Consider the following 279777-nt stretch of genomic DNA (forward strand, 5'->3'; position numbering starts at 1 on the left):
GAAGAGCTTTGTGAAGATATTTTTCCTTGCGTGTCTTTCTGCAAATACTTTAAGCTAGTGGCAGTTGAGATGGAAAGAGTAGAAATGGCAAAACTAAGGTTCAAGCTGCATCAATTATTGCACCAGATCAGAATATCTACCTGCAGAACATAGGCTGAATGAAGCTATGCTGAACAGTAGGATGGATAAGAGGGTTTTGACCTTTTAAGCTGACCATTAAAGCCTTTCTGTAACAGAACCAAGGTTGGTCTTCTTACAAGTCGTAGAGATAATTTGCTAAATCTTACTGGGTATAAAGTGGTTCACAGGGTGTCTTCAGAGTCAGCCTTAAATTATCCACCATGGACTGACCTCAAGTTTTGTTATGCTGCATAAAAGTCTATCACTACCTTGTCTTCAAGTAGGATTTTCAATGCTAACTCTATCAGTGCAAAAAGAAATGCATTAACATTTTAAAAGGAAACACTAACTAAGCTAATTAAACAAGGAAAGGAGAAGTTACTTGCATTTTCGCTAGCCCACCTATTGATTCATTTTACAATGGACCAAATTTTTTTATTTTGACCAGATTAATTAGTTTGGAGATTGTTTCCTTTTCATCTTCTTCTTTTTTCACTTTCAGTAAAACTGATTTTTGTTTGTTTGGTTGGTTGATTTGTTGGTTAAGGAATACTAGAAAGAAAGAGTTGTTTTGTTTTGCTTTGAATTTGTCAAATACTGCTTGGCTTATTGAGTTACTGTAAGTTGAGTGATAGATAACTCAATGTATGTGCTTGAAACCTGTGGCAAAATTGAAGCAAGAATTCCATAGCTCAAAGTTCAGTGAAGAATATTTAAAAGAATACATTTTACCATGCTGTTGCATTACTCCCCTCTTTTTATTTTGTAACCGTTTCCCCATGTATGAATTCAGGTGACCATGACCAGCAGACTCACAGTAATTCCATGTATGAAGGCCAATAAGCAACAAATCTCTCCAACAAATTATGTAAACCTCATTATCTTTTCTATCTTCATAATTGAGATAAGTATCGTTAGTATCACAAAATACTAAACCAATTTTAAAATAATTATTTACTTTTTCCTTTTGTAACTCTGCAGCACTTGGTCATAAAGGATCAAATTTTTCTGTTGCTCTACTTCTCATGCAAAGATATTTTTTATGAAAAATCATTCATCTACAGCACAGATGCAGTTAGTCACAGAAAATGCCAAACTCAATTATTAAAGCTGGTACCACCATGGTTTTTAGTATCAGAAAACGTTTTATTTTTAGTTGAGTCTAAACTGATGAATAACAAACATAAATATTCAAAAAATTAAACTATTTCATATGAACCATAATGACATCCAACCTTTTCTGTGACTTTTGTTTTTAAGTGTGGGTGGAGGAAAAAAATATTCTTATTTCCGGGTGCAGGAAACATGCTTCACCTGCCAGGCACTGTGCAATGTGAGATGACATATTGCAGAAATGCAATGTCAGAGGCACTCATCTGCTCTAGAAGGAAGTTGTATCGCGAAACAGAAAAACAAAAGTGATGAGAAATTAGAATATTTTTAATGCTGTCACTTCTACTGTGTGCAGAAGTGGTATGTTTACAAAACAGGAAGTGTTGTGGGAAAGAGTAGTTCTTGTTACTTGCTGACAGCTGCATAAGATCACCACCTTGACCAGTCATGTACCAAATTGCCTATTGTAAAACGGTGCAAATTATTCATAAAATGCATGTCTGTCATTGGGTATCAGGAGTTAATGATGGGTGTTAAACCTGCAAAATGCCCTTTTCACAGCCTGGTATCTCCCTTTTAACAATTTTCATCACTGTGGAGAATGAGATCTAATTCCATTATTGAACTAATCACTGCTTTAGGTCTGAATACTGATATTTGAGCTTTTCCCTGTAGGACAAAAGTGGAGTTGATATTTGCAGTATACTGAATTCCGAAGGATTTTAACCACAGAGCAGTCAATCCTTTCAGTTTTATCTACCCTGATTTTTTTTAATGTTTCAAGTGTAAGGTAGTAAAGTCCTAAAACAAAACGTATGTCTTTATACCTAGTCTGTAGTAGTAAACCTAAGATGTCTGTGAATATTTTGATATAGCCCTTGACCAACCCAGTGAGTTTATTTTCCCTGGAAACTGAGTTTCTACAAAAGGTATTAAACTAGAGTATTATCAGATGGAAATCCAAATCTAGTATCGTGTTGGTTTTACAAAAGTAGGAAATCATACTGATTCTTCACAGCCCTTTGAAAAACTTATCTACTCATTTATAGACAAGAAATATTGCATTTTCTACATATTTTCCATATGTATTATCACATTTTCATAGGTAAACTTGCTGAATGTATATTCAGAAGAAGACATTGCTATCAAAAATGATTCACAATGACTGTAAATCTGAACAGTATTGCATTTACTTCAGTCTTTGTGCAGAGGAAGGAAAGAACTGTATTTCTGTGTGCAAGCAGACTGGGAAATTATCTGCTTTGAGCTCTTACCAGAAACACTGCCCCTGTTAATGCCTCCATGGGCTATTATCAACTCTAACACAAATGGTGCTGACAATAAATTTTGAGTAAGTTACTCTATGGCTGAATTCACATTGGTTTAATTAGTACTGAGATTTTTTTTTTGGATTTCATTTAAGTAAAAATAACCCGTACTGGCAGTACTAGTGGAAAATTTCCAAGGATCAATTGAAAATAAAAAGTAAAATGTAATAGAAGGTTTTCAGTGGAATTCTTATATTCTTATCTATCTATCTATCTATCTATCTATCTATCTATCTATCTATCTATCTATCTATCTATCGCTATTTGTGAGTAAAATTCAACGGCAAGAAATATTCAAAAAATGAATGCTGACAATGATAGAGTCTGAAAAAACATAAGAATTAACAAAAGTTGTACATAATTTGCAGGCAAACTTCTTCCATGGAAATATTTTATAAAAATATATATACAGCAAATATTGTATCACCTCAGTCTCTGATCTGTCATTATATGTATGCCTAATTCATTCTGAAATTATTCAGAACTGTAATGTGATTCTCTCTTTTTCCCTTATTTGGTAAAACACGTGGTGTTTTGCTTCTTTCAGTTGGCTGCATGTTCCCTCCCACCCAATGTTGAGTCATCGCTTATATCTTCCAATCTATTTTGAAAACAACTGCTATTTAATGAAGTATCAAATGATTGAGCATCTTCTGTTCTGTTATCATGTTGTGAATTTGCTGTCTTCTTGGGTTAGTGAAGGGATAATGAAGGAGTTAGAAAGTTACTATCCCATGGGCTGTCATCAGCAGATAACTGAGGAATAATAGAGCAAAAGATAAGTCCTATCCTTTCACATAATCCATCACAGTGGAACTGGCCTTTTCTATCCAGTCCTACATATTTTCTCTCCATCAGCATTCAGCTTGCTCTAACAAAGCTACAGGCAAATGAAGTTTTGCTGCATGGCACAAGAGATGCACACCTTTTTACACTGAATGCAGGCTGTCCTTGCCAGATGAACTACTCTATTTCTGTAGGTATTTGCTGCAGATGGAACTTCTCTATAGCTTTGATCAGATGTGAATTTTCATCTACAGTTTCAGTTTTTTAATTCTCTGGAGACACATGCTTCTTGTTAAAATTGGGCTGTCACTGTGCTTTCCCCTAACCTCAATAGATTCAGCTTGCTGTTGGAACAGCAGTACAACCAACAAGCCTGGTATTTTGTAACCAAATAACGAAAGTCATGAGTAACCTTGTATAGGGTCATTATAGAATTTCTCTCTTGCTCTTTAATGTTCTCCCACTCACAATGGGCTTCATGTCAGTGTGGTATTTAGCACTTTAGTCTACCTTTGAGTGGGCCTCTTAGTTTTGTTTTGGCCTATTCAGTTAATTGCTGAATTCATAATCTTACACCTGCACTTCTAGTAATATTTCAGAAAGTGCTTTTAATCCTTTATATTTCCAGTTCTAATAGTGAATTTTTTCTCTTGGTGTCCTTTCCTTTTTTTTTTTTTAAGTTTTGTCAGGTTATCGCAGTATTCCGTATGCTACTCTGAGTCTTCAACATAGATGCAGAACACTACTTTTTCTTATTATGCCCTGCTGGCACTTTATTTGTAACCTTGTTGTTGGCACAATACTCTGTGAACACTCCGTAGTGGTATTTGTCCTCAGAAATCACAGAATTGCAGAATCATCAAGGTTGGAAAAGACATGTAAGATCATCCAGTCCAACCATTCACCAATCACCAATAGTTCTCACTAACCAACGTCTCTCAACACAATGTCCAAACGTACGTCCAAACACCTCCAGTGATGGTGACTCCACCACCTCCCTAGGCAGCTTATTCCAGTACCCGACCACTCTTTCAGAGTAATAGTTCATAGGTTCATAAGGTTGGAAAGGACCTACAAGATCATCTAGTCCAACCATCCTCTTATCACTATCCCTACCCAACTACTAAATCAAATCCCTTAGCACCTCATCTAAACACTTCTTGAACAGCACTAGGGACGGCGCCTCAACCACCTCCCTAGGCAGGCCATTCCAGTACCTGACCACTCTTTCAGAGAAAAAATGTTTCCTCAGGTCTAATCTAAATCTTCCCCGGCGAAACTTCTGGCCATTCCCTCTCGTCCTGTCATTATTTATCAGGGAGAAGAGGCCCACCCCCTCCTCACCACAACCCCACTTCAGGAAGTGGTAGTGTGCAATAAGGGGTATTTTCTAACGTCTGACCTGAATGTCTTGTGGTGCAGCATGAAGCCATTCCCTCTAGTCCTATCACTAGCCACATGAGGGAAGAGGCTGACACCCAGCTCACTACAACCTCCCTTCAGGTAGCTCATTCTAGTCCATTCATCTCTAGACTGAGATTCAGAGAGGTGTTCCTCCTTCTTCCATTTTCCTCTCCAGATTCACCAGTGCTGTACCTAGATGGTTAAATTTGACTCTAAGATATTCTTAAAATGAGATTCAGCAGACATCTTTATTTCCTATACACATACTTTAAGAATGTCCTTAGCTGGATCTCTGGACCACACTGAATAGTGCCTCAGCCAGAGGGTGTTTAATACAGGAGGTTTAGATTCTGGGAATTGCTCTCATTCAGACTAAGCTTCAGACTGTAGCATATATAGCACCCCAGATATATTTTTTGACAACTACTCAAGGACTCCTTACCAAACAAGCACAACTCTGAAGTCTCACTCCTTTTGGATACATACAAATGCACACCTAGCTACATGAGGACTACTGGAAAGTTATATTCTGTTGGCCCATGACATCTGAGTAAGATGTTGGTGGTATGGTAGTAGAGGCTGAGACTTTCTACTAATATTCTGTTACAGATCTGTTGTAGTTTCCATTCAAATAAATAGGAGACTTTACTTTCAGAGTGACCAATGTGTAACTCACTTGATTAAGCCCAGGCAATGCTTGTCATAGGAGATATCAGTTTCCCAGTCTTTGGGAAATAGTTAAATATGGTAAGTTATGGGAAGGGAAGTTTCCAATGTTCTGTTGCAAAACTGAACAATCAGTTTTGCTGCTTTGTATTTGCAAAAAAATGGAATAGTTGGTAAGACATGGCTTATAAACAAACAAAAGCAGACGGTGGTTTAAAACAAAAAAAAAGTGAATGCATCACAGGCTTCTTCATATATGTAAAAATGACCTAAATTCTTTTTCTATAGCAAATGTGTTACACGCCCCAGTGTGGTTTGGTCTTAAACTCTTACTATAGGAAAACAAGTTACTAAACAGCCCTGAACAGACACAAAGATAGATTGCAGTTGTTAAAATTCCAGCCTGGTTCCCTAGGTTCATTCTTCGCTGTGAGTAGGAGGAGGATGGCAAAAGAGTTACTATGCTAATTAATATATTCATTCAGCTTAGATGGGACTAGGGGAGCCATGAAATTACTTATCTACTCTTGCCGTATTTTGCTTCTCTTAGCAATACTTTCTGCTTATTGTTGCTTAAAGATCTGCCTGAAATAGGGTGCATATAAACAGGAAGGGAGTTTTAGAAAACATTGAAAACTGTGATAATTACATGTAGGAACATAACAACACTGGCTTTTGGTATAAGATGGCATTTATTGACTAAATATGAAAGATCATAATCCAGACAATGGAATTAGACTTAAAACTTTTCAAGAAGGTGGGCATTTGTTTTCCCAACCACAAACTGCTCTGGGATTTTTGAAGACATAAGTTGGGATCTTCATAAAGTCACAGAATGGTTTGGATTCAAGGGATTTTAAAGCCCACCTAGTTCCAACCCCCTGCCATGGGCTGGTTGCCCTCCACCAGATCAGGCTGCCCAGGGCCCATCCAACCTGGCCTTGAGCACCTCCAGGGATGGGGCACCACAGGTCCCTGAGTAGCCTGTGCCAGGGCCTCACCACCCTACACAACTCTTATCCCTCTCTCATTATGTAAATGTTAATTTGTGATTAAACTTGGGATGAAATTGATCAGGTAGTGGTAATAGAAACACATAAGAAATAGAGCTGAGAGAAAGTAGTGGAGAGTCATAGAATTTTTTTACCAAGCAAAAAGAATTTGATTTTGTGTTCCAGAAAATGTAAAAAAAATAAAAAAAGCAATGAGTTCTTCAGTGTCATGTTTCACTGAGGCAAACAAGTGTATGTTGTTTTCAAAATCCTTGTCTCCAAAGTGCAATATAGTAGTTCTGTTTCTTTTGCTAAAACATTATTCACCTAAAGGAGTGTGTTTCACTGCAGTGGGAATATTTTGGGATTTGAACTTTATGTGGTTCAAGGAAGCAGAGTGAATTCATATTGTTTTTAGCTGCAGATGGATACTTCCATTTACTTTCTGTTGTACCACAACCTCACTGGGCAACCTCTTCCAGTGTCTCGCCACCCTTACAGTAAAGAATTTCTTCCTCACATCTAGTCTAATTCTACCCTCTTCCAGTTTAAATGCATTTCTTCTCATCCTGATGCTACGTATCCTTATAAAAAGTCCCTCCCTGACATTCCTGTAGGTCCCCTTCAGGAACTGGAAGGCTGCTGGAAGGTCTCCCCAGAGCCATCTCTTCTCCAGGTTGAAATGCCCCAGCTCTCTTTGCCTGTCCTCACAGGGGAGGTGCTTCAGCCCTCTGATCATCTTCCCTGCCCTCTTCTGGACCTGCTCCAATAACTCCACATACTTCTTGTGTTGGGGGTCCCAAAACTGGGCACAGAACTCCAGGTGAAGTCTCACGAGAGCAGAGTAGAGGGACAGAATCACCTCCATCAACCTGCTGGTCACACATCTCTTGATTCAACACAGAATACAGTTGACCTTCTGGGTTGCAAATGGACATTCCCAGCTCACGTTGAATCTTTCATTAATCAACACCCCCAAATCCTCCTCCTTGGTGCTGCTCTTAAGCCATTCTCCACCCAGTCTTTACCTGTGCTTGTGATTACTAGGGATCTTGAATTTATTTTTCTTCTACAGAAAATAAAAACATTCAGCAATGTATGTATTTAGGAAAAAAATAGAAAAGTATGATGGCCTTTATCTGAAGACTGCAGATATTGTTCTGCTGCTTTACTGTATGTAGTGAAATTATTCCTGATTCATGATAATCAAAGTAAGAGCTGATTGTGGAAAGGGATGGAGATGATTTCTGATAAGAAATGGTTCTGTCTGTCTGTCTGTTTGTTTTTCCTTTAGAAGAGAAAGACAAACAAAATCCATTCTGGAACCAGAAGGCAGATGGATTTGAGCTAAGTCATTGATTTCCAGTGGCAACATCAGAGCACTAGATATCAAACTATTAAAGGAAATAGAAAATTTCTCTGGTGTTCTGTTAGTAATTAAGGATAAGATGTTACCCTGCAACTGTAGAAGTAATGCGATTTCTTATAACAACTGAAAATAAAATGTGTTTGAGGTAGAGATTCTTGACAGAACAACTTTTTGTGTGTGTTATTCTAAAGTATTTTACTATTTTCTCCTGACCTGAAAATCAATGTATGCCTCATCAATGAGACTGCACTTATTTTGAAAGAGAAAAGATCCAACTATGCTGGAATATTACGTAACTGTTATTTATGGAGCCAAAGCTAATCCTTTAAATCTACAGAGAAACATTATTATTTAAGAGTTTGTGTTTAGTTTACCTATTTTGTAGAAGAAATGCACTGAAAACAGAGCTTTAAGCGTTTCAAAGGAAAAAAAAATCAAGAATGATGTCATATCACAGGATTTTTTTAATACTGTTCAAAAAGTACCTGACTCTACATATAAACACCAACTATAACATGAATTAGACAACTGAGAAACAAGCAAATGTATTTTTCAATGCTAAAATAAATTACATTTGTACAGGTAGAAAGCAAAACCAATGCTGATAAAAATGTTATATTTTATGAAAAATCATTTTCAGTTCACATCAAAATAATAACTTTACATTCTCTATTTTTTAATAGTATAAGCAGCAACAACAGAAAAAATAACAAACGCTCACAGAATGTTTGAAACCAGTTGTTCATAAGTTATTAGCAAATTAAAAAATAATAATAATTACAAGCACTTGTAGCCCACACAAATCTTTTAGAATTGGCACCGTCTCTCTAAAACATCTATATTCTATATAGATTTCTAATTACAAATACCACCAGCAGCTGCCATATAATCCTATTAGTACATGTAATATACATAGTATATTTGTTCCCATTTGGCAGATCAGAGTGACTTAATGATTATTGTTTGTTTGTACTGTCGTTACTGAAATAAAACAAAACCAACCATACACAACAATTCATCACCTCAGTGAATATTTTACTTACCTTTATGCTTCACCGGGCTGTATCTTTTTTTTCTGCTCACAGTATAAATTTATAAATGGCAATTACAGAGATTTGAACAGAGGTTATGATAATAAAATACAGCAAAAAATGTGAATTAAGATAATTCAGCTGAAGTATTTAGTACTTGTACACTGAAATGAGTACCAGATGAGTGATTTTCTGGATCATGGGCGGTATTGACTTAGTTGATTAGATTTGTGAAACCATTGGAAAACTGTGATCTGTTTGTTAATTTTGGGTATATTATATCACATCTCTTAACAGATTTAGTCAAAGAGAAGATTTCCCTCTGAGATACCTGCTACAGTAGTAATGATAAAGAGGGACAGTGGGAAGGTACTATTCACCAAGCCTAGCAAGCTGCTTCAGGAATGAGCCTAATAAAATACATCCACTGCTTGAGTTGAGAGGAAATGGGAAGAAAAATCGGTCTTTATCATTCTATGCTGAAGCAAATAGCAAAGCTCTCGACTTGGTTGGCCACTGTCAATCTTAGATTTTCTGGTATTAATCTGGTGTGATTTAATTCACCTCAACAGGTTGGAAAGTGCCAACGAATGACTTCTGCACTTAAAGTTATACAGTATAATACCTGATTTTTTTTTAATAGTGTCTGGCACTGGTGTGGAGGCCAGAACTCTTTGTTAAAGTCTAAGCTTACTGTGAAGTTAAGAAGAGCTTGGTGTTCAGGAAAGCAATGCAGCAAGGAAATGGATGTCTGAATTAGTATATTCAAGGCGCTAGGGAAATGCATTGTACAGAAAATACCCATTTCTGCAGATGAGTATAGTTTTTGTTTCAGAGGTGGGTTGCCCTTGTAAAAGGTGGCTGGAGGAAAATCAAACGAGTCCTTTTTTTTTAAATGCAGTCTCAGAGAAGAAGCAGAAACACCAGGTTTAATTCTTTCACTTGTTGAGGAAGAAATCAGAATCTCCCTTTGCATGGAGGAGCTCAGAACTTCAGTTGGAAGACAAGGTGGTTGCAGACACAGAGGTAAAGAAGGGCATATCCTCCCCTCCTATCACTAAAGCACTTTCCAGTGAAGTATTTAAGGATTTTTTGAGCCAATATATAGCTCAGAAGAAATATTGGCTTCATTTCTTTGTAGTTGAAATATTCACCTGATCCCTGCTTGCAGGATATTGAAAGTACTTAATTTTAAATGGTCATCTTGGCTATACCAAATATCCTTTAAGGGTGCAGAGTAACCCTTCCTTTTCTACTCTGGGACTCCTGAATGTGCTTCTCTAACCTGAAGTTACCTTAGTGAGATGAACTGAAGGTGCCCCAGTACACAGTCATTAGAGCACTCTCCTGCCAGGAGGGAGACTTAAATCCCACCTGACAATGGTAGGGTCTAAAGTTTGTTCTTTCAGCTTCTGACCAAGTGCTCTAACCTCAAGGCTTATAAAGACAGCAGCATAACAGCACTGACAGCCTCAAAACAAAGGATGTTTTCTTATCTACAGGGGGTGTGATCCTCTTAACATATCTGCTGTAAATTTTGTATACTTACTTACGGCATATACAGGGATTCAAACTTAGGAACCACTGTTTTCTGGATTTCCAATTGAGTTATATGCTAAGATATTTTGATATGACAAGATGAGGGCAGCTCTGATCATCTGCAGAGACACACAGCGCTGGTTGCCTGAGTGAAATGAGCTTTGAAGGGAGATGTTAAATTCTGCTGAAATCCTAACTTTAGACATGAAATTCCTGTTCTGGGCCAGCTCTGACTTTGAACCCAACATTTTTGGCATAGTGTCTATCCCTTTCTTGTTTTTCTTCTCTCAACTCAGAAATGATTTATTAAATAGAACAGCAAAGCTGCACACTTTCCTCTACAGAATTTACACCCACAGTTATGCAGTTTTTCTGGCCTGGGTCTCTCTAAATAAAACATTTCCAAGAGAACTCCACTATTGCCCAGAGTCTCAATTGTGGACTACCTTTCCTAATTAGTCTTTTTGGAGATTCTCCCACTTTTTTTGTAATAATTTTTTTATCTCAATAAAATCCAAGCAAGCTTTTTTTTTATTATTTTTTAAGTGTTAACAATTATATTTTAATTATCATTTAACTTTTAATTTAGGTTTGTAGCTGATAATCAAAGGAAGAAACCAGCAATTTGTGACCAACCAGACTCCCATGAAACATCAGTGAGTGCTTTGTAGACCATGATTTAAGTATCTCTGGTCTAAAGTATGTATATAAGTTTAGGCACCAAATGTTCAGACAGAAGTACAAGGAAGCACACCTCCAAATTAATGCAATTATTCTTCAGAGCTAATTGAAAAATATTGTTCTTTTTCAGTATTGCTAGCACTTCTTCACAATGAGACTGCCAGAGTGATTCACTTCATTTCAAAGGCATAGATTCCAAAGATGCTTACACCTTGATTCTTCAGGAGTGGCCTCAAGCACAAAAGAAACAAGATCTCCTGAGGTTCTTCTGGTCGATAATGACAATAGATTCAACCTCTTGATTTTGCTTTCTGGCAGCAGAACTAAACCAGATTATAATTTGTAGATATTCAGTTGGTTCTGAGAAGTGTTCATGATTGTAACCTTTGCTGTTATGGCTGAAAAAACTCTGCAGTTATATCTCAATATCCCTAAAGGAGAGTAGCATACAAAAAGGATAATAAAATTATAGTATTTCATAACATTCGTCTTTCTTGTATCAAACTTACTGGTTTCTTTCACAGGACTTTCCAGTCTGGCAAATCTCCCACGAAGCACCTGACAACTATGGTCATTACAGAAGTGTTGTCTCCTTCACCCCAAAACCTTTCCTCTCTTTGACAAATCCAAAGACATTTTGTAAGGTAACATTATCACATTCCAGTTTGTACAATTAAAATGTGATCTGCCCTTTTTATATCCCGCTAACGCTGACCTAACTTTCAGTGAAGATAGACTGATAACTGAGAGATACTATTGCAGCAGGATTTGTCCTGTGTTCCTTTTGCCATTAAAATTTTTATTCTGGCTGATGCATATACAAAAGAAGCATGACTCCTCCCAAAGTGAGTGTAAGCAGGTGTTGGGTAGTTTAACACTGGAGTTTTAGCCTCTGAAAACAGATGTTAAATTAAGTGTTTTGTGTATGTGTGTGTTTGCACACACACGTGCACGAATATATCATCCTGGCAATATAGACAGAAGTCTTCAAGAATCACTGAGCAACAGCTATGGTCAGGATTGTGCAGAACTGCAATTTGGGAGCAGATGAGGTATGTTTATGCTGAGTCATGCTTTGAGAATTTCTATTTCTCACTCCTTTTTACTCACTTTATTTTAAGATATTTCTACTGCTCATTATTTCACAGTGCAATGAAGCTCACAGATTTTAGCAGGTATACATTAACAAGCATCAACCAACATAAAAGAAGAGTACAGAAATGAAAACCTATAATATTTGAAAAAGTTCTTGTTGACAGAGGATCTAATAAGGACGTTGGTCAATAGTTTAAAGTATAAGAGAATGTATAGTAGTAGAATCCCTTTGAAATTCACATTTATCTCATCACACTCCACATATATCCAAACAATATTGCACCGATGGGAAACATGTTATTATATAAATCTTTCGAGACCAATATTTAAGTGGTCTAAATTCCATAAGAATATTTGTACCATAGGTTGACTGGACATGCCCTTTCCTGAAATATGGGTTGTAAACTGTGAAAGAAGATGCTTTCTCCTAAAGACGTGTGCAGCTAGGAAAGGATGAGACATGCTAGTACTACGAACCAGGAAGGTAACAGCAAGCTCCCGTGTGGAAACCATACTGCTTCATAGAACTGAGTCTGTGCTAACAAGCTGTGAGAGTAGGCAAGAGCTACTTGTAAGGAGGAAGGACCTACAATCATAGCTTGGTGTATCTCCTGGAATAGAGCTGAATTGTGACCTGCCAGTTCATGCTACAGGCATAGCTAGTAAGCAACTGTACCTGGCAAAATAAACATGCCCATACACTAGATATTGGATAACACCAACTTGCACAGGGTGTACAGGGTCCTTAGAGCATCTCTGTGAGGTGTGAGCATGGATTTGCTCATCTATTACTCTTTTTTTAATGTTGAGAAGAAAATTGCAGTGCAGCGTGTAATGGTGAAATTAAGCTCAAAGGGAACAAAAAATGCTTTTTGCTAAAGTATGTGAATCACACAATGTGCTCCCTTTTTTTAAATCCAATACTTGTTATTTGGGACATGGAGGAGAGAAAGGGGGTATGAATTTTGATTACAAAACATTAATTATTTTTGAAGAACAAAATCTAAAAGTTTTGAAAATTAAGCACAGAAGCCTGATTTCAAGACTCCTTTCCATGAAGCTGTCTTCTTTATAAGGCTGTATCAACTCAACTTTGAACTGAAGTACATCACTCACCACTTCATACTATCCTTAAATATAATAAAACAAACCCATAGAAGTTTGGCACCCGAGGACAGCTGTCATAAAGGAGAGAGCCAATACAGTGTGCGTTTAGGGCTTGACTTATATGTTCTATGTAACTACACCTATTAAAAATTATTTAACTTCTACTCAAACTGTAAACCCCTTCCTTGCCTTTAAAAGTGCCATGACAGCATGAAGTGCACTAAACTGTATTACCTTGATATAGGAAAAAATACCAGTAATCCCCTTGCCTCTTCTGTGATTTGCTAAGAAACAAAGACTCTGGTTGCTCATATCTTATTAGGCCTTCTCTGCTTTAACCTTTACTCTGTATTGCTTTGAAAATCTTTTTTTTTATTTTCTTTGTCACAGTTCATAGCTGCAAGGCATCAGCAGCTAAATAAAGTTAAAATTGTTGCTTATTGAAGAGTAGCTAAACCATCTCTAAGCAGATTTTGACACAGTTTTTCTTTTTTCTCTACATATAAACTATGATTATGAAAACCTTTCCACTGACAGTTAGCATTATCATAATACAGATTGATCTCTTATAACACTGCCGTTCACAAAGATGAAGAAAATTCTTAGGAGAGTGTTTACCTGTTCCTTGCAAGCAAAGACTAAGGGAGCCCGAATAAGTGTTTTAACTGGCAACATTAGCATAAGAACGTCCATAAAAATGTTTTAATTTCAGTAGGGAATGCAGCTATGATATAGCTTGATAGTGCTGCTAGAAAGAGAATATTCACCTCAACAACTTGCCCTGATAAGGGAATTACAAAACAGTACTCCAGAAAATATTTTTTGCTACTTCGTTATTAGTTGGCATCACGGTGAAATAGTCAGGAAATCTTCCTTGGGTTTTGTTGCTGTGAAGGTGAATCCAATGTTAACAAATTGATTTTTTTTATATACTGGTAGAAGAGAATTTCATAAACAAATGTGTAGGTTGAGAAGTCACTTGTAAAGCCCTCCGTATTGCAGTCACTCACTGCAAAGCCTCAGCTTAGTGTTATCCATGTGTAACGTATCACAGACACAATATGCTTCAGCAAAAAGTTTGGTAGTTATTGAGCATACATTACTGCTTTTTGAGATCTTCATAGAAAAAAAAAAAAACTTGATAGGTTGGTCCCAGATTTAAGTCTGTTAGAAAATGTACATTCAATGTTTGGTCTTCTATTCTTGATAAAAGATCAAGGTTCACTTCTGGGTAAGGAATCAGAGTAAACAAACAAGCCATTGTACAGTTGTTTACAATCTTGTTTCCCCCCCCTTCACATATTGTACACACGGTTCATTGTGATACTAAAGCAAAGCACTTGGTATGTAACTGATTTAACAGACTCCTTATAAGCCCTCAAAAATAGATTCAGTGTTTCTGAAAAGCCCATGTTTTCTTAAGGCCACGATAATCTGCCAAGAGTCATCATTTTTATCGTCTTTAGAACAGCATAATTAATCTGATGTTTCCACTTATCAAGCAACTCCACTACTTCCTCTGTTTCTCACAAGGTGATCCAATGCCTCTCACCCTATCTGCATAAACACTGGAGATCTTGAAGGCTTGGCTGTCCCCTCACTACTTGCTTGTAGTCGTTGAGATCCAATGTTGTCTTGAACTACATTCACAGCGAAGAAGAACTTTGAGTGTAATCTCTGATAAGGAGTGTGTCATACTTTGGGGAAGATGGGATACAGAGAGCTGATTCAGAAACTGGAGAGCTGGGAGATGCACTTCCAGAATCGACGGAGTCTCTAAAAGGAGAAGGAGGAGTTAAAGCTACCAGCTCCTCAAGGTCTTGCTTTGCCGAGGGGGTCTCTGCAGTGCTTTCTTTGACGCTGCCGTTTGATTGTTTCCTAGCTGACTGGGAAGCGCCATTGACTTCGATGGAAGGAAGCGGCTGGATCTCTGCAAACGTGGTCATTGTTGTGGGGAGCTGGATTTCTCGTGGGATCAGGTATGAAGAGCAGAGAGGAGTGGCCACCATTGTCCCTGGAGTGGCTGTCGAAAGCATCATAGAGTTCAGCTCACTGATGTTGGCGGTAAAGCGAGTAACCACGCTGCTGATCTGCTCCATGAGGGAGCCTTGTGAGGAGCTGCTTCGCTGTGGAGGCTCGGTCTGGAAGGTGGGGGCATCATCTTCTGTTCGGCTAACGGAGGCAGTTCTGTGGCTCACGGTGCTGATAGGAGAGGGAGTCTGTGGTCGGTACTGAGCTGGGTGTTGTTCTTCTGCTTCTGAAACGTCATAAAGTGTTTTGGCACTGCTCTCAGGAAATGTAGCACTGCTACTATGTCGGCTGCTATCTGTGCTTTTAGAAAAAGGCTTGATCACTGCAGTTTGATTGGGGTTCTCCTTTTTGTTGATGTGGACTGACAACCGCTGCCAAAGGTGCGCTCCTCTGCTGCTTTTCTCATTCTGGGCCCAGGAAACTGATTTTCCATTAGAGCTGGAAACAGAAATAAGATGGTAACTTGCATCAAAGATAAAAATATAATCACTGTACCTATACCATGGATATGCGTTATATTCGTTACGTAGCTTCCTGTAATTTCATTTTTCTATACCTATATCTAACCTATATCTATGTGTGCCTAGCCATGCAATATATCTACATCGAAGATTTATAGCTAGGAAAACAAGCAGAATGGACCAGCTGATTGCACAGGACACTTGTGCATCAAATTGTGACTACTCTCTACTAGCTGATGGCCACTGCTGCCCCCTCTGTTGCTGCCCTTGGAGTGTAGATGGATAATTTTTAGGGGAGTTGAGCATCGTGATGGTTTTCCTTCTGTTTGATTGGTGACAGCAGGGACTGTGGGACTGAGGGATGAGTGGAAGAGTGAGAGGAAGAGGTAAATGCTTGAAGGGAGTAGGTGGAAGACATGGATTTGAAGACAGCAATAAGCATTTTGGCCCATGCTCCTCTAAACTGAATCTTCTTAGGGTCATTTCTCTTCAGATCCCATCATGGCTGGGTTTTTATCAAAGTTGCTTATTTTTCTACTGTTACTGATTAAGGAAAGTTCTTACAGATCAAAGCCAGCTGCATTAAAAAGATATAAAAACGCAGTATGTAATAACTCCTTTCTTTTTATATATTCTTTAGGCTGATGGGCTGTTGCTCTGCATACATTAACCTATAGTTCTTGGGATTAAAAAAGACTATTAGCAATATTTCTTAGCTGAAATAGACAATGACTCTGAAATGATGTCTACAAGAAAAGCATAACCTCCACACACAGATAAACATGCTTTATTTATACATGGCAACAGAACTTTAAACACTTCACTTTCATTTCAAAAATCTTTGCAACAGCTATTTCAGAGTTTTTGGAAAGATGAGCACACTGGAGACCTTGGTGAAGTGTCACAAATTTGTTGTTTGTTTGCTTTTCAACTCTGAAAGAGATAACACTCATACATGTTAGCCTGCAGTGAAACAGTATGCAAGACACAGAGTTCACTCAACGCAGATGACTTCATACCAGCCTTCGTGTGGATGCTTGCTGCACTCTTATCAGTTTAATAATTCTTCCAGGCAACTAAAAAAGATGTTGTGTGCTGACAGTAAACAAAACGTTTTTATACTACGTGGAATTACAATGGGTCATGTAACACAACACACTCTTTTCCATACAAAAGCAGCATCACAAAGTCCAGCAGATGAAGACAACATAAACAAAGGATCTTTTAAGACAGGCTAGACTGAGAGATGAGCTACCCCCAAAATGACAGACAGAACGGTTGATGGCTTGTGTATTGTCACTGAGATACCCCCTTTGCTGTACCTCAAGCAGAGCAAGGGGGAAAAGCAAAATCTAACCTGTAGAACTGAGCACTGAGAACTCTTTGCATCTCTGTGGATGTGATTCTGAGCTGAATGGGAGCTGAGACTTCTGTCTTTCAGAGGAAAATTGATGCCTCTGAGGACTGTGTGCTTCTTTTACTAGCAGGGACTCAGTAAGTACCAAGAGCCATTTGAGAGTCCCAGCTCCTTGGCCATGCTGAGACCTGAGCTTCCTTTGGGAAATGAGATCTTGCCTTTAACTCTGGTATGCTGCTGATGATGAGTCTTCCCCTCAGCTTCAGCAGTGTGAGCTGGACCAGGAGGCTGGGTCATCTGGCCCTCTTACCTTGACCTAGCAGAAGAAGAGAGCCTAGTTCCAGTCCCGAGTGTTCTACCTGTGGCTTCTTTTCCTGAGCTTGGAGCTCAGAGGGGTTTGTGACAGACCTATCTGCCACAGGGACCAAGTAAATTCTATTTACATGCAGAAGTTGCTGATAGAAACACTTGCTCAAAGAAATCTGTGCTTGGCTGTGCACCACTTCTCACAAGCAGAATATTCTAGCAGTCCTCCAGAGTACAGATATTGTCTCAGTAAGGAAGTTCAAACCCTATGGCTCTATGTGTGCTCATGAGCACTAAAGGCATGTAGGCATTTTCAGTTGCCTGAAATTCAGATTCTAAGAGGTTGTGAAAGGAACATATTCCCCCTTCCCTTATCTGGAGCAATGTGGAAGAAGTATGATATGAGTCTGAGGAGCTTCAGATGGGAAAAGGATGACATTAAGGGATGCATCCAGATAACAGTTACATATTCAATGGAAAAACTGTTACCAATCCCCTAAATCCCAGTTTAATTTTTGGACAGTCTTGGCTGATGCACTCATTTACTGGCTTTGTGCTGTGCCCAAATGTAATCAGCCAAATGTGTGGCTCTAAAAGAGAGCCTGGGGCCCTAAAGGAGACCCAGTGGCTGGCTGATGTAAATTTTGGACAAAAGCCTGAAAGATTTGACCATTATTCACTGCAAATTCCTTAATATTAAAAAAAAAAAAAAAAAGAAAGAAAGAAAAAGAAAAAAGAAACCTAAATACGTAGCAAGCAGCAGTTTATCAATAAAAATTGAACCCAGAGGTTAAAATTCCATCAGTTTGCACAGCAGTAATTGGAATTACAAATGTTTCATCCCATTCATCATGCTAAACTGTTTATCACAAAATCAACACCCAAGTGATCATTTGATCATTTATCACCTATGTGAAAGGAGCATCATTTATATTCACATATTGGCTGGGTTAGAGGTAAATTTCAGGGGCAGTACTTTAAGATCCTGCTCTAGCTGCATGATATTACTCTGTCATTTGAAAACCACTGCAATGCACACAAGTTAAAAACGGAGATATAAAGATACATTAGGGACATAGACTATGATGCCTACTAATGGAATATCACAACCAATTGTTTACATTTATTATGACCAGCTGTTCCATGTCCCTTTGAGAGATGGGAAATGATATATCAGTAAATATTTAGAGTTTTTTTTTTAAACAGATTTTATCTCCCTCAGCTGAAAGCAGCAGAATTACATCCTCATGCTCATAAAAGAATTCCACTAAGTCTGGCTGAATATAAGTTCTATTTTCCTGCTCTGTCCTTCTTGTTGGCAGAATCCTGGAGTAGAGGAAAGGATAGATCAAATCTGGAGAGGAGCAAACTCCAGTTTCCAAACCAAAACAGTGGTAATACATATGTACTGTAATATCTTTTGTGTGGCATATTTTTCCATTGCTTTCACAATAGGTTAATTAGGCTTTTTTATGTAAAAGAAGGATTTCCTCAGAGCCAGTCATAGTAATTACTTTTCCTGTCTCTTGACTAAAAGCTGCTTTGATTTTGGTAGCTAAGCTTTTTTCCCAGCCTGCCAGACCTACCACAATACAAGAAATGAAAGTGGTATAAATGAGAGCTTTCGAATATTTCCAGTATTTCCTCTGTAGTTGTCCATACTGACAGAGTAACAATTAGTACTGTTTCTCATTTCATGCCTTGCTTTTTAGAGTCATTTAAGTTTTAGGGCTCTGTTTTGTATTCATAAGGGATATTAACTGCTTCTTATTCCCTGAGGTGGTAAGAAAAATGTTCCCCTCTTATATATTCATTTCTTTTTCTGTTTTCCTTCTTATTTTCCTATCCATCTGGAATAGATTGCTTTTTCCTTTGTACTTAAGTTTTGTTTCAGATCTCTTGCTCTGTGATATGATTGTGAGACTGTGCATAGCTCTGCCACCAGGGTTTCCTTAGCCAGCTGCCATCACAGACACTGAGTGTTTTGAGCCCTTCAAAATGCAGAAGAAAGGAAAACCAGAAAGAGGAACTGACAGAGACAGCAGCTGAAAACCCTCATGTTCTAGCAAGTGTGCCATTCTTAGTAATTACCTAAAGCTGCTAGAATTAATTCTGATGGAGAGTGCCCAGGGACTAGCACTGGGATAGCCACTGAAACCATATGTAATTTGAAAATAAGTCACTTATTCTCTCGTTTGATAAGTAATTTGCTGATAAGTAATAAGTTAAAATTACTTAACTTGTATGTCCAAAGGTGAAAGTTCATGTTTCAGAGCATTCATTGGTCTAATCTTTTGGGTTAGATTTGCTGGCAAAGTTGTGCTTAGATATTTCTTTGACTTAAGTAGAGTGTTGCGTTCCAGCTTAAAGCAATGTCTTGTTTTCTCTGAAGGTGGGGTAGTAAAGGTATAGGTCCAACATAGTGCAGAGCAAGACAGTTTATTAAGGACAATTTCATCCTATGCTTAAGGCAGAATTTCTTCTACCTTTCCTGCAGAAGCAGCTGTCAGTGATAAGTTCATAAGTTCATAAGTTCATAAGTTCATAAGGTTGGAAAGGACCTATAAGATCATCTAGTCCAACCATCCTCCTATCACTATCTCTACCCAACTACTAAATTAAGTCCTTTAGCACCTCATCTCCCTGTAGCTTTCTGCCAAGGTGAAGTCTTGATATTGCAAATAAATACTTGCAGTAAGAAGTCACAGCCCTTTTAGACTCCTCTGATGAAACTTCATTAAGGACTCATTGATACAATTCCTCTGCCTAAGAAGGATTTCATGGAATTTTAGAATGGTTGGGATTGGAAAGGACCTTAAAGCCCACCCAGTTCCAACCCCCTGCCTTGGTCTGGTTCCAGATCAAAGCCTACCAGATCAAGCTGCCTAGGACCCCATCCAGCCTGGGTTTGAGCCAGAATGGTTTCAGTTGGAAGGAATGTTAAAGGGCATCTAGTCCAGCTCCCAAAGAGAAGGATAACTGGCTTAAACTGAGTGCAGAAACATAAGGTGGCTATACCAGTTCTGTTCTAACTCTTAATGATTTATAGTATTTCCTTTCTTCTTATTTAAATAGCTTTAGGAGAAATCTCTACATGTCTACACAGTTGTTTCCCTGGGTGTCGGCCAATTCTGTCACGCAGAAATATCATCCGGGTCATTTAGCTTAAGTTATTTCCATGCTGTCTGTTCTCTGGAGATAAATAACAGTGAAACACAAAGGAAGAATGATACAGGGTAAAAACTTATTTTGTCCTGATTTGAATTCCATAAGTAAACATCTTTTGCAATTACACTGCAAACAAAAGCAATTGCTTTTCTATTAACAACAGCAAGGGCATTTACTAATATTACTCCCTGGTCTGTAATCAGTCATCACCTCCTTACCCTATGGAAACTGCAGCTGGCATTTGCAAGAGTGACTTTAATCTATGAAGGGACTGCTGACAGACAGAAACTTTGCCAAGAACGTCCTAGCACAGCCACCAGTGACACCAATACTGGCACCTTTCAGCAGTGCCTGGTTAGAATGGGAATTGAAGTGATGGTATCTGAAGGAAACACTTCTACAATGGCTACTGTCATGATCCAAAATGCAAGGAGAGTTTTGATACCAGATATAACTTCTTTCCCTTCTTATTGAGATGCTTCTGACACTGCTTAACTGCTGATGCTCTATCATGGGATTCTGTGACAACTTGCTAAAGGTGCAAAACTGAAATGGGGGAAAAACAGGAAATGTCAGCTTACTACTGATTCCAAAATCAGAAGCATAAGCAGTGCAAAAGAAAATTAAAAAAAAAAAAAAAAAAAGAGAGACAGAAAAAAAAAAGGAAGAAAAGTAAAGAAAGGTTTTAATCTCCTAATTATATATCCCAAGACAAGGAGACAAGGATTGATTTGAATTCTGTCTTCTGGAAAGCAGGCTGGAAAAACTTCAGATCTTTGGCATGCCTGATAAATAATTACAGGGGTATTTAAGCATAAGAGACTTGTAAGCAGAAAACTTACTCATGAATTAAACTGTTTCTTGTTGCATTTAATTAAACCAAAATTTGAATACAATAATGTTGTGATGTCTATTTTGAGAAAGCTTCATAAAACATCCAAGTCTGTAATAGATCTTAACTGATGTATGTGAACAATGTGATGTAGGATGCAGTAAATTCTGTTAATCAGAAATTGCCTTTCAAAGCATCACACTGTGTGCTCATTTACTGCGTTCTGTCACTTTTTGCCTTGAAAAATATCCTAGCTATTTCTGGGACATCTATATAGGGATAATTAGACAGCAATGTGAAAAATATCCACGCTAGGGTTAGAACACCAAAATAATATTGCATTAGGGATCGAGCACATGAGCTGAAAAATCCTGTCCATTTGAAGCTGTACAGCCCTCTTTAGGCTAAAAGAATGTAAGCAGGATTTTGTCAGTGTCACGGGACTTCTTTATTGGCTCTACAGTACAAGTGAGAAAAGATGATGAGATTTTTTCATTTTCTGTATCATGGAATGGGTTGGGTTAGGAGGGACCTCAAATATGTGGTCAGATGATTGCATCTGTCTTTTCCCATCTGCACTTCATCATAGTGATGCTCAGCACTGGCCTGGTACTTACAGACAGAGACAGAAGAATAGCACCTACTTCCCTTCCTGCAACATCTCTGCTCCCGGGGAGGTTCCCAGGCTATTCAGTGACAACTCTGCTTAGCTCACAAAATAGGACAGGACCACTGGCCAGGACACTGTGGCTGGAGACAACAAAACACAGCCATCAAACGCAATTGCACTCTCTGTGAAGCAGCAGGTGTTCTTAACTGTTTGAGTAGGTCTTGCAGCTGACAGTCTTGCTGTGGCACTACTAGACTGACACAGTTTCCAGTCTTTTTGCCTGTTAGGGCATCCTCTTTAACAGGAACCTCTTTCTCATCTCTACTTGACTCAGATCGATTACATTCTGGAATGCAAACAGATTCTTCACTGTGAAGATATAAAATATAAAAAAGAAGTTTTTCAAGCGTATATATATTTCTGGGCAAAACAGAGACGAATACTGTACAAAGACATAGAGCTGTTTGACATTTACATGTACTTTTCTGCTCTTCAAAATTCTTTTATGGAGCAACTCCAGGTAGCTTGAAAAGGAAGAATAATTACCACCAAAGGCGATGGAATGTAGGAAAAAGATAAATATCTGGACATATACACACACGATGACCACCAGAATCCCAGCTGACAAAAAAGTAACAGGCATGTATACATTTGGTGCACCATGAGCATTCCTGACGTCACCTAAGTGGCAGAATCCCACAGTTGTGTGCTCAGCAGTGTTACTGCTGAGAGCCTCGTGTACATGAGTGGATTTTCAGTACCCAAAGGGGACATAACACAGTGTGAGTGCTTTGCTGAATGCCCTCCTGCAGTGATAAAATCCACCTGTGATGAAACACTTGGGAAAAGTAAAGGTGTAATTTGGTCGTGATGTGCTCTACGGTTGCATTTACAAAAACATTACAGGGGACGATAAAGATCTTTTAATAAACAGTAAACCAAATGTTTCTAACTTGCAGTAGAGTGCAACATAGTCATAAAATGTTTATTAGGAGTAATTATACTCTTACTTAGATTTTTAACTAACTGTGGTATATATGTAGCTTATTCATGGAGAAATGGATTTCTCGTCCTATGGGAGCGTCCAGCATTTGGAAATCTGACTGGATTCAAAATGAAATGAACAGTTGAAATATTCAAATGTTTCACAAAATTAAAGTGAATCATTTGAAGTATTTCATTGTGAAAACATAAAAAATGTCCTTATTAAGACAGTTAATCCCAGGAACACTTAAAAAGGTAGTACATAATATTAATTAAACTCATAACATTGATTTTAATATAACGTAATGTTATGCAATATATAATGTCTGACAAAAAGAAATATCTAAATTAGATGCATTTGAGAAAGTTCTAAAACGCGTTCAGAGCTCTATTTAAAATGATTTTGTAAACTTTCCTTAAAACCACTGTGAAACTTAACACTTTCCCACAAGGCATTTTGACTGAGAAGAACCAACATTTTCATACTAGAATGTTTTCATTTCTCTTTTTATCTATTTTTATACAGTGTTTTGGTTAGACACACAGTGTAGCCTCCAGTCCCAAGGAGCTGTGGAGCTGCTCACTCCATGTTTGAGTGGTGTCTCTCATTCCCTGGCCTACCGGGTTAGTGTCAGGTGTAACGTTTCTCCTCCCCAAAGCACCATATAATGACAACATCACACAGGACATGTGGTTTGCATCCAAATGAACACAGTGCAGGTTTGGTTTTGGGTTGTTTTTTTTTTTTGGAATTTTTTTTTTTTTTTTTTTTTGCAGTTAGATGAAACACAGAAATCAGCAGTGGCCGTGTGTTTTATTTTAGAGATATATATTTTTTCTAGACATACTATATGGGATGCACAGGAATTACAGAGAGGATCTGGGCTGGCATTGTCCCAGGGCTGCTCCTCTTGTTCACAGACATAGCACACTGACCTAAGGCCACTTGCTGTTGGCTTACCTGGTCATTGTAGCTCTCCCACCATTCCCCATACTCCCTTTTGGGGTGAAACACTCTATTTCCGACTTGTGCGGGGCCAGTCTCCTGCCTTTGTACCTAATAAATCACGACAACAACAGGAGCAAACAGAAATAAGTGATTGTGTGCTCAGCTTTCTTCGACAGCTGCTGTGCAAAGGGCCATGCACGTGAGGGTTACTGTGGCAGCAGTGGGATACAGTGCAAAGCAGCTGTGGGAGCAGTGGAGTAGAGGCATGAAAACCACAGGACTGTGCTCAAGCAAACAGTGCTGTGTAGGAGAGGTGCTCATCATTTATTCATGTACATAAATGTAGGATGAGCTAAAAAGTTCTACAGAATAAATAACACAGCAACAGTTAATGATTTGGGGAGTAAGACCAAAATGTGAAGGCCAAACACTACAAGTCAAACAATAATTAAGGAGCAATGAGAAACCAGCTGGTGTCCACGTTCTCAGTCCTAAGTTAATCTCTTTCTCTGACTTGTTCCTCAGCTTGCCAAAACAAGCACCAACATTGTTGGCCACTTGACTAAAATTTGCTTGGACTCATCATGTCCTGAAAGGGCCTTTTTAACTCCATTAGCAATAAGAGATGACTTGGAGATGTATACATGAAGTCAAGTGGAAGCAATCCCAACTCTAGAGCCCAGTGCAGTACTATGAATGTCTGAAATACCGTACCTGGAACTTCAATAAGAAATTACTTGGATGAACAGTTCATTACTTGAGGATTTAACTAATCCCCTGACAGGGTACTAGGATAAGACCAGGTCATCATTTACACTATGAACACTTACATGCAATGTGAGCTTTGCAGAGATCTTATATTGGCTCTCTTCCCAGTGTTGATTTTTGCCCTAATTGTGCAAATTCCTGTGCTGCATTTTGAAAAATCTATTGAATAAAATTTGGGCAAAATTCCTGCAGCAGATTGTTATCTTATCATATCTCAAATTCTTGTTTGTGATATTCCATTCCTATGTACTCTAAGCTGTATCGTGGGTATTTAACAAAATTCTGTAGAAGTCTATTTATTTTAACACTGCCAGCACGACAGACTAAATGGATTATTTACTGCTTTCTATTAACCTGAACTAGATAGAAAAATATACCTCAAAGACAACAACCCTGTAAAGAGAAATAACTTGAGTGAACGCAAAGTAAGGTATTACTTTGGATGCAGTTACAGTAGATCCTCAGAGGTAGTGCAGTTTGTATAAATAATGAGGAAGAAGGTTAGAGAACCCACGAATGAATTGGAGACAGTAAAAAGAGATGTGCTCCGTGCAGAGGAGTTCTTTCATTTACAAATTGTAACCTTACTGAAAGAAGGAACAACAGGAGCTTTGCAGACTGGCTACCAAAGGTTTTAAGTCAATCCACAGGACGGTATGTGCTGTGTTCCCAAACAGGCATGAAGCTCACGCAGGACAAATATACATTAAGTGGAAGTTGATTCCTAGGGCAGAGGAAAAAGAGGATGGGCTTACAGAGTAGGTAAATGCACTGAAAAATACAAAGGAAATCAAACTGGATCATACAAATTCAATTGGGGTAGCAAGAGAGAAAGAAAAAAGAAAAGAAGAATGTGTGGAAATTTCACAGGAAAGAAAACAAGGTAAAGTTGGTGTGGAGGAGTTAGATGTCAAAGAATATAGAGTTTAGAGAGAAAATGTTTGCTTTTAGACCTGATAACCAGAAGAGGCACTTTGTACCCAAGAAGGTGGGAGAAAAAGACTGAGAGAAGGAATCTGGAGATCCTATATATCCCATAATAAGCTGAATTCTAGAAAGTAGCCAACAGAAGAAAAGCAAAAGGGAAAGTTTCCTTTGTGACTCCATTCCGAAGAACCCCTGGTTAGTATGCTTCTGACACAGATAAAGAAAATGCCCCATTCCCTATCCTACATTTCACTGCCATAGAAGTCAGCATAATGGATCTCAGATAGATTGCTGTGAACCTCTCAAGTTTTGTCATCCACTCAAGAGCAAAATAACCATCAGAAAAAGCATGTTGTAACTAGAGTGTCCTAAAGTAACTACTCTGTGGTCATTCATTCAGTGATAAATATCCCTGCAATTATGATGAAAGTGACCAAGCTGTAATAAACCCTAAACATGCAGCTAACCTGTGCAGGGTTTTTAACGTAACCAGAATGGAAAGACAAAGTGTTCAGCATGAAGAAGGTTTCCAGGATTCAGAATATGTAAGGGTCATGATTAGGTCATCATCTAATGCAGCATTAGATATCAGATTTTATTTCTGAATCATACATTTCCCTGTAAGTTAACAGTAATCAAAGCAGGAAACATCTATTAATTCAATCTCAAAGTTCTAATTTTCTTCATTTTGAAATGAGCCTCAAGCACAACTTTTTAAATCACTGAAAAGGGAAATTAATGAAGGAGAGCAGAGGAAAAGAGAGGAGATTCAGAAAGCTTTATAGTACACTGATGAAATATCATCTCTTTGCTCTTCATTGCTTTTATTCAGCATGCTTATCTTGGAACTTGTCTTTTCAACATGCTTATCCTTGGAACTAGTACACTTGTAACACTCAGGCTACTGAGTATCACAAAGCTGTCCACCTTTCCAGGCCTAGTTATATCAGATCTTATGTACAAGTAGTATTTTTCTCCTGCATAATTACTTGGTCTTGATATTAAGAAATGAAGAATATCTTGTATTTCATAGCAGCAGAGTTGGGGCTTACCTTTAGACTCGATAAGGCAGAATGTGTATGAAGATTTCTGCATAAATGGATTAAAAATGGGCTATGAAGAATATTTAGGATTATTACTGCAGGGACTGTTTTGAACTGCAAACGTACTGTATTTTGAAAATAAGCTCTACAAGGCTGATCATGCTATTTTGATATTGCATCCCATTGCCCTGAATACTTTTAAAGAGGTCTCAGCTAGTTACCATTTATATAATTGTTAAATTGTAAATCATTAAGTATGAAACACTAAAATTGCTTCTTTTTTAAAAAATCAGCATATAAACATTTCCCATTGATAGCATAATTCTGTTAAGCAAACCCTTTTAAAGCCGAATGCATAATTAAGACCTGCAGTCCATTTTTAATTAATTTTCTCTTCAAGAATTTTTTTAACAACTTATTCTAATTAAACATTTGTACATAATTGCAACTGATGGGTTAAAATAAGTGTGATATACAAAGCATTATACTGTAACAAAGAAAGAAGAATATACTCACAGTGCAATATGGCCAGTTTGCTTATCTAACATTTTCCAGAAGGGACATGATGTTGGACAAAGACTTCTATAATACTTTTGTACATTAGCATCTTATTTACACAAAATGTTGTTCTGCTCAGCCTACTTTCAATTTCTGTCCTTTCTTTTACAGGTTTATGTAACTACACAGGGCATGGGCAGGTCTCATTATTTTATCCATTACTTCATTCAATATATTGAAAAGGGACGTTACACTTCATTTGCTCTGAAGGATTATGAATGTTAGAAACTTCTTTAGGTTTGTGAAATGGATGGAAGGGGGCCCATCTTGGCTTGCCTTTAATTTCAACATGACAGTCTTTCAAATTTGTTGACTTACAAGAAAGAGGTTTCTCTATTCGAATCCTTTTTTAACTTACTTAAATCTGTTAAGTCATCCTGTGTATCTTGTATTTCATAGGTGGCTATTTTTTTAATGCTTTGCATCTCTGCTAGGTGTTTATTAGATCTTGAACTGTTCCTTTTCTGCTACCTCGTTATTGAATTGTGGACTGTAAAATGATTTAAGTTTTTGTCAATGCATAATTGTGTTCTAAGTCCTAAATTGTCAGCATTTTGGATAATCACTACACTATATGATGCTGTGACCAAAACTACAGCAAAGTAAAAGCATTGTTGGTTTTATATATTTTAGCTGACCCTTGGCTTTATTATAATTCATATAGCCATTTACATAAGAGTAGACAAGCTCATGAATTGTCTGGACCATGGAAGGAGGCTAGACGTCCTAGTTTTCCTGTCCGATTAAATACAATGCCAGTTCATATCAATATATCCTCTGGAAAGAACCAGAAGTTGGTTTGGTAGAAAAATATCTGCTCTGACCAGATGGTATTCTGCAACAGGATTTATATCTGTTGTGCATACACAGCACAACACGTGTGTATATACATAGACAAAATGGGCATACGAACATTTGAATGGCTTGTCTGGATGCTCTTTAGTATGATGGATAAAGGAAATATTGATACAGTATGTGGTGACATTTCTTTGCCACAGGAATTTCAGGAGACAGGTTGGAAGACAAAAATCAAGGTAAAAAAAATCGACACTACTGTTAAAAAACAGTAAAATCTACCTCAGCTCATCTGCTTCAGAAAACACCAAACTGCTGTTCCCATCATCACTGTTCCTTCCTTTCCTCTTTTTTTGTTTTTGTTTTTTATTATATATATATATATATATATATATATACATATATATATTACACTAACAAGGTTGTATTTTTCCATCTAGAGCATATTTGAGGAAGAGTAGACAGGGAACTGTTTACAATGCAAATTTGTTTGAACAGTTCAGCTATAGGATTTGATTCAAAATGATGGAGACGCTTACTTATATAAATAAATCAAAAGATTAAGCTTGAATACATGTGCTCATTCAATGCAGTCAAACAATATGTATCAATCAATCAGTATTTTAATTAAATTTGAGGGGAAAAATTCAAAACAACAACACTAACACTGCACACATATTAAAATTCATTGTGATCAGGGCAGTCAATAATATAAATTCATTGTACAGAGGGAATGTTTTAGCAACAATTCATCAAAATCTTTCATACCTAATAACTTTCACTGAGTTACATTAAATATTCTTCAGTCATTTCACAGTATTTGAAGTTTAATTAATCACAGCATCAAGCTTGTCTGAAAAAAACACCAGGAGCAGATTTTGTAGAGAAAAATTAAGGACTTAAACCATTCAGCAATCTCACAATCTACATTTTGTAGCATATTAGATTAAAATAGCTTAGAATTATTCCTTTGGGAACTGGTTAGTTAATTAATGCAGAATAATCAGTCAAAAGAATAATCACTTCCCCTAAAGAACCAAAGACTTTTTCCTGCACACATCAAAATTCTTTTTTAGCAAGGCCATGAAGCAAACAACTTATATCTTGTGTCACTTACAAGTGACTTATTTTTGAATAAGAAAAATTATCTTCGAGCCAGACATTCAGCTCATGTAAACTGTTACCTTCTCTAATGATATTACATCATGTAAGAGATTTACCCCTCAACTTTTTTTTCCACCGTTTTATAGTACAAAGTCATCCAAATGCTTTTGTGCAATTTGTAGTTCATGGTCCCTTTGAAACAACATCTGTAGAAGTTAATTGTTAACTCGGGAGATTTTTTGGTACATGATAATCTCTCAGTGACTTATTTTGCCTTATGGTAGTCTTTGCTTCCTTCTTTATGTAGGACTTTACTTTCCACATTCCAATGGGATTTCTGATGCTGAGATGAGCAATGGCTAAATGCTGGTCACTGCTAAAGTTCAGAGGTGGTGCATGCCATATCTATAATGCAACTTCTTAAGCATTAGTTCTCCTAAATCACATTGTTTAACAATCTCCTGTTTAGATACAGATCCCCTCACCCCCAAGAGTTAATATAATTAAAAGACTTCAAGAAATGATTTGCCTATAAAATTTCAAGATATAGAATAATACTGCTGCCTCTCACAACTTATAAAGAAACAAATCTTTTTTAAAATTTTTTGTTTCTTTGTTTCAGTGAGATAAAAACAGAGCAGTAAAAATCTTACACTGTAAACTTAGTATAAAACTTGATAGATGTTACACTTATAAGGCAAAAGAGACCTAGGCTGGTCATTGTCTGACATAAATAATCATTGTTCTTTCTACTAGGCTGAAAAATAACTCTGCCTTTTCTGATCAGTTGTTTTATACAAGTCAGAATGGCTCCACTGGGCTTCAGGAGGAAAGCAATTCATCCTGGCCCAACTGACAGACTGATAATACAGCTTGTTATGGGCAGTGGTATACGAGTTCAATATCATGAGGTTATCACCTCTGCTATACTCTTAAGTTGCAGAGTTATCCAGTGAAACCACTTGCAGTATTTTCACCAAGAGCTATCCAGTAATTTGTCTGTGAATATTGCTGAGTATGAACCCATAACCCCTTCCCTGCCAAAGCATGGTAAGTATAAAGTTTCTCATACGAGTTTGGAAGAAAACTGTGGCATTATTTCTATCATTATTCAAAATATGTAAAAGAAATTGCTTGTGCTGAATATAAATTAAGAGAAAATTGGCCTTTGTACTGTAAGAAATGTGTCTGCATAGAATATGCAGTGGCAGGAACTCACAATCAGTATCTTTCTCAGTGAGAGCATACTCAAATTCCAGTCAACTCCAGCTTTCAGCAAACTCCCCCCATCTTTCTTCTACACTGCTGTCTCAGACTGGTAGGCCTCCTGATAAAACCTTTACAGCACTAAGATCTCCACGTCAGATAACCACTGTGTTTCATTTCACAGAATTCTTATCTTCTTGAGGCATAATCTTTCATATATATAACAGATTTTCTCATTCCGTTATCCATACATATATTATAAAAGCATTTGTTTGCAACTTGATGTCCATGATTTCAGTCTACCCACTAAGGGGTTGATAGTTGGACTAGATGGTCTTAGTGACCTTTTCCAACCTTAATGATTTCATGATTCTATGACTTATGAATAAGTCCCTCAACCACTCAGCAATTGACTTCTGGGCCATAGAAACTGTATGGACTGTATCTTTGAACTCCTTGACTCCAAACAACACCAACATAGGACACACACTGAGCAGAAGTTTATTACTAGACATATTTGGCTGGACACTCATTGCCTTTTCAGGATTTTCCTCATTATGATGATTATTATTATCATACTGTGACATTGTCACAGTCAGACTTTTCAGAAGTACATGTAACAGCTAAGATTACTTCTCATGTTAGCTCAGGCCTGAAATTTTTGGTTCTGAATTTTTACTTCTGTTTGAGAAATTTCAATTCAATCTTCAGAAAAAAAGTCATTTCAAGATTGTGATGCTGAGATACAATATATTGGTGTATGATAGTATTCTGACTGCAATATTTTTAAACCATGATTGGTAGCTTCTAAGCTAATCCAAGGGTATTTGTCTTATTTTATTGATCAAAAGATATCCTGTTTGAATTGTAACAAACAGATGTATCAGCCATAAGAGGTAAAAGAAGAGAGATGAGTTAAGGAGGAAAAAAACACTCACTCCTTACAGAAAATAAAGTGCACAGTGTGATGGTAAACACCTGTTTCCACAATGCTTCATTATGGCACAGTTTGGGACATTCTGATGTAAATACTAATTATAACAACTGGTGGTCTGAGGCTGAATCCAGTCCAGTGGAAAAGTCTTCTTGCTCATCGTTTTTTCCCCATGGGAACCAGGAAACTCATAGGCAGAACTGTCAACTGGTAATTAAAAAAATCCTACAGCTCCTTAATTTCTTTCTTCTGCCTCTCAGTCTCACTGCAAATGTAAATAAATGGGAATGCAGACAAATTACAGCTCTAATTCAGGTTGTATATCAGCAAAAGATTCTTCACCAGAGGGTAATGGATATGGAACAGACTCCCCAGGGTGGTGTGCATGGCCTCAAGATGCTGGAGTTCAAGGATCACGAGGACAATGCTCCCAAACTTGTGGTCTGATTTTTGAGTGGTCCTTTGTGGAGCCAGGTGTTGGACTCGATGATCCTTATGGGTCCCTTTTAACTCAGGATATTCTATGACTCTATGATAATCTTCAAGCATAGTGCCATACCTCAGTATTAAAGTGGTGCTTCCTCTTCCTCCAGAGGTTCTCACCTCACTGCTTGAACTGCCCTGCTCCCTGTATTCAGGTCATGGCTTGATCTACAGAACACCATCTTTCTATCACATTTCCCTTGCGTTACAGGAGAGAGCAGTTCAGAATTTGATGCTCAAGTGACAGAACAGCCCCTTAAGGTGGGTTGGAGACCCACCAAAAGAAGCAGCTGAGGGCAGGGAACTCTGTGTCTTTCATAACCTGTAGTGGGAGAACTAGAGACCAGGAGCATAGACTGCATGCACTATGAAGAATTTGGAGCAAAAGTAGAGCAAAGAATATTGATAAGATTTGAAAGACTATACTACCCAGGTATGGTTGGGACAGAATGTTTTGAGGGAAAATTGCTTTTTTGCAGGCTGAGGGATGCATGTGTTTAAAGGGACATTATAAGCTTGGAAAATGAAGTGTCTCTGGCTTGAACCATTTAAAGTTGTTTTCCAAAAGAGATGAACACCTACAATGGTTTAATTACACTGGAAATGTAAAAGAAACACGGGAATATCTGCTCTATCTCAGACCAAATTAGTGAAATTAAGACCTTCTAGTGTGCAGTCTTGGCTAGAAATAGCACAGTAGCAACTCTCATAGAAGGAATGCACTGTCTTTATCTTACAGAGTAACCAGAGAATAAGAAGAGGACAAACAAAGTACATATTTCAGACTTTTCCAAAAACTTCTGTTTCATACGTGATAACAATCCCTGTGATCTTAAGGTAGAATGATATTGCTGAAATTATTTATGTTCTTCCTAGTTCCTCTGAAATGAACAGGTAAAATAACTGGAAACAGAAGGTCCAGATGCCACTCTGCAGAGGTCATATCGCTTTCACAGAATCATACAATCATAGAATGGCTTGGGCTGGAAAGGACCTGGGCTCCAACCCCAGTTCCCTGGTTTGGCTGCCATCCATGAACTCAGGCTGCCCAGGATCCCATCCAGCCTGGCCTTGAACGTCTCCAGGGATGGGGCATTCACAACCTGTCTGGACTACCTGTTCCAGTGCCTCACCACCCTCTCAGGGAAAAACTTCCTGACATCAAATTTAAATCTCCTCTCTTTTAGTTTAAAACTCTTCCCCTTGTCCAAATGTTACCTACCCTTTCATTGCAGCTATGCTTCTTTGTGGCACCACTTCTATTGATGTCCAAGTAGAAACAATGCCTTACTTTGAAACAATGGTAGAACATATTTTGTAGCCTAGGACTGATTCACAATAGCCTACTGAAATGGTTTTTATTTCATTGGGTAATCAATAGCTTTACTCTGCCCCTGAATATATTTTGGTGAAGATGCATTCCAGCACTCAGCCACCATGCAAAAAGTCATTTAGGACTGTAACAGATGTATTGCTTTATTTAGGCAAAAACAGTGTTGTTATATGTCATCTTGCAGCTGATGTGAGAGCTCTGAATGGAGCCTTGGCATTATCTGTTTGACAATGATTTGATGCAATACTAAACTGCTATAAATTAGTGTCAAGAAGCAAAATGCTAATGATAGGGGCTCCTCTCTGTGCTGTTGATTTAAATAGCATGTTTCTTTAAAACTCAACAGTGACTCACTCTCTTAAATAAAACCCCACTGTGCTATTTAAATAATACCATGTAGCTCTAGTGCATATTTCTTTTGATTCTGAGTACTTCAGTGTTTACTTGAAAAAGCTATCCAAACAAGATTGTGAACATCATACTGGATAATACTGTGAAATATATTACTTTGTGCACCATTTTTTTTTTAAATAAATATTTGAATATTCTATTTTCACATGCTCTACAGTGCGCAGAACTGAGGCTGAAAGTGGCTTTGTTTTTTCTGTTGGATTTGATATCAGACACAAGTGAAATCCTGAGCAGCATTTTAAATGAATTCAGTATGTTCCAGGACTCTGTTTCATTTTCTTTCATGCAACTAAAGAGACATTGATTAGAGAATTTCTCATAATTGAGGAAATCGATTTGATGTTGGATTCCCAAATCCTTCAGACAAATACTGGATAAGCATTAAGTTCATTGGCTCCATCACAGTTTAACTAGCTTAGGCATTTTGTTGCAGTTTTAATCGTTGATGAGTAATGCTGGTGGCACAAAAGCTTTTCTCCAAATGTCAGATAAAATGCTCTAGTTTTATTATATGTAGGTAAATATGCCAATATATCAGCTTTGTGCTGCTTTCTGCATTCCTACACAAATGCATCTGATGTTCTCAATCCTATTTTCAATGCTACTGAAAAAGAAGTCACAATCAACAATCTATTATGTTTTACTAATAAATATGTACTGCAGGTGTACTCTACACATGGAAGCATAAAGAAATGGAAACAGAGTCCTCAAAAAGAAGAAAATACATCTTGTCTTTAAGACACTCCTTACTCTTCAGAATAGAATAAGTATTTTAGAGCAATATTTTTTAAAACTGAACCAAAACCGATGACAAACAAATCCTTCCCAAGCCCAAGATCTTCCCATTATCTGTAATTTCTTCTTGCCAGGAAAAACGTTGCAAGTTGGCAAGAAAGTTCTGCAACCAAAATGAGGGTTGATAAGAATGATCTCAAGGAGGAAGAATGTCATCCTGTTGAGGACACTATGAAGTATGCCTCTTTTACCAGCCCAGAAGTAGTTATAGTGCTCCTAACTTCAACACCTCAGATTACAAGAGTACACAGAGTCTGTAGAGAGGTACATTTCAGGTAACCATCACATAAGCTGATACAGGACTTATCATTTTGAAACAGCATCCTACCTTTCACCTGGAAATGAACTGGAAGATAATGTTGTTTGCAGATAGTAAGTATATCTTGTAAAAAAACATCAATTTCTGCATTAATTAAAAATCACTGAAAGAGAATCATGAGTAATAATCTGGCAGAAGCAAATAATCATTTTGACATAATCTGTTCTCTGGATAATAAAACTAAAATTCTCCTCTGTGTCAAAATTGTAGTTCACACAGAAATTGAACTACAAATTGCCCTTGCTTCAAGCCCAATTCAGTGTGAACAATGACATATCAAGAAATATTCATATTATCAATCATAAAATCCATGCATGTTTCAGCAAGGAGGGAAATACAGCTTCCTGGCACTTATACGCCAGGCATATAGACCCAAGGATTTACAAGATTTCCGTCCTCCACTTTTCCTGCATACATACAGGCAGAATTCCTTGTTTATACTAATAATTTAATTACCCAAAATCACCTACATCACCCCCATATCAAAAGTGCAAGAGTTCAAATGATGTAAATGAACCACTGCCTTGGATGTACTCCTTCACAGTCTATGAGTCTGGACTGTATTTCCACTTCAGAGTTCTCCTTTCCCCTAGATGTTCACTCACTGTGATTTTTATATACTGAAGATACAAGCTGTCTTCATGATCACTGAATTCAGATAATTTTGTGGGAAGAAACAAAGAAATAGCTCACAAAGGGGTATCTGGTTGATGGCAGGAAGAGTATCAAGAGTGGGGCCTGTGAGCAACTGACTTTGATGGAGTTAGGAAGATGAATATAGGAAAAGATATCAAGATAGGTAAAGAAGATAGGTGGGACAAAGAGAAAGAAGGCAGGGAGAGATAATAGAAGAAAGGAAAATCAAGAAATAGGAGAGAAAAGGCATTACAGAAGAGTCACATGAGACAAATCCTCAGATGCCTGAGTGGCCACTCATGATGACATTTGTGTTGGCTACTCCATCTTGATTGTGTAGCATTAGCAGCCACACTGTTGTCTTCCTGCTGTGACTAGAGAAAAAATACAGCGACTGTGCAATCCATTCAAGTGAAAGAGTTTGCAAATGAGTGCATTAAGGACAAGGCAATTAGTAATATTTCTTATTCTTTTTTTTCCTCCTTCCTAAGATACTGATTCCCTTCCTGCAATAAGTGTACAATTGATTTAGCCAGTGCTTCCATCCCTGTAATTGTCCATTGCCCTGTGCCCTGCTTTTGCACATTTTGACTAAATCAGACCTGTAGCTGTTACAGATGTGGGAAAGAGGACCTGTTCCTCCCCCAGTACAGAGGTAAAGGGAATTAATATATCTCCCTTTGTCCTTTCATTATTATTATTATTATTATTATTATTATTATTATTATTATTACTATTACTATTACTTAACCCTCAGAAGAACATAATAACTTCCCCACACACACATAAGCAGACTTTACCTAAGTGTTTCACCAGATGATCCCCTTCTTTTCCACAGGTTCACCAGGCTGCTTGAGCGGCTTGCAGCCGAAGATGACTTTCCATCCCCTACGTGCATGCGGACCACAGTCGATGTGGTGAACGCGCTGCGTACATTCCTTTCAGGCTTAGCAAGGATGATGTAGACCTTGGGCACAAACATACAACCAAGGGCCACCGTGGCACTCAGACTCACTGAGAAACACATGGTGATTATCTTGTAGTTGCTTCCAAAATATATTGGCACAAAAGCCAGCCAAATGATGCAGGTGGTATACATTGTAAAGGCAATATACTTCGCTTCATTGAAATTAGCTGGGACATTTCTTGTCTTAAATGCATAAAAGGTGCAACTCAAAATTAATAATCCATTATATCCAAGGGGGGTTACAACACCCAAGTTGGTGGTGTTACAAATCAAGTAGACCTCTCGGATGCTTGGGTAATCATGCATTATATCAGGTGGCTCCATTATAAAGAGGGCAACAATTATGCCTAATTGTATACATATCAAGATAAATGCAATAACCAGTTGGGCACAGGCACTCATGAATCTAGGTTTCTTTGTACAAATTTTCTTCTTGCTGCCAGCCAGGATTCTTGCAATGCGGTTGGTTTTAGTTACTAGAGCAGAATAACTCATAGCTGGGGAGAGACCAATGCCAATTCGTTGAAGATAGCAGTAAATCTGTTGAGGTTTTGCGATGAGACAGAAAGTGCACAAGTAACCCAAGCAGATGCCAGCTAGAATGATGTAGCAAAGTTCTCGGCTGGAAGATTTGACCACTGGAGTATCACGGTACATTATGAATATAGCCGTAACAAACAAGGTTGCCAGCAGACCCAGGCATGCAAAAACAACTGCTGCAATTGGTTCAGGATCACCCCATCTGAGATACTGGACTGGGATGAGGTCACAACCTACAGAGAACCAAAAAAAATAAAGTAAATTCAGGTATGTAGGAGTTAGATTCTTTAATGATAATGTTATAGATTGCACTGATTTTTCTCTTATTTTCTCTTTCATTTGCTGTTAACATCAGTGTAGGCTAGTATTATGTTGATATAATTACACAATAAATATTTTTCAATGACAGCTCATTTCAATAACACACTGTTTGAAGTCTAACAGTCTAACACTATGACTGAAGAAATAAGCAAAATAAGTTACATCTCATTACAGTGAAATTTAACTTTTTTTTTAATTTAGTAATTTAAGGACAAATTTCATTCTCAAGTTGTATTGCTTGGATGTGAAATACTTAAAAGTTGTCTGTATTGTATATCTCCTTTAAGGGACAGACATCATTGATATTGTAACATACACTAACGATGAAGTATATTGATACTGGTTTAATGACTATGCTGATATTCTAGCCATCAAGAAAAAGAGTACTTCTTTCTCATGCAGAATACTTTTTTCCAGCATGACTTTACTGGGATTAAAGATGTGGATGATATGTACTTTGAGATGTCCCACAGTGCTCATTTTCTAATCTGACATTCATACTTTTAAGACGTTTAAGGAATTAATCCCTCATCTAGCTCATGAATTAAAACTGCTAACAATAAATTAGAGTCATAGCTGAATTAAAAATGTGCAGCCCCTTCTAAGGAAATTTGTTTTTTCAGTTTCTATATATGTTTAATAAGTCATTCTTTGTACCTGTCATAGACAAAAAGCTTCTTATTCTACAGTGTGCTTGACTAAATAGTTCACTTGACTAACCTTTCTTAAAAATTATAAATGACCTCAAGATTTTGAACTGTTGGAATCAAATTGCTGATTTTTTCCTGGCCCAGTCAGAAAAGTGTTGGCCTGCCTTGGGGTAGAGAGTGGTAAGAGAAATTTACCCCTTGTGGGTGCAGTGCTGGGCACTTCTTGACTTCTGTATTTTCAGTAGTGAGGGCAATCTGGACAAGGCACTGTTTGATGAGGACCTGAACTCTGAGCAATTCAAATTAATAAGGGAGCCTGGGATCTCAATGTCTTCGTGATCAGTAGAAAAAGTAGGCATCTGGTTTTTTTGTGTGTAATTTCTACGTGTAAGATGTCTAGTCTTTTCTTTTATTTTCAGGGGAGCTTAAGGTAGTTTGAAATCTCTCACTGACATTCTTAATGGTATAAAAACTTTCCATGGTAATAATTTTGGTTAATATTAGATTTAGGTCCCTTCTCCTCCCAGTATTTCTTATATTGTGTATTTCTGAACAATACTGTAAAAAATATAAGTATCTTCAATATGATATTATAATAAATATGATGTCTTGCAAAAGTATGAAGCAGATAGTTCTGTATTCCTGCAGAAAAATCAGCAGAATTATGGTAACCAAATCTTTGATATAACTGCAGTTAAAGGATATATATTTGTATCGCTTCAGTATAACAGTTTTGCCCTTGATAACTAAACAAAGATTAATTGGCCATTTGTATTTTAACTGCTTTGGTGTGATAAGCTTTCTGTTACAATAATAAAATTATTGCCATGTCTTAATGTAACGAAGACATTTATATCTTCATGAAACACTCTAATGAGCATTTATTAAATCCTTCTGGTTTTAAAGGGTTTTCTTATTCAGACTGAGGGAGACAAAGTATTTCATTCTGACTTCATCAAGATTAATGTAGCATGCAAATCACAGAATCACAGAATCGTAGGGTTTGGAAGGGACCTCTAGAGATCATTGAGTCCAACCCCCTGCCAAAGCAGCTCCCTACACCAGGTCACACAGGTAGGCATCCCGTTGGTTCTTGAATATCTCCAGAGAAGGGAGAAAGGACATTAAAATCATTCTATACCAGTAAGAGTGATGGAAGAAGGGTGAATAGCAGAAAGCACTCTCTGGAGTAAGTAGATATCCCTCCTCATGTGGGTCCTTCCCAAAGAAGTTATTTGAGTAAATGACCTCCAAATCCATGCTGATTGCTGATCCAAGAAGGACTTGGGCTTTTGATTGACCAAAAGCTGGACATGAGCCACAAATGTGCACAGAAGGCCAAAAGCACCCTGGGCTACATCAAAAGAGGGGTGGCAGCAGGGAGGGAGGTGGTTGTTTCCCTCTACTCTGCCCTCGTGATGCCCTGTCTAGAGTACTGTATCCAGGCTTGGGTCCCCTAGCACAGGAAGGATGTGGAGCAGTTGAACTGGGTTATTAGAAGGAGAAACAAAGATCAAAGTGCTGGAAAAATTCTCCTATGAAGATAGATCAGTTGGGTTTGTTCAGCTTGGAGAACAGAAGGCTCTGGGGATATCTTATTGAGTCCTTCCAGTAAGTACTTGATGGGAGCTTACAAGCAGGAGGAATGACCAACTTGTTACACAGTCTGGTAGCGATAGTACAAGGGGGAATATCTTTAAACTAAAAGAGAGGAGATTCAGGTGAGATGTTAGGAATAAATTTCTTACTCAGAGTGTGGTGAGGCCCTGACACAGGCTGTCCAAAGAAGCTGAGGATGCCCTATTCCTGGAGGTGTTCAAGGCAGGGTTGGATGGGATCTTAGGCAGCCTGAGCTGGTGGGTGGCAACCAGCCCATGGCAGGAAGTTGGAACTAGATGATCCTTAAGGTCCCCTCCAACCTATGCCATTCTATGATTCCATGATGTCATCAAATGTATTGAATATTTTGTAGAAACAATTTGTTATCAGCCTCTATTACTTCTGTATCTCAGACTGGAATTTTCTAATGTTCTTACCTGCCTTCACCTGTAGACGATATAGAGGCTGACCTGTGCACAGTTTCTAACATTACAACAGAGGTTAACTGTAGCCAAACATTTCTTTCTGGTTTCATGCCTTTCTTGCTTTATTACCATTTTACATTCACCTAATAAAATACCTGGGAAAAGAGTTAAAACTTGTGCTATTTTTATTCTCTGTCACTTGATGTACTTTGCAAGGGGAATGCTAAGCTGTGCTATTATTTATTCTTCAGTTAAGATTTAAGGACTGGATATTCTTCATAAAGCAAATGACTGGTGAGGTTTTCATTTGACAGCTTTGCAGCTAATGGTTTCTGACAATGACACTTTGCAGAGATGATCAAATCAAGTAAAAGAAATATGGGAAAATGGCACAGTCTCTGTACAGTCAGTCTGATGGCCATTATTATACCAAGGCAAATGCTGAAAATGCTAATAAAAGACTTAATTCCCATCTCAGAAATAACTGTGTGCTCAATGGACAAGATACCACCCCACAGCCCACCTCTTACACTTCATCAACATCTCCAAGCACCTGGAAAGTCTTTCCTCACTGGCTCAGAAACTCCAGCTGGAACAGAGACAGCAGACCTGTCCTGTCTTCCCTGCAGTGTGCTGAAGCAATCTTTGGCTCATGGAAAGGCTGTTAGGAGCAAGTCCAATTTGGAGCAGGTATAGAGTTGTGCTCAAGAGTTCACTGCTTCTGGGACCAGAACACCAGTAAAATTGACATAAAACAGCCTCTATGTTCCTCTGGCCAGAGACATAGACTGTGGGAGAGAAGTACTAGATATGTATGTAAATAGCAAGACAGATATAAAATATCAGAGTCCCATTCAACTTGATAGGGAAGAGATTTCTGCAAGGAGAATAATAAAAAAATCACCAACAAATTACAGATGAAGATATCTGCAGATTTCCTGAGAAAGAAAGAAAATAATAATATGATATTCAGGAAGAATATCTGCCTCTCTAAGTATGGGGTAAATGGTGCAATAAGTGAGATGAGATTTCTTGAAGATTTGACCCCTACCATAGGTCTATGAGTAGACTCTACTCTCTCTGTTGAGCTAAACTTGCCACTTCTGATCTTTCGTATTGCTCTAAAATTAGTTCATCTGCATAAATGTTCACAGACATGAAGTACTGTGTTATCATGCCTATTTTATGGGGATTTAATCATGACTCTGTCTTTATTTGTTATTATAGCCTTGAGGCCTAAGAGACCTCACTAAACCTTCACCATCCATAAAACTGAAAATCTCTTTTGTGGCAGGCAATATAAAACATATAATTAAACTAGTTCCAAAGGTAAACATGACAGATTAAGGTTTGTAAATAGGATGCACACTGAAAAGCGAAGGGAATTCAGGGAAATCCCGTAAGTCAACATCATGAACAAAAGTTCTTTAACTCTCCATATGGAGTGTAGAACTGACAGAAAGTTACTGCTTTTTTTGTAAATTCCAAATATTTTTGTCAAGTTAGGCATCCCTTAAGAAAAGATGCACTTTTCTTTTTAGCTTTGTTTTCTTATCCCTGTCATTGATAGCAGGAGTTCAAGCACCAAGTCTAAACAACAATCTACCGACTTAGAATCATAGAATAGAATCATAGACTTGCAAGAGTTACAAGGGTCCTTTAAAGGCCATCTAGTCCAACTCCCCTGCAAAGAACAGTGGTATCTACAGATAAATAAGTTTTCTCAGAGCCCCATCCAGCCTGACCTTGAGAGTCTCCAGGGACCAGGCAGTTCACAACTACTTAGTTGTGAAAGAGAATCTTGATACAGGACTTACCACATGTGATTTAATGTGTATTGCTGCCATGCTGTTAGATTTTTTATATGAATACTCCTGAGTGTTTCCCATGCCATAATTCCAAAAGATGGTAGAAGGGAAATCTTGATTAGTGATTCGGGTTTTCACATATGGAGAGCTGAGAGACAGGAATGTAGGAGTCAGAACCAAAATCCTAATGAATCTGGCAGGGAAATCTTCATAGTAATAAATTTTTGGGGGATAAAACCCCAAACTGTTGCCTCAACTTACAAGGAAAATGTGAGAAATACACTCTTCAAAGTCCTGGGTGAAAAATCAGCACTGCTGATGTCCACATGGAATATGCACTATTGAAATGAGAGAGCACATCTTTAACATTGCAGTACCTTTTGCTATGTTAATTTGAACTATTAAGATGAACAGTTTTTTGTCTTGTTCCAGTGGGATCTCTCATAGTCACTACAGTGGGAGAGAATGTAGAGGCAAGCATCTGTTTAATTATCACATGCAGCAGATTTTAGGTTGTCACTTTAATGAAACCATCCACGAGGGTGGGTTTGCACACTCAAAGGGTGCAGCTGAGGGCAGGAGGAGGGACCTATCACGTACTAAACTGAAGCGGCTGAGGCTTCTGTATCTCATGAGGTGGGGTTCCAAGTAACTCAAGTATACTAACTTAGCTGTGCACTGCAGTAAAAGGCAAGGCCACAGGTCATAGAATAGTACATTACAGTTATTCAATGTGAATCAAGGAATTGAATTAGATCGAATCTACAGACTTGTTAAAACTAGGACTCATAGCTTGAGCAAACAGGTAACTTTAGGAAGAAACATAGAGACCATGGAAATGTGTTGACCGTTGAAGATAGGTGAAGAAAAGCTGCTGTTTGCAGACTCAACACGGGGGTGGTCCCATGAAGATAAGAACAACACAGTGGTGGGTAGGGCTGCTGTTCACAGCACAATGGAGGTTCCAGAGAAGTGGAGTTACTCTTTTCAACTCAGTGGGGGAGTACTGTGAAGATAAGGAGGCCAAGTTGCTGCTGGGACATAATGCAAACCCCTTGAAGGTTGGAAATTTACTCTTAGCTTTAATCCCCAAACCACCATCGATGTCAATCACTTTTTGTCCATATCTTTGGAATATTATGAATAGTAATGTATTATGCCTTTAAATGTGTAGTCGTTTCTCTCTTCGGTGTGCATGTTTGGTGGAGCGATCTCCAAGCACCCAGTGCTGAAATAAAGGGAATACCTGCTTGACATAACTCATTGGTGTGTCAAATTACTTTGTCGGTTTTCTCAAATTCATATGGCCAAATGGAGAATGGTTCCTAAATTACACAAATGAACAGACTGACTGGATCAACTGATGAGCTGTAGGAGTTGGGTCCATCCATATGTTAGCTCTGATGTTCTGACTTGAGTTTCACCAAAAAAAATAGTGTCTCCATATTTTAAATGCAGTGTTTTTAATGCAGAAATCCTGGTTGTGATATTGTCACCTGAACACTTAACTCATTGTTATCTGCTTTTCTCAAAAGGCAGATATGACAAAGACTTATGGAAATGGCTACATTTCATTTGGCATAAAAAGGAACGAAAAAGGAAGTGTACTTTTCCTGTGAAATTAGGGTGAAAAATCAGACTTCATCTTAGCTGATGCACATCTGTAATGATGGAGGCAACCTGACAAAAACTGTGTCCTTCTTGTAACCTCTGTCTGAATTATAGCCTTAGAAATTATGATTAAAAGCAGGATCTTAATAATACTTCAGCAGCAATATCAATGTCAGCATAGGCTAAATTCTGTTCTGCCTCATGCTCACAACTGTCAGTCAATTACTGAAATTACCAATAGTTTCAAATTTATTATGAATTGTGATAAAAGAAAGCCATTTGATGGCAGCAAGAAGTAACTGTTAGAAAATATTTCAGGCAAAGATATGAATAATGTTTTTTGATTAAGATGTCGAGATATGTTGATACAGATGAATGAGATATACAATTTTCAGAACCCCACATCACAGCAAGGATGGGCAGCTAGCAGGAAGAATCAGCATCACCTCAATGCTCAGCCCCAGCAGGATTGTACCAGACCATGCCCAGGGCTCCTGGCACTGCCTGTTTTCTGCTGATTTCACTGACAGCATGAGCAATGCCCTCAGTGTGGGAATAGAATGTTGTTTCTGCATAAGAACAAAATAAGAATTCAGTTCATGGTCTCTGTGGCCATCTAGCATAACAGAAATTAGAAATAAAGATGGTAAATTGTTTGGCAATATGCAGCTATAGCTAGTAACAATTTATGTTCAGCCACTATGAATATATATGTAATATTTTGTCACATGACATAACCAAGGATGTGAGGGCAAGTTGGAATTTGCCTGTCTGAAGAGTCATCATGAAGACCTGACATGCCCCCGATGCTTTTTGATTAACAAAAGAAATGTCCTTTGGACAAAAGGGAAGAGGCCTTGGAGAGAATCACTACGCCAATACGATAATAGTTCTGAGACATCTTGGAAACAACAGGATGATGACTGGCTGGTGGTAAAATAGAAAAAGAATCATAATGTACTTAACAAATGTAAATGTGGTAAGATTGTGAACATGGGGTACCCAGCCAATGGGAAAACAGGGCAGGGAGCAATCTTGTGGGAGACAAAGTATAAAAGTTCTAATGGGGTTCCCATAGATGTGCTCCTGTCAGCAGGAAGCCTGCCATTGCAATCGCAAATAAAACATTTATTCACCAGAGATCCTGTCTCCTAAAAATTATCTCAGACTTTTCTGACATCAGGATGAGGGGAAGATTCGTTTTCATTTCTCAGTGAGAACTCCTGATCAAGAAGAGCCTGTTGGTGAGGTCTTTTTCCTCCAGCTACAGGAGGCATTACAATCACAGACTCTCATCTTGCTAGGGGACTTCAACTACCCTGACATCTGCTGGAAAAGTAGCATGGTGAGCTATAGGTGATCTAGGAGGCTCCTGGAATACACTGAGGAGAACTTCCTGAGACAGACAATAGACAGCCCCACCAAGGGGGATGCAATGCTGTATCTGTTGCTCACCAATGCTAGTGAACTGATTGATTACATCAGCACTGGTGGCTGCTTGTGCTGCAGTGACCATGCAGTGGTGGACTTTACACCACCAAGGGAACTGGACAGACAAAGAGTAAAATCAGGATGTAAAATCTTAGGAAAACCAAATTCCAGCTCTTCAGGGAATTAGATAACAAAACTCCCTGGGAAACCACCCTCAAAGGCAAGAGAGCAAAGCAGAGATAGAAGATCTTGAAGGAAGCTTTTCTTGGGGCACAAGAACTCTCCATCCTTAGGTACAGGAAGTCAGGAAAGAGAGGCAAGAAACTCAAACGATTCTATGATTCTGTGATTCTGTGAATCCAGGTAAGTTCAAGCTTGGGCTCAGGAGAGAGCAAGTTGTGAACAGAACACAGCACCAGTATGGTCAGAGCACCTTGAAGTGTTTTGACTTGTAGAGGTGGAGTGTAATTTTTCAGTCCTTTCCATTCAACGGTAGTTTGGATACTCCAGTTCCTATCTAGTATTTTCAAACATGAAGACAAGATCATAATTCTCCTATATTGGGTATACTGCACCTTACTAGGTGAAGGAATTTTTGTAACTATAGCAAAAATACACATTTCTGATGTTTAGCCTTATCCATGAATGACAATTTCTCAAAAACTGTAAAGTATTTCAGCTCCTATGTTCATCTGAATCTAATGAGGAAAATTAAATAGTCAGCTTAGTTGGAGAACACAGAGAGTAAGGAAAACATCAATACAGCCTGAAGATAATCCATATTTCACTTAATGAATATCATCAGCTTTCTTTGATGTCTCTGAGGTTACTAGACAGAACTGTTCTTGTTGTTGCTTTGTACCTGAACCACAGAAAAAAGGAATAATTATTTCTTTTCCCCTCAAAAAACACCCTCAAAAAAACCCTAGAGATAACCAGACCAAGATGTTCCTGCAGCCATTGACAAACTTTTAGGTTGCTGAGCAAAACTGGTTCAATTTTACCAAGACATCCCTTCTGAATGCAGAAGAACATGCCCTCAAAGTCAGCAGGGTTTCCTGGGGAACCAAGAAGCCATTCTCATCAGCCTACTAGAAAAATGGATTGCATCAAAATTTGGACCAGAGAAGATAAGTAAGTTTCTTTAATCATATCTAACACATCCAGAATCCATTTCTCTTCTTTCCATTGTAATTGTATTGTCATTAAGTGCTTTAAAGAACAGTGGAGGTGGGAGCATATACTTCTGTACTTCAAGTCAGATGTTTCTCCCACTCTAATTGAGTACAGCTCAGCTACACAGACTGCTGTGTGAAGTGGTTCTGTCTCATATAGGCATTGTTAACAAAGCACATGAGGAAGAAGGGAATCTATGGTAGATAACTGGTTGACACTAATATAGGCAGAAGAAATAGACCTGGAGTACATTTGGGTATAGTATACGTGGTTTGGGGGGAAAAGAAAAGAGAATTAGTAGGTTTGTTTTCAAGGGGCAGATTAGTCCTTAGGAAATGCTTTGTTCACACGTAATGAAAATAAAATTTGCAAGGAAATAAAATATTAGAAGCTAAACATTGTTTTCCTGGACTCAGTTTTTCTAGATGATATTTACCAGTAACTGATTTAATCGAGAGAAATTCTTTCTCCCACTTGTCTTTCCCTTTGTATGTAAGAAGCCTTATTGTACTTGAGATCTCACAGCTCTTTTTCTTTTATGAGAGCAATGTTTTCCTACACACATTGCATCTCTTCTGTCCACTCCTCCTGTATCTCAATTCTGATATTCCACAGGTGGCTGAAAAACAACACTAAACTTCTTTTCACAAGCAGCATCCCAGCCATTACATCCTTTATATATTGAAGTTTGTGGCAGAAATTGATGCTGGTCATTGAGTATAAGAAAACTGAAGTAATGTTTTATTATATGAGCCAAGAAAGGATTCCAAAAATGTTTTTATCTAAGTTCAGATCTCTGGCAGACAGTGAGGAGCAGCTTCACATTGAAAGTCTTTTCAGTTGTATGGCTGATAAATTTACTGGCTCAAAAACCAGAGGCTCAAAACTAGAACTCTCATCTAAAAGTGACCAAGAAGACTTACTTCAATGAGCTTTTATGTGTAGCCTTGAGGATCTGACAATACCTAAGATATGGCTTTATCTTGCAGCAAAGAGACACAGACTGCTGCAGTATCAGAAGTAGGGACATTTCAAGGAGATTGGTGTGTGCTTTGAAAAGTTAACGGCAAGTTTCCTCACCTGAATTCAAAATACACTTCCCTCTCCTTACATTTACTTCACATTTATTACTGAACTTATGCTGTACACAAAGTTAGGCTGAGAGGTAGTTTCTTTACAAGCAGCAAAAGTTGGGTTTATAAATATGATCATAAAAATATGCAGTTCAATATATCATATGGATAAGTTGGGAATATATGTTTTAAAATCTGTTTTTGATACAAAGCTAAGTAAGACCAGATCCAGCCATCATGTGACTTAGGTTAGATGGGAACCATAGAGCCAGGCAGCTATGATGATGGGTGTCCTGTAACCAGGAATGTATATTGTATAAGCAGTGCTCATAGAGGCTGAGCGTGGGTTCAGTTTCCAAATACCCTTTTGAATTTGTGCCTGGCTGAGGAGCTAGATCTCCCGAGGAGCATTGCTTGGCTCCGATGTCCACTGATGATTTCTGTCTGCCTATCTGCTTTCATTGCTATTAAGACACAAAATGCATGTCTAAAGACAAATGAAATATTTGCAAAATACAGCAGCAGATATATTACACAAAGCAGTTGGCTTGACTAGAAGGACACCATTCCTTTAAAATGATGGTGGAAAAGCACTAGACCAACTCCTGTTCTTCCACCCTAAAGGCAAAGTAATACCTTGAGAGGGTAACACCAGACTCAGAGCAATTTCTCTCCTATGCTCACTGTAGCAGCTGCTGTTCTAGCTGCTCTTCTTTAGGTAAAAACTTAGAAGATAGCTGAAAATATCTGGGATCTGCCACATTTCAAAGAAGAGTTTGGGTGGTTGAAGAGCTGTCCGTTTGCACAAGTTGACCTTCACAAGCTGATCACCTGGTGCAGCAGCCTTGTCCCTGCAGCGCGAATCAATGTACCCAGCCAGAATGTGAATTGGAAATTATCCTGCGTACTATGTGCTGGAGGAAGGGATCACATGGATTTTTCTTCCCTTTTTCATTTTCATGACATGAGAATGCATTTCCTGATGTGGGAGGGGTTTTCTGACTGATTGCTGTGTGTTCAGGAAGGCAGCACTGTGGGAGGAGGCTGGAGGAGAGCTTACCAATCTAATTTATTGCTGTTTCAGTTTCATCAGTCAGAAGTTTTTCTTGAGAAGCTTCATGTTTGACATTTTCTGATAAATCCCCTATCAGTTTCATAGCTAAAAGATTTTTTTTAAATTGTTATCTGCAGTAATTAGTCTCCTTAGCTTGTGTATTACCACAACGTAACATCCCTTACCACGGAAAGATTTTGATTAACTTTATAGAAATCTAATGGCCAAACACTGCCTGACACTCTTCCAATTACTTAAATTCACCCAGCAAATTGTTTTTCCTTATGTCTTCCTTCTCTTTAATCTCATTAATTTCTCCCTTTCTCCATACAAATTAAACGTAAACTGAGTCAGTGAGCTCTTCTAGAAAAATTCTGTCTCTTCTACTCTTGTGCAAAATCTGACATAATGAAAACCCGATCCCTGTACAGTATTTTAAGTGTCTGTTGCTCTGAGCATCTGAACACTCAAATTTTGTCAATTAGTCATAAAGAAGAGAGGCTGTGGGATACAAGTGTTGGAACAATTTTGCCTTGGAAGTAGGCAAATTGGTATTCTTCAAGAATATGGAGATCTACGGCATGGCCAGGAGAACATGAAACCTAGGTTTTAGCAGACCACCTAGTGAACAAAGGACTGCTAAAGAGCTAAGTCTGTTTGGAGCACTGATGCTTTCAACAGCAATAATTGCCACAACTAATTCAGATTAAAAAGGAAGTATCCCGTGACTCTTCTGGACCTGCTTGGGAGGTAAATAAAACCATATGAAGTTTGAACTTTTTAAATAATTTCTCTGACAATGATTCATTTTTCAATGTGTTTGAGAAAGGGCACGAGCTGCACAAACTGGTACTAGGACACTTTTGAATTCAATGCTAGGTCTTGATTTGACTCCTGGATCGGCTTGAGACAAGATAACAAACGCCACTTCAGATTTCAGCTATATCCCTAGGTTTTAGCCTACTAAAACAAAGAGTCCACATACTCACTTGTACCTGCCATTTGTTTCTTCATCTTAGCAGATGAACATATTAATTGACAACATAACACACCCATAACTTGTTTACCTGTAAGCTCATCATTGGGCCAGGAGCCAAGATGGCAGGCCTTGCATGTGTACTCATCAAAGACATATTCATTCTCTTTACAAGGAGTGCATGTCCAACAGCAACTCACTTCTCCTTTACGAATCACCTGAAACAAAAATAGACATTTGATTTAGCAACATAAATATACATTCATGCTGCCCCAATTGCTAGTTTTATTTTTCATCTTTTTATCTGCAAAAGTTCTTTATTTTTTTTTAGAGAACTCCTTTTCATGATGTGTTGTTCATCCAAAGAGTGACCCAAATTCTCCATTCCCACACCATGTATGTACCAGAAGTAACCAGCAACACAGCGGAAGGTACAGAACCACAAAAACTGTATTTTCTTGTCTGAAGAAAATAAGAAATATTCAAAATTTCATAGATATCAGTGTGAAAACAGAAGTCAGTGCACAATACTCAAGACATACATTTCACTCCATGGTGGTCCAAACTGGGAATGATGAGGGGCTGTGTCACAGAAACATGGAATGGCTGAGGTTGGAATGGACCTCTGGGTCCATGTGGCCCAATCAATGCTCCAGCAGAGACACTCAGAGCTGGGTGCCCAGCACCATGGCAAGGTGGCTTTTGGAGGTATTCTAGTGGGATACTCCATAACGTCTCTGGGCAACCTGTGACAGTGCCCTATCACCTGCACAGCGTAGAAATGCTTCCTGGTGTTCAGAGGGAATCTGCCGCATTTCAGTTTGTGCCCATCGCCTCTTGTTCTGGCACTGGGCACAAACTGGAATGAGCTTAAGTGTTTATTATCCAAAGATTTTTGGATGCTTATTTTTCATCCAATCATGAGTAATTTGTTAAAATTGATTTTTCTTTTTTTACAAATATCAAATTGAATATCCTTTCCAGAACCATTCAGATTACTGCATTTCTAATTAATGCCTAGGAATGAGAGGGTTATATTGGTCCATTTTAACATTTGACCTGATTTCTCATTTTGTCATTTGCTGCCAAATGTCACTGCATACTCATGATTGAGATGTAGATTTTTCAAGACCCTTGTCTATCAATTTTGGCATTGAAAACATCTGTGAGTTTTGTCCATATGTCTTTGTTGTTGTTGTTTTAGATAAATCTTCCTAATCTCTTCTTTATTTCTAAACACTTTTAAAACAAATACTTCCAATTGTATCATGAGAATTACTTTGACACGTTGGCTTTTTAATTTTTTTTATTTTTATACAATGATGAATTTAAAGAGGGCTTCAAAAACAAATGTCTTTATTGTAATTTCAACAAATGAAGAGGAACTTAATAAAAAAACGACTGTCTTGCTCATATTGCTCTGTATAAAGCTGTACTAAATAAAAAGTGCCATTTGTATCTTTTTTATCAACAATACAGGGATTTGAAAATTTGAAATTTCAATTTTGTTTTTAAAATCACAGAAGATGAAAGGAGATAAAATTCACCTAGTTAGCTATCCTTGGAGAAAAGCCATAGGAGCATAAATATTTTGCTCTGTATGAGTTTATATCACATCTACTTGCAAAGCAACGTGTCTGCCCTCCAGAAAAATTCATATATCTTGGGATGTCTTTCATTTTGATCTAAAACAAAAAGGTTGTACAAATGAGTGTTTAAAAATTCCTTGTGTTTGTCAAAATAAATTCTCAGACAGCTTGTACTAATTTTAGTTGTATTTTTGTATTTTACATTGTAGAAAACACTCAACAAAGTGAAATGTCAAAAATAATGGCCATATGGTATTATCAAAACACCTTACATTTTCTAGCAATTCATTTGCAGTTTTCTGCTAAACTTTTTACCAAATTAAGACATTCTATAAAATTCTTAGAATCTGAAAAAATAGAAAGAAAACTAGTTCACTCAGCATTTCTTACCCAATACTAACAATGGTTATGTATCCTTCTCAAGGAATCAAAATAATTGTTCTCAAGTCAGATGTTTTTTTAATAAAATAATTTAGTCATTTACTTCTTCATCTTTTTACTTTCCATTTCTTGAAGATGGTTTTGTTGTTGTTGTTGTTGAAACATTTTTTAACACTAAAATGATCTTTCCTGATCCTTTTACTAAAAAATATTACTAAAAAAGAAAAACTGTTTCTCCTCTTGTCTTCTGTCTAATCCATTGAACCAGTTGAATAATACTATTATTATTTGAATAAAAATATGAAATATGCCTTTGCACAATTTCAGATAAAGTTGGATTGTGTTTGGATTTTACTCAGTACTTCAGATGGATACACAAAACACTGCGGAGTAACAGCATCTCATTATACTGAAAATTTCAAATACCTTTATAATAATTAATTCCAACATAATCCTGTAGGAAAACCACCAAGAAGTTAGGCAGGATCCAGCTTTTCCCATCATCCATGAAAGCAATGAAGATAAAGGACTATACAGTAAACTCAGAGGTTCAGTCAGTAGCCTAATGTGGAGCATTAGGAGCATGTCAAATACTGGGCTTGAAGAATGTGTGTGTGTGTGTGTGTGTGTGTGATAAACTGGCTTGACAGAGATGAACTGATGATTGGATTAGATAGTCTTACATGTCTTTTCCAATCTTAACGATCCTGTGATAATCCTCTTGGGAGAATCCTTGAAGGCACAGGCAGAAGGTGGAAGGAACATTACTGAAGGTGAATGAAGATGCTTCCCATCCCAAGTTGTGGAAACAGATTATAAAGGATCTCAGAATAATCCAGTTCTGAAGTAAAATCTGTTTTTCCATCTCTTTCCTCTCAGATATATGTATTTGTAGCTGTAGCAAGCTAACATGCTGTAACTGAGATCAGCTACTGGGGGTGTAAGTCATCCCGCCTTCCCTCATGTGTCTCCAAAGTATGTTCCCTTCTGAACCAACTGTCCTGACTGGACAATGAAAATAAAGATGTTTCTAAACCAAGATTACACTTATCTGTTTTTAAATCCTAACAGAGGATAAACAACTCCTGATATGAAATAATCTATATATTTCCACTGACTATGAAGCTTGGAAACTTTATATAACTGTATGTGCCTATGAAACTGAAGATACATGCATTTGATTTGATGGAACTCACTGGCTCTGCAAAAGACCAGCCAGTGAATAAACCATGGTAACTGTCCTAAAACTATGCAAGACTGACAGAAGTCATTCACTCTTGGTACTACAGAGCATGGCCAACCTCTCCCATCAACCTCTGCTCTAGCCCCTTCCCAGATTTGCAAGTGTGCAATGTTAACAAAGGAGAAAAGTTGTTTCTTTTTTAATTCATGTCTTTCCATTGCCCACGCCAATCCTCTCACTGCACAAACTTTTATGCAAATGACTGCAAGGCAAGTTAACCTTGTTGAGTTTTCAGCAAGCTTAGTTTCAGCTGTTTAGTTTTAGTCTCCAAAACAATGGAGTAGAATTAATATATGACAGGATCATCTATCTTTCTTTCTTACATCACCAACAACAGGAAGGAAGGAAAAATTTAGAATCTAAGAAAATAAGGAAATGATAAAACATGTATTATTAAAAATATATATTACTTACTTTTCTCACAATTCTAAGTAGCAGTAGTTACCATTGTTCTCTGAGGATACCACAGATGTGAGGAGTGAGTAATAGTGTCTCAGTTTAGGTGTCTAGCACTGAATTAGTAGAAATTATTATTTACGAATTACCTGCACTTGTACTGACAAGTCCCAGCCAGGGGTTTACACTCCAGTGAATCAGATGCTATTAAAATATGCAGAAAAACAACAACAACAAAATAACAACAACAACAACAACAAAACAATCAACACCAAATAGTATCTTCTCTGAAGCATTTGGATTATAAGGATAAAAAAGGCAACAGTTCACAAATACTGAAGTACGAGAGAATTGTAACTTATGAAAATTGTGAGATGACTATGATATGAGCAGGAACTATATATATACATATATATATATATATATATATATATATATATAGAGAGAGAGAGAGAGAGAGAGAGAGATAGAAAGATAGATAGATAGATAGATAGATAGATAGATAGATAGATAGATAGATAGATAGATAGATAGATAGATAGATAGATAGATAGAGGAAAAACTTATTTTCAAATTTCAAGGCTATGCATACAACTGAAATAAGTAGAAAATATATTTACCTTTATCTGTCCTTTTTCACAGGGTTCACTGCACACAGATCTGATGATATTATTTTTCTCTGACCATATTTCATCATCATCCATCTTCAGCTCACCATTGTCCCAGCTGCCAACATTGATATAGTCAAAGTAGTCCTTCCCCATTTTCTTAAAATTCATGATTTCGTATCTTGAGAAAAACAAAAGGAAGATATAAATGAGCTTAGAAGAACATCACCAGATGTAGTGAAAGTTGTCTCTGTCTTTAAAGATCCCTTCCAACACAAACCAGAGTATGATTCTATGCTTCTATATTCTGTTTCACACTGAAGTAAAAAGATAGTCAAAATCAAGCTGATAAAATATAAATGCAAAATTTCCAGAGTTGTGCTTGCCCTTGAGTGTCTTCAAGTTCCCTCCAAGTCCTTTCCTTTCCTTTCCTTTCCTTTCCTTTCCTTTCCTTTCCTTTCCTTTCCTTTCCTTTCCTTTCCTTTCCTTTCCTTTCCTTTCCTTTCCTTTCCTTTCCTTTCCTTTCCTTTCCTTTCCTTTCCTTCCCTTCCCTTCCCTTCCCTTCCCTTCCCTTCCCTTCCCTTCCCTTCCCTTCCCTTCCCTTCCCTTCCCTTCCCTTCCCTTCCCTTCCCTTCCCTTCCCTTCCCTTCCCTTCCCTTCCCTTCCCTTCCCTTCCCTTCCCTTCCCTTCCCTTCCCTTCCCTTCCCTTCCCTTCCCTTCCCTTCCCTTCCCTTCCCTTCCCTTCCCTTCCCTTCCCTTCCCTTCCCTTCCCTTCCCTTCCCTTCCCTTCCCTTCCCTTCCCTCCCCTCCCCTCCCCTCCCCCTCCCCTCCCCTCCCCTCCCCTCCCCTCCCCTCCCCTCCCCTCCCCTTCCCCTTCCCCTTCCCTCCCCTTCCCCTTCCCCTTCCCCTTCCCCTTCCCCTTCCCCTTCCCCTTCCCCTTCCCCTTCCCCTTCCCCTTCCCCTTCCCCTTCCCCTTCCCCTTCCCCTTCCCCTTCCCCTTCCCCTTCTCCTCTTCCCCATTTTAGTGTGCTATCTTCTACCAATCTAAGAGTTCCCTGAACATTACAAGGCTAAATGACTGAGCTCCTGAGACTATTTATTTGTTTAAGGAAAATAACGAAAAAAGACAAGATTTATCCTCTTTAACTTTAGGCACTGAAATGTGCTAAGCAGGGAACCTCTGCTGTTTTATGTCTTTGCAGACACAAAGAAATATAAACACAGTGCTGATTGCCAATATCAAGTGCTTCTCACTCTCTGCAGGTGCATTATTTCCTTGCTGAGAGAGGATAGATGAGGACAGGTAAGCTCCTAAACTGAGGAGGAAGCAAGCTAGACCTGCAGGATAAAGGACTGTTTTTTCCAGGTAAAAGCAAACAGATGAGATATAGTTGAAGTTGTGCCAGGGGAGGTTCAGGTTGGAGATTAGGAAAAGTTTCTTCTTGGAAATAGTGATGAGGCATTGGCATAGGCTGCCCAGGAAGGGGATGCAGTCACTGTCCCTGTAGGTGTTCAAAAAATGTAGAGATCTGGCACTGAGGGACATAGTGGGCATGGTCAGGGTAAGCTGATGGTTCGACTGGATGATCTTAGAGGTCTTTTCCAATTCCAAATCTATGATTCTATGACTTCAGCTGCTCTAAGACTGCATGATGCAGGTTGGCTGTGACACCTGTATAGGTGTCAAGAATCCAGAACTCTGGGACTTGCTTCAGGGAGATCTTATTAAGTGATTGTGCTTATAACTTGTGATCCAGGCATTAGGTCTTGTTTAAAGAATGAAGCTGAGACATGCACCTATATTTTTCTTTTACAGTGTTGTAGCATCAAATGCTATCCTGTACCATACACAGAACCTTCTTCCCTTATTACTTAATTCCTCAGTGATCAGAATATATTAAATTCTTCATAGGCTTCACTATGAAGGGAAGGATACCCAGGCCTCAGTCCTAGTCTGTTTCTGGGTAAGACTCCTTTGATATCTGACAACAGAAGTGCTAAGAGTAGATCAGAGCTTATCACAGCTTTCAGGTTCACATTTCTCCTTCCTATGCTTTCTTCTTAGCTCCCACAGAGTTCTAAAGAAAGTTTGTGAGGCAGCCTGGGATTCATCAGCCTCCTCTAGCATGCTGAACACCAGGCCACCTACCTGACCTACAAGCCAGTTCTTTTAGCACTTGTAAAACATGCCTGGAAAGTTGGTCAACTCCTGAAGTGATTGTATCATATTTTACCTTCTCTTTAGTGTATTTTGCAGTGATTCGAATAAGCATTGTGAAAATCACCAAGCAAACACTATAAACTGAGAATGTAAATGCAATCCTAGGCTTAAAACAACTTGCCTGGTTTGTAATGAGGCCAACTTTTTCCTAGCAGCAGACACAAAATTAGTTCCCAAGGAAAGCCTATTGACAGAGCTGGATTAAGAGTAATATTGTTAGAGTGCACATTATGAAGTCCAATGCACAGATATGTAAAAGAATCAGCTCATTAAATAAAAAAAAATCTCTTAAATAAGATACTAAAGTATTTATCTTATGTTTTGTGGTAATGCTTCAAGAATCATAGAACTATAGATTATCTAAAGTTGGAAGGGACACACATGGATCACTGAGTCCAACCCAAGGCCATCATGAAGCCTCCCCTTAGCCTGCTCTGCTCTTGGCTGAACAAACCACAGGACCTTAGCTGCACTTGCATCTAGGTCCTTCACCATCTTTGTAGCTCTTTGACACTTTAATTCTGAGATTTAAACTTCACTTTGGTGAGGTAAAAACTAAAATGTCCATGTATGTAGACCACTCCAAAAGCAACTTCTGTAAATAGCAAGCAGTAGTCAGACTATAACATCAGTAATTTTTCTAGGCTGATATAAAAAAAAAATTACAGTAAAGCTCTCCTTTTTCTCTCTTGTTTTCAGAGATAGATCTCTGAATGTTTTAAAACAGGAGATAAAATCTGTCTCAGTGGAGAAACTAGTTTGACAGGGGGTCAGTGCCAAAATCAAACACAGGTCAGGATCAGGACTGCAAGCAACCAGTGAAATAAAATGGAGATGTAGCCTGATTGGATGGATAGTATGACATCACCCATGTCACGAGAAACTTGTTTTAATGGGAATGGTTGTGATGGGTTGACAACCGGACAAGATGATCTTACTGATCTTTTCCAATCTTCAAGATATTATGATTCTATGAGAGTCTTAGTCTTTCTGAAACAAAAAGTAATGGGTAATGACTCAGCTAGTAAGGAAAGATTATTATTTTCCTGGATTTTAGAATATTTTACTTTTTGTCCTGTATAAAGAAAGATGTCCACATCTTTGAGACTCAGACACCCTGTCAAAAGTAGAAGTGTAAAAATTATCAGATTGACACATGGAAATTTAATCAAGATAATTGCCTACATGAATCAAAATAAACAGGTTGATTTTACACATGGCTTAAAAATAAAAATAAAAATAGTAAGATTGTGAAGTTTTTGGTTTTCTTTGCTTTTGCTGAGGTTTACAAACATAATAATGGTCAGTTCAAGCATTAAACAGACCAAAATGTTAGCCCAGAAGCCCTAGCAGAGTCTTTATTCCACACTGTCAGGGCATTGTAATGTTCCTCTGAGGGTTGCTTTGTTAAAGCTGTCAATTCAGAGTTTTATGGGCAGATGAACGAAAGTACTGTCAATGCTTATCAGGCGACTGGAACTAAACTATTTATCCCTCCAGTAGCTTCAGACTAGCTCCATGCTTACATCCCAGGGGGGATACTGGAAAGAAACTTGATGTATTAAATAAACCTATTGCCTCAGTATGTAGTCTCTCACAAGACCTCTGCAGAGAACAGCGTTGGTAGACTTATAGTAATACCCAGACATGGGAAGTTCATTTCTATAGCAGAAGTTCATGAATCACTGGTTCCCTAGAGCTTGCTTGAGATACCATAGGGACAGTTTGTCACTTTAGGATAGAAGAGACCAGATGGTGCAATAACACATTTCCAGCAGTGCCCTAATCACAGTGCAAAACACTTGCTTCAAAACAAGCGCCATGAGTTTGCTGAGAAGCCATATTCTGTTGGTAGCAAATAGACAAGACATCAACATCTTATTTTTCTTGCCTTTTCTTGCCTTTTTTACTTCTTTCTTGGACTTTCCTAAGTATTTGAAGGCAGTTGTTCCCTCCTTGAGAAACCATGTCTACTGCTTCCATCCTGACTTGTTTTTTTTTTTTTCCCACATTCTTTCTCATCTAAAACAAGCTCTCCACTTGACTATCTATCTGCTTTAAAGCTCAGCATACACATAAAGAACTTTGGGATAGGGCCAGGATTTGAAACATCTTGTGAGATTAATGATCTGTTGTATAATGTCAAAACCCCTTTGCTATACATCAAAATCCGGAGCTATTTAGGTCAGGAAGGCTTTTTACGTTTCCTGCTTAACACCACAACCACAGTACAGCTGTTAGGATTTACATTTTCTGTTTCACAAGTGAAGATGCAGCTAGCAATAAAAGTGAGGAGGGAAGATGAGACATTCCAGTACAACTGCACCATCTCCCATCTGCTGCAAACAGTATCTTGATCTGTGCATCAAGATCAAGGAATTAGAAATGGAGATTCCTATAAAACCTTCTTACTAAACAATAAATTTTGACTCGGTATTTGCTACTTTAAGAACACAGTCTGGATTTAATGATGTTACAATTTTAGGACAAGAGGTAATAAGACCTGGGCTTCTATAGTAACCCAGCTCTGAAAAACATTTTATGCCCACTCATATTTCTTTAGTTTCAGTAGGCAGAGACTGCTGTATCTCCTTTACATCCAGTGATGCTGGACTGTCCAAAAGTCACATTAGATTCAGATGCACAACGCGGAAGCTCCATGCTCTCCAGTGAAACATTGGTGCTCTACTTTGACTTGAGCCAATGAATGCACATGATATAATTTCTTCCTCATCTTTTTTACAATTGAATGTTACATATAAAGAGATCCAAGGTATTCAATTATATTCCTTGCAATAAATGGATTAAAACTTTATTTCTAAGAATGCCAAAAGAAAAGGTAAATGTAAGTTTTCTTTCAAAAAATTTAGTTGTTGTCATTGGTGTATGTTGTCTTGTGATTTATTGACTGAACTCTTCAGTCTTATAGGAAGAAACAAATGGAAATGAGATAGGAATAATGTAGAATGTAAGTAATTGCATCCAAATATCAATAAAATCAAACAGAAATCTTTTAAGAGAAGTATGTGATAAACCTTAAGCAGATTTTGTCAGAAAAAAAATCCAGACTGAGTACTTTTCTTCCAAATTCAGCTATTTATAACAATTGAAATGCATAATGGAAGACAGCCTTGCTCACCAAAACAATGCTGAAAACAAATTTCATCCATTCTTTTTTTTTTTTTCCTGGCTTCCCGTGTTTGAGTTTTCCTGATACCTCACAGTGCATTAGAGTTTGAGTCTGAAGATTTCTGAAATGTGTGTTTCCAAAGGACTGGTGAAATCAGCCTCCTTTGCATGTGGTTGGCCTGCTATCTTTTGATAGAAAGGTTGACATTACATGTTTTCAAATAAAATGAGAAAAAATAATTTCTGAAATTGTAGAAAACTTTTGAAATATCAGAATATTCTGACCAATGGGTTTTATTTTCTTGTCTAGCTCTGTTCTGCAGTTAATTCTTTTGTTTCAGTTCACATTAGGTGGAAAAGACAAAATTTAAATAATGAGGGCACAGGATGACCAGTTTTCCCTCTAGTCATCTGTTCACAGAGTGTCATCACACAGATATTTAAAACCTTCCCAATAATGCTGACAGAAAGGACTGCCTCAATCAAGCTGGACTAAATGGAGTGAAATGAGGCAGGATTCTACTTGGTGAACTAGGAGGAAAATATAAATACACTTCAAATGCTATCACACGTTCATCTTCTAGCAGTTCAGAAGGCAGAAATCTAGAAAATTCTCATTATTATTCTGAATATGTGCTTCCATAAGGACACTGCATGTATGCCATAGCAACTCATGTTTTATATGTATGTTTATACATATCCCAAACTAACTCATACATATTTTGTATTTTAGCTTTCTGAATAAAATAACTATGTCTGGTTAATTATTCAAGTAATGACTTCTTACCTTTCAAACTCATAGTTCTGAAATAACCAAAGTGAGAAACACTGTGATGGACATTATGGTCTGCAAACAGAAAACTGAAGGTTTCACGATTTGCCACCCACAGAGGAAGATTGCAGACCTGAAAAGCTCTTTTCTCTTATTATATTACTAGATATAATTAAAAACACAGTAATGAAAAGAGTTATTCTGGAAAAATAAGCTCAGAAGATCCGAAAATATGAAAAATAAGGCATGAGATCGTAGTTCTAATATTCTGTGATTGATCTATTACGTGCAGTTAGCATGTCTGCTGTTACACATAAGTAGTTTGACAAATCTTAACATTACCTTCCTGGCGAGTCACCATTCTCATCAAACAAGATCATGTCCCCAGAGACCCCGGTAAAGTTGGTCTTCATGAGGGACTCCAGCAGCTTCCGTCCATCTATGGGCTTCATGGCATCACAAAGGCCCACATAGCCTGGACACAGCGACAGCTGCATATTGTGGAGGCCGTAAGCCATTGAGTATATCGCGTTGATTACAAAGCCCATCTTGGAGTCCTGAACGTGCTGTGTCCTCAGCGTCATCTGGCCTGCCAGGGAACATCACAAAGCAGGTGTTTAGTGTTCAGGGCTGAAACACAACCAGCTCCTTCGACATTTGCTAATGGATTGGTTATTAATTGGAAATTGTCTTCTTAAGCTGCGTGTAGTTCTTATCAGTATGCAGACTCACTTTGTTAAAAATAAAAATAATAAATAGTAATAATAATTTTAAAATAAGAATTTTACTACCCAGTTGATTTTACCACTACAATTTTACTATCCAACTCTTGCTGTTCCTTGTGCTACACTACACCTCATATGTATATATCTCTCTATATATACATAAAAAACATTTGTCAATAACATTATAATACAAAGCTTCTTTGACTCCAGGAACTTCTCCCAGACGGTAGAAAAGTCTTAGAAACCTTTCTGGTTAATAATGGAGGTAGAGATACTAACATGGGTTATATCTAGTGGCAGCCCTGAAGATGATACTTCTATTTCAGAGACATGGGAATCAATACTGTCTAAGCAGACTAACCTAGGCATGTTTTTTTTTTATTGTACTGAAAGTTCATTATGCTAATAACTCTTCAGTCTCTACGTCCTTTGCTCCCTTCCATTTTGAAAAGGGATGATGTAGTGCAGATGAATGCATTAAAAAAGTTCACAAGGAGTTTACTAATACAGGCTCTAATAATTGACTAACACAATACTCTTAAGCCATAATTGGTTAACCATTTCTATTTTCTTCTGAAGCACTTAGAAAAGCACAAGAAAAATTCCTTCAGCAGCATCCTGAAGGGTTTTTTGTTTTTAATAATGTAGTGTTATTAACTGTAGAATTATAGATTCATAGAATCATGAATCTTGGAAGAGACCACTAAGATCATTTGGTCCAACCATACATGCACCAATATTTCTGACTAAACCATTTCCCTGTGGAGCCTTGTGTGTGGGTAGCCAGGAGTGAAGGAAACCAAAATAACCTTCTCTGTCCACACTATAGGAGCCTCTATCCCAAAGAGAAGCAAAGATGGAGCATACACCTGCCCACCTGGGCTGCTGGAACAGCATAATGTGAGAAAACAAGAAATACTATGAAAACAGTGATATACAGGGTTCTTATACCATACATCACATATTGCACATGAACTTCCTACAGTTCAGTATGTGGTTTTTGTGGGAAATGTGTATTTCCCCTCATCCTATTACCATGCACCACTGAGAAGAGTCCAGCCTTGTCCCTTTGTCTCCCAAACCTTAGATATTTATAGACATGGATCATATCCCCTCTCTTTTTTTCAAGTCTGAATAGACACAGTTCTCTCAGCCTTGCCTTACAAGAGAGGTGCTCCATGCCCTTTCTCATCTTTGTGGCCCTCTGCTGGACTCTTAAAGAAGATACCTGTCTTTTTTTTTGTATCGAGGAGCCCAGAACTAGACACAATACTCCAGGTGTGGCCTCACCAGGGCAGAATAGAGGGGGAGAATCACCTCCCTTGGCCTGCTGGCCGGGCAGTTTTTAATGCATCCCAGGATCCCATTGGCCTTCTAGGCCACCCACGCACACTGCTGGCTCATGGTCAACCTAGAAGAATGTTGAATATTTTGGATAGTTAAGTGATACAAGCTTGAAATATCTGCAATGGAATAATCATGGAGAATATAGAGCTTTGCTCTTCTCTTCTACCAAAGTATATCTTTTCTTATTAAAAATAAGAGGCATAAAAACTGCAACAGTGGAGTACATGTAGAACCCATATTAATTGAAATTAAGTGGAAAATTGAACAAGCGTATTACATTGCAATACACAAAACTTGTTTTAAACAATTATTCATCCTCAAAATTAACAGCTCACAAACCATGCAGTTAATTATAGTAGCCACTAGAATGAATCAGATTTGCATCAACAGTAGTGTTTATTATGAAACAATATTTCAGATGCATTATTGCATATGATTGCTTAAAATTTAATAACTTAGTTCTTACAGGAACACTCTCCACTGGGCTTTTTGTTTCAATTTCATTGAATTATTATTCTGATATTATTCTGACTTTTTTATACGTTGAATCTCATTCACTTCATCTAATAATTTGAGGATCCTTAGTTCTTCATTAGAAGCTGCTAGCAATTGTCAATGGATTTGTGAGAGAATTAGCTGTTGCAAGAATTGTAATATACTTTCTACTGCTGGCTTACTTTACTGTACAGGGACAATCCAACCTGCCATGTCTGCCCATCCATTTATGTGACCTCAAAACTTCATCGTTTCTGCAGCTTTTAATGAAGGACTGGCACAGGTTGCCCAGAGAGGTGGGAGAGGTGGTGGATACTCCATCACTGGAGACACTAAAGGTCAGGCTGAATAGGGCTCTGAGAACCTGATGGATCTGTAGATGTGCCTGTTTACTGTAGGGAAGTTGGACTAGATGACCTTTAAATGTCCCTCCCAACTCAAACAATTCTATGATTCTATGAGTCTATGATTACAGTTAAGATGAACATCTCAAAAAATGAAACTTTTTTTCTTTTTAATGTATCGCAATACAGTCTTCAAACAACAATGGTACCAACAATTGTTAAGTATGACATTGTTTTTCAGCTTTTGTTTCACAAAGTATGTAGGCATGACAAACTTGAATCATACAAGTAACATTATTGACTCCAGTGATACTATCAGTGGTTTTAAGGGAAGTTTGAATACAAAAGTTAGGAGCTGGCTTCTCAGTCAAAAAAAAAAAAAAAAGTAAAATTACCTTTAATCTATCTCTAAAGAGGGTCTGATTTAGGCAGCCTTAAATGCATGGTCTGCTTATGTTGGTAATGTCTGCTTATTTACCTCTGTCTTTTCTTGCAGGAACTCAAACACATTCATTGTTAAGTACAATCTTTTGTCAAAAGCCTTTCCTGTGGCAGGATCATCATAAGACTGAGATGAGACTGATGAATTTTATGATGATGACATCAGTGATGTTCAAGGAAATCAACTGCACTTTTAATCAAGAAAAATATAAAATTCTAATAGAAGTTGAAGAGTTCCTACAGAATTACTAGGCAATGCATAAATACTTACACACTGGAGACCAAATGCTTGCTTATAATACATAGAATTTGTCTATTATAGTAAAAATAAAACCTACTTCTATCTGTTTTACTCAATCTTCTACATTCCCATATGAGACAAATTTGCAGAGGAAAATAAAAATGTTTTATTCTCCGAGGGCCTGGGAAAATCTAGCATGATGTCATGGTATGGAGGAGTAATCAGGAAATGTCCACAGGAATGTTTCAGCTCACTTCTGGAGTGGGCTTTAAAAGTCCATGTCCAGACTACACCTGCACACTGTACTTCGTTTTGTATTGATTTTAATTTTCTCAGAGAAGTGTAACAAAATGTTTTCAAATAAATCTAAATTACTGCACTGTTTTAGGAGATGCAAGTGGGTGTTCACACCAGAGGATCAGGTTAGTGCCACTTTGGAGCCAAGCTCCTGTGAGTTGTGATTCTGGCTGGTTATTTGGAAAAATTTCTTCTCTGAAAGAGTGGTGAGGCATTGGCACAGGCTGCCCAGGGAGGGGGTGGAGTCATTGCCCCGGAGATGTTCGAGAACTGTGGAGATGTAGCACTGAGGGACATAGTTGGTAGGCATGGTGGGAATGGGCTGATGGTTGGACTAGATTATCTTAAAGATCTTTTCCAACCTTAATGATTCTATGATCCCATGAATTCCACTTGGTTCAGAGGCTTAGAAAAGGTTCAGTACCACTTCTATGAGCATGACATACATAAGCATCAAAACGTGCTTCAGATACAAAGCTACACTTTGTAGGTCTCCAGTAGATGCCTATTACAATTTTGACAGAATTAATGTGCATGTTCTGTGATTAAATTAGGTAATTTTTTAGAGATGTAGCTTATTTCCCCATAAATATAGTTTGCAATAATATCAAACTATTTATATGTGCTGAACTTGGTGATTATGATCAAGTGATTATAGAAAGCAGTCTGTATTTCAGTACATCAGAACCAATACACATTAGCTCTCTGACATGCTAATTACTGCAGAAAAACGAAATTCTGCCTTCTGCAATTACAGTGGACAAGGCAAAGGAAGAACGCAGTGTGTATCAAATAATACTGAACCTTAATGAGGAAACCGGGATACATATAACACAAAATGATTAAATATTGCAGAATTAACTGAGAAATGAGGAAGTCTCTGTGGTTAAAGTACATGAGAAGATCTCTGGATTATGTTCTATTTACTTCCTAGTCTTGTCCAAGACATTTTGGCAAGTACATATGGTCTTATTCTATTAATTTCCAAGCTTTGAAATTATGAAGCACTGGATTCTGGTCCCAAAGCCACACAATCTTTTCTGTCTACAAAATACTACAGTCACATAATCTTAAGCCTTTTCAGCAAGTCAGATAATACACCTGTCCTTCAACTTCCCTTCCAATATTTCTTTTCTACTTCATGTTATCTACCATTTTTTCTTTAAACTGAATATTCCTCAGGAAGAGGTCTGATTCTCATAATTTCCCACTTTTTCTGTGCCCAATGCAATGGGCTTGTTACTGACTGGATGCTAAAATTAGTCTGGATTTCATGGGAAAATATGTCAACATTTTTTCTATACATCATTTAGGAATCTCTTTTTACATAAACAAGTCAGATATAGGGTGATACATATATACCTGAATACAGGATATTCAGGTGAGACTTTGCAATATGGTGAAATGCACTGAACACCAATTGAGGAATTTACTGCCATTGGAATAGGTGTTTAATATTCTTTTTTTTCCCCCCCCGTGTAAAGGTACATTAAGTAGGTCTGGATTTATCTGTATATTCCCAGGTTTATCACAGGACTGTAACTTCACCAAAGGTGAAGAACAGTTCTGTGAGTGGTGACACAAACCTAGATCATCACAGCTCACACATTTTCTGCCCACTACCTCGGGAGAAATCCAGTTTAGGATGCTCTGGCAATATCACAGCAGAGAATAAAGGCAGGGCTGTGTTTCAGAACCCCATGAGAAAGGCATGAGGTCATGTGAAAGCGAGCCTGGGTACACACACAGAGTGATGGGGTTTGAGCTGGGGAACCATGTTAGCATGGACCTTGGGATCTGGTGCAGAGAGATGAGGAGGAGTGGCTCTGCAAGCAGCCCCCAACCCCTGTTTAACTGTGCAGAGTGCTCAGCATTACACCCCTTGTTCAAATTTGTTCCTTCCCGTGGTCACATCTCCAGAACACAAACACACAGATAATGGAAAAGAAACACATTTTTTTCATCAAGAAATGATGAAAATGATGAGTCCAGATGGCAACGGCTCTTGCCTTGGATCTATTTAAAAACAATTAGCGTACTTATGGGCGCAAAGCCAAGAGAGCACTCAGGGGCGTTGGCAGATCTGCTTAAGGCAAAAGGAGGAGAGGAGAGGAGAGGAGAGGAGAGGAGAGGAGAGGAGAGGAGAGGAGAGGAGAGGAGAGGAGAGGAGAGGAGAGGAGAGGAGAGGAGAGGAGAGGAGAGGAGAGGAGAGGAGAGGAGAGGAGAGGAGAGGAGAGGAGAGGAGAGGAGAGGAGAGGAGAGGAGAGGAGAGGAGAGGAGAGGAGAGGAGAGGAGAGGAGAGGAGAGGAGAGGAGAGGAGAGGAGAGGAGAGGAGAGGAGAGGAGAGGAGAGGAGAGGAGAGGAGAGGAGAGGAGATGAGGAGAGGAGAGGAGAGGAGAGGAGAGGAGAGGAGAGGAGAGGAGAGGAGAGGAGAGGAGAGGAGAGGAGAGGAGAGGAGAGGAGAGGAGAGGAGAGGAGAGGAGAGGAGAGGAGAGGAGAGGAGAGGAGAGGAGAGGAGAGGAGAGGAGAGGAGAGGAGAGGAGAGGAGAGGAGAGGAGAGGAGAGGAGAGGAGAGGAGAGGAGAGGAGAGGAGAGGAGAGGAGAGGAGAGGAGAGGCAGTTTAGTGAAACTAAATGAAATAAAAGAGATAGAGTAAAAATAAAGTAATAAAGTAAAATAGAACAACAGTAACAAAGTAAAACAGTAAAATAAAACGCAGTAAAGTAAACAGCTTTTTCAGGAAATTTCAAAGTTTCATAGTAGTTTCTTGCACTTGCAAAGCATGTTTTTGAAAAATATTCTTCAATTCAATTCATTATTGTTCATCCTTTTTTTTCCATATAAATCTCATAATTTCTCATAGAAAAAAAATAAATTACTGTCAATGAAGATGCCACCATTGTACCATTTTGTCTGTTGTTCTGATTGCCAGCAGGTGAAATCACTAAACCTTATCAAGTCACTATGTTAGAGACAGGTCAATATGGTTTTCCTACTATAAACTTTTTCTAAAGCTGAAAGTTTTTAGAATGGAGAATGGGTAAAGGGGAGAGCAAAACTATTTGAATTCCCAGGCAGCCCTCTCTAATTACATTATCATTATGAAAGAAAAAGCAGATAAAAGAAACGTGAGACAATATGGGAAAATAAACACTTTTCTTTCCAACATGCAGAGTAGACTGCAGCATTTGAAGCAAAATTGAGTGCCTTTCTTCTTTTTTATTCTCCCTTCGTCTTAGTGAATATTTCCAACCAAAATCAGGAGAGGCTGACTTTTGTCACCGAGATATGGCAGAGGTAGTCTGCTGCAGATTATGGTGCATGACTTTTTATGTCTGAAGTGTGCTCAATATCCACTCCTGGAGCTGATCTGGACAGGATGGCACCAAGTTGGCCACCCCAGAAATAGTCATCACTTCAGTGAAGAAATGACTGAAGTCTACAGAATGAAGAAAAATCCTAACTAAGGTTAAGCACAGTGTTCATGCCAAACCAAGTTATCTTTGTTTGAGGAGACAAAGGCTTGATTTGGGTCATACCAAAATTTGCTATCAAAACTTTTAATTAAAGTAGTATGAAAGAAAAAAAGCAAGATTCATCCTTCTGTTATTTGTAAGATCATAGTGTATTTTTCTGCTAAAAATGCAGTGTATCAGTTTATCCATTTATTTCACTTGTTTAATTAGTGAAAGATATTTAAGATATTTAAAGGTATTTGCTATGCAAAATTTCATCTAGTTCAAATGTCCCTTTCCATTCAAAATGAATACAAAAACTAAATACTAGTTTTTGTCTTCTCTGGAAAGGAAATTCTGAAGGGAATAAAAGAGTTTTTGACTGCACTGGAAATGTCATTTTGTTGCTGAAGCAAAAAAACACACCTTAACACATAAACAGTGTAAAAGCAAATTATAAACTTGAAACAAAACATGTCAGTGCTATTGATTTGAGAAAACAATAAAAAATAAGTGATTCATTTCAATGCCTCTCTTTCAAAGTATGTGTCATTGAGTGCACATGCTGCTATGGCATTTTTCAGATTTGACAAGTAAATATCTTTCAGTGCAATCCACTCACCAAAAGTTTTTGACCAGTTCTAATTTTCATTCTTTTGCAACCGAAAGCCAGTGTTGGTGCCATTATACTAAATGTGAATATTATCAGCAAAATGTTAGATTCAGAAAGGGCTGAGGGACCAAATCCAAAGAGCAAGGCATATTCAGAGCTCTCACAACACTGAGTTGGAGGCTGAACTGAATCCCTAGGGATGAAAGTTGTGAAAGTTTGGATTTTATTATTAAGTTCAGAAAAATCAGTGAAAAAAGTAATGTACCAGGGAAGGTAAATAAATAGATTTCCATTTCCTCACACTGTTTTCTTAGGAACAATATTATTCTTCCACCTTCTACACAATTCAATTTCTTTGATCATAAATTACAATCAAACACATCAGATACAAGAGCAAAAGCAAAACTTTCTGCGCTTGTAGACAAGCTTGTCTGAAATTATAAAATCATAGAATCATTAAGGTTGGAAAAGATCTATAAGATCATCTAGTCTAACCATCAGCCCATCCCCACCATGCCCACTAACCATGTCTCTCAGTGTCACATCTCCACAGTTTTTGAACACTTCTAGGGACTTTGACTCCACCATCTCCCTGAGCAGCCTGTACCAGAGCAATTTCTCAGAATAAATTCTTCCTAATCTTTAACTTGAACCTCCCCTGCCACAACTTAATTTCCTAAATATTTGTATCTGTGTAAGTTGAATTCCTCAGATAAAAGAATTATGGCAATTACTCCAATTATCTATCTTATAAGAAAGCTCTAAAACCTGGATATATTTAATTATGATTTACATTCATTACCCTTAAAATTGCATGAATATATTCTAGGTAGATTTCGAGGTTCGGAAAAGCAGTGAGAATGGTAATATGAGCAATGCAACCACAGTAGAACAGTTTATCATCAAAGGATCGCTACATATGGAAGAAGGAAACCAGGGAGTGAAGGAGAAATAAGTATAGATTTGTAGTCAGGGTTTGGAAGAATTTGAGGATTTCAGTAATAGTAGAGGAAGTACTGAAGTTATTCCAGGATTTATGTTACAGAGATTTTAAAATTAGCATCAGTGCATTAAAAAATTCTTTCAAATTGGTATAACAGACTATATAATAGTCATCAGTGCTCCTTCCCCTGATTGAGTTAAAAAAACAACAGTGACACATCTGTGTAAGGCTCAGGCTTTATCAGACTTCTGGAAAACTCAGAGCTGGACCTTGCAGCTGATCTGCCTTTGGAATTTTTTGGACCTGAACTAATATTACTGCAAAAGTAGTGGTAAACTGTGTTAGTTCCAGATCTTAGAGAGAGAAGTGAGAGTTCCAGATCTTAGATTTGTGCCATAAAAATGAGGTCTGGACCATTCCTCATCTAGACAGTGCCCAAACACAATGCATCATATATCAAACTGGCAGTCAGGATGTACTAAGAATAATTAAATTGACCATTGATTTGCTTTTTAAAAAATACAAATTAATTTCAAATTCATTTGTATTTTTTAAAAAGCAAATCAATTTTGATTTGTTTTCATTTGGAATCTAAAGATAAAAGTGTGGGACTGTCACACGTTTGAAGAATATGGAGTTACAATGGGACACATTCCTTGAAATACAGAAAATAAGCTATCCACTCTGACAAGGGGTTGCTTTTTTATCTGCTGGGTTTTTTCTAAACTAATTTTGGCATTTGAGCTTGAATTTAACCAGTAGATTATTAACTACCATGTCTCAGTGCAAAGACTAGGCAGTTAGGTGTGATTCCTAAATTCAATCTGGTTACATCAGAAGGCTATTTATTAAACAAAATTCCTGTTGAACTGAAACTCTAGGATTTTGTATGGGTTGTTTTGACCTTATTAAAATATCTGTAGCTGGATGAATTTCAGCAAAGATATTGATAATTTTTGCATTCACACTTTCTGTGTTTTTCTGTACATTTAGATGCAAGAGTTTTCTCACATTTATCCCAAATCTCTCTGCAAAAAAGCTCTTTCACTCTTAACCTTGTTCTTAATTGCTGTCCATTTTTGCACACCTGAACAAAGTGTTTTTATCTCAGAGAAGCCACATGATTAAATCAGGGCAGGAAACATTGCCTGCTAAGACCCATTCATGATGTTACTCTCATTTTCACTGTTCATCACTTTGAGTATGTTCTTCCTTACAATCCTCCACTTGCTCCTTGGCCCCCAGCATGTCAGACACAAGTAGCTTTTCTCACTTTTAGTTCTCTCTGTGTCCTATCTGCGGTTGATCTCTGACTGTGATTAATTCAGCTTTCATCATTTCCCTTTGAGTTTTCTCCCTTGCCACTTCAAACCACAGTATTTGATGTCAGGGCCCTGCTGTAAATAAATACCTGCAAAAAGGATCCATCATCTTCCTTCAGATTCTTCTTTCTATTGTGCCTTTAAATGAAGCTATCAGTAATTTTTGAAGGCTTAACTTCTGTGAGTCAAACTTAGATGTTACAATGCTTCATCAGCATTAGCCTCTACTTCTGTTCATTGATCCTTAGATCATAGATATTTGGGCTGTATATTCTGGTTTTGATCTGTTCTTAAGTAGTACTTCACAAAAAGCTGTTCCATCCATGACTCTGGATTTTATGTATCATGGGAAAAATAAAGTAACTTAGAAGCAGAGGCAAAAGGATTAATTTAACAGATAGAATCTGTTTTTACTCCAGCTGACTTTGAAGACTTGGCTTTCTCCACTTAAGTCAGAGTTTCATAACATACTTTCTTTGCACTGAGTTTTCTTTTTTGTTCTAATATGCACTGTAAAACACCCTTACAAAAAGCAAAAGGAATTTGATTTCTGATGAACAGACTTGCCTGTGAGCAAGAAAGAACATATATACCTGATCTTTAAAGGTGCAAGGGCAATTTATATCAAGGAATTGGATTAACCTGCTTTGACCTGAAGATGATCTTCAAGTAGTGTTACTCATATGGCTCAAATTGCACACCTATTCACGACCTGCACTGAATTGTGGTATGAGATAATAATAAAAAGAACCTGACTGGTGTCAGAGGGGAAGCCAAATTCAATTCTTGTGAAATGCCTGGAATTCAGAGGCCATTACACATCTCCTGTTCAAGATGCCTTTTACGTTCTCTGCTCTGACTCTTGTGGTCTGCAAGTGGCTTATTGCATCTCTCCCATGGCATGGAAATAATTACATGGAAACTCAAGTCAGATGAACCTGCGAACTTCTCACTTTCTGTAGTACTCCAGCTGGGCAGAAAATCAATGTACTTAGCAATATCAGTGACACCCATTTAGATTAGTATGTTCAAATCTGCAAATGAAAAGCATGCTTGATGATGAAATTTTCAGCTCAGTGTGAACTAAGTGTATGTAAAGGATGGAGGTCTTTTAGAACTTCAGAGAAATGAGTGAATAAGAAATGACTTTAGACTTTTTTTCATATTTTGTTACTTGGCTAATTTCACAGTCTTGTTTTGCATACCTTACTAAATTATCTATTCATTTCATAATAATACCTGTACTTATTTTCTTACTGTTTAAATAAGTTTCTTATATTGTTAATACTTGCTTATTTTTCATGATATTAGAGCCAGTTGATGAATAATTTTTTTTTCCCACCAAGGTAATGATTTTTGCTTTTAACTTTCATGGACTTTTAGAATCATAGAATCATTTGAATTGGAAGAGATGTTTAAAGATTATCTAGTCCAACTCCCCTGCAATAAGCAGAGACATCTACAGCTAAATCAGGATGCTCACAGCCTGACCTTGAATGCCTCCAGGGACAGATCTCTGACAACCTGTTCTACTGCTTCGCCAGTGTTATCATAATAAACTTTTTTCTTATATCCAATTTATATGTCCCCTCGTCCATTCTGAAACCCTTTCCTCATGTCCTGACACAATAGACTTTGTTTGATAAGGGCCTCATCTATCAACAAAGATCAGCCCTGTGTTTTTCTTTTTATCAATATCCTAAGTAGTAGCAAATGGCTCACATTTTGGCACAAAAATAAATTTTTCTTTGTCACTAGCATTTCTCAATAAGCTCAGTATCTTTAATTAGGATCTCGGGAAACTTATTTACCTCGTTTTTGTATTGTTTTGTTTGTCAGTCTGAATTTTGTATACAACTGTTGGAAAACAAAGGACATAGTCCTGCCTTCTATCAGGATAAATTTGAAGCAGCATACATACACATTGGCACTCAGAAGGTCTCAAGACAGTCTACAAAACGCTTGTGACCATGGAGTGCAAGTGTTGTCATTACACTTAGGAAGCCCGAAGTGAGGGAATTCCAGACTCAAAAACCTGGAGTGCTTAAAGTTAGGCAGTCTGTAGCCCCCAGAAGCAGTGCAGGAGGAGGGCAGTAGGTACTCCTGACATGGAGAGGCCCACAGGGGAGCAAGCTGTCCCCCTGTATCCCATGGGCACTGCATGGAGTGGATCCCCACGCACCGCTCTGGAGAAGCCCACAGAGCAGCAGTGGATGAAGTCTGGAGGAAGCACAGCCCATGGATACCTCCACTGGAGCAGCCCCAGACAAGAGCTGCAGCCCATGGAGGGGAATCCATGGTGGGGCAGGAGGGCTGGGGGAGCTGCCTCCTGTGGGATTGTGCTGGAGCAGTGCCCCATGCTGAGGAACCCATGGTGAGGAACCGTGTTGAAGCAGTGCTGATGGGATCCATTAAGGAAGGATGACATCCCATGGGAGAGAGACACATGGAGCAGAGTGACCATGGAGGAGCCTCAGAGACAATGCATTAAGGACTGAGAGTAGCCTCCATTGCCTATGACCCTGTGCCACCCAGGATGGTAACTGATGAGTGATCTCCCTGTCCTTGTCTCAAATCAAAAGAGGTTTTTACATTTTCTACATCACATTTTCTCACCTTGTCCTTCTGAGGAGGAAAAGTGAGAGTGCAGAGTGGTTGAGCTTAGGTATACATCAGTTGTTAAACCAGCACAGTCATGAATTTCCTTTTCAGAATTTTGATGTATCTAGATCACAATCACAACTACAAAACTGGGTAATGTGACGACTAATGAATTTCTGTGTGAAAATCTTGCACAATTTGCTGTAGAATAATGTCCTTAATCCAGGGAAATCCACAAATGAATGAACAATTTCTGCTCTGCAGCAAGAACTAAAGCCATTTAAAACTATTATTTGTTCTTCTATTTTGGCCATCATGGTCTAACAATGCATATGACAATAGAGCTGAAGGAAAAATAATTAGAACAATAGATTTGGAAAATTAGTTTTTCTCCATCCTTGATTTACAATTCAGCAGACTGTGGTTCTCATCCATTTCTTTGTGTGCTTGGAATTCCTTGAGTTTAGGAATCTATTTAAGATGTGGCTCACTTAGGATTTCTTTGCGGGAAACCTTCCAGTAATGAAAGCTGTTCCAAATGTGCTATTCAAGGTTTGTGACAAGTTGTCTCATACTCACAAGTGGAAGACTTCATGTTTAAAATAACATCTTTCTGTACCTCTTAGATAATTTTTTTTTCCAGAGGTGAATTGTGTTTTACCATGAGATAAATTTTTGCAGTGATGAATTCTATTTTAGTTTCTGGAAAAGAATCTGCAGGCACCCATGCTTAACGCTTACTGAACTTTCATATAAACCAGAAATTAGATTCTCCTAGTGCATGTAAAAGTAAGTAAAAGGAAGAGGCTACTCTGAAAAATCTAGTTGAAATGTCACTGCTAATGCAGCCCACTGATAGAAAACAGGTTTTTATGAACTTATATCAGGTCATATCTACTGTACTGACATCTCAGGATAGAGCTCTACATTATTGTGGAGAAATCAATGAAGTTTACTGCTCAACATGCAGTCCCTGTCAATAGAGCAAATAAAATCTGTGTTGGGTTGCGTTGGAAGGTTAGCAGAAAAAAATACTAGAGGAAGGTCAGCTGAATGATGAAGGTATACAGTGAGATTTCAGTATTCCTATGTTCAATTTCCACTTCAGTCACAAACTTCCTCTGCAACCTTGTGCAAATCAAAAGATTTATAAACTTTAAAGGGGACTTAGGTGAGATTTTTTTCCTGTAAATATCTAGGACTTTAATCCCTAAAGCCATTTCTTGGTCTCATGGGTGCGTGGAAATTACTGACATTTTTAGGAGGGAAGGTCCCCTGGGGCTTAGAGTGGTTGCACGCCTTCATCCCAGGATGCCCACTGAGGTGTCCTGTTCTCTCTATCAAAGACATTCAATCCCGAGGATACCTCATGATGGTGTCAGTGTTGCAAAGAGAATCTTAAACTTCAACTGTAGCTCATGAAATAAAGGATGAAAGATGTTTCAACCAACACTTAAATATTTATGCCCCTCAAGAAAACAATGCAATGGAGCATTTTCTCTGTACTGCGAGGAATCACATGAGATGAAGAATAATTAATGGAAGAAAACCAAAAGTCTTTAAATAAGCATCACATCTTTCTGGAGAAAAAAAATAGAAAACGCTGTTGTTTTGCAAAAAAATGACAAAATGTTGTGGCAGTTTTTGCTAAAATCAGTACAATTTCATGAAAAATATCAGCTTTGTCAAAATGGCATTTCCTAAAATGACTCACAACTGAAAGAAATCCAAGTGAAATTTTTAAAACCAGTTAGTCTCTGTCTGAAATAATAAAATAACTTTCATTATTATAATCTGGACTTCAGGTAATTTTTTAGTATATAAACCCTCTGACTGTGGGATAGGGAAGTATGATTAACAGTTACATAAAAGAAGCACTGAATACTCTAAGACAAGATTTTTGAAAGCAGTTAGATATCTAGAAGAGTAGAATAGCATCAAGTTTATCAAATTCTGAGAGCAGTTAGTTGCTGTGGTACTATCCATTCGTTTCTTTAGTGGTCTGAGTACTTTTAAAATTGTCTATTGTCATTCTGGAAAGAGCAAGGGCCATGATTCCAGCCTCTGTCCTTCCAACTTAATATTACACTAGACCAGGCTGTATCAGCTCAACGTGAGCTGTTCAGCACATCTTCGGTCACCCTGGTTTTTACAGCAAAAGTAATAACTTCACTTACTTGTGCAAGTCTTGTTGTATTTAGGGTTCTCTTGAGGAAACCCTTCCAGACGGCACTGGAACCTGTGCTGCCAAAATTCCTGAAACCATGGATTTCGGTGATTGGTTTCTGGCCGAAGCTCCAAGTAGTAATCATCAAACCATTTAACATCAGGAGACTGGAGCTTGATTGTTATTCCACCAACAGCTTCACGCTGATACCCGTCTGTCACATCATACCTGTCTGCCCAGCCGTCACTGCAGGGATAAACGAAAGAGAGACAGCACTGACCATTCAGTGGAGGAAGAAAATGGCTTTCTCAAAAACAAAATTAGGATCTTAAGAACACACACCCAGCACATGCCTGTGATTCTGCCAGCAGTTTAGTAATGTACATGTAGTGGAATCATAGAGACATTTGATGTGGGAAGGACCTTTAAAGGCCATCTAGTCCAACTCCCCTACGAGGAACAGAGACACCTACAACTCCATCAGGTGCTCAGAGCCCCATCCTGCCTGACCTTGAGTGTCCCCAGGGATGGGGCTTCCATCACCTCTCTGGGCAAAGTGTGTCAGTGCTGCACCACCCTTAGTGTAAAAAATTTTTCTCCTATTATCCAATTTAATTCTCCCCTCTTTTTGTTTGAAATCATTTCCCCTTGTCCTGTCACAACAGACTGTGCTTAAGAGTCTTTCTCCTTCTTTCTTATATCCTCATTTTGAAACTGGAAGGAACAACACTTAGCTACTAAGATTCAGATTTTCCTTTTCCTTACGTTTGCTTGTAAGTGGCATCTTCTGCTTAGATAAAATACTATTCATCCTTCAAGTAATGTAAACAGTGTTAAAAATCACATCCTGAAATCTGCTGTGTATAGACAGAGCTCTGCCTCACACAAAGTTCGTATGAGCTCTGAGAAGAAAAATCTTGGATTCATTGTTTTACTGACACTGGGATGATGCTTCTCCTACCTGGAAGGGAATGGCCTTGAGGACAGGATCTCTGACAGTGCTGGGAAGCAGTGAAAGGCAACACTGTATTGCTTGACATGCCTCTATTGTGCAGTGGGGCACAGCACAAAGAGCTAGAAGCAAATGTTGAACGAGTTGACACTGAAGCAGAAAGACCAGCTCATAGCTCAGCTGCTGTGATAATATGGCATAGCATCTGAAGCAATAAATCCTCTCTGCAGACATGACTAATGAGGCTGGGCAGAGCACTAAGCAGATGTTGTGTGTTGCTTCTATTTCTTGGTTGATAGTGGCTGGAATATTATAGACTTGCATGACACAGAATCTTAATCCCGTTTGTTTAACCTCTCACCTTGCAGCACTCTGACCACAAGTAGCTGGCAGAAGTGACTGAAGGCACAAATCAAACAAAATGTCACAAACTTCTCAGGGTAACTCCCTTCTCTCTGGTTTCATAATGGATTTCCCTGGAAGTACTGACATTTATGAAGTTTCACTCAACTCTACTGAAAATATGCGTATCTCATCAGAGCATTCCAAATTCCTGATCCTTTATCACAAGCATGGTATTTCAGTTTTTCAAAAGCCCCAGGACATACAGAATTACAGAGTATTCTCAGATTCTTTGTTTTTCCTGTAGAAAGTCGCCGATGTTAATGATTGTAGAGAGCACCTTTAAATCCTAAAGGTCAAATAACTGGAGGATAAAACCATCTTAATTTATCTTATTTTAAAACTTTATGAGTTGTTCAAAGCTAGCTCTAACTATTTTAAGCTAGTCATAGTGTAACTGATGTAGGTGACCTTTAGCTGTTCTATTGTTCTATTTTGATCATCTGCTTTATGGTTTGCTCCTGTATTCCAGAGCATGCATGAAATCTGCTGCAGCCACCTGGTCCCCGGCGCATTCCCTGTTCTCTACACAGGGACTGAGCTGTCATCACACGTTGCAGAAGTCATGACCTCAAAAAGTGGCTCTTCCTGCACAAGACATTGTTACCATGAAGCCTGGCCCCTTGACTACATCTTACAAGCGCAGCTGCAATGTCAATAACCAGCACTTTCACCAGTAGCAAAAATAATATCTAGTGTATGAAAGGAAAATGAAGAGACTATTAAATATGCTCCAGAATTCAAATACACTGATTTCTTCAGCACAAAAGAGTACACATTCATGAAAGAAGAAAGTCGAGCACTAATTTTCAGCCTGAATATAGAACTTGGAAAATTTACATTTCAGCTTAGATCCAATTAGGAAATAACATAGGAAATAATGGTACCAAATGAATTCAAGAAGCTCTCTATGGACAAATACTCACCACCTTCCACTAGAACCTAGTATGGTCAAAGATTTACTGCCATTTGTGGATTATTTTGAGATAAAATCTGCAGGTTTTTTTACATTTATGAATAATTTTGCCTTTGCTTTGAAACATCTATGTTAATCTTTGGCAAGATTTTAAGCAATTTTATCCAACTTCACAAGATCTGACAAGTTTTATGAACGCAAAAAGTAATAAATTTTCTGTAGTTTTACAAAATAATAATGAATAGGATTTATATTCATAAAGCTGTGCTGTCAGTATCTGAGTTTTATGAGTTGTCTCATAAAAAAACTTTAAAAGAAACTTGTTTTCCTATAATTAATTTCTTTACAATTTTTGGATGGAGAGCTTTGTAGACCTAATCCAACAGAGTGCTGTAAAATTTATAGCTTTAATTTATGAATAGTTATCTCCTGTAAGAAGATTTATAACAGAGATATAATTTTAAAACTTTAAGTTACTAAAAACGTAGAAATAACAGCTTCAAATTGCATTACTCTTCTCAACTTTTCCACAGAAAGACTTAAATCAGAAGAACTGCTTTTCATTCAAATAAACATTTTTGCTTAGATTCTAGAGCCAAAGGTTCCACAGAGTTTTATATAAAAGATGTACTCAAAATGTGTATTGCAGAGACATCAATACCTGAGATAGACAAGGTGGCAAAGCATATTCTAGACTAGCGCTTAAAAAGACAGTGAAGGTTGAGCTGGAAAACAGGTTTCCATGGAAAAGCAAAAACTTCTGATATTTTGAATCTGCGTCCACATTAGAGTAATAACACTTATGGAATGTTGAAAACAGGATGATATTGCTGTATCTGTGAGATCAGATCTGTGCTACTTCTGAACTTAACAACAGTTGTGAAGGTGAGGAAGAAGGGCACAGGGAGGTACCTGCCTACTTTAATACAGACTTCCCAGTTCCTCTTTAAACCTTCTTTCTTCTCCTAATGACTTAATTTTACTTCAGTAGCCAACAGTACTCTACTCCACTCTTTGCTGCGTCATGAAAGTTTCAAACTAGTATTACTGTTCACTAAAATCTGCTGGTTCAGTAGGAGAAAGATGCTCTTGCACCCAAAGTTAGCTGAAAAGAGGATCTCCAACTGAAATCTGGTATAATCTCCACCCTCACCCACTGAGGAGGTGTGATGCATAGGCAGGACTCTACTGATGAAGGAGGTGGATCATTCTGTTAAAAAAGGTGATATTTAGGTAAAAAAAAGTAATTAAGAACAGCTTCTTCACAGGTAGTTAAAAAGCCTAGGTGAACAGTGCTCCAGTAATGATTATGAAAGGATCCAAACTGATAAAACAGGACATGGATGTCCTTAAGAGATAGTTACATGATGCTTCTTTTTACAGAATTAGTACATGCTTTTAATTTGAAATGGAGCATTTGAATCTAATGTTTGACTGTAATATTTCTTTTCTCTTCAGATGGCCACACACAAACTTTCCTTGAAGGCAGCTAATAGTTTAACCATTGCTTTTGCCACAGAAGCAAATACAGTAGCTGTTTTTGAAGGTAGTTTATGTTCTTGCCATCACTGCAAATTAGAAAGATCACCAACCGTTTTTAAGTTAAATAGAGAAAAATGTAATTTGAGATTTGGGATCATTCATTTGTTTTTCCTTATTTGCCTTTGTAAGTAATACAGGACTCCATTGGGAGAGCTAGGCTACCTCAAGAGTTTCTCCCATTTTGAGGCAAATCTTATACCTTTTACAGAACTAGCACATGATTAGAGTTGCATTTCACTGTAAACAGGACAAAGAGACAGAAGTGCTACCAGCTTAAGCTAGAATAAAGTATGTAAAAAGCTTTCATGATGAGGATGGTATGTGGCAATAATTGCTCAGAACAGATAATTAGGCAAACATGAATTGATATAAACAAGACATAATGGTTTCCGGAAAAAAAAAAGGTAGGAGAAGGAAGTAAAGAGGATTTGGTGTCTCGTAAATCAGAGTTTCATTCATGTGTTTAGACATGCAGAACACTGAAGGCATTAGGGCCACTGATTGCTGGTCATAGAATTAGAGAGTTATTGGGATTGGAAAAAACATTCAAAGTCTTCAAGTCCAATTATTAACCCATCCCCACCATGCCCACTAAATCAGGTCACTCAGTGCCACATCTCCATTTCTTGAAATTTTCTGGGAACAGTGATTCCACCCACACTCTGGGCAACCTGCTCCAGTGCATTACTACTCCTTATGAAAATAATTTTTTCTAATATGCATCCTGAAGCTCCCCTGGTGCAATTTGAGACCATTCCCTTTCATCCTATTGCTGTTACCTGAGGGAAAAGCCTGAGGGAAAAGAGGCTAATCCACACCTCACTGCTACCTCCTTTTTCAGAGATTTGTCTTTGTTTTTGATAAGGTCTCCCATAAGCCTTCTCTTCTACAGACTGAATAATACCAATTAGTTCTGTTTACCAGCGATAAAGATATGATCCCTCCTGTGATATATGTTTGCTTAACATCATCATATCTGGAAGCCAGTCACAAAATCACAGAATTGTAGGGATTGGGAGGGACCTCCAGAGATCATCTTGTCCAACCCCCCTGCCAAAGCAGATCCCTAGACCAGGTTGCACAGGTAGGCATCCAGGTGGGTCTTGAACATGTCCAGAGAAGGAGACTCCACAGCCTCTCTGTGCAGCTGTGCCAGTGCTCTGTCACCCCCACTGCAAAGAATAAATAAAAAAAAACACCCTCTCTGTACTGTGTGCAGAGAAGGTTTTTTTTTGTGAGCAGCCACCAAAGCATTCTACACATCACGGGGTTTAATTACACTGAGTAGTATTAGTATTAGGTCATTTATCAAATTCTTAGTGAGCATAGGTGAAGTTATTCAGATACAGTTTATATCCAGTAAAACAAGGTATGAGTCTCTTCTGTTTAACCATAAGGTGGATGGGGACAGCTTGAGAAGGTTAACACAGAAAGAAAACTGGGTGAGGATAGACATGAAAAATAGCATTTGTGACCTCTGAAAAAAAAAAAGTATCAGACTTCACTAAGCCTCAGTTTCAAGATTACAACAGTTGGAAGGAAGATCTAAGGAACTGAAGAGTTAAAATTAACTTTGTGCAGAGTATGATTAGTGCAGTGCAGTGAAAGGATAGTAAATACAGCAGAGTGGCCACCTCAGAGATGGAAATACATGCAAAGCAGAAGCAAGCTTGGATAATCAAGGCTTTTTATGAATGAGAAGCATGAGTAAGACAGCCATACATGACACAACAAAGGACATTAGGAGTAACAGTGACTGGTTCTCTAACCATTTTTTTTGTGAGGATAAATGTCAGCCTGCAGGGAGAAAGCAACCAAAGACAAAGCTAGGACAGCTTTTGGTATCAAACTTCACATGTGGGAAAATAACTTAGCACACCTGACAGAAGCAGTAGAGTTAAGGTGTCAACAAAGAAGTGTGAAGGTGATGTAATGTGCAAGACTGATCCAATTAGCTGTAGGTTCATAAACTAAAGAACTAAGCACAATACCAGGAGAGAGATGTGTAACTGCCTTCAAGTATATAAAAAGCTGCAGCAGAAAGTTCATATTTTGTTGGTAATCTTGATATAAGCATTCATGATTTAACCTGAAAGGAATAAGATTCAGTCAAACACCAGAATGATGTTCCTCACAGGAAAGACTATAAGTGACTAGAACAGATTGCAGACTCGAGGGTATGTAAAAGGACAAGTGAGACATATATCCATCTGATGTGAAGGATCTTTCCTTGACAAAGGGAGAACCTGACTATATCTCTTCTGTCCTCTATGTTAGCTTCTGGTAAGATTTGGTATGTTGGGAATGCAGATTGCATAAAAACCCAATGGTTTAGAAGAATGGATGCAAAGAATATTAAAATATTGCTCCTCCCTCACAGTTTCCTCAGATGTCCATGTCATTTTGCCTTAATTATTTTCTCATTGTTGTTTTCTCTCTGCAGTTGGTGTTGATGCATCAGAAAAGAAAATAAATTGATTTGGATTAAGAATTTTGTAGTGTTTGACTGTAAACACAACTAAGTTCAATGATGCAGTTGGAGTACTGAGGGGTGTTAAGGGGGCTCATGTCCCCTTAGTAGTGTCAGGATTCCTAAAGAACCAAAATAGCCCATCCAGAGAAACACATCTTCATTCACAGTGTGGAAGAAATATGAAAAAGTCTCATTATAGCTAGATAACTTCTCACATAGTTAAGATATTTTAAATTAAAAGACATTTCTTTCCTCTGTGCTAGAAATATTTATTCATCCTGGTTTTTTTTTCTTTTTTTCAGTTCCCCATCCTTCCAAAGTTACTCTTAATAAAAACAGCACTGCTTTCTTCCATTTATTTTGTTGTGAAAAGATTTTAGATATATTCCTCAAATAATATTATATTGGGAAAGATTTAGGGTAAGCTTCCTGATGTTCAAATGTGAAACCATTCATGCAGGGTGTGTGTTATTAAGAATTTATTGGGATTGTCAGAAATTATCATTCATAATAAAGTTAAAATGTGGATATTTAAGCTGATCTTTCCCAAAGTGCACACAAATTTCTTCATGACATAAAGCATTAATTGCAGAGCCAGCTGACTTAAATGAATTGAATTCTATGCTCTGTATGTGCTATTAGAAAGTCATTTGTATGTGTTATTTGGAAGCCTTTCCTTTTCACACTTCAATAGAATGGCTCAGAGATTTTTATTTTGTGTTTGTGTATATATATCAGAATAAAAAGGTACATACAGTCTCCAACATGCCTAAAACCCAGTGAGATTGATAACAGCTTTTGTATGTGTATCAGTTTATTAGAGCAAAGGCTCCTTTTGATGCCATTCAAATTTCCTCATCTAGGATAGTGGAGTGGTCTCTGCAGCTGCCAGTTCTGACTAAAGGTGAACAGGAAGACAACAAATCCTGAGACAACTGCAACCAGATCTAAGCAGGTGGGCATCCAGACTACCAGTTGAAGAGCTGTTCCTGCAAAAGCTCCTCACAGTGTCACACATCATTTCGGTGTTGCATTTCTTTATGCCAGTGGGATACAGCATGGAAAGTTGTAGAAGTTACTCCTGTTTTCTTCTATTAAATAAGTCACTGTACCAAAAACAACTTTCATGTTATTGGTTCTAGACAAGTTGTGATCACTGAAATGATGTGAGTCAATAACTGAGCTGGGAAATGTAGCTTTAGGATCTTAAGGATCTGTGTGAAGCTGCCTGGAATATTAAGCACACACTTCTCAACCATTGCTTCTAAGATTAAACAAAATGCTAAGAGAAGCATGTATACAACAAAAATAGATTCCCTACCCTCTCTTTTGCAAACATTTCCATTTACTTTCTAAATTAAAAGTGCAGAAGTATCTGGGGATGGGCTTAGCTGATTTTTTCTTTTTTAAGGTCCCTCTCCCCCTCAATCTATAGCTAAAGCCATTAGAGTTAATGAGTGCATTCATTAGGCTGGAGTCTGGTCCTTTTTGTTATGCAAAAATCTGTTTGCAGGCCACATAATGATGATGGAAACCGCAGTTCTGCCCACGTGTAGTCATTCTCCTGCCAAAAATTCTGACCTAAAGCATTTGAGAATATATTTGAAATTTTTTCTCCACATGTGTAGGTGTTTGTTGACTGGGTGGTTGTCTTTAATTTTCCTTTCATTGTATTTCTCTATTTGTTCAGATTTTTTTAATATGCATATCTTAAGAGTTCTAAAAGCATTAAAGAGTCCTCATGCTATTCTGCAAAATGCTGACAGCCTTAGAAATGTTGATTAGTTTGGTTAAATGCTGGTGGTGGGGAGAAATAGCTTCTGGTGAGCAGCTGTAAATTGTTGCATTTAGATGAGTTCATTTTATGATATCTGTTGGTGTAGTGAATGGGGATTCTTGTTGCCTGGCTTTTTTTTTTAGATTGCAACTTCTAGTCTTTGTCTTTTTTTTTCATGCATATCATGAAGACAAATGATATTAAGGGTAATTCTAAGGAAAGAAATGAAGTTATTATTTTTAGGCAGCATGACACGGTATTTTCTACAAGGTGGCATCTTAAAGAAGTTACTAAGAAGTTACTGCAGTGAATTTGGTAGATATCTTGCACAGGAGAATACTGGTACTAATTACTTGCAGAGTATCCAAACTTCCTGGAGCTGAAAAAGGTTGTGATGGCAACTTGCAATACTGTTAGTATATAGCAACATCTAATTTGCATGAAAACAGAGAATTCTGCAGCTGTCTGCATCTGTAGTTCAAAGCTGCACAGTAATTCAGCCTGATTGTAGTCCTGTGTAGAAAAAAATTTGTAGTTTCCAGTGTTCAATGACACTTCTTCATACTTGCAATCTTTTATAGCTAGTCAGGCTAAATGGAGGACGTTACATCCATATAAATAAACTATATGGGCCATTCCTTGAAATTGAAGCGATCTAGCTGGATGTTACCCCTTAAAGCGCCAAGGATAATTCAGCTTGTGTGATGTGTTCTGTTGATTCCTGAATAATTCATGAGTAAGCAGAACATAAGTATTTTACATGTTGCCATAAAGAAAGGATTCTGGATGCTTAAATAACTTTATTATAATCTCTTAAAGTTGATTTTCCTAAGATCTAATGTACAGCTGTCCAAAAATTTTAAGTACCTCACTTCAGTGAGAGTTGTTTACTATCTTTGTTTTTAGAGCAGTAATTTGCATACCCTCTCAGGCTTGCCTAGGCTAAAAAAAACCCAGTTCATTACAACTTTCCATTCAAAGGCTTCTTTCTAGACTTGCTGTCATTCTTGGTCTTATTCTTCCTAAAAACGACCAACTAGTCCTTCTCTGCAGACATGGTTCTGTTTCAGGATGCTTTGAAATCACAGTCAATGATGTGACTTGGCACTGGGTAGAGATGCCAATGAGCACCAAAATGAGAACTTAAAAGGCTAAACATGAGAGGGCAATGACAAAGTCTCCTCCCAGGATCCACTTAGTCTCAGATGTTGGTCCTGAGATTCCTGACATGGTTTTCTAAATGCCCACATTCAGTCAGCAGACAATCACAAGACTGTCCCCAGGAGGAATCACCAAGCTCTTAATAACAGCATTTTGGAGAAAGAGAAGCAGGAACCATTTTTCCAGGTTTCACGTTAGTTAAGGACTGCCAGATGAGATAGTTAAAACTAAATGAGTGAATGCTAAAAGAAAGCTCAAAGATATACTTGGGACTCGGTTGTAGTTTTACTATCAAGTTACATCAAGCTGGACATCAGAATTCTTCCACCGCTCTGCTTTGTCATACAGTAAAAGGATTACTTAACATCCTTGAAAGTATATTTGCCAAGAATGGCTGCATTTTCTCTTTGCAACAATATTAATTCTATTGACTCATATTTATAACTCACTCTAAGCTCCTCAAACAGCAAAGTTCTCATAATGACAGCCTTAAAAAACAGCTGTTACATAATATCAGCGTCAAAGAAAAACAGGAAAGGAAAGAAAACATGTTTCATCTGTAAAACATTTCCATCAAATAAGTATTTGTTCAGTGAACATGCTGATTTCAACCTTCAGTATAGCTTCTCCAGCACTAAAATGTCTGCAATGCAATGTACCTATTTAAGCCTTTGTAAACAAATGCCAAAAAGTAATGTTCAGAAGTCAGATCTTGCCAGAAAGTAAATAAAAACTGACTATCTTGAAACATTATCTCTGCATCTCATCCCCCTGAAATGGAAACAGCATTAGGATGACCTAGTATGCAGGAGAGTCTTCAGTTTTTTCTGAATCCACACAACATGACCCATGGATTTTGCTTGCATCCATTGAGAGGATTTTTCATTATTTTAAGCCTACCAGAAGAAAAATATATTCTGAATGAGAATGATTTTTGTGAATCATTTGCTGAGGCTGTCTTTAATGGAACGGTTCTCCATTCAACAGCCAAGTATCACTTTTATGGGCATGCAACAACTATCTTTGTGGTAAATTCAAATGTAATTTTTAAGTATGAACAGGTAACTGAGATATCCTTACTACTTAACCCCATCCAACTTGGCCTTGAGCACCTCCAAGGATGGAGAATCCCCGAACTCTCTGGGCAGCAGCCTGTGCCAGTGCCTTACTATGCCGAATAAAAAGCTTCCTCTTAACATCTAATCTAAATCTTCTCTTTTAGTCATTTTCCCTGTTGTGTATGAGCTTCCTTCAGGTACTGGAAGGATGCAAGGAGGTCTCCCAAGAGCCTTTGCTTCTCCAAGCTAAACTAGCCCAACTCTCCCAACCTTTCTTCATAGGAGAGGTATTGCAGCCCTCTGATCATCCTAGTGGCCTCCTCTGGACACATGCCAACAGCTCTGTATCCTTCTTGTGATGGAGGGCACAGATCGGGACATGGTACTCGAGATAGGGCTTCACATAAACAGAATAGAGAGGTACAGTTCCTTCACTCTCTGTGCTGCCACCCCTCTTTGATGCAGTCCAGGATACTGTTGGTCTTCTGGGCTGAAAGAAAACATTGCTGGCTCATGTTAAGTTTTTCATCCAATACCTTACACTTGGCCTTGTTGAACCTCATTACTTTCACATGGACCCGTTCCTTGAACATGTCCAGACCTCCTTGGTTGTTATTCTTCCATTGTATCAACTGCACCATTCACCTTAGTGCTGTTAGAAAGTTTACTGAAAGTGTACTCAAGTCTCATGGTCTTGGTCACTGACAAAGACGTTGAAGAGCAATGGTCCCATGATGGATCCTTTGAGGACACCACTCATGATCAAACATCTTGACCACAGCCCTCATGCTATGACTCCTCAAGCAATTCATAATCCACTGAATGGTCCACACTTTAAAACCAAATATTTCCAATTTAAAGATGAGAATGTTAATTAGGACCACATCAAAGGCTGTTTTGAAGTCCTGGTACATCTTTTACACTTCCTTTGTATACTAATGCTGTCAAATCATCATAGGAGGCCACCAGATTCATAAGGGGTGATCTGCCCTTGGTGAATCCATGCTGTCTGTCATGGATAATCTTCTTGTCTTGCACGTACATAGCAAGATAATCCCAGGCACAGACATGAGGCTCACTGGCCTGTAGGTACCTAATCTTCCTTGCTTGCTTTCTTAAAAATGGGAGTGATGTTTCCCCTTTCACATCACCCAATACCCACAACTTTTTGAAAATGATGGAAGGTGGACTGGGAGCTATATGGGACTGTTCCTGTAGGACCCTGGGATGCATGTTTATCAGATCTGACAGACTTGCACAGATTCAGCCACACCAGGTGGTTTTGAACTTGCTCTTATGCTCACATACAAACAAATGGGACAGAAAAAAAGGGGAGGATGACATGTTAACAATATTATTTGAATTTTCGATACCTATTTTAAATAATGAAACCATTCTAGGTTCCATTGGTCTGAGAATTTAAGCAGATCTAATCTATTTTTACAGCAGACTTGCAAATCTTAAATTTCCAGACTTCAGTGTATGCTCAATGAGTCTGGAAAGTCTAACATCAAATTTGCAGTTGTACAATGTAGTACAAATTCTTTGTGTGCTAAGGTTTTAAAGTGAAAAATGTTATGTAGCTTTTTTCAGAGAAAAAGTAAGTCATTTTAAGCCAATAATTGCAATAATTAGCATCCGATTAATCAAAAACAGAAAAAAAAATAATACAGCCCCCCAGGGAATTAGTAATTTCAGTATTTTTTATTTTATTTTATTTTTTTTAAAACCATCCCATTCTCTAATTTTAGGCAAATGTGAAAATGCAAACAAACTCAGAATAATGATGCAAGCAGAGTAGATATGCTGACATCCTACTCCTACTCAAATCAGCTGGAGATTCAGCACTGACATTAGTCAAGAGTGCCTTACAAGCTCTGAGCACAGAGCTAGTATCAGATCAGGATGTATCCCTCTAATTAATTCAGTGCCTGTCTTCAGATAATATAATCTATGATGGCTAGCTTACACTGGTATTACTACTCACTTTGGTATTATCACCACTCACATTGGTATTACCTGTACTTATCCACAGAACTGCACTGATAGAACAGCATTATAGACCCTTCATCTTTTAAAACTCAATTCAAAATAACACAGGTGTCATAAGTGATAAACTCAAAATTCTTTCAGTCAACTGCTTGAGAAGGTCAAAGCATGCTTTAATGATCATCAGAGGAAGATCATCACAGGAAAGGTGTATTGTTGTCTGAAGGAAGAAATTGTGTCAAAGACCTTGAAGCCTGAGCATTTCATCACTTGTACAGCACTCAAAGATAGCTTCTTCTTTAAAATTGTGTTTCATAATAAACGTGGTGAAACTACGCAGCTAATCCATAACAAATACATGACAAGGTTAGTGAAGTTTGGACTGAAAGATTACTGCAGCAAAATGCAGATTTCTTTCAAGATATAAAGATAAGAAGAAGCCATTAGATCAGGACTGTTAGGTTTTGCATGGTGTCTCTGCACTGGTGAACCTGAATCATGCTGAGTAGTATTTTTATGGCTCCTTTATTGCACAGAGCTGGCAGAAACTGGTCTTAGCAAAAATAAGAATGAGACCTAGGGGTTATAGGAACTCTAGATGTGTAATTTTCTTTTGCATAAGAAGTTTTCTTTAAAATGTGAGTCATCAATGTATAAAATTGAAACTAAATGCAGTCCAGAATATATTTGAGAGAAAAAGCATAGAAATGTGATTAGATGGTCACACTTCTAGTGAAATTGTCTCATTCAAGACAATATCTGCATCTAACATTAAGTTTGCAAAGAAAAAAGGATTAGAACAACATTGAACATATTCTGACTGAAACTACAGACAATAAATGCTTCCACTTACGCAAAGTCATTAAGACATCACAGTCAGGCCTTAGATTTTGGAATTGTAGATATGGTTACTACCAATAAATATGAAACGTGATACTTATCAGTATATCTATGTCTGCCTCTACAAAGATAGGTTTACTGTGTAACTACACATTCTTCTGCAAATACTGAGATACCATTTCATATTTTTGAGGCTACAGATGAGATAGAAAAGATATAGGAAAAATTATTGTTCTTGGTTTACAGAAAAACTAAGCATTTGGAGGCTATTTAGAATGCTTAAATATCTGTTCTATAGTACAGCAACATCATTTTTTTTCTTTGACAAGAGCTTTCTAAAATTGCATTGAAAAAGATGTTCTTGGATTGAATAATATACAGATGCACATGGATGACATAAATTTTAGGAAATAGTGATGCAAAGCTAAAACCTTGTTCTTTTTAGTAAAATTAATTATAACTTCATGAAATACACTCTCTTCTATAATGCAATCATATTTCACAGAGATTGTTTGATAAGTGACATTTGAGAAGAACCGTGTTAACATTTCAAAGTGATATGGATTGCAGTGTGATTCCATTTGGAGATCTTTCTTGCTTTTCTTGCTGTATTCAGGTCTTTGATGTCTTAAATCAATAATAACTTACGATAATATCATGTATTATCTATTAATACACAGCAAGACCTTACTCTGTGACAGCTGAATAATTGAAAGATCTCCAAAAAAATGAGCAAATTATGTGGTTCAAGTATACTAATATTTTCTGACTATTACTCTGCAAATAGCACAGTAATTGTAAGGATGCATCCCTTGCTTAAAATATGGCACTATATACATTTCTGTTTAGCACTTTTTCATTTAGAGTTCATAATCAATTCAAGGGCAACATTGCTGCAGTTATTTATCACTGGCTTAATGGACAACAAACAGTGTTTCTGAGAGTTTGCTTGAACCAAACATTAACATGAATATTCCAGGTAATGTAAAAACATTTCCACATTTTAAGGACTAATATGTTTCAGAAATTGGTTGGCATCAGTTAGTACAAACTAACTGCAGCAGAGGCTCTATATGTAAGCTTTCCTTTTCCATATCTTCATATTTTGGAGATCTGTAATTTTAGATCAGTGTCTGCGCTCCATCTCATGAAAGATTATGTGGAACATTTTTGTAACAGTACAAATAAAGAAGAAATCAAATCTGTTCATCAAAAGAAATAGTAATCTTTCAAAGCTAGACATGATATGATGAACTGAATCCAAGTCCATGTTGCCAAGCAACAGTTTATAACTAAGAAGATGTAAATATAAAAGGAAATTATGAGATCTATTCCATGGCAGATGACTAAACCATGTTGAACATTAAACATATTTTCCTCAGTGAGTTTCTAGACATTTTATGTTTAACTGGCATAAATAAATAAATAAATAAATATTTATAAATATTAATAAATAAATATATATATAAATCAAGGACATAGATTTTCTTTATTAGCTCCAAGAAACATGATAAAAGGTAAATTAAATTGAGAAGTGGCTGTGAACAAGGGTAAAATTAGTAAGGTTACCGTGTCTCAACGACAAACCCAAATAAGCAGCGTGGGAACTTGTGGCTATGATCACAAATTATAAATTTCAGTAGATACTTTTCTCCATGGAGTTATGGCATTTATAATTGTTGTAACAGCCTGAGGAAGCCCTGTCGTAAATAGAATTATGCTATGAAAAATAAGAACTTTATAAAATGCCTTATTTTATGTATTTGGTTTATATATCTTTTCTGCTATGAACTAATACTAAATCACTTGGAGTCTATAAAAGTACCTAACAATAATAAGTCCATAGACTTACTTGACAGTCTCAATGAAGGTGCCAAATAACTTTTCAAAAATTTTCACATAGTCCAGTTCTGATCATCTACTAACTACTAATTAAACTACTAACTAAGGTTTTCAGTTCAAAACCAACATTTGCAATGCCTTCAAAAGGAACAGAGAAAAGGAAGTAATATGACTCAAAATGAAACAAAACAAAGCAAAAAAGCAAAGAACCAAATGAGAACAAAAACATCTGTCCACACTGAGAGACATTTAAAAGTTTGATAGAAGGAACCTGCACACCAGTTCTAGTTCGCCTACATTTCCAAATCTATTGAAATAAGTTTTCTGGACCTTTTAATCCCAATCAATTTGCAAGCAAAGCAGTTGAGATTTTTTTTACCATCTAACCCTGTCAGCAAAGCTCTGGCTCAGAGCAGCAAACCTACTGGTTTAAATAGATGTTTAAAATGCATTTATTGATCTTTTGAAGGCAACTCTGTGATAATTAAATAAAAATTGATTATTTCAACTGAGCATTTCATTTGATTATCTTTTTAGTGCATGTTAAAAATAATGTTTATTGTAGGGCCACAGTCCTTTTACTTTGCTCCTTTTAATTCTGTATTTAAATTTTTCTGCTTATTCTTTACAAAACAGAATACTTCCAATTGTTTTCCTTTGTCACTATTAGAAATCTGAGCATCTATAAAAAAAGGAATCTAAATTTTGATGTTATTCATCATCCCAGTATGAAATACATTTCTTAAAGAAAATAAGCAAATCTTAATCAGATTTTTTTTCCATTCTCTTCATTTTAAATAATGTGATGATTAGGATTATTCTTTTTCTTTTTTTTCTTTATGATCATTATTCTTTTTAATAAAAAAGTGTCTTAAGTAATTTATTAACTGGATTGGAAAAGTTAAGAGAGCTGAGACTGTTTATCCTGGAGAAAAGAGGGTTCAGAAGGACCAAATCAGTGTCCATAAATACCTGAAGACAGGGTGCAAATAGGACAGAGCCAGGCTATTGTCAGTGGTGCCCAGTGCCAGGACAAGAGGCAATAGGCAAAAACAGGAGCATAGGAGGTTCCCTCTGAACACCAGGAAGCACTTCTGTGCTGTGCAGCTGATGGAGCAGTGACACAGGTTGCCCAGAGAGGATGTGGAGACTCCTCCTTGGGGATCCCCAAAAGACACCTGGACACAGCCCTGGGCACCCTGCTCTGGGTGCCCCTGCTGGAGCAGGGGTTAGAGCAGATGGACCCAGAGGTGCATTCCAATGCCAACCATTCCACAATTCTGTGCTTTGCTCTGAAAATATCAGGAAACACTATTGCCCCTGATCTATGCAGTTTGTGGGAGGGTAGTTACCCAGAGCTAACTGCACTGTTTGCAGACTCTATCCCCGCCAGGATAACATCTCAAACTATTCATGGTGCATGAGGTAAAGCAAGGTCCATGTAGCAAATGTGGCCATCGATTGAAGGATGTTGGTGTAAGAAGTGCCAATAACTTTGGACCTGAACTTATTAGATGAATAACCCTTTTCTTAAATTAATAAGATTCTGTGATACTTCTCCCTTTTGTACTTCTCTCAAAAAGTGAAACTGCAAGTAATTAGTATAGCTTTTCTGGAATATAAGCACCACCTTATATAAGAGAGCTATACTAGTCACAAATAAATAGTTTTTCTAATAGCTTTGTGATATTCTTATATCAGGATATATATATACGATGGAGGAGAATAGGATGGGAAAAATTAAAAATGTTACAAGAAAAATTAACAGTTTCTCAAAATATGATTCTAATTTATAGAAAAGAAACAGCATAAGCATCTTAAATTGATGAGGGAAAAAAAGGAAAAATTGTATTCTCTATGTAATGAAAACTGTTAAATTCTTCTGTTCCTTTAAAATATCAAAGTGATGAATTTTTTAAAGGTTGTGTTAAAATGTTATTAAAAAAAAAAGACCAAGAGTTATGAACATATTAAATGGACACAGCCCAAAATAATTAATTCTTATAGCATGTACACTCTCAATGGGATCTGTGGTAATTTGGCTTATAAAAATTGAAAATTTTTGATCCAGAAATTTGCATGCATGTCATTTCCATATTTCTCAGAAAGCTGTATTTAATTTTGTTGTAACAGCAAAATTCTCCGGGAAAAGAACAACAAAACAAGGAAAAGTAAATTCAAAGTTAAGTTGCTGAGAAATTACTAACAATAAAATAAAAATAAAACATAAGGCTTTGATCACAGTTCGTGCAATAGGAGGAAAGATAGAGGGCAGATGCAATGTAGAGATTTTATTTTGTTTGGTTTCTGTTCATGGATTTCTTGTTCTTTTCCAGCAAATTGCTGTTGACTGCCTTGGGACACATTCATGGGGATGTGTTTGGCAGCAAAGATTTGGACCATTCCCTGAACAAAATTAACATTGTAGGATATAGTTTTTACTCAGTCAACCAAACTAATACAACCAAAAACATCTTATGCTTCTGGGTTTCTGCATTGGCTCTAACCACAGCACTACTAAGTGGCTCAAGTAAAGACAGCAGAGAAGTTTCTTTTCATTTTAATTTAGGGTTTGCTGATTATCAAAGTATTTCTACAGGGAAGGAGGTGCTGGCTGTAAAAGCACACAAACAAAAGTGAATTTAATAATAGAACAAGACTGTATATGCAGTGCTCAACTCAAAAAATAATAACTCAGGCACTGGGTTAAGTTTTAACTTGGAATTTAGCTGGATATGTGGCAAAAAATGAAGATAGGATGGAAACAATAATTGAAGGCTGCAACCACAGAAAACAACAGAATAATAATAAAGAAAAAAGGAAATCAGACAGTGTTTGCAGTAAAAGCATAAGAAAATTGCAGTATTCTGTACTACCATACACAAGATATGAAGAATAATTTTCCTTTCACTTTATTCTATAGGATGCTTCTAACTGACAAATGACAACAGTAAAACATTCTGGCAAACAGGCTGCAGTGATGGCAACTCCAAATCGAAGAGGCAGCATTTCAGAAGTACAACTTATATTAACAAATACACGGTGATTCAAGAAATAGAGGACTTAGGTTGCTAACGATAATCTTTGAACAACCTCCAAGTGCCTGTCTCTAGTATTTCACCTTCCTTTAATATGACCTCTTCTACTTAGATTTGCTGCTTTTGCACGCTGCCATGCATGGCTGCAATACATTACCCACAATGGTATAATCAATTTGATCCAGTGCAGAACATATCAGGTTTGTATGATGATGCATTTCATTATTGCTATTTCTTGATCTAACGTACGTTAAGCAGCCCAGATTGTTAAAATGGAGCTCGAAGTAATGCTGATCATTCACCAAGTTCAAGCTCTCCTTGGACTTGAGAATATTTAATGAGCAGCTGTTTTTTCAAAGATTCACTCTTCTTGAAAGACTAAGATTTATTCTGCTAGACAGGTGTGCTGTGTAAGTTGCTGATACTCCAGAACCAGCTGCAAAAGTACTGTGGGTTGTATTTAGATGTATTATATATAAGAGTTGTAATTTCATTCATCTGTTTGAAATTGAAGGGTAATTAGAATTACCTACTTTATTATAACTCAATTTAGTGTGCACATTAAAATTATTGTTCCAGCATTTTATGTTGAATAAAATGATAATTTTATTCTATCTTCTGAAACGTTTACTATAACTGGTTAGAATAATGGACAGTGAAAACATGAGGTGAATCTGAGTACTGTATCCCATAGTACTATATCTATATAGCAATGTACTTTGAGATATTAAATGAAAAATGAGGCAAAGGTGCAATTACTTTTTTCAGTCTAACAGGAAGGAGGAAAAGATGTAATAGAATAAAATATATAGACTGTACTTCCATTGCAATGGTTGTTAGGTAGTAAATCTCTAACTCATTTTATTGAAAACCTTGAGATTTGTAATATCCATTACAGACATTATTTTCTTCCCTGCTTCTTAAAAAACAGAGTGTCCTGTTGGTTTGAATTTTGTTATAGGGTACAGTGAAGTGTCAGTTTATGACTGTGGCCTCTAAGGCATGAAATAACTAATAGCTACCTTCAGTGGGTCTGCAATGTTGTATGTCTAATTTCTGCATTTTGTTCTGAGTTATTTTTTCTGTTGTCTTATTTTATGTGACTAAAAGTAGATCCAGTAAATAAATTAATGAAGACTCATTTACCATAAAGGAAGATGTATTGTCTCTATGTTGGTCTTTTGGGCAATGACAGTTTCACACAAACTACAACTCAGTCACAGAATCACGGAATTGTAGGGGTTGGAAGGGACCTCTAAAGATCATCTAGTCCAACCCCCTGCCAAAGCAGCTCCCTAGCCCAGGTTGCACAGGTAGGTGTCCAGGTGGGTCTTGAACATCTCCAGATGTCCACCACCTCTCTGTGCAGCCTGTGCCAGTGCTCCATCACTGCACTGTGAAGAAGTTCCCACGCACATTCGAGTGGAACTTCTTATGCTTCAGTTTGTGGTCATTTCCCCTTGTCCTATCACCACACACTGTAAAGTCCAGCCTCATCTCTTTGCCTCCTACTCCTTAGATATTCACAGATGTGGATCAGATCCCCTCTGAATCTTCTTTTTTCAAGGCTGAACAGACCCAGGTCACAGGATCACAAAATCAGAATCACAGAATCACCAAGGTTGGAAAAGACCTGTAAGATCATTCAATCCAACCATTAACCCATCACCAACGTCTCAGAACCTTTCCTCATAAGAGGGGTGTTCCATGTACTTTATCATCTCTGTAGCCCTCCACTGGACTCTTTCAAGGAGATGCCTGTCTTTTTTGTTCTGAGGAGCCCAGAAATGGACACAGTACTTCAGGTGAGGCCTCACCAAGGCAGAGTAGAGGGGGAGGGTCAATGCTCCCTCAATTGCTGACCGCACTCTTTTTAATGCATCCCAGGGTCCCACTGGCCTTCTTGGACACCAGAGCACACTGCTGGTTCATGGCCAACCTGTTGTCCACCAGAACATCCAGATCTCTCTCCTCAGAGCTCCTCTCCTGCAGGTCATCCCCTAATCTGTACTGATACGTGTGGTTATTCTTCCCTAGGTGCAAAACTCTACACTTGCTCTGGTTAAACCTCATCTGGTTCCTCTCTGCCCAACACTTCAGCCTGTCCAGGTCTCACTGAATAGCAGCTCAGCCTTCTGTCGTGTCAGCCATTCCTCCCAGCTTTGTATCATCAGTCCTGTCACTAGAGCCAAAAATCGTGTGAGAGGATTCAGACATATGGATGTCTGTCTTGCAAATACTTTTTTGGGCATGGGATATCTCCATGTTCAGATCTGTGGAAGCAGATCAGTATCTCCTGGTGTGCTGAGCCCAGAGTAGAGGAGCTGCTCTCTGTGACAGCAACTTAGACCGAGGCAGCTGCATGGAGCTGCATCAGGGGATGGGCAGCTAGGGGTTAGGGACAGGGTCTGTCCCAGAGGGCAGTGGGCACGGAACAGCATGCCTAGGGCAGTGGGCACGGCCCCACGTGCTGGAGCTCAGGGAATGTTTGCACAGTGTCAGACATAGCATTTGGTTTTTGGGTGGTCCTGTGTGGAACCAGGAGTTGGTCTTGGTGATCCTTTTGTGTCTTTTTTAATTTGGGATATTCTATGATTCTATGCCCTCACGTATCCTACTAGCATGGAGGTGTGCCTCTCTAAGCTCTCAGTCCAGCAATCACAGAGGGAGGACAGCAAGGAGAGAAGTGACTCCCACTGCTTGGAACCCCCTGTGAACTAAAGGACTTCTCTTGTTTTGAAGTCTAAGGAACTACTTTGCAATAAGACAAGACAGTAATAGAGGTAATAAAGATAATATTGCTTCAGACCTGCTTGCTGTCTGTTTGTAGATAATGACAATTATTACATAAGGATCTGATTCACTCTTATACGAGGTTTCTCTGTGCTATTCTGTTGGCCTTTCATACACAGCTTAATTAACTGACTTAATCAACTCTGGTAGGATTCCTCCTGTGAAAAACAGTCTGTAATCAGCATAAAACCATCGTACCAGCTCTGTGTTGTCCTCTGTCATGGCCATATGGAAGAACACAGTATGCAATAAAGAATAAAGAATAAGGTCAATGATTGCAGAAAAAAAAAATAACACATTATTAAGCAAGAAGTTGTGCCTGGGGAGCAAGAATAGAGTCAAACACAATGCTAAGATAAGATGAGTGTGCTTGGAAAATGTAAACAGCTAGTGTGATCTGTAGTCCCTGTAGGCAGTTCAACTTCAATTGACACTTCTGAAAAATGTGGTATGAAGCATACACATCATCAATAGGGTTTAATTTATCTAGTCTTCCTTATGAAGCATGAGCAAACATTATGCTATCTCTGTAGATGCTACGAGGGAAAAAAGATTTATTGGAAAGAGAAAAACACAATTCAGCATAGAGGCAGACTGCATTTGGGAAAGAGGTAAAGAGATGTATGCCAAACACCAGTGTTTAGAACTCTGCAACTGCAGGAATCTCATTAATCTTGGAGATTTCATCAGAATGAGACTGACATTCATCAGTGCTGTGAAATATAGCAGCAGGTAAACACCTGTTGTAGAGATAATATAAATAACATAAAATCTGTGATCTGTGCTGGGATTCACTTAGTCTTCTGTGTACACTGACATGATGTAGCAACTGAAGTTCCTACACTGATTTAATTATTGGATGTGTAGTCACAGCCTAGAGCAAGATGTTAGAACTGTAAAGTAACCTCTGGTTTCAAGAAATGTCTTGATTACTTTGAACACTCAACAGTCTGGCTATACACTCAAAAACAAGTGGTGACAGCATGCATTCTGAAGCACTAGGATAAGTATGGTGTCACGAGTTGATGCAGAAAGAGAATCAGGGTGAGAAAAGAGCAAAGCTAATCAGTGTGTCATGCTCCCAGAATAACCCATTCCAAAATAAGTCTACTTAAACTCCCCCAATAAATGAAGAAACAAGATCTATAAATAGTTTATATAAATATAAACTTCAAGGTATAGATAGATAAGAAATACTTTTCAAGGAGAATTCATTAAGGTGAGGAATACATTGAGATCTATGCTCAGGTATTGGGAAAAATGAAAGGAATGGTAAAAAAAAAAGGTTCCTACTCAGGCAAAAGGAAATAAAAATGCTTTGCCTCAAAGAAAGTAATGAAGTAACAATTAATTGTTTTGCTCAGCAGGTTGGAAAGCAGCATTTTCAGCCACAGAGAATTCTGTGATTGTTAGGAGATGCGACCTCAAATCCCCATTACCTGAGTTGTGGCTGTGCATGAGAATCACAGCTATGGACCAGGGCTGTGTTGTTCTAGATAATATACAAATGGTGAGTAAAACAAAGTCCCTGTCTCAAATTGTCTGTGCTAGGAAGAGAGATAACTTGAAAAGATGAGAAACTGATTACAGAGATGCACTGAGGTTCTGGGTCAAAATGTGTAGCAATGCAGGATTGTCACTGTGTAATTCCTCTCCAGATACTGGTGTTCCAGGTACTCAACTTAGTGATAATTTCAAAGCTGAGGCCAAATGGCCTTGTAGAAAGAACAGTAAGTCTGTGCAAAGAATTAGAAATTATAAAGATGGATGAATGTAGCTGGGTTTGGAAAATGTCCTTTTTGTAACTCAGCTACACACCAGTGGTCATCCTGTTGAATTGAAGACCAATAAAAGATCAAAATCAGGCACCATTTTCTTTGCAAAATCACCTACTTATACTTGGGAGCTGCAATTCTGGTTTCACTTAGACATCAGTTAGATTGTATTCTTTGTTTCTATTGGAAGTAAGCTGATTTATTTGCTCTATGGATTGGTTAAGGTAATGTTAACTTAATTAGGAGAATAAGGAAGTAATTAGAGTTGTGGTAGCTGTAATAAATTAGAAAGTACACAATTGCTTGATTTTCTATGTTTTAGCACAGCAAAGGATAAGGAATAAATTTGTTTTCAGTCTCCTAATGCAATATACCAAGTTTCCCTCCAGAAATTTTCAACTCAAACATTTTGTTTAAATAAAACATTCTGACAAACTGATTGTCAAATCATAAACTTATAACGGATATCCCCATCTTAAGCATTAACATGACAGTTTGACTGAGTGCTAAGTTATTTATTCTCCAGATACTATCCACATGTAAATCAACTTGATTCCTGTTACAGTTACATATATATATATTTTTTTATGAAATAGTTTAAAACTATTCCAGCCTATGAGAAAGAAGAATTTTAACTTGAGTAAGATAGGAAACATTGCAAAATATGCAAACTTAGTTGTTATCAACAGACTTATACTTTATCCACCATTGTAATACTTTATCAGCTGAAAGTTTTTCACTGTATAGGAGAACCAAAACTAAAACTAATTGCATGAAAAGACTGATTTGCCTATAAAATGTAAATAGACACCACACTTGTAATATAGATAACCACAATTACACCACAGTAGACTTTTCAGTCTATTAAATAGATTGAAGACCATCTGGAGAGTTTGTGTATATTAATTTTAAGCTAACAAGAGTTGCGAAGAAAATATTTACAAATTTATTTAAATGGGGTCTGAAACAGTACTAAAATGCTTATAACTTGTTTTAGATAGCCTTCATTGTAGAAGCAGAGGACTAAGAACAAAACAACTCTGACTCTGGCAGATCCCTGCAAATAAGATAACTACTGATACAGGAATTTAGGAAGAAAAAAAAAAAGCTTTTATAAATAATTATGAACACGTTACTATGCAGATTAGCTTAGCACCATGAAAACAACTCTTGGCCACTGATGCTGTAGGGCTGGAAATACCTATGCAGTACTGTGATAGTAAATGTCTGTATCCAGCCTGCAAATCCAGTCCCCAACTTCGAAAACTGCAGCCAAGACACAATGCCTTGTTAAGTTACAAGGAATATAAAACTAAGACTTACGACTCTGAAAAACTATGGGACTGTTATTTGCCAATATGAAATTTGCCCATGGCTAAACATTTTCTTTCTCTCCACCCACCTCAACAAGGTGGTCCCATCCATACTGCCCACTGCAAACAACTCCTATGATGTTATCTCCTATATTCATTCTTGACCAGGAAAATACTCTTAGATTCAGACAAAAATCATCCTGAGAGTGTGCTAATCTGAACGATGATGGATTGCTGTTAGTGTCTGAACTGTTTTCTAAGTTAGGGCAAGCACTGATGAAAGGACCTTTGAGTTACCATACTTAGATGTCTTTTGCCACAGTTAACACAAGGACACCAGCTCCATCTTAAAATTATCCAAGTAATTATTCTTTGTAAGACTGTTTCAGAACCTCAGTGTTTTCATCATAAGAAAAAATTCTCTCCTTAAGCCTCAGGTCTACTCGCAGCTAACTCATAGTAATCTTTTTTCTTTTTCTTAGTATTCCTTTTCCTTTTCTGTTTCTTTATGAGCTATTTATTTTCCTTATTTTCTATTTCTCCCACAAAACCTAGACTTCAATCTTTAGAGTGAACAATTCAGCTCTCTCATTGTCTGTCACAGTGATTTCATCTTCGTCTTCTTATAGTACACTGTCTTCATTGTTTACTTAATAAACTTCCCCCACTCCAATTTGAATAGATCTTTGTGGAACCAGGTGAATAGAAGTAAATGAATTATTCCTACCCAGAGCAATGTACATCAGCCTTTTCCTCTCTCTGCTGGAAGTACTACACCTAATTGGAGGAAAATGAATTATAGGTAACTGGCCTCTTCTTCAAAGCACATTTAATTCAACTGAAGTCAATAGGAAGAATGTAATGACTCAAGAAATACCTACTATCTAGTGTTCTATAAATTTGTGGTCTTTTCAGGGAGTTTGTTTTAAAACTATTGTCACTCTAAAGTGCTTTATTACACAATTTATTTCATCAAGGAATAATTCTATCATGGGATAGTGGATAGTAATGTTCATGCCTATACGATGATTCATGGTGTTAAAGACAAGTTATGTGAGTGATTCTTGTGGCAGTTCAAACATAATATATTGCTAAACATTAGCAAGCATGGGCTGTGCCTTGATGTGGAAGACATATGGAAAAGGATATCCCTTCACAGAAAAGCTTGTATTACTCAGCATCATTCTGTGCCATGCTGTTACATTTGTATGCATGAGTTTAAAAGGTATGAGATGCATTTCCAGTCAAGAATGCTGCCATAAACTTCTCTGGATGAGGGACAAAAAGGCTTGTTAACACATTCCTCAATATATGGTCCCAGAAGTATGACTCATTCCCTCTGTCAACAAGCCTTCATGGATTTGGAGGTAATGCTGACTGCTTTTATTCTGTTATATAATGTCACTTGTTGTAATTGAGTTTCTTCTGGATTGGATGAAAGGATTCAACAATTCCATTCTGAATGCATTCCAAGTGAGAATTTCACTCTGATGCCATTCTGCTACATCATATGAGAGTCAGCTGAGTCACACACTCAGAATTCATATGTCACTTTCTTCTCTTATTAAGCTAGCAAGTTCATTGAAAAGGAAACATGAAACATACCCCAAAAATATCAAGTTTATTTATGTTGTTACATGTCAGTTGTTGGAAGTAGCACATACACTGAAAGACTTAAATTCTTCTTGAATTATGAATTCAAGATAACACATTTAAATATTAGAGGGCCTTGCCAATAACCTTGAGATGCTGTCAATATTTCTAACCACTATTAATAGCCTAGAGTGGTTTACTCAGTCTTACCTAGCTGCAAGGTAAAACATCTTATCTTAAACTCTTTACAGTACAACAAAATACTTGTTTCTATGGCCTATTCTGGCTTCTTTCCTTAGCTTTCTCTTATTGAACCACTAGCCATTCCCCTTTCAGTCTCCTGGTACCACAGTGATATAGGAAGCATGGGACCATTCCTTCCACTAAACCAGTTCCTCCTCACGGGAGGAGGAATGAAATGGGAATTGTTAATCCAGTATGCTCTCATTTTGTAATTGTACCCATTGTCTTCACTGTTCATTCTACAGGTATCAAGACCTTCTTTTTCAAAGCTTTGTAATTTAACTGATAGGACTGGACGATGCCCTGAGCAACTTGGTCACAGCTGGTCTTGTGCTGGGAAAGGCTTATTCAACTGGTGTTGCAGAAATCTATCCAAATCATATTATTCTGTGTCTATAGCCACCCTATATGGACATGCTAAAGATATTTTGCATGTCTTTCAAGCTTTTTAAATCTTCTATACTTGTCCCTCTAATTCTCTGTCTCTCTTTTTTTTTTTAATAATAATTTAAATAGGGTATCAAAATCTACAGGTTTTTTTCTTTTTCTTTTTTAATATTTTTATGAAGGAATCTCAAATAGTTCCTAATAAACCCATGGAGTAACAATGGATATTTTAGATATGTGATTAATGAACTTATAGTACCTGAAGATAATAATGCCTTCTGGAGTAGAAATATACCACATATTAGTTCTTCACTCAATATCAGAAGACTTGCATTAGGTCTTGTTCTGAAGTATATGTTGCTGGCAGTTTCTTCAGAAAACCAGTGAGTTTTCTAGCATTGATTGATATCTGAATTTCACACAGAACACTGGCATATCACTCTTATAAAAGGGATGAAACTGTGAACTGTAACTGCTTGAGAATTTATCTGTCAGTAAAATAAGATATAGGAAAATGATTAAAAGAATGCATTGATTTTAGAGTTTGGATTTTTTTGTTTGTTAAAAATAATAACAATCTCAAATTAAGTTAATTATTTATCCTTATGATAAGTATATAAAATCTCAAGTTTCTGAAGTTAATTATGTTGGAAAATTATTTTTGATATTATATTATTTTAGGCTTCTTTTTTTCCTACTTATGAAAAAAAAAGCCTGCCTCAACCTTCTACACTGTGAACAAAACCTAAAAAATTTCTTTTGTTGCTTTAATTATTTTCTCTACTTTCAATGTATTAATAAGGCAAAGATGCTAAAACTGTTGGGACTAACATGAGTAAGATACTAACCTTGAAATCCTGCTTCACGTGGCACACTATTCTAGAGTTTCCAATGGCTCAAGATGAGTGATGGAAGTACTGATTCTAAAATTCACCATAAAATAATTCAGTTTTTCTTAAATAATGCTGACAATCAGCAGAGACTAAATCATAGAAATAACTTTGGCAGTCATATGAGCAAAGTGTGTTAGAAAATAACTTCAGGAGGCCTATGGCCTCATAAGCTAAGAAGACCAAAGAATTTCCTGTCAGCTCTTATGGTTGTATGGGAGTTCTATGAGGTGATTTTTATTATACAAAAAAAAAAAAAAAAAAAAAAAAAAAAGGAGAAGCTTCATTTGTAATAGTTCTTGCACTTTTCATACCAAATGGCATTGGAGCAGGTACATGAGAATGAACAGATAATATACATAAACAGATAATATAGGATTGCAGTGGTGATATCCAACCCTAGCATAAAACATATAAACTTAAGTTTCTCCATGTAAGTGTCTACATATAATTTAGCCATCTAGACTCCTGTTGTAGTGCATCAATGTCTAAGGGTGATTCAATTGCCTAAAGGTGTGTATCCTTATGACCAGAATGCAAAGATGACCAACATCCAGCTGATAGGGCAATATGCATAACGTCTAGAACATCACACACACATGAATGGATCCATAAGAAAGATTTACCAAAGAATGACTGTGGTTATGTCATTTATCTGAGTATTCCCTGCACTACAAGTTGTACCTTGCACAACAGCTATCTGGTCTCGAGAGCATACAGTCAAACACATAAATACAAATAAATAAAAGACCCTATAGGACTAGAGAGAATGGCTTTAAGTTGCACCTGGAAATTCAGATTGGATGTTTGGAATTACTTCTCCAAGAGAGTGGTCAGTGCTGTAATAGGCTGACAGGTAGGTGGTGGAGTCACCAATCCTGGAGTTGTTCAAGAAACTGGTGTTGTACTGAGGGACATGGTTTAGTGGGAAGTACTGGTGTTAGGTGGATGGTTGGACTGGATGACCTTGGAGATCTTTTTCAACCTTGGTGATTCTATGATTCCATGAAATGTAGTCAAATAAATTAAAGTGTATGTGATTCCGTTTTATGACCGAAGAATAAAGAAGGATTCTGAGGTAAGAATACAAACACAGAAACCATCAGAACATACCACCTATGTGCACTCTCAACTCAAGCTCTTAATTTGCTCTGCTGTAGCAGCAGGAGATGAGGAGAAGCAGACTGGAGACATCGAGATGGTGAGACAGGTCTGAAGCCCCATCAGATGTATGCAGAAGATTTAAATTCTGAATGGCTTTAAGTCTTATTCCCATGTAGTGTATGATGAGATGAAATAATTCAATGTATGAGTGAGAAAAGCATATTTTATTAGGACTGAGTTGAACAGAAATAAGCACAAGAGTAGTGTGTAAAAAGTCAATATATTCATTTATCCTATTTGTTAGTATAGAAGCTGTCAACCTGACATTGAAGCTGTAAGCACAGATGAAAAGAGCCTCAGCCAAAGACTGAGATGCAAATCATCTGTGTCCTTCATTGATTTCCCTTAAGCTTCTAGAACTGCTTCTGTCTCCTCAGCTTTGGGCTTCCCTGGCTGACTGCTGTCCTCATCCTAACCTTGCCACAGTACCAGGAAAGGCTCCCAGATGAATTCTGTCAATCATATAAGACAGTGATAAAAAGCTGTGAGATGTGAACCAGCCAAAAACATTTCAATCTCCTTCCACCCCTCTTTTTAAGTCTTGAAGCTGCTTCACAGACATTGAGCAACAGGCAAAGAAGATCAAATTGACACTGGATGTGATAGAAATCTTGGGACTTAGGTTTTAGGTGAGAATAAAATAAGCCCTGAGCATAACCCTATTCATTCCCATCAAGTGCTGGAAGTCAGTCAGCATCTCTATGTGTGTGTATGTACACGTGTTCATCCAGTATGCAGCATGGGATAGTAACTGTGTCACACATCAAATAAAGAGAGAAATGAATAGGTTTTATTACCTTACGGAGAGTAATAAAATCTCTTATGTCTTTTACTATTTTGGTCTAGCAGACAGAAGCAAAGAACCCCAAGGACACAGAAGTGCACCCTGTACTTTGTGTTTATTCCCAGTACATGGGTCCTGGAGCAGCAATAAAATTGCTGAAAAGTTGGAAAAGCATTCTAGCTGTTGGCAAGCAATGAGCATAGCAAGTATCTTACCTTAACTTTTAAGTTCCCGTATCTTTCATACTGACTGTTTGCATACCAATAAGAAGAAAGGTGTTCTAACTTGTAAGAACACTTAGTCTGTGCTTAAAAAAAAGATTGAGCAGTGCCTAAAAACATTACAACTAGCACAGTGGGTCAGATTAAAAGTATATGGCTAACAGTATTCTAATGTTTGCCAGAATATATATCAGTATATTGTTATTTTCCTATTGCTGATTTTTTGTCTGTTTTCTGCTACTAGCAATTTAACAGCTCAGTGAAACAGAGGTCACGTTTGGACCTACTGCATTTAATATGTAGTATTTTTTAAGAGTATTATATGATTTTACACGAGTGAGATAAATCTGTAGTGTTTGTTTTGTTTTGTTTTGTTTCTATAGCTTTCCCATTGATCTGAATGCTTTGAATTAAAAGACCTACTTCACTGTTTGTTTGTTTAGGGAGAGGCGTGAGTTGATATAGAACAATGTAACAATAAGTTAATTGCTTCTTTGTGTCATGGTGCTGCTTATCATAAGTTCATTCTTGCTCCTCCAAGACTCTCTCAAAGAACACAAACTTTATTCAGTATTGTAAGTAGCAGAGGAAAAGAAAATGTAGGAAGTTGGCTTTCTGAAGAGTTTTGCACCAAAGACAAAAGCATGCTTGTCATTAGTCTCTGTCAAAAACTAATGATCAGAAATCTGAGTTGTTAAGGAATAATTTCTTTCGTAACCTCAATATAATTGGTACAATGCAACAAAATATCAAAGATGTACTGTGAGATTAATATAAAGCTAGTTAAAGGCAGCAAGAAAAACATGGCTTATAATTTTCTATAATTTAGCAGGAAAATGCAGTACACTCTGTAAATGGACAAAAATAACCTTCACTTTCAGCAGCCTCCTTTTCAGAAAGCAATTACTACTTGTTAGCCTTTGAATTTTGCTTCTCCTTAACAGCATTAAAAAGAACACAATTTTTAGCTTCAGAAGTCCAAAATGTTTTATAGGAGCTTTGTTATAAGGCTGTTTCATGTGCCAAATGTCTGCTATCCAATTTTAGAAAAAATTAAGCTTGGTGATGCATTTTTGATCTTTCATTTCCAGCAAAGACATTCTTCAAATCTTCTCTATTCTTCTGTATAGGATAAACTAATATGGTGTATAATAACATCTCAATTTTGCACTGTTATCAAAGACCTTTATACTGACACAGTTCTTTAGACTTGAAGCTCTGCGTGGGGGAAAGAGTCAGCTGTACTGAAGAAACAGATGTTAAATTTTAAAGAGTAAGAATAGCTTTCTCCATACAATGTACTGAAGTTAAGAAGAGTTTGCAATGTGCAATTTAGCATGGAATTAAGTCTGATGAGCACCTCTGCAGATGCTCAAAGGACACTTTTTTGTGTAAATGTATAAAAAATAATAATCCATAGTTAACCTGCCATTACATGGAGCAACAACAAGTGAGATTTTCCAGATAATGGAAAGGACAAGCTAACAACAAACAAAGCAATCAGAAGGCCCCAGCTTGAAACCATATCATCTGAGACACTTAGGGAACTTCAGCAATTTCTTTTTTCGTAGTCAGGTTGGATCAGAAATTCACGTTCACTGCACTTCTCAGTGCTCAGAAGGATTTTAAACCAAATGTGCTGCTCTTAGTTTCTCCAGTTACAGTGACAACAAACCTGAGTGGGGTGTAACCCTTTTCTCTGTGGGGTACTGCAGTATTTCATGCAAGAAAGAGTAGTCACAAACTGAGACAAATGTTTACAAGGATCTTTTCTGAAGAACATTCTCTTCAATATGTTCATTTGGCTCTCCTTTATAGCACTGGCCATAAAGCCCTTTTCTTTACGGTCCAACAGTCACTAACTTCAGCAATGGAAAGCAGGGCTTATTTATGAGAATCAAGTAGTATGAAATCAGAATTGTGTTGTTTCTTCTTTTTTGGATTAGTGTCATCTCCTGCTGCTAGCTGTTCACAATCCCTCCTAAAAATGAGTGCAACTCAGTGCTTACTGTTGTTCCATTGTTCATTTGTCAACAAATTCGACACAAAACCCAGGCTGCAAAACAGTGGGCAAGAGGAAGATCAGGGCTTTATTCAGCAAGCTGTGTAATTCTGAAATACAATTCACTTTTATGATGACACACCTCATTACTTTTTCATTCCTTTTGAGAAAAAACAGATTGGGGTTGTTCTGTATGTCTTGCCAACAATTGATACCTAGTTATCACTGACAGAGAGTACCAGCTACAGAGATTGTATGGTCAATGGGCATTTCCGAAATTAGAAATGCTCTGAGTAAAATGGAAATGTAATGTCCCTAATGTAATGGAAATGGAAATATCTGCAAGTATTCTCAGTTGCCCTTGTATAATGCAAACAAGAGAAAGAATAATGTCAGAAAAGTGGTTGAATTCTGGTATTGTTTTCCCAAGTATAATTGTATTCCTATCTCTTCTAATGGAAATGTATTATAGACCTAAACTGGTAAAGGGCTGGATGCCTGACAACCACCATCAGCTGAAGTGCTGAGAATAAAATATATCTGCCAGGAATACCATGCTCATTTTAACACGTACTTTATCAACCAGAAAAAGTAAAGTAAAAGCAAAACATAGATTTGATTTGACAGATTAAGCCCGCACCTTCAAACATATGGTTAAGAAAATGAGAAGCTTATTAATACACAGATAGTTATTTCAAAGATTAATTTATTTCTTTTTTTTTTAGATATACATTTAGTTTAATCATCTTATAAAGGTAAAATTTCTGTTGCCCAATCCCTTTGTGAGTTAATGTGATTTTTGTTACTGATATTCATCAACTATAAAAGTAAATTATCAACCAAACTTTCTATTTGATTTTAAATTTTCAACATTCTTTTTTTTTTTTCTGTATGTGTCTCTTTGCATATATTCTAAGATACAATGTGTATTGCCCAGGTACCTGGAAATATAAACAATCCACAGAACTCGAGCATTAACTCTTTAACTCCCAGTGCACTTCATGATGTTATGATGTGGAATACTGAGAACAGAAATCGTAAAACCATGACAGTATACAAAACAACAACAACAACATAAAACAAAAACAAAGAGGAGTGGGTTTAAATAGCATGAAGCTTCATTAACTAAGACAAATATAACAGTCCATCTTCAGTCTCTCCTAGATGAATTTAAAGATGCTTTTTTTCATGTTTATACTTCTCCCCAGTACATAAGCTGACTGGGGACAGTTACCTCTTTGCAGCAATTGCTGGAAATGAACATCTCTATTTTAAAGCCTCCCTGTGCCTTAGGAAACATATCTTTTAGTTGTCGAATTACTCATTCCCTCCTTAGTACAGTAATCTTAGAATTTAGAGTCTCATGTGCTGGGAAAGATTCATCAGGCCAAAATTCATGTACTGGTGCCATCAGGCGTGAGAGATTAACCCAAATCAGAGATCTGCATTGCCTCTGCAGCTGCTGTACACAGCGCTCTGAGGAAGACACCCTCCTCACAGAATACAGCAGAGAGGACTGAAGCCATTTGCCAGCCTGTGAAGAACTGATACTCCTGATTCCTCCACTATGGATGGAAAAACTCCAGTGGTGCCAAGAGAGTTAAAGAGCTTGCATCTGGTACTGCCACCTGTGCTTGAATTATTGCAGCCAAAGTGAACTGAACAGGGTTTTCATTCATGAGGAAAAGCATGATGCTCACTTCTACATTGGTGACATGAGCAAAAGCTGCTGGAAGTAGCAATTGTGCTTACACTGGGGAAATGAGAGATGTTTGTTTAAGCCATGGGCACTGTGGTAGCATCTCTATCCATCCAAACATCTCCTTTCCCCCTCTCTGGTATGCACAGTTCTAGTCAGAAGCTCCTCAGTGCTAAGATCATTACAGCATCACAAATTAAACTTTTATAATTCAAATACTGAGGGGCCCACAGTTACTGCTTAACTAACAGAATTAGTATTTGAAATAAAAAGATAACATAGAAACCACAGAATCTGCATAATTTTGCAGTGGATGTTGTTAATCCTCATTTATTTTATGACTGTACTGATTTGAGTGGATTATAAGGACAGCTCACTCAGAAAAAGCTTAGCCCAGCTGCATGCCATATCAAAACAGAGTGGGCACAGGGATCTGTTCTTTCATGCTTTAAGCTGTAATGTTGAAAGGAGATAATCAATTTTAAATTACATTTCTGTCTTGGATTGTTTTACTGGCTGCTATTATGAAAACACCTGTGCTTATGAGAACTGTTAACCATTATTTCTCATTATTTTCAATTTGGGCATCATATTTGACATCCCTTTGTATCTTATCTGTGCTATTTCTCCTGCAAAATCTATATCTTACATTAACGTAAATGATTTTACTCTTACATATCCTTGGATTTTACATCTGATATCAAATTTGCTCTAAGTACAAATGTAACTGACTGAGATAGCACTAAAGATGACAATTTTGAAATATTGTTCTGACATACTGCTACCAAAGAAAAAGAGAAAGCAAACCAGAATTTATGTAACACATGAAAATATGATTATAAAACAATTAGCTTGAGGCGACTAACTAAAATTGGTTTCTAACTGAAAAGTGACTTTAAAATGTGCAGAGGTTTCCTGTATCTTCTCTTTCTATTCCTGTCCATTGTCTTTAGATATTTATATTAAATATATTCCAATAAATTTGTTAATTGAAGCAGGGTTTTCCATGTCAATATTGGCTATTAATATTAATGCTATATTTAAGAATGCTGAATGGAAAGGGTGTTGTGTTGTAGCAGGAGCATGTAAACTTGTAAGAATAAAGATAAGGTAATGTTATGGTCACTGTACATATGTTGACAGTAAACACCTTTGATAGAAATGGAATATAAATTTTTCTTCTTCAGGGTACTGATTTCACTTTGAAAGAGCAGCAAGAATAACAGACAGGTAAGGAAAATATTGATATATAAATCATCATAACCAGATGATTATCTGTGTCTGAAATACTGATACACACTTTTCAAGCAAGTCTTACCAGTGACAGTCTGACTTGTCCCTATATTATTCCCTGGGAGACTGTTTTTGCTTCCAGGAGAAAATGTCAATACAGGAAACAAGGAGACCTGCCAAGATAAGCATCTCATCTGATACACAAGGATAAGGTGCTTGGTAATTTTCCATCAAAATTACAGAGTTGGAAAAGGTGATTCATCAGAATCAGGAATTCTTTGTGAAGTCTTTTAGTCTTTCAGTTTCAACAGGAAAGATTGGTTGACTTCCAGTGCTCAGGTGAAAGAGAGCTACTTCGTTGACCTAAGGTCATCAGTGTTGACTGCACTCTCTCTGGATATGAGAAACTGTGTTTCAAGTCTTTATTCCTGATTTAGACTATAAACTCAAACTTATTTTTTTGCACGTCAAAGATAAATGCCTTGGTACCTATGTTAGAAACATAGCATCATTAAGGCTGGAAAAGACCACTAAGATCATCAAGATCAACAGTTGACCCATCACCACCATGCCCATTAACCATGTCCCTCAGTGCCATGTCTATGTTTTTCTTGAAAATATCCAGGCATCTTAACTCTACTACTTTCACACACTTGTTACTTACTAACTGCTCCAAAAAAGGGAATTGAGTCATACTGATTTTATAGTCAAGTGTTTGTAGTACTCATGTGGGAGGATAGTATTGTGCAAAATCAATATTTAATACTTTGTTAACAGAAATAAGTCTTGCCAGTGAAATTAGTTATCCTCTGTACCTATTCCATGGTATTCAGTAGATTTATGATTCAGGCACTTGCCTAGGGCTGTTGTTGCTGTACTTGCCACTCAGAGAAAAATGTGCTTCTCTCCTTTTATATTTGAAAGGAAGCAGAAGGTTTTATGCAATCTCAACACTTTTCACAATGGAACAAACTATGTTACTGAGCAGTTTTAAACAAAATTTGAGGTTAGCTCCAGCTCATTGCAGGAATTCTGTCCAGAAAAAGAATAGTAAGTGAAGACATGACATAAATGTCTGGAGCCATTCTAAATGCTCTGCAATCCATCTGCATTGGAGAGGAACACATAATACAGAGAAGGTGGGAAATCTGTGCCAGCGTGGACTGACTGCCAAGGACCAGGCAAGATAACCAGGAGCATCTAAGATAGAAATAGACTTTCTGCATATGCCTTAACAACTGAAAAGACTAGAGGCTCATACCAACAGTCTAAGAGGAGGAAGGGTTAAAGAAGTTCCTAAAAACTCTTAAGCTTCTCTTTCATGCTTTCCTGTTGCACATCCACAGGGCTGGAATCATTTCCCTAATTGTAAGAATCTAGTTCCATTCGTGATGCATGAAAGTACACCCCCCCTCCTTTTTTGAACTGCTTCTTTAGCAGAAATGGTAAATCCTGTGTTGCACATTCCAGTTCTTTGAGGCCATCCTGGCTATCGTCAAAATACACACAGTCGCACACACCCTCTTGACTGTGATCTGGGTGATTTACTACATAGCTAAAGTCATAATCAGTCCATGAATTGCAAAACCCTAATTGACAGATGTGGTCAAAGTTATTAAGTGACAGCTATTTGTGAGCTTACATTATGTAATATGCATTTGTGGCCTAATTCTGTCTACAAGTGGACAAATATTCATTCCATAAAATTGTAGACTTAATTTGAAATCTGCTTTAGTAGACACATGAGAGAGAGAAAAATTTTTTTCTTAATCTTTCCTACGATTTATTTAATATTTGCCTCACTCCCTGATCAAAATGTTAGTGGAGTTTGGAGATATTATATTTTCCCATCAGTGTTATTGAGATAGCACTGATTTACATTTTTAGAGAGTTTTATCTCTACTGTAATTTTTTGTCTGATTCTGTTAGACCTTGCTCATGTAAGTAGTACTCCCAAGAACATAAGTGTAGGCATATCAATTAAAAAGTGAGTTAAAATCAACATGTAAAGATAAATCAAACATCAGTATCTGATTTATGACTTCCCTAATAGTCATTAGACATAAAACAGAAAAAATAATAACAACCTTGAAACATCTTCTGAGAACAATTACACTAAAATAAAAAAATCATACCCTAAATGTGATCCAAAAGGATCCAACCTGAGACCATTTCATTTCTGAGGCAGAGGAGCTGAATCTACTTGTACCCTCTACTTAGAGAATTTTTACAACCATGATTAATTCTGGAAGATCTGTCAGTCACTAACGTTTTAAAAAGCTGAAGCTGTCTCAGTTTCTCTTGAATTTCCTACACATATAACCACACATATCCAGTCTTCCAGAAACAGAAAAAACACTGTTTATGTTAAAACATTTGGAAACAGTCCCAGAGTTTTAACATTATCTTATTTAAGAAGGGGTCCAGTCATATGTGTCAGATAAGAAATACTTGCCTTTATCACCCTTACAGCTGGAGTTCATGACTCCATCAGCTGCATGTCTGCTCCACTCCCTTTTCTTTTTGTTCAGGTGCTAGGAGAAGTGGTCTGATAAAGGTAAGAGGAGGAATAACAGTGGAGGCACTTCAACTCAGTCCCTCATCCGCAAAAGTTTTCTTGGTGATAACTAGTTAAAGGTCATCAGCAATGCAGGGAATTATGCAAAGGATGGTGGTTTATTATTTGTGCTGCAAAACTCATTTGGATAGGATAACAATTTGTGTTACTGCAAGGTGTAATGTAGCCATGTCCGCTGCACTTCGGCAGCTTAAAAATAAGAGAGAAAAGCATTTCAAATCTATTTGCACCTTTGTGTGTAGAAATCTCTGTCTACTGATTCTTGGAGCCAAATCTTCCCCAAATCCACACATGTCAAAAGGAAGAGGTCACTGTTACACATTTTTTTCTGTAACAATCTACAGTGCTGTTTTTTATGCAGTTCATGAAGTAACATTTCACTTTAAATTACCCACAGTTATTCTAACAACTATGACTTGCTGTACAGTGGTGATTTTCATGTGCATTGTAAAGATCTGCAGATATCAGTACTCGAAAAGATTTCAAAGCTAGGATCTTCTGTCTTTTGTCTTTGAAGTGTTTCTCATTTACAGAATATCTTTCCTTTATTTTATTTTATTTTTTTTTCAGATTATCAAGGCAAGAGACCCTGTACTGACCCTCTCATTCTTCAGATAGAAGGTTCAGTTTTGATGCCTTCATGTTCTCATTCTAACGTTACGAAACAACTCATTTAAAGAATTACTTATATAAACACCCATCATCTTCTCTTCTTCCAGGGTTGTTTGGCTATCATCTTGTTAAAGAAACAAAGACAGAATAATGATAATAAGTGATAAGATCTCTCTGAAAGGAGAGAGCAAAAAAGTTACTCCATCTCAGCAGTGCAGCAAGTGCTTCCATTTTTTTTTTCTGCAAACACTCCTACAAGCTTATGTGTACAAAGACATAGTGGATATTGATACAGGTCTTTGTAGTTTAAAAGGACCATTTTGCCATTGCATTTTTATTCCTTTCCCATCTCACAGCACAATCCCATTTCTATCATACACAGCAGAGGGCCAGAAAGAAGTGGCTTAGTGCATGGCATTTCTGTTTAGTACTTAAAGCTTCAGCTGAGTTATGTGCAGATAGGCTGCTGGAAACAATACCCATTTACTTTCCATTCACTAATGTAGAAGGAAAACTAACCAATCTGCTTTTTTTATGTTCTTTTGTTCCTTCTGCAGAACAAATAATGATTTCATACATCATTCTGAAGTGGAATACATAGTCCTTTAAACTAGGAGGCATGGTATCACCAATAGCTTCAGTTCAGAGATGAAGATTAATAAGGTGAAAAAAAAAAGAAAGCATCAAGAGGAAGAAACCTGCAGGAACTGGACTAGTAATGTATAGTGGAGGGGACACTTCTAGGTTTGAGCATATGAGAAAACAAGAAATAAGTTAGGAAGAGCTATTTTTCAAACTGAATGTTGCAAAGAGAGAAAGGTGACCACAGTAAAATAAATAAATAAATGAATATGCAGTGAATATGAAAGTCAAGATACCACAGTCACCTCATGAAATTTAAAGTTGAGCAAAACCACATGCAGCTCCACCCTGCTGAGAGCACAGGAAGGGGAGCACAACCCATCACCTTTTACATTTCTTATATTGGGATGACATCACAAAACCACAGAATTGTATGGGTTGGAAGGAATCTCTGAAGATCATGGAGCCCAACCCCTGCCAAAGCTGGTTCCCTATAGGTAGGTCGCAGAAGTAAGCATCCAGATGGATTTTGAATGTCACAGAGAGAGATAGGAATGACAGAATGAAGAAGCATGTAGCTGTGTATGGATGAGGAACAATATACTTACGGTGACAGTGATGGAAAGGTACTAACTGTAGCGTAACTGAGAATGGGATCTGAGTCTGAGACTCACATGCTGGGAGAAGGGCAGATTGCCTTTTTACTCATTTCCAGTGGACTAAACTGCCTGCCTGAAACAGAATCAGGGCAAAATAGGTTTTATTGCTCCGTGTGCACATAAAACACAGAAACAGCAATGAAGCAGTCTCTGTTGTTCTTTCCAGTGGAAAATTCAAGATGAAAAATGACAAACCACATGAACAATTTTTTTTTAACCCAAATTCTACCAAGTTCAGGCTGACATTTCTGTCTTTCCCAATATGACATTTAAAAATTGTTCTATGTGCCAATTTCCTAGGAAGTCTAGCTTGCAAGTATAGGTCTTCTGCATTAAAATATTTTGATGGGGTATTGAGTTGCCCAGGAAAGCTGTGTGTTATATGTTATTATTCTGTCATCCTGAGATAATCTTTCAGAAATCAGAGTAATCACCTCTAACCTTCCCTTAGCTCTTGTACAGTTACATCTAAATATTAAATTTAGTAATTTTCTTTGAATATGTAAAAAGAGATAGAATTTTTGTTTGGAAAAGAATAAGATGACAAAATGATGAGCACTGAAAGTAGATGGAAATTACAGTAATTTGCCTTTGAGGTGAAGAAAGAATAGTTATTCCTGTCCATTAAGATGATAAACCTTGTGATGGGACAATTTAAGATAGTTTCGCTTTAAGAATATTTATCGATTGCTTTTACTTTAACATTCTGATAAAAGATTGAATATATGTAACATTACAATTTAATTTTTGGAAATTGAAGGGAAAATCATTTAAACAAGTAGGATATGATACCTTTATTTGCTGTGGGTCCATAAATACTATATACAGCTCATTCCTAAGTATAAAAATTACCTGGCACAAAAACAAGGGGATTATTAAAGAATGCGTCTTCAGACTGGAAATTGCATGGAGTCTATTAGTGATGACAACAACAAGCTCTCCATCTAAATTCCACAAAAAAACAACCCTCAGAGCAAAAAAATGCAACTACTCTCAAGAACAACTTTTACACAACAGGTACTGCCCTTCACAGATTTTCTTATTTTATTTTATTCTATTTTATTTATTCATTCATTTATTTTACTACTTCAAGAAGCTTATTTTTCTACTCCATGAAGAAAATAAAAGGATAAGTCAGGACATGTGCCTTCCATTTCTTACATACCTTAATATACTAGTTAACTACTATGTCAACAGGAGGAAAGACTGCTTGAATAATTTTTTCACATTGGTGAAGATCTTGAAATGCATCCTTCATTAAAAGACATTATTGAAACAGTAATTGTTTGTAGTTTTCTACAGTTATTCAATGAGGTTTTATCTTCTGCCTTGCAAATTCAGAGAAGGAGCCTGTAATCTCTCCTGCTGGCAATCTTACTCTTTAGTAATTGCCACATCTACTTCCAGAGCAATTTACTACATGTTGTAAGTAAAAAATCTTAGAATTTATCCCAGATTACTTGCTCAAATTACAAAGCATCTGTCTTCCAAAAATGGATCTTCAAATACCTAAGAAGTCAAGTACTACTGTTAGCAGAGAGAAGATAATTAAAATAATTGGTAGCTCCCTGGTGCCTGGAGTGCCAATGTAGGCTGTGAAAAAGGATAAGGTGCCTTCTGTTAATGAATTCCTGCACTGTGGTTGCATCAGTCCTTGAAAGAATTAATGTAAATTCTCTTCTACAGATCTGCACTTGCTGAGCACTTTCTGGCACTGGGACTCCAGATACGTTTCACACCTCAGCTGAAAGTGATATCTATGCAACCAATCTAGCACTTAGGAAGAGTTTCTAATTGCTAAGTATCCAGAATGTGTCCAGATGAATGTATCTTATAAATGCTCTATAAATCCAGCTTTACAGCACTGCTAATTAGGGGAGATAATTCCAGGCATGGATATATACTTTCTGAGAGGAAGCAAAGATGTCACTATGTTTCAGGTGTGGATTTATAACAACTACATGACCATCACTACTAAACAACAGAAAGCAAGTCAATAAAATCATGATCTCACAAGCCAGTTAGAGGCAAACTTAAATACACAGACAAATCATAGCACTGAAAGACTTGTTATTTTAGAAGTAGGAATTTGAAAGGGAGCCAGTTAACTCTTTAGGTTTTACTCCGGTCTCATCACTGTGATTTCTGATGATCTTAGCTATTTCTTTTACTAATTCTCACATAGCTACTATCACAGCTGTAATATTGTACTGTATTTTCTTATCTGAAACATGATACACTTTATTTTTGTATGTTCATTTTTTTTTTTTAATTATGATAGTATTTAAGTGGTGTAAAAGCATAAAAAATCACATCTTTAATTCAATTTAAGATCAATTTAAAGTTATAATTTGTGATTAGGTAGTGGTGCTCATAATGTTCTAAGATAGACAGGACCTAGGTCTTCCCGTTCCAGGTCAGAAACTGTCTTCTCTGAATCAGCATCTGTGAACATATTTCTCCCAGGCCTGGAATTTTTCCAATGTTGATGAAGCCAATGTTTTGATCTGGAAATGCACAGCTGGTCACACATTCTGCGTTCACAGGAAAATACATTTAGCTTGGTGATAATCATAGTGTGAAAAGATAAGAAAGAATATGGAATTGGAAAACTTCTTATAAAGAGATGCGTTAACTTTTGGTCAGTTTGTCTATTTTTATCTGGCAGTAAGATGGATGCAGGGCAGAAACATAAAAAGTGATGCAATTAGAAAGAAAATAATGTTTTCTTCTATCTACCCCAAAAGAATCTATGATTCTATACCCAAAAAGCCACAGGCTAGTTTTACTACATGCTTTTCCAACTCCAGGCTGAGAGCCCAGATCTGGAAATTCTGTCAGTTGTGGAGGAGAAAAAATGACATTTTATTTTGCAACAGGTCTTCAGCCAGCCAGTGAGAAGAGTTGAAGTGGTTGGAGCTTGGATAGAATGGGTGTCCAGAAAATGTTCTAATTCAGAATGATTCACAAAGACACTTAAATAACACAGGCTTTAATGCCTGTCTGGATGCAACTGGGTTTGCCTTCACTAAAATTCAATGATTCAGTGATTTTAGCAGGAAGATGGCGCACATAATGGTAATGTGGATATCAAATTACTGTCTATTAATTGTAGGAGCTCTTGGTATGCTTGTGCCATTCAGACTTTGGGGAAGATTGCTCTGCTAGCTTTGTGATGTAAGTCACTGGTGAATGAGCTGTTGCAAACAGCAAATCTTTGCTATCTGCTATTACCTCTTCAGAGCAAGGACAGGACATATGTTTTGAAATGTATTTTCTGTCTAAGCTTTCCAAACAGTTTATTTGAGCCTCAAAATAAATAAATAAACATTTTTTTTCTTTTCTGGACTTCCACATCAGTTTTTCATCACAGTCAAAAGGAGATTTCATACCTTGTGTCTTCATTCCTTGTGAAGAAGAGTAAAGATAAAATTGCTCCATAGCAGTAGTGCAATTCTGGAATGGCAGCAACCGCGCTTGGAATGGAAGCATAACTTGGGCTATGATTTGCCATGTGTTTTGAAAAAAGAGCAACTATACAAATGTAAATTGTTGCTATTGTTATTGGCATTGGCAGTATGAGTATGGCAACAAGTATAATCAACAAAATCGTCTACATTTTCAACCTGTTTCCTAGTGGCATACAGATCTGTTCATACTAGATCATGGTTATTTCCCCTGTACCTGTAATTCCACATGATTTTTTAATAGAGTAACTACATTTGGATATGATTTGTTTTATCACAATGGCTTGGATTAGATCTTACATTTTTTTCCAGTAAAAAGATGAATTAAAAAGCAGTATATTTTCTCTTTAAAAACAAAACACAATTGATTCTGTAGGCAGTTCCTGATGTTCAAAAGGTTAGATTCTCATTCTTGAGCTATATTCTTTTTCTTTCTTGATATGTTTATACTCGTATATTCTCTAAATGAAAGACCTAGGGAAAGACAAAAGTGACAAGAAGAAACCTGAAATATGTTATGTACTTGTTAAGTGATTTTTGGTATTGGAAATAGGCAAATCTCTGTTAAGAATAGCTAGTCTATGTCATTTCAGCAGTTAAGGAAGTGATGAGTACCCCATGAGACACTACTTATAAAAAAGACAAAGATCGCATCATTGCGTATAAGAGATTTTCAAGATGCAGTGATTACCTTGGTGGCAGTAAAAAAAGGCGCAAGAGTTATAATTTTAAGAAAAAAAATATATAATGAAATACTATTTATTAAAGAAATATGTATATTTTGTCTTGAAAGCTGTTGAGGGATCAGTTTGTACTCAAATCTTGACATTCACCACTGAAATCCAGCTATGATAGAAAGCAGGAAGTTTCTTGCTTGGAAAGCACAACCCATTTCAGATCATCAAAAGGTAAATGACATAAACCTTTCCTTTTGAAACATTCTTTGACCTTCAGTGAACTTTCCTACATTGAGAGAGATCAATGATTTAAGATATCCCTAAGTCCCTGCTCTCCCTTATTCTACAGTCAAAGTGCTAACAAATGAAAAACCCCACCTTTGCTTGAGAGAGGACTTCTCTTCAAAGTCTTTCTCTCGATTTTAGCTCAGGGAGAAATTCATGCTGTGGTAAGTTTCCTATAGTCTTATAACCTGTGGGGTCATATAACTTTTCTTTAATGGAGAGTCATACATGAGGGAGGAATAGTACTCCATGAGAAAAATATCCCAATCGTCCTCCATCACAGAGCTAAGTTTCTACACAGGCTTGTATCTATAATTCAACCTAATGGAAGATTGAATGAAAAGTAGACAATCAAAAGTATACCATAGAAGCATAACCCACCAGCAGGAAAGACACCTATTTTACCTTCAAAGACTTTAATTACCAGAAAAACAGCACAAATGGGGTAAGAAATTTCAGAAGGATGAAGTCAAGCTGAGTTAAATCCCATCCTCAGTATTCACATCCTGTTTGGTAAAAGTGACATGGTAACAACCCACAGATATCATAGATGAGTGAAGACAAGGACGTGTTCTGGAAGACACTTATCAGTCAGTATGTTGTTCTCTACACTGCAGTGAAAGCTGCTACACCAGTCAGCAAGACCAAAAGTATTTTTCTTTCTTTATGGATTATCTGCTGCAGTTGGTTTTAATAAGTATATTTTAACAAGTTAGACAAGAGCTGGAGCTATGTTGTTATAATATCTCAGTGCATAAGGAAACTAAGACTGTTCCTGTCTGCATTGATGGCAGGTGCATTTGATACTCAGAGATTGTCTCCTGACTTCCCACATTCATGTCTGTTTATGAGGCTGGTTACATGTTCCTAATCACTTGGCTTTTTTCTTTCATGAACATTATGAAAGGTGCTAAGTAAACATGATTTGACATGGGTAGATCTGCTGTGAAAGAAACCTTTACTGCCTGGCAGCAGTTGGAATGCTATTCTATGTCTGTGATGATGATACCTGTTGATATCTATGCAAACAGATATGATTTTTGCACTTTTGAAAGAGGAGAGAGATTGGGTGCATATGGTGATCCTCAGAGAACATCCTGAGTACCCATAATGGAATCTTTCTTTGAAGACGTGTTCTTAATATTTTCTGAATATCAGGCGAGACAGCTTCTTTGGAATGCCAAAAAAAAAAAAAAAAAAGAAAAAAAAAAAGAAAATTCTGTCATATTTTTGAAAATTATTTAGAACAAAAACAGAATCATGGGATTTTAGGGGTTAGAATAATAGAAACATAAAATCTTTAGAGTCGGAAAGTACCTTTAAAGGTTATTTTGTCCAACTCTCTGGAATGAAGTCCCGTTCAGGGAAGTTCATCCACAGGTAAATCAGGTTAGAACCTCATCAATGTTTTGGCTTTGAAAACATTGTCAGTGAAGGGGATTAAGAGATTAATTCTAATTATAATTTTTCAAACTTAAAACAAATCCTTTTATTTATACTTTTTAATTTTCTTACAGATAATTTAGTAATTTGGATGACTACATTTAGCAGGATGATTATGAGGGAGAATCTTGGACCTGAACAGTTTTGAAAAATGCTGGAGCTTCTGAATTTAATATTCTGGGTTTTCATTACTGGTCTGACTGGTTAAGATAGATGCTTTTAATTTGTGGTCTTACATACTGCATAGGTTGATATCTAAAAATAACCAAATGGTTATCATTTAATGGGTTAAATATGATATTTTATTTCATACTTTCATTGTATCTACATTTTTTCTATTTTGTTGCTGATGTAAAATGATATCAATAAGAATCTATATTAAAATAAAAAGAAAACAAACAAAAAAACCCAACAAGATTATTTCCTGGACAATAATATTCAGCTCTGAAATTAATGCCTTCTATTTATTTCTATGGAAACTACAACAGATATAAGGACAAGAACAACACTATTTGATAAAGCAAATTCTCAATAAATTCCATGCCAGACTGCCCCTCTGCTCCCATTTGTCACACAACAAAATTTAATGTAATATTGGTGTTTAAATTTGGTTTCTATTGCCATCCAACCAACACTGACATCTGACAGCATGGACCAACATAATAAAATCAGAGGTATTAGTTTTGTAATAGCTCTCATACAAAGAGATACTTATTCAGACAAGTTTTACTTTATAAGTTTATAAATGACTGAATTAATAGTTCTTTGCATTACCTCATAATTCAGAGATTCAGTTCTTTTCAAACCTTCTTCTAATTGATATCAGTCAATTAGACCTCGGTTCAGAAAAGAATTTTTGCAGCTGAAAAACTTAATGACTGAGAAGTTTCACCAAATATTTCCTCCAATAATCTTTCCCAAATCTTCTCTAAGATTCTGTTGTTTTTGTATTTTTGCTTAGGTATTTAATGGTAATTTAATTAGGTATCTAATCTATTTTCCTTCCTTAATTCTTTATTCCTTAGATTTAATTTCTATTGCTTCATTTATACTAATTTTAAACTTCCTAAGTCATCTTGCATCACTCCATAGTAGGAGAGTATCTACATTGCAACAGAAGGCCACAAACTCAAAATTAGGCAGTCAGCCTGTGCAAGATATGTGGACAGAAGATTTTTTTAGTATGACATCACACCAATATAAAAATGAACTTGAGTATGATCGTTTTGGGTTTGTGACAAGGTAGCCTTTCATAAGGAAGGGTAGAGATATCCAGTAGCAATGCTAAACATGGTTCAGCATCAAAAGAATACTGTAAAGTGCTGTTGCCAGCACCAAAAGGATACTGTAAAATAGTGGTGTTACTACTATGGGTCTAGTCAATGTAATTTAAGTTCTGAGTCATATTATCGTTATCCACTGCGAAGCCTGCCTACTTTTGCTTGCAATCTGACCTTCCCTAAAAGATCTTTTTCCTTTTTGAACCATTTAATCTCTTGCTCTGTTGCATCTCTTGAGCCATTTAGATAGCTGCTCCTGTCCTTGTACATCTTGACAGAATGCCTCTCATGTCAAGCAAGGGTGATAGAAACAGCAAAATAATGGTTAAAGGGTTTGTAAACGTTCATCGTCAGTCTCCAGGAAAGGCATGAGTTTACATAGCTGCCTCTCATGGGACACTTAAGATGGATGTAAAACAATGATCATCCCCCAGTTCTGATGAAATCAAAGCCTCTGGAAACTGCTTGAAATGTAAGCTTCTACTGTTGTCTCTCCTGCTGAGCTGGAAATAAGCAATTTAGAAGACTCAGAAACACAAGTGCTCATGGCAAGCCTGTGACTCATTCACTGTTCAGCAGCCACACTAAAAAGCCTTTTTTTCTTTTTTCTTTCTTTTTTTTTTCTCTTTTCATTTGAACAAATAGAAACATAGAGTTGAGAGAGCAATCCTGGCTCACTATGATTATTTTCATGATGACACGGGTACTATGTTATGTAATCCTTTTCATGGACTCCTCTTGCTCTCATTGAAAGACAATGAGGAACTTGAAGCTTGATTTTTACCACCACTGCTTTGTTATACAAGACAGTGTAAAAAAAAATGCTCAGTGCCCTGCACTGTACACAGCATTCCAGTTATCTGTCACCAGTGCTGAGCAAAGAAAAGTCACCTCCTTCAGCCTGCTGGCAATGTACTGCCAAATGCCACTGAGGATCCTGTGAGTCTTTGCTCAGGGGCCCACTGCTGGATTATGGTCAGCATTTGTAGGTCACTCTTTTCCAGACAGTGGAATCCCAGTGTGTGCTGATGCATGGTACATTGATGATTTATGTATCTTTCTTAGTAAGGAAAGTTTTTCCCTCTTCAGTTTTCACTGGCGTGCTGTATTTACTGGGAAGAAATATACCAGCTTTCATCCTTCCCAGTGCCACATCAAACAACTAAAAATTAAGTGTGTGGTGACGAACACTTGCAAACATCGTAGTGTTCCTTTCATCACATACTGCAGTCTAATCTGTCTTCTCATTTGGTTTTCTGTTTTGTTGTTTTGTTTTTAATTTATTATTCTTTCTAGTGTCTCCATATTAATATCTCAATAACTTTCATCAGTGATTTTTTTTTATGCTATGTGAAATCAATATGCTTGACCCCAAGACACATCTTTACCTTTCTCTTTTGCAATGTTTTCTCTGTCAACAAAATTACATAGCTTGCTCTGAAAGTAATGCCACTTCTTTATTTCCATGGAAACTAGAACAAATACAATAACACTATTTGATAGAGCAAATTCTCAGCTACAAAACACTAGTTTTCAATGCAGACATCACCACCAGCTATGCATTTACACCAGCAATGAACAAGAGCCTGCATAACACACTTGTAAAAGTCTGCACCATCAGAGATGTCCATTGTTGCTGTTACCACTGCTGAATCGTATCACTCATTGCCTCTCTACTAACTGGAAATTGCAAAGTGGATAATTGACTGCTATCTCTAGGTAGTCCACTGTATTTCTCATCAATCTTGTATTAGGCTACATATATTTTCAATTTTCCTTTTTGGTGAGCATTTATTCTCACTTCTACTTCAATTTCCTCTCTTGCTTCAAATTGTTCCACTTCCAGGAATTAACCTTGATAGGTGGGGAAAATTACTTTCATCCCGTGTCATTTACCAAAGTGTCCAGAAGGATGTAGTATTGAGTGTACCTGAAACATATATGAAGTACGTATAAAGTAACCTTTGTATGTAAAGATTAATGAAGTATTATAAAAAAATCTTAACCTTCTATGTGTTTCCATTAAATGAATCCAGGCTTCATATTCTCCCTCAGAATTACTTAAAAAAAACATGGAATTCTAGAGGAAAACTCGCTTCTACTTGATAGTGAGATTAAGGTCACTCCTTAATGTAAGACAAATTTTGCCATGTATTTAGTGTCTAAGTAGTTGTTTCTCCTATTTACATTCTGTAGGTAAATTTATGACTTATTGTACTTCATCTGGTGTAGGTGAAGATTAATCATTATTTAAATTTAAATGACATAACAGCAGCTTTTGTTACTTAGTAACACAAATGTATGATTATATTCTACTTCCATAAGCATTTGAGCAAACTGCATAGTTCATCAGACTTAGAGTCACCTGCACCCTTCACATACATTGTGCCAATTGGAATTACATACATAAATTGCCTTGGGGACATGTTTGCCCTAAGCTATGCCTTCTGGGGCTGATGTGACTGGAGGAGGGCTGGTACCCACTTGAACTGCTGAGTCACAACATATTACAGCCAGATTCAGGGCTCGTCTATATCCTGCAGCCTGCAATGCTATGGCTGTTGTTGCTGGAATGAGACATTCAGCCTTACAAGTACAGAGAGAGAACAAGACTTCTGGGCTGAGGAGGAAAGTAGCCAGATAATAAGGAGACAGTGAAACAGTGGAAATCTGCATGACACATTTGAGAAGTGTCAGTGTATATTTATCCGTCAAAATGAATTCATCTAAAACAAAAAGGTCAAGAAATTTAGAAGGGTCCCTGGAGGAATAATAAACCTTAAAAAGATAAGACAAACAAGACGAACTGCAGATTAAACAAGATAATGGATTGGCTTCCTTTTTTCTGTAAGAATGCTTGCCTTTGCTGGAGCATGTACAGCTGATCATGGATGGCACCCCTACAGCATTCCATGCTGATTCATACAGCATTTGTTTCTTTCCCACTGCTGCTGATGAGAATTATGACACTGTCTGCTTGAGCCTGAAGTGTGTCCTGAATAAAGTGTTTCACATGCTCCAAGAATACTGCTTAACTGACTTCTGCACCCTCTGTCTTGCAGAAAGGTGTGTAAAAAGAAAAGACAACACCTTAGGTGAGGTGTGCAGGAAGCAAATTGTACCTTTCCACTCAAGAGCTGAATGTTGTATTTTGAAAGTAGATTTAAGCAGAAAGAGAGCTAGTTTTGGGCATCCATGACTTAGATATATTCTTTAAACTTTTATAATTTCATGTTCTATCCTGTGTGCATGTGTTACTCAGAGACTGCCTTCACTATCAGCACTTGAACGCAGAACCACTGCACAGAACTACTTTAATGCTGAAGCAGTAAAGAATATGTACAGAAAACCAACACCATTATTCACTTTCTGCTACTACATCTGTTTCTGATGCTGTTATTCTCTGTATGCTACTGATGTTTTTGTCTAATATTTTCCTGTGTTTTTTATTCATAGATCAGAGTTAGAGCTGAATATCCGTGGAGGGCTTGGATAAACACAAGGGATTAATGGAAAGCTGCAACTAAATTAAGCTAAAACAGGATCTCAGCTGCACTTTATGTGCTTTAGTCTATCAGAATATTTTATCAGAATTTTCCCACATTACAACAAACAGCAAAATCTTAAGATATTTTGATAAGGCACATTCTAAAGTATTACCTCTTATTAATCAAAACCTTTAGAAGATCTGTAAAAAATAACACTTTCCTTTAAAAATGAATCTCAGTACAAGTAATACTTCAGTTTATTTTTTCACTCTACTTTCAATTGATTGAAGTGCATTATAATAAAAATGAACTGAAAGTTGAATGACACCCTGAAATTTAGTCCTGTGATTAGCAACATTCTTTTTAGCCTATAGAAATATTAAGAGATAAGACCTTATATTTAGTACAATAAGGTCTCAATCTTCACTTTAAGTACAGAGTCAAATAGCTCTAAAAGAAAATACTGAAACAAATGTAATTAATGGAAATATTTTATGTGATGCAACTGAATGTCACTCAAAGACCATAGAAACAGCACAAGAGACTCCATTCTGTGCCATAACCAAAAAAGCAGTTCTCTACCACTCACAAAAAATATTTTACTACAAAAGAAGTAACTGAGTGTTCTCTTATTAAAAATATTTTAAATAAAAAACGTAACAAAAGAAGTAGAAAAGTAAGCTAACTAGCCTGTGATTAGACACAGAACGGACATTTGCTGACTGGCATGACTTGGGAAGTTCTCAGACATTGGTAAGTTAGGTTTTTGTTTCTTTGTTTCATTTGTTTATCCGTTGTTCATTGGTGGTTTTTTTTTTTAAGTGTTTACCTGTTCTCTTTCTAAGCCTTTAGATAAATTTTCTTGCAGATCGTTATAATTAAATATCTAGCTTGGGAATCTGTTCCCAGACAATTGATAAACAAATCCAACATGAAAAATATTAATAATAAAAAAAAACATTTTCAAATGCCCCATTATTAGGGTAGAGAATAACTCAGCTGTATGATCCTCCTCCCACCTTCTTTTTCTATTTTATGTTATGCTTTGAGTGTTCCTATGTACTTGGGACCACGCAGACTTTATTTTAGTATATGACTTACATAAAATTCAAAAAATAGAAATCTTTGAACTTCTTCTCTCTGATCATGAATCTGACACTGTTTCTTCTAAACCATCGAGTATTACTACAGACTTGCTGATTTTTTTTGCAAATCTAACTGCCCTTTGAGGACAGAAAGTTTCAGGCAGAGGGAAGTGATCAAAACAGTAGAAATTAGGTTAATTTTTGAAATCACCTGTAAATTGTTTATCAACTGGCATTTGACCAAGCTGACTAGTGTCTGTTTCATTTAAGTCTCTTTCTTGCATATCAGACATGAGCAAAAGGCTCTTAGAGGCAGAATGAGAATTACAACCCATTCTGTAAAGCAGCAGCTAAAGGCCAAGTAGAGTATGACACAACTTGTAAAATCAATCTCTTAGATTCCTTCTATAGCTGATGGAGAGAGATAATACATCTATTTTAAGGAGAGTTGAACTCTTGGAATGCTTATCCTTTTCTATTCAGAATAGAGTACTAATCAACTTGGGTCAGATACCATAACTTTAGCAACCTAAAACAGTCATAGAATCACAGAATCACCAGGATTGGAAAAAACGGCCAAGATCATTCAGTCCAACTGCCCACCTATCACCAGTATTTCCCACTAAACTATGTCCCTCAGTACAACATCTGAAGATTTTAGTAAAGCAAAATAAGTCTAGTCCCAAGACATTCTAAGTTGCCCTTACAACTCTTTTCTAAGGATCAGAGGTCTGGAAGATTTTAAATCTGAACACTTGTTGAGTGTCCACAAAAAATCTGCATAGGCAATACATGGTAATATCTGAAGCTTTTGAACACCTTGGAAATCATTCAACTTTTAAGATCACAGACATCTTATTACTGATTAATTACTTTATTCATGTAAAGTTTCAACAAAACATAACACTTCATTTTTGTTTTTGTGGCACTGACTGATAATATGATGAAGGAGATCTTGATAAGTTATTTTGCCTCTGCAACTAAAAAGTCAATTGGTGTGCCACTTTTCTTTATTGGTACTTACAGAAGCTCAAGTTGAGCTGCTAAACATTCCCACAGGATATGCTTTTGTCTTGCTAGGAATACAGATATTGCATCTTAAAAGTAATTGCTTTGTGTGGACTCACTTCAAGTCCAAAGGATGGTTTTCTACTCACATTTCTAAAAAATTCATGTGATGAGAGATCTCTGAGAACTGTTAATTTCAGCAGTACCTCATTAACACTGTTATGCATGTGCAAGTATTCCAACACACACCTCCTTTTGTCTTTGATTTAAAATGTTTCTCTTGGCATAGGGATTACTGCTCACAAGAATTAAGATATTTGGATATATTATTTATTTTCTGGAAATTACAGAGAAGAAATGAATGATAGAAGTGGTGTCATGTTATTTTCAGATAGCCTTTGATGGTGAATTTTTTAAAACCTTTAACTGATTAGATGAATGGTCACAACTGATAGTGAAAATGAATTGAGGTTGTCAGATTCATTCTTGACAAGCAGAAGGCACTTAAAGCCACCATTTTAATTTTAGTAACTGTTTTGAGGGTGCCATAGTCATAGAGAAACAAAAAGCCTCCCTTATTTGTGAATCCCCAGTATATTTCCTTAATTAAACTGGAATCATTGGAATAGCTCAGGGTAATTAAGGGAACCATTTGTTTTCCCCTAAGGCAATCTTTTTATCCAGTAGAAGTTCATGATGATCTGAAGATCTGGTCCATTGCCACAGTAGTTTTGTTTCTTAACATCGTCTCTCTACTGTACCTTCTCTGATTCATTTTTCCTTTCCATCTAGCTTATTATTGTTTGAATTCTTCTCACTGTAAGAATTTTTCTTTGTCCTCCAATGTAATATACTATATCTTCCTTCATTTTTAGATGCAGTCTTTTTCTAGCTTTTCTCCATTAAGTCTGTTGTTCTTCATAGTACATTTATTCCTAAATATCAGACACCACTACCTATCATTATTCAAAGAATGAATAGCGTCAATTTAATTTGCCCATATACTGGCATGTAACATCTGATCTCCCCATTATATTTATCTTTGATTTCTCTTTATGGTTTTTGAGAAGAAAAAGAAAATTGATGTGCTATTTCAATAAATTTTTACATATCCTGTTAGCTTTTTTCTACTTAGCTGAATTCACATTTACAGGTTTGCACATCATCCAGATAAAGAAATATGAATATTCTTCTATTTCTAGCTAATCTGGACAAGATTTTACAAGTGATTTTAACTCTGTTGATTGTCATAATTATTTCTAGCACAAAGAACATAGCTCCAAGCCTGACATTTCTTTCAAATCAGAGGCAACTAAAACTGTTTGACTGGACATTTTTAAGGGACTAAGGAAAGGAGAATGCCTTTGTGTTCTTCCATAATTAGAAATAATGTCATATACATAACAAATCTTAGATGTTATTTTATTAGTTATTGATTACAAACACCAACATGTGTTTTGAGAAATACATAGGTATGTATATTTCCATATACATGGAAATACATTTCTTGTGAGTTGGAAAAAATGACTCTGGTAATGGTCATGTAGATAAATGTGAGCTCCTGTCTTTGCATTTGAAGTATGGCCCAGATTCAGACCATAAGAGGAACACTGAACTTGAGTGAATACAACCTTAGATTCCATCTTCAAGTAAACTCAAGTTGAGTAAGTTAACTATAGGGTATATATGATCTATGACTTCATTTAAAATAGTGTAATTGGTAATTAGGCAGTATAATTTTGAGATATTAACGGGTTATAGATCAGCAATGCAGTTGGATTTATGCATGAAAATTCTCTTTATTAAAGGAAAGAGTTTGAAACTCTGAAGGTTATTCAGAACATCCAGTTTTGGAGACTACCGTTAGGTGATTAAGCTAATTGACTGGTTTCCTTATACAGACAATGGAGGAAATGATTTATAGCAGGAGCCATAGATTTCCATTCCAAATGTTAAATAAACAGCAGGAGTGCTACTTGTTCTACCATCTATACTTGCTGTCTCATACTCTTCTTGAAAGTTCACTCAAGGATACTTTTTTTTTGTTGTTTTTTTTTTCTTCCCCCTGAAGAGGACCAGATGATAGAATCATAGAATTATAGTACCATAGAATGGACTGGTTTGGAAAGAGACCCTTAAGGTCATCTAGTTCCAGCCTCCCTACTATAGGCAGGGATACCTCCCTCTAGACCAGGTTGTTCTCAGTCCCATCCAGACTGGCTTTGAATGCTTCCAGGCTGGAGACATCCACAGCCTCTCTGGGCAACCTGTTCCAGTGTCTCACCACCCTCACAGTAAAGAATTTCTTCCTAATATCTAGTCTAAATCAACCTTATTTCAGTTTTAAGCCATGGCATATAAGAATCCTATTCACCTAATGTCCAGCAACTTTTCCCTCTCTATTGACTTCTCAGTGCATCTGCAAAATAAACAGCCAGCCCAAGTGTTTCAGTTGAGAACAAACACAATTCATTTTTCCTCACAATAATATATCATGCTTGAATGAAGCACTCTGGTATTTTTAACCCAGTGAATCTTGTTTATTGGGTTTTTCAGCCTACTTGAAGTTTCTGTGTTGTTAGCTCCTTGGCGTGTCAGCAATTCAGCTGCAATAACAAAATGCACAATTTTAAAGGGCTTGTTTTTAAATCAGCGTCATCATGAGATATTCATTCATAAATTGCTTATTTATCATCTGACATAGATTTCTGTGATAATTCTCAATTACTTATCCTATTGTTTGCACAGAACAGTAGAGTCATCAGGAAGATGATGCACATAATCGAGGAAAATAATGTCGAAAGTGAGAAAAAAATATACGTGACATATATATGCCTCAAGTACCCAAAAATAAAACAGCTATGAGGATTATGAAATGGAAAAATTCACTTTTTCAACAGGTAGAGCAAACAATTTGGTTATTCCAATGAAACTTTTTCCCTGGGATTCAGTTTAGGACCTTTCTGAATGTGGAATTTATTTTCTTTCTTCAGAAGTTAAAAATGTCACCACTTCCCAAGGAGAAGGCAAGTTCAATATTTCCACAACAGGTTCCAATACTTCCACATTTGTACTGCAGTGCAAAAAGCTTATTTTTACATTTTCCGATTTTATTGAAATGATTATCACTATTTTGTGGTGATATTGGAAAGATACTTCAACCAAAAGTTTCTTCCTGAAAATGTGGACATGGAACTCTGTACTTTTCAAATAGCTTTCCACATTTTGTGCAGAAATTAGAAGTAGGAAGAAGTCAAAACCCAAGAAAATAAAGAAGACACATTCTTACAGTCACTTTTTACTTTCATCATATCAAGTTTTGTCTATTCTATTTTTTTCATTATAACAGGTTTTAACTGAAAGTGACCCTCCATGGACATTTCATAGAAATCACTTGGATGGTTAAAGTAGACTCTATAAATTCAAGTATTTTCTTTGATCTACAATTCAGAAGTACTGCCTAAATTCCTGACAGTATCTTACTAAATCCCATGCGTCTTTTAACAATGATTTTAATGGGTGAAATGGAAGATTCTCATACACACCAAAAATGAATTTCCTTTGAAGGATTTAGAGTAATATTCATAGACATTATGTTTTCCTTTAGAAACATAAATCCTTACATAATAAATATAAGCTTATTGATTTTAGTGACCTTCTATGGTCTTCTTGAAGCAGCATGCCTATCTTTTGGTTTTATAAACCAGAGATTCAAAACTGTTCATGTTGGTTACTCTGCAATCCCAGAGCATGTTGATGCTCCGAATAAAGGTGTGTAATCAACATCGGCAGACAATGATTTAATAACTCACTTGCACCAATGAATCTGTTATATTGTAATATATAATGAACTCATTCTTTCTTTTCCTTCTTTTCAGATCTCCAGACTCATCGAATTGCACAGCAGAAATTGAGTAATAAGTCTTTTCACTATGGAAAAAAAGACATTAAGGAAATATCCAGCCTTTTTATTATCTCCATGAAACATTTGAAAAGAGTAGCTCAAGTTACTTTTTCACTCTATAAATAGAGGGATTGACATCCATTCTTCATGTCCTTGTCCTCTACTGAGAATTTACAATAATCTCTGGGCTAGTATTTCTAAGCAAAAAGCTGGCTGGAGATGAAACAACAGAAAACCCTGCAGTTCATCTGTTAAGAAAAATCTGGCATCAAACAATGAGAATAGTTACTATATTCAGAAATAGTAATTTTATTGAACACTGACAGAGCTATCAAAGTTCAGCACTTCTATATAATATTGAAATTGAAATGTGGATTAATGTATGACAAATTTCTCCTACATTGTCAGTAATAATCTGCCACAGGATTTTAATGCATAGCATGGTTAATCTCTCAGGCATGTCATGTAACAAAAGACAAGCTGAATGATGTAAAATCTGTGACTATGATATGAACAGGAAATTTTCAATTCAGAAAACTAGTTTTAAATAGAAAGGAAAATATGGGGGAAAAGAATAGTTTCAGTTAGCTTGCAAAACATTTAATTATAGATAAAAATAACTCAAAGATCCAGAGAAATCTTATCAATGCTAACCAAAGTACATAACTTATTTTAAATGCAGAATAAAAGATTTTATTAAGATACTTATTTCAATTCAACTGATTTATTCAATAACAATATCCAGTAGGATACAAAATTCAACTTAGAAAACCTTTTACTATATCTTATTTAAACACTAAAGAATCTTCTCTAAGATCTAATAGCAAGACAATTAAGATGTTAATTCTGAAATAATAGACAAATTTTGCCATATGATTTTTACAGTGGCTCTGAGTTTTTCAGTTGTGTATGTGATGAGTAGCTGAGAAGAGTCTCTCACTTAATTGACTGATTCATCATTTCCTCCTGAATGCTCAGATATTCCATATTTTTTAAGCATGTGATAGAGCATTCACCTGAAAATGGCTGAGAGACGTAGATTAAATGGACCAAAATATTTTAATATCTGAAAACAATAAAAAGGTCTTTATTGGGAACAGAATGTAGTATCAATTATTAATATAACTTTAGGATTTAGGCTTCTTAAATGCAGACTGGGAGTCTGGGGTGGTACAAGCCACTTAAACTCCTGAGACATAAAATCAGACACTAAATAAAAAATCATAAAAGTACTCTTAAGTTAGGAGAATACAAATAAATAATATAATGAGGAAGCATAATAGCTGACGCTCCTGCTATGGAGATATTCAAGACCTGCCTGGATGCCTACTTATGTGACCTATTTATTGTAGGAGGGTTGGACTCAATGATGTCATCAAGCATTAGGTGTGGTTGATGCACCAGAACAATGGGATGCCATGCAGAGCGACCAACACAGGCTTGAGCACTGGGCCCAGGAGAGCATGAGGTTCAACAAATCCAAGCAGAAGGTCTTGCACCTGGGTCAAGGCAAACGTCAATAGTAACACAGACTGGAGGATGAAAGGATTGAGCACATCCCTGCCAGGATGCTTCTTTAGCCATGATGTTTTCAAATGAGAAAGAGGAATTAATGCTTCTTGGAGTATTAATCATTTACTGTGGCTACAAAAGCACAACCACAATGGAATGGCAAACTGCCATTTAAACTTGTGGCTGAAAGTTGAAACTGGCACAGTAAGACAAATGTAGCATAGAATATCAGGGAGACTACTAAAAAACTCTAATTACCTTTACCTAAGCCCTTGTACTGGGATATTCCCCCTTGACAAAGAGTTATGGAGAAGCAAGTAGTAATTAGATTCCTGACAGAGCAATTGCTGCATAAGTAATTGAGGTATTTTATCACAATTTCTACAAAATATTACTCATATAGTTTGCTCCAAAAGTAATGCTTCCTATTTATTTTCATAGAAACTATAACAAAGAGCACAATAACACTGTTTGATAGAGCAAATCCTCAGCTGCAAAACATCCTTTTCCAGCATAGTCACCATGATTACCTATACATTTTTGCTACCACTGAACAAGAGACCCCATGCTATGCTTGTAAATTTCTGCATACTTGTCTGGAGCACGGCTTGTTCATAAGTTCATAAGTTCATAAGGTTGGAAAGGACCTATAAGATCATCTAGTCCAACCATCCTCCTATCACTATCTCTACCCAACTACTAAATTAAATCCTTTAGCACCTCATCTAAACGCTTCTTGAACAGCGCTAGAGATGGTGCCTCAACCACCTCCCTAGGCAGGCCATTCCAGTGCCTGACCACTCTTTCAGAAAAAACATCAGCGTCTTTACTATTATCTGTGTATTTAATTACATTTCAAATTGTCTGTTGATAAACAAGACAAACTTCCTGCAGTTAGTCTTTTTGTTTCTGCACATTCATACAGGAGTTTCAAGATGTTTCTATAAATACCTGTGTTCACATCAAGTCAATAATAAATTTTAACATCTTTCTTGTTTGTAATCCCCCCCAAATCTCTATTAACTGTATGGCTATTATTAAGCCCTGTATTTTGTGGCAGTCATCCTCCTCTAGATATTGAGCAGAAAATATACTAAAATTTAATTTTCATAGTGAAAGAAATGGTCAGTTAAAATCAGGATTTGGGTGGATAACATCCACTCTTATTACTCAGACAACTTCCAAGTGAAGCACATATTTGCCTATGAAAAGGAAACCAGTTTAGTCAAACCCTGAAACCTTTGTACTCCTGAGACTTTAGAAATTAATTAAAACAAAAAATTATTTATTTTCAGTTTGGAGTATGAGAAATACAAGGAATGGTTTTCCTTTTGGTGTTCGTGGGTAGGAATATGTTAAAAATCAGCTCAGCCAATCATGTTTAAAAAGTGTCAGCATCCAAAATTAACCTTGATTTGTGCATATCAAAGACAAAAAATGTTTAATAGCCTACTAGTTAAAATGTATTCAAGCACTACATTTTATCTTGCATTTTCTAAGAGAAAGATAACTTTTTGTAAAAATTCAACTAGACTCCTTGCTCTTCATTGATACAAGTCAACATGAGTAAATATTAAACTGTGTGATCCCATAGTAAATATAGATTTTATTTTATTATATTTGACTTCTCAATTAAAATGCCATTTATTTAATCCATTCTGTTATTACAGTGTTTGTAATTAATAGTGAAAGGATCAATACAGTGTGGTTTGGGTCTTGTTTCTTGAAACAGTTTATGGCTCTTTTATCTGCTCTTCCTGAAAGCAATATCTTCTTGCCAAGATTTACAGTGCCTTTTCAAGGCTGAAGTGAACTGAATGCTATCAGAATGAGGCTTAGGGAATTTTGGTATTTCATCCACGTTATCAGTCGTCTTCAGCCTTCACCTCTGGAGACACAAAGAATCCACTAAAAACTATCAGTTCAGCTATAGTGAGAGGGAAATGCATTGCTTTGTGTGGCACTTTGTCATTTTATGTAATGGAGTGGTAGAAGAATGAATTACACCACCAGTTTACAAATCAGAAGCTTTCATTGCTTCTAGTAAAATTCTATAATCACTCTGTAGTATTATCAAGATGAGTTCCTCTACATAAATCTCTGACACATGGGTAGTGTTTTTGTATACAGGTCTTTGGGGTATTTTAAGTACTCCTAAATTGTTTCACATGTAGGCTTATAGAAAACCTCTCTCTGCCTTCGTGGTTCCTGCTTTACCCTTGTAACTGAAATTTATAATATATATAACAATAACAATGAAGATGAAACAACTGAATGAATACCCTTCTGGTGAGTTCTTTTCCTTTATGTGCCACGCACTCTTTTTCTGTTTATCTACACAAAGAATTTATGAGGAACGCAGAAATTAAGACTTGAATAGAAATGAATGTAGATTTGCTGGGAGAAGAGAATGATCCTGGTCCATGTGATTTGGAATAGATCAAGAGGAGATGATAACATGGAGCTACCTACCACTGGGTTTTCCCCTCTCACAAACACATTAGGATACTGGATTGTGGTCTGTGTGTATGCAATGAGCAGCTGTTCCTGGGTACAGATTCTCAGATGATGCAGATAAATCAGGAAAAAATAAACAGAAGGAAAAAAAAGAAAAACAAACAAACCAAATCAAAACAAAACAAAAAGCATCCCTAAGAAAAAGCAACAGCTATACCTACAGAATGAGAGATTACAAAGCAAATAAAGTTTGAACCCTTAATCAGTGCCTCTCAACAAACACAGTCTTTTATATACGAACAAGCATGTACCGAGCATTTAACGAAGATCACTTAGGCTCATTTAACCTCATTATTCAAAATCCATAGCTGTTCTAAAGATCAGAATATCTCAAGGACAGTAATGGCTTTCATACTGTTCAGAATATCTTTAAATCTTTCTAGGAATATGTCCTGGAACACAGTTTCAGTTTTTGATTTAATGCTTTAAATGGTTGTTATTATCATATAACCTCCACCAAATGTTAGAATAACTGCTCTGGAATTTAAGCTCTAAATTTACTTTCATCCCTTGATTTCCTATTTTTGAGAAGAAAGCTTCTAATCTTTTCTCAGGCTTAAACAGAAAAAGTTTCTATTGTTCCAAGATTATTTTTAGTTTCTTTTCTTACACTTGAAAGAGGCTCTTTCATCCTCAAAATGGGCTCACTTCAGAAAGCTCAGTGAACATTTCCTATCATTCTTAGAAGACATATTAGAAGAGAACAATTGTCAGTGAGCCACCCTTAGATTTTCCCTTTTCTGAGTTGTAATCTATTTGGATAGAGCAGAGCTTTAAAATCAAGTTTTAAACCAGAAACATGCATTCATGAAGAGAAGTGCATCCACAAATGGGTACAATCTCCCAACAATGTCGCTGATTAGATTTTACACAAGACTGCATCTAAAGGTCTATTGTCAATGCAAAACTGTCTTTGAGATCATCTCACCATCATTTTTTTAGAATTAGGAAGACACCTTATTAATTTATTCTTTTGCCAATAGGAATAAAGTGCTTCAGGGTTCTTTGCCTCCCCTTTATCTCTGTTTTCCCCTGTCTCTGATTTCTACTGGGAGAGTAGAAGTCTAATCCCATACTGTGAAATGTATTTTCCTTTCATAAGGAAATTTTTCAAAGCAGATTAAGTGTAAGTCTTTATATATACATATAAATAGTAGTCTCAGAGATGCAGGGAAGTAACTGCTACCTTTGTGTACATGGATAAGAAGTAATCGGATTTAAAAAAATTATAATTAAAAATTTTCTCTATTTCTTCTCAGAAAGAGCAGTGAGGTGTAAGAACAGACTGCCCAGGGAAGTGGTAGAGTTGTCACCCCTGAAGTGACATGATCTTGAGTGGTCACAGGCATGAGTTGATGGTTGGACTAGATAATCTTAGTGGCCTTTCCAACCTTAATGATTCCATGATTCCATGTTTACATGAAAATAATAACTTAAAGATTAGTAAAAATTTAAGAAGTAATTAAGAACAGGAAAAAGTTTCTTGAAGGATCTATGGGATTTTTGTCTTTGTAAGATTGCAATTAGATTCATCCAGAAATTGAACAATCATGAATTAGGTAGAATGGACCTGCACTGCAGAATGACATGCTGAGATCCCAGCCAATGCCATTTTCTGTGACACAACTCTGTACAAGAGTTCTGGCTGTAAAAATTACCATTTCTAGATTGTTAACATCAGTCTTAGATAAAAAAGATCAGATTATTCCAAAAGTAAATTATTTAATACCTGTATGTGATTGATTATGTCATGAGAAGGACACATGCATTACCAGTGCCAACCAATGATTTTTATTTCTTATTGATGAAGACTGCCTATTGAGTCACACTGAAGTAGTATCTCTTTATGGCACACATGAATTACTAAAAGAACTTGGGTCACTGGAGTATGAAAGGCAACATGGGCGTGTAGTAAAATAGAGGCTCTATCCTGAGATGCTCACTGTCTCAAGCATTCATAAAAGACAAAGTCACAGAGGAAATCCAAAGACATGGAAATGCAATGACATATTTAAAAAGTAAAAATAAAAAATAAAAAACCCACAAAGACAGAGAGTGTTAGGACTAGAATTTATATCTGAACTTCTGTTATACTCACAGCACAGGGGTGTCCTTTACTGATATATTGCCTTTGATTTAGGAGATTCTTGACCTGTAGATTTGTCAAAGATTTACAAATGCACTGGAAGAACTGCTCCATCCTGGCTTGTTGTCACTATTTGCCAGTCATTTGCGATTAGCCATTTCCAGAACAATACACTGGTTTGGTGGACTTTTATCTTATCTCATACAGCTATGTTTATTTTCTGATGTTAGACTCTTAGATGTATAGGACCTACATTTTCTGTTAGAGACATACACACCTCTTCTTGACAGAAGTTGAAGGTGGCTCACTTGCCTATGTACTCACTAGGAAATTCATTATTTCCTGACAACATCACGTATGCATCAGAACACATGTGCAAACAAATCATCTTGGGGAATATACAGCATTTCTGCTTGGGAAAATTGAAGACATTATTCCAATTATTCTTGGAGCTTGCCCCCATACAAATTAGAGCTTGCTTATGTCTGTATTTGCAACTGTGAAATTGAACTGTAAGATGCATTGTTTAATTGGAACTAGTCAGATACAACAATAACAGCAAAAAAAGGGTTTAGAATGAGAAGAAAATAAGAAAAATAAGGTAGACTAATTTGTTTTCAGTGCAAAGAATTGCACTCCCTACAACCCTCAAGCCCTAACTTATGGAGTTCTTACTTTAGTCTTCTGTTGTTCATATTAGAGAAAGTAAAAGATTCTTTCAGTTATTACACAAATACATTTGAACAACAACACTAGTGCTTCCATCTGCTGCAGGACATAGCTGGAAGCTGCTATTTCTCAGTTTGAGGGCCACTGAGCTACAAGGAGTAAAGAGTCCACAGAGCTTCCTTTCCTAACTAGTCATTCTCTAGTCTGCATTAGCACTGACTAAAGACACTGGATATAGAAGGCAAAACAGCTTTTCACTTTCTCAGTCTTTTTCGCAGCACTAGAAAACATTTGTTTTAATTTGGGTGGCAATGAAGGTTCTGAATTAATGTTGCTAATTACAGTGCATTTAATTAATAACTATAATATGCTTATTCCTTGGGCTACAATCTGATGCCTGGAGAACTCAAATAAATGAGTGGGCAGCAGACGGTGGTATCAGAGACAACAGCATTCAGGCTCCTATCCACCATGGACTAAATAAAAAATAGGCATCTCAAAGAGCCCTACTAAGAGGTTGCATGATTGTACACTGAAAACATTTTTTTATCTGCTTATTTTATCCCCATGGAAGAGATCTGCATAGTTATACTACGTTGGCTTCCACATTCTTGCCAAAGACACTGTTAGAGCTATTCTAGATGAAAGAGTTTTGGCAGATTTATTTTTCCCTGAGGTAGTAGAAATAGACAAAAATAAATTTAGAGCATATTTAAGGTCTGCTCAATTTTCTTTCTTCATTTGTTTTACAATATCTTCTCGATTTCTCAAGTTTGGATTTGTACAAACACAGAAAAAGGCATGTTAACTTCAGCATTCACCCACACCACTCAGAGCACTTTCAGGAGTCAAATTACCACATCCTCTGCAGTGAGATCTTTCTTCACTCAATGGACACTTCTGCAAGTCTCACAGAAGATCTCTTTCTGAATTATTGAGAAGAGCTCATTTCCTTCAGATCATCTATCTTGCTTTAATTTTTGTTCAGTAATACCAGAACTTTTTGGTTGCTAACTAAATTTTCTTCACATAGTGTTGAGTTTCCTATAAGTCGAATGACTTTCAGGACTTCCTGGAACTAATGTTCCTCCCCATATTATAGTCCCTCCTTATCTTTATCTCTACCACTAACCTTATACTTTGTTGTTTTTTTTTTTTCTGCAAGGTCTCCGAACCTGAGAATCAATAGCAATTTCCTCCAATCCATTTCCACAGGAGCTTAACCAGTGTTAAGCTGCACATCTTTAAATAACATCAATTAACTTTACACAGAAGAAGGGGAAGCAACATGCATTTGTGGGGTAACAAGTATCTGCTGGTAGATGAGGCCTTTCTTTTGAACCCCCTGCATTTCAGCAGCAGGAATTCTCTCTTCTAGTTGGGATGTCCTTTTCTAACCTTCCCAGCTGAATTTGGCAGCCCAGGATCCAGGATCAGAGCACCAATGTAGAAGTACAAATCTTTCTCTATATTCCATTGCAGTTTCACAAGAGACATTAGCTACATGAGCCTTCTTCTACTTCAGATGTAGAATTTCCTCCTTTGAATATTCTGAGCTGTCTGTTCATTTCAAACTTCTGCTAAATTACTTCCCTATTCAAACAGTACATTAAAAAGTCCCAAGTATATTCTTATTATAAAATCTAGATTAATCCTTGTGCCACATCCATCCCAGTTTGGTACCATAGGATTTTCTCCACAGAGCCAACAAAGCCTAGGAACTGAAATCAAGAGCACACATCATATTGGGATTCTAGAAAATGGAGCTTTAAATTCCTAAAGGAAGTCAGATTATCAGTGGACAACAATAATGTTGTCACTAATAATGTTGTCTCACATAATAGAATCATAGAATCATCATCCTTCCTTCCTTCCTTCCTTCCTTCCTTCCTTCCTTCCTTCCTTCCTTCCTTCCTTCCTTCCTTCCTTCCTTCCTTCCTTCCTTCCTTCCTTCCTTCCTTCCTTCCTTCCTTCCTTCCTTCCTTCCTTCCTTCCTTCCTTCCTTCCTTCCTTCCTTCCTTCCTTCCTTCCTTCCTTCCTTCCTTCCTTCCTTCCTTCCTTCCTTCCTTCCTTCCTTCCTTCCTTCCTTCCTTCCTTCAATTCCTTCCAAATTCCTTCCTTCCTTCCGAATTCCTTCCTTCCTTCCGAGTTCCTTCCTTCCTTCCGAGTTCCTTCCTTCCCTCCTTCCCTCCCTCCTTCTCTCCTTCCTTCCCTCCTTCCCTCCCTCCTTCCCTCCTTCCTTCCTTCCCTTCTTCATTCCTTCCTTCCTTCCTTCCTCTCCTGAGAAACCTAGAGATCATCAATTGGTGGAAGGGGAACATTTTTATGAGAATAAACATTTTTATGGAACAAAAAAAATAATTCCACATCTTATACTCTACACTTCAGTCTTGGTGCACTACAGGCAAATAAAACATTCTGCTCTCCTAAGAGAGGCTCAAATTAAAACAAACATCCTCAGTAGACAAAACTGCATGCTTTGTTTCTGGCTGATACCTAGTTGTAATATCACTGGTGAAATGAGATGTGAGGCCCACATGTCCTGGGGATTTCCAAAGGGCAGAATCATACGTAGAGAGAATGCTGAACCCAGCTGCCTGAGGCATCCACAGAATGGGATGCAATGGTTGGATATGGTTAAATGCAATTGGTTAATGTCTGTCCCGCAGCAATTACTGGTTGGGGAAAGTTTAACCTATGTCTGAGTAGCCACTTCTCAACTATTACTTTGGATTATCTGTAAATAGATAGGATAGAAAAAAATCCCTACACCTTGATTTTCTTTCTTTATAAACACTTCCACATTTTTCCCCAAAAAATAAAAAAAAATTCACTGGCGCAGATACATATAAATTGTTCAAGTACAATTAAAATTTTTTTGATTTAACTTTAAGCAACTTAATCTTTGAGATAAACTATTATTTTCAGTTTACTGAATGAGAGTTGTATACTGAATAACAAATTTCTTATAATTAAGCATGATAGCTCCCATTGTGTCTAGAAACAGATTTTTTTCACTGTGGAAAATAAAGCCAGTTCTCTCTAGACTTTTTCTTTTGTTTGTGATTTTTTTTTTTTTTTTTTTTTTAAGAGGTAAGATGTATTGCTTCAGTCCTATTCACAGTTGTCAGTTCTTGAAGTTCTTACTCATAAAGACATCTCTGAGGGCTAATTTTAGCACTGTTAGTAATGCAAATCCTATATAGAATTAAGTTTGCAGAAGCTAAGGGCCACCATAACTTTTGAAGTGCTTACATGCTTCTAAGTATGAGTGATATTGCATTAAAATGATAACTTCTTGTGTTCATGGTAAAAAAGACAGCAAATATAATGTGACACCATTTGCACTTAAAGGTGGAGGAGGTGACATTTGCTCATTGTTAAGCTACTAGCTAGTAGGCGTTTCCATCTATGTTAGTCTTCAAGACAGTCTTTGTACAAGCCTTTTTTTGTACAGCTCTGATTCCTCAGAGCTGCTTTAAATGTCCATGTTACAAATAATGGAATTAAGAGGGTTCTATTTTTCTTCATTAACTACAGATGTGATTAGTCCACGTGGATGTGCCTAAACTGTAGACATAAAAATATACTTAGGTGAATCACACCCTAAGGACAGTTATTGCTTTGGATGTCAGGGCAGAAGGCGAAGAAAGGGAACAAGATAATTCATGGAAGAGACTTCAGAAAAAGTGCATTTGAAAGGGAAAGCAGCCACAGTAGCCATAAGACAAAGAAATAAGTAAGCAATGAATCTCAATTTGACAAAAAAATCTACAGTCCAAAGATGGTGCCAAGGAGAAAATATAGAGGTAGTAATCTTAGCACCTCAGCTTTCAAGTCTGTTGAGGAAAGCTGCCCTCTTTACATGCTACCCTATGGATATCATCAGGATAACTCATTTCACAGATACTGTTTTATGCATTCCTGTTCCTGTCCTGTTCATACTTCAGACAGCATCAGGTCATCCTTCTAATAATGCACCTGAAGAGCAGCTGGGCACATTGCTAGCTCCTGGTATGCTTCATTTTGTGGTCAAAATACCATTTTTTCTTATCTCATTTGGGGTCCAATTATTGATTCAGAATATGTGGTAATTCTGTGGTAAGGTCCCAGTAGGTGGACATTAATATCTTTTACTTCTCTGCCTATTACATGGACTTTTCCTGCTGGGTGAACGTATTTGAGAGATTTCCTTCCTCCCTGCAGACATCAGAGAAAGAACCACGGATACCAATGAGCCATACGTAAGAAGTTTCATCTGTCTGTTGCCCTTAGCACAGTAGGCACAAATCAGTACACTGGCTGAAGCAAAGGAAGAAAAGGTGATAGATATTAACCTCTACTTTTTGGAGAGACCTATTTCACATTGATCCAGAATCAGCAATTCTTAACACTACCTGATTGAGGCTTAGATTCAAGTTGTATATAGGTACGTTATACATTTTAAAGTGCTGTAAATAAAAGGAATGATGCAAACCAAATGATTGTGTGTCTGCTTTCCCTCTCATAATGGTCTTACTAGAACTGGACTTAGAATTAGAATTGTGTTTGCATGGCATGTTATGACAATAAAGTGTTTCTTTGTACAATATGTGCCAATACAACACAGCTGACACTACTTTCTGTATTTAAATTATCACGTGTCTAGGACAGACCATGAGTATGAGCTTTACATATGCATCACTGGACTGTCTTTCATTTCGCCCTTCTCTGATGAGATGGGCTATAATTGTGTAGCGTTACTCACCTGCCCAGAAGCAAAAATTCTCCAGCAAGTCCCAGACGCCTCATAGCCATTAAAAGCCCTCTCACAGTCATGCCTTCACAGAAACAGGCAACCACTCTTGCCTTGGGCAGGTGGCTCCGAAGCTTCCGCAGTAACTTGTCAAAGCTCTGCTCACCAGCATTGCTATAGATTTTGTAGGAGTGTGCAATGCAGATGCCTTCCTTGGCTGCCATATCTTTGAACGCTTCCATTCCACTTTCACCATAGTTTCCTACATGCAAACAGAAATGTTTGTGAATATTCTTAAATTAGCAGTAGTTTTTCTTTCTTTGGAAACAGCAAATATTTTAAAGAGCACATAACATATCTGCACAAAGATCAGTGTATCCATCTTAAAAAAAACCAACAAACTTCAATTTATACATTCATTTTTCAAGCAAAGATCAACAAAATTTGCTAAGAACCCTTACTTTTATTCAGCAATCTTCTCTGTTGAAAACAAAAGGCTGTTAATTATCTTAATTCCTGTGGGAATCGGTCCAAAATATCTACAGCAAAGGATATATAAATTAGACATTGTCTTCTGATTCTCTTCAGTTGACTTAATGTGGTCAGTTGCTCTGGGACTTACTTCGAAAAAATCTAAAAATAAATGTTTGGGATATATTCTTCTGTGTAATTTTTTGAATGTTAGCAAAACAAAAAACTAATAACAACAGATTTTTTTTTCATAATGAAATCTGAATAGCAACAACTTCTGAATTACACTGAGAAGTAAAACTTTTCCTGTCATGAAAGAATTTCTTCTGGTGACTCATGAGAGTGAACGACAAAACAGAGGATGAATGTACATTTACCATCATAAGATCACAGGTGAATCAAACGTACATCTGTATTTTTTGAATTAAATGTCAACAAACTCAACTCAACTCAAATTCTTGATATTTTCTTTCAAGCTATTCTTCTGTGCTATAAGCTTGTAATAAATACTCGTAGATAGATATTCCTATTTATTTTATCTCACTGCAGAAAATTTCTTTATTACCAGGCCTGTAGGAAAGCCACAGTGCTTAAACAGTAGGTGTACAAATACTGCTTACTATCGGACTGACCAGTACTGTCTGTCTGGTCCCATGTACTCCTCCATCTGACTTTCTAAATCTGCTTCTTGTATAATTTAAATCAGAAAGATGTAGGGTCAGGAACTCTGACATCTCAAAAATACTGTCCTAACTTCTGAGTACTGTTCCACAGAAACACAGTTAATACACACTAAGACTGAGTGAACGTATTAGTAAGTAAAGTTTTTGCAAGGAACTGGTCTTCTGTTAGCATGCAAGTAGAAAACCTTATAAAGAAAAATATTTCTTTTCCAGGATAGATACCAGTATATAAGACGACAGTGGAAATGCATGTGGAGTAGTTGCAGCCACACTTCGAGTACTGTGTTCAATTTTGGGCCCCTCACTACAAGAAGGACATTGAGGCCCTGGAGCGTGTTCAGAGAAGGGCAACAAAACTGGTGAGGGGTCTGGAGCACAAGTCTTACGAGGAGCGGCTGAGGGAGCTGGGATTGTTTAGTCTGGAGAAGAGGAGGCTCAGAGGAGACCTTATTGCACTCTACCACTTCCTGAAGGGGGGTTGTGGTGAGGAGGGGGTGGGCCTCTTCTCCCTGATAAATAATGACAGGACGAGAGGGAATGGCCACAAGTTGCGCAGGGGAAGATGTAGATTAGATTTGAGGAAACATTTTTTCTCTGAAAGAGTGGTCAGGCACTGGAATGGCCTGCCTAGGGAGGTGGTTGAGGCACCAACACTAGTGCTATTCAAGAAGCGTTTAGATGAGGTGCTAAAGGATTTGATTTAGTAGTTGGGTAGGGATAGTGATAGGAGGATGGTTGGACTAGATGATCTTATAGGTCCTTTCCAACTTAATGAACCTATGAACCTATGAGCATTCATAGTGAGAATCGTGCAATGGGATTTGAGCTGTCTCTGTCTTCTGCTATTATGACTTATATCAAAGAGTGTTTTGATGTTGAAGAACTAGTGGTTGGAAATGACAAAGTAGAGTGTCTATGGATAAGGATCAGGGGGATAGTCCTTAGGAGTGACATCGTGGTGGGGGTCTGTTACAGACCACCTAGTCAGGATGAAGAAATAGATGAGATGTTCTATAAACAACTCGTAGATGTTGCACGATGGCCAGCACTCGTTCTCATGGGGGACTTCAACTTCCCTGATATATGCTGGAAATACAATACTGCGCAGAGGAAGCAGTCCTTGAGATTTCTAGAATGTGTGGATGATTGCTTCCTGACTCAGCTGGTGCAAGAGCCTACCAGGGGAGATGCCTTGCTTGACCTACTTTTCACTAACAGGGAAGGACTAGTAGGGGATGTGAAGGTTGGAGATTGTCTTGGCCAGAGTGACCATGAAATGGTGGAGTTTGCTATTCTGGGTGCCGTCAAGAGGGTGACTAGCAAAACTATTACCTTGGACTTCCGGAGGGCAGACTTTGACCTGTTCAGGACACTTGTTGCAAGGGTCCCTTGGGACTTGCTCCTGAAGGGTAAAGGGGTCCAGGAAGCCTGGATGCTCTTCAAGATGGAAATCTTAAAGGCACAGGAGCAGGCAGTCCCGGAGTCCTGTAAGTCAAGCCGGAGGAGCAAAAGACCAGTGTGGATGAACCGGGATCTTTTGTTGAGACTCCGAGAGAAAAAGAGAGTCTATGTCCTCTGGAAGATGGGTCAGGCTACTTGGGGTGACTACAGAGAACTGGCCAAGATCTGCAGGCAGAAAATTAGAAATGCTAAAGCCCAGCTTGAAATTAGGCTGGCTACTGCTGTAAAGGAGAACAGGAAACCCTTTTACAAATATATTAACAGCAGGAGAAAAACTAAGGAAAATTTCCCTCCTTTACTCAACGAGGCAGGCAATATAATCACAGATGATAAGGAAAAGGCTGAGGTTCTCAATGCCTTCTTCACATCTGTCTTTAATAGACAGGACAGTTGTCCACATGGTACTTGCCCTGACCTGGAAGTCCGGGACGGGGTGCATAATGCACCCCCTGTGATTCAAGCAGAGACGGTCAGAGATCTTCTCCTCCATCTGAACTGCCACAAGTCCATGGGGCCAGATGGGATCCACCCAAGGGTGCTGAGGGAGCTAGCAGAGGTGATTGCCGAGCCACTTTCTGCCATCTATCAGCATTCCTGGTTATCTGGAGAGGTCCCACAAGATTGGAGGCTTGCCGATGTGACTCCCATCTTCAAGAAAGGCCGTAAGGAAGACCCGGGGAACTACAGGCCTGTCAGCCTGACCTCGGTATCAGGGAAAGTTATGGAACAGATGATATTGAGGGAGATCACACGACACGTGCATGGCAATAAAGGGATCAGACCCAGCCAGCACGGGTTCACCAGGGGCAGGTCGTGCTTGTCCAACCTCATCTCCTTCTATGACTGGGTGACCAGACAGGTAGATGAGGGAAAGGCTGTTGATGTAGTCTACCTGGACTTCAGCAAGGCCTTTGACACGGTCTCCCACAGTATTCTCCTAAGGAAACTGGCAGCCCGTGGTGTGGACAGGTTCACTCTTCTCTGGGTGGAGAACTGGCTGGAAGGCCGTGCCCAGAGGGTAGTGGTTAATGGAGTTAAGTCCAGCTGGCGTCCTGTAACGAGTGGTGTCCCCCAAGGGTCAGTTTTGGGGCCCATCTTGTTTAATATCTTTATTGATGACCTAGATGAGGGAATTGAGTGTACCCTCAGTAAGTTTGCAGATGACACAAAGCTGGGAGGATGTGTCAAACTGCCTGAGGGTAGGGAGGCCCTTCAGAGGGATTTGGATAGGCTGAACAGCTGGGCTGAGCAAAATGGGATGAGGTTCAATAAGACCAAGTGCCGGGTCCTGCACTTTGGCCACAATAACCCCATGCAATGCTATAGGCTTGGGGCAGAATGGCTTGAAGAATGTAGAGAGGAAAAGGACCTGGGGGTGTTGGTTGATGCTCGGCTCAACATGAGCCGGCAGTGTGCACAGGTGGCTAAGAAGGCCAACAGCATCCTGGCCTGTATTAGAAATAGTGTAGCCAGCAGGAGCAGGGAGGTGATCATCCCCCTGTACTCAGCTCTGGTGCGGCCGCACCTCGAGTACTGTGTTCAGTTTTGGGCCCCTCACTACAAGAAGGACATTGAGGCCCTGGAGCGTGTTCAGAGAAGGGCAACAAAACTGGTGAGGGGCCTGGAGCACAAGTCTTATGAGGAGCGGCTGAGGGAGCTGGGATTGTTTAGTCTGGAGAAGAGGAGGCTCAGAGGAGACCTTATAGCACTCTACCACTTCCTGAAGGGGGGTTGTGGTGAGGAGGGGGTAGGCCTCTTCTCCCTGATAAGTAATGACAGGACGAGAGGGAATGGCCACAAGTTGCACCAGGGAAGATTTAGATTAGACCTCAGGAAGCATTTCTTTTCTGAAAGAGTGGTCAGGCACTGGAATGGCCTGCCTAGGGAGGTGGTTGAGGCACCATCCCTAGCGCTGTTCAAGAAGCGTTTAGATGAGGTGCTTAAGGACTTAATTTAGTAGTTGGGTAGAGATAGTGATAGGAGGATGGTTGGACTAGATGATCTTATAGGTCCTTTCCAACCTTATGAACTTATGAACTTATGAACTTATGACTTTGTACATTGGAACCACCAAGCACTCAGCCTGCCCACATATACCACTTATACTGGTAGGCAGTTGGACTGAATGATCCTAGAGGTCTTTTCCAATCTTGGTGATTCAGTGACTCCATTAAGGATTCCATTCCTTTGCTGTTCAAATTCAGAGCTTGTATTAGGTTCCAGGCTGTATATGAACATGAAAGACTCTGTCTCCACTTTAAAGATCATCTGAATAACCAAGAGACAAGAGTGGAAGAAAGAAAACTTCATGTCAGATCAGAAAAGAATCACTGAGATCTTGAAGCCAGCAACTGGAATGCATGTTTCCTTATGTTATAAGTACCAATTTTCATTTTCCTCCCAGCTGTGACTGAGTCTGGTGGGAAATTTTGCAAACTACGCAGATTGTGCCTGGATTTTTAAACTCTCTTGCAGCAGTGCTTCCTGGGAGTTGTAAATCAGATGCTCTGTGCTTCCTCATGTGCCATGCTCATAGGGCAAGCATTTCCTGTGGTGGATTAGCATCAAGTCATTTCCATGAGATGCTGTAGGATTTCAGCTAGATGCCAAAAATGTGGTATCTCATGAAAGACTTATTACAGCCTCAGAAGTCAGTCTGGAAAAATAGGGGTCAGTCACAAAGAAATTCCACCAGATCCTGAGGCCATTTAAAGTACAACATGACTGTTTCACAAAAAAATAATGTTTGTTTAGAGTTATTACTTTTCTTAAAGTTATTCTCAATTAGGTTAGTCTGGATCAAAATTAAATATTTTTTTCACTTTTCCTAATATAAAAGTTGTGAGGTTATACCAAGTTTGGCCTTAGAGCATGGAAGTTTGAGGAAAAAAACATTTCATAATATATCTCAAAGTAATAAAATTTCTGAAAACTTCATTTTCAATCAAGAAATTTTCATTCCTGATTAAGTCTAACAGTTCTCTTCAGTGTTCCAGATACTGAACTCTTTGAAAGGGTTATAAACATTCAAAACTGATACCCCAAAGCTTGCTATAAAGCTGAGAACAGGTTTAATTACAGTACTGAAAAAGTTGTAGGTCTTGTGATGAATATTGCGTCAATTGAACAGGAACAAACACTTAAATGCCATCTAGTCCAACCTGCAATAAACAGGGACTCTTATAGTTTGATCAGGGCTCTCAGAGCCCCATCCAGCCTGAACTTGAATGTCTCCATGGATGGGATATTCTCCACCTCCCCAGGCAACCTGTTCCAGTGCCTCACTACCTTTATTGTAAAATTCTTTCTTAAATCCAATCTAAATCTACCCTCTTCCAGTTCGAAGACATTTCCCTTGACCTGTCACAACAACATATCCTGCTAAATAGTCTGTCCCCTTCTTTCTTACAGCCCCTCATTAGGTACCTCTGCTCTCAGGTCTCCTTGGAGCCTTCTCTTCTCCAGGCTGAACAGCCTCAACAGTTCACAAAACACATTAATTCTTCATGTGTTCTCCATTACACACATGCTATCATCTCATCATTTAACAAGACTGGGAGGTTTCATAAAACCATACAGAAAGCAATGCCTCAACAAAAATGAGAGAAAATGTGCTAAACTATCAAGGCCACTTAAAAAAGTGTTACATTCTGAACTTTTGGAAGAAGTGCATCCCAGCACACTGAATCTGTAAGTGTGTTCTCCAACTGGGGAAACTATAGCTGCCTGAACGCAAGGGAGATTTGATGGAAACAAAAAGCCATATATTTACTTCAAGATACTTATACAAATACACCAGTGGAGATCTTGTCATGATCATTACTGATTAAACACTACTTCTTAAATTATTCTTAGTGAATTTCCCTGTTTTGCTGGACATTTGATAAGTTATGTATGTTTGATTTGAGCAATACTGTGGGGATAACGAACACGTTTTAATGGATAAAGAAATAATTTTCTATTAAATTCCTTTGCATTACACATTAGGGTTCACATCTTCTGAACAATCTTTCCATGGAAAACTTGTACATGTACAAAGGTGCACAAACAGCACAGGGAATGGGAAACTAGGGAAAGTATACTACATCATTTCCTCAAGGATGAAATGAAATTCACAGTGGGAAAGCATCTCAATGCTCTCTGCGTGGAACTGGGCTTCTCATAGATATTTGGTTCCTATATATATATATATATATATATATATATATATATATAGTGTATATTATATACATTACATATATATTATATAAATTTAATGTGTATATATATATATATATAGTAATAGAAAATTGGACTTGTGCTTTGAGAAGAGCAATTTTTTAGTTTCACTTTGAAGTGAAAATTAATTCAGGAGCCCTATGCCAGAGCCAGTGCAACAGCTTCTGTGACTTCCCTGTGACAGAAGTTGTCTACAACCTTGCAATCTTCCCATGAAACTCTTCTGTTTCTACTTATAAACTTAATGAAAATTACTAAGAAAGAAATTAAACAGGAGGGAAGGATTGATTTACTTTCATTTGTCTAATTCCAATTCAGCAGAAATGTTTCCAGAAACAACTAAAGCTAGAACTGATGTATGGTCAATTTATACTCCTCTGCCACCAAATTCGATCTCTATTTCATTGTTGGGAAAGCAGTGCCCCTATATTGTTCTGCTGGGGGTGGTAGCACAGTTTTTTACTGATGTCCATCTTATCCTGAAAGTTTGTGGCACAATCAGAGCTGCTAAATATCATTACCTCTTTGGAAATATGTCCAATACTCATGGCAATAATGGGCAGCTGTATTCTTATATCAGCCTGAATCCTGCAAGTTGCCTACCTGAATGACTGGCTATAATCCTTGTTCAAAAATTGCTCTCACATGTTTATGCTGTTATAAATAAAGAAACAAGCAAACAAATAAAATGAAAACCATCGAATACACCAGCAGCAATGCTTATCCCTGCTTCTGAGTTGTAAATTTGTTCTGAACTCAAGCACATCTCTCAGTCTATAGTCTAACTACAAAAATCTGTTAGTTCCCCTTTCAATGATTCAGTACTAGAAAGAAGCTATTATGAAGCTTTAAAAGGACAGATTGTGCTTTTTTCCAGATGAGGGTTAACATAGTATAGTACATAATAATACTTCAATCTGATAGAACAGGGTCAGGCAAACTGCTGGTTGTTCTTGCCTCTCCTTCCTGCCCAGTAATTGAGCCAATTGAACCATCTGAAAATAAACTGTTGAGAGCTTATCTGCATTACACAGCAAAAAAGCAAGTTTTTTAACCTAAAAATAATTTTAAACAGTACACAGGGATTTCTTTATGGAATACAGAATGGCTTTTTTTCCCTGTTGGCTTATCTGTAATAGCTTGCTGTATGTGCATATTGTTATCAGATGATTTGGGGGCTTATAAGAGACTTTCATTGAACCAGCCTTAATGAAAGATTTAGGCTGTAAAATTGCTACAGGAAGTGAAGTACACAGTAAAAATTCAGAAAGTCAAAGAAAAGCAGGCACAAGAAATTGAAGACATGCATGATATTATTCATTAACTAAAAATAAGCCTGAAAATCACAGAGAAATACTTCCATCATATTAATAGTGAAGAGCAAAACACTGAATAATATTTTACTCTGTATATGAACCACAGAAAATAAGACTTCATCAAGTTAAAATTCTCAGTAGATATTTTGTAATTAATACAGAAGTTAGAGGATAGAAACTTTGTTTGTTTGTTTTGTTTTGTTTTATTCGCTCTTGCTGGCATCAACAGGATGAACTTTGTCAGAAATACCTAAAAAATTCTAAGCAGGTGCAATTTTGAAAATACATGTGAGCGTAATTGAAGATATTTATGAAAGGCAACATGTTCACTGATCATCAAGATGATCTTCCTGAGTGATTAGGAATGTGTAGTACTGTCTCCCAAGTGGTGATGTTATAAGTCTCTTTCACTGCTACACCTCAAATTAGTCATGGCAAAACACAAGTAGTATCTACCCACTACATCCATCCTGTTATATGCAATTAGCTTTTACACATGAGAGGTTTTTTTATATGAGATTATAGTCTTTGGCGGAAGGCTGGATAGGGCTTTGAGCAGCCTGGTCTAGATTGAGGTGATCTTAAGGTCATTTCCAACTAAAACCTGTCTGATTCTTTAAAGTCGGTCTGTTGCATCCCATGCAGAACCAAATGACCATGTCAGTAGTAGGTTTCTACAAATAAATGACTGCACAAGCAAAGCAACTGGCTAATGCTGACTGGACTTAAGGAGTTATCAGAGAGCTAGAAAGCAGCAAAGGCAAAAATGGGGCAAAAATTCTCAGTTGTTCATTTAAGAAAAATACCTACTCTTTCCTCAATCTTGCTGTAACTGTTTCTTTAAGCACAAACTACTGCAAAGTGATGAAGAATACAAGATCTAACACTTAAAGATTTACAAGGCACATGGCAAACTGATGACTGCATTTATGACTCTGTCCTTATTTATCCATATGATCGTGAAGCAACACAATTTATTTGGGTGGTCATATTTTCTATTCAAATTGTAAGCTCTTCGAATAGGATTTATGAGTGCTGGTGCTCAGTTTTCATAAAACTCAGACACAGAAGGATCCCCTATATATCTGGTGGCTTTATAGATGAAGAAAGTACAGTACAGATGTTGTCAATATAATGGAAGATTACTTACCATTACATCATAATAGATATAAAATAATTATCCTTTTCTGTGAACAGTTTTGATATTTTTATTTTTCACTATATAAGGACAAGAAATGTTTCAATAATCTCAGAAATATTGGCCAATCAAAAAAACTCTGCTTCTAATCTTCTTAAGAGTCAATTCAACATGATTAAAGTAATTTGTTGAAATGATATTTTTTTCTGTATTGACTATTTTATCATTTTATTTTAAGCCTCCTGACATTTTATATGATGTAATGATGTAATATAAAAGGAAAATATGCATTCTGAATCGGAAAGACTGTTGTTTTTATTTCAGAACCTGTAAATGAAAATACATTGATGTTTAAAAATTTGGTATGTTTTAAGTAAGTAATGATATTCTTTCCTATGAGTTTTTTAAGTTCTTGCTGTGATATGTTTTCTGACAGGAAATTTTCATAAAAAGCTTTATAGACCATTCTTGTGAAGAGCAGATTTTCTGGTTTTAACTGGGACAGAGGCAATTTTCTCCATTGTGGCTGCAGAGCTTTAGATTTAGGATGAGAATAATGTTGATAACACAGTTTTCATTGTTACTGGGCAGTGCTTGGACTAAAGGAAGATCTTTTCAGCTTCTCACATGGGTCTGTGAATGAGAAAGTTGGAGGTGCACAAGAAGCTGGAAGATGACAGAACCAGTGCAGCTACTGGCCAAAAAGTTATCCCATGACATCATCGTGTACAACAAAGTTCATGGAGAGGAGTTGGCTTGAAAAATGCAGCTGATGCTTGAGAACTATCTTGAGACTGGTCAATGAATGGTAAGAAATTACATTCTGCATCACTCATTTCATATAAGTTTTTATTATTATTATGTTCTTTTCATTTTCTTTCCAAATAAACCGATTTTTTTGACTCACATTTTACTTTTTTTCACAATTCTCACTTCCATCCCATTAAGGGGGAGTGGACAAAAATCTGTGTGGTAATGAGCTGCCTGCCAGATTAAACCAGTATACAAAAAAACAAGTCCATACATAATTAAATTATGTATAGAGTAGATTTTGATTAGACATAAAGAGGAAATTCTTCTCTATGAGAGTGATGAGGCACTGGAACATGTTGCCCAGAAAAGTTATGGATGTCCCATCCCTGCAGAGGTTCAAGACTGGGTTGGATGGGATTTTGGATAACCTGGTCTAGTGGGGAGTGTCCCTGCCCATAGAGTCAGTCCCTCCCAAAGGGTGTTGAACCTGTTGTAGACACAATCTTCTTAGACATTAATAATGTCTTTGACACTGCTTCCCAGAACAGCAGCTGACCACTGCCTCACCATAACGTTTTTACAGGTAGTTGTAGTGTGATAAGTTCTCCCCCGAGCTTCCTCTTCTCCAGTCTGAATAAACTTAGTTCCCTCAATTGCTCCTCATAAGGCCTAGGCTCCAAGTCAGTGTGCACCTCTAGGCTCCTCATTGGCAGGGCAGAACAAGAAGCTGAAAAATACTTGACTTTTGCTCTGCAAAACAAAACAGTGATGTATTATCAATTCTAGTTTTTTTCCTGAATCCCAAAGATAGCATCATATCAGCTGCTATGAAGAAACAGGACACACATGGAATCTCACATTTGCTTAATTGTGTAAATAAACACATCATGTTTATTATAGAAACAGTTTCTCTGTATGTCTTACACCTAGTATTTCCTGCAGTAATTGTAGATGATGACAAGACTGTTCCTTAGGGAACATCTTAATTTCATTTTAAGTGAGTGTGCTTATTCATATTCAGCATGTTCTTATGGGACAAGAGTGGGTTTCCTGACTGCATCAATCTGAAACCTCAGAGCATCCATGTCTATCAGGAATCCATGCATATGTAGAGTGGTAACTGAAGAGCAGATCTGTGACTTTTTGCATTTATCAGGAATGCTTTTCTAAAGATTTTGATAAGTATGATAGGAAGGGAGCATACTAATTTTTTTCGAAAGCACAACATGTATTCAAAAACAGCAAATCATCCCTCACAAATTTGGTCTCCTTCCACTATAGAGTGACAGAAAGTTCTTGTCTCTAAATTGGAAAGATATGGATTTGAAGGATGAACTATTCAGTGGATGAGGAATTGGCTGGATATCTACATTCCAACAGTGGCAGTCAGTGTCCCAGATCAGTGACAGTGTAAGTCCTTCAGAACTTTGTATTGGGATAATATATGATCCCATTACATGGGCAGAGGGATTGAATGCATCTTCAGCAATTTGCTGGTGGCACCAAGAGGTGTGGTCAGCACACTAGAGGGAAAGGACTTCATCCAGATGGACCCTGACATACTTGAGAGGTGGGCCCATGCAAACCTTATTCAACAAGGCGAGGCACAAGGCTCTGAGTCTGGGTCAGGGAAATTTCAATCATTACAGACCGGAAGATAAACAGACAAAGAGCAACACTGAGGAAAAGGACTTGGGGATGTGGGTGGATGAAAAAGCTCAACATGAGCTGGAAATGTGTGCTTGCAACTCAAAAGACCAATGATATACTGGACTACAACAAAACAGTTGCAGCCAGCAGGTTGAAGGTGGTCAAGAAACCACCCTATAGTGCAGATAGTGAAATGATCAGAGGATTTGAAGTGTTTTTTGACTGTGACATGCTCAAGAACAAAGAAAATTATGGCCTCATCTGATGTGCTAAACACTGGCATCTAATATATTTGATGTTTTTGTTAATGATCTGAAAAGGAAGTAAACAGTGTTGGTGAAAGTCGTAAATTACATTGACCTGGACAAAACTGAGGATAGCAGTCAGGAAACAGAAATATTGCAAAGGTTTCTAAAGATATTATTTACTTGTATAGATATTTGGGAAAAGAAACAGGCTTATTTTGGCATCCTTCAGCTAAAAAATTTCTACACTGAGTGGAAGATAGTAAATAAGGGAAAATCTGGAAAGAAAACAAGGTAATTTTGCAATGGAATATTAATTATTAAGCATATAAAATTGTCCAATTTTTTCTTTAAATTTTTAATATATTTTTTAACTGCTAACTTAGACTTCTTGGGAAATAAAAGTGATTTCTAGACAGTTTGAAGGAATTTATTCTTCTGAATGTTTTTACTGTGGGTCAAGGATGGGTAGCATGGTAATTATTTTTACTGAAACTTCATTTCTCAAACAGCCATTAATATTCTTTTAAGACTATTAGAAAGGATGACAGAAATAGATTCTCATTTATCTCTGATGAAGGAGTGTGAGCCTGAATCTCCTCCTTTGGATGGCCTAAGCTCCGTGTCAAAATGTAATCCAAGAGGTTCTCTTAAATCTTTTGGTGGTTATCCATTTTTCTAAAATTATGTTGTTTTTCTTCTCCCTGTAGTTGATCAGCAGTTCTAAATGTGTTGATCCAGTAATTACACTAGAACATTTTCTGAACTGATTGTGTCAACAGAACTTCCATCCTTACATGTGTAGGCTCTTGTCAACAGCAGTATCACATCAGAAGTTGTCATGGGAATTGTCATACTAAATATAAGAAAGAAAAATCAGGACATGATTACCAACTGTTTCCTACAATAATAAGGTATAAATGAAACTAATTTAAATATACAATAAATATACAACTACTATCAAGAAAAAAAAAATTTGAAAGAAAAATAATTACCCTTACCTGAAATAAATACAAAAAACTACACAGAAAGAAAAGATATTAAAAGATCTGAATTAAGAGTCACCAGCACTCTTAAATGTCACTGGTAATAGTCCTTTCAGCAAGAAAATGGGAAAAGTAAAGGACAAATTCATTCACAGTATGAACTATACAAAAGCATTTGCAAATTGCATTTTAAATTACTAAATTAAAGTTCCTCCCTCCCTCCCTCCCTCCCTCCCTTCCTTCTTCCTCCCTCCCTTCCTCCCTTCCTCCCTTCCTCCCTTCCTTCCCTCCTTCGCTCCTTCCCTCCTTGCTTCCTTATGAACAAACTTGAACAAACATGAACTGACTTTGACTTCATTTTTTCCAAGGGAAAAAACTTCTCATCACAACAGAAATGTGAGCCTGTCTTTTTTAGTTTATTTCCTTTAGACTAAGATAATATGACATAGATTTTATTGCGCACTATAATGTATGATACATATAACAGGTAAATTTATTTTGTGTTGTAAAGTATGCATTGCATTTCCATCAAACTGATGGAATTTGAGATTATCCTAAACAATCACAGTGATGCCATAAAAATGAAACATCTGTGATGTCTAAGTAAAATGCTTTAATGGCTTTCGGTCTTTTTTTTTTAGAAAATAACCCATTGTTTAGGAATTCCTAAACATTTATTGTTCTTTCTGAACTAGAAAATTAAGAACTCAGAATATCAGAATCTCGATTCCTAACCATCTCTGGTTTTTATGTTATCTCCAGAATAGACATATATATTTTAGAAGTCTATACATCATCGAATGTTACATCCTTTTTAGGGATATACTCAAGTGTTACAATTAGGTATAAACAACTATGGTAGAAGACTTTCACTTTATATTTTTATGAAGGAATCTGAAGTCCAAACCTGCCTGAACTGACTTTAATTACATCTACAGCTATAGATAAGACATTAACTCAAAATAAATTAATAAATTCTATCACAACTGAAACAAGGATAGGAACAACAGGAAGAAGAGGCAGAGAATAAACTGAGGTATCAAAAGATTTCTTTCCTTATCAATAAATAAAGCTTTCTCAGAGGTTCAGCATTTCCACCTTTTTTAAATCTCTCACAAGATACTTGTGAACCTTATAGACTTGTTTAAAGAACTGACACTGAATTTTCTGAAGTGTTCATTAGAAATTAAGTGCTTCATTATAAAATGCCTTTTATAAAAATCCCTGTTGTAAATAGCGAGAGGAAGAAGAAAATAAAGAAAAAAGAGCAAAATAAAACAGCCTTAGTCTCTGGAATAGCTTTTAAATATCAAGTACAAAGAAATTACATCATTATTTAGGATTTCAGCTTCAGGTTAGATTTCACCTGCACTTCCTATAAGATACAAGTCTCAGAGTTGACTGAGGAAGTCAGAGCAGTGAAATATTTTTATCCTTCATCCATGTACATTTTATTGCTTTTTTTAGCAATAAAATAGTCACAGAATCACAGAATCACAGAATTGTAGGGGTTGGAAGGGACCTCTAGAGACGATTGAGTCCAACCCCCCCCCTCTCAAAGCAGGCACCTTAGCCCAGGTTGCACAGGTAGACGTCCAGGCAGTCCTTGAATGTCTCCAGAGATTGAGATTCCACAACCGCTCTGGACAGCCTGCTCCAGTGTGTGTGGTTACTGTGAAGAAGTTCTCATGTACATTTGTGCAAAACTCCCTATGCCTCAGTTTGTAGCCATTTCCCCTTATCCTATCACCACACACTGCTGAGAAGAGTCCAGCCTCATCCCTTTGCCTCTCACTCTTTAGGTATATCAGATCCCCTTGTCAGACTTTTCTCAAGGCTGAACAGACCCAGGTCTCTCAGCCTCTCCTCATAAGGGAGGGAATAACATTGATATTAAATGGTGCTTGGAGTCCCTAGCTAAGATTTTGACACCACTGTGTCCATCTGGCCCAATCCCTGCTCCAGCACCCATAGCAGGGTGTCCAGGACCATATCAGGAGGCTATGCATGATCACCAAGGAGGAGATCCCACAACCTCTTCAGACCACTTGTGCCAGTGCTCTGTCACTCTGTCACCAGCCCTCTTCCGCTGCTATGTCTAGAACTGAACATAGTAGTCCAGGTGCAGTCTGGACAATGGACAATGGAAAAGACTGTCCACATTTTGAGACAAATTTTTAATGTGGTTTTGCACCAGAAAAGCTTTGTTTTTTGTCCCAGCACCAGCTTTTAAGGTTTGACGGATTTATTATGGAGTAACTGGTATTCCATTCACTATTGAAGTTAAAATCAAAATTCATATTAATCAAATTTTGATGCTTTATCAAATCTTCAATCTTGAAGTGATGTAAAAGTGACAGCTAAACTTTTATAACATTATTCAGTGAATTTCTTTTAGGTATACTGAGTTTTCTAATGACTTTTTTTTCTCTTTTATTTCAATGCAACTAGTTTTTATCAAAATTTAAAACATAAAAGGATTTTGTTACCTAACTCCACTGTTTTTATTCATTGTTAACAGCATTGCACTGTTCTTTGAGTACACAATAGTAAGTTGTTTAGATATGAAAATGAAAAGATTAAGTCAGTGATCATGTTGTCTGACTCAAAGTGCAAAGATTAGACATCATCTGAGAAGTCGATATTATTTGATAAGTATGTTGCTATAGGCTATAGAAACTTTTGCCATAAGGGAAAAGAAAGAGTACTTCCATATCCAAAGTTTCACTATTGTCCTTGTTTTGAGTCATTAACATCTAAACTTGGTTTCCATTCCTATTTAATGATATGAAGAATTCACTGCTTTTCTTTTCTATCATCTTTGGTTTTAAACAGAAATTTCTGCAATAGTTTTTTCATTATTTTCACAGTAAATAGGTAGTTCTCTAGTCCAATTCAAATAAATACAAGATAAAAGGAGGTAGGTTTTTGTGACAAAACTTCTCTGTATTTTTCAGACCTTTTCTAATCTCCTCATAAACTGTAATGGTGTGTTTGCTTAACAAAGGCCACAGTAGTGTTTAATGTTTATGTTATGTAATATATTAACATTCAAAATGAGAAGACCAAGTTGCTGATCATACCACATCTGACTGCTCAAATGGTACAAGGACTAATGGGCTGCAATGAGCAGGTATCACAGCGTGTTAATCACAGTGTAAAAGAGATTTGAATGTAAGTAATGATGCTTCCACTTGGACCAGATTCCAAAATTAGTGCAGAGAGCAGCAAGCTTTCTGATCTGGCGCCAGGTTGTCAGGCACTGCCTTGAACAGATGCTTCCAATGGAATTTATTGTATGAAAGAAGGAACAGCAGTTAATCTGATTTAGAAGGTTATGCATAATATTTTTGCACCACATATTTCCAATTTGTCATAAGCAAACAGCTTTAATTCTCCAATAAATATGTTTGAGAAGATTTGCACTAGGCGTCTTTGGTACATATAGGAAGAGTTGCTTTGCATAACTCCCTGTCCCCACAGCAAGTGAAATGATTTGTAATTCTGAAAAGTACTTGAAAAATGTGTGTAATTTTAACTGAATTCTGCATCAAATTGCATAATTTAGGTTCCTAAGTAAAAATAATGTTAAGCCCTGCAGGTGGAAAACTTCTGTAATGGTGGCATCAAATACTCATGTGTGTCCAAACGTGTGTTTGCGTGTGAGTGAATTCAAGCATGTTTGTCAAATTAACATTGCTGCATATTGCAGTATTAATAACAGTTTTTAAGTTTCAAGTATGGCTCCTGTACAAAGCTTAATGATGCTATGCTGATTTTCTCCCAGTACATGCAGTTTAAGGCAATAAATCCTGATAAAAGCTCTGCAAACAAATTGGAGCTATGCTTGCTGGATTTATTTATTTATTTTTTGCAGCATACAAGGGAGAAAAAAATGTAATTCTGTGTTTTTTCTTTCTTTATCTTTTTTGCAATATACTTTACAGTATTTCTTTAGTGATCCACCAAATATCTGTGCTTTTCCCACTCTGACAGGATAATGTGACAACGTCGTATTCCAAAGCCAAAGCCTGATTTCTTTCCATCTTTTCTCTCCTTTTGGATAGATTATATATCTAAATTCCTGTGAAATTTCTAAGTTGATTTCTAGCATCTGAAAGTTTCAAAGAGAAATGTATTTGTAATAAGCTTGTTGCCATTTTTCATAACACTAATTAATTTTGCATTTCTACAGAATTTCTTGCATTTGGCTAAAGTAAATTATTCAGAATTCTCTCTGAGAACAATAGAAATATTTCTTATTGTTTCCTCTAATAACATGTGCACGCTGCTCTGGGTTGGAGCAGATCAACCAAGAGATCCTTTCAACCTCAGCCAATCTGTGATTTTATGATGGAATAGCTGGGAAAAAGTAAATAAATACAACTTTAAAAAGGTGAAAAACTGGGATATTAGAGGAGCCAAATAATAAAAGCATTAGAAAATGTATAGTTCAGTTTTTAGCCCTGAAAACAATAAAGTGGAAGGACTCAGTGTTAGAGATGAAATAATAAGCAAAAATCCAGCTGCTGCCTTGGAATATGCACTGTCAGTCTTTACAGTATTATACTACTACATAATAACTGTTTTGCTTATATTCATAGAATCACAGGATGACTTAGGTTGGGCAGCAGTTTTGATGTTCCTTCTCCTGGCTCCAGCAAGAATCAAGAACTCTGTCATTTCACGGTTACTCTGTCCAAGAGAGTCCCTGACCTCCACATTTCCCACCAGACCTTCTCTGTTTGTGAACAGGAGTTCTCACAGGGCAGCTTCTCTGGTAGACTCTCCCACCAGCTGCAGAAGGAAGTTCAGAAATCTCCAGTATCTGTATGAAAGGCATTTGAGGGAGTAAAAGGTTTGTCATTTATGAAAGAGGAAGTAGAGCTCTCCTGGTTTATGCAGAAAGAAATTTATCAAATTGTGAAGTTATTTCTTGATGCAGAAACATAATGTTCTGTCAAGATAGAAGCATCTAGAATATAAGGAGTAAAATGATGCACAACAATTTATAAAATAACCACCTCAAAACTAAGCACCTTGGATCATGTTCTCTGTGATGCCACGGGGAACAGTGATTACTGTGGATATAGACTGCTTTTGGTTTTTGCTTAGTTCTCTGTACTACTATGGAGATCTTGAGTCTCAGGACAATCACTAAACTTAATGTATCCAACATGAAATCCTCCTGCCAAGAATTTAAATACAGGGAAGATAGATAACAGAAGTATGACAGAAGTTATTGTAATTTTTTTTGTGGTTATTGTAAATTTTACTTGTTACTGCTGTGTACTCCTCTCAAAAGGAATAATATATCCAAAATATTTGCCTTGAGGCTAACAGTGAAATTTATTTAGTAGGTGGACAAGAAAAAAATTGCCTTCAGACATCTAGGCTTCCCAGTTTAATGTAGTTCCAGAAATCAACAGCTTTGTAACCTCATGAGGTAGGATTCATCTGCTACAACTTTAGACTTATATTGTATAATCTCCTAGATGGGAAAGCATCATTTATCTTTTAGAAGTGTCACACATCTTGCTCTCCTCTTCCAGATCTGAAAGTCAATCTGAACTTTTCAATTATTTTAATAACTCAAGGAATGGTGAGCAGTTCTCCAACTAAACAATTCAGCTTCCAGAGTCTAGCCCACATAGACAAATAGAATTTAAGCAAATCAGATTATCACTTCTGTGGGCTATAAAAAAGTTAATTTTAATTATGAGTAGACTAAAAACACAGTCAATCTCTTGAGAACTTGCATTCTTATTCAGGTTGAAAAGATAATGGAGTTTTAGTCCAATGCCATTTAATGTTCCTTAATAAACTTTGGCCCTTACTGATTCTTCTATGAGAATCAACGGACCACTAAAAGGAAACCAAATTAAGCAGCATAAAATTATCAGAGTAAAATTAGTATGTTCTTGAAATGAAACAAGAATAACACAAACTGACAGAGGAAAAAAAATAACATCCAGGATCAGGGGAACTGAACTAATTAAACCATGAAGAAAACAATACTATTTCCCCCAATTGATAATAATTAGTAATAATAACTTTCACTTGTATTGAATATGTCACCCAAGGATCTCCAAGTACTAGTTAAAAACAAAAGTTAACTCTTCCTCTATTTGTAAACTGACACACAGTATGATTAAGTAAATTCTATAAACACTTCGGCTGAGGTATTGATGGAGTACAGAAACTATCACAGTCTATTGCTTCCCAGATCTGTTCAGATCCACAACTCCTACTACAACATGCAGAAGTTAAAGAGACTTCTGGTAAGAAAATCACCAGGCTTGAAGGGACCCTTGCAAATAGGATTATATTAAAGCACTTGGACTGAATTATTTTATTTTAAAAAGCACAATTGTTTTTTTCTCATCCTGTTTAAGAAAGAAACGCATTCCTCACTAACTATAAGGACCTATGGCTTTATATGGAAGTAAAAGCCTGGTCATTAATACACATCAAAGAAGTTGGAGTTAGCCAAAAAGGGAGGGTTATGTGATTATTCTTGTCTTATATTATCATGAAAGTTGAAGGACAGTAGTGTTCAGAATACACAACTCATTATTCAAGTGAGACAAAACTCGCCCTCTTGAATAATCATTTATAATAAGCTTTATATAATTAATCAATCAATCAGCAATGTACTACATGTGAAACTAAGCAGCTTTGCAGCACAGCAAAATGGGGGAATTGCCTAAGGAACTGCCTAGAGGCTCAAAAAAGAAAGTACTGAGAACATATCCTTCAGCCTGCGCTGTCTCAATATTTGCTGTAGTAGGAGAAAACTGTTACCTGAACAGCAAGAATATTTGAAAGTAGCCTTGTGGATAGAACTCTTCCTGCTAAGTTTCATGTCCTGAGACGTGAACCTATTTACACAAAAATCACATCCTATTGAAATTCCTTCCTAATTATCAACAAAATCAAAACATTGGCTTTGAAAAAGTTGAGCCTCAGTTGCATCATGTTAACGGAAAAATTATTGCTAAGCCTTTATGGGAGCTTAAGTCATAGATGTGAAGTGAAACAACTGTCCTTAGCCTCTTTTAAATTTTCCTCTCAAAGCAAGTCTTAGGCAGTTTGATTAAAGCCAAAAGGCTATTCTTATCTGAATAATAAATGATTTTAATATTTGGCAATAATCACATAATTTGACTAACCTCTAGACAGCCAGATTAAATGCAGTCACTCAATCTTACAGAGAAACACAGACAACTTTTTATATTTTAAATGCCTCATTATTTCACTACAAAAGCATTATTTGTGTTGAAAGACTGTCATCTGTGGTCAGTTAATATACCACTTGGATAACTGTTTAGCAGTTCATCACATAGATGGAATTTATTCATTTTTAGTAATACAAATGCCTGTTGTCTCAATATGTCATCAATCTAAATAATTTCCATTCTATACTTCATTCAATACTTTTCAATACTTCTTTTTTTCTTTTCTTTTTCCCCACACAATTCTTCAGAAACTTCAGTAACAGAATTTGGAATGGCAGTACACACTTTCTCTCAAATTCTGAATTTTTTCTCTGTTATATTGTGCAGATGAATGACTAGCCTGAGGTTCATCTAACTGAAGAGACCAGAAGACATGACAGTAAAATTGCCACATGTGACAGAAAACAACATGAAATCTGAAAAAAAAATTGCATAGCACTGTGAGGGATGATCAGGTTTCAAAGTGACTAAAAAAGATTTGAATGAAAACCAGCCAAAGTCAATACATGGATGTGAGTGCTGGGGACTGGTGGAGAGCAGATGTGGTGGGAACTGGGTGCCACCTCAACAGAATTAGGTGAGGCTGAGATTACTGCAACAGAGCAATCAAAAATATCGACTTGGCTACAGACATAGCAAAAGTGGGTCAATAGGAAAAAAAAATAATAATAATGGGAAAGTCATTTATCAGGGAAGAGACAAGGGGGAAGAAAAGCTTCCCAACATGGGGAAGCACAAGGAGAAAAGGACAAAAGGACCGGTCACGTTTAAGAACACTTTGGACCTTCCAAAGGAATCGATCACTTTGCATATATCCATCATCAGGAACTTCAGAGTTAATTCTCATTATCTGAGTCCTTTCCCCAAATTCTCACAGTTTTGGTTTAGCTTTATGTTTAGCATAATTTGAATGAAGTTGTACCATGATATTTTGCAGATCAGAAGACTGAATTTATATACTCTGTATAATAATCTTTGCAAAATTAAGTTTTACTTCAAGCTTTGCTATTGTGTTTACTATGAAAATGCAAGGTAAAATTTATCTTGCAAAGTCAAAAAACTGCTTTGAGTAAAAAGACATAAGTGTATAAGTATACACGTGGCTATATACAGGAAAGGGGATAACTTCACAGTAAACCTGAATTTTCCATTGTCTGCATTCATCTCCTGTTGAAAATGTGCTTAAACTAGTTTTTCATACATTATTCTATGGTGACTACCAGAAATTTAGTTGTATAACAGTGTTGACTGGTCTACTGATTTTGGTCTGAGACCTATTCTGCTCAATGAAACTGAGTATGTTTTGCCTCCTCTGCTTTCTTAAGGCTGTGAAAACCACGTATTGATTTCCATTGATCCCTGGAGGCAGGGGCTGTGGGCAGTCCAATCTAGTGGGTGGCAAGTAGTCCATGGCATGGGGATTGGAACTGGATGGTTTCTAAGTTGCCTTTAAACCCAAACCACTCCATGGTTCTACAATTCTTTGATTCTGGGATTCCACTGCCTCATGGTTGTCTTCCCTCATGCTAAGGAATGACAAAATGCGTTTCTAGTCAGGCATAGCTACAATTCAAAACATTATAAAAATGCTTAATTATTTCAAGACAGCATAATACCATACAACTGTAAGAAAAGATATGATACCTTGCATTTAAAGTTGTGAAAGCATTTTAAGTATTCATTGTGACTTTAAAACTCTGTAATATAGATCTGAATTAAAGCTATTTTACATATATTCTGTGAAGAACAGGAAAAATACATTTGTTCAAGGTCATATAAGGTTACTCTATGAAAGAGACAATCAGTATTAGAACGTAACAATCTAGATTACCCAGTTTCCATTGACCTCTCTAATCTCCAGCCTTCTTAGCAGCTAAAGCTTTAGATCACAAAGTGAATTTAGGATAGCCCTTCACAATGAATGAGCTATTCTGCATTAGTGGATCTATGAAACCTCTCTGTTATTTGAGAGTTGCAGATTGCTTTATTCTGCTATTTGTTAATACATACTGGCAGGCATCACCATCTCAGATTCTGTGAGTTTCACTTCAGAACAGCTGCCAAGTTAATACATCTTAGTCTGAGGGCATTTCAATGATGTGGACACAGCATCCTCAAGGGAGTCTTCTCAGCACAGATGCTGGTTATTAATGTAGACATGCAACTATTGTATCTAAATGCATCTTTTCCTCTCTGGCATCATAGAGATTTAGAAGGGTTGACATTTTCCAGTAAAAGTTCTTTCCTGTGTATCAGAAAAAGAAAGATTGTGGGAGGACATCTGGCCTTTTAGAAATGCAAAAGAATATATTCTGAGAGAGAATTTAGAAATAGATGTTTCAAACACTAATGGATGTTCCGTAACTAACAAATACAAGTTGATTTAAAAGTAATGAAAACTGTCATGATGATATTTTTTAATAATTTCCCCCAGCAACCCAGGATACCCCTGCTATCTATTTCTTATAGCTCCAAATTAATGAGGTATTTATGAATATGCTTAATTACAAGTAACTCCAGTAAAGTCAGATGCATCATTTGTTTATACAATTAAAGACAGACTTAAATAACTCTTCCCACTGGCTCCTTGCCAAACTACTTTTCAATTTCAGCTGTTTTACCTTCCAAGACTGTTTGCAGATTCTCCATACTCCATAACTCTCTCAAGTTATTTGAGAAATAAACTCAATTGTTCCTTACCTGGAAACTTCACTGCTTACCATGTAGCTTTTTTCCCGCCCTTTTCTTTATGTAGTTAGTCCAAAGTAACTGATTAGTTATGGAGTCCATCAACGCTTAGTAACACACTTTCTATTCCTGAGCTACTTAGAAATATTAAATAAGGAAACAAGGTTTTGAAACTATTAGCTAAAGTGGTAATGTGATGTTATGTCATTTTTAAAGAGATTTAGTTGTATTCTGCTTATAAGATCAGTACAAGTCATGAGGGCTTGTATCTTCACAGAATCACATAAGTAAAATCATATAAATATATGCTTCTGGATTTTTTGTTTGTTTGTTTTGTTTTGTTTTGTTTTAAGGAGAGGATCAATATTATTTGGGATATAATTGCTTCAGATTCTCAGAATTTGTGACAAGTTGCATGAACTGACAGATGTCAAAATACATCAGAGGAATGAATGATATGAAACCACAAATAAATGACCTGATCTAGTCACATATTTTCAAAAATATTTTAGAAGGACGCTGCTATAAATTCATCACAATTCATTTTTAATATTTTATACAGCAGGATAGCTATCCTCAGACAGACAAGAAGGTTAATGAGAGTTCAGAATTTAAGATGGAATTCTATAAATCTTATAATTAATTAAATAACAAAAACAAAAAACCCCCACAATTTAATACAGTGTTTCTCCATTAGGAGTAACAATACATTTTCCAAATGATAAACTGGATCTCTTGTTTGCTGAAAAAGTGCTTTCTCAGATGTATATTCAAAGTCAGTCAGAGAAAAGGCTCAGAATTTTGCATATCATTATTTTACTAATTTTCTTTTATATTACAATATTTGTTAAAAAAATATATATATATATATGTGATTGAGAGAATGAAAAGATCCACAAAAGGATATTTTGCAGAACTATTTACCACACACTATTCTGACTTCATCTTTGGAGTAGGAGATACAAGTGTTTTCACATCAATAAACATGTGGCATACATGCTATGTGATTTATACAATTTTCAGAGTGATAAAGTGTCTGGCTAGAAACTGAAACAGATAGCAACAGTCAGAAGGAGATGCAAATGGTTATGGGATTATCAGAAATATAAGCCTTTACAATAGGTTAACATTTGCTGAAGGTAATGGTATGTGAAATAGGTTGGGTAACATATTTTTCTGGATAGCTACCTATTTCTTCCTGCCTCATGCACAGGACTTTGAATGCAGGCTGTTACAACATCCATATGCCATAAGTGGAGTAGTCTCCATGGATATACCAATACTATGATTTTGTTCCTAAAGCTACCAAGAGTGGAAAATTTGGCACCATCAACTATAATACAAGCTGACATTGATATAATCATTTTCTTTCCTTAAAATTGGAACTCATTCTTTTCTCATACTATGATTTTAAATATTGTCCAAGTTTGTTCACTTGATTCTGAAAGTAAAGAATGAAATAAGGATTTCTGGATCACATCTACAAAAATTGGAATAGGAATGATAACAGTGAAGTCAAACACTGAGGATCTCAATCACAATTTTAACTGGGTCACAGGTCTTTCATATGAAATGTAAAACATCACCTGATTTCATTTGTTACACTCACAAGTAAATAACCAATTAATTTTTACACAGATTAAAAATAACCTTAATTTTTCTTCCTCTATTCTACATTTTATTTTCTCTATAGAGAGACAATAAATTAAGGCAAAAAACTATTTTATCTATCAGGACACGACATAGATCTAGTCTCAGTAAGAACATAGATTTCAAAGTAGCATTTTATGTCAGACAGACTTTCTAGGAGAAATGTCACACCTAAAATGTTTCACGTTTCTCATATTTTCCATCCTCTTCTAGCAGACTACACCAGTGCAAAAGAGTTGGACAAAATCTTGCAATGCTTGTAGCTGAAAAGGCAAAATTTACGTCTGTTCTTCATTTCTTTAAATTTATTTCCTCTGAAAATATATATCTTGAAAGAAGTTTTTATTTTATTTTATTTTATTTTTATTTTATTTTATTTTATTTTATTTTATTTTATTTTATTTTATTTTATTTACTCTCCCAGTAATAGCTCAAAATCTTCTCATGGCACACAAATTCAGATTTCCTAACAGCTCTATCTCTAAAATACTGGACTTGACTATTTAATGAGAAAAGCTGGTCTGTCATGCTTTTATTGTCAGGTAAAGCAAGTAAAGCAGTACGGGTGATGGAGCACTGGAGCAGGTTGCCCAGGGATGTTGTGGAGTCTCCTTCTCTGGAGATGTTCAAGACCCACCTGGACGCCTACCTGTGCAACCTGGGCTAGGGAGTTGCTCTGGCAGGGGGTTGGACTCGATGATCTCTAAAGGCCCCTTCCAACCCCTACAATTCTGTGATTCTGTAAATAAATTAAATCAGGTGAATAAGATATTTGTTATAACTATCTTTAAAATGGCCTGCTTTTGACTTGTCTACATGATAAAAAGCAAGTCCAAGGAAACAACACTCAGCTGGCAACATGTTCTATGTATGAAACAGCTGTCAAATCCTAAAATTTCCTAGCTTGCTCAAACATGAATTAGCTGTAGCAAACTCTGTTCCATAGATACAAGAAATGAAAACTAGTATGGTTGGATGGGGCCCTGGGCAACCTCATCTAGTGGGTGGCAACACTGCCCATGGCTAGGGGTTTGGAGATTGATAAATTTTAAGGTCCTGCAGTATCCATTTCTTTCTGTGAAACTTAGTAAATAAAGATTACTTAAAAGCCACTTATATAAAGAAACAACATGGGACCTATTCGTCACCATTTTCTCCATTATTAGATACTTGCAGATGTTACCTCAGCTTCTGCAAGTACTTAAATATACAAATACTGAAAATTTGTTTCATTGTTAACAGAAGAAAATAGTGTTTCTTTTGTGTATAAATTATTGACTAAAATTCTTTGGAACATTAGAAATGATTTTGTATGTGCACTATTTTGATATGCCTAATATAAGATACGTTTAAAAATCCTTAAAGTAGTAAAAGCTAACTTTTAACCATTTTTTCTTTTTAGAAACAATAACAAAAAAAAAAAAGCAGGAAGAAATAATACCACTTTTTCTGACTCTAGCTTTATAACTTTGGATTTATTATACATAAAACATATAAATATATAAACATGTAAATATCTAAATATCTAAATATCTAAATTAAAGCATGCTCCTGAAAGAGTTTAATGTAACAAAATCATCAAAACTTCTGCTAAGTATTTTATATCAGTGCATAGAAACCTGAACAGAAATCAGACTCTGAATATACTGTATAGTATATAAGGAAAATTTGGACTAATATCATTTGACTTCAGGCTTCAAATGTAACCTCCAAATTGGTAGAAAAGAACTGGCTTTTCCATCAAGGTCTTTGTGCCAATCTCTTCTGACTGACTGTGTATGTGAAATGAAGAGACACTCAAGCCAGCTATTGTTCTCCAGTGCAAATAATGCTTCAAAGTACCTTGTTTGTGAAATGTATGATCTGCACATAAGGAATCGTGAGATTAAATACTACTATCTGTAATTCCTTTGTGATTACACATTAAAGGTGGAGAAAGAGATTAAAGATGTTGGTGAGTCCTTGGTCTGTACGCAATTTTCCACAGAGTAAACCACACTTGAATTAGTGCTACATTCTATTGAGTATGATCTATAACTTTAAAAGAAAATGTTGTGATTTGTGCATGAAGATATATGAAGAGTGCTCTGGAGCAGTGGTCTAAACTTATAAAGAGCTTCTGAATCAATGCCGGAGCATTTGGTAACTGTACTTATTGCTAAGTGAGTTTTCAAGTGTCTCATGTACCATTCTATTATTATTTGCATTCTTCAAGAATACAACATATTGATGAAATGGAAAAGTCCCTCTAAAATTTCTTCAAGGGTTTTGTTTGCACTAAATTAGAAAGGCATTTGTACATTATCTTCCCCAGAAAAGATGTGCACTTGGATTAGAAGGTATTTGTGCAAAAAGCACTGAAGTATAAAAAGGAAACAGGTATTTTTATTATGTCGATCTACTACAATTCTGTTCCTTACACTGTCAGTCACACTCTTCCCTCCCACCACTTCTAGTTGCATTTTATCACCTCCTCCTTTCGCCATCATTATAAGGCTGATGAAATGGCAACAACAACAAAAAGTTATTTAATTTAGTTTCCCAAGATTTCAATGCAATCTGCACGAAGGAGGGATGAGAAAACTTAGGTAGGGGAAAAGTGGGTATAACATCTTCTCCAGGCAATGCAATGTCAACATGAAAATTTAAGTTTATTGATGGAAAAAAAAAAAAAACCTACACGTACAGTCTTGGCATAATACATTTGGCTTCCATAGCAAGCTTCGTATCTTGGCAACAAGCCATTGCATGAATTGAGAGTGAAGAGGTCTAGATGAAGAATGCATTTTTCAGAATCTGTGAACTACTGTATTGAGAACCCACCATTGTTTTGAGATTACTGACACAGAAATATAGTAGTAATACATAAAATGACACATGTAAATTGTAAATGGACTTCATACATCTACCAGAATAAAAAAGGGTTTTTTTTTTGTTTGTTTGTAGTGAAAGTGAATCATTGCTTTCTTTAATTCATGTTCAATAATGTATAATGAATTGAAAGATACATTTTGATATTAAAATACTTCAAAGATGTTTTTTATAGATTACATTTTCCTATGTCAATCAAATGCATGATAGAAAAGAAGAATGAATAAATAGAGCTTTTGTGTAATTGTTCCATTTAATCTTAGAATCTTCTCATCCTAAAATATTTAATATCCTTCTGTGAGATGAAATGAGGTTATTCTATAATTTAATATCAGTGTTGTTCTTCTCTAGGCTCAATAAACATCAGTTCCAGTTTTGACAGGGTTAACTGAACACATATTTCACCATTTAAATTTCCTGAGATTAGCTGCAAATCTAAGACAGTTTTGTAGTTGATTAAAAAAAAAAATAGAGAGTACACCTTGCATTGGTAGCAAGGAAAAAAAAGAATGAGAAATTAGAAGTGTCTGAATATTACACTTTAAGGAAATACCACAGATTTCAATATTATAAATTTCAATGTTGTAGAGATCAGTGTATTCATGTGTCTCAATACTGCAAAAATAAGTCAGCTCTATTAATGGGAGAAAGTAGATCACAATTAGTGAGAAATTAAATCTCAAAAAAAAAAAAGAATGGAAATAAGTACCAGAAAAAGAGGTTCTAATTGGAACTTTGTCATAAGCTTTGCTTGTGAAAGAGCATTCCTTACCGTGGAAAAGCTTTCCATATTCTTTCCATAATAGTCTGTTCTCATTCAGAGTGAGATCACCAATGAAAACAGGTATTACTCTGGCTTGATTGAGATGCTTCTGCATGGCCATCTCGTTATACTTTACCCACTACTACCAATTATTGCAGTGTTGAATGTACTCATAGGATCATTAAGGCTGTAAAAGACCTCTAGGATAATCTAGTCCAACTGTCAGCCCATCCCCACCATGCCCACTAACCATGGCCCTCAGTGCCACATCTCTACCTATATTGAATACCTCGAGGGACAGTGACTCCACCACCTCCCTGGGCAGCCTGTGCCAGTACCTCACCACTCTTTCTGAGTAGAAATTTTTTACTATTATCCAACCTGAACCTCCCCTGATGTCAGGAACATGTCAGGAAAAAGCTACATGATTGAGATCTATGTGAGTGCTTCTCCAGTCTCCACCATATGCATGCTTTTCAGTTCATTGTCCTAGTGGTGAAAAAAAAAGACTATGATTTTCATGCCTGAAAACAAATTTTCAAAGCCTACTGTTGTACATTTGCAGTGTTGAACAACTGGTTGGTTCTATTGGACTTGAAGAAAATATCACATAAGAAAATTATGTTTTCAAAATTACATTTGGAAAATTTTCTCTTTGTAACATTTTGAAGGCATCAGAACATTAATTATGACATTTTATAATGGAATTTCAAATTTCATTCCGAAATGCAAAGGTGCAAAAAATACTATATTTTACTTTATCATAGAATAGAAAATGTCAATATGAACAAGCTTGAACCAAAATAAATTATTCTTAAAACTGCATACTTTAGAAAAACGAATCGAAAGACAACACTTTTATTCTCTTTTAGAAGGAAAATTGATGTCAAAAATGAGAATAATAAAAATTTGAAATGAAAATTTGGGTTTTGTTTTCATGTGAACTAGTGGTTTCATTAATAGCACTGAACTACCCAAGTACTTAGTTGGCACTCCTTTGCTACAATATCTTCAGTAAACCACGTAACTTTTAACCTCATCCAAAATAACATCACAAGAGATCTAAAATCCAAAATCTCCTCGATCTATAATGTTATGTTTTCACATTCTTATCTCTTATTTCTTCCCTCCTGTTTTTTTGATACTTGCTCCAAATTACCTCATAGAATATTTGTTCATATGATCTGTAGCACAGACCACCCACATCTCTATACAAGAGCTGGGTGGTATTGTATTATAACTAATAAACAATAATTACCAAGAAAACTGAATTGCCACAGACAAATAGTCGAATTACATACAGGTCACAAATAACCATCTGCAACATATCAGTTAAATCTTATCATTATTAAACTACTCATTTTACTTATTTGTAGTCTTTCTTTGCCAAGACATAAAAAAATCAGTTGCTGCATTCCAATATATACAATCTAAGAGTATGGGTCATTTGATGAAATTTACTTATTGGGAAAAAGAATAAAGATCTTTATTTTTTCAATTAACTTTGAGCGAGCATACTATAAACTTGTTTGATTTCTTCAAAAGTAAAATTAATCTACTGTGCAGTTATTTGTTCGGAATCCAATTTCTTTTTTTTTTTTTTCTTCTAATAAAGCTGTTTTAAGTAATATATCCAAGTCAACACAATAAAGGAACAAAGACATATTTGAAGGTAACTGCTAGAAAAATGGATGAAACTAATACAAAATTATCCCAAAATACTACTCAATAAAAATGAAGAATAGTGAATGAGAATGTAGGAAATTCTGCTCTAAATATCACTATTTCTACATTCAGCTTGTCAACAATTGCAATACCATTGTGCCAAGTCTGAAATACAGTTGTGCAAGTTAACTGCTAAATAGGACCTAGAGGAGTGGAAGAGGAAGGACCAACTGTCTAATAATTATATCATTAGAATGTTCACTGGGTGATCAGTATTTTATTCATGTTAATTTCTTTATAATAAAATATTGGGTTCATTTTTCCTTTACAAAGTGCATCTTTTGGACAGCTGGTTCAGTGAAAAAGTGACATCTTGAAACATGGATCTGCTAATAAATATGTAATTACATCCTGATCCATATATAAGTGATGAATGACCTTTGCAATTGGGAACCTTAAACTTTTGTTGAGGAGCTTTCAGATGCAGCATCAAAGAAAGGTCACCAATGCATATTTAGCAGGTACAGTTTCACTGCTATGTACAGTGTTTTGATGTCACAGTGGTTGTGATAATACAGGAGAATGTAACCACAATCAAATAAGTGGTCAGATTAAAAGAAAGCAAAGATCTCACATATAATTAAATCTTGAATAGAATTATTTCACTAGTAAAGATCATATTTTGCCATCTAAAATTGAATTTAAAAGTGAAATACAACATAAAAGATTTAAAGTCAAGAGTTTGAGTTTGAATCATAATGCAATATGCGGTGTTCTATTGTTCATAAGTTCATAGGTTCATAAGGTTGGAAAGGACCTACAAGATCATCTAGTCCAACCATCCTCCTATCACTATCCCTACCCAACTACTAAATCAAATCCCTTAGCACCTCATCTAAACGCTTCTTGAACAGCGCTAGGGATGGTGCCTCAACCACCTCCCTAGGCAGGCCATTCCAGTGCCTGACCACTCTTTCAGAGAAAAAATGTTTCCTCAGGTCTAATCTAAATCTTCCCCGGCGCAACTTGTGGCCATTCCCTCTCGTCCTGTCATTATTTATCAGGGAGAAGAGGCCCACTGTTACTGACACAAAGAGGCAATCTATTTCCTATTTCTGGAGTTCCCAACACAAGGACATGGAGTTGTTGGAGTGGGTCCAGAGGAGTGCAATTAAGACGTTCAGAGGGCTGGAATCCCTCCCCTGCAAGGACAGGCTGAGTGAGCTGGGGCTGTTCAGCCTGGAGAACAGAAGGCTCCAGAGAGATCCCTGAAGTCCAGGACCTGAAGGAGACGTACAGGTGAGCTGGGGAGAAACACTTATAAGGTCAGGTAGCAACAGGATGAGGGGAAATGGATTTAAACAGGAAGAGGGTAGATTTAGACTAGATATAAGGAAGAAATTATTTACTGTGAGGTTGGTGAAATACTGGAACAGATTGCCCAGCAAGGTTGGGAATGCCCCTTCCCTGGAAGCATTCAAGGCCAGGCTGGATGAGCTTTGAGCAGCCGGAGCTAGAGGGAGGTGTCCCTGCTTATAGCAGGGGGTTGGAACTAAGTGATCTTAAGGTTCCCTTTCAACCCAAACTATTTTATGATTCTATATTTGCCGTAGACAGGTGTACTTCTTTCTCTTTGACTCTTAGCAGAATATGCACTTCCCAATAAGAACAATAGTTTATTATGGTCATTTAGTACTGTAATAACACAAATCAGGAAAGTTTAGGTTCCAAGTACTCTTAAAAAAAACATTTCAAGATACTTTTTTTGTTATTCTTCTCAGAAGTTTCAGTGTTTGGAAGTAGATTCAAGACCATAGAGAGGAAGAACAAAGTGGAAAAGAAATATTGTCTGTTTAAAAAAAATCTAGTGAAAGAAATCTATTTCATGTTTTTTCAATGTAGTTATATGAAACACATTGATTCCAGCTACATAACAATGAAGGCCCCTGAAGGACCATTGAAATGTGCCATTCCAATGAGGTGTTTTGGGATCTAACATATCATTATTTCAGTCCCTCACTATCTGCTGATAGGAGATCAGAAAGACAATGGATAATGACTTCCAACGCTGGAACACATTCAGGAGGATCCATCTGTAGTTTGCATGGGAAATCCCTGAAATAGTCTCTGAAATCTGAGCAGATTGGCTGAAATCTTAACTGGGCCCAATCATATTCTCTTGCTGACAATTTTGTGATAATTTGGTCATGCTCCAGGACCAGTAATGTTATGGCAGTGTCCTGCCACACAATACCTGCCAATGAAAAAGTTTAAAAGAGGAGGAAATTATGCTGTCAAAAGCTTACAGTGTAATTTAAATGAAGATATAAAAAGCAAATATAATTCAAAAGTAGGGAAGTAAGATTGTGGTAAATGGTAATGGGAGCATAAAATATATTGGTCACTGATGTAAGTGGATATATGACTTCACTAAAAGATAGGGAAGATTAATTTATATTTGATCTTAAGAAAGAGGTCAACTTTAACTGCTACATATTATTGTCATTATCTATTATTATCATTAATGTTAGTTCTAAGAAATCGGTGATACAAGGCACAGTAAATCCAGAAGGTATCTTAATAACTTAACCCATCTAACTATCTCTTAATAATAATTACTTTTAAGATATGAAGCTTCTTACATAGTATGATCATCAGTCTTCACACACTTTACTCTTACCTTTAAAATGTCTTGCTGCACAGTCTATATTTTTTGTCACCATAATGTTGGGAATATTAATCATCTAAAGACTAAGGAATAGAAATGTGGGACTGAGAAGGAAATTCCATGAGATAAAATAAATTAGCACAGACTGGAATTCAAGTGATGAAATGTAAATTGTTATCCAGTCTCTTCATGGCTGAGAAAAGCAAAGTGGCACTTTGAAGGCAAAATCTACCTATTCTGTTAATGTCTGTTTTCCTAATTATGTCCAGACACGACTCTGGCCCTGCTATCATATAGGAGTAGTTAGTGGGATGAAAAAAGCATAATTGTGGTAGTTGATCATTTCTTCTCAGCATGCTGCAGAAGGAAGAAAAGCATTCTCTACCAATTTTAAATTGCCTTCCCCTAAGAATGTTCTGATTTATCTTCTTAATATTTTGCAATAGAATAATGTGGGGGAAGTGTCATATGCTATCCTCACAGAAACAAAATAATGCAGCACATAAATTTTAGAAATCCAACTGTTATTTTTAAGCACAAAATGGAACTAGGAAAGAAGTCTAATGAAAGATTTTTCCCCTTTTACATTTTATCACTACTATCTCTAGAAAGAATGGAAACAATAATGCTGAATTATTCATAACATTGTGTTTGGACACAACAGAAATCTACTTCTCTATAGATGCCCGTATGAAAAGAAAAATAACATTCAAAGAATGCTACAGGATGGGAATTCTTTGTAGTGTCCTCTGTAATCTCATCTGTGACTCCGTTCTGAGGGTGCAAATCTCCCCACACCAACATCATAATTTAGAATGGAGAAAAGAATGTAAAAAAAAGTTTTCTAGTTAGAGTTATTGTGTTATATATGCAGTTTTTGTAGATGTTAGTGACTAAACCAAGGGCAAGTAGAGTTGACTCATGCCCCAAATTCTTATGTGTAATGTACAAATTACTATGAGTAGCACAAAACTGAGTACTCATAAAGGGATAGGATATTTTACTACTTGCACATTTACAAAAACAACTGAAGTAATTACAAGGATATATACCATAGTAAGATCATCAAGAAATGCTCAGAATGGCAAAATCAATGGCATGGTTTTCCAAGCCCTCCACATTTCAAACTACCCAATGACTCAATTCAGAAACTGCAGCTGCAAACTCTAGCGTGGTTGCTATGTAACTTTTATCAATTTTTTGGTGTTTATTCCTTATCCAGGCTTCTATTTATTTTCCTTTTCCTCACTTACTATATTTGTTATTTTAATGAAAAGCTTAATCCCTATTGCTAGCAAACAAGCTATTCAATTCTACTTTCCTCAAAGTGATCAAAATACCTCATGCCATATTTAATAAAAATGAACTGGTTCACAGATTTTGATCACGTTAGCCAATGACTGAATTAGGTTGAGTTTCCTGCAGCTTCTCTCTGCTTCTGCTGAAGTTATTTTTCTTGCCTATGGCCTACACAGTATATTTAGTTTCTGACTCATTTCTTTTGAGCTCTAAATTCTTTCCTGACTCACTGGGAATCATCTATGCTGTTCTGGTTTCACTGGGACAGGTTTTCAGATTTCATCTCTCACATGTCATCACTAATGTCTTATGTGTAAGTTTGTTAATAAATGACGTTTTGTCTCACATGAAGGAAGGCTGTTGTCAGATGCTGCTTCATCAATAAAATGTCTTAAGACATTCTCTTGCTGCAAGTTTTCCACAACTTATTAATTTATGTTTCTTTGCTTCTTTGGTTTTTTTTTGTTTGTTTGTTTTTTCCCTTGGAGTGCACTGTTGGTTAGCTCTCATCTAAGGAATGAAGTTACCTCTAAATCTATTGAACTATCAGTACTGAAGTAACAGGAATATCATGTATAATGTCTACCAAAAATAAAACAAGAATGACACTGGTCAAAAATAATATGAGTTATCAATGCTGAAAGTGTAGTTCTACTTGTTTGCCTTCTGGTCCTCAGAATCTAGGAGGCACTTGGCTGAAATTTCCATCTTGTTTACTGCTAGCACAAAGGTAGGATTTGCATCTTGATTTTGAATTACAAATTTTTCATTCATCTGAGCCCTGGAAACATTTGGGTATTTTAAAAGAAAACTTGGCAATATTATAATTATCTTTACGAACTGCATAATAAAAAATATATATGTATTACTAAAACCAACAAGTTCAAGAACTGATTGCTGGCTCCCAATGCTTTTCATATGACCTAATGTCTCCAAGCCATCTGCAAAGCATAGTCATGAATGACACATCCTTTTGCTGTATCAGCTGAAGGCAAGGTGAGATATCTGTCAATGCAAAGAGCTGAGAAAAAGCAGAATTTCTGTCATAGGAGGTATTTCACTCTTGTAATTTCATTCTATTCTGGACAATAATTGAACCAGAGGATGTCAAATGCAAAAATCCCAGGCCAAAAGTTTTTTTTATAATTTCAATCCAGAAAAATCTGAAATATCAGTCTTCTCTTTTGAACTGAGAACAATGATGGTGTTACAATTTTTCCCTTACTTAGACACAGAATGCCCATTATGATCAGCTTTTCTCAGACATGAAGGGGTATAGCATAGAATTATTTAGACATTTGAAATTTTCCAAGACATTAATGGAAAATTTAAAGTTGCAAGAAATATATAATGAATGCTTGAGTTAGGGTGGGATAACTGTTCTGTAATCATTTTATTACAAAACAAATAAACAAACAAACAAATAAATAAATAAAGAACTATTAGGATACATATTTCAAATGCACTACCTTTTGATAAATATTACATCCATGATATGCAAAATAGTCAGAAGTAGGGTGATTTGAACAAGTGTGAAATAATCTCTGCTAAAAAAAAAAGACAAGTTTTAAAATCCAAGATCCTAACATCTTTCAAAAGAGTGTGGTTTATGCCAAAAATAGGTTGCCAAATGACAAAGTTCAATTTAATGAATTTAATATATTAATCCCAAAATTACACAATAATTGGAATCAAACTGAATGTAGCAAATTTGAGATATTTAATTTCTCATTAAAATGATTAATTAAAGTTTTATGTAGTATGTAGAAAAAAATGGAGATAATCCTAGATTCCTAACAATCACAATAAAAAATAAATTTTGGACATTATTTTTCGTTTTAATAGCAAATATTATATTTTCAATGAGACAGAAAGAACTGACTATTGTAGCTGAAGAACATTTCAGCTTTTCCCATTTGTATGTTTCTGAATCAACAAATTTTGGAGGAGTCAAAATTAGGATGGCATCATAGGCATATCTATTTGATTTAGATCCTGACCAAAGAAAATAAATAATTTAACCAGATAAAGAGGAATGAAATATAGAGTAACATCATCAAGGAAACATGATATGAAACAATGCTGCTATCAAAATGTTATTTTTAAAATTAATTTAAAAATTTGTTTTCATAAGATTAATAGTGTTGATAATATTCATTTCAATCTGCATTGATCGAATAATACACAGTATTTTAATTAAGAAACCTGAAAGATAGAGGATTTTACAGAAATTAAAGGTTAAATAAGGAACTAACTGATAGATTCTAAATCATTTAAAAGGGGAAATAATTAGTGTAATATAGCCAGATACTATGAAGAATTATCCTGGACCTTCTTCAACATTATTATTAAGAGCCTGGAAAGATGTGTTAAAAGATTCTGAAAACAACATGAAGACAGATGAACTGTAAAAATATTAACAAAAACAGACCAAGGTTATGGAACATCTTGGATGATTCATCTAGCTAGGCATAAACTAGTTAAGCGTTTGAATATGGCCATGTGTGAAGTTATATATCTAGGAACAGAAGAGGAAAGCTATTTTTGTGGAATGGAAATCTCTATTCAGACAGTCAGTGATTCCTGAAAAATGACTTGAAACTTAAAATAATTCATTAACTCAGGATAGGTTGCTGGGCAATTGTATGCTCAAAACAAATATATAAACAGAGTTAGACAGAAGAAGAATAAAGTCACTGTTTTGCTTTGATATAACTGATACTGTTATATCAATTTTATACTAAAACAATAAATTACTGATCACTCAGAAAATAATTAAAAATAATTAGAAAACATTATTAATAAAATATATTATATATCACATGAATATATCATAAAAATGATTCATAACAAAATGTATAGTAAATATATAAAAGTATAAAATATAAAGTGAAAGAAATAAATCTGATTAGTTCCACTAAATGGAGAGTAAATTGTGTGACTCATCCACAGATTACTTAACACAGAGATTCAAATTATTACACTCTACCACTTCCTGAAGGGGGGTTGTGGTGAGGAGGGGGTGGGCCTCTTCTCCCTGATAAATAACGACAGGATGAGAGGGAATGGCCACAAGTTGCGCCGGGGAAGATTTAGATTAGACCTGAGGAAACATTTTTTCTCTGAAAGAGTGGTCAGGCACTGGAATGGCCTGCCTAGGGAGGTGGTTGAGGCACCATCCCTAGCGCTGTTCAAGAAGCGTTTAGATGAGGTGCTAAGGGATTTGATTTAGTAGTTGGGTAGGGATAGTGATAGGAGGATGGTTGGACTAGATGATCTTGTAGGTCCTTTCCAACCTTATGAACTTTTGAACTTATGAAATGAACACACAAAATAGAATTATCCCATTTGACTTCAGATGTGTACCATGTAGATACTCATATGTGAGTTTCTCAGAAAAGGATCCTTGTATCCAAAAATAGGGATGAACACAAGGATTTTTTAATTTTTTTCCTAGTTTCACAGCAAGACCTGTCTGGCATCAGCTAGGTTGATATTTGTAGTAGCTTCTGCTTATCAGTGGTGTTGTCTTAATAAAGGGGTGAATGGTGATTTCAAATATATTTATATACAGAATTAATAAAACTACAGCATCACAGACACTGGAAGGGACCTCAGTCATCAAGTCCAATTCCTTGCTAAAGCAGGCTCCCTACAATAGATCACACAGTTAGGTGTCCAGACGAGTCATATCTCCTTAGAAGGAGACTCCACAACTGCTCTGGGCAACCTGTTCCATTGCTCCATCACCCTGACCATAAAGAACTTATTCCACATGTGAGTACATAACTTCCTATGTACAAGATTTTGGTCATTACTCCTTGTCTTATCACTTCAGATCACCTAGAAGAGCCTTGCTTCATCCATTTGCCTCCTATCTCAGTTCAGATATTTATAAATATTTATCAAATCACTTCTCAGTCTTTTCCCCAGGCTGAACAGACCAAGGTTACCCAGTCTTTCCTGATATGGAAGATGCTTCAGGCCCTTTATCATCTTTGTGGACCTCTACTGAACTCCTTCTAAGAGATCCCTGTCTGTCTTGAACTGAGGAGTCTAGAACTCCTGTTGTCCACCAGGACCTCCAGGTCCTTCTCCTCTAAGCTCATCTCCAGCAGGTCATCCTCTCATCTGTGCTGATGCATGTGGTTATTCCACCTCAAGTGCAAGACTATACAATATTGTTAGACCACATCAGATTCCTCTCTGCCCAACTCTCCAGGTTGTCCAGGTGTTGCTGAATGGCAGCACAGGCTTCCAGTGTTCCAGCCACTCATTCCAGCTTTGTATCATCAGCAAACTTGCTGAAGATAGGCTCAGTCCCTTCATTCAGGTTGTTGATGAATATGTTGAACAAGACCAGACCCAGCACTTACCCCTGGGGAACAAAGCTAGTTACAGGCCTCCAATCAGACTCTGTGCCACTGATGGCAACCCTCTGAATTTTGCCAGTTAACCAGTCATCCCACCCCACTGTTGACTCATCTATCCCATGTTTTCTAGGTTTCATAACAAATTCAAACCTCACTTATAGGAAAAAAAAAAAACCAAAACAAAAAAAAACCCAACCAAGTTTATTTAGCTATAATGAACTGAACAATTGAATAATTGCACTGTTAATTTTTAAAAATGTTTATATGACTAGGAACATTAATAAGCATTTTTAATTCCACTGGGAATTTATGTGTGGTGTAATGGTGCTCTTCTAATACATATAAGATCAGAATACAGTCTAATAAAAACATGAAGTCATTTTTGCTTGTTTTCATAGGCGTCATTGTGACAGAAGTTATTCTTAGGAGCATTCAAATACAACGATCTCAAAACTAGATGCATTAAATAAGAGTTCATAGAACAATATTTTGTTACACATCAATCAATATTGCTGACTGATGGTCTAAAATTATGCCTAGCAAAGTTCCTCAAGGCTGTACAAACCAAGTGACTGCAGCTGTTCCTCATATGTACTGCCCTTCAGAATTTTTATCATCTTTGTAGCTCTCTCTTGGTACTCTGTAATGCTTTTATATCCTTACATTGTGGTGTCCCAAACTGCATACAGTGCTTGAGGAGAGGCCACATCAGAGCAGAGCTTAACAGCACAGTCATAGAATCATAGGTAACCATAGAGGCCGACCCCCATCTCACTGCAACCTCCCTTCAGGTTGTTATAGACAGCAGCAAGTTCTCTCCTCAGCCTCCTCTTCTCCAAACTGAACAATCACAGCTCCCTCAGCTGTTCCTCATAGGCCTGGACTCCAGACCCCTCACCAGGTTCGTTGCTCTTCTCTGGACATGCTCCAAGGCTTCAATGTATTTCACGCAGTGAGGGGCCCAAAACTGAACACAATACTTGAGGTGCAGCCTCACCAGTGCTGAGTACTGGGGGACAATTATTTTCCTGCTTCTGCTGGCTACACTATTTCTGATACAAACCAGGATGTCATTGGTCTTCTTAGCCACCTGGGCACACTGCTAGCTCATGTTCAGCCAAGCATCAATACCTGCATGTCCATTTCCTCTATACAGTCTTCCTGCCACTGCCCCAAGCCTGTAGCATTGTCTGTGGTTGTTGTGGCCAAACTGCAGATCCCAGCACCTGGTCTTGATGAACCTCATCCCATTAGCTTCAGCCTAGTGATCCAGCATTTCCAGATCCCTCTGTAGGGCCTTGCTACCCACAGGCAGACTGACACTTCCAGCCAACTTGGTGTCATCTGCAAACTTAGTGAGGGGGAGCTCAATGCCCTCATCCAGGTCATCACTAAAGATACTGAAGAGGACAGGCCCCAGTACTGGTCCCTGGGGAGCACCACTCGTGACCAGTCACCAGTTGTATAGATTCATTCACCACCACTCTCTGGGCCCAGCCCTACAGCCAGTTCCTTACCCAGTAAAAAGTGTACTTGTCCAAGTCACTTCCCTCAAATGACTAGCAGTGTTATGCTTGATGTACTGCAACTTTGTGTTGCATATTTGACTTGTAGAGAAAATGTTCTCAGCGGATTATCTCATACAAGTCATCAACAGTCTTTGTGTGACCTTATTTGCTCTAGTTGTGAGGACCAGTTTTCTTCTGTGTTAGAAGAATGGATGAAGGCCCCCAGAGAACACCTGCTCCAAGGTTACAAATTAAGAGTTGTGATAGAGAGATACTCAGCCAGGCCATAATTGTGGTACTTGTGGTCTTAAAACCCAGCCCAAGAGAGAAAAGACAATTTCAAGCTTGAAAGGAGAAGCTGAAAGACTTTACAACTATCAAAACAGAGAAGACTTTTCAAATTGCTCATACCCCATTTAACACTGTTTTTGATCACCCCTTATCTGCACCTACACTATGTGCCTGTAGATGATAATGAGGGACTCAAACTGAAATAAATGTTCGTACTGTGATCTGACTCAGGCAGAGAGAAACAAGTAAATTAAGATTTATGGCTGATGTACTGTCTGCACCCAGTCTTATTATACATCAATACTGCAAATGTCTTCAGCACGGGAATAATCATTGTACCCATAACAATTTGTTGACATCACAGTGATGATTTAAGGATGGAAGTTAAGGTTTAATTTGGAAATTTCATGACTTTGCCAATTTAAAGGAGACTTGCAGGTGACTTGAATGAGAATTTAGCTAGCTGGAGACATAATAGTGTGCTATTTGCATTCACAGATATTTTGGAGGTCATGACTGACATAATTCTGCTGATTTTGCCTCCAATGGACCCACTTCAGCAGCATCACATCCTTCCTGTACTGGAGTCTCCAGGCCTGGACAAAGTGCTCTAGATGGGGCTTACAAGGGCAGAGTAGAGAGGGACAATCACCTCTCTCTTTCTGCTGCCACCTATCTTTTGATGCAGCAAACTTGCTGAGGATGCGCTTGTTCAAACTATCCAGGTCATTGATAAAGATGTTGAAGAGCTCTGGTCCTGTGATGGACCTCCTGTATGATACCACTTATCCTAGGACATAGAGCTGTCTCATACTGTCTCAGATCACCTTGTCTTGCATGTGCTAGTGTATGTGATCAGCTTTAGGAAAAAGTAACTTGATTAAGATGCGTAGCAGGGTGGCTGATATTATTATGATGCTGGGATGCTATGAAGCTGTCTACAAAAGTGCAGAGATTTATCTATAATGTGAGTCAATGTAATGGCAAATCACATAGGAGCAGATTCCCACCTTGATACAGGCCATATGCTGGCCATTGGGCCATGCTGATTTACAGGAGGAAAAACATAGTTTGTTAAAAGTGTAAGTATTCAAGAAATGTGGAATGGGAAATAATATTTTCTACAAGATTAGGGTGATCATCCTGCTGAACAAGGTGCCAAGAGAACAGCTGAGTCAACAAACTACGAATGTCTTCAAATCATAAAATAAATACAGCTTAGGCAGTACGTGAGGGGACAGAGAGAAATACATAGAGTATGTTAAAAAGAGCAAGCTAGATGAGGTACTCTTTGTCCTAAAACATGTAGAATGACAGTCAGATAAAATATCAGTGGGTGGCATACAAAGAGTTGGAAAAGTGCTGGTTGTGGTTTTGGAAACATTTTCACTACATCTTTTATTAAAACAAAAAACAAAACAAAAGAAACTATCTTACATCTACATCAAGCATTTCTGTCTCTTGGACAATGAGTAGAAAAGCTAGAACTAGATGTTCACTTCAAAAATAAGATTAGATTATTAATTTCATACTTCAACATGCACTGTTTATTTAGTTACATTCTTAAATGTTATGAAACAAAAATCTGTTCCTCTTGTTTCCTCCTGTTTCCTTATGATTGTCATAGCCTAGCAAAATTCACCAAAGCATAAGGGAAAAAGTCAGTTCCAAATGCCATGAACGTTATAGATATTTACTTCTTCTCACTCTCCTGCTTTCAGAAACTGATGGTAGTCCTTGCAGGGTTTATTTCACTTCCTTGAATTTTGTGCAAATCTTACAAGAATCTGCAGATACACTGCCAGAAACATATAAGTAAATAAGAATGTGAAGACTTACAGTATTTATTATTAAACTTTGCATACAATGTTATTGAGATATTGTCACTTCTAAGCTTAACAGAAAAGTTTCAATGGGAAATGATCAGACCTTGGAATAGTTTTAACGTATCAAATCAATGCAAAGAATATCTGTAAACTTAACTGAATATTATTTTAAGGAAGGAACTACCTATGAAATCCAGAGACTGTAGCAGAAAGAAATGATCAGCATCTAGGTTATCTATTAAAAAAAAAAAGAATTAAACCATTAACACTTTTCATACTTAAAGGGAAACAGAAAGTTAAGAAATAACTCTAAAAAAATTAAAATGAAGAACATGGAAAAAACTATTTTGAATGAAATTGAGGTTTAAACTGCTTTTCTGACATGGATTTATGATATAATTTCTTCACCTTATTTCACAATGTGTAACTAGTAGTAGAGCATAACACATCACTGAATATCAGATTTTGGGATGGCATTCAACATTACATAAAAAGACCAAAACATCTTGAAATATTGTAAGAACTGCAGCTGTGAAGAATACAAGTTTCACCATATTCTAAATTGATGTGACGTCGTTTTAGTCAGCTACTATTGAAAGAGCATTGGAATTCTGTAAAATGGGCTAATCTATATTAAAACTCATGGATTTTCCATTAAAATTACATTCTTCCCCCCCCCCCCCATTTACCCCTCCCCCTTCCACAATTTTTTTTTTCAGGTCTCCCTTCAATCTCATTTTTGTCAAGCTAAACAACCCCAGTTACCTCAGCTGCTCCTCATAACTCTCAGTTTTAAGTCCCTTCACCAGCTTCTTTGCTCTTCTCTGCAACACGTTCCAACTACTCAGTGCTCTCCTTAGAGTGAGGGACCCAAACTAAACACAGCACTCCAACTGTGGTCTCACCAGTGCCATGTGTAATGGACCATCACTTCCCCAGTACTGATGGCCACACTATTTCTTGTGTAGGCCAGAGATGCCTTTGGTCTTCTTGGCCACTTAGGAACACTGCTAACTTATGGGCAGAGGGCTGCTGAACAGCAGCTCCCTAGGTCCTTTTCCAGCCAATCTTCCCCAGGCTTATACTGCTGCACTGTAATACTCAGCCAATACTCAGCCAGTGTCAAACCAATGCGTTTGTTTCTGGTGCTGCATTCCTTTCATTTGTATGCATCTCTTGTGGGAGACAGATTAAATGAGTGAAGAATTGTTGATCACTTCTGGTATGATTATGTACTTTTGGAGCAGAAACTGAAGATCTCAGTAGAATAGGAGAAACAAAAGAGTAAAGCTACCTTTATTCATCCTCCCATGTAAAAGACAAGTAAGTGATTCATCTTAAATTTTCAGTGGTGAGCGTTCATAGCAAATGGCTTTCAATCAGTCTGTGCAGTGGAACAAAAAAAAGAGTCACTGAAAATATACTGAGTGAGATAGAGCAAACTGAGTGAGATTGATAAAACTTTTTGTAGAAATTGCAATTTCTACTTGAATGCCTTATAAGAATAGGAAAGATCTGTTGGCGAATTATCCTTTTTAAACTGTTTTCAAAGATCCCATCTGCTGGTGCGTACATTTAAATAAAATTACATAGAGAAAACCCTGATTGCAATACTGATTTCTTAATACTTCAGTGCTGACAACTCAAAAAATACTTTGACTAATCAGAATAGATTGCACAGATCAGGAAGGAAGGAAGGAAGGAATTCGGAAGGAAGGAATTCGGAAGGAAGGAATTCGGAAGGAAGGAAGGAAGGAATTCGGAAGGAAGGAAGGAAGGAATTCGGAAGGAAGGAATTCGGAAGGAAGGAATTCGGAAGGAAGGAAGGAATTCGGAAGGAAGGAATTCGGAAGGAAGGAATTCGGAAGGAAGGAAGGAAGGAAGGAAGGAAGGAAGGAAGGAAGGAAGGAAGGAAGGAAGGAAGGAAGGAAGGAAGGAAGGAAGGAAGGAAGGAAGGAAGGAAGGAAGGAAGGAAGGAAGGAAGGAAGGAAGGAAGGAAGGAAGGAAGGAAGGAAGGAAGGAAGGAAGGAAGGAAGGAAGGAAGGAAGGAAGGAAGGAAGGAAGGAAGGAAGGAAGGAAGGAAGGAAGGAAGGAAGGAAGGAAGGAAGGAAGGAAGAAGGAAAACTACATATAAACAAAAGAAATGGTCTGGATAAAGCAAAGCCATTTAGACATTTGATATAAAGAAAAATTTAATCAAACACATGATTGTATTCAGAACATGTGCTTAAAATAATCAATCAGATCTGATTACTGCGGGTAAAAGTGATCTGTGTTTGGAAGCATAATCACGTTTTATGTAACAGATCTACATTATATGAGCTCACAGAACTACTTCTGATAGGGCAGTAGGAGGTTCAGATCACTTTCTACTGAAGATGCAGAACATTGCTAGCAGAAGCAGAAAAGTCTCGTCTGAATAAATGGGTTCTTGGAAATGCACCAAGTTTGCCACACAGTGCTGAATGTTAGGCTTCCTGAGCTCAGACTCTGGCTAAAAAAATGTTTCTGCTGGGAAAGGCAACACTGAAGAAATAAAATTGAAATGATGTTAACAGATGTATACCAATTATTTTGAAAATAATGGAAGGTAAGAAAGATGGCAATGGGTGAATGTATGGATGGGTGGATGGATGTATTAATGGATGGGTGAAACAGCAAAAACTCATGTCACGGGGTGTCCCTGATGATGTCCTATGAAACCTCTTAAACCGTTATTTGCACAGCAGAGGATGCATTGCTGCCCCTCAGAGCAGGAAGAATTGATACAATCCAGCAGAGCTGTACAGATAGTGGAATCTTGCTTTGTTTTTATTCTGATCAAAACATTTCACATTGAATATGATTCTCAAGACACATATTTCACTGTGATAAATCTAAGCAACACTAGCTTTATCTGCAAACTATATATGCAACTAAGCTCCTAAAAATGTTTCAATAAAATGTTATGAAACATTTTGCAGATGAGCGACTGCACTCACAATAATCTGTTTTACCAGGATGGTGTTCATTTAGTTTTACCATCAATGCTGCTGACAGCTCAGAATCTGATATCAAATGTCTCCTTGCTCACACAACCTAAGTTATTTTCCCGGAATAAACTGCTGTTGTCAGCTGCAAGGTTACAACCACTACCCGTCAGATGCAACATCATTACAAGCCCGTTTCAGACCTTGCAAAGCATCAGTAGCAATTAATACAATCAATGGCAGAGACCACATAGAGGAGGACTATGCAGCTGAAAAAAAAAAATGCAACAGATCAGTAGTTTTCCCTTATGCGTTTTAGCAAACAAAACCACAAAGTGAATGGTAATTGTTACAAGGCTGGCTGGACACATGCCAAGTCCAAGAACAGAGGGCACGAACTTAAGCTGGAAGTGATACATACTAAATGGTTTTGGTCAGAATCTCTTTCCAAATAGAAATGCTGCAATAAGGAAGAAGCTATCAGTGTCAAATCTGGGACAACTGGCATACATGTTTCTTTAAAAATTGATCAAAAAACATGAAATAAATATGACAGAGTAAAACTGATGAAGTAGAGTTTGTTAACATTTATTTAACACTTCTGTTCTGTTGCCTTTCAGATAAATTTCGGCTTAATCGTGTTCTCAAGTAATGTATCTCTGAGCTTTTCCAACACAAGAAATAGATATAAGTTTGTTGGTGATAACAGTAAGTGTTTGAGAAATGATTACCATTTATGTTTGTAATGTCTTTATTTTATGAGAAATTATGTGGTAATTTCCCAAGATACACAAAAGTATCATTACTTTTAAATTTGAGAGTGTGAGTTTCTATGATCAGAAAAGATTGCATGCATAAAATTAAGTTCTATTACTTTTCATCACATTATTAAAAGCCAAAACAACAACAACAACAAAACCAAACCAAACCAAAACAAAACAAAACAAAAATCCAAAACCAAAAAGATGCTTCCGAGTGCTTGGTTGTAAGTATGAACAAATATTCAGAGCCCTGAAGGTATAAAATTTAATGTTGCCTGTTTAGAAGAAAAACAACCACCACTTCTAAATGATATAGCTCATTGCATAAGAGAACATGAAGATCATCCTGCAAAATAAATATTATGCTGGCATATGGATGGACTTTTAATTTAGTTTCTTCTGTGTTATGACCTTTGGCATTAAAAAAAAAGGCTATATGTTGGCTTTCACATCAACAGTTTGCACTTGTGGAAAGTACAAATTAGACCTTCTCTGTAGATGTGACAAATGTTTCTGAACGCTTCAGTATGAAGGGGAATTAGGTTATGTCTAAACAAAACTGCCTCACAGCCAAGCACATGACAGTCCCTACAGTCATTAGGATGGATGTATGGAGGAAAAGCAAGAGATGAGTAGTTTCCTCTACCTATTGTTTAAAATCCTTGCTAATAATCTAAATGGTGTCTGTTGTGCAGTTAGTGGAGGAAAAAAATGAATTTATAGGAGGAATAGAAAACTTAATACTAGTCCAAAAAATCAACTATCCTGCTGCTGTTCTCAAGATTTTGTACTTTTTCAGCTTTTCAATAGCTCAGCTTTGATGAGACAAGTGGAGAATGCCATGCATTTTGTAGCCTGTAGCATAGGATTTTTTTTCAGCCATATGAGAAACCAGAGTCCTCTCAAGTCAAATATCACTTTGAGCTATCTTGATTTTTGTTCTACCTCTTTTTGGGGTCAGCAGACAATAATAATAAAAGAAAAACATCTTCTCTTCCATTTGCAGAGAAACACCCAAAGACCTGGAGTGGTTTCAAGCTGAATTCCAGCTCTCAGAAACACATGTTCCATATCTAAAGGTTGATGGTACCATCTGAAACAATATTAGAACTTCCAGAATGTTCCTCCCTGATGCCTTTTGCTGCTTTGCACCTCATTTTCTTGAGTGGCTGTCATGGTTTTGGCTGGGATGGAGTTAATTATCTTTGTAGAAACTTGCATGGTGAACTTTTATCTTTCTGATTCTCTCATCCATCCTACCTAGGGCTGAGTTTCCTGGTGGGAAACAGCTGCAAACCCCTTTGTTTCTGTGAATACTTCATGAAGAAACAGATAATTGGTCTTACTATCCAAACACAGACTTTTAAAAGTAAGTCAGTGTCCAACTCAGCCACATAAGCATGAATTTCTAGATCTTCACAGAAGCATATTTGACTTCTGAGGCCATTTATGTTCTACATCAGTATTTATAAGTCATACTGTTATTAGCTCTCTGACAAGCTCCCTGAAAAATCATTAAAATTAATTACATTCAGGCACAAGTTTAGCTTTGAAAGAATTAATTGAGACATGTTTGGCAACTCATTTTCACAAGGTCTTGGATTTGCCATTTACATTTAACCTTAAAGATCTGTGATCCAAATATTCTTTCAACAAAGTCACAGAGAAACACCTTACTAAATAAGGCATGCCCTCTGCTTCTAACAGTAGGGGAGACTGTGGCAGCTGTTGAGGGAAATTGGATTATGTTAACTGGGGAAGTGAAGAAACGGTTATATTTATTCCTTTGAGATCTGTTGAAATAATGAAGAAAATACCTCCTGTTTACCACTATTTATCTGCTTACTTCCACTGTATTGAAAAAAACATTTCAATTACGTGTAAGAGCTGCCAATGAAGATCAAAAAACATTACATGCATTGTAAAATCCATTGTTCAAAGTGACATCTTTCTCTCAGCACTTTCCCATAGCAATCAACAGAATACAAAACAAAATGTAAATGAATGGATGGAAACAAACACTTCTCTGAATTACATGCATTATTGTAGTGACATCCACAATTTAATTTCAAATACATCTTGAACTGCTTTTCTCAGGACATATTCTAAGAGACCTGTAGCTTACATAGTTCCTACAAGGGTCAGTGAATAGCTGATAATTTGGAATTAAATAAACTGATTTGAATTTTTTAATTAAAACTTTCTTAATTTGAAAATCTCACAGAATCAAAGAATTGTAGGGGGTTGGAAGGGACCTCTAGAGATCATCAAGTCCAACCCCCCTGCCAAAACAAACTCCCAGGATGCACAGGTAGGCATCTAGTTGTGTATTGAATGTCTCCAGAGAAGGAGAGTCCACCACCTCTCTGGGCAGCCTGTGCCAGTGCTCTGTCACTTCCACTGCGAGGAAATTCCCGCACAAATTTATGCAGAACTCCTATGCATCAGTTTGTGGCCATTTCCCCTCATCCTATCACTATGAATCTCTGAGAAGAGTCTGGCCTTGTCCCCTTGCCTTCAGCTTCTTAAATATTTATAGACATGGAACAGATCTCCTCTGAGTCTTCTTTATTCAAGGCTGAACAGATCCAGGTCTCTCAGCCTTTCCTTATAAAGGAGGTGTTTCACACCCTTCATCATCTTTGTCATTCTCCACTGGACTCGTTCAAGGAGATCCCTGGACCAGGGAGCCCAGAACTGGTCACAGTACCCCACGTGAGGCCTCACCAGGGCAGAGTGGAGGGGGAGGATCACCTCTCTCGACCTGCTGGCCACGGTCTTTTTTTGCATCTCAGGATGCCATTGGCCTTCTTGGCCACCAGGGCACACTGCTGGCTCAAACAGCAGTTGTCTACCAGGACACCCAAGGTTCCTTTCCTCAGAGCTCCTCTCCAGCAGGTCATCTCCTAATCTGTACTGATACATGCGATTATTCTGCCCTAGGCGCAAGACTCTACACTTGCTCTTGTTAAACCTCATCTGGTTCCTCTCTGCCCAACTCTCCAGCCTTTCCAGGTCTTGATATATGGCAGCACAACCTTCCAGAGTGTCAGCCATTCCTCCCAGCTTCGTATCATCAGCAAATTTGCTGAGAGTAAATTCTATCCCCTCATCAAGTTCATTGCTGAAATGCTGAACAAATTATTGGAGATTAAATTTATTTTGAAAATTGTGTTATTAAGACAAGTTTTATAACCACTGGGAAAAAAAAAAAGGAAAATATCAAATAAAAATAAGATATTTTGTCATAGTGAAAGTTTGAATTAAACCAATATACTTTGATTTGGTTTGAGGGTGAGATTAAAACAAATCAGCATTAAGAGGGGCTTTTTTTTTTTTTCTGCAGGAGTGTTTTAAGTTTCTTTTCCTTTTCTTGATTCAAGATAGAATAATTTTCAGCAAGAGGAAGGTCATGGGCGATGTACAGCAGCTAACATTCTGACCCAGAGGTGGTTTGCTCTCAACTTTCTAAAAAGTTCTATGTACTTTTTCTTTTACAAGAGAAGTTGTCTCAGCTAAATAGGTTACTTTCTTCATTACATTTTTACTGCAAAAGCTAATTTCTAGACCTTGAAAGTAATGTCATGTTTTGAGAGGTTTTGACAGTACAAATACATTTTTATATATAAGTTCTACAGAAACTCCCATTTAGGTTGTGAAAAGTCTTTTTACAGAACTATACTTAATGAGTGCTTGTAAAGGAACAATGGCAGCATTACTAGATGGGAATTTTAGCCTATGGACATTTGGAACTGCTGAGGTTGGCCAGAGCTCCTGGGCTGCTGACTTAGATATCACCGTCATTGATGTGGATACACACTGTTCACTTTGGTGGGAACCTTCCCAAACAACACCCTGATGGCAGAGCATGCAGATGGTACATATGCTTTACATGCACCAATGATTTGAATGGCTTAGCTGGAATCGATGTAAGGGATATAAAGGATTTCACAGCTAAATGTGGTGTAAGGTATATGTAATTTCTAAACTTTGTAGAGAGATCCTTCCCCTTCCCTTTCACTTTCCCTGTTCTTATTTTTCATTTTCTTATTTTTTTCTTTTCCTTTCTTTAGTTTTTTCTCTCCTCTCCTTTCCTTTCCCTAAGCCAACTCTACATCTAAGAAACACCAGATAGAGATAGTTTGAGTGAAAACTATAACTTTCTCATAAAATTATAACTGAAGACAAGAAAAAAAAAGAGAGTACTCTGGAGAACTTCACCTTCTGTCTTGAAGTGGATTGCTTTCTACAGGTAACAGATTTAACAGTGTCAAGAGGGGTTACACAGCCATGTTGAAGGGTAGGCCTGACTTAATCAGCTTTTAACAGCTTTATTTCAATGTTTTCTTCCGGAAAGGGTAAAGGTTGTGCAGACATTGCAAATTATAGTTGATAATGTAATCAGACTTTATTTTAATATTTCATTTATAGTGTCCATCACAATGATTGGAAATCATTACTAATTCATGTTATCTCTTTTGTGACTCAGTTTGGATCACAAATACTAGATACATCAGCAAAGAAATGTTACAACCCAAGCATATAAACTGTACTTTGCTAGTTTCTTGACCATCACTAATAAGTAATGGGAAAAAAATAAGATCTATCTTTTGCTGAACAAAAAAATTAAATGCCAGGTATTGTTTAATCCACACAAATTGAGAGCTTTATTCTAGAGAAGATCAATTAAGCTCTGGGGGATGTTTATTTCTATTAACATCAAGACTTTACGCAAATGTAGATGACTTTTAGTACATCCCCAAATTTCAGTTTGCCCATCTATTTGTTTATCTGCTTTGAAAAATTCAATTTTTATTCTGCATTTTAAGGCCAAGATGAATAAACTTTACTCATGAATGGAACCACATTTCTTCCTGAATAAACATCTTGTTATTCTTTGCCCAAATTATAATAATTATTTCTCAATCTCCTGTCCAGTGTTATTTAATAATCAAGATGCTGCTGCTTATATATCCTTTAATGTATTTTAAAGCAAAAGAGATTAGAACAAGTATTGTTAAGTACTGGGATGTGGAGCAGTTGAAGCAGGTCCAGAGGAGGGCAACAAAGAATCTCAGAGAGCTGGAGAACCTCTCCTATGAAGAAAGGTTGAGGGAGTTGAACTTGTTCAATCTGGAGAAGAAAAGGCTTCAGGAAAATTTCACTGTTGTCATCCAGTACTTGAAGGGAGCTTATAAACAGCAGGAAGATCGACATTTTATGTGATCTAATAGTGATAGAACACTATGTTCTAGTGATAGGAAAAGGGAAAATGGCTTTAAACTAAAAGAAGGGAAATTTAGGTTAGAAGTTAGGAAGAAATTCTTTACTCAGAGGGTGGCGAGGCCCTGGCAAAGGCTGCCCAGTGAAGCTGTGGGTGCCCCAACCGGAGGTGCTCAAAGCCAGACTGAATGGGTACTGGGCATGATCGTGGGTGGCAACATGCCCATGGTAGGGAGTAGGGTGAGCTTTAATCTCCCCTCCACTCTAAGCTATTCCATGATTCTATGGTATCTAAGTCTCCCCTTTTTCTTATTCTCCCTTGCCATACACAATGTTAAAAATCAATATTGAGATTAGAATCATTTTTTTCATCTACTGAGTAAACATTATTCTCATTTTCTTTTTCTTGCCTTATTCTTTTAAACATTTACTTCCTTATAAAATGATGAAGAAAAGTGGCTTAGATTGGAAGATTTGCTGACAACTGTATCAGAAAAAAAAAGAATAAAAAAATTAAATAAAACCAACCCAAAACACTATATGGTAAAAATAAATAAATTATAAAAGAAGGTATAATTTTGTCTTGGAAAGGATTAGAAAACAAATTCATGTTTATACGCCAAATAAGATTTCTCAGGCTTTTTTTCCTCCATGACAGTGTTTACAAGTTGCGTCCCATCTGCATAGGTTAGTTGTTTGAACCATTTTTTGTACAAAAATAACAGTACACTTTTTCTCTTTTGCTCTCTAATTTTGCCTGATACTAGAGATGTCTCTTCACAGTATCTTGAGAATCTCCAGCTTCCTGAAAGTGCTTGATGTGAAGTATGAGTGCTGGGTTGCTCTCAGTATCTTCCAAGGAAAATTGGAAGCAGACAAAGCCTTCTATCATACAAGGATATGGAACAGAAAACTTGTAGAGGATCTGTACAGCCCAGTATCTTCTAACTGTGTTCATATAGGCCTTCAAGGACTTCATACACAGTTGCCTACCATCCCTACCAAAGGATAACATTCTACACGCATCACAGCAGAAGTAAGCATGCATGATTTAATAGGGCACAGATCAACAAATCCCACAAATTCCCACAAATCTTAGAAGTGGAGTCAGCTGGAAGCAAGGTTGAGTGAGATATGATTAATGCTTTAAAATATTCCGACTTCTGCAGAAAAATCAGACCTCCTCTGCACAGCATCTGATAGGCAATTATGTTTAAATAATTCAGTGCTGTTGCTCAAAGGTGAAATCAGCATTTCCTTGCATCTGAGTTTCTAAGTTGTTGTCAGCAATTTTCTATTAGCAGGTAATGTAGTCCGGAAGTCCTTGTTCATTGAATGGCTCTCATTAAAACTGTTCATATTATTTTAATATGAGAGTTTTCCTTACATGATCATTTTAGTAAATATTCAAGTCTCAAATCCTATTCATTTTTCATATAATACCATTGGCAGTAGTAACAAATACCTGTACTGTAACTTAAGAAAGCATGGACAATATTCATTTTGTATGGGATAAGCAGCTTCAATATAGATAGATCATGTTTTTATCATAACCAAGTTCATTCTTTTTAATATACTTGGGAATATCTCAAGGCATCAAAGAGAGATAAAAAAAAACACTAAAGAAATAGCCAAGCTTTTACTTCTAAAATACATTAAAGCTATTTATCAAACTATCTTTTGAATTTATTTTGGTTTGCAGGTATTTAAAAAATTACACACGATTAATTCCACATTATATGGTTAATTTAAACCAGGAAGTTTTAAGGTCTCATGGCAATCAACGTTCTCCTCACTTCTTGATTTAGGTCAGACAGCAGGATGCTAATAATACGTACCATAGTCTGCATGGTAAATTTTCTTCTTTTAATCTTAAAATATTTATTAAGTTCTCAGCTCTTTAGATCCAACTATGGTAGCTTCACTTGTAAGAAAGACATTTTCTAGCTGTAAGAGTGTTCTCTGATCATATTTTCATCTCTTTTATTCTGAGCAGGAGACACAAAATAAAGATTTTTTTCCATTGTTATTATGGAAGCTTACATTAAAAATAGTAATAAAAGGGACTGTGCTTAAACTTTCAGATGAATCAGGATATCATATTTTACAGCAATTATGTTATTGGACCCCAATTCTTCAAAATATTTAATTACTAAATACATCTCTTCCTAGTGGAAGTAAGAAGTACAGAAAGCTTTCTTGAATCATGGTCATCGTGACAGCCATCAGTATCTGTTTAATATCACCATAACAAGTTTATTTAAACCTTCAGTAAACGAATGTATCAAACTCTATTCCTGGTTAACCAGAAAAAAGGCAGTCTTTCCTTTCATGTTCTCAGAAACAAAAATATGATTGTTTTTCAGCTCCCTGAGAAGACTTGTTATTAATCAGTGTTTTTCATTAGCCAGAATGTAGCTAACATTTGTATGCATACTGAGTTGAATAACAGTATTTAAATTGCTATCATTACTTCCCTTATTTTTGAGGATTAGAATCTATGATTATGAATTCAAATGTTCATGCATTCTGACTAATGGGGTCCTCAACTGATGCTGTGTCCCTACAAATGTTTCTCAGAGCAAGGGAGCTCTCACTGCTTCTCATTTTAAAGAAGAGATACAGATCTGAGTTAACCAAAGGGGCTCAAAAGCCCAATTCCTTGCTTTTCCCAACCTCATTCAGGAAAGCATTTTGGAGTCTCTCATCTCCTGGTTGAAGATAGCAACACTCCAGGCAATACGTAAGACCTTAATGGCCTTAAGTTGTACCAGGGGAGCTTCAGGTTAGATATTAGCAAAAAATTTCTTCTCAAAAAGATTAATACATTGTCACAGGCTGCCCAGGGAAGCAGCCGAGTCACTGTCCCTGGAGGTGTTCAAGAAGTGTGGAAATGTGACAGTGAGGGACATGACTAGTGGGCATGGGGGAATGGGCTGACAATTGGACTAGATGCTCTCAGAGGTCTTTTCCAACCTTACTGATTCCATGATTCTTGGATTTTAGAATTTTAATGAAAACATCATTACATTCTGAAATTAGCATACCATATGAGAGATGGCATTCTCTATAAGAGAAATTCAAAAGCAGCTTTGTGCACAACCCACGGTGTGAAGCACAATCAATTCAATGAAGTAAATGTCATCAAAAGACTTGTTCTATGTAAGTACAGCAAAGTACAGATGCAATGGAGGGCATAACAGGGCAGCACACATCAGCAGGATACAGAAAACACAGGGACTTGATAAAAGCAGAAAATTTCACATCCTGCACCATCACAAAAATACCTTCATAGTGTGACTCAGCTTTTAAAAGAGAAACTATACACATGCATTTTTCCACATTGATTTACTGCTGCTAGCTGACGTCATTGCACATACACACATACATACACACACACACAAAAAAAAAAAAATTAGGAGGTGCTAAGTTAGGCTCACTGTGATTGTCTCATTTGACACAAGGTCACTACAGGCACAGCCCAGTGTACTGTATCTGTGGTGCTGGGGGCATGGGGTCTGGTGTAAAGTGAGACACCTAACGTGTCTCAACTCACATCTTTAGACTTTTTGAACAAATAAAATCTTTAGCTTTGTTCCAACAGTGACAGCAGTCCTCATTTCAAGTGAGACTGGAAGAGACCTCAAATAGTTGAATGGCCTAATCAGACTTGGTTTCGTCAAGTTTTAAATATCTCAGAGTCACAGAATCACAGACTCAATTGTGTTGAGAGGGACCTTTAAAGGCTATCTAGTCCAAATCTCTTACAATGAACAGGGACACAAACAGCTAGTTAGGCTAGCTGGAGCCCTGTCCAGCCTGACCTTGAGTGTCTCCAGGGCTGGGACATCCACCACCTCTCTGGCTCTCTGGGCAATTTGTTCCAGTGCCTCATCATCTGCACTTTAAAAAGCTTCTTTTTATCCAATTTAAATTTCCCCTAAGAGATTTCCCACCCTCCATCTTCAAAGATGAAGATTTCACAAACATTCTGTTCAACCTGTGCTATTGTTTAATCACCATAATTGCGAAAAAGTTTTTCCAAACACTTAATTAGAATTATTTCTTTCCTGTTTTTGGTCCTTAGTGGTCTTCACTGTCCTCATTTTTACTACTTCTACCTGTCCCATCATGCTGAGAAGTGAGAAAGAGAGAGTAGATGTGTGGTACTAGTCTGCCTATCATTTTTAAACCACAGTAGGCATGGACTCAAAGATAAGCCTGCTGCTGTTCATATCATTTTCTCTGATGTGGTTTTGTTAGACATTAGATATGGTTCACAAGATGAGCAAGGAGATATTCATACCACAGCGAAGTGCTATGAGAGGAACACAGATTTTTTTAACAGTAAATCTGGCATTAAATGGTGTTCTGTTTGGAAATTCTAGATCAGAATAAGGAATTTGTTTTATGATTACATATAGTCTGAGGTTCAAAGAAAACTTATTCTTCTATAGCCCACAAGCTTGTCTATTGCACTGAAGCACAGTGTTTCACAAAGACAAAAAATCACAGAATCATGGAATCATGGAGTCACAGAATCCATGGCTTGGGATGGAAAGGATCTCAAAGATCATTTAGTTCCAACCTCTGCCATGACCAGGGACATCTTCCACCAGCTCAGGCTGCCCAGGGCCCCATCCAACCTGGCCCTGAGTGACAATGAAAACATGAGTTTCACAGACAAGAACCAAAGAAGGTCTTATAGACTATGTAAATACCTAAGAAAGCATCTGGACCTGGTCTTTCACAAAGAGGGACATTTGGGATCACATTAGGGAACTGATTTTCTACTGAAAAAGATGTCAGTCCAAAAGAAGTAAGAAGACTCTAGCTTACAATAACCAAACCCATTACTTCTGGTGATTTCAATTATACTTCACTTGAAATCTTTGAGTACTACTCATCAACTCATTAGGAACTGATGAAAAAAAGCTCTTCTGAAATTATGTCTGACATACATAGTAATAGAATCTGACAGCAGTGACCAAACTTATGAGTTCTTATCTTTAGAAAATACTGAATGTCTTGAACATGCCTTTATTTTCTCTCAGTTCACTTTTTAAATATTCTCAATAAAATCTTTATCAAGGAGTATACAGATTGAAGGAGGGCTAGTTAATATATGCATCCTCCAAGAAGAGCATAATCTTTTAAAAATAAATTAATTATGGTAAATTATTTCTTAAAAGCTAATCTGATTAATATTAATGCAAATTATATTCACTACTTCTAAATATGATATTCAGATTTGTTAGAGATTCTTAGGCAGATCAGTCCTTGGGACCAGATAAATTCAGAGGTTGTGATACAGCATTCATGAAAAAGCTTTTGAAACAACTCCAAGCTCCTCTAAAAAAGATGGAAGTATACAAACAGTATTTTAATATTTCATTTTATATATATGCTTCTGCTTCGCATACATTTCCCTTACTGATACTAAGTGTGAAAATCTCACTATTTTTTAAATAATCCTTTAGAAGGAACAAAAACATGAATGCCACTCATGATTTTTTCTTCTTCACTTCATGTTTTGAAGGGTTTGGTCTTTTTTTTTCCATTTTAAACAGCTTCTTATTTACTTCTATGTAAAGTTGACGGTTTAGCACTAAATTCTGGTTCTTTTTTAAAGTCATTTAGTGCAGTAGCACTTTTAAATAAGTGTAAATAGATTTGGCAGCATAACTAACTTTTTTTCACACCATTCCTTTCTCGTTAGCAGCTGATACTAATCACATTTTTAATAAACTATGTCTTGACATAATGTCTTATATAAACGTACTTCCTTCTACAGCACTGAGGCCTATATCAACAGCATTTCATTTCTGCAGTGATGTAAGAATCTAAGGAAACAAGTTTCACCCTAAACTGTATGAAGCCTAGGGAAAACTTAATTTTTAGGGTGACTATATGATGTCCTCATATTACAAATAAGTTTGTTATATATTAACACAGATTATTTTACAGCAAACACCAACTGAAACACTGGTGAACCACTGGCTCTAAAAAAGCTGTGGATCTGTGGCACTGGGAAGGTTCAATAGTTGCATTCTACTGAGCCAGAGTCCTATGTATTGAATTACACTGAAGCAGAAGTAAATTGCTTTATGCCTGAAGAACAATACTGGTGTTTGTTAGTTGTTTTTTGTTTTTTTAGCAGCATTTTAAGATCTTCAGATGCAATGCATTTTTTTCCTGAAGTGTAACATTCTTAATTTTATCATCAATATTTGAACAAGTCAACTGTCAAGTTTTTTATATACTAAACTAAAGCATTGTTCCAGGGCTTGTTACCATAGAAATTTAGAAGTCAAGTCCTCCATAAAACGTTATTCATTTCCAACATAGCCGATTTTTCATACTAATCAGCATGTAATTTGAAGGATCTAAAGAAGTATTATACCACTATGTGAATATGAATATGGCAGAATTACTGAAGACAACTCATTTTTTAAGCTTGTTTTCAGTTAAAGAAGGAAAAATGTGGAAGTTATGTTTTTGTGCAGCAAGAAGATAAATAAATATGTTTATTTATCTAATTCCATGTTTAGATTTTTTTTCATTTAGATCTTTTTGAGCCATAGATACCCAAATTTAATAAAATTGTATTAATTACAAATATAAGCTAAATTAAATACAAATATCTCTCAGATAGAGGGAGACAGAGTTTAGTACCTTTTCCTTCCTTCCAGCTCCCTAGAACAGTGCTCTTCCTCTTCTCAGCCATCAGTGGCTGTGTAATGATCACCCACTTTCTCAGATATTTGTTTGAAAGAATACTTTAAGTTCATGCTGTTGTTTTACCATTCATGCCCAATCCTGACAAGTTCTTTTAATTTATCTGCATGTATTCAAGCTGGATAATATCAGACTGACAGACTGAGGCATGTGAGATTTTTGAAAAAGCTCTCTAATCCAAACATTTCTCTCTTCTTCCTACCGCATTATATATTCCCTATGAATTTCTGGACTGTAAACCAAAGCAGAATTGCCTGTCATAAGTGAGGCATATTCCCATCCTTTTCATGATCACGTGTGGGCTAATTTCCCAGCTAGGTACAGAATCATCTGACTGAATACAGATGCTTTATGCTCTATTGGTAGCTGTGAAGTTATAGCCCTTTACTTATAAATGTCCTATTACAGATCAAAAGCCACTATATTCTTATTGGCCTAACAGTGTAATGTCTTGCTTGGGCTTGAGCTGATTTTAGCACGCTGTAGGTGGATGGCAGTATTGCAGTTGATAGTTGCCTGGATTTGTCTCAGTTTTAGCTTCTCTTTGTAAAATTGTGTGTTGTTAGACCCAACATCAGTTAATAGCAGAAATAACCAGCTAGAAGGGACTATCTCTGGCCTAAAATAAAAATACAAACACAGAGTGCAGTTTTGTTTCCTTGCAAGTGGATCAGAAAAATGAATATAATGTAGAACTGCTGTTCATTGAGAAGAGAGAGTAAGGAAACAGTGTTAGAAGTATATTAAAATAACGTGGATCAGATAGAACACTATAGAGAAGCAGAGGAAGAAATCCCTGCCCTCAAGTCATAACTCCTCCTGGTACAGACTGAGGGCTGGAATAACTTATGGAAGAACACTCAATATACACATGCATGCTCACACACACAGTGCAAAGAGGGTTGGCTCATAGAACCTAGAAAGTAGAGGATGAATGAGCACAGCACCACAGAAATGGGGAGATACTTGGGACTTTATATATAACAATATCAGCTGTAATATTAATGAAAAGTTTCTGAAATTGTTGGATAATTTGGACTATGAGCATTGCTATCACTGTAACTATCCCAACACTAATAAGTAACTGTTGTACGTTACTTAGACTAGTAATACTTTTAATTAGACCAATATTACATTTGGGCCTCAGCTTATGAGATATTCTCAGTCTTTTCCCATAACACAGTGTTAAGTAGAAGGCAGTAGAGTCTAAAAGCCAGAAGACTTGGCTTTTAGTAACCTAGTGTGACACAAGACTTCCACAGCTCTTGAAATGTATCTGTGTGTACAATAAAGATGCAGTGCATGCCCTTCAGTGTCTCAGTAGTAACAAGAACCCTATTCTTCATATCTGTTGGTTTTTTTTCCCTCTCTTCCAAGCCACCTTCTCAAGCCAAAAAGGGAAAACAGCATGGAAGTGCTTTTCAGTTACAAATGCTGCACCTGCACAGGGCTGTGGCCAGCTACATGTGGCTTCAGTGAAAGGGAGACACACACAAAGGCTCATCAAAATGTGTTGTTTGTTGGTTCTCCTGTTTTACCATGGAGCCAGATAGAGAAAATGAGCAGGCCAAAAGGGTGACCAGCAGGAAGTCAAGACAGATCAAAGTTAGGTAGTTGACAGGTATGCCTGTGTCTTTAGATATACAAAACCTCACGTAGAAAGGAATTCTGGGTATCAGGTAGTGAACTGTAATGGTTATTCAGACTACAAGTGTCAGCAATTCAAACTTTGGTATCAAATAAATAAATATTCCTTTTTTTCATACTATATTCCCATAATAAAAAGGAATTTTATTGAAGCTGAGCAAAAGAGGTTGGATTTTGAACCCAAAATTACTCTTCCTTCTTCTTTTGCTCCCTGTTCTTCAGGTTTCTAGCTTTCCATATAATATGGATCATGTATAGTGCTTGGGGGCTCAAATTGCATCACCAAAGTGTAACAGAGGATGACCATTGATATCAACAAAAAATTGGAATAAGCACTCATGGACTCTAAGGAATGTCATAGGACTTTCTGACTCTAAATAGTTCATTTGTGACGGCCTGTGGGGGGAAAAAAAAAAAAAAGGATTTTTGGCCCAGTAATAGCATGGCTTGTTCTTATCATATGATCAGAGATGGGGAAAACAAGAATGTACAGATAAATCACTTGAAGCATGATTTCTATGCCTCTATGAATTCATCCTTTAACACAAATGAACCCTCAGGGGGTAAGACAAAATTTGCCAAAGAGTCTGATTTCCTTGATATATAAATACACGTTTGTCAGCAAGTCAATACTCAGCTGAATTTCTCAGCTGTCAATTAGGAAAGTTACCATCAAGTTCACTGGGATTTTGACCGAAGAATTTGCCTGTATTGCCAGTACATGAGATTTCTGCCTATTCCATTAAAATAGTCTTTTATGGTAAAACACAATAACAGTTTCTTCTTTCTGTTCCACACTAAGGCTTCTGTATAAATGTAATTGGTACACTGTGGACCACCCACAGGCTGTTACACAAAAGGCTCTCATTTTAAGAGACGAGCTGACTGTACAGCTTCTCAGTTATGGACCAAAACCCCCTCATTTAATTCAGTTCAGTCAAGTATTGTGATGAGTGCATTTTCCTCTGTAGTTTACATGGAGAAATGGAACGTGCCCATCTAAATATACGTAGGTTGCTCTGAAAGTAATGCCTCATAATTGTTTCCATGGAAACTACAACAGATACAGTCACTGCCATCACTGCTGATATGCACAACCCACTGCCTCGTTGTTTACACTTCCACTATTTAGTCTCCATAAATGCTCCTCGAGTTTGGATGAAAGTCAAAGGGTGCACTTCTTAATTCATGGAGGAATTCAGTGACACACCTTTGCTTCATACGCACTTCCATGTCAGATGCCATTTGCCAGACTGCCCCTCTGCTGCCATCTGTAAAACAGCCACAAAATATAACAGGATATTGGTGAGAAGGTTCAATCTTTACAGCCAAACCGCCAACATTTGTCTCCAGCATCGTGGGGCAACACAATAAAACAGGAGGCATTAGTTTTGGAGCAACTCTTGTAGTATTCAGATTCTCAACTACTTTTGGCTTTCAAGCGAATCAACAAATATTAACATCTAGCTCAAAGATGCATGCTTAAAGAGTTATCTTCAAGTTTCAAACTGCTGTTCACTGGCTTTCCATTCTTAAATATTTTTTAATATTTTTATTAAAATGTAATTCATATATACTCACTAAGAACAAGCATCCCTCCATTCTCTCTCATCTCTCATCTTCAGTAACCAAAGATCATGTTTAGAAAAAGCATTCTAAAAACGTAACAGTCATACCTTATTGGTGGAAGTTTCCTTCAGTCTTCAGCTGAAGACAGAACACTGTTTTAACTGTAAAAATTTCTACTAATTCACTACTGTATATTTTCCAGTATTCTCAAACTCTGACCCAATTTTCTGTGTAATCAATGAATTGCTCAGTGCATCTCTTAGATTACTGTATACGTTAGAAAATCAATTTACTTCATGTCTCAAAGCAGAGAGCTGTAAAAGCATTTTTAAAGTGACATATTTGCTCTGCCACATAATGAAGTCTAGATGGTAGATAGATAATAATTATAATTGTTGTATTAATTGCTACCGGGTGAAGATTCCATGTGTCTTCTTGAGAGTGGAAAAAGCTGGTGATTATGACAGAAATGGTGCTGGGAGTTTCGTTTTGAAAGTGAAGAAGATGAAGAAAAGTGGTATACCCACAAGAAAAGAGGTTTGCAGAGACAGAGAGCCCAGTAAGACACCCATGTAAGCCCATCTAAGCCAATGGGCATTTGTTAAGTGCATTTAGAACAGTATGAGACCTACACTAAACTATGAAAGGTTTAACTATCTGTGAATGGATTTATTTCTTACTCTAATACTTTTTACTGCATCAACTCTCTAATCACAGAGGACCTTTTTACAACTTTGTCTTGTCAGCCATCGTTACAACATATTGGGGATAATGAATATCAGGGAAGGCTTTGCATTTGGATAAGCATCCACATGTTGTTTTTTTGTTTTGTTTTTTGTGATAACAACTTGTCAGCAGAATAACTTTCCAGGAGAGGTTGTTAAAGCTCTATTTCTAGAGAAACTGAAGGGCAAGTGAGAGAAATCATTATGAGAAAGCAACAATAGAGACTCAGGAAAACACAGAGAACTAGGCTTAACCAGATATGGATTTTTCTTATCTTATTTTGAAATATATTAAATATTTCTCAGCATTTGTTTTTTAAAAACTCACAAAAAATGATTATAAGTGATATATATGATTATATATGATTACATTTCCTAATGACCCACCTAATAAATCTACTTTTGAATTGAGCATCTCATTTATAAGGAAAATATAAGTAAAAGAAAGCATTATGCGACCCGCAAATGTGTGATTTGGGTTTACAATTTTAGACTGGGAGAGGGGTAGGTTCTTAACAGATGGGCCAGAGTTTTAACCCAATTGTTGTTCATGGTAAGTGTTGTGAATTGCCCATCACTCTCTGTGTAAGAAATGTAGAGACATAATGCTGCAGATGAAAGCAAGTCTGAGAACCCAAATTGCACTTGCCACTAGCATTCGGAAGTCTCAGAGTGGAATCATGTGCTTGGATAAATTTATTATATATTTTACTTCAGCAAGATAATTTTCTTACTTTTAAAGTCTACATGGAAATTATAACCTGTATGACTATTTTAGCAATTTAGCTTAATTAACAGCCTAAGCCTTCATGTACATTCCAGATGTTTTAATATTATGCAATCATTTAGTACTATCTTTATTCCCTTAGCTCATCAATGGAAATTTCCTTGCATAAAAAGATAGCTCCCAGTTTGATCACATTTGAAGATAGAACTACAAAGATCTGAACACCAAAAAGATTTTGTGAATATAGGCATTTTAAAGAATTCTAATTGAACCACCTAGGCTGTATGGATTACACAAAGGGGAAATTTGTGTACTGAGATTCAAAAGCTATCAGCAAGAGGTGACCAAGGTGAAACCCAGTACCGAGGGGAATCCATGACGTTAGCAGTCATGTCCATTTAGCTGTCACATGCCAGGCAGTCTCTGATGTCTCACAGTACTATTTACCAAAATTTAAATTGGAAATAAGATGCATGCCCATAACACTAAGGGCAACTTCAACAAGCTTCCAGAGGAAGTAATAAATCCATTACTACTTGAAGTCTTCACAAATTGAACTGACATAGTAACTTCATTTCATCCTAGCAGAAAATAATCACTCCTCAGTCTGAGTTATCGCTATTCAAGGTGTTATGCTGCACAGGTCAGACATGATTCAAGTTTTCCTACCTAAAAATCTAACTATTTAAGAAGATGAAATCAGACTTTTTTTTGTCAGAGTCTATGTTGCAACATTAAAGCAAAACAAAACACATCAATGAACAATGACTTCTATGAACTTAAACTTCATATCAGATGGAAACCTGTTTCAATGGGTTTCCTCTACTAAACATTTAAAATTTAAAGGATTTTGACATCAAAACATTTTATGATTGGATAGAAATAAGATACCTCACTTTTCTTTCAGCTATTTTCCCCATTTAGCTCAGAATTCGCACCAGTTTTTTGTTTGTTTGTTTGTTTGTTTCCCCTGGACTTGCAACTGCACATTGCTACTGTGAATGTAATGATGATGAAATAAATACAGACTAAAATTGAACTCATTGTGTATGAAGTTACAAAGATTAAATGATGCTATGTGTAATTTATTTGCCTCCTGGTGACAATATGTGTTTACACTGAGTTTTGTGGAAGTAAATCTCTTTTGTGGTTGAAGAGTTTTAGATAATGGACAATACCACATTTTATGTTAGTATTACATTATATTGAATATTTAGTAAGCATACATATAAATTAAAGACTAAAAATACTAATCATTGTCTGGTTTGGTTCTTTATCAGCCTGTGAACATGTTCTCATTCTGGGGCCTCAAACATGTTCCTTTTCACAGTGAAGTATCCCTAGTAGTCTATAAACTGCTTTTTATACATCTGAAATCCTTTTATCATTCTTCACTTAAGCAGAGAATAATTTATGAAACAAATCAGTTATAAATCAGTAACTTCATTAACAGAAATTGGTCAGTGATCAAAACTAGATGCATTTTGATCTGTGTCTATTTTAACAGGGGATGGAAAGTAGGATATCAATTTCTGTATGCTGTTCTTTACTTGTATACATACAGAAATTTATGGTAAATATCCACAACACAGACTTCTAGTCCATATACTTAAATGCAAAAGAGATTATCTCTTTCTTCTAAAAGAGGGATGGGAAATATCGTATCAGTTTGTAACTCATCCAAAATAAACAGTAAGAGGGAAGAACGATTCAGATGTTAAAGTGAAAGACAAACGAACAAACTTTAAGTGATTTTGGTGGACTAAGAAAGAATATTTAATTAAAATTTTTTCAAGCTCATTGTTATTCTGGATAGGAGCGAGCATACTTCCATATACAAAGGATGCAACGGTAACATAAAACTTCATCCCCTTTGTGGTTCTTGAAAGTCTGTGTTGAGGGAGGAAGTGATAATGGGTGATTCAGTGCCACAGATCCAAAAGCCTTGTGGGGAGTCTGTTCCAAATCTAGAAGGGTAAATTCATATGGTTCTCCCAGGTCTCTTTTTTCATCTACAGGTAACAGCATGACTACATCACATTAAGCAATGCATTATTTACTGATTGACTGCAGTTTAATCAAGAAGTTCCTACAGAGACAAGTAGAACAGAATGTTGGCTTAAGAAGGCTCTTTGAGCCTTAGTTCTTCACTAGAATGGTTAACGAAGGAGAGAACTGCAAGTACCAAACCCAGAACTACCACAGAGTAACAATGAATACACTGGGTAGCTTTGATCCATAAGACAGTATCGTGCTGAGATGTCTGAGCTCATGTTGTGCAGACTCATAACAGGATAACGAGAGGCTGACTTTTTAAGATGAAGTCTAGATATAGTCCAGATAATGTAGCCTGCCACTGCTATGGCATACAAGAGCTGTTTGGAATTGCACAAACACAGAGAAAGAGCTGTAGGCCCATTACAGACAGGAAAAAAATGTGATTCCAGTAATGAAGGGAAAAAACAAGAGGTCTGAGATTAAATATGTGTTATCTAACTAGACAGACTCAGGGCTTAGGGCTGCACGAGCTCAAACATCATTCATCAATGTCATTAAATCATTATAACTGTCCCTGTCAAATTCCTGTTCATATAAACCAATATTGGACTGAACACTGTGTGGCCATTGCTCAGAGGCTAGCAACGAGCCAACAAGAGACAACTGCATATGGCATCCTATATAAGATCTCAGATGTAGAGATGTAAACAGTGTAACACCAATGGACCTCTGTTTCTTAGTTTCTTGTGTAATTTTATTTAGTAAGATTACTGTACCCAGTTGTCTCCATATCCATAGCATTTTTCTCTATAATGCACTGAAAAGGATCAGAGGAAGAATATTAATAATGCATGATAAATCTCTGTATCTAAGTATACTGGACTCAAGTAAAATAAAGAACTTTTTAGAAGGCAATTAATCTACTATCAAATTTTGGAAACACTGGAGAAAATGCATTTGTAGGAGGTAATCATTGTGGTAGTTGAAAAGTTCAGACTGACAGCATCCTTACCAAGGCAGATGTCCAAGCCCAACTGGAGAATTAAAATCCTTGCATATATTCCTGGTGCAAGAGAAAGACTGATGGATGAGGCTGGGAGCATGGGCTAGCAGTAAGGCAGAGAAAAAGACAGTATTTACAGCTCATTTCCTGAAAATTTTCCATATGCATGCATTTATTCATATCAATTGTTAGTTATTCCATATTCTGCAAGTTTGACTGCTAGACATGAGAGAATAAGATGTCATCTGGGGATCAGATTAAGGGTGAAAAGGTGTTTCTTCATGACAATTAGCTTTTGAAAAGTAAATTGCTAATGAAGCAATGTGAAATGCAGCTAAAGGAAGCCTTGTGACTGGTGTCTACTACACGCCAGTTAATGACGTGGAGCTTGTCAATAAGACCTTCTATCTCCAGCTATAGGAGGCATCATGATTGCAAGTCATCATCGTGCTGGGGGACTTCAACCACCCACACATCTACTGGAAAAGTAGCATGGTGAGCTGTAGGCAATCCTGGAGGCTCCTGGAATGCATTAACTACCTTTGTCACATAATAGACAACCCCACCAGGGGAGGTGCAATACAGGACCTGTTGCTCATCAATGCAAAGGAACTGATTGGTAACATCAGGTTTGGAGGCTGTCTGGGCTGTAGTGACCAGTGCTATGGTTGAGTTAACCTCAAGGGGGGAATGACACAGGAGAAGAGTAAAAGTGTGATGCTACATTTTAGGAAAACTAACTTCCAGCTCTTCAGGGTCAACAAAACACCCCAGAAAACTGTCCTCATGAGTATGTGTAAGAAGAGATGGCAGATCTTTAAGGAAAGTTTCCTCAGCACACAAGAGATCTCCAACCCCTGATGTCGCAAGTCAGGTAAGAAAGGCAAGAGTTTGGCATGCCTGAATTGAAACCTACTGGTTAAACTGAAGAGCAAGAAGAAAATGTACAGGAAGTGGAAACAGGGATGAATACCATGGGAAGAGTATAAAGAAACTGCTAGGCTGTGTAGGGATGGGATCAGGAAAGCCAAGGCCCAGCCTGAACTAAACTTGCCAAGATAAACCAGAAAGTTTTCTACAAGTACCTCAATTACAAGAGGAAAGCCCAGGGGAGCATATCACCTGTGGTGAGTGATACAAACAAGCTGGTAACCCCAGGCAAGAAGAAGGCTGAGGTTCTCTACTTTGTGAGAGGTGGATGTTGGTTGTATGGCAGTAGAGACTGAACCTTCCCACCATTACATTTTGTTGCCATGAGACAGATAGCCACACAGGGGCAGTCTGACGTAATAGCGACTGATGTAGAAGTGCATATGAATCAAAGGTGTGGAATTGCATTACTCCATGCAGAAAAAATTGTGCCCACTGATATTCATCAACACTTGCTGAGTACACAGCTGGGTGTGAGCACTGTGAGGCAGTGGGTGGTGCGTTTCAGCAGTGGCAGTTCTGGATGGCCATATAGATATTTTTGAGTGCAGCATGCAGACTTCTGTTTATCACTGATGAAAATGTTCAGCTAATGGTGAGGACTACGCTGGCAAGGAGTGTTTTTCCACTGAGAATTTGATCTATCACATAGTATTATTGTACTCCTTGTATCTGTAGTTTCCATGGATATAAATAGGAGGCACCAGTTTCAGTGCAACCTACCTATCTTTGATTGTCCACATATCTTCCAGAAATATATCATTGATTAATTCTGGTACTGGGAGTGGATTCATACAAATCTAAGCTGCTAACTTGAGTTGTTCCTGGAGTTTAGGAAGCAATGGGGTCCACTCAGAACCTCAACAAGAAAGTCTCCTAAATATATGTATTTAACCCCATGCTATAAATAGCCAAGTGTCAGTAAGTGTAAATAGCAAACTTGCCATCTCAGATTTTGTTTAACTGGTGTTTTATTTATGATCAAGTTTTCTTAAATCACCGTATTCTATCAGTAAATATATTCCTGCTTCTCTCTTATGTATGTGTGAAGCTGTATGCATCCACAACACTACCCCATAATCATTCAATGCTTATAATACAAATTAATTAATTAATAAATATCTGATTTCATCTTCTGAATCTAATTAATATAATGGTTTAGCTTACCATTAAAAACATTGATCGTTATTTATTATTAGTAGTAGTTTTCTTTTGTTACTTTGGAATTGTCAGTATCACACATTATAGTCAGGACTAATTCAGTGTTTCAGCAGTGAAATTACTTTTTTCACTCTATTATATTAAGAAATATGTTTTTATATTTCACTTCATCGTGTACGAGGCAGGAATATCACTACAAGAGCACACAAAAGCAAGATAACGTAGGGCATCTTTTTCAAGATGTATAAAATAATCTGAAAGATAGAAACAGGTTATAAAACCCACTGGTATAATACAGTATCTGAATCGTAACTCATTAGACACTGACTTTATTTTTTTTCATCTGATTTGGTCAAGCTCTCTTTAAATTAGGTAGAGTTTGCAAAATAAGGGCTTAATAAAGAAGACTGGATAGGTTTAATGGCATGACCTGTGACCAAAGGATGGACATTCACTTCATTCATTGAATCCCCTCTTGGTAAAACTATCAAAAGAAATCTTGGGACAATATATGAAATATTGGGACAATCTATTTTTCCATTCTCTTTGACATGTCAAATGTTCAGCAGATTTTCAGTCAAATGAGTGAAATATACAGAAGTATTTGACTAATATCAAGTCATTGTATATCTGGAGAAGAAATAAAAAGTGTGTCTGTAGTATGGTAATAAATAGTAACTGTGAAGGCTGTAGCCTACATTCACTTTCCCTTTGGTTCACAACAAATCTTTGTGTAATATAACATGGTAACAGACATGTAGTTCTTTATCCTTAGACCTTGTCTGTCTGTGTCTGGAGATTCAAATGACCTCAAATGGTTTAATTACAAGAGTGTTTTATTAATGTAACCTTTACGTATTAAAACTGAAAGTGAACAGAATATGCAACAGAACTTAAAGCAGAATTTGTAGTCAGGCTCATAAATAGAATCCATCATTCGATACAGTGTCAGGCAGCAGACATGATTTGTTCTGATCAGAGCTCACATACCACCTTTTGACTCAGACTACTTTTTGCTGAATAACAGCTGGCAGCCAAGTTCCCCTACATCTCCACATCTGTCCAACAGTGCTGAACATCTGCTGAACCTTGGGGAATAAAGGAGTTTGCAATTTGGAACGAGGGCAATCTGAGGATAAGGCCAAGAAATTCAGATATTTATACTGTACTGTTCTCAGTTCTCTACAGCTTGTCAAACTGGTTTACCAAAGCTATCTGAATAGATGTTACAGTCAAGATCAGCTTGATATCTTACAAAAGAAATCCAAGATTCTCGTTTTCTCCTGTCTGAATAATAACAGTAATAAATGCATAAGAAACTAGGTATGTTTTTTTATTCTGCAGCAGATGATTCTTGGCCAACAATGGGCTCGTCTTCATTTAGTTCAGGCAGAAACTACATTTATTAAATGAATCTCCTGATTTTCCTCATTTATTGTCATCCATTTTATGTCATATGCTCAAGGAATATGACAGCTGGGTTCCTTTTGAACAAAGCTAAACTGGAACATGCACTTCAAAAGGACACCTATTGCACACCAATCAAATGGGAATTAAACCTCCAGGACCAGAGGAAATCTCAGTCAAGTTAAAATAACAAAGTAATTAAAAAAAATAATATCAGCTGTTGACATCCTATCCTTATTATCAGTATTCTCGTTGTACAGACACACATATTGTCACTCAACTCTGTCAGTTTCACCACTAGAGTATATTTGCTGCTCCAAATGCCAGTTGCTTAACTTGCTGGCCTGTGACTGGATATTTTGTAATATGTTGTTCCATTCTGGGTATAAATTGTTCCATATTTTAACACCAGACAAGCACCATATGCCTATTTTGTCTGCAACAATAGGTACTGACTATGGAGAGTAACAAAATGAGTGTCAATGCAACATCCCTGCCCATTAATAGGGAACTGAGAGAAAAGAGGACTAAAATTGTGTAGGGACAATTCTGTTTCTTCAGTGTGCGGACACTGCTGATAAAAAAAAGGAAAAGACGTAGGTCAGCCATGGCATATAACTAAATTGTAAGTAATAACAGTGGAAAATACAGGACATTATAGATAGTGAAATGAGAGAAACTTCATTGTTGGTGACTGTTAAAAGATAGTAACAGGCTTTTACTAAGAGAGGCATTAACCATTCACTACTGTTCTGACTAAAGAGCTAGCTAAAAACATGGGAAATTAATGAAATAATGATGTAAATTCATAAAAATGTGAGATGATGGAACAAAAATTCAAATAGCACAGGTTGTTTATCCAAGAGGTGGAAAAAAGGAATGAAAGGCAATGTGAAAATAAAAAAAGTGAATGAGGCCAACTGAAAGCACCTACCAAATGGCACAGTTTCAGACCAACACAGGCTTGATAAGAACAATACACTATTCAGGCCGTAGCATGGAGGTCTTCCCCTGATGCTGATGAAAGGACATTTCAGAGAAGACAGAGTACAGACCAAAACCCTCCTGGAGGTTTAGGAATATCCTGCTAGTCAGTGTTAATCAAAGTTGTAGATTGTACAGTTTTAACTCAGGCTCCCCACCTGAGCAGGTACAGTCATGTTCATCTGAGCCCCAGAAATGGAATCATATCTCTAAATGCAGCTGATTTGGTGAACATTATCAAGAGGTTTTTCAAGCAATTTCAGCCAAAGTGTATTTCTTCATATTGAATATCAAAACATGTACAAACAGACTGTAATGGAGATTCACCTTGCCAAGTAACAGAGCTGTGGCTCAACATCCTTTCAGTTGCACTATAGATGGGCAAAGAAGTAATGCAGAATAATTCACAAGTTATCTACACAAACACCAGATATTCATGTTGACAAAGCCTTGTTAGAATAAGAATTTTGGAGCACCAGGGAGCAGCAGGTCTCCCTTGCTCACCTTACTTTTCCCATGTACAGTATAAATTTTGTTTGATTTCTTTCAATACCAAACTGCTTTTGCAAGAGCAAACAAAGACCAAACACCTCAAAAAGCAGCTTGATTTTGCTTATAAAAAATGAACTCACCATTTTAATTAGATTTTTTTTCTCTCTTTTCTTTTTTCTAAAATAAGAGGATGTCCTGCATGCTGATAAATACATGAGTTTTTTAACCTTGACAATAAATGGATGCAATATATCACCGTGGCGATTTGTGAGTTATGCTAAAATTTCTCATTAGCTCATGTATAGTCCACATTCACAAGTTTGCTAAATGGTACCAGGTTTCCTAAATGAACAAATAAAAACTACTATAAGGACTACTGGAAGGAGGAGCAGCGTAAATAAATTTATCCAGTACCTGGAATGTTAAGTCACATTGCAGAAGGTAGAACAGAAAATCCAGAATGGAAAATATGAATCCAGATAAAGAACACAAAAAGAGCAGGATTGCTGCCAACCCTGTACTCCCTAGAAAGTAACTGAGCTTTGTGCTACCTAAGAGGTTGGGGTTTGTGGGTTTTGAACAGTTACTTAAGAAGCTGACTACCTACAGTTCTTTATTCATTTATTTATTTATTTTTAAACTAGGAAGATTGAGTGGTTTGGGACAATATGGCAGTATGGTATGAAATGAACTGGCACAAAGAGGGAAAGAATCACATTTTTGCATTCTGAAATATCTGTGAGAAGCAAGGCAGGAAAAAAAAACAGGAAAAATCTGGATTATAGTTATTTTCTTTTTTCTCTTATTGGATGATGTTATGGAAATGTTACTCAATACATCTTTGTGATCTGTACAAAGGACAAAGCATTGTCATATCATAATTAAAGATTAGAAATAAAACTACCAGATCAAGCTTTATAGCAGTGTGAACTGAGTTGTTATGATGGTAAAAAAAAATCATGAGTTATGAGATTTGGGAGAAAAAAGGGATTTGAGAATTAAAGATTGGCAATTCATTTCACTGAGATATGTTTCTTGATTTTTTTCCTCGGGCTTCTGAAACAGTATAAAATGAGAAGAAGTTCACTGATTATGGTTGTATGTGGTTTCCCTTTTGCGTGCAGCCTTTATCTATTTACATGATGATAGATGAAGATGCGAGAAATCTGATAAGATTTAATTTCATTCATTTTGACTAAAAGGTAAAATGTTGATATTTACTTTACAACACATCGTTTCCCAAAGCAAGAGTGCTGCCCTTGTGGGAAAGTGAAGGACAAGCTCAGGGTCAGTCTTAGGGAGACTTAGAGTCTTAGAGAGACTAAGGAATCATAGAGTCAAAGAATCACTAAGGTTGGAAAAAATCCCTAAGATCATCCAATCTAGTTGTCCACCTGTCAACAATATTTCCCATTAAACCACATCCCGCAGTACAACAAGTAAACATTTATTGAACACCTGCAGGGACAGTGACTCTACCACCTCCCTGAGCAGCCCATTCCTGTGCCTGAATACTCACTTGGAGAAGTATTTCAAACTGAATCTCCCCTGGCACAAGTTGAGGCCATGCTCAGTCATCCTATGGGAGAAGTGGCCAAACCCCACTTCATTTCAACCTGCCTTCAGGTAGCTGTAAAGAGCAGTAATACCTCCCCTGAGCCTCCTCTTCTCCAGGCTAAATAATCCCAGCATTCGAGGTGTGGCCTCACCAGTGCTGAGTACAGAGATCAGTTCCCTGCTCCTGCTGGCAACAGTATTTCTGATACAAGCCAGGATGCCCTTGGCATCACAGATTTGTATCCTTTCTTTTATTTTTCCTCTGAAGTGCATGCCCAGTTGCTAAAGGTATATGAAATGTATGGCCACTAGATGAAATGCTTTCACAGAAACAAAAATACCAGGTATTTGACTTCAGCAATGTAAGGCATAAGGAGGTACTAGCTGTGAATTGGAGCTGAACACATTCCAAGTGCAGATTACACATGCATTTCTAAGAATAAGGGTAACTCAAGCCACCAAGAGATTCTCAATCTGTTCATTTTTCAGCTCTATCTCTGATTCCTTTCTAGAAGCTGCTCTTCAGTAGTTAACAAGCTCCTAGGCCCAGTACAAAAAAAAAAAAAAAAAAAAGGGAATATTCTGCAATAGGCAGGCATCTAAAGTAGATGATCTAATGGTCTCCTTATCTTTGGATCTTCTCAGTCTTCACACCTAAGAAAAAGGATTTGACAAACTGACCTTTCACAGAACAGCACAAACAGATTTCTGTCGGCTTCTACTATTTCCTGGCTACCACTTCACTGTTTGTTTTCCTCTCTTGGTGTGTCTCGACTTCAATCAGATTGCTGAGCCTTTGAGAGCCAGGCGGCAGTGCCTGGCATGCTGGCATGCATGCAGCACAGCTTCGGCCTTAACAGTGAAAGAAATCCGTGGAAAACCAGATATTGCAAAGGGTATTCAAGAGATGGCAGTGTTGCACTCACCATACGTCTCTGCTGCTGGAGTTTTCAGCTGAGCTGGTCCCGTGTCAGCAGAAGTTTCTCAGGTTTTTCAGGCCTCCTTTCCATCCCCCATTCAGTTTCTCTTTCATTATTTCAAATTTTAATTACACAATTGGACCATTAAAAAATATGCATAAAACTCACACGTAGCAATCTTGGCTTATGCTACAGTCTCTCCAAAGCTCCCTAAATGGAGTAGAAGTTTTCCAGACAGCCCCACACAGAGGCATTTTCCACTGCCTGGAAGCATCCCTCAGTGCCCAGCGCTGCACAGATTGACACATGTTCATCCACAGGCATTGAGTGACTGCTGAGTAACAGGGTGATTCATCAGAGAGCAGCGTGAGCATCCATAACCAGAAGCAGAATTAGCCACTAACCTTCAAGGAAAAAAGGATCAAGGACTGACTGACACAGTAAGCAGTCACTGCTGAGATTACACTGGCTGGTGTCAGCAATCTGGAGCAAGACAGAATTATGTTAACAACATTCTGATGATATTCAGCATCAATAATGCACAGCAACAAGTAATGAGGAGTATCTTATTGACAGACTCATGTTAGCTTGCAGCACTGCTAATTGATATCTGGCCTAGAAGCAAACACTCAGGCAATTTTTCAGCACATGCAGTGCAAGTCAGGTTCCAGCTCCTCCAGTACCCAGGTGGCCACCAAAGGGAGCCTGTGGTAAGTAGAGTCTGGCAAAGACTTAGGTAAAATGACTCCTCTAAAGGGTACCCCAAAAGGCTGCATCACATCATCCAGGAAAGCTTCTTTAACAGAAATGATGCCAAAATCTTAGCTAAACTCCAAGCACTGATTAAATGTAAATGGGTATGTCATCTAAAATAAAGCACAAGCTTCATAGAGATGGCTCCAGTCATCAATACTTAATTCATATATGTGGGATCTTAATTTATACATTATTCCAATACAGCAACTTGGCATTCATTAGCAAGAACAGCTGAGCTATGCAGCTGAAACTGGCATCTGTGCTGACAGGAGTCTTCTATCCACATGTCAAGTACTGGCACAGGGCACCTTTTTTTTTGACCTTATTTAAGGCAGAAGTCTGATGTAGGGCATCAGAGCACAGTTAGAAGCAAACCTGCATGCTGGTTTTAAGGCATAGGATTTCTTCAAACAGAGTCATGAAGAAATGCAGTTTCCTGTGCATGAGAAAAATATGGGTGCCTACCACCCATTTTAAGAAATAAGAATACTTAGTTTTATGCATGTCCACCCAACCCAAATTTCTGAAATCTCAGAAAAAAATGTGATTTTTTTTCTTTTTCTTTTTTTTATTTTACTTCTTTGTAGACTTATCAGCTTTGTATGCACAACAGTAGTCAATAGGTATGTGCAGAAACTGTGAGAAAATTCTGCTTTGGGCAATGCCTTGGCCAACACTGAGCAGTTGCTGTAGAGAAGAGAGCTTTGCTCTTTTCATTCCTAGGGATTTCACAGGAAGTTGACAGCTCTCAGTCCCTTTTAGCACTTACCCATGGGGACATATCTCACTCTGGAGCTCATAGAGTATTTTAAAAGATCATCTTTAATCTTTGTGATTCTGTCATTGCCATCATCCAAACATCTAATATCACCACCAACTGAGTAAAAGATTGTGAACACATTAAAAGCATTGTACTCCCGAGAAATGTTTGTTTCACACAGCACACAGCCAGGTCCTAGGATTACATAAAAACAGGACTTTCCAAAAAGGAAAGAGTTTTTTGTTGTTGTTTGAGAAGAAATTCCTAACATTCCCAGGAATGTTGTATGAGGTTTGTACTTCAGCACATGACAATGACTGATTACAGCATTGCCAGAGGCAGAGGGCAAGCCCAAAGCATCAAGGTGCTTAAGGGGCCTGTCAGTGGTCTTTGTCAGGGTTTCTAATCTACTCTAACGTGTAGATGTGTCCACTGTGACACATCAGCACCATTACTCTTGAATTGGCATCACTTTTGTGCCCTGGAATGTGGAAATTGGTGCTTAGAAGGATGTGGCAACCATCACCTTCACCCTGTTTGCAAAGATGTTGCCTGTCACTTTGGAGAACAGCTCAGGTGTACAGCAAGGAGAAAGGTATTAAAAAACAACACAGATTTGGTTTAATCTTCTGTGCTTGGTAACACATTAAAACAAAAATGACTTTATACTCTACATTACTCTACAAGTAATTTCCTGACAAGCAGAACACCCAAGCTCTTTGTAGAGAGAAAGAGGCTGAAAGCATCCCTTATTCTGACTGAGCAGTGCATGGAACCAGAGAGCTCTGGCATACAGATGGTTTATAAAGCATAATGTATTACACATCGTAATGCATATTGAAAGCTATTTGAAGTAGTGTATTTTATTGATGGTCATCCGTGACCATGACTTTGTACCAAACCATCCACTAACTCAGTAAATTCTAAGGAATTTATCATTCATATGAGTGCATTAATCTACTCTTCATGCCTGTGTTGCTACAAAGTAATTGTAGGAACAAAAACAACAAACAATTTGTTCTACTTTTGCAAAAACAAGTAGATTGAAAACCACTGACCAAAATAAGAGATTTGAAGTTGTGATTACTAATTATAGAAAAGGAAGCTAACCCCAGAAACAGACTTGCATGGGGAAAATGACTGATGCCTATATTTCTGCTGGCAAATGATAAGTCCAAGGGAAAGGGTTTCTCTATCACCTAAAAATTAGAGGAATTCAATAAGGTTTTGTTCTCTGAAAATTGTAGAGTAAATTAAAGGCCAAGTGAATTTCAAAAAGGTAGGTGGAGTGGTTTTGTTCACAACATCTTCTCCTCTTTTACATCCTGCTATATTTAGCAATAATAACATTTTTAAACCATGCCCTGCAATAGGCAAAACATGGATCAAGAATATAATTTATACATAAAACAGAAAGATTTTATTGAGCTGGTTCCTCTGGATTCCAGTCTAGAAGTTACCAAACACTTTCAGCTCTCACTAAAGAACTCCACATAATATCAGGTTATTATGATACCACCTCCTTCCCCAGAAGTATATTTGAACTCTGAACAAATTTGAAAATGCTTCTGACATATACGTATTTACTCTAATGAAAAATGCGATAGTATAGATACTAGATCGTATAAGATACTAGTGCACTAAACCTTGAAACAAGTTGCATGGAAAATGTCATTTTTTTTTTCAAATTTAAATTCCTTCAAAAGGTAAATTAGAAGAAATGAAGCAAAATACATTCACCGTTGGGTCTGATTTTTAATTGTTTTCTAAATCGAGTCCATATAGAGTATGAAATGAAACACAAATCCATATAGATCCCCAAATCCATAAGCAGAGAAAGACAGTAAGGGAGGAATGGGAGAAAAGGGAGGAAAAGTGAATCAATCCTGTCCCTTTCTACATAAAATGTAGAAGACATTTTTATTTCCAAAACTGAGTATGATTTCAGAATCAGTAGGCAAGTGGTTGCTTGTACAAAGTTTTGGTTCACCCCTCATTTAAGAGAAACACTGAAAAACTGGAGAATATGCCATTGAGGACCACCAAAATGAACAGAATTTGGAAAAATTTGCAAGAAAGTTTGAAAGATTTGTGTTTATTTAGTCTAGAAAAGGAAAAGGTCAGAGGGAACTAAAAAAAAAGACAATGACAGTTCTCTCATCACAGCAATCCACAGTGTGGATTAGGACAAGGAGTTGAAACTGCTACGAGGGGCATTCCATCTGTACACAAGTCTAGCTTTCATCAAAAGATTGGATTGGAAGGTACCCATGGGTTCCTTCCAGGATGGAATTTTCTATGAAACTATGGTTTCAAGAAATCTTTAAACTGCTGCATATTTAAAAAATTTAATATGATAAAACTTGTTTTGATGATTCTGGAATTTGTCTTCCAAAAACTCATTAATACTGTTTTTACCAGAAGTTCATAGCTCTTTAATGATGACAAAGTCTCTGATTTTGTAGTATCTCATGTGACTGAGGTTACACAATGTCATTATTTTTCTCCATACCTGACAGGTGTTATTTTTTAATTTTATGGGCCAGAATGTGACCAGACATATTTAATTATTTAAAATTATTACTTATATTAATCAATAGACCACAAATAAAAAGCAACCAAGACTGTTTTGTTTTGTTTTGTTTTAAGAGTCCTTTCTATTTTTATGTTTGTTGTGGTTTCACCCCTTGGACAGCTCCACCACAACTGCTTTGACACTTCCACGTCTCAAAGGAAGAGGGGGAGAAAAACATATGGAAAAGAGTTCATAAATTAAGGACAGGTAGTTTGCTCACCACTGACAATCAAAACAGACTCATATGGGAAATGAATTAATTTATTACCTATTGCTAATAGGCCTTACAAACACTTCCCCACCTACCCTCTTAAATGAGAGCTGTGTGGGAATGGACAAAGGAGCAGCACTCAGTCTGTAACACTTGGTCTCTGCTACTGCTCCATGGTCACTCTCTGTACCACCACCTGGCCCCTTCCCTTGGGATACTGTCCTTCCCCAACTGATCGTGTGTGGGCTTCAATACAGATTCATCCCACGGGCCTACTCTTTAAGCACAGTACCCTGAGCAGCACCTCCCCCAGCACTCCTTCTAATGCTAATAGTAGGTTTTCTTCAGAAGACATAATGTATGTCCACTTTTAATTAGCTATTTACCTGTTTCAGCCACAGCAGGAAAAAAAAAGTTGGAAATTAGAGAAGCTCCCCCAGATTCCATGGGAAAAAAAACTTTGTCAGAGTAGAGGAAAATTACCAAATTCATCAGAAAAAAATAAGTGTGCAGATTATTCAGCAATGGGATTTCCCTGAAACATCAGTTGTATAACATCTTTCATTTATGTGAGTTTTATTTCTGCAGGCATCTTGTTAGGAATTTTACCTACTGTTGTTGCTGATCAATTTGAAAAGTGGCTCATTCAGTCTTAACAAGGAGTAATATTTTAGTCAACGCCATCAAAATAATGAATTAGTGAATTAAGATGTTCTGTTGATCATGGGTGACAGAAGTCAGACTAAACATTCCGCCTTCATTTCTAGATTCTCAGGATATTGCACTTGTTAGTCAATATCAAACCCCTTGTGTTCATGGACAAAATGTATGGAGCTAGCTGGGATGAAGCTGAAGAGCACAATAAATGTTGATAGCTCCACACGTCTGTTGTGAAGCACTGAATTATCATAACAAGTGTTTGGTATTAAGGTCTTTTGCTCCTTGGAGTGAGGCCACATCGTGTCTGAGTAAGATTAAATGCAACGTATATTGATACTGAACATCTGTCACTAAGCAGTGCTATTTGTTGTATGCCAGGTTGATAAAATGATATTTGTAAGCACTGATCATATTTTCTCGTAGTTTAAAGAGGTTTTATCAAACAGAAAAGAAAAAAATATGCTCAGTCAGATATAATTGTTTTGGTGAAGCTTAGTTGTGAACAGTTATATGTCATAATTCCCAAATCCTGGATCACATAATGTAATGGATGTCTACTAAAATAGAGTGTATGTGTGAGTTTAGGAGCTACAGAGAATGAAAGAGAATGCAGGAACATGCCGTGGACTACCTTGAGTCATCTTTGGCTCTGAATCCCAGACTTCAAAAGCTTAAAGAAGAAATATAAAGAAATCTACTGCAGAAAAAATAAATGATAAAAGTATATAAGAAGAAAGAAAGAAAAAATGAAATAAAGGTGTCAGTCTGTTTTCAGCAGTTGATCAGTGTTGATCGCTGAGTAATTGCTCTCTGACATCACAACATAGTAAAATCACGTCAATATCAGTAATAGGCAATCCTCTCCCTGAGAAAGATTAATTTCTTCTTTCAAGATGTCTTTTATGAAGGTGAAATCTATGAGACTGGCAAGAATACTTTCTTGAAGCTAATAGCCAAGGTGAATGGAAATCAAAACTGCAAGCTAAGCTGCTTCAGGAGAGGGCAAATTCAAGCACACTCACAAACAAGAATTTCTTCTAGCTACAGAGAACAGCACGTGAACTGTGAGAGATGGATTTTGATATCCCACATAGTCATGTAAATTTATTTGCACCAAGCTATCAGAACACATCCACCAGTCAGGGCAATTGTAGCCTGATATTAAGAGAAACAATTTACAAAGACAGACAATAAATAGAAACCTCTATGAGCAGAGAGGTCATGGTACCTTATTATTTCCATAGAAGAATGTCTCCATGGAGACAGACACATTCAGATTGGAAGCAAGACAACTTTTAACAGCAAGAGTAATTAACTGTTGCAACATAATTAAAGAATGTAACTGATTAATCATCTCCTGGAGGCCCTACATTTAGACCAAATGTCTTTCAATAAGATATACACTGGTTTAGTCACAAGTTCTTGGTGTTGACAACACATACATTAAAGGAAAGAATGATTTCCTCCCCTACTTGATTTACGGGGTAAAATTCTGCAACATGTGTTTTGCAGGTCTCTGTGTCTGAACAGAAAGATGTTTTGTGGCATTTAAATCTATGGAGCAATGCAAAAAATCACAACACACGAGGCTGCATTAGGACAAACAGATAAAGCAGCTTCATGTTTTCAGCAACACACAGCAAACAGGCTTTAATGTATTTTCTATACTGCTCCTATGATGAGAGCTCTTACGTGGGGTGAAAAAAGGCCCAATTTTTCCATTCACTTAAGTAACTGATAATTTAGGAAAGAGTAAATGTTGCCTTGGATACACTTAAATATATAGTAAGAGAATATGAGGAAGAGGAAATATAGACAGAATTTACTAATTACCTCCTCGGCACTTCCTATTCCTTAAATGAATTTATCCTCGTTTGAAGATTTACATTTGGGTAAAATAAAGAGGTCTGTGTAATTTCTTTGAGCTTTGGCACAGACCCTAAATATTTCACATAATAAGTATATGATTGTTTATTTATGTATAAAAAATGTGAATATATTCAGCCAATAGTAAATATATCCCACACCTCCACATACTCTCCCTTACACCCTCCCTTCTCAATTACACAGCTCAGTTCCTTTGCAGCTATCAGATTATTTGAATTTAGTCATCAAAGGTGAATACAAATACATCTTTTCTTTTTTGTGAATAGCGTTTATTCAAGCTAGAATCCACTTTAGATCTCTTGATACACTTGCTGTCTGACTGCATTTGTCAGGGGGAAAAAATAATCAAATCACCAGCACTGAATCATTGCAACATACAAGAAGATGGCAGAAATCTTTAGTGTAACAACTCATACAACCACTTACTGATAACATTATCTTTCTTCTAAAAACATGGACCTCAGCAGATCATGCAGTCATCCAAGTGAACATGCTGCAGTTCTGATATAAAAATCTTTTTTTTGTTGTTGTTACTGCAGCAACACCCACAGTAAGTCTAGTTTCTTTCCCTGAGTCTGTCAGGATGGAATAACCCCATTCTGCATTGTTGTGTTGTCATGTCTATGAACATACTACAGAAGTCAGATCCCGATTACCCAAATCTATTTAAAATTAATGATTAAATTAGAGAGATTTTCACACTTCACATTTATTTCCAGAGCTGCAGAAGAAAATCAAAGGTTAAATTAAAAAAAATAATTATCTTAGCAACATATTGATATTAACAATCATCCTACAGCCAGTATGCCTACCTCCCATCTTGAAGTTCTTTTAAGCTTTTAAAACTTGCTTGATACCTAAGAAAGTTACTATAGGCCAACAAAACTCAGCACTGTTTATAGTTTCATTGTCAGCTCTAAAGGAATCTGTTCTCTTTCTTGACAAGGAACAGGGAATATAGGCTTAATTTTCTTTCACATGTGTCAAGATTCCCAGAGTACATTTTGAGTAGAGCTTTCTGAATCTGCTGCAAAATATTTATTATCTGCACAAATAAATTCAGACATTTCTGTGGGAAACAGAGGAGACCTGAAGCCCTGCTTCTCTCTGGCACTGTTCAGAATGGCATGGCTGTTCATATTGCACAATGTCACCACTGGGTCTCTGTTTACTTCTGGTTTCTGTTTGTTGTAGCTATACCCTACTGCCTGATCAAAGGGTTGATCCAGACTTAATTTGGGATTCAGCAGTCCTGCTCCAACATTATTTACAAACACCCAGTGATGATTACCCAGTCCTACAATGAAGGGGATCACAGTCTCTCTGTCTCACAGGACTGTTGAGAGAGTGCTGCAATACCTGAAGTTTTGTATTTGGAGGAGAGAGGAATAAGAATAAGATAAAACAAAATTCACTGTGGTCCTTCTGCTTGCTTTTCACCAGTACAATTAATCCAGAGAACAGAATGGTAGTAGAACAGTAGCTGGATGCAAATTCTAGAGCTCACCCAGTCTGGCCTGTACTCCAAGGAGGGACAAACATATAACAGGTGGCTCAAGCCCTTATCCAGCCATGTTTTGAACATAATCACAGGTGAAAATTTCACAACACTTCTGGAAAACTTGCTACAAGGTTTACCATTCTCGTGGCAAAAATTAATATTATGTAAGTGGAATTCACCTTGGAGTCTTATTCCTTCTGGATAAGACAACAAACCAAAAAGAATTCACGTATCTAGCTACTCTGTTATCCCACTGTAGGACTGTATATCTAATCTTCTAAAGTGCAAAGAAGAACATGTCATGGTGACGGTGCCTGATTTAGCTAGGCTGAAGCTATTCTCTCTGCCTGGGAGTCCCACCTTAAACATTTACCTGTGACTGATAAACCCTTTATCGTGTGGTTTTTGTATAATAACACCCATGTGTGAAGTGAGTTTGCATTTCCCTCTGTCTTTAGTTGAAGCAGAGACTGCACATTTCCTGGCAGTGAGAACTGTAAAGCATGATGGTACAGGTTTCCTTCAGTCTCTCCCGTCAAATACTCTTCTTTTGTCTAAGATTCTTAAATGTACAGTGAGTCCAAGTAAAAACAGGAATATACAATTAAGCAAAAAATTCACCTCAGACAATGAAATTCCAATTTCTGATGCAGTCAGTACTTTGGATTTATGAAATTACAGTAAAAAAACATCCAGTTTCCAACCCTGCACTTAGCATTATTCTGAGAAATATCTCAGGTGTGTGAGTTTCATTTGCTTGGTTTCTTGTCTGGCGAGACCCAAACTAGAATCTGTTACCATACTGAGAGAAATTTATTAACTGATTTTTCCTAATTTGTTATTAGTATACTAGGCAGCCAAAAATCCACTTATGAGGTTCCTTAGGAATCTGATTCTCCCCATGTACAAAACTGCATTCTATTTGTTCCTTCTTTTCTTTTTTCTTAATTTCACTTTGAATTTCAAGAGAAAATGTAGCAGAACTATAAGCCACAGGATTTACCTCTATTTTAGCTGACTTTGTTGAATAACAGGCCATTTTTCTTGTCCCTATCTAGCTAGAACATGGCATAACAATTGGTTTATTTGAATGATAGTACAGATTTTAACATCAACCTGTATACCCCCTGATCCATTTATCAAGTTGTACTAAATCCAGTATATAAACTGCTTTTTTTCCTCCTATTTGCAGTATGTGTTTATCAAGATTAACCACACCAGTATTCTCATAATCACTTTCTTCTCCTTGCAGTTACTTCTGAAGATGCTGAGGATATGCCTTCAGATACATCTCAGTTCCTTAGTTTATTCTAAACTACATATGCACATACAGTGAAGGTCACGCATGCAGTCCAGAGTGCAAACTTAATGGCCTCCTCTAAGGTAACTCCAGCATCCCACAGCAACATGTGAACAACCCTTCACAAACTTAATAAAATTCATCTCAAATGCAGATTTGGTCAAGAAACATTGCAAGGTTATTCTAGAGCCACATTCACCTGAGAGCTTGGAATCCTCCTAACACTCAATTGCACTTATTAACATTTTTCTTGTAGTCATCTTACAATCCAGTGCAGTGTATTTAAAGACAGTATTCAGGCTTCCCTTTGCTCCACTAAACAAAGCGAAATCTTAGATAGGCTCTTCAAGTTCAGGTTACACTAACAACCCTTCTCCACAGCTGTTCCCGTTCTCTCTTTCCCAGACAGCGGTGAATACAAGTTTGCAATAATCTGAACATGATGTACAGAATCCTGCACATCAGGCCAAATACTCTTCTGTTTTTCCTGGATATACCTATTCTAAGACCACATCTGCTTTTTTTCACATCTCTGCCAAGTAAGTTGCTCTTTTCTACCACATCCTATCTTCAAAAGTGCTGAAATCTCAGATAATTGCAGAACTGTCTGAAATCTCAGATAATTAATCAGCCAGGAAAAAGGAGCGTTTGTTGCAGACAAAGCAAGAACTTCATCACCCCAAGATCCACACTTAAGCAATAGAAATCATTACACACTTCCAAAGAGCTCTGGAAGTTACTTGAAACTTGAGCATCCCATGGCAGGTGTCATAATTTCTTACTAACTTACAGAAGATTCCTTGAATAATTGTGCTCAAAGATTGCACCATTTCGGTTAAAAACTTAAAAACAGAAAATTTTAAGCACATAGTACCAATAGTTTTCATCTAATCTCCAAAATCACCTAATTATTCTCCTACAATTATTCTTTCTCCCTTGTACTGGTTAATAAATGTCTATCATTAGAACCCATGTGCATTAAATTTACTATACTCACATTAGATAACAAATGTACTACATGAAACTAGTGATAGTTTTGATCACTGAAGACATCTGTGAGGAATATTGTGCAGTCATACACTCCTTGTGCTTGCCACCTACTTCTGATCACAGAAACTTGTATTGAAGCATATTCCCTAGAAAAGACTTTGATGCCTTGCTGTCTGAATTTATTCAAAGAATTTGACACTACCCTGCACAAAATCATTGTATCTAAATAAGAGTCACTGATTTTATGGATCACTTGGTGATAAGAAATTACCTGTGTGGTTACACTCGAAGAGTTGTAGTCAAGGACTTGATGTCCAGGTGGAGAATTTTGACATACGGTGTTTTTCAAGGGTCTGTAGTGGGACCAGTGCCAGTACTACTGAATGCCTCATTTTGGCAATGCAGTCATTTGAATGGAGAGCAAGTGTGCCAATGACAGAAAGCTGCACCAAAAGAAGTGTAGCTAGCAGGACCTGATACGTCACTCTCGATTGGCCCTACCTGCTTTTCTACGTTCAGCTCTGGAGCCTGCAGGATAAGGAAGATATAGAGCTGTTGGTGCGGGTCCATAGGAGGCCATGAGGATGATGAGAGAGCTGAACTCTCTGATGAAGTAAGGTTGAGGGAGTTGGTGTTATTTAGCCTACAGAAGAGAAGGCTCTGGAGAGACTTCATTGCAGCCTTCCTGCATTTAAAGGGTTTTTTTTAACAAGATGGAGACCAACTCTATGTGCAGTCTGATGGTTATAGGACGAGGGGAAATGGTTTTAAATTAAGAGAGGGATGATTTAGGTTAAATGTTAGGATGAAATTCTTTACTTAGAGATCAGTGAGGCACTGTAACAGTTTGCCCAGAGAGTTATGGATCTCTGGAGGTGTTCAAGGCCAGTTTGGTTGGGACTCTGGGCAGCCTGTTCTAGTTAGGAACAACTAGATCATGGCAAGGGGATTAGAACTAGATCTTTAATGTCCCTTCCGACCCAAACCATTCTATGAATCATACTGTACATCTTTCATCATTATAAAGATTATTACTCAGTAAACTTCATTTTATATATTTATCTAAAGTACTGGAGTTAGGAAAGTAGTCACTCAAGGTTAGGACTGAAGATGGTAAATAAAATAAAGAGTTAAATCACCAAATGAAGATCTCACTCTCCATTCAGGGCACAGTATCTCTGCAACAGTTCAGTTTGCAACTTGAAGAAAAAACAGAATAGAGCCAGTTATGCCACCTACAGCCAATTCTATGCCAAGAAATTTTTCTTTTGGTTTGGTGACAGGAATGAATTACTTTTAACGTTGACTCAATCTGTTCTTATTCTTCTTCAGAGTTTTGTGCACAGATAGATTTTATCTATTTGATTTTGTGAGATCTAACTAATCTTTTTTTTACAGTTTTTACTGTATTACTGTTCTGGACAACCAAGTTACATGATTTGAATAAATTATGTGAAGTATATTAGAGCTCTTCCCTCCATTTCCAATTGGGAAATCCATTCCCGAAAGACCCCATTAGATGACATTAACTGAGATGCAAACTTTGGATGAGAATGATATCTTTGCTTTAAAAAGTGTCCATCCTACTTTATATTTGACTGTCTGATCCTGAGGAGTTTAATTTACATGATTTATTATTTTTCTTAATTTCACAGGTATCTGTGTGTTGTTTTTTTTTTCAAGTAACCTCCTTCAATAAACAGTAATGTTTGTGCAAAATATATTAATTTAATTAAAACTTAGTGAGTTCACAGCTAGCTCTTTTTAGAGTCTCATTATTCACTTCAATAAAACAAGGTGCATTTGATAATACATTTTCAGCTATTAAATATCTCATCGAGCTGTGAAGTGCTGCAGATAAATAAAGATCCTTGAAAAGCAGGAGACTATGGAAACATCCATGTGGAGTGAACACATATGTGTTTGTTCATGTACTTATAACTACTTCCTTTAATTCCTGCCTGCAGGTTAAGAAAGGTATTTTTCTGGAAACAAATTTATACTAATACATTAAGCAGTGAAGGACAATATTCCCCAGTACTGAAACATGATTCTCTGTGGCATTAAACTGCTATGATGGTCCTTGGCATCTTTTCTGCCTGAACCAAATAGGACTGTCCCAAATAATTCCCACGCACAGCTGAAATCAGTATGAATCACTATCTTTTCAAACAAGGCAGACCTAGCATGATCAAATTGTGTTAGCTTTTCAAGAACAAATTGACTAACATTTTGTTCAGGTATAGCAACTGAAAACTCAGAATTGGAAGATATTTTCTACTATAGAGCTCTCAAGAAGGGTAATATCTCTTCATGTTCACACAAGTTTCTACACAATAAAATACTGGACAGAGAACAGGATAAGTACACATACCATAGATTAGTTCTCATACACTGCTCAAATCCAGTCCTGATTTTTGGAGATTTGCTTTATCAAAGTTCACTGCAGTGTTCCAAAAGAGAATCATGGACAAAACTAACAGGAAATTCAGTGATTAAGGTCAGCTTCTTTGTCTTTTCAATTAAGTGGTGTACATATGCTCCGTTTATTTCAGTTTATTTATTACAATAACACTAGAATTACCACTAAAAATATTAAAAGTATAAATTCATGCCATCAGAACTGGAAAAAATGTTTTGAAGTAGTGTCCAAAGCTCCATGTGGATTCTTAAAATTTTCAGATAAATTTTTAAACTATCATATTACATTTTCCATGTTAACAACATGAGTATTGTTAATGCAGTATTTAATACAAATAGCAGCATTTTGATATCCATCACTGATCTCCAACAGAAGGTTTATTCCAAAGTGTAGATTTTACAGAACTCACTGTATCATAGCTATTTCTACTTCAGTCAAGATTGAAGGGTCAAGGGCTTTCCACAGAGAAAAGTGTCGTAAGGAAAAAGTGAATAAACTGATTGCCACACAAAGTCAGAGACTCTGAGGAAAGATGTCATTAAGAAAAGAGTCATTTTCTTCATTGGCATTGTTCCTACTCTAGCAGATACAAAAAACTTCTCCAACATGCCTTCAGAGTCTATTGTCTATTAGTGAAGGACAATATTTGAGTTGATGCTTCTTAGCCACTTGAACTGTACAGAGTAGAAATATCAAAAGGGCTCAGAGCACTTGCTGAACCAGAACCCTGTGGAGTATGTGATGGATTGACACTGCCATCTCTTTTTGTCTAGTTTCATTGCACTCTCTGGGCTAAAGAAATAAAACAGATTACACCATGAAAGAAAAGGACTCAGGCTGTAATAGTAAAGTAACTCCAAACTCTGCATGCAGCTATTTCAATTGGAACATTGTTTTCATTAATCTTTCATAATGACATATAGGCACCAGTTGAGGTCAAGGTACCTTGATGTTGGGTGCATAACATGAAAGAATAAAATCTAGCAGGTCAAATAAGTAGAGGATCGAAACACAGTGATGTACAAAGTTACAAAGAGTGCTGGTAAAACAAACAACAAGAAACCACCACACAGCAACATCAGTTTTTGGTTTGTGAGCAAAATCCTCATATTCCTCTTAAACAAATTGGCAACACACGTACACTTAGTGACACTTAACAAAAGCAGGTGACAGGATCTCATAGAAGCACAGAATTGAATACAAAGTCAGATTAGGTAGTGGCTTAAGTAGGGGTGCAATTTCCACAATCAATTTTCCGCAGATAGGTTAAGCACCTCTGCTTAATATTGAAATACTGATCTGCTCAGGAGATAATTCAGCTGCAAGGATGGGTGCTTCAGTACTGGATTTTTATTAGAAAGGTTAGGCACCCAAATAACATGTAGTTTGTAAATGATTGGTAGACGACCTTTCATTGACTGCATGTAAATGATTCATAAATTGAAAACAATGTTTAATTGGAAATAAGGCAGTAATATCCTTTCTCACTACATAATCTTTCCTATCGTGTCCCCTATAAAGTGCAGACTTCTCAACTGCAAAGATACTTAGTGAAAAAAAAACAAAACACCATGGACTTCAGAATAATACAATATTTTGCAGATCAAAATATTTAAAGCAAAGTTTGGACAGTTAAAAATGTGATCAACATCCTGACATAATTATTTACTTCATATTTGCCACTTTCTTTTTCTTTTTAGATATTTAAAATCAGTGCAATCAGCCTTACTATTCTTTCTGTAGAATCATAGAATCCTTAGAGTTAGAAGGGACCTTTAAAGGTCATCAAGACCAACTCCCCTGAAATGCACAGGGACGCCACAGCTAGATCAGGTTGCCCACGGCCTGATCTAGCCTTAACTTGAAAGTTTCTGGGGACAGGGCATCAATCACATCACTGGGCAATCTGTTCCAGTGCCTCACCAGTCTCACTGTAAAAGACTTTTTCCTTATATCCAACCCAAATCTACTTTCTTTAAGCTTGAAACCATTTCCCCTTATTCTATCACAACAGACTGTGCTAAAGAACCTGTGCCCTTTCCTGCAGCTCTCCTCTGAAAGACCTGAAAGGCCACTCCCAGGTCTTCCCAGAGCCTTCTCTTCTCCACGTTGAACAGCCCCAGCTCTCAGCCTATCCTCGTAGGAGAGGTTTTCCATCCCTTGGAGCATTTTTGTGGTCTTCCTCTAGATGCACTCCAATAGCTCCATGTCTCTCCTGTACTGACGACTCCACATCTGGACACAGTACTCCAAGTGAGGCTTCACCAGCACAGAGCAGAGGGACAGAATCACCTGTGAGAAGACCTTCCACTACTTAAAAGAGGATTATAAACAGAAGAGAAATTGACTTTTTGCAAGGGTAGACAGTCAAATGACAAGGGGGAATGGTTTTAAGCTCAAAGAGGGAAGGTCTAGATTGAATGTCAGAGACAGTGATGGGGTGCTGGAATGGCCTGCCCAGAGATGTTGTGGATGCCCTGTCCCTGGAGGTGTTCAAGACTAGGTTTGATAGGACCCTGAGCAATCTGGTCTGCTACCACCTGGAGACTGGAGGCCCTGCTTGTGGCAGGAGGGTTGGAACTTGATGATCCTTGGAGTTCCTTCCTATCCAAGCCATTCTATGATTCTATGATATATAAAATACTCAGATCCAGAAACTGTATTGGTGAAATAGTTCTTCAGCAGCTCTTCTACTTTTGCTCTTAATTTCTCTTTACCAAATTTTGTCCTCTTCTTCACCTAGGCTTTTGTTTTCTACTTCCTGTCCTCTAACTAAGAGTCTTGGCTTTCACATTTATAGACTTCACTCACTCCCTTCTACAGCCTACCTAATGAGATAATCTGTGATAAAATTGCCACAAGTTAAATTGTATAGTAGTCATGTCTTTAAACTGACATCACAGCAAGACAGAACGAACAAGAAGAGCATTGCCAAATCTGAGACACTTTGTTCCAAATAACCTGTAGAAAAAGGATGGCAATGCTCCACTTTGTTATGAACTCTGGCTAGCTTTGGCCAGATTTCTTTGTGGACATGATTGGTCCACTGCAACATGGTTGTATGCTATTTTCTGTGAATATCTTGACTTTTTTTCATTTATCAGTATAAATATATAGATGCCAACACACTTTGCCACCAAAACTTCCTCTTACTTTTTATTTCAGTTATGTTAAGGTCTCAGTCTCAACATGTCACAAATGCCAAATTAACTCCCTGGTCTGTGCAGGCAAAGATATTGTAGAGTTCTGAAGGGATCATGTTCATACAACAAACATACCTTTGGGACTTGCACCTGTATTTTAGCTGGCAGCATAATTAGATCCCATATGGTTAATGAAATGTAAACGTGTCAGAATTTTGTAGGCTGAGATTTGTCACATGGAGGTGTTGGATATAACACCCACTCTACCAGCTGTTCAAAAGAAGAAAAAAAACTGAATCAGTGAAAAGCTTGTATGTAAAAATGAAATAGGAATCAGCTTTTAGGCTTTCCGTTTTCCAGGTTTTGTTGTCCACAGTCTGTCTGTCTTCCTAGGGGATGTATGTCAGCCAGTGCATTTTTCTCAATAACATTTCAGAATTGACATATACTCAGTATCCTCTCCACAGGTATGAATGCATGTGGTTGTTGATAGAACATGTACACAAACTGCATTTTCATGGGTTTCTCTAGTCTACATCATTAGTAGTATCTGAGTGTTCCTTTCTCCATGGACTACTGAACCTCAAAACACCTCCATCACACATTTGAAATGTGGGTGGTTGGAGCAAATGCTTCCAGGACATCTATGTCTGCCAGTTCCCATCCTACAAAATACCAAACTATTATAAAGTCACTGAACAGGCCCACTTGCAGATGGCTGCATGCATGTCCACAGCAATTCATAGAAGCAGCTATAGGCACACAGATGTCATCATCTCCCCAGTGTCATGCCCCATACTTTACCTACAAGTGGATGGATCAACTTGAACATGACAGATGGTGCAGCCTCATGCAAAACTGGAACCAGTTTCTCTATCGTGTGGCATTGACAAAGTCTCTGCAATTTCATTATCGCCATATGTGTAGTCCAGGAAAAAACACAGATCTCTCACTTCCACATAAATCAACTCAAACTCTCCGCTCCAGTAGCCATTGTGTTGTCCTACATTCAAAACCTAATACACACAGGTCAAATTTTATAGTGCTATAAATTTTTGTGTTTCTTCCCCACTCCTGAATGGAACAGCTGAAAAGACCTGAAATAAATAACTGTGTTTCCAACCCATCAAGTCATGAAATAAGCAATGAGCAAAGGCAAATTCACATCAAAAAGCTGAGGAGTCAGTAGTCTTTCCTGTCTGCTTGGCTTAGTGACACAAACACCACCCTATGTGGATAGAGAAGTTTCAGTGTTGGCCTGACATGGTCATACACAACCATGCGTGACTTTGAGGTTTCTCAGCACATCACCTTCTGGGTCAGCACCATTTACATATCACTCTTCCTGCAGAGTTGTGCCTGAAGGCACCTTGTAGCCCTGCCTGAGCAGCCTGTGAACAGCACACATAGCTGAAGTTGTCTGCATAAACTGTTCGTTGAATACAAATGAATAATGCATAGAGCTGTAATAAAGTCAGCCTGGGAGCAGGGAAAGAAAAGGACAATGTCAGACTGCATGATTCAGACAGTTCTAGTTAACAGGCTAGAGGCCAAAAAGAGAGGGAGTGAGGAAGGTCACAAAATTGAAGAAAAATCCAAGTAGGAAACGGAGAAGGAAAAGATTAATTGTTAAGCCCATAGGTCTTGTAACCTTCACTTGTTCAATAAAATTGCTTATCAGCAGGTTCCTATAGCTATAAAGATTTTCTTGAATCTTACATAGCTTACCAAAAGGACCTGAATTTCCAGCCTGCTTCAGTCATCAAATAAATCAGACTTTTAAACAAAATCCATAAAGCTGACATTCTTGAATTCATATTTTGCCAGATGCTTTCTTTTAAACTTCTTAGACACACTGACATTTATGCTTTTGCATAAATGCCTCTTGATTTGAGTATTTTAGATGCAGTCAAAATCAGATCCTCCACAGAACTTCTGAGTGAACAAAGCCTTCAGCCTCGTATCCAGTGAGACATCTGCATTCCTCTATGATTTTAATAAATATGGAGGTGTTAAGAAAGAAGTTAAGTTTCTAATCAGTGCTGTCTTTCAAGGAAAGGGTGTGAGAAATGGAGAAGGAGAAAGAGAGAGAAAGTGAAAGTGAAAAAGTGAAAACAACATAGAGAAAAAGAGAGAAAACAAAAGCAAAAGAGGAAGAAGAGAGAGAATGTGACAGAAGCATCTTTTTAGACCTCAAATTTGAGCTATTTATCATGTTTTCCCTTTATGGAAAGAAATAGGTCAGACAAATTGCCTGCCTTTTGCATATCTATGACAGTGAGCTTAATTTCTTCACATCCCAGAGCAGAGTTAGGGTGAAATATAGTATATGTAAAGATGACAGGAGAATTATGAGAAGTTTGCATTGGAAAGGTGGTATACATTCTCATTTTGGGCACACATCGTAAACTAGAAAGTTTCTGTTGACGCGAGCAGATTTTGGATCACATATTTTTGTGTGGTAAAAACAAAAGAGAAATAAAAAGGGAGAACCGCTTGCTTAACAAATACATCCTTAACTTCTATTCTGTTCATAAAAGCCAATGAGAAGCCTCTGCCTATTTTCACTGATTTTTTCTCTGGTCTTCTTTGGAGACCTCCCTCAAAATTCTCACCGGAGGGCAAAGACTGAATGAAAGTGAGAAAGGAACAGATTCCAACTGCTCCTCTTCTGTCAGCAGAAGGTAAAAGACTCCTTTTCAAAGTTCTTGCTTCTGCATCTTTTCTGTGTCTAAATATAATGCAATCACTTCATGATGTCAGGATTCATCTATTTTGCTTGTTCAGTGTAGAACTCCTAAATCACAGCCATTTATAGCACTTTTTATGAACCAGAAAACACCCTGAAGAATATGTCAGTATTCTTGTCTGCTCACTTCTCTTGCTTACAGAAGTTGTCTCTGAGGCAACCTGGTAGAGAAAAGATGGATGGGATGTGGTTTTGGGCTGTTCAAGTACAACTGATATTTTGGCTAGTAACCCTATGTCAATGTAATAAAGAACTAAGTTGGGTATAAAGACTGTTGGAACTTATGAAGGCGATGCAGAGGAAGAAATTTCAGCTTTTATTTCCCATACAAGGCTTCATCTAAAAATGAAAAAAATTATATGTCCTGTGTTCAACTAAATGAAAAATCTACCAATTCAACAACTATGATACTCCATAAATGTAGAGCTTCTGAAGAATGTATCTACTTAGAATCCTATTTTTAAATGATGACTTGGATTTTAGAATATGAACATTAGAAGACATCTGGACTAAATCTAAACTCTCCAAATGAATTAACTTTAAAAAAATGTACACAACTTTGATGGCTTTTATTTTAACAAAGGTTCAATCTTCTTTTTTTCCAAATCTGTGCATTGTATCCTATTCATACAATTACTGGCATGAAAAGGTTTGAAAATATTATTTCGACTTAGGAGGGATTAGAAGGCAAAATGTTAAACAACATGGGGGCAGAGAGAAGTAACTGGAAAAGGGCAAACAAACAACAATAACACTGAAAAAGGTGAGCTAGTAAGCCAGATGGACAGAAGCTGGGCTATGACAAGATGAAGGAAGATTATATATATATATGTGTACATGTTTATAGGCCAGCACTGCATTTGTTTGCTGATAAGGTGTGCATAAACAGCTTGTATGCAGATCAAAAATCGCTTCTGCAGGATTGTAAGCTAAAGAAGCATAAGTAACAATTCTACTAATGAAAAGAGTGAAAAAGTGGTAGATACTCTTTAGAAAGGATCTTGACAAAGCTAGAAAGATTTTTAAAACTATCTGTAAGAACAAGTTATCATTAGGAAAAATAATACTCTACAGAGCTTCATAGTACTTTACAGAAGTGACTTGGGAACTGAAGTTCTGAGAACATTTCAAAATCAAGAGGCTATTGGTTGGAGCAACACAGTGGTTTCTTTTAGACAGGAAGGATAATTCACAGTCCAAACAAATCAACCAAGAGTGTAATGAGCACTGTTGTCAGATAAAGTCCTTAAGTGGATCTTCATAAACAAAATGTCTTAGCTTAAGCAATAACTACTAATGACTAGTTGCCATTGATAGGCATTTTATATAGCAAAATTAATAATCTCTACTGTGTTAGACCAACTGTAGCTGTATATGCGTATGCATACATATGCTTAAAGCTATTCACAGTCTAGAATATTAAAATTGGACAACTGGTTCACCTGCTGTAACTATGTTTTCATAAATATTTTAGAATGGACATGAAGTAATTTCATAAATCCTGATCAATGTTCTCTTGCTACCATTTTACACCTTTTTTTTGTCAATATCTTTAATTGTATTAATAAAGAAATTTTCCTCTTTGTGTTTCTAACGTCACCTAAGAATTTAATAGAAATCTACCTCAGGAAAAAAAGAGTTTTTAAAAAATCAAATCTTAGGTGATGGCAGATGAGAAACATTTGACTAGATCAAAACAGAGTGAAGAACACACATTTCCAATTCAGAAGTTAAGAAAAGTCCTGACTGTAGTACTCATTTGCTGAGCAAGTTCTTTATGCACCCCTATTACCTTCGTAAATTGTGTAGTATATATTGGACTTCTAGCAACAGCCATCCCAAGTAAATATTATTAAAAGGTAGACAAATTATAAATGATACTACAGGGAGATTTCTGCAAATGTTGCCTGGCTCATGTATCAGACCAGTCACAGTTGCTGCCAGATGCTTGTATTAAAAAGAAATAAATATATATAAATAAATAAAAGCCATCCAGTGGAAGGAATCTTCACTGTAGTTTTCTCCAGTCAGCATATTTAGAATGATGAGTTAAATCATGTTAGTTTAAAAAACAAGGGTATGATTTATGAAATGCATTGTCTCAAAAATCTGCTGCCAAGGTAGATTGTAACTGCTTTGTTAATAACATTCCCAATCACTATTTTAATGTACACCTACACAATATGTATATTTATGATACTGTGCATTACAGCAGAGTATGCTTCCACATCACCAGAGGCTGCAATCACGTTCTAGATTCGATTGGGTGCAATGTTGTCTTCCATATAGTGGCTTACAAATTAAATTAAAGTCTACAATATTTGATTCATCTCCAAGATCACTGTCTCCTTGTTTCAAATGTTTCAGAAACCAGCTAGACAGAATTGTCTCAGAGAAGACTAAAAAGTTTAAAGGACCCAGCATGGGCCTTTCACCTTTCTCAGTCTTCAGAGAAACTACAAATTAAATATTGTTAAGTACATGAAATGGTCCTCTATGATCCTTAATTACATGGAAACATTCTGACTTTGAAGCAGCCTTGACTTAACTCCTGCACTGCCAAGACACAAGACAAGCAGTTTAACTGTTACTTTTGATGTAACTTCAATTCACTAATGATATTGTCATTTTGGCTTTTAGTTCTCACTGAGGATAAAATTTCATATGAAACATAATGGGCTTTTATGCATGGAATATCTTTTTCAAGTGTATGGCACCTATTCTTCCATAAATAAAATAAATTTGTATAAAATAAAATTATTTTCAAAAATTAAAATAAAAATCAAGTAATTTGCTTGTCCATTGGCAGAAATGAAACGCTGACAAAGTAAAATATTCTTCAGTCTTCAGAGCAGTGATTCTTCCATTTTTTAAATCAGGTATTCAGAAATAGATTTTCATTGAATTTGAAAACATTTGCATGGAATAGCAATATTTTTTGTATGTGCCTATTCTCTGTGTGGTTTATGTAAATACAGCAAGAGAAATATCACTCATTTAAAAATTCAGTGAATCTAGTTTCCAATTACACTGTTCTGTGAAAAGCAAAGAAAGTTTCTGAACAGAGTACTTTATACCTAAATAAGAAAAATGTAGATTTTGAAGGTAAATCTCTACGTCGTCCTATAAACACAATTTACTCCAAGCAGCAGGTTTAGGGTACACTTATTGCAGTTCCTTTGTTCATTTCATCTTATTCCCACAGACTATGACTAATTTTCATTTTGCTCTTTACCTGGCTGCAAAAGATATAGGCAAAAAATAGTCTTGTAACCAAGCACATCTGAACAAATACAAAAGCAAATGTGTGAAATAACACTTACATGAAGGAGAAAAAAAAAGAGCTCTTCTTCTGTTACACTTGCTAGCATATGTCCTAAGAAAATGAAGGTGAATCGCCTCTTCATATGCATTTATGATAAATTTAAGTGGAGGAAAATGTTATTAAAAAGTAAGTACTTTGAAGATAAGTTTGGTCCAGTGTTTGCCTGTAGAACTGTGTACAGAAAATGTTACAGAGTAGTTTACTTCTTCAGGCTGTGTTCAGAAGTAAATCGTGCCTTTTACATAATTTATTTAAATTTATCTCTTGCCATCCTCAATAGCTTTGTACTTTTGTGAGTTTGTGTTTTGCCAGAGTATGTAGCCTCTTCTCTTCATCCAGAGAGGCAAAACAAATGGTTTCCAATAGCAATGAAAAATATCTTCCATATTATCAATTCATTTGACTCCAGGCAAATTTTACACAGACTCACAGGGACTGACTACATTTCTGGGTAGGAAGGCATGATCCCAATGTCACTCTTGTCAGTGTGAGAGTGTTGGCTTCAAACAGAACTTCAATGAGGCCTTCTCACCTCAATGATGGGTAAGAAAATTACATACATTTTTCTCTGATCTTTGGGTCTCAGGGAAAGACCAGAGAATGATTTCATACATTAAATGAGGTGAAGAGTCCTTCATCTCTTGCAGCAGCAATCAGCCAGATTCTCCCCCACTTCCCCAGCCATTTCCACTTTGTTATTGTGTGAAATGGTGAAACAAGAAAAGGCTTGCAAAATACCTGGATGCTTAAGCTTCATAGCTCATCTGCACATGAGACGTGAGCCTCAAAACCTCTCCTATGCAAGTATTAATTCTTGGGGTAGACAGCAGATCAAGCTAAGAAGGTTCCACCATGTACTCTGAAAAACTGGGGGACAAAGCTGGGGGGCTTATATCTGCTGAGCTGCTTTGCCTCAGAAAGATGCATAAGAGAGGATGAGAGATGAGTTCTTGACAGCACTATCAACTTAATGTCTATCTGCAAAGTTGGTTTAATCTGTGAAAACTGTTTTAAGAAAAGTTGTTCTAAACCCTCTTGCTGTTACAGTGCTGAAAAAAAAAAAATTAACTCAGCTGATAGAATTAGATCAACGTGGAAAAAAAACAAAACAAAACAAAGAAAGGTCTCTGACACACCCTATTTACTATAGCAATCTCTAAATTAAAAGAAACCTGTTTCAGGCTTTAAGGGATAGGTTGTAGAGCAAGGAGTTTCCAGTAATATTTTCCTCTTGGCCTGCTCACTCCTGCTCCCCTGAAACACAGTGTGAACACATTTGTTCATGAAGCCACAGTGTAAGTTGTATTATATAAATGTGGCTTTAAAAAAAAAAAAGTGCCCTGATGATGAGTGAAGGAAGTTTATATCAAAGCCAGGTTGGTTCAGAGTAGAGCTCCACAAATCATTAAAAGCTAGGAAGAGTTGGAAACTAGGTTGATAGAACTGATGTTTCTGAGTCATATTGTTCCTGATAGAGCTAAGCAGCAGGAGTTACAATCTGAAACTGTCTAAGACTTCAGAAGATTTCTGACTGGGTTATGTAAAATACACTTATATTCACACATGTAAGTGGAGGTGACTGTTGTTTTATGACAAATACCTGTCATTTCTCACTTGTATTTCTTGATGATTAGATTAGGGGAGAATTTCTCCTTAAAATTATTAGAAATTCACTGAAAATAATGTTTACTACCTTCCCATTAGTAGGAAGAAACATTCTGAGTGCACAACTGGAGGTATCACCTTATTAAATCACAAAGGTAAATTTTAAAGTAGCAAAGCCTACTAGAACCTCACAAAATATTTGCATATTTCAAATGTGAAAGTCTTGAATTAATACTTAAAAATATTTTCTGCTCAACCTCCCAAACTTTTAATCCAACACATTCAGCGTGATGGGTAAATACAGAAGAAAACATGCAAACAGAAAGATTTTTATGATGAAATTATTCCCAGGAATTTCTTATGCTAGACCAAAAAAGATAATTTTATCTGCTGATGGAACTACCAAATCAGTGAAATATACAAGAATTTTCAGCTTTTTCTTTTTTTTCCAATCTAGCTTTGAATGTTAGGACCGTCCCTATCCTTGGAAACCATAAAATAATAGAACCTTTTCAGTTGTAAAGGACTCTTAAAGGCCATCCAGTCTAATTCCCCTGCAATGAACAGGTTCATCTACAGATTCATCAGATGCTCAGAGCCCCATCCAGCCTGATCTTGCATGTATCAAGGATGGGGCACCCTGTAGTAACCTGGCTACAGCAGATAGATTACCTGAAGATATTGAGTGTAGACTACCAGAATTACTGGAGGTGCTGAATTAATTTCCAGTGTCAATGGGCTGGCAAGATCTTAAGTAGAAAAAAAAAAAAAAAGGGGGGGGGGGGAAGGGGGGAGACCATAACTGGAATCTATTTTTTTTTCTATTTTGAATTAGTGTACATCAGTGTAGGGCATTGAGTATAGAGTCACAATTCAGAATGCTTATAAGTAAACAGCTACTCTATTGAAAGAAAATTAATTTGAAACTTGAAGTAATACATTTTACTAATACCTCTTTTGTGGGTTTACTCAGTTTCCTTATTTCAGCATAGAATTGTTTGTTTGGTTTTTTTTACAGTGGCTGTTTTTTAAAATAATCACTCTCTTCCTGGAAGGGACAACATCTGTCAAAACATTTAAAAAGTGCCCAGAACATCAACTTTCAGGGAAGTACCTTCATTAGCTTGTATTTGTCTATCCCATTATACATACCATCTGTTCTACTGCTACAAAACATTTGTACAATGCTATTTGACTGGAGATCGTACTCATCATCATGATCAGATCATGAAAATAGAGCATAAGTTTCCTGTAACCCAAAGTTCATTCACCAAACTCCAGAGGTGCTGGAAATATGACATGAATTGCATGAGGCCTCAGGTATTAACTGTACCACCTATCTTGTCCACTTAGATATGAGTAGAAGTAACCAGATCTTACTGAAGTAATATGTCATTCATCAGTCAACTCATCTTGCCTGTAGCATTCACCTCCAGTTTTAATCCTTGTGTATCTATGCCCTTCCTTCCAATGCACAGAGCAAAGTTACTCTGCCATGAGATTAACATGCCATATGTTACCATCTGCTCTAAGAAGAGTATCCACAGGAAGTGGCAAAAGTGAGTATTTACACTCTGTACTCAGACCTCGATAAAAGCTTGACAATCCCCACACTGAATACATAGGTATCCCTGCTCAATAAACAGATGTGTAAAAAGTATTCAAAGCAAAAACTATACAAGTTTTCATAAGTAGTCAGGATATATAATCTCAAACTAATGCAATGCATCACTGGCATCATTTTTTACTGCGATATTATGCATACACATTTGTAGAGGGAAGGCTGCACACCAAACGATGCTAAAGGCATCAGCAGGCACAGAGTAGTTTCACTACGTGATATGACATTGGGTGATTTTCACATTCTTATTTAAACTGTTAATATGCATCCCCAGAGAAAAGAGACTGAAGTTATTTACCAATCTTCATTATCATGACGAAATCATGATTACAACAATCTTCATCTTAGTTCTAAATGGCAATTTTTTAACACTGCAGAATTAACTCTCTGCCTATCTGTAGGAGTATAATAATCTCTTGCATTCAAACAGCATTCCACCAAAAAGGGCTTTGAACATTATAAATTCTTCCAGAGAAGCATGATCTGTGTGTGGGAAGGACAATCTGCTTCCAATTGATTGTAATAAAACCAGCAGCACCTGCTGCTGTTCAGCAACACCATCACCAGTACTCAGTAATGTTTTTTTATTCCCCCAGATCATATTGAACCTGTCTGAACAGAGGTGAAACCCTAAAATTCATCACAGAAGCTAATTCCAGAAAATACATTACACTGTAGTGCCATTAAACAGGGACTAGTGAAATCTGCTCTTTATGCAGAATGAAATTCTAGTCACTCACAGCAAGATAAAACCACTCAACCACAAGGAAGAAAGAATTCATGTAATCTTTTCCATAGCATTTCCTTTCAATCATACTCTTCTGAGTGCTATGCAAAAATAACAATAATAATAATAATAAGCTCTAGCTGAAATTAATAAAGAAAGGAAAGCAATACAGCACATTGTATTGATGTTCTGGACACCTGATGGTTTATAAAGAAGATGCAAGAATGCCTTTGCTCACTTCTAAATCCTAGATGCAGAGCAAGGAGTGCCCACAATACTCCACAGAGTATTATAAAAAGGAGAGAAATAGTAATCTCAAGGAGCTGGGACAAATTGAATTCAAATATTAGCCAGAACCACAGGTCTAGTATTCATGCCTCTGTGGCTTGAGTAATAATCATTGGTTTAGCTGCAGTTTCAAACAGTAGTTTATCTCCCTTCTACACTAGAAAGACCAAGGACTTTCTCATTACCCACTGATATCAATACAGTCAAAATTATTATTCTATATAAATATATTGAACAATCAAAGTAAAATAAATAAATTAATTAAATTAAGGTGAAAAAAATAAAAATAGGAACAAGAGTAAGCACTTTTATAAGCAATTTCACCTGTAGCCCACAGTCTTGTATTTCACATTGTTTTCAGTGGTTATCAACACAGTGTTACCTCAGCTTGGTAGGGAATGCGAAAGCAAAATTAAGTGAAGTAGAAGTTTATGTCCTTAACAATTTTCTGATTAAAAAAAAGAAAAATCCATCAAATTCTCATCATCTAGCTCTCTGACCACAACAAAGTAGTTCATAGGAATCCTTATATGGGAAGAAACAGCCTCTTACCTTCAGTATGTACAGCAGAAACATAGGTCCAGTTATAGCGCTTGACAATGTCCACCATAGCCCGTGCTTGCTGTGCATCAGATGGCACCACTCTCATAAAATACTTGAACAGAGTTTTGTCGCTTAGGTCCATGCTTGTAGCAGAGTAAGCAATCTGAGGTATATTGAAAAGCTGCAACAGGTTCTGGACCTGGATAGCAACTGAGCTAGAGCCAGGGCCAATGACACCAACAATGGGTTTCTTGGAGTGGAAAGATGATGAAGAGCCATCTACACATCGCACCATCCCTTCCTCTTCTTCCGATGAAATAAGAGAGTCCCTTATGAACTCAATGCTCTGCTCCAGAGCCACAGCAGAATGCCAGCAAGAGTCCCTTATTTCACATCCTAGCGTTATATTTGGCAACAGTGTTGGGTCCAAATTAATTCTGTCAAGGGTATGTAGCATTGCCTCCACTCTCTGAATGCCATACTGCTCTCTTACCTCTCCACATTTCCTCTCATGAACTTTGTCAACTGTTGGTTGATGGTGGACAGAGAATAGAGCTCCAATGATAATATCACCAGGCATATGTGCAACCACCCTTCTTTCATTGGCCTGTGCAGAAACCAAAAGCCCGAAGTTCCCACAGACATCTTCCTTCAATAACAGGATTGCAAGGAACAGCAAAAGGACCATTTTAAGAAATGGTTTAGGCTGGTAGAGACAACATGATTGAACAAAATGGAGAGCTCGTCAAAAGCAGTTATCAATTCTTTTGGATAAACAGAGCAGAATGCTGGTTAACCAGGAGTTTGCATGTATTCTCTAAGGAGTCACCGTCATCTCCAAGTGGACAGTGGTGCAGAGCTGTACACGTGATCATAATCCTCATAACCTTCAAAAATGAATAAATAAAAGAAACAGATTTAAAATAAGTAATGAAGTCAGCTTTGTAATCTGTACCGAAGTTCCACATGTTCCTACTGCTGTCAGTGAGTGTAATATATTGTCTCCTCTACACACTTGCTTCTGTCACTTTTCAAGTTGGAAAGTTTTGTTGTACTTGAGTGTTTTGAATTCTTAGGCTTGTAATTCTGCTGGTATAAATTGTCTTTCTTTTAGGTGCTTTTAAAAACTCTTTGGAGAAATGTTTTCAGAAATGTAAAATACGGATATGTATTAATTTCCAAAGAGATTCAATATTGCCACTTCTAACACGTCTTTGAAAACAGCTCTCTTCACTTTCAGATGTTTCCCATAACACAAACAACTGTGTCACACTAATGTACTTTGTGCAATATTGTTTTATCATGTACAGCACTAGCAAAATTTCTTGACAAATAAAGCCATTTCTGAAGTAAGATAAAAAATGCAGAATCTGGCTTTTCCAGTCTGAAAACATTTATTCTTTGTAAGCCACAACATGAAACAAATGATCTTTAAGATAAGTTAAGATGAAGAAAATTGAACTATTTATTAACATTTGTTTTTATTTTAACATTTCATTTGAACATTTCAGTTGAAGAATAACAGATTCATTTCACCTCTCAAGCAGTAGAGTGAAATCTTTTCATCTTTTAATATACTTAAATAAAAAATCACTAAGAAGAAATTCAGCAAATCCTGCTATTTCAGGGAACTATACAGACTTCACTAGAAAGAAGTAAACACAGATACTACACAGGTGCACTGATGCCTAAAATACTTGATCTACTACATTTTGATACAGTCTGCAATGTGATCATCACTCAGCTTTACTGCTGATGAAGGATTAAAAAAAAAAAAGGAAGAAAGAAAAAGGATCAGTTAAGATTCATGCCGTAGGCTGTGGTCAGTGGACTTGGAAATGTATTTGAAAATGTTCTGTAACTAGCAGTGGATTTGCAATAGTCTTCTCCTGTCTCTAAATATAGCGCTTGTACTGTAGTTCTGTCCAGCCCTATGCTTGCTAGTGGATCCACTGTTAGCACAGAAAGTTAAACACACCCTTAAATCAAGGAAGATGATGAGCTAGTTAGCAAACCATATGCCTGGTCTCATTATTGGTGATACAACAACAAAATTCTGGGACAGAGCCTGATCTCATTTTTACTTAAATCTTTTTATAAAATAATAACATTTATATTATATATATAATATATATATAATAAAAAAGAACATAAGTATTTCCATACATTTCAGACCCATCTGTTCTAATCCATTAACATGACTCTGACATATTGCACTCAGATGTAGCAAATTGAAAGAAATCATTTGCAATGAGGAGTCTGCCTCTGCTTCTTCTAGTGTCAAAATTTGGCAGGAGTTAAATCCTGGATTTAGCATTCATAACTAGAGCATTCAATACACAGTGTCACAGTGAACATCTTCCTGATTCCAGCCATATCTAAAACCATTTTTCTGCTTAGGGTTAGCCTTTTTTAATTATTATTTTACCTAGACATCTTGAAATTGTGAAGTATTTACACAGAGGCAATTCTACAATAGTGTCAGTGGGTATTCCCAAATGTAATCTAAATCCTTAAAAAGATAAAACATTTAATAGAAATGGTGTTGTAATATGAAATGCAATATTAATAGGTCCATGTAATATTAATTTGCAGTAATAGAAAGTGATAATAATGAAATAGCGTTCAGACAACCGTAGAACATTTCAACAGTTTTGGTGTTTTTTTTTTTATTTTGGCTTATAAAGAGTTGGCTTATCAATACTGCAATCCCTTGCCACTACAGAAGAACAGCAGTTCAGTTCAGGTTAATTAGTCTCTAATTACAGAATACCGCTACTGCTTATGCATTCCAGTTGTTTGTTCTGTGACACTGAAGATGATACTGTCTAATTTGTAAACAGCCTGAAGGATGAATGACAGGGCGTATCTTAGTACAGTATCACAATTAAAATTCCTATATCTCAGTGTAACATTTTATCACTTAAAAAAAATCTTTTAATTATTTTATAATGTGTTAACATTTAAACAGAAATAATAATCTGCTATTCAAAAGCATGGATGCTTATTTGTCTGAGTTCTACATATTAAGTCTACATGCACAGAGCCCGTCTATATCTGGACCAAATGCTAGCCCTGCCTCAGACTGTAACTGCATATACAATTAGATATCTTTTTATAAACTAGTTGCCTATGCAACTGTATATGCACAAATACAGTCTGAGGGGTTGGAATGAGCTTGTGATACAAAAAGAATCTAGTCTTAACTCATGATTTTAATTCTACAACATATATCGCCCAGGCTTCAGGTTTATTAATACTGTCCACAGATTTACATCTATATATTAAAAAAATTCTGTACAGGATATATGGGACAGAGAAGGAAAAAAACATTTTTATCTTTCTCACTCCAAAAAACAGCTGTTTGTTCTCCTCTGTCTGCAGTTGCGTTTATCTACATAACTTGCAGGGCAAAGAAGGAGTAAAGCTGACCGTATCCTTTATACTTCTAGTTCAGCAGTAATAGCAGATATCACAACAAAGGGCTACCAGTGCCCTATAGCAAGCTATCAAACCAATCAAATCTTTCCACACCACGGAATCCAAGGGGAAGAAGGGACCAGATGCCAAGGGAAAAGGTTTTAGAATTAATGTCCAGTCTTCACATACTCTGCTGTACTAGAGTGGAAGTCAGTTTACTTGGGACTTTCAACATTGTTACTAATTACACCAAAAAAAAACCTGCTTCATTTATACAGTATTAGGCTTAGGACTCCAAAGCATCTGAAGTGAATGCCTTCCGTGGGCTTTCACAATGCAGCAAAACAACCTGGAATTTATACCCATGTGGTTAAGTGAATCTGCTAAGTTACTATGGATTTGCATTTGTATAACAGAGATCTGTTTCTGTGGGCTTGCTCTTGCTCTCATAATCCTGAAAACCATAGAAAGGCAGAGGTGGAAATAAACCTCTGAGGGCTGTCTGATCCATCTACTCTAATCAAAGCAAGTTCAGCTAAATCAGGTTCTCAGGGTCACATTCAGTCAGGTTTCTAATGCCTCCATGAATGGGTGCCCCAAAATCTGTGCAGCTAATATTTGACCACACTAACAGTAACAAGGTTGCTTTCTTACGTTTAAATAGAAGTTCTTACATTTCAGTTCATGCCCATTGCCTATCATCCTTCCACTGGGTATGACTGGATATTCCATTCAAAGGTGCCTTGAGGATAGTCAGGCAGCAGACCACATTCTAGGCTAAAAGATGGCTGAGCAAAGAGCTGATAGACTCAGTAAACTAATTACATTTCCTGGAGAACTCCTCTATTCCTTCCTGAAAAGATGGCCAAGGGAACAGTTCAAATATACAGTTTTACTGCTATCTTATCCCCAAAGAATCTTACACACATTATTTTTATTTTTATTCTTTCCTCACACAGGAAGCTTATGATTACTAAAACAAAATTAAGCTAAACTTTATGAGCCTAAATATAACTTCTGTGTTAAATGTTAGGGGTAACCCTGAGGGGAGTTTCACATGCCTTCAAAATGAGAACAGAGGTATCAACAGCATCATAGACAGTAAACCCTTGAACACATATATAAGGTAGTAGAAATCATTTTCCAATAAATATTTATCTGTATTTACTTGTTTTTGTTGATGGACAAGCAAATCAATACATACAGCATTTAGGGTCAAATTTACTTTCCACACTTCATTTTCTTTAGCATCAAGAGAGTTACTTCTAATTTACTGCAACATAGATATAATGAAATCAGGCACTTGATTACTGGTGTATCAAAGTTCTTAGCTTATTCCAGCTATGGATCTAACTATAAATTAATTGTGAAGCCCTGTGCAATAACAACAGATGACAGACACTCAGGTTTCATTCCTTTGCTGCACTCAGAACTTGCAGAAGTAAAAAGGTAAAAAGATGATTCTGCTTATCTGTTCTTTGTCCAGCCTTGCTCTAGTCAAACTTTTATGGGCTATCCAGGTGAAGATGCAATGAAGCGCTCAATGATTTCCTGTAACCTTTGCTCTCCCTGGTAGTAAAAACTTTATGCCAGTCACTGGTAGAAGAAATTTCTCAGCTGTTTCTTTAGGGCAGAGATCCAAGTACTTCATGTTGAGGTTTAACCGAGTAGAAAATGAGCATCTGTAATATTCCATGAAACATCACACAATTCTTGAAATGATTTATTCCAATCTGAATTGCAAGTTCACCTATAATTACAGCCTGTGCGGACCAAAACAAAGAGCCTTGAAATCTAACTGAATTAATTATATCAAAAATCCCTCAGCAGTTCACAAAAGGATGGTTTTGTGCTGTGTACATGGCTGAGAGTTTACACACGGTCATCTGACTTTTCTTAGGTTCTTCTGCCACAGTAGGTGTTAACTGATCAAACCCAGGGTGAAAGCCTTTCACCCTGTGACTTACATTATTATGACAGCGCCCACTAGTGACTCCAGAATGTGGGAGTCATTTCCACAGTCCCTCCTCTGGCTGCGTAGCTCATGTAGGTAAGACGCTAAATCAGCTAAGGGAGGATTTTGATTTAATCTATGTTGTATCAGGAAAATAAATAAATAGCTTTGGTTTTTTATTGTATTTATTTTTGACTTAATAGAGCTCTTCAGGGTTATAGCCTCTTAGTTCATTGTTTCTGAGTCTACTGGCAGATTAAAATAATAAAAATAAAATGCCAGATTACTGAACCACAGTGCTTTGGTGAAGTGAAAACTCAGGACCCAGTGCGGGAAAGCACTTAGAAATACACTCTGTTGAATACATGAAGAATGCTGCTGGTCAATCATCTGTAAAAATTTATGTGAGTTTAATGTTTCTTTATAGGATTTCCTGATTAGAGAAGTCATAAAAAATTATGCTCCAAATCCATTGATTTGTAGTGTCAAATTATATTTATAGACTATGAACATACAGCTTACAGCCATTACACTTGACAAGGAAATGCTTTCCAGGTATTCATTTGCACCACATACTGCAATTAATTCTGTGCCTTCAGATGTAAGATAATAAATATCAGTACAGGTATAGAAATGAATCAGATTGATACATGCCAAGGAACTAACCCAGGTTTCATCATCAAAGAATTAAAAAAAAAAACAAAAAACAAGCAGAAACTGAATTACTGGCCCAGGTTCCAACCTCCAACCTACTATCTTTCTCCATACATGCAGTGAAGATTTTTAGAAGGCAAGAAGATGGAACTGCCTTAGAAACATCATTACATAAGAAGAGAGATCTCTCAGCTCTTCTCAATAGGGAGTAAAGTGAATAAAAAGTGCACACTGAAGTTGCTAAAATGCTAAGGATTTGCTCAGTATTTCTGGCTATTGCCATTGCAAACACTAAACATTGGGTTCAATCTCGTCTGGCAATCTTGTTCCCAATGCTACAGAGAGGCTCACATTGCAGAAGGTCCCACACACCTACTTGGATGTAGTTTATTTGGTCGCACAAAATCTGATGCACTCAAATAGTCTAGTTGTAAAACATGAACATGAGCACACAGATGAGTTTTGAGATTTCTACATTCATTTAACTTTCCCATCCACTAATAATATAAATAAATAAATAAATCACTTCTCTGAATTCCAATGGGCATTGGATCAAGCACTTTAACAAAGGAAATAATCTTTTAAAGAAGATACACTATTTCAGTTTCCTGAAGCTCTACTTAGAAGTAAAGTAATCAGTGCAGATGAATTCTAATCATTTGGTCTAAACAGCCACTGAAAATGACAGACTTCTGGGCTGATCTCACGCATGCTTTCACAGATAATAAACATAGAATGCTAGAATTATCAGCAAGATCCTTAGCATTCCAAGGAAGTTTTTCCCCATACCCTCACCACTCCACACATGCCTTCCAGCTAATGAAACATTTTTGTTTTAATGTCTAGGTGCTTAACATTACGGCAAAACTTGCAGAGATTCCTTCAATTCTGCTAAATGTACTACTTCTTATTGCTATCACCAAGAGCCTATTATAACACATGATGCAAAAACTAATAGCTCTGGTGTAATTTCAGCTGTAATCCTGGACATCTTATTAATTAATTAGCAAAACCGTATGATTTGGAGGAAGTGATGAAACATAAGCAATAGCAATTCCAAAATATCATCTTCTAGTCCATCACAACAAGAGTAGCTTTGAAGTGACATTTCTGTACTACCACTATATCAAAGAAAACAAATCACAAATAAAATGACAAAGAAGCTATATGGAGACCTAAGAAATATTATCTGATCATTTAAAATAATGATTAGCACTGGCATCCCTAATCACATAAATATTAGCCTGTAGTTAAAATCTCTGAGAATGCACAAAATATTAGCATGTGAGAGAAGTGGTCAGGAATACAGTAATAATAATAAAGTCATAGAGAATAATAATAACAAAAAAAAAATAGCATTTAACTCCTTTTTACTCTTCCCTGTTTGAGGACTGCTTAAAGCAATGTATTTTCAAGACAGTCCTCTGCCACTTTGTTATCGCTTTGGTCCTCCCGCTACATCCTCAGGACTCGAAGAAACAACCATCCATTCGCACCGCCACACATCCCCACCACAGAGCCCTTCCTGGGGAGGGGGAATGGAAGTGGCACAACGGGAACGAAGGAGCCCCGGTGTGCGGGCACGGAGCTGCCGGCGCTGCCCGTGGTGCTGAACACCGCCTTCCACCGGCGCCCACCACGCGGGCTGCATTGAGCGAAGGGGAGGAATAATCTGAAAATCAATCAGTGGCTAAAAAAATAGACACGTAAATAAAAATGACACAGTGGTCACTGTTGTCTTGAGGGACTTTTTCTTACAGATAGAATAGATAGAGTCGGCTCATAGAGGGAACTATCGGACAAGGTTAACTCCCAGAATAGCTACCTGTGCTGCTACAATGGTGTGGCTGTGCATGCACGCGTATATGTGTGCACGCACATTTGTTCTTAGGTACCTGTCTCCGTAGAGGTATCACAGTCATTTTCAATCCTTAACGAGTCGTTTTAACATGCAGAGACATTGGCTCCAGTTATTAAATAAGGAACAGGCGGGAGCTGCCGATCAGAGCCAAAGTGATTTGTCCCAAGGTCACACAGAGAAGTCTATGGCTGAGCTAAGCCTTGCTGTATCTGGAAAATGAATTCATTCCATTTCTTTTCTCCCTTTCTGGCAAAGGAGATCATCACCGATGAATGGAAGGGCTATATCATACACACCAACAAGCCCAGGTATTGCAGCACCTGAATTACCTTCTGCCCAGCACATACCCCACTCCTGGGGAGGGCTCAGTGCCCACTGCTTTCCGATGCCCAACCCGCCAATGTCCCAGCAGCCCGGAGGTGTGTCCCACAGTCTTGCTTGTCCCCCTGTAACCGTGCTTGTCCTCCGGCAAGCAGGGCACGGAGCAAGAGCAGACGGGGGAGGGAAGGGAAAGAGTTCCTCCTGCATTCACAGGCTTTCTGTCTGTGGCCAGGGGCTCATAAATCCCCTCTCCCACTCCTCAGCATTACCTTGTCAGTGGTAGCAATTGCTTCTTCCTCTGGTGGTGGCAAAACAGTCCTTTCAGTGGCAGCAATCAAAACCGGTAAGGGTAGGCACCTCCTATTTTCAGCACGGCAGAGATAGCATTCCTCGCACAGACCTTCTGGAGCTGAATAATCCTCAAATGCCTCTGCAAAGATCACCAGCAGGTGAGCCCGGCTCGGCTCGCGTTGTCACTCCTCCAGCTACGGGCACATCCTGTTTTCTTCTGATCACAGACAAACGCTGAGATCCAAGGATCTTACCCCCGCGCCTGCATGCACACGCCATGCAACACGCTGTTCTCTCAGCATCGCCCAAGTCTCATTTGTAAGAGGCGTGAATGGTCCCTAGATTTAAGGGGGAGGAGGGGGGGAACGAAAGCCGCGAGGAGGAGGAATAAACAAACAAACAATGAAACGACAGATGGGTCTCTGTTCTCTGTCACCAAGCTCTTCCTAAATACTTGCTGCAGTTTGACCCACCTGCTAAAACATCTCAGCCCTTCCTCTCGTTTACATGGCTGCAACCCCACTGCCTTTACCGGGGTAGATTCTGCCTTTTGCCCTCTCTCTCAGGTGCTCGGAACGTTGTGGAGTCACCCTAGGAAGGGGACATCTCCCGCCCGCACCGCCCCTTTTCCAGCAAGCAGGGATGCGACTCTGGGCTCAGAGCAGCATCACCCTAAAAATAAATAAATAATAAAACAATAAAATCCTCCTACAGGAGGATCTGCTTTAAGCAAAGGCGCGGGAAGGGGTTACCCTTGCAGTCCAGGTGGGATTTTAGCGATTTCAGTACGCCGAAGTTTCACATTCCCCCCATCCCCCGAGGGCCGAGCCGCACCTGTGGGTCCGGGGGCCGGAGGGGGCAGGGGGCTCGCAGGGAGAGCTCCGGGCTTCAGCGCAACTTTTTAGTGCCACCAAGTGGCACTCCCTCCTCTAGCAAACCAAGCAGCCTGCCAGCTCCGGGCTCTTCCTGGCAAGGGGAGAGAGGGGGGATGCGAGAGTCGCGATCTTTCCCCACATATATAGCGCTGTTCAGTACAAACGGAAGGCTGCTGGCCGCAGGAAGGGCAATTTCCCCTCTCCATCCCTTGCTCCTTGCCTTAGCTGCAGGGCACGGGGAGAGGTGCCCAGCCAAACGCAGCCGGGGCTGACAGCTCCGCAGCGGGATGTGCCACCTGCAGCCACCCAGCCCCTTCCCCTCAGCACCCCGTGGACTCCCTGGCCCTACAGTGCTGCCGTTCCCTGCCAGCATGCCCAGACCGTTCTAGCAGACCGACAGGCATGACCCCTCCTTGCCTATCTTCTGCCCCCAAGCACAGTTCTCCCTGTCCCTTTTGCTTCCCAATGAGAAGAAACATAGCAAATTTCTCTGCTGTTAATTATGAGTTCCCCACGCGTGCACCTTTCCTCAGTTAACCCTTCCCTCCAGGAGCCAGTTGAGGCTTTACCTTCTCTTCCAGCATCCCTGCATCCTCCCAAATCTTCCTCCCTCCCTTTCTCCTCCCCCTCACATCTGAGCCCAATACATCACAGCTTCTATTCCCATTCACATTCAGATGTCCCGCACAGGGTGAACAGGGATCATCAGTACAAGACTGTGCAATGTGGGGATGTGGGTGCACGTGTGGGAAGGATCCTGGGTATTCCAAGCCCTAATGAGCTCAGCACCTCCCAGCATCCATGCTTCATCAACAGCAAACAACAACAGACCATCACCAACACAATGCTGGACAGGGGTCACTTCTTTATTCAAAGCTATTCTTAGTAAATAAATAAATAAATATGAATTAAATAAATAATCAAGCAAAATGCCATTTAAGTAAGAGCTGATCTGGCATTTAAGAGGCTGTTGGGTCCAACCATTTATGAGGCTGTATTTGCAGGGGAGGATTAGCTTGTGCATCCATTTTCGGGAATTAACAGCCATTCTCTGCTGCTGCACCACGGCTTGGCACTCCCTGCTGGTTCCCCCCTTTTTGGGTTGCTGCTTAAAATATTATCTTAAAAAAAAAAAAAATTAGAAAACAGAAAACCACCAAATACCGAGTGACCCAAATCCCAGCTGCTATTTGATGCAGTCTCTCAGGGTGCCTGCAGTGTGTATCGAAGCTGCACTGAGTCTTCCCCTGTGCCTCAGCCCAGCTGGGGTACCTTTGATGAAGTTGTTGGGGAGCAGGAAAAAAGAGTCTTGCTAGTGCTCCATCCATAATCCTAATCCCCTGTATTCCCTTTACTGCCCTCTCACCAGATTCCCAGCTTGACTACTCCTTTCATCCCAAGGGGTGAAGGATAGGAATCCCATATGTGCTTAGCAGGTGTGGAGCCTGACCACTTTCTCCTTCATATCCTCCTTCAGTCCCAGCCTGGGACTGGCTGGGAGCCCATCATCCAGCACCTGCTTCATTTCTTTGCCCAGCACTCGTGGCTCCTGCAGCCCCTGGCAACAGCCAGTTGTTAAAGCAGAGGGCACTGTGAGAGTCCATGCATGTGGATCTAGCTGCTCATTCACACTGCTCAGCTCCAAGAGCCTGTGCTTTGCCTCTTAAAGAGATGGAGGCAAGTCAGATGACAGAGAGCCCACTAGTTACTAGAGGCTTCCCATTCCTGCAACTTTCATGGTTAGGTGATAGGGAAGAAGCATCCTTCTTTTTCATCCCATTTGCCCCTCAAGCATTGTCTTCCTGCCAACAAGGGCGTGGGCTGTGAAATCACTACATCAGGAGAGTGGAGACAGAGAGAAATAGAGGATGTCTGTAGAGAAGGCATAGATCAGAAAAAGGAGGGGAGGGATGTGTCTGTAGAAGGGGAAACTGAGGCCAAAGGCAAAGTGATATTTCTGTGTGTAGTGCCCCTTGGAAGGAAGCAGTATCAGAAGGATCTGGGAAGAAGGAGATGCAGTTGCTTTGCTGGGCTGTCACAGCAGTTTTCTGTCTCCTCCAGGGACTGTGTATGTTTTTTAGGGAGTCAGAAAGCAGGCACCTCTCACTGTCAATGGAAACACCCAGCTGGCTGGGACTATGGTGGGTGGCCACAGCAGGTGATCCCCACACAAGCATAAGACACAGATTTGTATGGATAAAGTAACACTGGATGCAAAGTGTCTCTCACACATATCCCCAAGGACTTCCCATGAATCAGAGCACAGAGTCAGAGTTCACTGTGCCAGATGTTTGGAGCAGCTGGATCAAAGATTAAAAGAGGCAAACAGAATGGATGAGGGTGGCCATAGCACTTACATTCCTAATGTCTCTCATTGACTTTTTGAACAGGTGCCCTATAAATACAGATATGGAAAAGGCTCTTTTCTTTTGCTTCCTTCTCTTTGTTACAAACCACCTTACAAAACCCATGAGGTAGTCAGTGTCTTTTCCACTGATGGCAGATTATATTTCCCTACCAGGAAATATCCCTTCTTGTTTTGATACTGTTTTAAAAGTGAATAAAATGAAAGCTTCTTCCACCAATTTGCAACATCATCAGTAATAAATAAATATCTCAGTACCTGGATGAGGAGATATAATGAGTACATTTTCTAAGTGCACTATTAGTAACACTCATTATTTCTGCAGCGGTAGCATCTATAGACAGTAACACATTGGGCAAGGCTGAACATGCTCTGAATGTCTGCAATTTGAGGAGCTCATGAATACAGCAAATTGCAGAGGAAAAAGAGTATGAAGAAGTCTCCAGGTATAATCAGTACCTCCAAAGAACATAATAACCACTCTGCCACTCTTAGACTGAAAACAATAAGGTTAAAGAAACACTAATTTGAATTCTCCTCAGTTCCAGAATTAATAAACCTGTGGGATGCTAGTGGCATGATCGAAGACACAGTGTGGACAGAAGGTGTTATTGTATTGGCCAAGATGAGCTAGATTCCTCGTTTTTTACAAAGTAGTCTGTAAAACAAGCTCCATAATAATAATAGTAACAACAATAATAATATGAAAGTGTGTTTATATGTGTATATATTCTAATCAAAACAACTATATTTTCTCCTTTCTAGACAAGGTGGAAAAGATGAAGCAAGGTGTGAACAGTCTAGCTTACATTATTAAAATCAAGACAATTATTCCTCCTTCTCAGGAAAGTATCCAAATGGCAAGTCTCCTGTGTAAAATGAGAATAAAAAAGTGCAAATTATGCTATACAACGTATTTTAAAACAGAATAGTAGTCTGCCAATATGTAATAATGGTGCCATTCTCAGAACCCTTATTTGATGTTGCCCTTTGTACCTCAGAGAATGTGAGTGTCTGGCTTTATATGTCTGTTTTGTAATGGTTTAACATGTGAACTTCTACTGTAGATTGAATACAGAAAAACATGCTTTGATAATGTGCAATTAACTTACTCTTTCTTAAACATTTCATTTAGGATGATGAAGAAAGGGGTATTAAGATGTGCTCACTTCTCTGCACAGATTGTGAAGGGTACCTGTTCCTCTTAGGAATATCTACGTTATACACATGTGCATTTAAGGAACCTATGAGTAATTCTTGGCTCTTGGCTGTTTGTAGGTGTAAATGAGGAGCTGAAATGCCCAACACTGCCAAGACTGGTCTAGTTCAGTGTAAGGAAGTGTCCCAGATCTTAGTAGCTGGGAAGACCCATGCTTCCCAGACTGAGTGCGGCTGTGAAACTCCTTCAACATTATACAGTCCCCGTGTAAAGATTCTTACTTTAGCAGATTTGGATTTAGAATCTATGACTAGAAGTGTCTATACATCCTTGCTTGGCCTGTAGCTTTTGCTCATTGTTAGAAAATAGGGCATGGGAGAATAAGAGCAAAACACAGACCTCTGAGGAGGATGTGTGCAAGAAAAGTATAAGAGAGAAGCACAGACTTGTACATATCTACTGAGATTATATGAGTAATGGAGTGTGCCATATGCAACTAAAAAATGTCCTCAGATTTGCCCACAAATCGTTATTTGTGAGAATGAAACCAATTTGTAGGGTTGAATGAAAAAACCTAACACAAATTAATGAGTTTACTCTATGGACTTGATCTTGATGTCTTCCTCTTAATTTTTATTTGCTCTTTCCAAAGAGTGAATTTCATGTCTAAAGTAGAAGTTCTAGCCAAGATGAGTAGTAGAACTTTTTCAGCAATACGACTCTCTGATTCATATTAATAGGAGTATTCGGGGTCAGTAACTCCAATGGAGGAAATCTTACATTCTAACTTTGTGAATAAAGGTGTTACTCCCATTATTCAAGGTCTTTATGAAGTCTTTTAAATGTTTTAAACAAAAATAATTGTACAAAATTATTTTTAAGTGACACTTAGGCAATTTCTTATTTTATTCCTGTTATTTTCAATATCTTAAACATACATGCATTTTATGTTTAGCTAACTTCTCAGAGGCAGCACCAACACTGCTTTCCACCAAAGGGTTCCAGTGTGCTTTGAAAAGATTCTGAACTAACATTTGAGGATCTGAGTTAAAGATGATCACTGAAAACAAAGGCGAACACTGAAGGAGGAGTTTGAAGCATAAATAGACTTTGCTACTGAAACTTGACCAAATGTAGATGATTTAAAATAAAATATAATAATAATTCAGTTAACACTAAGCTTCTCAGGAAACTCCATATATGCTTAACTCTGTTTATTCTGTACTGGGGAAATTGGTTTACAGCTCCTTTGTCATTCAAGATCTGAAACTGGTGCTCCTATTTCTACTCAGCAAGTTCAGATCTGAGTGGGGGAGTACTTCCAATACGGTTAAAAGAATGTGAAACCTCCAATTATACTGTCATGTGATATACTATTTTTTGCTCTGTAGTCAGATTAGAGCATTGACTGGATGAAAATCAATTGGTAGGTTCCTTTTGGGTTTTGATCTCACTCTTGCTTACATCTACAGATCAGACTAGCATCATCTGATGAACAACAGGGAGACAACAGGGACTGGATTGTTTATCTTGTAAAGCCACAAAACCTACCCATTACGGGATCAGATCTTTACCACTGTGACTGATTTGTGTGAGTACAGAGGAGGTATGGTGTCTGAAACTGTTTTCTCTGGAATTTTCCTTCTCACAGTATCCAGAATTTGCTCAAATAAGAGATACTGATATCAGAAACACGGGATATTTTTAGAGTTGCACTTCATTTCCACTGTGGAGAACTGCCCTTTGGCTTGGGAGACACCCTCAGGTCTACTCTGCATGGAAACAAACAGAACAGAATATGAACATAACAAATTTCACCCAAACAAAACAGTCTTCTCCAAATGAAAGAGGCAAAACATCATTGTAATACTACATACTAGTCACTTCACTGGCGCATTTCAGATGAAACACTGTTGTTTCTAGCTATTCTTGGCCAGCTAATTCCTCCTGCTGACACTGTGATCTGATTCTTGCTACCTCCATGAACAAAGGAGTCTGGCAGAAGACTAGGAAATACGTAGCACAGAACAATCTTGCTCCAGCAGAAACACAGACTAGAATCAGCACGTGGCTGCTTGGCAGTCCACCTGCCACAGAAGGTGACTGGGAGCCAGCTCTGTCTCCTTGCCTGTAGTCCTTCCTTTGCAAAATATCATCTGGGAAGGATAACCTGTAAAAGTGGCAGTCCTTCTCCTTCCTGTAGGACATCAAAAGAGAGAAAAAGAGTAGTAAAATCAGGATTAAACGAAGGTTCTTTGTTTGGTATACTGCTTGAATCTATAAATCCCCAATACTGCTTTTCCAGGTAAATAATAGCTACAAAGGAAGACTGAGTGGACAAAAAGCCTTTTTATTTTGTACGCAGAGGAATGAGAATGGAGGTCGTTCGTGAATTTACAGTTTCTGCTCAAATTATGTTTTTCATTGCCCATTGAGGAAGCAGGTGCACCTCAATTTTTTTGTTGGCATAAATTCAAGCAGTGAGCAAGCTCTTGAGATTGTGAAGCAGGTTCATTCCAGAAATGGAAAAGGTTGATGAAGAAAATGAGTAATTAAATGACTTTGAACTATAGTTAAATACCAAATGTATTTCTGTTCACTTACATATTGCACTCTTTTTCCCTTTAGGTATACTTACCTACACAAATATTCTATAATGTTCTGTCAAACTGCATGGTCCTCAGAGTAGATATCCTTTTTCTATATAACAAGACAGATAATTTTTCTTTGATTACCAATGCCCACTAAAAGAAAATACAATTAGTATAAGGCAGTTTGGATGCTGGGTTCTATATGATGTTTTATGTCTTAGGCTTTTTAAAAAAAAAAAAGAAAATAAACAGTTGAAAAGTCATATTTCTCTTACAGTAAATACTTCCCCAGTATCTCTTCTGGCTTCTTCAGTGAAGGTCAGAATTGTTATGCCTCGGTAGTATCTTGGCTGAATCATAGAAACAAAAAATGTTTTGGGTTGGAAGGGACCAAGAAGTCCACTCCCTGCCAAGCTCACCATCTCAGGCTGCCCAGGGACCCATCCAATCTGACGTTGAGCATCTCCAGGGATGGGGCATCCACAGCTTCTCCGGGTAACCTGTGACAGTGCCACACTGCCCTCTGAGTAAAGAAGTTTTTCCTAACATCTAATGTAAATTTCTCCTCGATTAGTTTAAAGCCATTTCCCCTTGCCCTGTCACTATTAGTGTAAAAAGCTGGTCCCCCTCCTGCTTGTAAGCTCACTTTAAGCACTGGATGGACACAATGAGTTCTCTCTGGAGCCTTCTCTTATCTAGGCTGAAGAAGGCTAGCTCCCTCAACCACATAGCAGAAGTGTTTCAGTCCTCTGAGTATCTTTGTGGCCCTCCTCTGAATAATCCTGTTGCTGATGAATCAAAATTATTTTCCAGTAATGTGCTAGTGTGAAAAACTTACAGATTGCTAGTGGTGCACAGCCAGCTTCACCTCATCAGACATTTCACTATAGTCAGCTATGGTTGTTTGTACTTCCTTCACAACCAATGGAGACAAACTGATACTTGGGTGATGAAATTAGTCTTATCTTAGCTCCAGCCTGGGCTGCTGCTGCAGGAGTACCCATGAGCTGGAGCTCCTCCAGGTCTCATCCACTGCTGCACTGTGGGCTTCTCCATGGCTGCATGTGGAGATGTGCCCAAAGACTGCAGGGGGACAGTCTGCTCCTCCATGAACCTCTCCTGGCTGCTCCACACCTGGATCGCTTCATGTCCTCCTCCTGCTCTGACCTTGGAGGCTGCAGAGCCACTCCTCTCCCATCTCTCACCCCTCTCTCCCAGCTGTAGTTGCACAGCACTGTTTCCCTCCCTTCAATCTGCTCTTTCAGAAGCACATCCACGTCACTCATGGCTCAGCTCTGCCCAGCAGTGGGTCCCTGTTGGAGCTGCCCTGCTCTGACACAGGGGAGCTCTGGGCTCTGCTCACAGAAAGCACCCCTCAGCCCCCACTACCAAAACCTTCCTGCATAGGCCCAATACATGGGTAACTGTGAAGACTGCAACACAAACTTCTGTTTGGGGAGTGAGGGTAACATCTCTCTGTTTTTCCCCAGGTATGTGCCATTACCTCTATACAAAATTCAAATGTTCACTTTTCCACTTCTTCCTGTGTTTAAGCATTAGGTGTTGCATTAAAGCAGCTCAGAGGCTTCATGTGCTCAAGAGCACTCTGCACTATTCGTTTGTCAAACCTGTTGTACATATTTCTAATGCACTCACTCCCACAGCATTAAACTGACAGAAATGCTTATCATTATACAGACTCACTGAGATTCCCTATATGGATTCTGACCTTAAGAAACCATGTGAAAAATCCCACCAAGCCCCCAAGAAAATTTTGAGAGAGAATTTCAGATTTAAGAAGGATGACAGGAAAAAAAATATTTGATTAGCATTTTGGCTCTGGAGAAGACTTGATGGGTAGGAGTCTGGATGAACCTCTAAGGGCAGTAGAATTTTTCAAAAAGGTAAAGAATGAGTAAGGGAACATTTAAATCCTCAGGAAACCCATACTTTGCTAGAAAGAAACAGTCTTTTTCCCAGCTAAAAATACTACTACAGATCTATTTCCTTGATACTAGAATCTTTAGATTTTTCTATGTTTTCTAATAGATCCCTAGAAAAGACTAGATGATTGCAACATGCTGATGAGATCACGCTGTTGAAGGAAATGGGAAGAGACTTAACATGTTCAGTCAACAAAGATGCTCTCGATTTACATTTACCAGACCCTTATAGGAGGTTGTGAGGTTGTGCACATAGTATCAACAAGTCATCAAATCACATAATGTCTTAGCTTGGAGGGGATCTTAAAAACTATTTAGACCCACCCTCTGCCATGGACTGGTTGCCATCCACCAAATCCAACTGCCCAGGATCCAATCCAACCTGATGTTGAATGCTTCCACGGATGGGGGCACAGCTCCTCTGGGCAGCTTGTTCCAGCAGCTCACTGCTTTCTGAGTGAAAAATATCTTCCTAACATACAACCTGATTTTCCCCTCTTTTAGTTTAAAAACATTCCCTCTTGTCCTAATACTATCAAATCATGTAAAATGTCAGACCCCCCTCTTGCTTGTAAGCTTCAGGTTCCCTTCAGGTACTGAAACAACACAGTGAGGTTTCCTGGAACCTTCTCTTCTCCAAATTGAACAAGTCCAACTCCCTCAACCTTTCACCATAGGAGAAGTGCTAAAGCCCTTTGATCATTTCTGTGGCCCTCCTCTGGACCTGTTCCAACAGCTGCTGCTCCTGGCTCTGCCTCTACCACTTGGAAGACAATGGCACCCAGCAGCTCCCAGGCTACAGGAGTTTATTTGTCCTGCTGAGACAATTCCTTGCTTCAGTGCAGAATGCAATCACGATAGAGCTGTCCACCTGCAAAGAAAGCATATCATTGCATGAAGAAAATGGCCTTACTGTACAAAAACTGTGTTCACCCTGCTTCCCACACTTCTTTTAAAGGTGGTGGTTTCTTCTTGAAAAGAAAAATAATTAGAAAGGAAGTAGTCAAAATCTGCCATACCCTACTCACCTGATGGGAAGCTTAAGTAAGAAGGACACAGGTCTACTTTACAACATATAATATCCAAAGCCTGTAATAAGACCGAAAAGTCCTTATTCCTATGCATGTAAATTGCTTTTTTTGACATGATCCTCGGCCAGAAAAATATAAAAACAAAGTAAAATCTTAGAGAGAGAAACAGCTTAATCTCTTGTGACTTTCCCTTATTACATGGGAAAAGAGGCCAACCCCCACTTCACTCTGTTTTCCTTTCAGGCAGCTGTAGAGATAAGGTGTCCCCTGAGTGATAAGGTGTCCCCTGAGCATCCACTTCTCCAGAGTCAACAGTTCCCTCTGTCACTCCTCATGAGACTTGTGCTCCAGACCAAGTGCAGGACCCAGCACTTGCAGGTTACATTAACATCCTTTCCCTCCTCCACCGGGCAGATCACTCAATCATAGAAGATCAGTTTAGTTAAGCAGGACCTGTCTTACATGAACCCATGCTGTCCGGGTCTGATCATCCTGTTGTCCCACACATACTGTGTGATCTCACTCAAGATGATCTGCTCCATAAACTTCCCTGGCACTGAAGTCAGGCTGACAGGCCTGTAGCTCCCCAGATCCTCCTTGTAGGTGGGAACCATATTGGCAAGCCTCCAACCCTCCAAGACCCCTCCAGTTGGCCAGGAATGCTGACAGTCAACTAATCATAAAGGAGACAGAGTAACAAATTTCTTGTAACATGGTCAATTAACTTAAGACCATTTTTTGAGTAGACAGCTTCATTCTAAAGTGATGTTCAGAACGCTCCCAATAAACAGCTTCAGTCTGCTAGGCTTTTCAAAAGTGCTGATACTGCTTCTGTTTTCTTGACATTTTTTTTTTCTTCCACATAAAACACTAAGAAGCTGCTTGCATGGAGTTTAACAGCTTTGAAACCAAGGATGTAAAAGCTTTGCTGATGTAATGAGGGAAACCTCACTGTATCTGTCCAGATTTTTTTTCAGTTGTGAACACAAGATATTCGTGGCCTGTCTTTGAGATTGTCAGTGCTGTCATTATTCTTTCAGTAGCAAGAGAAGACCTGTGAATTCTCCAGAAATACCCACTGAGAGTCTCAGTCAATAAATTAATTTAAATAACATGAGATTAGTGGGGAGAAAAACTTTGAAGTAATCAATCTGGTAATGACTTATTTTTGTGGTTCTATTTAAGAGATTCTTTCCAAAGATAACAAATCTGTTGCTTGTATTGACTGAAAACAGGTTATTCCCTGTAGCCAGAAGTAATTATTTCTAGCTTATTCTGAGATCATATGAGAGTGAGTTAAAATAACATTAGGAAAATCACTTCAACTATCAAAATATTCAGGGCTTTGTCCTTACAGTGCAGCACAGTACCTAAGCATGCTACCAGATCAATTGAACTGATAGGCAGCATTCTTCTCACTTCACTTTGACATTCTGTGATATAGATCCATTATTTTTTCTTACAACCCTGTTCATGCCAAGATGCAATGTTAAAGTATAATTAAATAAACCACATTTTCTTTTGAAAAATCATATACTTCAAAACACAGAAATTTGCTCTGTTGCAAAACAGCAGTGCTGGTCTTTTAATATCACCACTTCCATATAAATTAAGTTTTATGGGTTTGCTACCATTCCAAAGCCCTGCAGATTATCATCGTACTGTGTGACCTTCTCCTGAACCTGTTAAAATAATCAGAATTTTGATCTAAGTGGAAAATCGAGATGAGAAGTAGTTAGATCTACATATTTTAGAGCTCATCTTTCCCTTGGTTTCATATCATTTCTGTGATTTTCATGGAGACTTTGAATAATCAGTCTTTCAATTTCCCAATTGATTTCTTGAGGTGGAGAGGGATAGAACTGATATCAGTTTCCAAAGTACGAAAAGAAAAATATTCAAGTGGACCCTTGGATAGTAAGCAGAAGAATTTCATCCCATACAGACGCACACAGACATACACAAGCACACCATATGAGGCAAGTGCAGATAAAAATCCACATGGTCATCAACAGTCAGAAATTCCTACCTCAACTTCAGTTTATGGAACTGGGAATTCAACCTTGCTTTACCAGTCAACAGTATAGCACACAGAACCACAGAATTATAGGAGTTGGAAGGGACCTCTAGAGATGATCTAGTTCAACCCCCTCTGCCAAAGCAGCTCCATAGATCCAGTTGCACAGGTAGGTGTTCAGGATGGTCTTGAACACAGATTAATCTTCATCTGAGCCTAGAGACCAGCTAGACAGAAAAGCGCAAATCTTTGCATTCTGAGTTAGGCTTCTGTTTCTTAATCAGGATAACAGTGTTCACAAATTAAATCAGAAAACTTCATCTTCTAAAGCTAAGGCTGTTACAATGCCTTTCTATTTGAAATCCCATTCGTTGCCCACTGTGTGTAGGATTAATCATGGAATAAAAGCTTTATGAATTTTACTTTCATTTTTTGCCTTAATTGTAGTAGAATACACAGCAAGTGACACAATGTAAAAAAATTCAAGAAATTTTACCCCCCCCAAAAACCAAACTCTTTGCATATGTTCAAAATTTACAAACTTTGGATATAATGGGAATCAAAGATTGCAATTAAAAAAATCTAGCAGAATAGATGAAGTTTTTTACACTTGCTATATTACTCTTTACTGAATACCATAAAGGAGAATAATGTAAAGCAGATATCTTGATGGACTTTTGACAGTCAGATACTCTAGAGATAGGAGACATGCCTAGATATTTTGCATGGAAGAATTTCCATGAGAAAACAAGGTTGGAATTTCTGCACCTTCTAACAGTTGCGTCTTCAGATGGACTATTAAGAAAAACATCTATAATGTCTTTTGGCATTTAGAAACCTAGGAACTATGTTTTCTTGCTGCCTTTCCCCTTCATTTGTCACAGAAAAAGCAAACAAAAGGAAAAATAATGACTTTTGCCCAGAATAAGTACTGAGATGCAAACTGCAATACATTTTCTCCATGTGAAAGTAATCAGCAAGTCATTTGTTCTGCTGTAAAAGCTGTTTGATACGTTGCCTCAAAAGCACTACAAGAAAGGCTGATAACATACTTCTCCATTTTAGAGACAGCAAGGACCACGCACGCTCAGTGCAGTTATCACCTAGGAAACAAATGATTGCATCTTATTTTTGGCATAAAGCTGTAGGTGTATGGAAGATCTGAAACGCGCTCCCACACAGTACTGAACTCATTCCTCATGATGTCAACAAGAGCAATGAGCAGAGCTGTTGGGAAGCACCTCCTAGAGGTAGCCAGAGAACCACCCACGGGTGGGATGTGATGTCAGGGCTCCTCACTGCATGCCTTCCCCAAGAACGCTGTGTTATGGCCTGCACAGTGCAGGAGTCAGGCTGGGCAACCACTTTAGGTTGAAGATCTCCTAATAAAATCTGTAAGACACCCAGAAGCAGCATGCATCAAGATGTAAAAGCATTCAAATGGATTTTAATGAAACAATTAATTTAAGTGTTCTTCAGATCTTGATGTGAATTGCCTCTGCATCACAGCATTACAGTGGGTTGCTTAATAAATTGATGTATTTTAATGCCAGAAGGGACCATTATGATCATCTAACCTGATGGTTTGCATAGTACAGGTCAGGGAAACTCAGCTGGAAATTGAGTAACTAAAAGTGAGTAGTTTGGATAAGGCAAGAGCATTTCTTCCTGAAAGCTTTCAAAACTTGATTTAAAGACTATAAATAATATTGAATTCACAATAGTTCCAGAGACATGGCTAAGTGAAGCATTATCATGTAAATGTAAACTGTGAAGTTTTTGTATCATATTTTTAATCTTTAGCTTCTAGATTTTAAATCCAACTTTTTTTTTTTCCTTTTCATGCCAGTAGCTTGAAATATAACTGTGACCTACTTGGAAAGAACTTGCAAGGGAAATCTTGTGCAGATTTGCTGATCGTGAAGTAGGTACAATTATCTTTCCCTCTTTATTTTCCTGCCTTAAGAGCCATCTCTATAACATTCCCAGTGGAGACATGCCTGTCTGTACACTGGATCTTTGGATCAGCATCATTCTTTTCATGTTACCTGTAAATATTTGCCAGGAAAACATAGATTTCGTGAAATTAACCATAGATTTGATTTGGCTGTCATTCACATAGGGATTGTCTGCAAAGCAATATTAGACATAATTTACACACAAATGGGAGAATTACACTCTCTGTCAATGTGGACATGTTTAGCGTATAATAAGAAAAAGGAGATTAATTTCATTTTCAGAAAAGAATGATCTCCTTCATGACTGTTAGTGCACTACACATTCACAGTATGCCTTATTTCATAGGGGCTTTCATGGGTAGTAAACCTCATAGTGCAAAACTATGCCTTGTCCTATTCTTAACACACATGTACAACCTCATAGACAGCAGGAAAGATCACATGGAATTTATATACAGAAAGAAAATAGAGTGGCCCCTTCTAGAGGGATACACATTAAAAGGAATCATAGCATGTTTTCATTGATTGTAATGGAATAATAAAGATATGTAACATTTAACAATCTGGTCTGCCACCATTATGGTTTGTTGAATTCGCTCTATCTGTATTGTAATGGTAGAAAGAAAATTAACACTTTTTGTCTATACTGTGCCTGACACAACAGGGTTCATGGTTAGGGATATAAAAAGTGCTAACTGCAGTTTCCTTCAGTGGGACTCAGTGTGCACATATGGTATGTCCATATGGAGCTGATTTCAGGATGGGTTCCTTTTGTGCAGAACCTCATGGGTTCATCAATAGAAAATACGAACCTCTCAGCAAGCAGAGAAGCAAAAAGTAAAGCTGGTGGCCAGAGGCCATAATGTTCTTTTCCTTTCAAATTTCACAAATTAAAAACAACGAAAAAATCAGCCATCCAGAAATTAAAGTCATAACTGCCTAGATTTGAATTGCTCATTACTTCTGGGTACCACATTGTGTCACACAGTGTTAATGCTATAGCCAAGATGTATGCTAATAGATCTAATAGCAAAAAGAAATGATCCAACGAGGGGAGGGCAGCATCTGCACTTGAACAAAATAATGAATAGCCCTATTCCAACCTGATAACATTTCACAGCTTTTGAACTACTGCTTGGTAGGCTGGGGTTAAAACGATCATCTAAAAATTCCATGTCCTAAGACATCTGCAAAATGATATCATCTTTGCAAAGGAAAATGCACACAAATCAATGTTAATTGCAACATTCATATTTCTGATTTAGTTAAATGCCTTTAAAGCTTGACGGTAACAAAAAAGCTGAAATGAACACAGGGAATGTAGCAAGGTGGAGCCAAAACAAAGACCTAGAGACAAGAAAGAATAATGCTTCTGATGTCAGACACAAATTTAAAAGTCTCTGTCCATGGAAATCAGCTTGATCTCCCTCCAAAATATATATTTTTGCAAATAATTCTCTTCAAAAATCTTTGCCATGTAGTCGGTAACAATCTTGCTGCTTCAGTGCTAGGTTAATAGTGAAAGATATCACAAAGATAAAAACTGATAATCCTACACACAAAGCAATGGCTTCTTATAGTGTAAAGACTTCAGGATAAATAAATAGAGCTCTGTAGGTAGATTTGAAGAGGTAGAGATATGCATAAGAGATCACATCTGCACTACCTCTGCAGCCTTGATTGGAATTAATATGTTTCCATATGTATCTAAAGAGATATTCTGACCAACATCCACCCACCCAGTGGAAGAATGCCATGCACAAACACAAGAATCTTCATGGCAGTGGGCACATCTTGTACGTATGTATGGTGTGATGAATTCAGGACTGTCCCAATTTCATAGTTACAATATTTAATCTCTTGTTGTCCTTCTGACTTAGTAAGGGAGATAGATTGTAAAATGTCTCCTCTACAGTAGCCGAAGTCATGACATATATTAAGTGAAATGATTTATTATACTGGCCACAATATGTTAAGGCTGAAAGTGTCACTTTATAATTAAATTGTCAGAACAGCTGGTAAGATTTATAAGGGTGATATAACAAAATTATTATTCCAAGGTTTGTGTGTTTCTCATAAAGTTTGTTTGCCACTGGAATGTGCATTAGCCATGTGATATTTATAGCGTGGGTTTTTCAAGCATAGTTTCAGGGATTAATGTATGAAAAATCAATGTATAAATCCTTGAAAATCAGATTAGTAAGATACAATAAGAATATTGTCAAAATAAGACTAACAGTCAGACTTCCCAATGTGTTAATTCTATTTTGTGGGTCTCTGAAGACATACTGCAGGTTTAAATGTGTTATGCCTTACAAATAACACTTGGATATAGCTGTGTGCAGATTCATTTTGCCCAAGGGAGTTTTCCTGTGGAGCACAGGTTAAAAGCATAGAGGATGTGGCAAAGCAGAAGGAAAGGTGAGTTCACAAATGGTGATACATATTGCTCACAATGGTGATTCTAAGTCACACATGTAAGTAAACTCAACCTGAGTCTCTTCCTTAAACGTTTTCAAGATCTACTCTGAACCACATCTTCATGTAGCTGAACACTTTCAGAACCAGTAAACATGGTGTTCAACTTATGCTATTCCTACAATATACTTCCAAATGCCTCTCAAGTACTGAATATATTTTTTACAATTTATGAAAAACATTGGTTTTTTTGTTTGCTTGTTTGTTGTTTTTTACCAGTAAATAAAGAAAATGAACAGGAACTGGTCATTGAGATTGACTCCTCAATCTTTCATATGAGGAGTTCCTCACATAAGTATCAACACAGGACTTACGTGTCTAAGCTTCTTCCACGTCTGCTGTGGAAAAGTGGGGAAGGAGGCAATGATCTATACATAGATACCTGATAACATCTGAAAAATAGTGGTGCCTCAGAGACTGCTCTGAGCAGGTAAAACATCATGTTGGGTGAGGACAACTTTTACCTTTTTGGATTCCAAGTTGGAACACTGCTGGGATATCCTCAAGACTTGAAAGGCACTGGGTATCTACACCCACTTCTTTCTTAGTTGATGTGACTGGTGACATCTGGAGTGATGAATCCTACAGGTAGATTCCTAACAACCTATATAGTTGATGAAATAAATGGAGCTATTTAGGAAGTCTTGGGCTATGTCACCAGTTGCCTTTACAGGTGGTGGCATATTCTTCTAGCCTGCTTCACTTGAATCTGATCAAACATCTCCATTCCAGAATTCAAGCTAAATCCCTACCTCACTCACAACAGTTCCATGGAGTTACCTACATGCACATATCTAAATTCATGCGTTGTAACTCCCCAAAGAAATAGCATCTGCCAGATGTGAGCTATTGCCTTTCTTGATGTCACACAAGGACTTCATATTCTAAAAACAAACATTACAAGAAAATGTCAAAACGAAGTTGTTCTAAATTGAAAATTTGAAATTGATGAAATACTTCTCATGAGTTTTCTTGTATGTTTGTTTGTTCTGAAGGCAGATTGCATATTTTCACATCTGTGAACAGTATTTTAAAAGAAATAAATTTATTTTTTCAATTAATAAATAGATTTGGCCATTTCATACCAAAAGCAGCTCAATGCATTGAAAAGCATAAGAGGAAATTGAGACAGATGAAGATACATTTTGGGTACTTTTAATAAAGAATATAGACTTTTCATTTTCAAATGGCACTGTAGGCAACCATTCAATAAACAAAATAAAGCAAAATGATTAAAAATTTTAGACAAATCATGTGTTTAGTATAATTTTGGTTTGGGATTTTTGTGAGAAAAGTAATCATATATTTTTTTCTTTTGAACTACAGTAATTTTTGTATTAATTTACAAGGGATTACTGAAGAAAACAATAACTATTAATTACAGTTATTCTCCAAGAAGAACCTCAGTCTTCTCTGTATTGCTGCATTTTTAGACTGCTTCTCCTTCCCCTATTTTAATTGGATTCAAAAATTCCTCCTCTATCCCCAAACAATGTGCAGTAGGAGTAAGCAAGCTGTAAGTGTAATAGTTTCAGGTTTTAAAAAGTGATAATACAGCTATTTCATTCCCTACATTACCAAGATCTATACAGCAACTAAAAAATCATTTCTCAAAAATCCTGTTTTCTCTGTGGCTCCGTGATTTTTATTTATTTATTTATTTTAACAAATGATAGCTAGACATATCTTTTCCTGACATGATTAATGAAAAATGCCACTTTTCTTAAGTGATCAGTCTCTACCCCACAGTTTCATTACCAAAAACAGCTATGAAGCTCTAACACATACAGACACCGTGACCAAGCTTTTCTGGGTCAAAAATCTTTTTTGAAAAATATTTTGGTTAATAAAAATATAAAAACATACATCAACCAGATCATTAAAAGAAACAAACTCTCTGCAAGACTACATTTTATTTATTTATTTTCCACATTTCTCAGGGTTTTTTCTTCATCTTCAACGATTTCTTTTAAAGTGGGCACAGTTTTTCTGTGGGAAAATAATTTGTTACAGATTTTCCTGCATACATATCTACTACTATGTAACAAAGTACACAATATGGTAATATTTAACTACATATATCCATATGCAATTACATGGGCTGCAGTATCCCTTTACAGTAAATAGAATGAAACATGTACTTACAGCATGCAAAATAGATCATCATTAAATAGATGTCTGAAAAGGTTACACAACTAAAATTGTCCTTTACTCTCCACTGATGTGAAAACCCAGAGTGATATACACAGATGTGCACTCCTACAGTGACATATTTACTTCTTAATTTTTGAAAATAAAAATGATTATAGCAAATAAACAGACAAAATAAAGAATATTCAACATTATTAATCATTAAGAAAACAAAAAGAAAAGGTTATTTATATGAAGGACAAGGAAACTGAGGAATTCAAATGATACACTGGAAGATGATTCCAATAGAATTTAGCCCGAAAACCTTCAGTTACTGTTCTCAGGAAGGAAAAAACTTGAAATGAATCCAGGCATGAATTTCAGCTTGGCACTCTCTGAAATATCCTCTTTGTTATTACCATAGTCATTGCATTCTGAAGTCATCATATCTATGGACTCCTTCAGTCAAATCTGGATATCTTATTTGAATTCATTCCACTTTACATCTTCAGTAATAATCTCCCAGAAAAGCAAAACAACACTCTGTGTCATGTATTTGCTTACACATTTGATATTAAGCTTTTTTTTCCCATTTACAGAAAATACAGTTTTCACTGTTAGAAGGAAAAGCTACCTATCTCTTAATAATATTTGTATTTCAAAAGAATTCCTTGAAACAAAATAAAGATTATAGGACAAACTGATACTGCAAAAATCTATTGTCTCTGGTTTTCCAGTATTTAGCAGTATATAGGCAATACCACTTGAATTTAAACATGAGAACATTTATCTAGCCACTGTGAAGACAGTGTCTATAAAACTGATGATTCTTACAGGTCCCTTCCAACTCGGAATATTCTGATTCTATGATTCCAAACTGGTCAGTAGAGATGAATAACAAAAAGCATGGACAAGTTCATCTTTGTGACAAACGTCTTGGGAAATCAATCAGCAACTCATCCAGGGTTGCTTTTATTTCTGTTGCTTTTAAGAAATGGTAAATGTTTCAGTGAAGCTGAATGCAAAACAGAGCCACAGTGGTGGGCAGCACATGGCATCTTTGCCGGGATTAAGGACTTCCCAGGGTTACTCTAGTGAGGTAATGCATGGTTAAACACAAGGTTAAATGCAAGGTTAGAATCACTCTTGTATCTCACCTAGCTTCAGATGTCTGTGTTTGAGCTGGACGCTTTCTATTTTCTTTCTGTTAATGGGAGGAAAATGGGACTTCCAGAAAGTGATTCAACCACGCTACCCTGCTCATATAACCAAGGTGAAATGTCCACACTCATGAGATGCTGGCATTTCCTCTGAAGGAAGCCCAGGGTGACTAGATCAGATCTGAGCAGCTGAAATTAGGGCAAATTGATTCCACTTGAAGTTGTATTCGTTTGCATTTACTTATTTATCATATCTGTACAGGTGATAGGTACAGTTTTGTCGTTGACATGAAGGGTACAAGCAAGTATCCAAGGATTTTTCAGCTGAGTCAATATCTGCATGTTTAGACTTAAAAGAGACTAGACTTACATAAAATAATAAATAAAGATGCAATTAATCAACATAAGAAATTAGAATATTTAATATAAAGCATGTAGTGTAGGAGGCATCAAATTTTACATGTCTGTTATAGACATTGTAGAGCTAAATTACCTGAGATCCCATAATAATAAATGGAATGGAGTGAGTACTTCATCTGTGTGATTTTAGCTATGAGAATTGCTTTAGGTTGAGGGAATTTACATTCTAAAATTTTGTTTAATTTTTTGTGATGTAGTTATTGTTAATTTTTCTACAAAAACTCCAACAAAAAAAAAAAGAGTGTTTGTGTGGCCCTGGAACAGGTTGCTTCATCTCTCTTGACTTCAGTTTCTTTACCTTTAAATGAAGGCGAAATACCTTATTATTACAGCATACACATACATAAAACACATTTATGCTTACTAACCATTTACAGTTCTCAAGGTGATATAAAGTATTCAAAGCACATACAGAAATGTGTTGATCAGGACAAAACTAAATGCATACAAGGACACTTTTAAGTAGCGTACAGCAGACTGTTTAGGTGATTTTTAATTTTTTCCTTATCTTGTCCAAGGAAATAAGTCTATTAATAATTGAGCTAATAAAAACTTCGGCCAACAAGAATCTGGGGGTAACAATGTTCAGAGGAAGTCCATGGCAATGCAATTGTGGTGTATATGTTACAGACTACCAGACACATTTCAGGAATCCATATTTTCCTGTGGATATTCTAAGATAGTGCAAATTTAAAAGAATTATTTGTGCTCCAGTTCCACTGCAGTTAGTCAGAGCACCTAGGTGGTGCAATCTGACTTGATGCATCAGAGTGAAAGGACCAGCAGAGCTCAGCTGCAATGTATTAAACATGATGTAGGAAGCAAGGGGTGAAATCCTATAAGAGATAAGGCCAAATGAGAGAGGCATTATTGAGAATTTAGTCTTTAAAACGACAGAGTTCTGAGGCTTTTCCCATACCATCAACTGTTTTCAGCAGCAGTTCCAGCAACCTATCAAATGATGCTATCATAAGGAGGAAAGCAGACATAATGGAAGCAAAGGAACTATGCTATCACCTCACAAATTTTACCATACACTTCACAGGAGGGGAGCATGCATGGAACACAAGGATATGCTGAGGGACCAGAAGGAAGGATTTACCCCTTTACTCCTCTAATAACCCATATTACAAAGTCTGTATGCTAAATACAGTCACAGAGCTGACATGCATCTTTGGTTAGTTGAATTCTATCCACTAATCTTCTAACATGCAAGGTATGTGAGCAATAAAAAAATCAGTAAAGAAAATGTAATCCATAAAAGTAATTACCCTGCAAAACATCAATGGTTCTGAATAGCAAGGCCGAAGTCTGATATTTTCAAGCACTGAAAGAGAGAAAAGGAGCTTTGCCCCATGTGACAAAGACATTTCCTGAAAATAGAGCAGAACTAATACTTATTTCTAACTCTGGGAGAACCCAAAAGATCAGACTTAGGAAACTTGAGACATCACTCCATACAGAAAAGTTATAGGAAAATGTTTTTAAGAATTTCTGAGCTGTTTTCCATGATGTAATCTTATATCACCTGAAGGCAGAGTTTGTTTTTAAGCAGGATATACTAAATAATCATTATATATATATAAACCTTCAAGAAGTAATTTGTACAAAAGGCTTGAAATCCAAGTCTCTTTTCACTGCTGTTTGCTAATTGGTTCTTCAAGAGTGGTGTTAGGATTAACCACATGCACATGGTTAGTAATTTTCATGCTGTATCCACACATACAGTATTTTTCTCATAGTATTCTCATCACTCTTCATTAATGAAGCAGTCTGTTTACAGTTAGACACATACATGATGTATCCACACATTTAAAAGAGTTATGTTTTTTGTCTTTTGAGATTGAAAGTCCAAACTCAACATAAATTTGATTGAATTTAACACTAGATCACACTAAAATTTACTAACATTTGAAGATCTTCTAGCAGAACTTTCTTGGTGTCTGACACTGAATTTATTAAAAAAAAGTAGTTAATTAATGTTGGAGTTCTAGCCCAAATGTCTCTAAATGCCCAGTTTTAACACTGTAGTTTCACTACTAGTTGAAATAATATTCTTTTGTCATACCCACCATGATATGCCACCTTTTTTACCTAACCAGAATACACACACAAAAGATGGAGTCTGTACATTTGGATAAATATTTTATGCAGCGAGATAAAAAACACTGTGTCTATTGTATTTGAAAACAGCAAAATGGAAGATCCTGGCCACAAGCATGAAATTTTTAATGTTTTGATACATTCTTGTAAAGGCATAAAAAATGGTAAAGTTCTCTTTAGAAAGACACACTGAAGTCTGCTTCTCCCACCTTCCCAGTGATCTGCCAAATCTCTGCTCTCAGAACTCAGTCAGTCCTTCACAGTTATTGAAATTGGTCTTCTGATGGTCATGATGGACCTGCCTTTTCCCCAAGACCATACTTTGACAAAAAGACCCTAATGCCAAGGCTCTCACATATCACAAGGTTAACTTAAACATTCTGAATACAAGAACCTCTTACAGTTATATCAGAAATACCAGACATATTTCTTCTTAAACAAACTCAAGCAGTTTGCCTTAGTATCTTAATACTCTGTACCACTGATGTATCCCTTCCCAAACTACCGTTTTCTACATTGATGTTCTCTGCCTTGAGAATAACAAAGGACTTTCAAGAATATACATTTTTCCAAGTTTCTTCATAGGTACATGAAGTCTCCCAGGACCTGTGAGTACTGTAGGGGTGTTTATTACATCATTGTGAATCATCTGAAAGTAATCTGTTTTGTTGGCCACAGAATTTATTTCTTTTATACCATTTTTTTTTCTTCTGAAGATTTTGATAGAATTTTTTTCATTTGAAAAACAAAGTCAAAATCTCAAGATCTTTGCTGTTGAATTTGAAGGGGGTGCATATGTATTTGGCATGTTGTAATATGTATTTAGTGGTTGTGCGGTCTCCTCCTTGGAGATCTTCGAAAGCCAGCATAGTCCTTGGCACCCTGCACTGGATGTCCCTGCTAGAGCAAGGATTGGACCAGATGGACCTAGAGATCCCTTCCAATCCCAGCCATTCTCTGATTCTGCAATTCTATGACAATATTTATGCTTCTCTGCAGTAGAGACCTCAAACAGGCTGGAGAAATATGTTCTAAACATACCACAGGCCTCAGTGGAGCAGAATTTAAGCTGTTTTTTGTTTTAAAAGTGATCAAAAAAAAGGATTTTGTTGTGCTGTGTCTTGGTCTCACAATAGGCCATGGCAGGTGTAAAATGGGTCTGGAAACAGAGCAAGTCTGAAGAGACATTTCTCTGGATTGATCTTCCATTCTCAGACAATTCAAAGACTTCTGGAGTCAGGGATGATGTCTTTGCATTAGCCTTGATAAACTTTTCTTCCTGAATTTGCCTCATCAGATTTAAAGCCTGTGAAAATTTTCATCGGCAAAGAATGTAGCAGATAAACTATGGCTTACATGAAGAAAAATCTCTTGTAGCATATTTTTTACATATTACATTCTAATAACAAAAAATAAGGAGAAATGTGATAAATCGTTCCCAATTCAGCTTCTCTTTCTAACTCAAAACTATCAGCTGTTATCAGAATCATTGTACATTACTTTGGAAGGAAGTTTTTTTTTTCATTTTCCCAGATGCCTAATGTCTTACCAAGACATTTTGTTCTTTATTGAGTGAGTTTGAAGCACGAGAAACTGCTATTTGCATTGAAGTGAAATTGAATGTCAAGGCCTTATTTATATATTTATTTAACTGTGGATTAATTAGTGAAGTTCTACAGAGAAAGTCAAATTCAGTACAATTTGATTCTTCATTAGTGGTTATTTGGACAGGAGGTTGAAATCAGAGACTACATCTTATATTTGAGTTTTTTTGTGTAGATGGGCCTTTGAGTATTGTCAGACAGTTCTGGAAGGTTAATAAGATTTTTTGAATTCTAAACAATGTATGTCTTTTTACCTTATCTTCTGTATATTGTAGAGAAGTTTAAATTAATAGAAATGTGAGCAGAGCTATTATAATTGCCTGCTTTACTGTCTGCATTATCTCTCTGCAGTGATCAGGGGCTGAAGAGCCGCACCATCTTCTCTGCTCTGCAGGACAGGGAAAGTAGAGTTGGGGTTGTTCTGCAGATTGGTAGGTCAGCTCATTCTTGCCCACTGCAAAACAGGGGTCCCCTCTTGAAAATCTTACAGTAATAAGCAGATGAACATGTATCAGAATGGGAGGTTAGCTCATTTTCCACAGCTTCTCACATGGTGGCTTTTTGTTTCCACATCTATTGTACATTGGAGTCTCAGTCAGCATTGTTTTATCTGATCTGCTCCTTCTCACCAGAGGTATGGAGATAAGGGGGCTTCAGGCAAATCAAAAGTTGTGGACTTTCAGAACTTGATAAAAATCAAAACTTGTGTTTCTTTAGGAGGTTTCTGAAATACTTGAGTGTCTAGTCAGACTAGCTGCTCTTGAAGCCCTAAGGAGATAAGCTTTCCCCAGGTTAAAATGGGATTGAAAGGAAAAAGCCTTAAGGTAGCTAGTGAGATTAATTTCTTCTGTACGTATATTCTCCACTATAACTATCCACATTTAATCACATTTACATCACTTTTTCATTTTAAAACCTGTTATGTATTTAATATACTATATGATAGAGTCCGCTATCTGCTGCCATCCAAAAAATCTGATTTGTCAGATTTCTGGAACACACTAAAATATCTGTAGCACTTTCACTGCTGTTTTAAATATTCAGACTCTTTTTTGTTAGTCCATTAAAGAGACGAATTTATAAATAAAATATTTGAACAAAGAGAAAAATTTGCATGTGATATACTTACCTGATGCATAGGTCCTCATGCTATCTGTCAGGAAAGGCAAGGCTTCATGAAATCCCAATTGAGCTCAACTCAAGAGCTTATATGAATGATTTGAGCCTCAGAAGGTCCCAGCTGGTTTATACAAACATACTCATCCTGACTGATACACTCCTTCATTTTTCAAATGTAGTTTTTGACACTGCAAAGCTATGTTTGCTTTACCATTAGAAGCAGCTGAGACCTGAGATTGTGTTAAATCTCTCACTTTTTTAATATACTATTTGATATTCTGTTTTCCAGAACACACTCTCACAAAAAAAAAAAAACATTTATTACTCTTGTGTGTCTCCACAGACCTGAATAAATGGAGCAGGATAGGTCTATGAGAAGGACCTGAAGGCATTCAGGAATGGAGAAACACTTCTTAGACACAGCTGCTTCTGAAAAGGAGCTACTAAAGTGGGAAACCCCACAGGAAAGTTCCCCCAAGCCAACTTGCAGACTTGAGTTTGTCAGAGGATAGAGGGAAGGAGGAAGAAGATTATACACTGAAAAAAAAAGCTAAGACTGTTGCTATTGACACAACAGGGAGTACCTGCCATGAGGAGTAAGGATGAAGGTTGACAAAATGGGTGAGTTAGTCTGAGAGCCTTGAGAGCAGTAATTGCCCTTGTTTCTCCTCAAGCTGTTTCCACTTCTAGTTTTGCATAAGCTAGAGTGCTTGTCTGACCACTCAGAAGGATAATTCCCCTTAGAGAAGAAGCAGAATATGGATCGTTTTCCAGTAGACTGCTGAAAAACTTTCTGCTCTTTCAGCACCAGTAAGCCGTTAGATGAAACTGGGATTTCTTAAACCTCTATACTATTACCCACCCAGTTAAATCTGGGCCCCAGAATCCTATCAAGCTGTAATGTACATATCAGCCACACAATAGCAAAAATTGTGAACTTTTCCTCTAAAAGGCATTCAGGATCACCAAAATTTCCACTCTGCTCCCAAAAATCAGAATCTAGGATGACCTCCTGCAAAAGCAGAAATGAATTATAAGCAGAGTGTAACAAAATTATAGAAAATATTGCTTCAGGATTGACATCAAGACTGATGGGTATCAGATAGGCTTTTTGTAGCTTGTAGCAGAGATCTAAATAGTACAGATCAATAAGTATCTACTTTAATATTGTCTTCAGTTTATACCAGGTTATAAAAGCCTTTTGACTTTTGCCTTTGTTTCTACATTCTTATTGCTTTGATTGCATAACTTCTCTTTAGCCTTCCTTTGGATGGCAGAGCTGTTACTCCTTTTATCATATCCCAACACACTGGCTCAAATTCCCAGCCATTGTTTTCAGACCAGTGGCTGGTACACACGCAGCCTCTTGGGCTCCCAGTATCAGATGAAAAATACTGTGGCCACGTTATTAATTGCATGGGGGTTCATTGTAAGGGAGTTGGACTAGATGATCTTTACAGGTCTCTTTCAACTCAAATAGTTCTAGAAGTATATGATTCTGTAGTAAATACACTGATCCTGTAAAACTCATTGGTTCAGTGGTGTTAAAATGGGCAGACTAACTTCATGTCAGCCAGCTTTGTAACCAGTGAGATGTCTTCTGCCCATACCTTTCTGTTTCTGCTAGAACATGAACATGTATTTATCCTTTTTTGCATATGCTATAAAAACAACATCTATAGCACTAGCTCTGCCTTATCTGAGCAATTCATCATTGCTGAGACTGGGGATTCAAGCATGGAGCAGGTTAATGTTGTGATGAGTAAGGGGGTTGATTCAATAATGCAGTGATTGCTCTTGGTAAAATTATGCCATAACATAATTTTAGCCTAGGAAGCCAACTACATACATGAATTTTTCTACAAGAGCTCAGGGCTGAGGCTGGCAAAGGGTGGCAGGATTGCTTTTACATGCCGCACTTGCAGAGCTTGATTAAACTTGGTCCACACTGAATTTCAGATTAGGGGCCGACACCCCACTCATGACTGAATATGCCTGTAGGTATATCCATCACATCATCAGCTGTGCTGAGAGGATATTAGGTATGCTGCTCCTGAGTTAAGAGTTGATTACTTACAGAGCTCAGAATCATTTTTCAGCCTGAGGCCATGCTCCTTTCATACATCTAAATGGGTGTTTAAGTCTTATTTCCGGATATCATACCAAAAAAGGTGTGGGGGTATTTATCTTCAGCTAAAAATCATGTGGGAGTTCATAGCCTGCTTCTCAGTCAAGAGCCAAATGCTTACATTCTAATCAGAAACACGATTTCTTCTCACCCAAGGATTAGAAATTGATTGTAGAAAGTGAATATTTTCCTTTTCCTCACATAAACTTTGAATGCTTGGCTTTTTCATGTTTCTTGTTGATAAATAGGACTCTTAATAGTAGTACCTTTGACACGCACAAATACCACTGTTCTACTTCCACCACTGTTCTTCCTGTTCTGCAGACCAGGAGCCAGATTTGGCTCATGGATAAGCCACCAAAAAGACTGACAGCCCCATCTGAAATTTGGAACATGGAAAGAGAAGAAAAAACAATACTTCAGCTACATGAAATATAAGCTCAGCAGGAGCTCAGGCAAACATCTGAAACATGGTTCCTTGTGTAGTGCATAAGGATGTTGATGCTGAACAACAGTAAATAGTGACTAAGGATCAGGGAGCATAATTTAAGCCTATTGGTTTGCTGAGTTGAATTTCCTGGCTGGCTAATAGCCTATCTTTCTTTACATTTGTCAGTGTTCCCTCACTGTCTAAAGGTCCTTGCACTCATCCATCTCAAATAGCCATGTGTTATTTTCCAATTTTTCTCTATACTGATTTGTTTCTCTCCATTGAAGCTGGGCAGCACCAACTCTCTGCTTGTCCAGCTTTTGTTTCTCAATGATTTTATACTTATCATTTAAAATATTTTCAATTAAAAGCACTTTTCCATTTTCCCATATTTTCCCTGTTTAACATAGATAAACCTCTAAAAAAGCCACAGAATTCCTAAAAAAGTAATAGAAAGTGAATTTGAGACAGTATCTTCACAGTACCATCCAGGTGCTAGAAGTTTTTAAAATCCACTAATATTACCTGAAACTTTGATTGCTTCATTATCAGCAGTCTAAAATAGAAATTTCCAGTGATGTCTTCTAAATGTGAGATCAGCCTGGTCAAGAGTCATTTTTGCACTATTTGTGATTTGATTTGTTCTTTTTCTTTGCCCATAATTACATCAGAAAATCATGAGTGCTGTCTGTGCAAACAATTTGGTTTAGCAGTTGCAACAATGTTGAAAAACCAATCCTAAAACCACAAGAAAAATAGCATCTATATGTCAGGAAGATATCTCACTATTCTATGTTTGTGATAGTTTTCTTGACTGTAATTACTGAAAACTCTATAAAGCACTTAAGAACTTTGTAATGAAAGCACAACTTAGGTCTTAAATATTGTTGCATTACTCTTCTTCACTGAAATCAATCCTTCAAGTGACCCAGTTGTAAAATTTTGTATGGTGTTAAAATTCAGAGACATGAGATAGAGCCCTTGCTAAGTTGTTCCTGGAAGTTTCCTCTACAGGACCCAAATTTACCTTGATTCATGATCATTTTTATTCTATTCATGACTTTTTTATTCTAGAATCAGGTAAACTTTGATATAGCCACCAAACTATAAGAATTTTTCTACTATAGTCATGCTGATTTTATGGACAACCTAGCATTTGTCAGCCTTGAATAAATAAGTCCTGACCCATACACAGACGTTGAGACTCAGATGTGAGAATGTGATTTCAGTGTGTGCAGCATGATGATGGGAAAGTTCTCAATTTCTGCTTATGCACAAACTTCAGTTAAAAATAAATGATGGTTCTTTTAGAATTCTCTCAGAAGTGTGGGTTGAATTTTGGGTGGTTATTTGTGCAGCCAGGAGTTGTACTCCATGACTAGTGTAGGTCCTCTCCAGCTCTGGATATTCCAGAATTCTATGATGATTGCCAGAAGTGAAGAAGGAATAGAAAGTCTTATGAAATTTTATTACTGATGAGAATTTGGCCTGAATGCAGCACATGAGGCATGACTATCTCATGTTTTGATGACTCTGCAGTCATGCAGGGGAATAGTAACATGTATTGTCTTTCTTATGGTTGTTCATGAATGGAAAGGTTGATTTTCCAAATACTATCTGAATCACTGACAGTCAATTAAAGGAAGCTCCTGCTCATCAGTAGGTCAAGAAGGGCAGCATATGCTTCCCATCAGACACATTTCTTATTCAGAGTTACTCATTCATACAGTTTCACAGGAGATTCCTCTGTTAGCTGCTTCAGAGATGTGTCATATGACAAACACAACGACTTGTATTCTTTTTTTTAACACTGAATGCGAAATCTCCATTGAATATAAACATAAGATATTGAAAGTATTCTTGTGTATGGCTGTCTGCTTAAATATACATTTAAGTGCTATTCTGGTTCGCTCTGAGGCTTTGCCTCAAGCCTTTCCTAATCCCCATGGCTTTTCATTGAAAATTAGAAAATACATATCGTTATCCTCAGAGATGGGTCTCTTCTCATGTGTAGCAGTGTTGCAGTAGCCTCCACAGGAGGAACACTAAATGAAATAGATTGCAAAGGTTCCCCATACAGCCAGGAAGAAAGAAAATAAAATAAATCAAACAAGCAGCATTTCTGTGATGAAATCTGTTTTACAAGCCTAGCATGGAAACCAGGGGAATCAGTCAAACAACAGTAAGCATCAGCCTGTGGTTAGAAGTACTTGTGAAAATGCAACTCCCATTCCCTCGCTCTTTCTGCTCCAAGAGCCCCCATCACAGGCACTCAGAGATAATCTCCCTGAATATCTGAGGCGTAGAAGCCAACAGGATTAAAGCACCTCGTGCTCCTCAGCACGGTCATGTGGTGACCTGCTGATCCCAGCAGAAGGCATCGTTTCCCAGCAGAACTCTCACTTCATACCCCTAGATGTTGCTCCTGCCTTCCTGAGATTCTCTGTAATCACTTTTCCTGTAGGGAAAAAAAATAATTAATTAATTTAAATAAAAGAGATTAAAGAAACTGCAACAATGAGAACAAAATTCCTGCAGTTTTACTAGAAACACTGATAAAGAAAACTGCATAATTTAAGTGTAATTTGCCCAGAAGTAAACCAGCAGCTGTCCCTGCTTCAAGGGGCAATTTCAAAGCAGGTATAACTTTGAATGCTTCTTGTATAGCTCTACTATGGCTGATCAGAGTAAGAAACATGTGAGTTATCTGGGGGTAATATAGTGAGCAAAGCACATGTATTTGGTGTTTCCTGATGGGAGAAAGAGAGAAGTCAAGGTTTCATTTCCAGGTCCCTCTAAAAATACTGCTGACAAGTCTGATATCAAATTGCCCACAATTCCCACAAAACTGCAGAGATTTGGGTGCAGATTTTGTCATGCAATTATCTATTAAAGTGCTAGACATTCCTGGGAAATTCTTTTCTTTTTTTTCTTGACCATTTTTCACCTTATAGGTTTACTTTGCCATATGCTTGTCTGGAAAAGTCAGCTGAAGCAGAAATATAAAAATATCAAGCAAAATAATTTATTCTTTCCCTGTCCTATGTGCACACTAATAACCATTTTCTCATTTCTGTGTTCACTGTCTTTATTGAACTGATCAGATTTTCTGGATCTTTTTTTAAACTATAATTTACACAAAAGCATATTATCAAACAGTGGTGCTGAATAGCCAACTGTTGTTCCTCTGTCCAAATTTTAATCTTGCTTCTTCTCCAGTCACAAAAAGAAAGCAATCATGTGCTAGGCAGAAG

General features: G+C 37.3%; 1 protein-coding gene across 3 annotated transcripts; it reads right to left on the minus strand.

The window, feature by feature from the left end:
• Positions 1-14388: 14388 nt before the first annotated feature.
• On the minus strand, positions 14389-241199 carry GRM5 (glutamate metabotropic receptor 5). 3 transcript variants are annotated; one of them, XM_065729971.1, is made up of 10 exons: positions 240521-241199; positions 140889-141138; positions 74213-74448; positions 59554-59800; positions 53102-53270; positions 48964-49090; positions 36042-36981; positions 23942-24037; positions 22204-22365; positions 14389-15700 (listed from the first exon to the last, which is right to left on the minus strand). In XM_065729971.1, exons 1-10 carry the CDS (start codon positions 241197-241199, stop codon positions 14878-14880), a joined length of 3729 nt encoding a protein of 1242 aa, XP_065586043.1. In that variant the 3' UTR covers positions 14389-14877. The 3 variants fall into 3 exon arrangements, with proteins under 3 accessions (XP_065586043.1, XP_065586044.1, XP_065586045.1); XM_065729972.1 differs by lacking the exon at positions 22204-22365; XM_065729973.1 differs by lacking the exons at positions 22204-22365; positions 23942-24037.
• Positions 241200-279777: the final 38578 nt, after the last annotated feature.

Source organism: Cyrtonyx montezumae, unplaced genomic scaffold, assembly GCF_038088225.1.
Source record: "Cyrtonyx montezumae isolate F1298 unplaced genomic scaffold, pur_monq_1.0 scaffold_12, whole genome shotgun sequence".
NCBI lineage: Eukaryota > Metazoa > Chordata > Aves > Galliformes > Odontophoridae > Cyrtonyx > Cyrtonyx montezumae.

Excerpts from the sequence above, each read along its gene's own strand:
- GRM5 (XM_065729971.1), bottom strand. The coding sequence starts at position 241,199 with ATGGTCCTTTTGCTGTTCCTTGCAATCCTGTTATTGAAGGAAGATGTC. Across the intron at positions 59,801-74,212 it reads ATACAACAAGACTTGCACAA|GCCAGATGACGCTGAGGACA; the intron begins GTAAGTGAAGTT and ends GTTCCCTGGCAG. Across the intron at positions 24,038-36,041 it reads TCATCTGGTGAAACACTTAG|GTACAAAGGCAGGAGACTGG; the intron begins GTAAAGTCTGCT and ends GTGATTTATTAG.